At 36.9% G+C, this 288,358-nt stretch overlaps 19 protein-coding genes and 1 long non-coding RNA gene across 25 annotated transcripts in view; 9 read left to right on the top strand and 11 right to left on the bottom strand.

Moving 5' to 3' along the window:
* Nucleotides 1-14,108, bottom strand: part of LOC128230994 (uncharacterized) — a 19,962-nt gene extending 5,854 nt beyond the window's left edge. Inside the window, exons 1-10 of the mRNA XM_052943418.1 lie at nucleotides 13,793-14,108; nucleotides 13,164-13,423; nucleotides 12,280-12,550; nucleotides 11,845-12,164; nucleotides 11,580-11,719; nucleotides 10,418-11,157; nucleotides 9,979-10,197; nucleotides 1,968-1,975; nucleotides 983-1,240; nucleotides 91-361 (exon numbers count right to left, since the gene is read on the bottom strand). Coding sequence (XP_052799378.1) covers nucleotides 91-361; nucleotides 983-1,240; nucleotides 1,968-1,975; nucleotides 9,979-10,197; nucleotides 10,418-11,157; nucleotides 11,580-11,719; nucleotides 11,845-12,164; nucleotides 12,280-12,550; nucleotides 13,164-13,423; nucleotides 13,793-13,895 — 2,590 coding nt within the window. The 5' untranslated portion in view covers nucleotides 13,896-14,108. The remainder of the gene's footprint in view (nucleotides 1-90; nucleotides 362-982; nucleotides 1,241-1,967; nucleotides 1,976-9,978; nucleotides 10,198-10,417; nucleotides 11,158-11,579; nucleotides 11,720-11,844; nucleotides 12,165-12,279; nucleotides 12,551-13,163; nucleotides 13,424-13,792) is intronic.
* Nucleotides 14,109-16,887: 2,779 nt separating this feature from the next.
* LOC128232905 (uncharacterized) lies at nucleotides 16,888-18,902 on the bottom strand. Its single transcript, XR_008260578.1, has 4 exons — nucleotides 18,786-18,902; nucleotides 18,038-18,171; nucleotides 17,361-17,458; nucleotides 16,888-17,091 (listed from the first exon to the last, which is right to left on the bottom strand). It is a non-coding gene; the product is annotated as an uncharacterized LOC128232905 (long non-coding RNA).
* A 5,187-nt stretch (nucleotides 18,903-24,089) lies between these two features.
* Nucleotides 24,090-30,068, top strand: LOC128232586 (neuronal acetylcholine receptor subunit alpha-2-like). The gene is made up of 4 exons (XM_052946235.1): nucleotides 24,090-24,270; nucleotides 24,457-24,626; nucleotides 28,627-28,778; nucleotides 29,004-30,068. Exons 1-4 carry the CDS (start codon nucleotides 24,180-24,182, stop codon nucleotides 29,326-29,328), a joined length of 738 nt encoding a protein of 245 aa, XP_052802195.1. The 5' UTR covers nucleotides 24,090-24,179; the 3' UTR covers nucleotides 29,329-30,068.
* A 375-nt stretch (nucleotides 30,069-30,443) lies between these two features.
* Nucleotides 30,444-34,877, top strand: LOC128232229 (uncharacterized). Its single transcript, XM_052945667.1, has 6 exons — nucleotides 30,444-30,972; nucleotides 31,136-31,294; nucleotides 31,870-32,984; nucleotides 33,448-33,682; nucleotides 34,214-34,378; nucleotides 34,547-34,877. The coding sequence occupies exons 1-3, from the start codon at nucleotides 30,726-30,728 to the stop codon at nucleotides 32,649-32,651; spliced, it is 1,188 nt and encodes a 395-aa protein (XP_052801627.1). The 5' UTR covers nucleotides 30,444-30,725; the 3' UTR covers nucleotides 32,652-32,984; nucleotides 33,448-33,682; nucleotides 34,214-34,378; nucleotides 34,547-34,877.
* Nucleotides 34,878-37,085: 2,208 nt separating this feature from the next.
* On the top strand, nucleotides 37,086-46,708 carry LOC128229961 (uncharacterized). Its single transcript, XM_052941888.1, has 3 exons — nucleotides 37,086-37,399; nucleotides 45,912-46,079; nucleotides 46,266-46,708. Exons 1-3 carry the CDS (start codon nucleotides 37,216-37,218, stop codon nucleotides 46,520-46,522), a joined length of 609 nt encoding a protein of 202 aa, XP_052797848.1. The 5' UTR covers nucleotides 37,086-37,215; the 3' UTR covers nucleotides 46,523-46,708.
* A 3,339-nt stretch (nucleotides 46,709-50,047) lies between these two features.
* On the top strand, nucleotides 50,048-53,580 carry LOC128230060 (uncharacterized). Its single transcript, XM_052942057.1, has 3 exons — nucleotides 50,048-50,700; nucleotides 51,480-51,641; nucleotides 52,016-53,580. The coding sequence occupies exons 1-3, from the start codon at nucleotides 50,466-50,468 to the stop codon at nucleotides 52,654-52,656; spliced, it is 1,038 nt and encodes a 345-aa protein (XP_052798017.1). The 5' UTR covers nucleotides 50,048-50,465; the 3' UTR covers nucleotides 52,657-53,580.
* An 816-nt stretch (nucleotides 53,581-54,396) lies between these two features.
* Nucleotides 54,397-61,268, top strand: LOC128231195 (uncharacterized). Its single transcript, XM_052943689.1, has 3 exons — nucleotides 54,397-55,328; nucleotides 59,123-59,290; nucleotides 59,564-61,268. Exons 1-3 carry the CDS (start codon nucleotides 55,088-55,090, stop codon nucleotides 60,424-60,426), a joined length of 1,272 nt encoding a protein of 423 aa, XP_052799649.1. The 5' UTR covers nucleotides 54,397-55,087; the 3' UTR covers nucleotides 60,427-61,268.
* Nucleotides 61,269-62,061: 793 nt separating this feature from the next.
* LOC128231194 (phosphatidylinositol 4,5-bisphosphate 5-phosphatase A-like) lies at nucleotides 62,062-81,243 on the bottom strand. Of its 2 annotated transcripts, XM_052943686.1 has the most exons (13): nucleotides 80,996-81,243; nucleotides 79,985-80,089; nucleotides 79,644-79,737; nucleotides 77,321-77,437; nucleotides 76,495-76,602; nucleotides 76,078-76,145; nucleotides 75,554-75,665; nucleotides 73,038-73,147; nucleotides 72,559-72,709; nucleotides 70,926-71,000; nucleotides 65,925-66,068; nucleotides 65,115-65,300; nucleotides 62,062-64,512 (listed from the first exon to the last, which is right to left on the bottom strand). In XM_052943686.1, the coding sequence occupies exons 1-13, from the start codon at nucleotides 81,172-81,174 to the stop codon at nucleotides 64,501-64,503; spliced, it is 1,461 nt and encodes a 486-aa protein (XP_052799646.1). In that variant the 5' UTR covers nucleotides 81,175-81,243; the 3' UTR covers nucleotides 62,062-64,500. The 2 variants fall into 2 exon arrangements, with proteins under 2 accessions (XP_052799646.1, XP_052799647.1); XM_052943687.1 differs by lacking the exon at nucleotides 70,926-71,000.
* An 83-nt stretch (nucleotides 81,244-81,326) lies between these two features.
* LOC128229991 (ribosome maturation protein SBDS-like) lies at nucleotides 81,327-88,709 on the top strand. The gene is made up of 6 exons (XM_052941955.1): nucleotides 81,327-81,610; nucleotides 84,302-84,431; nucleotides 85,088-85,288; nucleotides 85,471-85,555; nucleotides 86,286-86,374; nucleotides 87,351-88,709. Exons 1-6 carry the CDS (start codon nucleotides 81,477-81,479, stop codon nucleotides 87,477-87,479), a joined length of 768 nt encoding a protein of 255 aa, XP_052797915.1. The 5' UTR covers nucleotides 81,327-81,476; the 3' UTR covers nucleotides 87,480-88,709.
* Nucleotides 88,710-90,429: 1,720 nt separating this feature from the next.
* LOC128230993 (histone-lysine N-methyltransferase, H3 lysine-79 specific-like) lies at nucleotides 90,430-100,546 on the bottom strand. The gene is made up of 9 exons (XM_052943417.1): nucleotides 100,417-100,546; nucleotides 98,411-98,445; nucleotides 97,989-98,090; nucleotides 96,648-97,166; nucleotides 95,806-95,905; nucleotides 94,238-94,508; nucleotides 91,364-93,278; nucleotides 90,987-91,124; nucleotides 90,430-90,783 (listed from the first exon to the last, which is right to left on the bottom strand). The coding sequence occupies exons 1-9, from the start codon at nucleotides 100,544-100,546 to the stop codon at nucleotides 90,430-90,432; spliced, it is 3,564 nt and encodes a 1,187-aa protein (XP_052799377.1).
* Nucleotides 100,547-101,746: 1,200 nt separating this feature from the next.
* Nucleotides 101,747-106,636, top strand: LOC128232702 (uncharacterized). The gene is made up of 6 exons (XM_052946408.1): nucleotides 101,747-101,824; nucleotides 102,647-102,875; nucleotides 104,410-104,552; nucleotides 105,259-105,451; nucleotides 105,641-105,789; nucleotides 105,995-106,636. Exons 1-6 carry the CDS (start codon nucleotides 101,821-101,823, stop codon nucleotides 106,279-106,281), a joined length of 1,005 nt encoding a protein of 334 aa, XP_052802368.1. The 5' UTR covers nucleotides 101,747-101,820; the 3' UTR covers nucleotides 106,282-106,636.
* Nucleotides 106,637-107,825: 1,189 nt separating this feature from the next.
* On the bottom strand, nucleotides 107,826-119,050 carry LOC128231846 (metabotropic glutamate receptor 2-like). Its single transcript, XM_052945073.1, has 8 exons — nucleotides 118,902-119,050; nucleotides 116,517-117,355; nucleotides 115,849-115,943; nucleotides 115,222-115,554; nucleotides 112,215-112,330; nucleotides 109,994-111,341; nucleotides 109,376-109,615; nucleotides 107,826-109,187 (listed from the first exon to the last, which is right to left on the bottom strand). Exons 2-8 carry the CDS (start codon nucleotides 117,353-117,355, stop codon nucleotides 109,153-109,155), a joined length of 3,006 nt encoding a protein of 1,001 aa, XP_052801033.1. The 5' UTR covers nucleotides 118,902-119,050; the 3' UTR covers nucleotides 107,826-109,152.
* A 7,544-nt stretch (nucleotides 119,051-126,594) lies between these two features.
* LOC128231322 (uncharacterized) lies at nucleotides 126,595-143,372 on the bottom strand. Its single transcript, XM_052943982.1, has 17 exons — nucleotides 143,208-143,372; nucleotides 140,552-140,909; nucleotides 139,793-140,328; nucleotides 139,325-139,493; nucleotides 138,930-139,086; nucleotides 137,563-138,518; nucleotides 137,164-137,372; nucleotides 135,636-136,806; nucleotides 135,046-135,329; nucleotides 134,592-134,754; nucleotides 133,160-134,364; nucleotides 132,848-132,985; nucleotides 131,063-132,547; nucleotides 130,047-130,882; nucleotides 129,568-129,797; nucleotides 129,191-129,337; nucleotides 126,595-127,360 (listed from the first exon to the last, which is right to left on the bottom strand). The coding sequence occupies exons 1-16, from the start codon at nucleotides 143,367-143,369 to the stop codon at nucleotides 129,219-129,221; spliced, it is 8,178 nt and encodes a 2,725-aa protein (XP_052799942.1). The 5' UTR covers nucleotides 143,370-143,372; the 3' UTR covers nucleotides 126,595-127,360; nucleotides 129,191-129,218.
* Nucleotides 143,373-143,764: 392 nt separating this feature from the next.
* On the bottom strand, nucleotides 143,765-147,178 carry LOC128230992 (metabotropic glutamate receptor 3-like). The gene is made up of 4 exons (XM_052943416.1): nucleotides 147,034-147,178; nucleotides 146,409-146,636; nucleotides 144,155-144,265; nucleotides 143,765-143,904 (listed from the first exon to the last, which is right to left on the bottom strand). Exons 2-4 carry the CDS (start codon nucleotides 146,617-146,619, stop codon nucleotides 143,765-143,767), a joined length of 462 nt encoding a protein of 153 aa, XP_052799376.1. The 5' UTR covers nucleotides 146,620-146,636; nucleotides 147,034-147,178.
* Nucleotides 147,179-153,136: 5,958 nt separating this feature from the next.
* On the bottom strand, nucleotides 153,137-172,443 carry LOC128231325 (uncharacterized). Its single transcript, XM_052943988.1, has 20 exons — nucleotides 172,277-172,443; nucleotides 171,216-171,406; nucleotides 169,965-170,045; nucleotides 169,232-169,351; nucleotides 168,785-168,951; nucleotides 168,151-168,399; nucleotides 167,497-167,726; nucleotides 167,017-167,278; nucleotides 166,633-166,764; nucleotides 165,024-166,478; nucleotides 163,757-164,850; nucleotides 163,106-163,427; nucleotides 162,653-162,806; nucleotides 159,562-160,874; nucleotides 159,287-159,408; nucleotides 157,659-159,042; nucleotides 157,212-157,352; nucleotides 156,085-156,973; nucleotides 155,424-155,531; nucleotides 153,137-154,272 (listed from the first exon to the last, which is right to left on the bottom strand). Exons 1-19 carry the CDS (start codon nucleotides 172,279-172,281, stop codon nucleotides 155,440-155,442), a joined length of 8,403 nt encoding a protein of 2,800 aa, XP_052799948.1. The 5' UTR covers nucleotides 172,282-172,443; the 3' UTR covers nucleotides 153,137-154,272; nucleotides 155,424-155,439.
* A 2,956-nt stretch (nucleotides 172,444-175,399) lies between these two features.
* LOC128231261 (carbohydrate-responsive element-binding protein-like) lies at nucleotides 175,400-208,965 on the bottom strand. Of its 3 annotated transcripts, none has more exons than XM_052943851.1 (19): nucleotides 208,497-208,965; nucleotides 202,972-203,078; nucleotides 202,515-202,585; nucleotides 202,006-202,137; nucleotides 201,434-201,620; nucleotides 199,793-199,885; nucleotides 199,577-199,641; nucleotides 198,142-199,008; nucleotides 197,684-197,786; nucleotides 189,337-189,452; nucleotides 188,919-189,021; nucleotides 188,487-188,656; nucleotides 187,955-188,050; nucleotides 185,160-185,180; nucleotides 183,238-183,325; nucleotides 182,844-182,943; nucleotides 182,181-182,304; nucleotides 180,655-180,784; nucleotides 175,400-180,408 (listed from the first exon to the last, which is right to left on the bottom strand). In XM_052943851.1, exons 1-19 carry the CDS (start codon nucleotides 208,865-208,867, stop codon nucleotides 180,278-180,280), a joined length of 3,075 nt encoding a protein of 1,024 aa, XP_052799811.1. In that variant the 5' UTR covers nucleotides 208,868-208,965; the 3' UTR covers nucleotides 175,400-180,277. The 3 variants fall into 3 exon arrangements, with proteins under 3 accessions (XP_052799811.1, XP_052799812.1, XP_052799813.1); XM_052943852.1 differs by having other exon boundaries at nucleotides 199,577-199,638; XM_052943853.1 differs by lacking the exon at nucleotides 185,160-185,180.
* Nucleotides 208,966-213,893: 4,928 nt separating this feature from the next.
* On the bottom strand, nucleotides 213,894-232,675 carry LOC128231603 (uncharacterized). The gene is made up of 16 exons (XM_052944629.1): nucleotides 232,536-232,675; nucleotides 230,889-231,018; nucleotides 230,355-230,520; nucleotides 228,161-228,245; nucleotides 227,375-227,469; nucleotides 226,083-226,243; nucleotides 225,704-225,779; nucleotides 224,694-224,773; nucleotides 224,106-224,252; nucleotides 223,632-223,755; nucleotides 222,514-222,681; nucleotides 221,377-221,514; nucleotides 216,670-220,320; nucleotides 216,262-216,329; nucleotides 214,864-214,916; nucleotides 213,894-214,526 (listed from the first exon to the last, which is right to left on the bottom strand). Exons 1-16 carry the CDS (start codon nucleotides 232,579-232,581, stop codon nucleotides 214,504-214,506), a joined length of 5,211 nt encoding a protein of 1,736 aa, XP_052800589.1. The 5' UTR covers nucleotides 232,582-232,675; the 3' UTR covers nucleotides 213,894-214,503.
* Nucleotides 232,676-232,954: 279 nt separating this feature from the next.
* LOC128231588 (histone-lysine N-methyltransferase SETD1A-like) lies at nucleotides 232,955-254,836 on the top strand. 2 transcript variants are annotated; one of them, XM_052944606.1, is made up of 17 exons: nucleotides 232,955-233,152; nucleotides 234,958-235,002; nucleotides 235,330-235,457; nucleotides 236,480-236,575; nucleotides 237,104-237,274; nucleotides 239,701-239,800; nucleotides 240,508-242,240; nucleotides 242,562-242,798; nucleotides 243,007-243,163; nucleotides 244,958-245,029; nucleotides 245,281-245,488; nucleotides 246,958-247,131; nucleotides 247,771-248,801; nucleotides 249,201-249,307; nucleotides 252,405-252,533; nucleotides 253,186-253,443; nucleotides 253,695-254,836. In XM_052944606.1, the coding sequence occupies exons 3-17, from the start codon at nucleotides 235,350-235,352 to the stop codon at nucleotides 253,866-253,868; spliced, it is 4,755 nt and encodes a 1,584-aa protein (XP_052800566.1). In that variant the 5' UTR covers nucleotides 232,955-233,152; nucleotides 234,958-235,002; nucleotides 235,330-235,349; the 3' UTR covers nucleotides 253,869-254,836. The 2 variants fall into 2 exon arrangements, with proteins under 2 accessions (XP_052800566.1, XP_052800564.1); XM_052944604.1 differs by lacking the exon at nucleotides 234,958-235,002.
* A 424-nt stretch (nucleotides 254,837-255,260) lies between these two features.
* LOC128230991 (cell surface glycoprotein 1-like) lies at nucleotides 255,261-260,571 on the bottom strand. Its single transcript, XM_052943415.1, has 5 exons — nucleotides 260,411-260,571; nucleotides 258,082-258,583; nucleotides 256,618-256,937; nucleotides 255,815-256,385; nucleotides 255,261-255,575 (listed from the first exon to the last, which is right to left on the bottom strand). Exons 1-5 carry the CDS (start codon nucleotides 260,569-260,571, stop codon nucleotides 255,261-255,263), a joined length of 1,869 nt encoding a protein of 622 aa, XP_052799375.1.
* Nucleotides 260,572-263,713: 3,142 nt separating this feature from the next.
* On the top strand, nucleotides 263,714-274,191 carry LOC128229960 (protein ANKUB1-like). 2 transcript variants are annotated; one of them, XM_052941886.1, is made up of 3 exons: nucleotides 263,714-263,891; nucleotides 269,284-269,571; nucleotides 271,427-274,191. In XM_052941886.1, exons 2-3 carry the CDS (start codon nucleotides 269,437-269,439, stop codon nucleotides 273,461-273,463), a joined length of 2,172 nt encoding a protein of 723 aa, XP_052797846.1. In that variant the 5' UTR covers nucleotides 263,714-263,891; nucleotides 269,284-269,436; the 3' UTR covers nucleotides 273,464-274,191. The 2 variants fall into 2 exon arrangements, with proteins under 2 accessions (XP_052797846.1, XP_052797845.1); XM_052941885.1 differs by lacking the exon at nucleotides 263,714-263,891 and adding an exon at nucleotides 268,295-268,448.
* The last annotated feature ends 14,167 nt before the right edge of the window (nucleotides 274,192-288,358 follow it).

Below are 288,358 nucleotides of genomic sequence, written 5' to 3'. Positions count from 1 at the left end.
TAGTATCTTTCTACGTGTATCCAATGCTGTAATGGTTGTTAAATATGGAATAAAAGATTGTTCAATATTGAAAACATGCATTTGACCTACCTCTCACAAGTTCGTGAATAGCTTCTTTTACTGCTTTTGATTTGTCAATGGAACATGTATGCTGAGTCAAATCGCTGAACTCCTTACAGCCTCTTGGGATCAGTTTATTGATGAAAGAATACACACTTTCAAACAATGAGATAACTCTTGTTTCAAGTTCTGCCTGAACTAGTTTGTTCAACTGTGGCTTCTCTGTCGTATTACGACTGTCGTCTGTATTGAAGAAAATAAGACCCTTTTCCCCGCAAAAAATGTTCTTCCATTTCTCGATCTGTTTACATATTTGAAATCTAGTTTATATAGGCTTTCATATTATTAATATTATTGGAAAAACATTGTTGAAGATCCCCTTGGATGGTTCTTATCATTTGTTTTTACTTCAATTATGTATGTATATATGAACATCTAAATTCTACTTTTTATGTGCAATATCAAATGCAGATTATATTTAACTTTTAAACCACATTCTAGAATAAATGCCCTTATTTCAATTAAAACACGTGTTGTTATTCTTTACATGAAAATGAAACTAGGTTATTTATTACACCGGACACAATAGAACATAAATGTACATAATCATAGTCTGAACCACCGGAGCTCGCGAAACGGTCTGATTTACTAGCCAAGGCTTGCGATATTTGAGTGAGAATGGTCAAAATGCCAAATACTTTTGACAATGAAAATTATCTTTAAGGCTGGTAATAATTGGACTTCTTTCGCTATGTCTAAACAATAATTTATATTGCAAGAAAATAACAATTTAATTTCAATAACAAGATAACTAAAAAGATTATAATAGAAATAAAATGATATATTTTCATGTACTAGTTCTAACGAACAACATGCGTTTTGTTTGTTATGATAAGATACCGATAACATTTTAATTACTTACAGTAGTATTGTTCACAAGAACCAAGCATATCTGGGAGCCACAACTTGCACCAGACGGCCGAGACGTATCTGATTCACGTACAGCTCCGTCATCCATAGAATTGTCTTCAACAATCAGCTCCTTCCACGAGAAAATCTCCTCATTAATTGCATCGTCCTTCCCAACAAATACTTCAACTGTTTCATGAAACTGACCAAACGCTTTCAAGATGTCTTCCATGTGTTGTTCGCCAAACAATATACATTTTGCGAAAACATTTTTTTCTGGTGAAAAATAAATCAAGGTAAGAAGTCTGCACACTCTACGTAAAGTAAGTATGTCTGTTTATATATGTTTACGAATTGTGTAATTGGTCTGAATATACAGAACAGAAACTTTCTCTATCACTAGAGACTTATCACTAATTCATATACAGACATTATAAAAATAAATATATTAAACACAAACTTAGCTTACCGACAATATCCTGAAATTTTGGAACAAATCTACGTAGACGTTGGTGAAAATAGAAGTAACGCGGATAGAACGAAGACGGAATAATAAACCCTTTAAACTCCATTTTCTATCCACTTTCGCTTTACGTTACCATGTAATACGTACAGGATATTCAAGTGTGGAATTCCAAAAGATTTAATCAAAACGGCTATCGGAGCTTCATGTTTTATTCATGTCCGGTTTTACACTCAAATCTAAATATTATAACTGAAATGTTAATTAAACACATCGGCTGCACATCAGCCTATGTCCCTGATTGAACTTTTTTAATGTTAACGTAATCATGTATCAACGTATTAACCAACGGAACCGTTGAAACCAGTATCATATATTGGGATTTCTTCCCTGCTTGTGGGAGAACTTTGCAGTTTTATCAGTGAAAGAAAAACTATGAAAATATTCACTACAACCTAAGAAGTGACAATATCAACTGGGAGAACTTCTTTTAAAATCAAATGTAGTAACAAAACTTTGATCAAAAGTACCTCACTGTTAAAACTGAAAAGAATGATGTTAAAAATTATCACTTGATATTAAACGAAAGATTGCCTTTATGTAATCATTGGGCCATTGAATTCTTTTTTTAATCATATAGTGGACATGAAGTCAACTTCAAGTTCTTGGGCATCTGGTGTTATTATCCCAATCCATAAAAAGGGTAATCAATCAGATCCAAATAATTATAGGGGGACAACTCTTACTAGCTGTTTTTCAAAATTATTCACTGTTATATTGAATGAAAGACTAAACGCGTGGGCGGAGGAAAATAGTATATTAACAGATGCGCAATTCGGGTTTAAAAATAAGTACAGTACTGTGGATCCTGTTTTTATTTTGCATTCATTGATTCAAAAGCAGTTTGAAAAGAAGAAAAAGCTTTACTGTTGTTTTATTGATAATAAAAAAGCTTACGATTGCATTGATAGAAACAGACTCTGGTATAAATTTATTAAGTTGGGAATCGATTGTAAAGTTTGGTCCCTAGTAAGATGTTCGATGTTCGACAATGTTTAATGAAGTGAAACTATGTGTAAAACACTTGGGAACATTATCAGATTTTTTAAATAGTGACATTGGCCTGTTTAAAGGAGAGATAACCTCGCCGATAGTTTTTCTCTCTTTTTCTTAATGATATTGAAACGCATTTACAAGAAAACCTTGACGTCGGAATTAGCATTGACCATATTTCAATTTATTTGCTGCTTTTTGCCGACGATGGGGTTATTGTATCAGAGACTAAGGCAGGATTGCAGAATTCTCTAAATAGTTTACATTCATACTGTCGCAAATGGAACCTCACTGTTAATATATATAAGACTAAGGTAATGGTGTTCAGGAAGGGTGGAAGACTAGGTATTAATGATGAATGGTTTTATGACAATATGGAAGTGGAAATTGTTAGCTCGTTTAATATTTAGGAATTGCATTTAGTAGTGGCGATGCATTTATGCAAGCAACAGCAACTTTAGCTGGAAGGGGTTGAGATCACTTCACTCTTTAATGGCGCTAGTCGGTAATATTAAAGTGCCAATAGATATAATGTTTAATCTTTTTAATGCATACGTATTATCAGTCCTTAACTATGGTTCTGAAGTCTGGGGGTATATAAATTCGGACGTGGTAGAAAGAGTCCACAAAAAGTTTTGTAAATGGGTATTAAATGTGAAACAGTCAACCAATACTTTGGCTTTGTATGGAGTTGGGCAGGTTCCCACTGTATATCGAACGACACGTAAGAATGGTTAAGTATTTCCTAAAACTTCATTTAGTCAACCAAGATAATTGCATTTTAAATGTTATATTACAGGATCAAATTTATAATGTTGAAAATCATTTATCTACGAACTGGGCATCAAAGGTTAAGGAAATTCTCCAATCATCTGGTCTTTATGAAGTATGGTTATACCCTGATTCGGTAAAAATGGACGTATTTGTTCCCGTACTAAAAAGTAGACTCAGAGATATTTATATCAGCAATTGGAGGTCTGGGTTAGGACTTGTCTTCGTCTCTAGATGTGTTCAAAGAAATTAAGAGAAATTTTGAACAATCCTCATATCTCAGTCTTGTTGAAAATACCAAGTATAGAAATATTTTATCTAAATTACGCTTATCATTCCATACACTTACTATAGAAATAGGTCGACACAATAAGGTTCATAGGAATGAAAAAAATGTACACTCTGTAATTTAAATGATATTGAGGACGAGTTTCATTTCGCCCTCAAATGTCCAGTATATGCGGACCTTAGACGTCAATATATTCCGAAGTAATAGTACACTCATACGAGTTTGATGAAATACATTGTTTTAATGCAAAGTAATAACCAAACCATCCTAAGGAAGTTAGCGCTTTACTGTGATAAGTCCTTCAAATTACGTGATTCCTTATAGTATAAATATTTGCTATGTTTTTTTCCATCTGTGTTATTTTGATTGTAACATAAACGGTAGTGTTCAAACTTAAATCTGTAGATCCTTAGGACATACGATATGTACAAATATTCTTGTTCCTTTTGTGTGCGTGTTTTTTGTTGTTGTTGTCTGGTTGTAATATTCATATCCGTACTTAGTTAGCCACAAAGTTGTATGTACCACGCAGCATGACTCTTGCGGCTGTATTAATCAACGTGGAGCAGTATTTATATATAGAGAGAAATACATATAGATCTATATATCACCGAAATCATTACCTTTTCATATTATATCTTAATAACGATAACAGTCGTGTTATTGTTATACACACTCTCACCATATTTATATCAAACTTATGATTGATTTATTAATAGAACTTATGTCATAATTGTCACATGCCATGCATTATATTTCTATACATATTGTTGTGACGATGAGCTTTTTATGCTTAAGTCGAATAAAATTTCTGTTCTGTTCTGTAAATAAAGAATGTTTTGATTGTTTTCGAGGGGGGGGGGATAAAAACAACTGAATGTTAAAAACAACTTAATGTGTTTATTAGGGAAAATGTAAGTACTATTTTTCAAACGTATTCTTGAAGCAGATTGCTCAAACATTTGCTTTCGTACAAAATTATAACAAACGAAAACAAAAGCTCGAACATGAATTATATGTAATATCAACTATATTTAATATATTTACACACCTTTTGGCTTTGTATCGCGACAATCCCGGAAAATTGACACAACAATATTACATTTAAATAGCTAAAGTACACCACCATTAATAATCTGAAACCGTGACGTCAGATGTCAACGACGATGCTTGGTCTTCTTTTGACAGATTCTAATATAGTTAATAACAATTTTGAAGCTCCAGTGATCAGTGGCAAAAATGAAGAAAACAAATACTCAATTTGATTTTTTTTAATAACAAATAAGTCTGAATCTGACTTTACTTAAATCGATAATAGGTTAGACTTTCTTTCTGAGTGTATTTATCTCATACATTTCATATCATTAACTTTAATTTTTTATAATTAAAATTTACATTCTTTTAACTAAGGATGTATGGTTTATATGTCCGTGAGTGTTGGTATCGACCAACTTAATGTAATGGCACAATTAAATGCCTCGGCCCTGTTCACTAATATAGTTCTCTAAATAAATTTGATCTTCATTCTAGTGGTTTAGCAAAATGAGTTTGAACGCATAAACCAGCACACATTTCTTTCAAGACTAAATTCTATGATATCCATCAGTGGTGGTGATGCAGAAACATTGAAAAATGCTGACATTTTTACTGTGCCAATGAAATGCGGACATTTAAATTTTAATCTTATTGTCATTTTCAGAGAAGAGTATGGTACCAGGGGTGCAGCTGACTCTGATTCCCGGCTTGTTCTAATGAAAAAAAGGCAGATAAGGTAATGGTTGTGCTATTTTCGAAATTCGGACAATAATTTTAACAGTCAAGTATCCTATTGGTTTAAGCCCAAAAGTACCTGCATGTTTGTACAATTAATCAACAAGGATTGACAGTATTAAAATATTAACATTGTAGATGAATTTAAACATGATAACAATTTCATTTCATATTTTTTTAATTTACCAGTAGTCCAGAGCTTAAAGCTGCTCTCTCACAGATTGACAGTTCTTCTTGGTCATTCATAAAAAGCCCAAAGGAGTAATTAAATTAAATTTACACATATAATTAATTATATGGCTTAAAGCAATAGTAAAAAAATATTTTCCAAACAATTGAAATCTGTTCTATTATGTGTGACCTTATATGACTAGATTGAAGGAATTTTTACCAAATTTTCAAACTTGTATATGAAAGACTGTGATCTGATATTATGTCAGCAGTCTAATATCACTGGTTTCCATACATTTGCACAACAATTGCCAATTTAAAGACAAAAAATAAAAAAGGTGTCTGAACAGTAAAACTGTGAGGATGCAGCTTTAAATTGGTGTTGCACTTAATATTTTGTGAATACTTTTCTGTTGTTGTACAGAATATAATTGATCTGAAAATATAATTCAAATTATTGTTGTATTTTCTGTTTTCTATTTCAGGCACTGGAATTCGAATGTAATCAAAAATGCCATTGTATGAGGATTGACCTGCAATGCATGGAAATCATCTAACAAAACTGCAAAGCCTACCTTGGAAAAATGAGTGCAAGATGGAAACAAAGCATTCAGTGGAACATCTTGTCATCTCAAATATTTGATGACTTACATACTGATGTGAAGTTAAAGATAAAAGTCATCTGTAGGTCCGTGATTATTAAATAAATCCGAACATATATTTAAAAGGGTTATATGGTAAAGGATTTATCTACGCTTAAAGTGGTTTTCCTATATTATGGAGGGAAGATAACTACAAAAACAGAAACAGATGGCATCGGCAGACCAAATAAAGGAGAACTATTTTGTTCAGTTCAATTTTAAAGACTTCAGAAAATCCGTTAATAGGGCACATCCTTGCAAATGCCATATTGTAAACTGGGCTCTTTAAAATGTGAAAAGGTGAAAGTGGTCTAGAGGATAAGCCTCAGATTCAAGGTTGTGAGTTCAAGACCTCCAAGTTACTTTCTCTTGACCTCAGGAAAAGGATGTCCATACTTGTTTCTACTTAGGTAACAGACTTAAGAGTGATTCTGTAAGCTTCCAGCTTGCATAGCAATCTGATAAGGCATAAAATAGGATACTAGCTGACTTGCAAAATATATACTAGCTGACTTGCAAACAGTTTTTTTTCCATTTCTGTTGATTTATTTTTCAGTCTGTTGGAATGTTTATTAGAAATGATGCGCATTGCTTACTGCAACCAATATTTATTTTCTTTATTAAGTTAAATTTAACGAACACATAACATGACTTGTGATTTTACAGATGCATGTTTATTTTGTTGATTGTATGAGTCTATTTTTCAAATGATGTAATAAAAGTTATTCTGAATGACTGTCCTTTTTTGCTTGAAGAAAATGTGTTGAGGTTTTGGCATAGCATAGTGTCATCATCATCATTGTTGTGTACAAATATAACATTCAAAACAATGTATTAAAAACCAAACTGTCAAGCCAAGTACTCAAAGAGGTACAAGGATATTGCTAAAGAGACCGGTAATACATTTAGACAAATAAAATGCAAAGAAAGATCTATAATTCTGACACATGGTAATGCTTAAGTCCTCTGATTGTGTGTTAAAGTGGAGACATACAGTATTTTTTGTAATGAAGACTTAAATTTGTATGGCAACTTAAAGCCATATTTGGGGTTTAAACGCCAGAAATATTGTGAAGTCTCCCAAAAGACTCAATGCACTTAAAAGGGCTTGGCACAGAAATGAAAGTAAAAATGTGAGCAAAACCTAATTTATCATTAATTTTACATTGGATTGCATATAGATGGCTCTGTTATTACTTGACTAATATTAAAAATAAAATTAAGAGACATGTTGATCCAAACTGTAATTATTCTTGTTTGCATTTTATTGAGTTGGACATTAAAGAGTCATTTGGTGAAGAGTGATCTAAAGGCTAATTATTCAAAATAGATTAAGTATTATTGAAAAAAGTCTGGTATACATTGCTGAAAAGCTTAGTGACCTGGCTAAATATTTTGCTTAAGGCTTTTATTTACAAAAAAATAAATCAGTTGAGTATCTTATCAGTTACTCTTTTTGGTGTTGTTGTTTTTAAATAAAAAATGACAATTTACTCAAAGATATTGAGACTAATAATTATAGATTAAGACAAATATAATGTGTAAGGAAACTTAATGAGTGGTTTTATCCACAGACTAGGAGGTAAAGTGAAGCATGATCTGCCTTGAACAAATACTATCTGTCAACTTAGTGCATCAGTCAATTGTAACCCCCACCCCACCCCAGGTCCACAGGAATACTGGGGTTAACCGGGGAAATGAGCCGTGTTTTTACCTATCAGGTGGCCCTGCAGTGCTGGATGAATGCGGTGGTTTTGTCTTCGCTTAAAATATAGAGGGGAATGGGCCTTACATAGAGTCCCTGGGGTGTGGGGGCATTTGGCAGGGATTTTGCCATTGGATCATCCGCGCAGGGTGGGGAATTTTAGCCAGGGTTGACTGTACTGAAAGTCAAAGTCCCCACTATTCCCCAGACCTGGGGGGGGGGGCGTGGTTACAATTGTCTGGTGCATATCCACATGAACGTTTTACTGGTACTCTAACAATAACTAGAGGTTACTGCGTGGATAGTCACCGCCCCACCACAACCCCACAGAACTGTTTACATAAAAAAATTCTGCAGCCCAAACCCAATAATGCTGAAGCAAATGCATGCATAGATTTCAGCTGGTAAAGCTGACTGGGTGCCAAGCTCACACCCATCCTACCACAACCCACACAACTGCACAATGCAATCAATGATTTTACAGAATAGTAATGTTGTTTTAATGGCAAGGCTTGGTGTGAAAAATAACACGGCAAAGTATGACTTAAAACTTACATTTCTTAGGGTATTCCTATAACTGTTGAGAAAATGTTGACATTTAGTCCATGCATGCATTTAATCCGATGCAATGATTCATGCATCCATGAACCGTATGATCATTTCAATGACTGTCAAGTATATATTCTGTGTGCTCACGATTTTTCTAGAGGAAATAGAGTGCTTCAACTATAAGGAAACATCTAAATATTCATAAAACGAACATTCTTTGAGGTTACAATAAATATTTTCTCTTAAACAAGCACATTTAATTTAACACAATCCATTTCCTTGTTGTTACAATGGGCCTTCTTTGCGCGGATTGAAAACGGTGTTAATAGCCGGCAGCCGCATCGCACTTTCGTATATCCTTACTACTATTTACGAGGTCTATCTCGAAGCTTGCCGGAGATGGCCGAGTTGTTACGATTGTGTTTGAGGGATATCAGGGGTACCAAAGGGATATGCAAAGAGGGGGAATTTGGGGAAAGTGAACAAAATACTTAGCAGTTTCCGAAATGAGCATAAGATAACAAGAAAATTGGTTTTACTTCAGTGTAAAATCGGTTTGCCAAGGGCATTAATGTCATTGCGCCCAGGTTTTCTGGGGGATTGTTTTGGTTGAAACATGTCACCGATTCGGTGAGTAATAACTCTGTTTTCTATAATAAAAATTTTTTTTTGGCTCGTTCCAAGATAAAAAATTAAAAAGTTGTCAAAACGTTCAATCTGTGAGAGTGCAGCTTTAAATTAAACAACAATACATTATTTTAAATCGGCAATGATGTGTAGAACGGATACCATTCTAAGTTGATTTTAGTACTTCACATATTTGTTTTATTTATAAAATATGTCAGGAATGGAACAAAACACTGTTTTACATTATATAAACAGAACATCACACTGATTTGAATTGTTAAATGATATAATTAAAGCAAGCAACAAACGAGATATGAAAAATGCTGAAAATCGCCTTTACATAAGTATCAGTACTACAGAGTAGCTAGAACGTTTCTTAACACAATAGTTTGCATTCAAGTATTAAAAAATGTAATTTAAAAAAACACATCTGAAAACTCATGAAGTTTTTTTTTGTTATTCATATACTTAACATTACTCATTTACATATAAAAGTATATCACAGAATCGCTGTCTTTTTAAAGTTTCATAACACTTGTAAGTGATTCAATAACATGATATGTTCACAGTCTATAAACTAAATCACAGAAAGCGGATGGCAATGTAACTTTTGGTTTCTCACTCGGTGAAATATATTACAGTCTAGCAATTAAACATACATATCCCACTAGAATTTCATTAAACTTGACGAAATAAAGACGCGTTTTTCTTCACATCCACATGAAGCAGTACAAGTTTGTTTTAATTGATGCTCCTGTCCACGGAAGGTGTAGTTGTTGTTAGTGTCGCTGGCGCAGCTTCTGAACCTCCAGCATTCGGTTTTGCACAGGCTAAATGTGAACAGAAAAAGCAGCATTTGCAACCGTATTCGTTGGTACCAAAATAAGTTATTATAAGAAAATATTCGATATTATAATAAAGTAGTATATTGTAAAAAAACATGCATTGAAAAAAAAATGAATATGCTTACCAGGTAACAGTTGCATGTGTGCCTGCTTTTTGACGACGCTTAATAATTTATGCATCACGCTTCCTTTGGAGTGAATATACTGGAGCAATCCGTCGGTAGAAATCTTCTTGACCGCTCCAGTTAGAAGTGCAATTACATGAACATTTTTAACGCTGTCCATATCATCTGCGCAAATTACCGCACCACTATCACCTTCCACCGAAAATGGCCCCACTGAAACTGTTTACAAGGGTTTGTTAATTACAAGGGTTATAAGCTATGTTCAACGTTTCAATTTTGAGCAAGATATGGCGATCACAGCTATATTAAAGATGCAGGATAAATAGTAAATCACAAATTCTCGAAAAGAAAAAGAACTATATTGGCCTTTTACTATATCAAAGTAAAGTTTAAATGGAAACAAGAAAAAGAAGATTATTTATTGATTTGACTTACTTACATTCTTCTGGTGCTATATGAACGAAGTATGGCCCAGGTAGTTTATGGACTGTTTCGCAACTGGCTTCCAACGGCGTAAAGTTTTTCTTCACATTATCTTCCAAGAATTCTGACGATATGATAGTTCCAATAGAAATTCTCGATGATACTCGACCATCGTTTTTCATTTGGCAAGTGATCATATAAACATCACGTCCTTGTGGTATATTTTCGTCAAAAACATCCCAAGTCTTGGCATCTCTTCCGTCCGATCTTTTCAACTCTGTTTTCACGCTCATCTCATTTGTTATTTCTATAGCTGCAATATCTAAAAAATCATTTTCATGACCATTTTGAGCTGAATTGTAATGAACTTTTCCAAGCGGTTTGAAATCATTTTCATGGTCAATACAAACATCAACAGATTCATCGCAGCCTGATACACAATGTCCACATGTAATACCAAACAGAGGACCCTGTGAACCCATTTCTTCCTTTTGCATTAAACAGCCTAATCTTCCAGTCTTGTAAGGCAACTGATGATCAACCTTAGTGTTTTTCACTCTTATGATGTTCCCCTGTTCTACACAAAACCCAGCTTGCTTCACGTATTTGATGACTTCAGATTCAAAATCAAAGTTAAAACTGTATTCTTTCATTTCACGTCTAATTTCCTTCTTTTCCTCCTCTGCAAGAGCCTTTTTCACGTCAATCACAAACTTTCCATGTCTGTGTCCGCAACCAGAGACATCTGGGTGATTCCTGCCAAAATAACTAAAATATTAAATCTCTTGCATGGATTATTAGGTAATCTTTTCTCATCGTAGTAGTTCACTGACAGTATACAGTTGCCTACTTTTTGTATTGCTAAAAATGTATATAAATAAATAAATTATAGTCTGTTCAAAAATATTACGAACTAAAAGACGGAGACAGATGGCAATCTGATATTACTATCTGATATCACTATCTACTTCGTGGGTGATAAATAACATTAAACACATGTGGTTAAAATATCGACAGCAAAACCGATAACCGTCAATTTTGACATGTGCTTGACAAATTGGTACATTTTAAAGAATTTAAGTTCATTTCTTATAAGGTTGTTTGTACAAACTGTTATCTAAACATTCGTCAAGTCTAAGTACTTAGAAAGAAGGCGAAACAAACGTTACGAAACCTACTGCAGTAGTTTATGTTGTAGTTCACGGGGTATTTTCAGTATGGTAGGGAGTAGGACGTCAATCTGTACATTTGTTGTACGGAGGAATCCAGTCAGCTCAAATTGTTTCCTTGACAACATGGAGATGGAAACAATTTGTTCCTGTTGATAAGACATTCAGTACAAAGTGAAGCATATATATTTCCCAAACACCATCTTACATATTCAGCATTAATAATAAATAAAAAATAAAATGAAGTTAATTACAATTATAATAAACATTTTACCTTCATGAACTTGACGAATTTTTGTTCGATATCTTGCAAACATTGAACTATGCAGCTAAAAAGCTCCATCCCCATCCTCATTAATGTTGTTTCATCGGAGCTAGTAATATCTTTTTCATTATTTACTTTAATTTCCATGATCTTCTTTTCGACGTCAAAAAAGTTGTCTCCCTGAAAATCTAGTATGACAGACTGCGGCAGGCAGCATGCTTTTGATAAGTCCTCGCAAAAGGTGGCGCGTGTCCTTTTAATGACGACTGTTTTGATAGCGCAGATGAAAGCAGTTTTGTCTTGCTTTTCCGGATCTTTTTTTGCATGCTCTGAAAACATTAGATGTGAATAAAGTAGAATCTTTCTACGTGTGTCCAATGATGTAATGGTTGTTAAATATGGAATAAAAGATTGTTCAATATTGAAAACATGCATTTGACCTACCTCTCACAAGTTCGTGAATAGCTTCTTTTACTGCTTTTGATTTGTCAATGGAACATGTATGCTGAGTCAAATCGCTGAACTCCTTACAGCCTCTTGGGATCAGTTTATTGATGAAAGAATACACACTTTCAAACAATGAGATCACCCTTGTTTCCAGTTCTGCCTGAACTAGTTTGTTCAACTGTGGCTTCTCTGTCGTATTACGACTGTCGTCTGTATTGAAGAAAATAAGACCCTTTTCCCCGCAAAAAATGTTCTTCCATTTCTCGATCTGTTTACATATTTGAAATCTAGTTTATATAGGCTTTCATATTATTAATATTATTGGAAAAACATTGTTGAAGATCCCCTTGGATGGTTCTTATCATTTGTTTTTACTTCAATTATGTATGTATATAATTATGAACATCTAAATTCTACTTTTTATGTTCAATATCAAATGCAGATTATATTTAACTTTTAAACCACATTCTAGAATAAATGCCCTTATTTCAATTAAAACACGTGTTGTTATTCTTTACATGAAAATGAAACTAGGTTATTTATTACACCGGACACAATAGAACATAAATGTACATAATCATAGTCTGAACCACCGGAGCTCGCGAAACGGTCTGATTTACTAGCCAAGGCTTGCGATATTTGAGTGAGAATGGTCAAAATGCCAAATACTTTTGACAATGAAAATTATCTTTAGGGCTGGTGATAATTGGACTTCTTTCGCTATGTCTAAACAATAATTTATATTGCAAGAAAATAACAATTTAATTTCAATGACAAGATAATAAAAAAATAATATAACAAAAACACAAATGATATATTTACATGTACTAGTTCTAAAGAAAAGCATGCGTAAGATACTGATAAACATTTTAATTACTTACAGTGGTATTGTTCACAAGAACCAAGCATATCTGGGAGCCACAACTTGCACCAGACGGCCGAGACGTATCTGATTCACGTACAGCTCCGTCATCCATAGAATTGTCTTCAACAATCAGCTCCTTCCACGTGACCTCCTCTTTAATTGCATCGTCCTTTCCAACAAATACTTCAACTTGTTCATTAAACTGATCATACGCTTTTAAGATGTCTTCAATGTGTTGTTCGCCAAACAATATGCATTTTGAGAAAACATTCTTTCCTGGTAAAAAAAAATAATCACGGTAATGCACCAGTCAATTGTAACCACGCCCCCCCCCCCTCAGTTCCGGGGAATAGCCGGGACATTGACTTTCGGTCCAGCCAACCCCGGGTAAAATCCTCGCACTGCGGGAACGAACTGATGGTTAAACCCCGGCCAAATGCCCCCGCACCCCAGAGATTCTATATAAGGCCCAATCTCCGCTAAATTTGACGCTTTTACAAAACCACCCCGGTTACCCGTGGTTACAATTGACTGGTGCATAAGAAGTCTGCACACTCTACGTGAAGTAATTATATTTGTTTATATATGATTATGAATTGTATAATTGGTCGTTATATAATTATATTAAACACAAACTTAACTTACCGACAATATCCTGAAATTTTGGAACAAATCTACGTAGACGTTGGTGAAAATAGAAGTAACGCGGATAGAACGACGAAGGAATAATAAACCTTTTAAACTCCATTTTCTATCCACTTTCGTTTTACGTTGCCTTGTATACGGCGTGAGACCACAGTTATTTTTACTATATGTTTCATATAGACACTAACCTGGCTTTTGACTTTATACACACCCCAATTGAAAAACAAGGACATGGCATCTCTAGAACAATTCAAGACACAAAATATAATCACAAGAAAACACCATGTTAACCATTGACCCGACTGTCAAAATTGAGTTCAAATACATAACCCTTCCGCCAGGGAGTCAATCGGCTACAAACAACTAATTTTCAGACTTCCACAAGCTATGATTTTTCCAATATTTACATTGAAAACTATCAATTTCTGCAATAGAGTGTCAACTTCAGTCAAGTTCTCTGCAAAAAGAACATTTTTTGCTTCTTTTTCATTCAATTTTAATAAAATATTGATACTTGAACACAAGCACTCTTTGTTTCTGTATTCACATCCGGATCTTGGTCAACGGGGGGCAGATAACTGTGGTCTTGAGCCATACGTACAGGATATTCGTAAACACTAATGATCATAACATTATTCGCTCAAAGATCATAATGTTTATAAACTGTTGTCTGCAGCTTGAACTCTTAGAAAGGAGGTTAAAAACGACGTTCATGGCTGCTTACAGTGTTGACAATGTTGCGGAAAATCAACTCCAACATTCAGGCATATGAAGATTTAAATACTTTGATTCAAGCATGCTTGCTTTTGCCAATGTTTTAGCCAACCATATGGTGATTTCACTGAAAGATTAGTTCTGGGCGATGAAAAATAGCCTCTACAGTGGTTGAAGAATGTCAAGCTCAATGTTTGAGCTCACCATTTATAATTATTTTGTTGTGACAGACTGTCATTGAGTGATGATAAAAAAGACTAATGCTTTAGATAACCATATACGTTTTAACAGCATTTAAAAGCCCAAATTTATGATAACTGCCACTCGGAAGAAAATTATTATCACTTAATTGTGATGAGAGTGGGTTTGTTTGCTTGTCTGTATGGGAAGTGTTTTAAAGTACTATGGGAAGGATCTATGCATTATTTGATCAGTCATTTGTAACCACGGTCCCCCCAGGTCTGGGGATAGTCGGGAAATTGGCCGTGTTTTAACTTTTAAGGTAGCTCCGCAGTGCCAAGTGAATGTGTTATGCACCAGTCAGTTGTATCCACAGCCCCACCAGGTCAGGTGGTATACTGGAAATGGGTTGTGTTTTTACTTCTATGTGGCCCCGCAGTGCCGGAGGAATGCAGTGGTTTTGTCTGCGCCATAAAAGGTGGAATTTGGCCTATCCTAGGGTCCCAGGGGCGTGGGCATTTGGCGGGGATTTCACTGAAGTTAATGATAAAGATAGTTTATATTGAAAGCAACACTATATAATCAACATGTTTATACAAAATATGTATATACATCGAAAAAACTTACTCCCGTAATAATATAAAGGTAAAGGATTTTGTTGGTTAAAAGTTTTAAATAAACAAATGTAAATGTTACAGATGGGGTCAAGTGCAAACATGCTGATTGATTTTAATTTTATTATTAGTCCTCAAATATCGGCAAATGGTAAATGCAGTGCCAGGGTGAATGCCGTGGTTTTGTCTTCGCGCTAAACATAGTGGCGAATGGGCCTTTAACCTAGTGTCCCCAGGGTTCAGGGCATTTGGCGGGGATTTTACATCAGTTCATCCCCACAGGGCGGGAATTTGCACCCAGGGTTGGCTGGAGCGAAAGTCAGTCCCTGCTATTCCCCGGACCTGGGGGGCGGCGTGGTTACAATTGACTGATGCATAACATACACTGGGAGTGTGAAGAAACACCTAAAGGAGAATGTCAGGACACTTTGTCTGCCGGGCATAAGTGTGGCCAACAAAAGTTTTTTCTGAACAGCAGAAACATTCGAAACCACCTTCTAAGGGCTAGAAAGAACATGGACCAGTCGCCTAATGATCTGGAGAATGTAGAAACATATGCTAGAAAGAAACTGGAAATGAAATTTGTCAAACAAAGGACAATATATCAATAATAACAAATTTACAAAGAAAATGATAGAATGGAAGGTATAAATAAAAGGTTACAGCTTTGACAGGAATTTTATGTTGATGTCGGTAGTAATCATGTTGGCAGTGAAAATTAGTTTTCCTACCAATTATGTAATGTACTATCTGCATTGATGAATCACCAGACAAGAAACTGTGAAGCTCGATGAAGTGGATGAAGAGGAAAATAACAACAAAGGAATGGAATTAAAGAATATAATTCAAATAGAAGTATTCACACTAGCTTCGTTGTTCAGATGTCCTTGCTACCTTACATGTATGGTATCGTAATCACATATTGTAAGAGGTAAAATGTATTATTAGACGGATATTTTCCCAACTTCACTCACATGAGGAGCAGGCTCAACAACATTTCTTTGTATACCTTCTATTCATGTTTCAAATTATTGCTTCAACTGTTTGTGATTGTATACTGTTCCCCACATTTAGAATAAGAAAAAACAAATTTTGAATTTTATAGAAAACAATTTTGGGTAACAGTTTTTTCAATGATCTTCTTTTCATTTGTAATTGATAATGATACATTGGTATGCTTGATTATGCTTCATATCATTTGATACTTTTCAGAAATATTCTGTTTTATAATGATTTGTTTTAAAACCAACATACATACATAATATTGTATTTTCAGATAAATGTTTAACTACTGAGAAATAGCAGCCATCATTTCATTTCACATACATATTTCTCTTGAATTGTTATTTTTTTGTTTAATATAGTTAAAATTTCAGAAGCATCAGAAATTCATGTTTCTGATACAAACATAGCAAATGAAGTATCTGCTACATAAGTATGGAAATAAAGTGACCCGGATGGACATTTAACTGGACTATAAAAAAATCTCTAGTTTAAATCCAGATTCTGTTAATATTTCCATTGTCTTTATTTTTCAGAGGTTTTAATCCATACTGACATAGCAATTCAAATTAAAAAGATAAATGCAATAATTGATACTTTTATTGGAACATATTTTTACATATATATATAAATCATTCTTCAGGTTTATTGATTTTCTTTAGGAATTAAATCATGCAAAAAGAGTCTTTTTTTATTTCAAAGTATTTCACACAAATAATCAAGTGTTTCTAATGTTCTTTCAGGAGGAGCTATAGCCATGCCCTGGAAGTCCTGATGCTTTCTGGTATCCTGAAACACAAACAAAAGAAGATATAAAGAAAAATACTACAAATTTCCATTAGTTTGGCAGTTTTGGTCCATTCATGTATACTTAAGTATATACTGTCCATTTTGGTTGTTTTTGCATTGCGACATGTAAAATAAAATCTCAATGAGATTTATGTCTAATTTGTTAATGAAAATGTTCTTGAAAAGCACTGTAATTTCTCTATCAAAAAACATTTTTGTTCAAAACTAAATTTTTAATATATATATATGCGAATCATGATGTACAATACCTGACTGAAACTATTTTCTGTAATTCAGAAAGTCAACGTCTGCAACTTGCCAATGTGCTCTTATCTGACAATATCATCCGTGAGTTGGAACAAACATTCTGTAAATATAGAGCAGAACATGACTTGCATGTGGCTATATTCCATGCTTGGAAGATAACAACTTTTGTAACTGATCACTTCAAGGTTATTATGCTCATTTATTTTTTGACTGACACTCTTTAAAATGCAAACATTTCTTTCACAAATACATGGATGAATAGTATAAACCTTTGGCCATACTGTAGACGAATGAGCCATTACAGAATGCGATAAGGGCCCTGAATGATTACACATTAATGACTAAGGAAGCACTCAAAAGACATGTCAAAAGTCAAATGAAATGTCAATAATTATTAAAGCTAGTAATATTAATTTTGATAATAGAATCTTTATGGAACATAAATAAAGAAAAAGTTAATGATGCATTAAGGTATTATCAAACAATCAGGTCTTTTTAAAAAGCCAATTGCAATGCTTTAAGGATGAGAGCCATGGTTGCTATAGAAACATAAGAATAGTTAAAGTATTAAATCTTCAAAAATTGTAACAATTATCTCCAACGCCCAAAGTTGCACAATGTCACTTGCACATCTGCATACTATTTTTTCAAACAGCAACCTAGCAGCCATTTAACATACCTGAGTAAACTAGTTTCTGCACTGCTGAGTCTCCAACTATTTCCCAATACTCAGAACATGACATTGTTGGTGACATCATGAAGTATGATATTGTATAACATCTAGCCATTTCTCATTACTAGGAACTGTACAATCTGTAATAAAATCAAGTAAATCAAATATTGCACTTAAATATATCACCATTCAGAACATAAAAGTAAGAAAAATACAGAAAAATAGTATTATTGACCGGCTAATGATCATCACTCAGAACGAAAAAGTCACAAACGACAGAAAAATAGCATTATTGACCGGCTAATGATCATCACTCATAACGAAAAAGTCACAAACGACAGAAAAATATCATTATTGACCGGCTAATGATCATCATTCAGAACGAAAAAGTCACAAACGACAGAAAAATAGAATTATTGACCGGCTAATGATCATCACTCAGAACGAAAAAGCAGCTAACAACAAAAAATAGAGTTATTGACCGGCTAATGATCATCACTCAGAACATAAACGAAGGAAAAGACAGAAAAATAGTAATATTAACAGGCTATTGAACATCGCTCAGAACGTAAAAGTCAAAAACGATAAAAAATAAGTTTCAAATTGACTTTTGATCATCACTCAGAACTTGAAAGTAGCTACAGTATTTACTTTAAAAGTATAGTCATCTCCAATACTTAGCAATAACGTTGCTGTCAAGCTTAAAAACAGAATACGAAATCCAGTTACTCAGTTTCTTATTTGTTCAACTCACCTGATACATTAAAGATGTTCTTGCACATCCAAGAAATGAAAAGAAACATTTAACGTACATGTTTATGGTGGCAGACAACAATTTTAATTGCATTTCCATCTGTATGATCTTGGGTTGTGTCAATTCGGTATTGGTATGATCTTTAGCGCTTACCCAGGATATTCAAGTGCGGAATTCCAAAATAATTAATCAAAACGGCTTCCGGAGCTTCATATTTTATTTAAAGCCGTGTTTACCCTCAAATCTAAATATTATCACCTATTAAAATGAGAGTTAATTAAACACATCAGCTGCATATCATTGCTAACGTTATCATGTATCAACGGCATAACCGACAAAACTAAACCAGTACCATACACAGAATTTCTGTTCTGCTTTTGGGAGAAATGTGCGGTTTTATCAGTAAAGAAAATAAGTGAAAATATTCACACAACAACCTAAGAAGCGGCGAAATCAGCTTGAAGAATTTCTTTTAAAATCAAATTAAGTAACAAACCTTTGATCAAAACTAAAGATCACTGTTGAAACTGAAAAATAATGTTAAAAATAATCTCTTGATATTTAGCAAAAGATTGCCTTTATGTAATTAAAGATTTTATTCCGGGATGGGAGTGGGAAATAAACACAACTTACCGTTTGTTTATAGCGGGAAATGTACATACTGTTTTTCAAACGTATTCTTGAAGCTAAATGCTCAAACATTTGCTTTCATTACAAACGTTAACAATAGCTCGAACATGAATTAAATGTAACATAAACTATTTTCAAACCTTTTCACTTTGTATTACGACTTTCCCGGAAAATTAACACAACAATGTTACATTCATTAGCTCAAATACATCACCACTAATAATCAGAAACCGTGACGTCAGATGCCAACGACGAAGCGTGGTCTTCTCTCTTCAGCTGTTAAGCGAACCGTCTACAAGCGAATATTTTCTGTGAGAGTGATTGATTGATTGATTGATACATTAAACAAGCTTGCTACTGTTTTATCCAATGTTGATTAAAAAAGAGATTGTTTACCATTTTAACCATCGAGTGAATGGGTACCAGTATATTTCATTCAACACAGTGCCGTAGCAAGAGGCACATTTAAACCGAGGCAGTCCAGAAGGGTTGGGAACATGCTTCCACCTATTTTATCTAGGACTTCTCTTCAAAAGTTTACCATTGACGACACTTCGGCCATGTAAAAACCATCGTAAAATTCGTATTATTGGCACTTTATTTACATTTCCATTTTTAATGAGAGAGCGTAAAGAAAATAATTTCATAGTTTATATATTGGTATTAGGACCCAGGGACGAGCTCGGCGGAAAAAAGCGGGGTTTAATGATATCTAGTGATTTCTGATTATTGAAAGACAAATTAAGTAAGCAAACACTGGTTCAATTCACACCATATATATATAACATTTATATTTGTTTTCTGAATAGAAAGCAAAACAAACAAAACACTTCGATGCCCGAACTCGCAATCGCAGAATATACGTGCAGTCTATTGAAATGTTTTTATGAACAAATATGAAAGCCAAACGATGAAGACGAAAGTCCAACATGGTTGATGGTTTCCATGTTTTGAGTCTTATGAAATCATCAAAACTGCTTTCGCACGAACAGGAACCCCGGCAATATATTTATTTGTATAGCTATTATAACTGACCTGTCATAAATCTCTATAAAATAGTCTTAAAAATGCATTATATACCGCTTACCATTGACTTCAAATGTCTTGCCGCATCAGGTTCGTTAAAAGTATCTCTTATGCGATGGATATAATTATTATGTTCATAATGGACACTGCCCTAATGGAATCCTTTCTTGATAACCATCTCGTAACCGAGAGAATATGGAGAGTCTGTCCTTTAAAGTCCACTGAAATATGGCATATTCGTTTCCTCCTCATCCTGTGGTGAGTCGGCTCGAACGTCAGACACTGCGCTTTTACATGCCTTGTGTTTTTGCGTTTGTGAAAAAAGAAAGAAAGTTGTTGAAATGTGTTCATAAAATTGCAAATTGATGAAACCTGAGTGCATCATGAGGCACCTACATGATTTAAGCAATGATTTCTACAATGCATGAAATATTTTGCATAAAGATCAAGGTCAGTAATCCGAGCCTGAACACCAATTACTTGGCCATCCACTGTCGATGCACCATCAAACACTTTCCCTCGACAACTGTTAAGACTATGTCCCATTGTGACTGGCGGCAGCGATGAAATCTGCGCAATATTTGATTTCGAAAGTTGTTCACCATATGTGCTTATCCAATTACGATTTTGCCCTCTGAGAGGAATTCCTCCTGCTGAAAAGTTTTAGATAAACAGCTTAAATTATGTCCATGTGGACATGTTTGTGTTTGCTTATTTTATAACGCGTGCTACCAGCGTGTTAAACAAGCGTGTTCTACGCTTAGCGACCGTAGCTTTACACTTCAGCTAAAAATATTAAAACAAATCCTACATGTACCCGAGATTTAAGCATGTAGGGGTTGATACATTGTACAGCCCCGGCAGTGCTGAATGACAGCAGAGAAGGTGCCTCGGTTTGCCTCAGTGCCTGTTGCTTCGGAAATGTAACATTGTAGTCGTTTCACGAATTCAGAGGTCGATCTTATTAGTATTCATTGCATTAGTTATTTGTATTTATTTAATTTATTTGCTCTTCAAATTTTAACCGCCGAGGCAGCTGCCTCGGTGTGCCTCAGTGTGGCAACGGCGCTGTATGTATGGAAGCGCTGTTCAATTTAAATTGTTAAATTTTTATCCACCCAGATATGATCTCTTGGAAAAACTACATGTGTATATATATAAGTTTAGAACACTTTTATGGCATTTTGAATAAATGCCCTTTATCCATTCAATCAACGTGTTTGTTTTTCCCTTCGTCCATACAAGTTCGCCTTAGACTGGTTTTCGTTCTACCTAACCTTGGTCAATATATAAATACATTAACTTTTATCACTGGGAACATGAATGTTTCAATCAAAGTTTATTGAATAATGTCTATGAGATGTTTGAACCGAAACACGAGTAAAAAATAAACTATTTCTTCACAAACCGGATCACTGTTTGAGGGATATCTCACAGGTAACAAATGCAAAAAGGAGAAATTATGAAAAAATACGTACTAAATCTCTAAAATGAGTATAAGGGAACAAGATAATTGGTTTAATTTCAGTGTAGAATCGTTTTTCATTCCATTCTTGATAATATTAAAACTATATTTTGTACTCGTCGCTTCGCCACTCGTGAAAGTATGTTATTCCATAACACTCGTGAAATAAAATACGATCTTACACTGAAATCAAGAAACATACTCTATGTATGTCTATGTTTACTATTGTTAAGTATTGTGTTACACAGACAAACCTATGATGAATAATTCATACGAGTAAACTTGTGAGCTCATTAACATTTCAAATATCCCAAGAGGACGTTCCAAATTCATTTTGTAATTATATAGTTCAATAATTACAATCAATGTTCAGTGGCAATTTAAGTATTGTAATATCATCCATTTCTGAACAGTTATGAGCAAACAAAGTAAAAGTAAACTGGGGACACGCCCTGTGTATGATTTGACAGCGTTCGCATACTATGCTGTTTTAAAGAAAAAACGAAGCAAGACACACTGGTCATGCTATTCATGCAACCAGCAATAATACATTCATTTGGTTATTGATAACTCGAAAAAATGGATATGGGGCTGGACCATCATATTAACACTTTAATTTATGACGACTGGGCTGGAATATATCAGAAATATATACTTGCTTTTTCTTCATGATGGTTTGGTTCTTAATGCAACTATATTCTAAACAAACGTTATTCCCAACGTTAAAAACACCATATAAAACATAAGAAACTGGTTAAAAACCCCAGTAAATTTACATTTTACTGACCGTTCCATTGTCGGATACCCAGGACTGACCCCTCCCGTTACAATCTGTTCATTGTCGGATACCCAGGACTGACCCCTCCGGTAACACTCCATTCATTTTCGGATAGCCAGGACTAACCCATCCCGTTACAATCCGTTCATTGTCGGATACCCAGGACTGACCATTCCCGTAACACTACATTCATTGTCGGATACACATGACTGACCCATCCCGTTACTCTCTATTCATTATCGGATACACAGTACTTACCCATCCCGTTACACGTCGCTCATTGTCGGATACACAGCACTGGCCCATTCCGTTACACTACATTATTTTTCGTATACACTTGAATGACCCAGCTCGTTACACGTCGCTCATTGTCGGATACACAGGAATGACCCAGCCCGTTACACGTCGCTCATTGTCGGATACACAGGAATGACCCAGTCCGTTACACGTTGCTCATTGTCGGATACACAGGAATTACCCAGTCCGTTACACGTCGCTCATTGTCGGATACCCAGGACTGACCCAGCCCGTTACACGTCGCTCATTGTCGGATACACAGGAATGACCCAGCCCGTTACACGTCGCTCATTGTCGGATACACAGGAATGACCCAGTCCGTTACACGTTGCTCCTTGTCGGATACACAGGAATTACCCAGTCCGTTACACGTCGCTCATTGTCGGATACCCAGGACTGACCCAGCCCGTTACACGTCGCTCATTGTCGGATACACAGGAATGACCCAGCCCGTTACACGTCGCTCATTGTCGGATACCCAAGACTGACCCAGCCCGTTACACGTCGCTCATTGTCGGTTACACAGGAATGACCCAGCCCGTTACACGTCGCTCATTGTCGGATACACAGGAATGACCCAGCCCGTTACACGTTGCTCATTGTCGGATACACAGGAATGACCCAGCCCGTTACACGTCCTTCATTGTCGGATACCCAGGACTGACCCATCCCGTTACGCGTCGTTCATTACATGTCGCATTGCCACGACATCAGCGAATGGCGAGTAACGGAATGGGCCGCTCGTCAGTAACCGCCGATGCTTGCAAATCGACTGCCATCGAGTGTGCGACTGATTGCTGTTGTTAGTATGTGTTTCCCGAAACCTGTCGGTCCCATTGTCGCACTACTCTCGGTTTCTCTGATTATATAAATGAGGCACTTGTTTTATTTGGTACATGAAAAAAATCTATTTGAATTTGATCTTCTAAACCTTCACTTTAAAATGTGTAAAATACCAAATGCGTGTGATCTGTTTTTGTATATCGTAATTAAAATCAATGCAATATATTTCTCATTAGTGAACTGAAAATGCATGATCCGCATGACTGTGGTCTACATGTATAACCTAATTGAACTATGGAAACTAGTACATCGTGTCTAATGGTACAAATGTGAAGTGTTTTAGTTAATTGGTTTTGACAGACATACTTAGGACCATGTAAATAGGGCTAAATAATCGACTCTCAGATTATTAAAAATGGGGAGACATGTAGAAAATCATACATGTTTATTTTTTATTTTAGCTTTTCTGTTTTGTTTCGTCTCTGGAGAATACAAAGCTTCAGTTGGTGAGTGACTTCACTGTAACTTCATTTTACAAATTCAAACAGAAACAAGAATACTTAGCCTTAACTAAATGATTGCAAGCCTGCTTTAATTCGACGATGACGTATATGTCAATTGTGTTATGCTTTTTGCGATTGTAATATATTGGACGTAAATGAACACATCAAAACTCTTTATGTTCCTTCCAGACGATGATTCTGACGATGAATCTAAAGCTGTCACTCGCATGGAGGCAGAAAACTCATTGTTCCAGTACATCGCGGACCCCGCCATATACCAGCGGCTGACCGTGCCTAGAGGAGAAGACGGCGCCGTCACCGTCCACCACGCCCTCTTCCTCAACCGCATCCTCGACGTAGTATGTGAATGTTTTAACGAACGCCGTGAACGTGACGTTTTGCATGGAATTGGGTTTTAAAGGCCTAACAAGCAACACATAAAATTTATTTATATATCGAAACACATATTAGAGCTATTGTCATTGCATTACCGGTGTGTCGTCGTCTTGCAATTACGTTATGTACGTCGTACAGGCGGGATGTTGGGAATGTAGTCCTACTTAAATGTCATATGACCTGTAAAAATAGTGACATTTAACCTCAGGGTTTTCATAGGCGTCACTCCTACCAACGATCTAGCATAACATAATATGAAATGCTGCAGTTTACCAATGTCAGAAAATCTCGAAATGTCTAAATATCTTATAGACATTTCGAGATTGTCTGACATCGTTAAACTGCAGTAATTCATAGTTATATTAGGCCATTTTTTATTAATTGGTTAAAAAAAAAAGGAATTTCGGGCGGCGGATCCGTAAACCAATTTAATGTGCAATTTAAGTGCCATGAGCTTGCTCCTTTTCCCAGCTTTTTTTGCTGTATTTACTTCAGTGTATGTATGCCACGTGATAAATTACGTCATATATACTACGTCGGAAGGCAACATTCTGTTTAAAGTGAAAACTTAAAACAAAGATAACTTTTCTTTAATTACATCATTTTAAATGAAACAAAGGGCAGCCTATGTCGCTTAACGAGCCCCGCATTCGTTTTATTACCGGAGATTGAAATGGTGCTTAGTTTCATAAAACACTTTGACAAACCTGTTTCCAAAATAATGATTTGACTGTCAGGCGGCCGGTTTGTGAAAAGGTTTGTCGCATTGTTTTAAAGATGCACTATTACTTCCAAATAAGATTTAACACATTTGATACAATTGCTTTAATATACCTAAAAGGATGAAGAAATGTTGAAAACAATGGTTCTTATGAAGGATACCGAGTTTAATTTAAAAGAAATGTGTAGAAAACACGGTATGTCTACCTTATGAGACCATAGTGAATCGGAGTTAATCTTTTAGCATTCACCAATCATTTAATAATTTGCGCTTTTAGATATTAAATAAACAGTAATAATATTGTTAATAGTAATCAATATTTTCCATAAATGCATTATTTGGTAAGAAGTTGAGGGTGTATCACTCAAGACGTATGTTTGTTTTACATGTATATGTATTGATTTTGAATAAGAATGGCCTGGTAATATTTTTACAACTGCACCCTCACAGATATAGCGTTTTTACAACTTTTTTTTATTTTTTTTTGTCTTGGAAAGAGCACATTTTTGCATAAATATCTGCCAACCGATGATAAAATATTGCTGACAAAAAACCAGATCGCAGATTTTCATATTTCCGTTCGAAAATTAATGTTTTATAGCTTAAACCGTTACTAACGGTTTAAGAAAAATGCATAAAACATCAATTTGTTTAACTTAAATTATATAAATATCGATCTAACTTTTTGTCAGCACTTTTATATAACTGGTTTCCATGGAATTTTGCAAAAATTGGCTTGTTCCAAGACAAAAAATAAAAAAGTTGTCAAAACGTTTAATCTGTGAGAGTGCAGCTTTAAGAAACTAAACTCTCAAAGTCTGGTAAAAGATCGAAGGCGGGGCTCCGAAAGTGGCGTAGACTACGCTATGTTTTATTTAAAATGGTGAAATTATAGTGAAGTTATCTTTGTTTAAAGTCTATGCTCGAAGCAAAATATTGCATTCCGACGTGGCATTTATGACGCAATTTGCCACGTGGTGTACACATACTGTACTTGTGTATGACTGATAGCTAAATCATTGTGTGTGAATGGACACCGGATATAGCTCAAAAAGTGATAAGTAAACATACCAATATGCTGTTGTTTTTCTAGACCAGAGGTAAGATCTTGCTGTGTTAACGATTATCTACCGTATCCACAAATGAAACAAGTGTTTGAACTAATAGCTGAATGCTAAATTTGGCCTATGATGTGCTTTATAATGCTTAAGAATTAGCAGACCATGAAAAATGTTACTTAAAATATGTGATGATCACTTCAAACTCACAGAATTTCGACAAGTATTGTAATCTTAGGAAATATATCGAATAAATAAAGAAATCTGAATCGAAGGATTTTACAAACATAAGCTAAACTATGTTTATTGTAAAAACTGGCAATGTAACTTTTAAACTGTTAAAGATATGCCCTTACAAATTTCACGATACTGTACCGGGGATAGCCATTTTGTGTACTGGGGATAGTTTCAAAGTTGAGCAATGTGTACTGGGGATAGCATGTAAAAATGGACCAAGATGATCGTAGCACAATAACAGTATATATACAATACACATAATATTTAATGGCTTCGATATTTCATTCGCCTTTTCTTTAGATTTTGGAGTGCTGGTCCTTGGTATGTCTCTTTGTACATTCATATGCCTTTTCAGGTTGCTTTTGTAGTCAGTTGAATAGGTACATATGCTGCACAAAAACTTTTTTTCCATTATCCTCAGTCACAGTTACCGCTGAGCATCCGTCAAATCTATTTTTCAAATTATCTGCAAAAGTGAGAGTACAATGTAATGACAAATTATTGAATAAACTTAAGTTATCAATGAGTTTGGTACATGTCCTCCTAAATGAACGTATACATGTGTATGCATGCTGCTTATATTTCAAGGTTTCATTAGTTTCTCGGTGAAGTGAACGAGCTGAGACCATTTCCTGTTCTAAGTAATAGCAACATCGATCCAAGCTTAGAAACAGCTTCAAGTGAACAAAATTTGATCACAATATATTATTTATTATTGATGACTTAGTGTGCAAAAACGTTGCAAAAATAGCCGGGACTTTGACTTTCGGTCCAGCCAACCCCGGGTAAAATCCCCGCCCTGTGATGGTTAAACCCCGGCCAAATGCCCCCGCACCCCAGAGACTCTACATAAGGCCCAATCTCCGCTAAATTTGGCGCTATGACAAAACCACCGCGGTCACCCGGCCCTGCGGGGGCACATGAAAAGTACAAACACGGCCCTTTTCCCCGGCTGTCCCCGTTATACCCCAGGACCTGGGGGCCGTGGTTGCAACTGACTGGTGCCCGAAGTGTAATGTAAATATTTTTTATATTATACCGAACCTTTTATATTACCACTAAATACTTTTAAAGCGCTGTAGGCGTGTTTTATTAAACAAAGCTAATGAAGTTTTCTTGCGACTTTTCTACGTCGTTGTGAAAATAGCAAGCCGCACTTACTAGTTGTATGACGTCACCGGTCAATATTATATTTATGATATGGACAGCTGATGATATAAAACTGAATTTTCATTAGAATGCAAAGACATACGGACCGATCATCTTTATTTATATATACAAACAAGGGACACATTTATGTAAGGTATACTATACATATAACAGTAACATTATTGCTCTAATTTCTCGATATGGACAACATTGGACAATTTTCCCTGAGAGTGCATAGAGTTAAGAAGACGTAACCATCATCACAGTCTCGTTAATATAAATACATCGCAACTATCCTCAGTACAGTTAATAGCTATCCCTTGTGCAGTTATTTATTTGCTTCAGCTATCCCCAGTACATCTTCAGGTCATCAAAAAGGATGAATATCTCCATAACAACAAAACATATCGTATTGATATCATACACAATATTAGATGCTGTAATTATAATGAAATCGCTCGATTCAGTTTTCATTCTTATTTTCTATTTGTTGTTTCATGTTTGAAATCGTACCACATAACATTTGTGAGCGATCATGCAACATTCGGCGAGAATTTTGCTATTATACAAAAGAGGAGACACATTTCCATTATATAGTCGTGTATTGCACAGGATTGATCTATTCGAAGCTCTTCGAATTTGATAAATATCACTATAAAATAAAATAATAATAACAAAAAACTTACCATGTGTCAGAATCAAATGCTTATTGATTGATCATTTTTCGAGCTATATCCGGTGTCCATTCCCACACAGTGTAAATTAGCCCGCCATAATAGTCGATCCGATATTCCGTAGGACGTTGAGCGGCAAGTGTTGACGGTGGACGCGTGGCAGCGGTGGACGTGGCCTGATGCACGGCTGGGTGAACTGCTGGGAGCCGCCAACATCGACAAGCTGGAAGTCCCTGTTGACCTCCTGTGGATCCCCGACATAATCCTGTATAATAGGTGATGCTTCTTTTTGGTCTTCAGAAGTATTCTGTCATGGCTGCTGTTGTTGATATAAAAGTCATGTCTCATTTTTAAATATTGAAAGGCTTGTATTTGTAATGGTATAAAGATGAGTGTTTATATGGTTGGTTTTGTTGATATTACTGCTTTGTACAATTGCTAGAATTTCGCGAACCTCTCTTGTACCGGGTTCCATTTAGAAAATTGAACTTGCTTTTTCAGTGCAGGTAATCCCGACAACGTGTATCATGTGAAGGCTCGGGTGTCAAACGACGGTAACGTGACGTATCTTCATCCGGCTCACGTGCAGTCGTTTTGCAGCATGCCGGACGCTTTTTCAAAAAACGAAATATTGTCGTGCAAGCTGCTGTTTGGTTCCTGGGTGTACGACAGTTCCACTCTCAAGCTGTCGGCAGACGACCACGCCCAGCTTGACCTGTTTGCGGACTTTGATCGAGAATGGGCTCTGGTCGACACAACGTGTGCTCATTTTGAGTTGAACCGCTACAGTGTCGCGGTATATACGCTGAATCTTAACAAAAAGTAAACTTCAAAATCACGGAAATAAAGCATTGGAAGAAAAAACTACAAAGGCTCTTTATTTATTTTTTTTTCAATTATGAAACTAACTAGTGTTTCTTAAAAAATATAGGCTTCCGTAGATTTATGTTCATTCATCAATCAGAACGCTTTAGTTCAGTGCCAGACTGCGAACCGATTGTGTATCCATGTTAGTTCTTACAAAGACCATAACAGACATTTGTCCGTGCCTAGTATGTAGTCGATTAAAGTCGATCTGGGTTCGTTTATTATCACAGAAAAGCGAAGGAGATAATGCATGTGCGTGTGTGCGTGCGTGCGTCCGGGAAATCTTGTCCTAAGCTTTACTTGAAAAGTCTTTGAGGTAGGTATTGACTTTAAATTTTATTTACAGATAACTGTCATTGAGGAGAAGTGCAGTGCACGGGAACCATAACTCTGGCTGCAGTATTTATTTCAGTTAATGCCCTTCGTTAACTTTGATAAGCATTGCTTGTCCGGAGTCTACCCTGAAAAGTATTTGAGGTATTTAACTAAACTATATACAGATGTTTATCAATGAGTTGAAATGCGGGGGGGGGGGTATAAATCGAAGTGTTTGATGCATTTACTTCGAACATCATTCACAGATGGGCCAAGTTCAGTGCACTACAACAGTAAATCAGGGTGCAGCATTTATTAAGATAGTGTATATTGTTTAATTATAATCCTTTGTCGTAAGACGAAGTTGATACTGTTCCTACTTCTCCGAAGGATATGGCAGTCTGTAACTGCTCTTGTTAATATTGTAAATCCAACACATTCATTTCAAATAAAATGTTTCGAAACGTGTTGCCTCCAGAACTGTCTTTTTTATGTGCGGTATCATTTCAATTTAAACTTATAGAATTAGTTTTATATTCACCCAGCAGCGCAAGGGTGAAGTGTTAAAATTCTTTGTTTTCTCGAAAAAAGATTGATACTTTCTTCCCAATATGTAGCGTAACTATGCTTTCGCAAACTTTATCTGTGTACCACCTGTTATTCGAATGAAATAACACCAGCCAAAATATTTGGCTGAACTTAATGTATGTCCCGGTCCGTTGGTGCTCAAGCTGAAATTAACATCAGTCAAGTTGTCAGAGGTTATTTACTGATTATACTTGCTTAAAATGCCGTTCATCACACAAAGAATTTTAAACTAGAAACCGGCTATAGCAGTGGCTGAGATCTTTAACACCACAATTGATTGACATTAACATTTTCTCTCATTTTACCTTAAAGATATTTGGACAATGTAAAGAGGTCCTGTGTTAGGCTTACTGTTTTTCTCCAGGATAAATCAATGGTGAAATGACAGGAATGTGACAGATATTGAACGGATCGGACTGATCAACTTATTTTGTTTTCGAGTTGTGTGTAAGAATGAGGTCTGCGCAAAAACAACATGTAAATGACGTTGGGAATGGAGTACGTTCGGCACTCTCCCTGTTTCTGACAGTTTTAGCCGTGATTTTGCTGTGCGGGGGATTTGTTAGCCCAGGATGGATTTACTTGGATTCATCGGACGAATCTCAGCACGTGGGTTTGTGGTACACGGTTTCATGTGACAGGAACACACCAACGGGCCAGAGGGAATGTGAAACATTCAGTCTTCTTCACTGGTCAACAGGTGAACATTTGATATTCAAATATAATTAAATTGTATATTGTTTTTAACAAAAAGAGCAAAAGGTAGATATGGCTATAACGAAAACGATAAAGTAATCGGTTATTTGTTTAAGATAAATAGTTAATTGTGGTGTTAACTAATGACGATTAATTTGTTATTGCAGAGACCCGAGATGCATGGCTGACCAGTCAAGTCGAAACGTCCGTTGCTGTGGGTCTCTCGGTTTTCGCCTTGATATTACTGCTTTCCCAAAGAGGCTCTGGCGATAGGAAATCAAGAAAAGTGATAGGGTTTTTCGCAATCTTCGTTTGCTTTGCTGCAGGTAAATACTATGTGTAAAAAACTTATGATAAAAGTTGACATTTGGTTAACACTTTAAGTTAAAGCGGCACTCTCACAGATATACAATTCTTACAACTTTTTTATTTATTTTTTTTTGTCTTGAAAAGAGCGATTTTTTTAGTAAATATCTGCAAACCAATGATATAAGATTGCTGACAAAAAATCAGATCGTAGAGTTTCATATTTCCGTTCGAAAATTAATGTTTTATGGCTTGAACCGTTACTAACGGTTTAAAAATTGCATAAAACATCATTTTTAAACTTATATAATTATAATAATCTGTGATCTAAATTTTTGTCAGCAGTCTTATATACCTGGTTAACATGGGTTTTGCAAAAACTGGCTCGTTCCAAGATAAAAAAAGAAAAAAAGTTGTCAAAACGGTCAATCTGTGAGAGCGCAGCTTTAAAAACCGATTCACACCAAGCAACTGGTGCATTTTAATGTTATAACGTTACACACTGTTAGCTTTGTTTATCACCTATTTTTATTAAAATAGCCTGTTTTATAGGCCTATACATAAACCCTGCACTATGATGAATGTTTTATTACAGGAATTTTGGCGCTGATCCCAGTTGGACAAAAGGGGAACCATGTCAGGAAGTTGAGCAAAGACAGCTCGAATGTGTCTTTCCCCTACTCACTGTTTCTGTTCGGCGTTGGAGGAGTTCTACTTTTCGTAGTTTCTCTTATTTTGTTTTTTGACATCATGTTTAGCTATCAAAAGCGGAAATCATATGGAAAACTCGTTTCCCTGAAAAATGGTTCTGGAAATCATTTGAATCATTCCAAAGAACCAGCGAAGAAAACGCACTTTGTTTATGAGCAAAGTTATGTTTCTGGCCAAGACCAGGCTGATGGCAAAGTCGTTCATAAGAAATATGAAGTCCCAGTCGTTGTTACAAACACGACCACCAGAAATTCTTACCAGAAACCTGCTTCAGTAAATGCATCTTCACAACAGAACACGTCTGTTAAACAACAAGAGATTATACTATCACCGACCGCATACACAGCACAGCAAATAGCGAAGACTCCATCCCCTACAATACAGGTTGCCCCTAACTACACGGCCTCATCGATAAAAGCTGCGACCTACACCCCAACAAAGTCAAGGGAAGTAATCAGAACCACGTCTAGTTCTCCAACAAGAGAGAAAACCAGGACCCTTTCCACTTCTCCTACATGGAAAAGACAGCAAGCTGAAGCACTTGCAGGAAACACCTTGGTGATCACTTCCAAGAGACCATCTTCCAAACTCAAACTACACACTTCTGGGAAAAAATCAAGCACAAATTTTACTTCCAAGCATTACCTCTCCGTAGGAGGACTGTAACTGTATTGTAGTTACGACGCAGAAAATTCTTAGGCTGAAGGAATTAATGTACTTATAATATATATTATATTTGTGATGTTTTATAGTGGTGCACAATACATTATTTTTACTACTGTAGTATAGATATTCTTTCGGTACAATTGTTTCTTATGGTTTTGAATTAACAATCACTACTTCCTAGTTTCATGTAGTATTATGTATCCCTACACTCATTTTGTACACAGTATTAGTATATATTTTACTTAATTATGCCTAATGATGAAATAAAAAAGAGTTGCGACATTCTTATTTTTAACTACATATTATTATTATTATAATTATTATTACTATAAGGTGAGACATTGATATTTTAAGATGTTTTCGAAATGTGAATAGAATTGCTTGTAACCATTGATAACACATCATTACAAATTTGAAATGGAGCTCTGAATATTGAATGAATTGGTCTTCGAGTTTCAAAATTATGTTCAAACAAAAATCTGCAAGATGAGGTTTCGTGTTTGATTATAAAAAAACGTAATTTGAACAATGATATATGTTGACAGCAAAAAATACTTTGAATAAGTCCGTTTGAAATTGTGCGTGTTGCCAAAGCGTAAGCATTTTCACTCACTTATAATTCTATACGGGTTTAAGAAAGAGGCTAAATTCAGGATCAACCTGTTGATCTTATTTCCTATTTCTTTTAAACAAGCAAACGAGTGCGGTCACCTGAAACACTATGGTTTAAAATGAATACCTGTTTAAAACCACGATGATACGCTAGGTGTCGCTTGTCATATATATTATGTTCTAGTGTAGAAACGATGACTAGTTCAATACCACAACACGAAGTAAGACCAGGATGAGTTTAAAGGAGTTGATACCCGCATCTGTGTCATGTCTACTGATGGTTGCCGGTTTGGCAAGCCCAGGGTGGTTTTACTACAAAATACACATCATTAACCTCAATGCTACCCTGCATGTGGGACTCTGGTATACTGTGGAGTGTTCAGAAAACAGTTGTGATGCGAAATACAACAAACTCGAACGTAAGTTGTAGTTTATTATTAATATATTTATTATCATAAATATCTTAAGTTAGTTTAAATAAATAAAATCCAACTGATGGCTCAGAACGAAATAAAAAAGCCATCATTAAAGATGGTGTTACCAACTTTGTACGCGGTATTAAGGGATTTTTAAGTACTCGGGGCTCAGTATCATATAATTTTATATTTAGACCCGTGACACGAATATATTTATACACAGATGTATTTAAACGATGAACTGTTGTATGAGTCGAAATAATCGGAAATCGGATACAATCTTTTATTGTAAAATGTGCTTAAATCCTTATTCCACCAAAAACATTGCAAAGGACGCAGGTTTAATATTCTTGAAAAAGAATGTCCCTCAAAACAGAATAATGAACTTTTAAAACATTTCAATTTTGGCCTTCCCCACCCACTGTTACGTTGTGGAAGACCCTTTAATGTCATTTGAAACAAAGGATTCGGGTAGAAAATGAGTGGTTACATCTTCATTAAATGTTGTTGTTGTTGTTGTTGTTGTTTTTTCAGTCAAGTTGGAGCATACGGAATCAGATCGGATGATTGGCACCCTGGCTGTCATGTTCTGTATAATAGCAGTTGGACTTGCAATCATTCATCTCTTCTGCACCACCTCGGGCCCCACTGCAAAGAGAGTACTGAAAATTGCCTTTATTTGGGCATGCGTTCTTGCAGGTTTGAAATAAACGCTATATACTGTTAAATTATATAAAGAACATGCCATGCATTTCTTAACTCCTCCTCTCTTCCCATATATTGTTTACTATAAAAGTATGAAATTGGGTATATGGAAGGAAACGCTAACACAAGTCGCAATTCCTTTGTGCTTTATCTTAAATCTAGGAGTCCTTGGACTGACGGTTTCCTCCAGAATAGCGGATGAGATTCGAGAGGGGACAGCTCAGAATTCGCAATATGTCATTGCAACGACATACTTCCCGTACTCGTTGGTTCTCCATGGCGTAGGTGCTTCTGTCGCCCTAGCAACGACTGCCTTCCATACCAGACTCCTGATTTCAGTTGACCCGTCCTAATTATGTTAAATTGAGGACAAAATAAGGACAACATGAGGACAATTTAAAAAGAAATGTGGGCCAAAATTGGTATACTCATAAACAGTAATCATGTATATGTACATGTAATGCAATATAAATCTGAATAAATTTATAAGACAAACAAATTTTATGAAATTAATAAACTGACATGTTCAAAGTACCTTCAGGAAAGATAATTAATTTAACTTGAAGCTCTGTTGACATGCAGTAATCGTGACTTCCTTTTGAAAATAAAGGAGTACAACGGTACACGTAGCAAGTGGAAACGATAGAATCACGGGAGAACACTTACTTGGAAGAGTGCATAATTAAAACAACAGAACATTATGTTATTTTCACTAAGCGGTTAAGGTGGGGAGGGGGAACTACATACTACTCTAATTTTCAATAAATATACATCAGTCTTAAGACTGAAAACTATACATCAATATAGTGTTGAAGTACTTCAACAAGATCAACATTGACAATGTTATAGGCCGGACAGTATTCTGCACACAAAAAAGAGTCCGGCTAAAAAAATCTGTATCTAAATTACTAGTAACTGTACAAAAATGAACTTTTCTATCTTTTCTCGATTTGTTACTGATCTGGTGTTCAACAAGGCGAACCGCTTTCTCCGTTGTTTTTTATTTATCAATGATATAAGCGAGTCTATTAACTTTGAGAAAACAACAACTAATTATCTGGAATTGATGACTACGGATCCAAATAGTGTACACGCATTAATAAAACAAAGGTTATGTATTTGAGAAAAAACACACACAAAACTAGACATGTATATCTTCGTGTGGACCGTAAACAAAGAAGAAATAGTAACTCTCTTGCATATCTTAGAACTGAATTTAAATATAGTGGAAATATATATGGAACAGCTGAACGATCATTGTATCAACAAGTCTACAATCGTTTATTATCCATAATTAGCAAATCTTTACTCGATGTTTTATCTAAATCAAAATAGTTTGGCTCCGATTTAAACGTATGGTTTTGAACTATGTGTATTGGACATTTATATATGCAAAGAAGTTGATTAAGTACATCTTAAATTTTGCCAACACCTTCTTGGTGTTCAACCTTAAACATTTTAGTAAACATGTATCCTTCGTCTGTTAAATTTAAGGAATGGGCTTTGGGGTAATTGAATAAAAAAATGAAACAAACTGATACTCCTAGTGATAACATTTATTCAGAACAATTTAATGTGTACATCTGAAAAAAATACTTGTGCTAGTACATGAAGAAGCCATGTCATTCAATTAAGACAAAGCAAACATACATATTTTCTTACGGTTTTTACGGATAGAAAGAAAGAGAGAGAGAGAGAGAGAGAGAGAGAGAGAGAGAGGGGAGAGAGTAGAGAGAGACAGAGAGAGAGAGAGAGAGAGAGAGAGAGAGAGAGAGAGAGAGAGAGAGAGAGAGAGTGAGAGAGAGAGAGAGAGGAAGAGAGATAGGGGGGGAGGGGAGAGGGGAGAGAGAGAGAGAGAGAGAGAGAGAGAGAGAGAGAGAGAGAGAGAGAGAGAGAGAGAGAGAGAGAGAGAGGGGTGTAGTGAGAGAGAGGGGGAGGGAGAGCGTGAGAGAGAGGGGGGGAGGGAGAGCGTGAGAGAGAGAGAGAGAGAGAGAGAGAGAGAGAGAGAGAGAGAGAGAGAGAGAGAGAGAGGGGGGGAGCGAAATGGAGAGGGGAGAGAGGGGGGGGGAGAGGGAGAGGGAGAGAGACTTTTAAAGTAAAGTTTAACCTCAGTGTCCAACGATTTATTACATAGCATGGCACGTATGCCTGGCTACTAGGTTTATACAACCATGTGGTTTTATTTATTTGCCCATTATTATCTCTTTATTGGCTAATTGAATAGTTTAACGAAAATCAGCATGCTGCATCGTTTTAATTGCATTCCAGCCGGGTTTTTTTCAATATTAACACAAAATAAGACGATTTTAATTTTGTGCTTAAGCATAAAATATACCTATAGATAATATAGCTGCAACTGTTTGTTTTTTTTCGTACAGATCTGTTGCAATTTAGTAATTAAGTAAGAAAATATCCGGGGCACGTGGACAATTTAGTGGCCAATAAGGCCCATTTTTATCGCAAAAGCCCCATCCAATGAATCGAATAAGTTGAAGCCGTGTTATTTCAATTATATACTAACTGCTACTGTTCTGAAATATTGCTACAACAAAGTCGCATTCCATATTTCAAATATGCGCTTTGTAGAGGTAAAATTCCAAAAGCCGAATTCAAAACACTAATGTAGTAAAACGCAGTAATGTTCATGAATACAGTGTTATTTTGGTCGAAGTGTAAGGTTTCAGGTAAACATGAATATTTTCAGTAGCAGCTGATGTTTTGGCCTTGAACATTCAACTACAAGTGTATGCTCCAACGACTTAGCTCAACACTATATACAAGTGGTATACAGCTTGTTGGCGTTACGATTACTTTTTAGCGATTTACGGATAATGTCACCGAAGGAACTGCGTGGTCTATTGCTGGCGTTGGTTATTGTAGCCTTGGTGCTGTTGCTGGTGGGATTTGTGTCTCCTGGATGGATTCACATTAAAGCGAACAGCGGAACAACCCACATAGGTCTCTGGTACCGGCTGAAGTGTGACGAAAAATGTGAAAGGAGTTTCGACAACCTAGGTATGGATTATCATATCATAAATAGCACTCTGGGTAAACAGCAAAGCATGAAGAGCACATAAATCGTGGTTATATTTTGCGTTTTAATCATCTCTTTTACTTCCTTTTCCTAATTATGCATGACAGTGTTCGTTAATTTTAAGTATTCCCCACCTTAATATATTTTTATACCAAGATTTGCATTCGTTTCTATATATGGCATAAAGTATCCATGTACAGGATCGTTCTGTTCATAACTATTTTTATCAATGCTTGACGATATGTCTTGCAATACATTTATTGTGTGCACTTTCTCATATAACTAGTTATTCATAAAATGTATATATCTACGTTAATAAAACTATCATATAGAATATTATGGAAATGTTATTTTCAAATACATGCAATTTCATTTGTGTTTAATGCACTTTTTTTCATTTCGTATATATCTTCATTGCATTTTGTTTGTTTCCATTTTAATTAAAGCTGCACTCTCACAGATTGAACGTTTTGACAACTTTTTTATTTTCTGTCTTGAATGAGCCAAACTTTGCGAAAATCCATGGAAACCAGTCATATAGGACTGCTGACAAAAAATTAGATCGCAGATTTTTATATTAAAGTTAAAAAAAAATGATGTTTTATGCAGATTTCTTTAGCCGTAAGTAACGCTTTTAGCCATAAAACATTAATTTTCGAACGGAAATATGAAAAACTACGATCTGATTTTTTGTCAGCAGTCTTTTATCACTGGTTTGCAGATATTTACCTAAAACTTTGCTCATTCCAAGACAAAAAATAAAGAAGTTGTAAAAACGGTAAATCTGTGTGTGCAGCTTTACAATATGAAATGACAGAAAGAAAAGAAACAAGTATTAGTTATTTGATATTGTTAACAAATGAATACTTAGTAATAATTTATAGGCCTCTGTTTCCCAATAACATGCGACTTTCCCAAGTCTTATATGTGAAAAGTTGCTTAACTGGCCAGTTATTCAGTTACATTTCGTCTTCTTCGGATCATGCACATATGGATTGTCATTAGTATCATAATTATGTACTTTAATGACGGTTTAGATATTTTGAAACATGAATATGTCCAAAGGTTTATGTTTTAACGGACTCAGCTGGCGTCGACGAAACTGGTCATTCCTGTACTTGAAAGTATTGATTGACTTATTTAATAAATGTTGTGTTAAGTATATAGAGTAAATATGGAAAGAAAAGTAACTTAAACGAAATTACATTCAAACTCTGCCCAAACTTTCTTGCTTTTCGCAATAACATGTTCCTATATAAACAGGACCTCATTTTAAACTATTTTTTAGCCTGTTGGTATAAAATATTTTTCGGAACTTCCGTTTGATGTGCATACACTGATAAGTACTTGATATCATCTATTTTTTCTGGATTCTATTTTATTCAAACCCATATTTTAGTGAAAAAAACACACGAAGTAAATGTTTGCCTCAAATGTCTTTAGAATGCAGTTTCATAAAATTAATTTAAGTACCCTTCTTCCTCCCAAAATAGCAGTACATTTTTAATAAACTTTTAAATCTGAATTTCAATTAGCCAAAATACATACTGAATATGGATTTTGATAAATGAAAAATTATTTATTCTGATAATCATACAGATTATTCCTACATATATAATTTCTAAAAATTCTTGAAGAAGTTAATATTACACATTTTATAGAATAACAAAAATAGTGAGATTAGCTTAATCCTAAGGGACTTAAGAAGTTTCGAGAAATTGGGGCCAGGATATAAATTCCTGAACCCCGAGGGGACTCACTCTGTATCCATCCAACATGGCCATCAAAACCGTAATCATGTAAATACGTATCTGTGTGATATTTAGTGATTCCTTAAAAACAAACAAGAATTCGTTGCCATGACAACAAGAATATTCTTGAAATTGATAAGTCTCGCGCTTTTACTGGCCATATTGTAATGCGTCAATGTTTATAACAAAGACATGTTTGAAAATCAACATTCATGTAATGTGTTTGCAATTTTGTAAAGTTTCTGAACTTAATTTCACGTATCCTTTGTATAATGAGGACCAAGAAATCAAAGATGGCGTACAAAATAGCCGTCATAAGTGGTGTTTTTCTTTAAACATTGCACACATTTAAATAGATAGCAATTAATATTGCGTTTATATATCTAATTGCTCGAGCTAATGGACCTAGAATTAACTTGCTGCATTGACTTATTCAAGGTCAAGGGTAATGCCTTTTCAAGGTCATAGTACAAAGAAGTCATAACATTCGAGACTTCCTGTATAGTTTGTCAACTGTCTATAATGAATAATGAAATAAGTATAGAGCTGTCGATATTGGTCATATTTGCATTTTGCCAATCAAATGATTTTGACCTCGACTTTGAAATGCTTATTTTGGTATGTCAATATAAAGTACACTATTAAACATTTATCATATGTTCTTCCATATATATATTTTTTTTAAATAAGGAAACCCTCTTGGAAAAAGTACTGTTCGGGGGACCGCCTTGGGTAGTATTTATTTGGATAACACCTTGTTGTATTCGTAAAATCTTATAACATATCATTTTAAAGTAACTAAACATATAGAAATTTAGAGAATTCAATCAGTACAAATTTCTAAAACCCGGTTGTAAGCAAAAAAAAATCAGCAAAGAAGAAACAGACATAAATATGAAGTTCCCAATTTCTCGAAACTTATAACAGGATAAAGCTTAGCTCCCAATTTTGTTTTTATATTAATTTATATTATATTTATTTCTTTAAGTTCCTTATACTATAAATGTGAATTGTTTTGATGATAATTACAACAAAAACATTTATCATTTATCAAAGTAAAACTTAAGTATGTATTTTGACTTAGTGAAAAAAGCTACTTTAGCCTTTCAATCCTAAGAAGTTTCCAGAATTTGGGACCAGTTGTTTACGTTTTGTGTTGTTCTTTTAACCTTGAAATGGTCGTGCCATTGGAGCGGACAGTTATTTATGTTCACCGGCATTACAGTATGGAACAGAAAGGCCACGCAAATAGACACACTTTTGAGTGAAACTAGCAAAAATTGCCATAATAATCTTACAGTTATAGCAATTTGGAGGCCGCCTTTGGTATTTGGTAAAACCCCAATTTTTCGACCTTGAAATGACCATTGCCTTTACAAGTGCCTTTTGATGCGGTCAATGTTAAATGTAAATTTGAAGTAAATTTGAAGAAATATCCATATAACTATTCATCATTATCTTATGAAAGATTATGGATTACTCTATCCACATGATGCGTTGGTAATTTATGCTCACTTCCATTTACTACAGGTTTTTGCCGAACAATTTTGTATATAACATTGCTTGTCACGTATCCACATTAGAGTTGATTGTCACTCCACTCTTAATTCTAGTCTTCCAAATGAAGTTTATAAACATGCGATGAAAGAAGCTTTCTATTGCTAAATCAATGTTTACACAATTATTTTCAACAATTATTGTCAACATACATTTTATACATATTTACAAACATTTTTTATAAAAAAACAAAAGGTCAATATGAAACATGGTTTTGGTCCATTACATTGGAGAACATCATTTTAGGGGGATTGGTGGCCAGGGCAGCAAAAAGCATATGCCATGAAAAATATCAAGTTCATAGATTTCCTTTGTAAGATTTTAACAAAAAAGTAAATGCAACTTAATTTATTCAGGTCATATAACAATGTATTTATAATTGTAATTCCTCTTTATTATATTAAGGATGATGGCGGTTTCTTGGATTTTGGTGGTCATCTTGGACGAAATTGATGTGAGACATGAGCTTTGTTTTTATCTAAATTGTACAGTTTGTTGAAATTTTGTCACTATATGACACTGAGCTATGATTGAAACAATCAGCCTTGTTTTTTGCACTTTTTATTGCAAATGTCATTTTACCATGTCCTTAATGACACTTGTGCGTTTAATGATATAAAAATATAATGCAATTATTTCAAAAAGCATTGCCTTTAATATTAAGGTTTATTTTCGTAATTTCAGAAGCTTTGTAACACACAAATGATACTAATATTAACAATATAAATGATACTGTCCATGCAATAGGACAGTTATTCCATACCAGTGCAAATGCTAGTTAAGCACTCACCAAGCTTCAATAAAGAACTGTTTAAACAAAGATAGAGCTTAGTACAATAAGGAATGTAAAAAATCGCGGAAAAGATTCCAGAGCTAATTTTTTGTACAAATTGCATAAAACTGAAGTACATACAATGAATCTTCAAGATAAAGCAAGAGTTATAAAAACACATTGTCTAAAACTTACAAAAGTTATCAAAGGGCAAATGCAGATAAATTAAAGAAAATGAGTAAATCTAATCCAAAACAATTTTGGATTTTTTTTAGCTCTAACAAATATTATAGTTGTAATGCAATACTGGGCGAAATGTATGATTATTTTAAAAATATCAACATTGGTTCAAATGCTCATAACGATGGTGAATGCAATGAACAAAACATAAATAATACAAATGCAAATATGAATATTGATGACAATATGCTTAGCGATGAAATATCCTTTCAAGAAATAGAAATGGCAATTAAGAAACTGAAAAATAGCAAAGCGTCCGGTGAAGCCAAAATTGTAAATGAATATTTGAAATATTCTTTTGATCTTAAGAAAGATGTGTATCATAAATTGTTCAATATTGTGTTAAACACAGGCATTATTCCAGATGACTGGACTGTTGGTGTCATTAATCCAATACATAAGAATAAAGGAGACGTGTCTGACCCGGCTAATTATCACCCAATAACGCTGCTTAGTTGCTTTGGAAAGTTATTTACATTGATACTATAATAATAGACTTTTGACATTTGTTGAAAAACATGATCTGATAAGTAAATTTCAAGCTGGTTTCAGACCTACGTTCTCGACAGTTGATAATATGTTCGTATTAAAAATGCTTATAGATTACCTGTATGCCTCGCACAAAAAGCTATTCTGTGCGTGCATAGATTTGAAAACTGCATTTGATTCTATTAATAGAAGTTTGCTATGGTTAAAATTGGATAACTATTGTATTCAAGGAAAGTTTTTTAATGTTGTAAATAATATGTACGAAAAGGCTAAAAGTTGTGTTCGAGTAAATGAAACATGCTCGCACTACGTTGTATAGAGGTCAGACAAGGAGAAAGTTTATCCCCTTTATTGTTTCCGGGGTTTTTTTTGTAAATGATCTACATAACTATTTTCAAAATAGCGCAGTTGTCAATCGCTTGATTATTACAAAACCTGATGATGATCAAAGATTAAAAGATTTCTTAAAATTGTTTCTGCTGCTCTATGCTGGCGATACAATCATTATTTTAGAAAGTGCTGACGATTTACTAAATACTCTATATGTATATGAGAGGTAGATTGCTTAGATAGATTCACTCTTTGTAATGCTAATAATGATGTATTGTCTGAATATAAATATCTAGGAGTGATATTTGGTAGAAGTGGTTCTTTTTGTAAAGCGAAAGAATATTATTGCAAAGCAAGCAACAAATGCCATGTTTAGTCTATTTGAAATAGCAAAAACATTATATTTATTCGAAAAGCTACAGAAACAAGCTCAGTAGCAAATTTTTTAAACATAAACCCGGTTTAATGGCACTGGGTCAATGCCAAAGACATAGAACATAAAATCACAAACAAGAAACATGGAAGAACAACACAAACCACCGCAAACAGCACAGTGCATGCATACAATTTATAAAAAAATAGGTATGTTTATCAAGGAGTGTTAGGTACCGCCTTGGAACGGTCAGTAAAATGTAAATTTATGTCTATCTATTGACCTACAGATTGATTTGTTTAAGTAAATTGTAAAACCGATTTTATTATATGGATGTGAAGTGTGGGGCTACAGAAATAATCATATTTTAGAAAAAGTACAGTTGAAAATTTTGAAGTATATACTAAATATTAAAAGCAGTACACCAAACTGTATGGTATATGGCGAAACCGGTGTAAAGCCATTGCAAATAGATACACAAATGATCAGTTATAGGTCAAAGCTTATAGTCCCACACTGTACAAAACTTCCAGTATCTGTATATTATGTTATGCTTAGTAGATACATGTCAATAGAATTAGTAAGAAACAATGACTTTCAATGTATAAAACATATGTATATATATAACGAATTATATTTGTTAAATGTGGTATGAATTATATTTGGAAAGGTCATGAGTTTCCAAATACATTATGGCTGAAAAGGTCCGTCCAAATGAATCTATCTGATCTATTCAAAAACGAGTGGTATTCTGCTTTAAATACGTCAAGAAAATGTTGTAGCTATATTGTAGACTGTTTAAAGAGAATTTTGAATTCAAAGAATATTCAGTTAAAACAAGAGCTAAGTTTTAGAAATCTTTAGTAAAATTCAGAACAAGAAATAATCGACTACCAATTGAAGTAGGAAGCTGGAACAATAAAGAACTGAATGACAGAAAATGCAAACTTTGTGATAAAAACAGCGATGAATTTCATTATTTATTAGAATGTAGCTATTTTGCCGAATATAGAATAAGATTTATTGACAGACAATTATACCGATATCCTAATGTTTTGAAATTTTAAACAAATTGTGAAAATCAATCCCAATGATGATATAAAATACACAAAACTATGTAAATTCCTCAAGTGTATTGGCAACAAATTTAGTATAAGAATGTAACATTATTTTCTCCTCCACATGTATTTATATACATTTTATTGACATCAAAGTTACAATAACATAAGAAATGTTCATATTTAGAAAATTTGTATTATTTTGTCCAATACATTGTGTAATGCATCATTATGTTGTATTGTATATGTACTCATGCTCTTTTTGTCATGTATCTATGACATGAGTAATGTTAAATAAACGTGTAAATGAACTTGTAAAAGTGTGCTATATTTAATAAAGAATGACAGGTGCATGTGTCTTATGATGACATTCTTAAATTGCATGTTGTTAACTACCTGTAATGATGGTTGTGTTGATTGTGAAACTGCAGATAATCACATTTGATATTATTTAATTGAAACAATGCCAAACAACTTATTGTGTTTTTCACATCCTGTAGAATAAAGTTTTTGGTCAAATCAAGTCAAGTCAGTACATATATTCTCTCACATTCATGTACCACATGAAAACATTGAGGTGCATATTAAAGACAATAAAATATATAGGCTCAAATCAGTTATAACATAAAAAATATTGGTGATAACGATTTACCTTCATAATATTTAAGATAAATATTTAAGAGTTGATACTTAGAAGTGAAAGAGCATATTGTAATGTAATATAATTGTCATAATATTATTTTAAAACAATGGGAGAGTCACTTATTTAGTAAAGTACAGGAACAACAACAAAAAATAGTATATGTGTTCGAGAAAATAAATGCATTTACTTACAGATTTGCCAATACTAGACATAACTAGAAATGTAAACATCTATGATAACATATATTACAACATACTGGTCATGCTTACCTATTTTGTCTGAGAATAACATTTGCCATTTTGCAGAGGTTTAAGAAATCTTTTTATTAGCATTATTAAACAATTGTTTGAGTTAATAAATGTTTGGATGTCTGAAAAATATGGTCTGATAAACTGTTTACGCTCATTGTCAAAATTAAGGCATTCAAATAAGGAATGAAATTCTTCACCTAGTTTGTTACATGTTTGACATAGTGTTTCGTTGACTGGTGTTCTATTCCAATTACCTGTTTCTATTGGTAGCCTGTTGTGGTTTGTTTTTATATTTATGAGTGGATAAGGTAAAGACGTTGGTGTAGAGTGAAGGTAGATCTCATAGCCGAAAGTCGTTTTGAAACATTTATAAAATTGGCTTTTGTTTGAATTGTCAATTTGTGAATACAATGTTGTTAGAAACAGATTTTTAAAGTTTTAAATTTTTAAACTGTAAATTAAAGCCATTAAGGATTCTTGAACTGTTAATTTTCCCAGGTGTCTATAAGCCCACATTTTAATAAAATGGCATTTAAAGCAAGAACCAGTTGTAACGAGTTTTTTTTATAATATTCTCAGGTTAAGTTTGCGTTGTGTTTGACATGCTTTTATATATGACGGAAGACAAATTGGTTATATTGTTGTTAATGATGTCGTTATCGACGTCGTTTTTTTTTCTCCAGTTTCTCCACAAAGCATATAATTTGGCGTAGAACTCTTCATTTTTAAAACATACTTGAAGAAATTTAAGTTGGACTCTTTCTATAATATCTAGGTTGCCATATCCCCATATTTCTGATCCATAAAGTAATACTGGCTTTACTGTTTTATTTATTAATTATAATTGGAGGTCAATATGTAAACTAAGTATGTTAGAGTTTCTTAAGAGGGTGATTTATGTTTGGTCCAAATGTTCTCAAAATTTGCTTAACTTCGTCTGATAAAGTAAACTCAATTTTAATTTATACTCTAATGTATCAGACATATTCATAAATCTTTAATCAAAATTTTCCATTGTAAATCCTGCAGCATACGATTATGGAATTGGCACCACCCGCGTCCTGACGACCTTGACAATAGCGTTCAGTGTTTTAGCGGTGATCATGAACGTCGTCAACTATCTCGTAAACAAGAAAAGCACCCAGGAAAAAGACAAGCCGACCAAGGTGGCTGCTGTGCTGGCAACATTGCTCGCTGGTAAAAATATTTCCCATAGTTTTATGACGTGCAAAAGTAAATACATTGTTTGTTGGAAAATGTGGTATCTATTCGAACTATCTTTGAGATAAACATGTACTTGTTTTACTTATACTCGTATTTGTTGTTTTTCTAGATAAAGCGTACGTGGTATTTATTGGTGTATCTTGTTGTTGTTGTTTTCAGGAATTATGGCGATTGTTCCACTACAATCATACATAGACTTCAACAGGAGATATATTACAATCTCTGCTGCAGACGACAATGACTCGCCCATCTACTTCCCCTACTCACTATTCATCTTCGGGATTGGCTTTCTGTTGCTGCTAGTTGCAAACTTAATTTCATTCGTGAATATTGCAAAACATTATTTTCAGGGAAATGAGAACACGTCTCATTTTGAAAATTTGCACAATATTCAACAGGAAACCCGGTTGTCGTAACTAGAAAAGCAACAAGCGGCCATGGTGAAAACATCAAATCTAGATGAGTTGGAATATTGACTTGACTATTGCTATGCTAAAGGAAACTTGCTTCGTAGTTTTAAGATATTTTTTCTATGAATATGTTTCTCTTGTATTTTTATAAATGTTAAAATATTATAATTTAAATATAAATATGTACATGTACATGTTTTATGTGAATAATTTAAATGTCAATTGATGGGATCCTACCCGGGAATTCGTCATTGCATAATCATGCATGCAAGTAGCAACATGATCAAAGGGGCTCCAAACGGGGAATGCGCCATCACGTTATCACATACGCCAGTAACAACACGGTCAAAGGGGTTCCAAACAGGGAATGCGCCATCACATAATTATACTTGCCAGTAACATCACGGTCAAAGGGGTTCCAAACAGGGAATGTGCTTTCACATTATCATACATGCCAGTAGCATCACGGTCAAAGGGGTTTCAGACAGGGAATGCGCAATCACATTATCATACATGCCAGTAGCATCACGGTCAAAGGGGTTTCAGACAGGGAATGTGCAATCACATTATCATACATGCCAGTAGCATCACGGTCAAAGGGGTTCCAGACAGGGAATGCGCAATCACATTATCATACATGCCAGTAGCATCACGGTCAAAGGGGTTCCAGACAGGGAATGCACAATCACATTATCACATACGTGAGTAGCAACACGGTCAAAGTTTTTCCAAACAGGGAATGCGCCATCACATTATCATACATGCCAGTAGCAAACAATTTTTGTGCTCCGGACAGGTTATGCGCCATCACATGATTATACTTGCCATACAGTAGCTACAATGTAAAACGGGTTCCAGTCAGAAAATGCGCCATTAAATAATCATACACGCCAGAAGCAACACGGTCAATGGGGTTCCAAACAAGGAATTCAAGGTAAAAGGGGTTCCAGACAGGACATGTGCCATCACATAATCACACACGCCAGTAGCAGCACGGTCAGAGGGCCACTAAACAGGAATGCGCAATCCCATAATCATACATGCCAGTAGCTACAAGTTCAAAACTAGGTCGCACTTAAACACCTCACATCTAGAGCGTAGTTTCTCGCAATGCAAGTACTTCCGCTGTATTTAAACGAATACCATGGTCGGAAGCCCACTGCTGATACATATTTTATAACGGAATTATTCAGCCAGTCATTACATAAGTTTGGTAGTCGTTGCTTGAATTTGTGCCTAGTCAGTTACTGAGATATCATGTAAGGAAGCTTCAGACAAAACATCACAGAATTGTCCAAGCGGTTTCAGAACCGAAGCCGTTTAAAGCAGTTTTCCCATGCACATACTTGAGAGTGGTCTTTTTTCAACATTTAGTTCAGGATGGCAACTATGACGTACGATAAGGCGGGGGTCTATCTATTTCTAGTGACATGTCCAACTGAAAAATGTATGTATTTATAATATTAGGGCATGCAGGATTTTGAATCACACATCTTCAATATGGGCCGTTCCTGGAACCGGTTTGATTGCAGCTAACGTGACACTAAATTGTCCACTTAACAATGCTTCCTACTGGTTTCACCGAATGGGACTATCATGTTCACTTCTTACGCCTATCCGTCCTTTCGATAGGTTTAACTGGGCAATGCAAAATTATGCTAGCTACGTAAATGATACTTGATATGTGGATGGAGGGCCATCGGAAGATTTTGCAAGTCTTTTATTTTGTCGGACAATAGTTGTAGTTGCTATGGCATTGGAAAAATTGAAAATAAAACTTTTTGGCTGTATCACAGCATTACCCAAACGGTAAGAAAGCTACATTTATGAAAGTAAGTATGTGGATAAGAAGCTGTGTTCGTCATATTTTTGTCAAACAAATGGGGAAAATACCATTATTTTTACTGTATCCTGCAATAACTCAAGATATGCAATCTAGGTTAATGTAACGTGGTGAGTGAATAAAGGGTCATTAGGATATGATGTGCGTCGTTTTATTTTTGTCTATCAATAATTGTGATTGCTATGGCAACGAAAATTAGATCCCAAGGTACAAGAAGTAAACAAGCTAGGCTAGTAAAACTTGGAACGGTGATAGTGGGTCGTAAGGACATTTTGTACGTCTAATTTGTCAAACACAAATGTTGGTTGCTATGGCAACGGAAATAGTGAAAATACCAATTTTTGACACTGCATTAATGGGGTACTCCCCTAAGAAATTTTTAACAATAACTAGTCCGAAAGAGTGCATTTTTGGCGTATTTAAATACTTTTTTATCCTATGTTTAAATAAAAAAAATAAACTTGGATGTTATGGGTGGGGGCTGGATCCGCTATTGATTATGGTGTTTGTTGACCGATTTCATAGCAACAAAACGATTGTGTTAATGGCCACCATAAAAGGTTAGAATGTTTAACAACCATATGCCAATAGAGAAGCTTAGATTGGCAAATATACAACGTATGTGTGGACATAAAAATGTTGGTGATTCTGAAGAATTTGGTGGCGAATTTCATTTTCTTTTTAAATGTTTAATGTTTTTATTTATCAATTACTTAATACATTAGTAAAAATACGGAATGATATCCTGAATTGGCTTGGTTTCCAGTCTCTCCAGAACGAATATTATGCCCATTCTGTTCGTCTTTATATTAGGCGAAGCTGTTGAAATGAAACATTTTCCCATCCGTCCACCACAACTCCACAACTGCTGCAGCATAGTTTAAACGTGTACGCAATTGTGTCGTAAAATAGTATGCTAATAATAATTAGTTGCCTTTCTCTGTTGTATACAACCCATATTCACGATCATATATATATTCTTCTGTGTATATAATTATTATTTACTAATATCGTATGTGTATGTGTTCAGCAAATCTATAAACGGTTAACAAAATTATCTTCTCACATTCAAAAACTACCAAAATCTCAAAATCTTATAAGATAACTATCAAGCCATAATTCGTTTTAATTATCAATATTTATGCGAAAAGCTACAGAAAGAAGCTCAGTTGCAAAAAGTTTAAACATAAACCGGTGGTGTAGAACATACACACTTAGAGAAAAATTACTGTTGTTCAAATATTGCGTTTGATCATCTTTACACGGCTATTTAATTATATACGATAGTATATTTATAAGTCCCCTTCCAAGCATGCTTATATTTCACATATGATAATGTATTTCTAGTAATCATATTGTTCCATCTGCATGTATGTAGATGTTTGCCACCCCAACACGCGACATTTTAATACTGCTTCCTTGCACATCGGAGTTTCACCTAGAATTAAGAGTAGCACATCACCTTAAACAATGTTCCCGCCAACCCCGTGCAAAATTTAAAATTCGAGTCTTTATTTCTTATTGATTGACTAAAATTGCTGCTGACTGACCGCTGGCCTGATGATAAGAATCTTGACAAGTTAATAATGGACCAACATTAGACAGGCAATAGGTGAACAAAGGCAACTTCCCGGTTTGTTATTGACACACCTTACTGTATCGATCAGTTGACAAAATGGCGATGGTACAGTTGTTTGCTACATGTATCGTAAATCACTCGGCGTACCTGTGCAGACTTGAACATGTCAAGGGACATGCTTCAGTTGCCGTATTACTTCAATGCTAACATACTATTGACTGTAAGAGGACATACATAAACATAAAGTTAAAGGTTTGTTTACATTTTACCTGAGGGAAGTTATACACGTTCAATGATAATTATCTTATCATAGGAGAACTGAAATATGACATAAACATTTGTGATTAGATCTGGATTTAAAAATCTATATTCTTATGTGATTAAAGTTCACACGTTTCACCGAATTTAAAGCAAAACATGTATGTTTAACAGTTTAACATACTGATGTGGACATTAAACATGTGAACAGTGACCCTGTGTGGGTAAACAACGTGTTTAGGGCAAACAAAGTACATAAGTGGTGAAGAATGGCGTCCAAGCGCGTGTGGATAACAGTGTTGTGGTTGGCGGCGGCGGTGCTGGCGGTCCTTGGCTGCCTTTTCCAGCTGGTGGGACTGGTGACGCCAGCCTGGGTGTACCTGAGTGGCCAGGGGACGCATCCCCAGTCTTATACCGGATATGATCTCCAGACAGGACTCTGGTTCCGCTACAAGTGTGACCTGGTCGACTGCCGCCGGATCAGCTTCGGCGAGGATAACCTATGTAAGCATTGTTAAGTACTTAAAAGTTGTATGATACTGGCAGACAAACATCAGTTACAACTATTAGGTGTTTTGTTAAAAGAAAAACGGCATATTATGAAAGGTAAAGGGTGAAACAGATAGAACATTGTTTACATAATCACAAGAGCAGAGTGCATGGTTTTCTACGCCCCACACATTATCAATTACAATAAAGGCAAAAGTGTACTTATGCTGGGGATCTGTATCTATCAAATAGTACTGTATTACAAGAATGAGATTTGTTCATATAGTTTTAGATATAATAGTTATATTAAATGAAGATAATGATTGTACTTGTCTTAATTATAATTAATATTTTTGGGCGTGGCTATAGGTGTGTGACATTACCACTCACCATGCCCTGTGTACTTGAGAGGTATTTGTTGACTTCAACTAAGTGACTGTATATGTCGCAATATCTGCCAGTCCCACTGATGTCTCCTAGGACTACAAACACTGACAGACAAATGTGGTAGTGAGTCTACGAGGCATTTTTGTATTACCACGGATCCCCCATGACCAAAAAAGTGAGAGTGTGATTGAATCTACAGAGTATGCTTGTATAACAACTGATCCCGACATGACAAAAAGGGAGAGTGTGAATCTACAATGTATGTTTGTGTTACAGCGAACCCGACCTGTCGAAACAAATGACTCCAAGTGAGATCGTGAAGCTACACTACATGTTTGTGTTACCACAGATCCCGACCTGACCAAACAAATGAGATCGTGAATCTATAATGTATGTTTGTATTACAGCGGATCCACCGAACCTGTCGTCTAACCAGGCGCTAGCGTTGTTCTCCTTCCTGTTGACAGTGGTGGGCGTGGTCAGTGTGGTGATAAGCCGGGCCTGCTGGGGCCGTGCCAAGGTCAGGGTCACGTCCCTCATCGCCGCCACCTTCTTGCTTATTCTCTCATGTACGTACCAAAGCCATCCTTTTATTTCAGATGTATTTTTTAATGTAAATTCAATTTAATTAATTATAATGAAAGTTTTGAAGAGTAGTTATATTGTTTTGAAACTTTACTTGGTATTATGTATATACGTCGGTTACAAAGAACGTTAATGCTTATGATCGTTAAAATGTGTTTATGATTTTGATATTTAAGTTAAGCGTGCATCTCAATTTGGACACCTTTTTGAAATAGAGAATACTGTGACTATGTTTCCGAAAAATTTCCCTATTACTTCTTATACTTTGTAAAATGTTATTACGAGATTGAGGTCTACTATTTTTTACAATAACTGTTTTATATTTCACGGAATTAGTGTTTCTGACATCTCATTTCAGTCATTCTGGGTCTAGTGCCGACCATACGGATGATCGGGGAGAACCAGCAGCTTAGCGGTGAGTTAGCGGACCGGTTTAACGGGATGACGTACCAGGTAGTTGTCCGCTCCCCGTACTCGCTTGCTCTTTTCGGCTTCGGCTCCCTTCTCGTGGGATTCGCCGCCATACCGGTGCTTCTCAACTGTATAATCAACAGGAAAACTGATCTCGACGACGACTACGATTATGGCGGGAAAAGTTACAACGCGAACGCATTCCCAGTCAGAGAAAAACAGTTTGAACCTGCGCCCGCGCGAAATGTGCACTCTGAATACAAGGGCGATCCTTACTACGAGCCGGAAACCGCCGCCAGCAAGTGGGACCGGTCGAAGCGGGGCCGGGAGGACAGGAGCGACAGGACTCGGAGCGAGCCCAGTTCTCGCTACGCTGTTGACCTCCCGGACAAGCCCCGGCACAGGGAGGGACATGGCCACTCCCATGCAAGAAGCAGGGGGCGTGGGTATGATGATGATGATTATGAGGACTATGACACGGGGGAATCTGACCGGGAATCCTATGCAAAGATGGAAATAGGTGAAAAACATGGCCGAGGCACCACACGTTCAGTGTCAAATAAACATTACAATTCCAGCATGGTATGAGAACCATTTCAGTAATATCCGAAAACGAACATGAAAACTAGCAACTGAACACGGTGAAGTCGGTAACATGTATACCAAACTTGTATAGGTACAGTTTGTACTGTTTCGCACATACTGAGTATCTATTGACTGAAGCACATTCAGTGTTCACGCTCATTCATGGGAACGCCATGCAGATTCACATTTCATCATTTAGAAGAGCTCAAGAAATCCAGATTAAAACCGCCAAATTTCCATTTAGTGATGATAACAACCGCCAAATTTCCAATTAGTCATTAATTGGTTTTATCAGGTGAGGTAGAAGCTCGCTCATATGCACTGGCCAATTTAAGAGGCATTCGCGAGGTATTTCCCGCTGAACACTAAGAGAGTTAGCATTTATTATGGTCTACTAAACAATTAGTAGACAACCGGCTGCACCTGACTTAATTGCTTAGAAGACCAAAAAATAATAATTGCAGTAACTATTACAGAGCGGTTTACAGACGGGAATATGCTGTATTAGAGAATTGCTTTAGTGACACTGGGTTGTATTTTGTTTTCAGTATTCAAGAAATCTTCTAATAAATCATTTATCAAGCAATGTGTCTTATGTTATGGTACTAGTCATTCGTAATCTCTAGATTTGGAATGTTCTAAACGATCCATACCATAGATGCAGTTATTGTAAATTCTATAATATTATACAAGCAAATTTAATATTTTGCTTTAAACACTGATTGTACATTTGTTATACACATCAAAATGGGACACGTTTACGTCTTAATCATTCTTTATTAGTATATTGAATTCCAACGTGTAAAACAAATACAAATTGCCAGGTACATTATTCTGTTGTCAGATATACGTATATATTTTTTATTTTTTATACATATTATTTGGAGTCAAATCCAATAAATAAAAGCAATACAACTGAAAACGAGACTGTGTTTTTTTATAAAACGTTTAACTTTGTTAAAACTTGATTGAAATAATACCTGTCCAGTAAGTTACGGAGTAATATGGTCATAGGCGGTGTCTTAGTTCAACAGTTCGATAGTCACTGCAATGTGTCCATGTAAGGTTGAGTTAAAACTTGTTTGAAATGAAAGGGACAAGACTTTAATGGTGATGAACTTCGGTTGCCTTGATAAGCGCACCTTAGCCCGCCCATTTACAGCATGAATTATAGGTAATTGTACTCATTAGACAAGAAGATTTTGTATATGATCATTTTAATTTCAAAAAGCCAACGGAACTATTCGCATCAATCTGTATGTAGTGGAGACCCTAGTTGTCGGCACATTACGCCTAAAACTCTTATTTCATTATAAGTACTGGGTGTACTGGGTTGCTGTGATTTATTCAAAATTATCCCATTGACAATTTGCTGCAATCAAAATGCTTGGAGCGCTTTAGACTTGACAAACATTCGGAACATCTTGAACGTTGTCATGGTGATTAATCTCACTTGTATGGAATCAGAGCAGCCTGAAATCTTGAACGAAATGGAAAAGCATGTGAACTGATAAAAACCTTAATTCATGTCGAGTTGCTTAAAGTTGTTTGCTATCGCGCGTTGTGTAAAACCAACTCATGTGACGTTCCGTTATGCATTTGTGTCTCCAATGATAGAATAAAGTAATGCGAAGCGCCTGCTTAAACGACTCTCCCCGATAGAAAACCCGTACAAGGTACGAGTTACCTGTACGATCAATATTCCCAATATAGCCAGTAAACTTGGCTCAGCCGACCGATCAATCCAACGTAACATCGTTCTCGATATTCACTTATTTTTCAGTTAAGGTTCACTTAAGTTTTAATACGAACTAGATAGAGGTAATGTGGCGTTATTTACCTGTTAAACTAGTTATTTGAACATAAAAGGAAAATATGCAGGTTACACAGGTTGTTGCAAGTTTTATTGTAAATGTACATGGAATATAACAATGTAAATGTTTACATTGTGTGGATTTGAAATGGGACAATAGTGCCAACTGAGAGTGATCCACATTAAGAAATGTTATTCGGTTAAGCAAGAGAATGTGAAAAATCCGACTGAGCCAACCCTGGATTTTGTGAAATTAAGTATGGGAAAGATAAATCCTGAGATAAAAAAAAATATTCTTAAACTTCAAAACATTGGAAACGTGATTTGGGTGCAATATTGCTTTGTAAATGCATGCTAGTATTCATGAGCTTTGTAAAACGATCGGTTGGAAGATTCGAACCGGCAATTATGACATTTGACCTCGGCACGTTAACATAACTCTGCAAAAAACTCTTTCGAAAAATAGTTTGCAGGAAAGATAATCAAAAGCTCGTGCAACAACTGAAGGAAACTTTCGTAGTCAATATGTTGCACAAGTGCAGTTTGTAACCTAAATCGCAAGCGTTCTCAATAAAGCACTAAATGATCGTTTCGTTCCTGTGGTAGTCCCTGTATAAAGCCATGGGGATGAGTCGGGGCAAGAAGACGGTGCTGCTTGTGGTGGCACTGTGTGCCGCCCTGCTGGCTTGCGTCCTCCAACTGGTGGGCGTGGTGACTGCAGGATGGATGTACGTCCGTAGCCGTAACACTGGTGCTGACCCGTACCTCCGATTCGACAACACCCTGCAAACGGGCCTCTGGTACCGCATCGAGTGCATCAATGACTTCTGTAAAAAGCTGGACTTTGGGGAGGGCAACTATGGTAAGTACAATGTTAAACAATATGGAGATCTGGAGTAATACGATTAGGGAATGTATATTTGTATGTTTGCATTAAATAATGTCACGGTCTGTATAGTGAACGATTTGCTTCATGTCGATTATCAATCATTCATAAATACATGAATGGAATGTAACAGAGAAGACATTTGCTAATTTATTGTTTGATACGGATACTATTTTAAGGTATCCCACCCATAATAAGCCACCATATAAAATTGGTCTCATCATATGTGTACTAAATAAGATTTAATCTATTTCAAGTTACTTGGTGGGCTTACCCCTAACGCCTTGTGTACCTTACCCCTCACGCCATGTGTACCTTACCCCTCACGCATTGTGTACCTTACCCTTCACGCCTAGTGTACCTCACCCCTCACGTCATGTGTAACTTACCCCTCACGCATTGTGTACCTTACCCCCCCCCCCACGCCATGTGTACCTTACCCCTCACGTCATGTGTACTTACCCCTCACTTCGCGTGTACCATACCCTTCACGCCATGTGTACCTTAGCCCTCACGCATTTTGTACCTTACCCTTCACGCCTTCTGTACCTTACCACTCACGCTTTGTGTACCTTACCCCCCACGCCTTCTATACCTTACCCCTCACGCCTTCTATACCTTACCCCTCACGCCTTGTCTACCTTACCCCTCACGCCTTGTATACCTTACCCCTCACGCCTTGTGTACTATACCCCTCACGCCTTGTGAACCTTACCCCTCACGCCTTGTGTACCTTACCCCTCACGCCTTGTGTACCTTACCCCTCACGCCTTGTGTACTTTACCCCCCACGCCTTGTGTAACTAACTTTCACGCCTTGTGTACCGTTCCCCTCACGCCTTGTGTACCTTACCCCTCACGCCTTGTGTACCTTACCCCTCACGCCTTGTGTACCTTACCCCATACGCCTTGTGTACCTTAGCCCTCACGCCTTGTGTACTTTACCTTTATGCATTGTGTACCTTACCCCTCACGCCTTGTGTACCTTACCCCCCACGCCTTCTATGCCTTACCCCTCACGCCTTCTATACCTTACCCCTAACGCCTTGTGTACCTTACCCCTCACGCCTTGTGTACCTTACCCCTCACGCCTTGTGTACTTTACCCCTCACGCTTTGTGAACCTTACCCCTCACGCCTTGTGTAGCTTATCCCTCACGCCTTGTGTACCTTACCCTTCACGCCTTGTGTACTTTACCCTTATGCCTTCTGTACCTTACCACTCACGCCTTCTATACCTTACCCCTCACGCCTTGTGTACCTTACCCCTCACGCCTTGTATACTTTACCCTTATGCCATCTGTACCTTACCACTCACGCCTTCTGTACCTTACCCCTCACACCATGTGTACCTTACCCCTCACGCCTTGTGTACCTTACCACTCACGCCTTGTGCACTTTACCCTTATGCCTTTTGTACCTTACCCCTCACACCATGTGTACCTTACCCCCTCACGCCTTGTGTACCTTACCCCCTCACACCATGAGTACCTTACCCCCTCACGCCTTGTGTACCTTACCCCTCACGCCTTGTGTACTTTACCCTTATACCTTTTGTACTTTACCCCTCACGCCTTGTGTACTTTGCCCTTATGCCTTTTGTACCTTACCCCTCACACCATGTGTATCTTACCCCCTCACGCGTTGTGTACCTTACCCCCTCACATCATGTGTACCTTACCCCTCACGCATTGTGTACCTTACCCCTCACGCCTTGTGTACTTTACCCTTATACCTTTTGTACTTTACCCCTCACGCCTTGTGTACCTTACCCCTCACGCCTTCAGTACCTTACCCCTCACGCCTTCTGTACGTTACCCCTCACGCCTTGTGTACCTTACCCATCACGCCTTCTGTACCTTACCCATCACGCCTTCTGTACCTTACCCCTAACGTCTTCTGTACCTTAACCATCACGCCTTCTGTACCTTAACCATCACGCCTTCTGTACGTTACCCCTCACGCCTTCTGTACCTTACCCCTCACGCATTGTGTACCTTACCCATCACGCCTTCTGTACCTTACCCATCACGCCTTCTGTACCTTACCCATCACGCCTTCTGTACCTTAACCATCACGCCTTCTGTACCTTACCCATCACGCCTTCTGTACCTTACCCATCACGCCTTCTGTACCTTACCAATCACGCCTTCTGTACCTTAACCATCACGCCTTCTGTACTTTACCCCTCATGCCGTCTGTCCCTTACCCATCACGCCTTGTGCATCTTAACCCTCACGCCTTGTGTATTTTACCTTTCATTCCGTCTGTACCTTACCCTCACGCCTTGTGCACCTTACCCCTCACACCTTGTGTACCTTACCCCTCACGCCTTGTGTACATTACCTCTTTCGCCTTCTGTACCTTACCACTCATGCCGTCTGTACCGTACCCATCACGCCTTGTGCACCTTACCCCTCACGCCTTGTGTACCTTACCATTCACGCCTTGTGTGCATGACCCCTCACGCCTTGTGTACCTTACCCCTCACACCTTGTGTACCTTACCCCTTACGCCTTCTGTACCTTACCCCTCATGCCGTCTGTACCTTACCCTCACGCCTTGTGCACCTTACCCCTCACGCCTTGTGCACCTTACCCCTCACGCCTTGTGTACCTTACCATTCACGCCTTGTGTACCTTACCCCTTGTATACCTTACGCCTCACGTGTTTTGTACCTTACCCATTACTCCTTGTATACCTTACCCCTCACGCCTTGTGTACCTTACCCTTCACACCTTGTATACCTTACCCCTCACGCCTTGCGTACATTACCACTTACGCCTTATGTATCTTACCCCTCACGCCTTCTGTAGCTTACCACTCACGCCATGTGTACCTTACCCCTCACGCCTTGTGCACCTTACCCTCCACACCTTGTATACCTTACCCCTCACGCCTTGCGTACATTACCCCTTACGCCTTATGTACCTTACCCCTCACGCCTTCTGTACCTTACCACTCACGCCTTACCCCTCACGCCATGTGTACCTTACCCCTCACGCCATGTGTACCTTACCCCTCACGCCTTGCGTACATTACCCCTTACGCCTTATGTACCTTACCCCTCACGCCTTCTGTACCTTACCACTCACGCCATGTGTACCTTACCCCTCACGCCATGTGTACCTTACCCCTCACGCCATGTGTACCTTACCACTCACGCCATGTGTACCTTACCCCTCACGCCATGTGCACCTTACCCTCCACACCTTGTATACCTTACCCCTCACGCCTTGCGTACATTACCCCTTACGCCTTATGTACCTTACCCCTCACGCCTTCTGTACCTTACCACTCACGCCATGTGTACCTTACCCCTCACGCCATGTGTACCTTACCCCTCACGCCATGTGTACCTTACCCCTCACGCCTTGTGTACCGAAAATTGCTTTAATTTCTATACATATCTATAAAAGATTTTTAAGCCAGCCAGTGTACCTAGTATTTCCAATTTCTCAGTATCTGCGTACCGCTAACCGCACTCCTGCACATAATGCTTCTTAAAACCTGCTTAAATACCTTGTACTAAGGAGTGTCAGTAATTGCAAATAAGTCATTTCATATTGCCGAAAACTAAAAAAAGACTTACAAACGATTCCAAGAATATATTGAGCTGGAAGTAACTTTGAGGAGTTTGGACTCTGAAAAGCACAAAAGCTTGATGGTATTGAAGGCAGATTTTTTCCTACTTTGGAAAAATTCAGACAAGCGTATATTTGTTTGCGTTGAAACACGTGAATCCATCACCTATCTATGACTTTCTTTACAGAAAATCCTCCGAACATGAAATCCAACCAGAACGCCGCGTTGGCTGCCCTTGTGTTTTGCTTTTTCGCGTGCATCCTAGCAGTTGTGGCCGTTTGTCTCCGGAACTCCTCAGCGCTGGCCATCTCAACAATAGTACGGATATCCGCCATGGCCGCCTGCCTCATATCATGTATGTTAATGCGTTTCACAACCTACTATTGATAAATCGACTATTGAACCCTTTGGGCTAAAGATTTAGGATTTGAGCATGTCACAACTTCAAAGTTTAAGGACTGTTGACCATTGGCTTATGCATCTTGTTTGTTCAATTTTGAGATCACAGAATATACGTGTTTTTTGTTTTGTTTTGTGCGTTCGTGCGTGCGTGTGAGTGTGCGTGTGTGCGTTCGTTTATTGTCCCATAAACGTCTACGGTGCATTCATTCGAGTTTCTTTTTTTCAGTCAGTGTTGCCATGATTCCTCTCGGAAAACAAGCGGCTGAAATCAGTGAGTACCGGTACACTGTACAACAGGATAAACTGGCGGATCCCAATCCATATACGGACACAACCATTCTGTTCCCCTACTCCCTTTTTATGTGGGGATTTGGGGGCGTGCTAATACTCCTAGCGGTGATCCCACTTTTGTTGGATGTAATATGTCACCAGACGCTTGACAACAAGCAACAGTTCGACACTGTTTCAGAGAGCGGCAGCATGATGAACTATTCGTGCACGTCATACCCGACCGATGACGGGTCGGTCGCAAAAATGAACGGCAAACGCGGTATTAGCAATTCTAACCTCACAATCTCCACCGACCCGGAACCGTTCATGCACGACAAACCCGTGTACTCTATCCGCAGTGTGAGCACGGAGCACCTGTATCACCACAACAGGTTCGCGCATGGCAAAGGGCGGTCGTACGAGCACCAGGATCCGACCAATCCCCTGCAGGCATATGCTCTCCAGGAGGCTATACTGGAGTCGGAGCGGGAAGGGGGCGACAGGAAACGCCAGGACGGAAGGCGCTGGTCGGAGCGCGAGGTAACCGACTCACCCGGGAGGCGCCGTAAACTAAGACGTACATCTGAGCGAGAGAATGGCGACGGGGAGCGACAGGAAGGGCGCCGTCGGTCAGAGCGCGATGAGACCGACTCCCGCGTTGGGCGCACGGATGACACAGAGGGGTCAGATCGCGAAGTGAGTGACAGGAGAAGTAGAAGAGCTAGACGCACGTCCGCACGCGATGTGCCTGACAGAGGGCGGCGTAATAGCGGGGTTTCAAACGAGGGATACGAAGGACCGAAGGAGGTGACAATCTGAGAGGGATATTGTACACGTTTTCCTGTCACTCTTGTCCAGCGTGCATAAACGCTTAGTGTTTTCAGTGCAAATAATGAAAGCATAGTTGCATTATAACTTAAAAACTTTTAAGTAGTACATATAGAACCGGTTCGGTGTTGTGGTAATGAAACAGCTACGTGGGACCTACACTGCATTCTTCTTTAGTAAGAGAAGACGCAATAATACATTATAGTATGTTTTGTCATGGTGTTTTGAATCCAGCATACTCTTAGTGTTCACATTATTCATTTACATCATGCATTTGTACATAGCTCACTTTCTGAATGCTAGCTATCATTTTATCAACATTTCATCTGCTGATGGTGATATTTGCAAGGATAATTTTGTAAATTAGTCATAAGACACAAGTAGCATTCCTAGTGACATTTCAAGCTATCTTCATTAAACCATTGTCATCGGGATTTTTTTTATAGTTTGAATATTTTTTTAATTAAAAATAAATGGTCCCAAAACACAAGTTGTGGATAGACATTTGTTTATTTATTAACCCACAAATAAGCACGTGTGTAAATGAACGATAAAAACTCCAGAGCCTCGCTTAGTGGTCAACATAATATTTTGTCCGATGAGAAGGCAGTATTTTTCGAGTTTTCTAATACATTTATTTCAGTAAATCAGCAGTCAGCCGTCATTAACTTTAATTCATTGAAGCGGTAGATATAAACATTGGTTGGTCCAGTATGTGGGTAGTTTACTCAAAATAATGTAGACCACTTTTTAAGTACATACTAACAACCCTTAACCGTTTCTCCACAACCTTGCCCTATTATGAGATTTTGTAAATTTTCAACTGTAAGCTTTAAGAATAAAAATGCAGTATCAGTGTCAAAATGTTTAGTGAAGCTCTGTCCCACAAACACTTGGACATATTAAGATTTTCAATGGACAGTTTCTATCTAGTGAATGTACTTTTGACCTTGTTACATTGTTACCTAGGAAAATTGATGTATTGAACATGTAACTAGAAGGTTCAGAAAATTACAAATCTGAGGTTAAAAGGTTTGTTGATTCTTGGTCGCATACTTATACATTTGAATGGTCATACAAAGTCTTAAAGACGTCAACCTAAGGTACAAACACAAGACTTCTGTATGACAATAGGGTGCTATCCCTGTATTTATAAAAAACTTCAACCTAAGGTACAAACACAAGTCTATATGACATTAGGGTGCTAGCCCTGTATTTATAAAAAAAAACACGTCAACCTAAGGTACAAACACAAGACTTCTATATGACATTAGGGTGCTGGCCCTGTAACTGGTCTGTAGCTGGCCCTGTATTCATTAACCATCTTAGTGTAGCAATACTCATATTTGACAGATTGTTTTTTTTCAAATCCTCTGTTCTGTTTCATATGCATTTGCTATTTACACTATGGTCTTGTTTATTTACATAGTGTTGGTGTACAAACATTGTAAACTTTCTTTTCACATTCTACCTCGTAAAAGGCAGTTTTTAACCAAGTTGTTTTATGACTATAGCCTCTGATGTCGAATTGCAAGGATGTGTATGTTATGCCATGACAATGTAAGCCTGATGTGGCTCTCTTTATGACTACTACTCCAACAAGGTGATTGCAAAATGAGTGAAATAAACAATTTGTATAGCACTTTATTGATGAGGGGGTATCATTTCAAAGTAAAGATATAGATCTTTGATTTCTCATATTTAGGAACAAAAACTGAACATATGACCCTTGATAACAACAAGGAATTGAGATTTAGCAACCACATACATTTAGACAACGTATTTGGCACACGCTTTTAATCTTTACTAGTTTTTGGCTTTTAATCTTTACTAGTTTTTGGCTTTTTGGCTTTTAATCTTTACTAGTTTTTGGCTTTTAATCTTTACTAGTTTTTCGCTTTTATCAAAAGTTGAGATAAAAAAATACACATTCATTACTGCCATAAATCTGCACTAATTGTTCTTGATTACAGGACATACAATGAATGATTATATTAAATATATCCAATACAATCTGTTATGAAAAAGCAACATCAAGAATTAAATATATATATATAAAGAAAACAAAGAAAAAATATGTATAAAATATAAAACAAACAACAGAAATATAAATCACTAAAATGAGTAACAAATAGACAAACAATGAAGGAATGCAGAAAAATGAGTTTGATTGGTTAAAGCATTGTGTCGGACAACAGGACAAATATAGGAAGACATACAGTGGATTGTTGTAGTTTAAGCCTTCGAATGACAACCAATGTTTACAGATGATTAGGTTATAGAAATACTAAAAAAGGATAAATCAGTCTCATAGTGTAAATCAGAATCAGCAAGAAAGTAAAAGGGAAGGAATTTAAGTATCTTCCATGGGCAACAGTGTAATATAGCTTCATCCAACCGAAGTGTAAACTTCATTTCTGCAGAGAAACCAGAGGGTTGGGATGAACCTATCTTACATGAGCGGCCATGGTAGACACTTTTTCTCCCACTTCTGTTAAGCAAGATAAAGTAAAAACGTATTTTAATTTATTTTTCACATACAGGTACTCTATTTATCTTTGCCAGTGGGCCAGAAAAGCCAAATATTTGGATTTACTTTACTTACCTGGGGTGGGAGAAAATGTTTTACAGTCAATAAATGAGGATCATAAGTACTGATTTAAAACATACATGTACAACTAAATGTACATGCCAGCTCAACAACTGTTAACATATGATGCACAATCATCTTAAACAGGATAATAATCCAAAATATCTTCCTTAACAAATAAGCTATGAATATCTTAAGAACACACAAAGATGACACAATGATGGAAGGCCATTAAATGGCATTTGCAGACAATTACTAGTATAAAATCACAGGACAAATCATACTGATTAAAACCCTAATGGATTACACAAACACTGCAGTGGCATATAACATGGAGCTTCAGAATGAACACAATCATTCAATGAGCAACATTGTCTACAGAACTCTTTCTGTTTGTGTATTAAGTTTGAGCAAGCAAGTTTCATTGAAATACTAAATATGTAATCAACAATGATGTGAAGTGCCAAGTTCACAAAATATCATCAGAACATTGGTCAATACCACTTGTACCTGGGTCAGGACGTAACAATTATTGATATGAGACAATAATTAGAAGAGAAAAATGGCTTGCAGGTACATATAAAATCATATGAAAAAGCAACAGCCCTGTTTAAATATAGTTTTTCAATACTTAAGCGGAATAGAAAGAGAAAAATATGTTAATTCCGATATGAATAAAGGTGTTTCGGATATGGCAACTTTCATTTTAGTCTCAAAGGGGAAAACAATCACATCAAGGTTCTTATGTTATTGTGAGGAAACTTGACACACATTTTCACAGACATCTCTTTTTGAATAAGGCACTTGATGGGTCACAATTAACATTTACTTGAAAGTTAATAAGCATCAAAAAGTTACAAAATAACATTCACTTGTATGCAGAAATTCTGGAAACTCAGTTTTTTGTCTAACAATAGATCATTCAAAATACAATAAAATATCAATTCTCACCCATTTTATATTTTACAGCAATTTCTATTCATTTTGCCATTCAAATATTGAACAGCAACATAATGATATAAAATACTGTTAAGCATTTCCAAGGGTTTATTATTAATGTTAATGTATACTATTTCAGCATTCATACTGCATGCTTGCATGAATAGTAGGAATTATCCTCAACATCTTCATTCACATAGCTGAATAGCAAATGCTTAAAACTTACTTTTATTATACAAGCGCAATAAAAATAAGCTAAATTGTTTGAAATATGACCAATACTAAATATAACCCCAAACCTTCTCTACAATATCAAAAATTAAAAAGAAAACAGAAGGGCATAGTCACACTGAAGTATCTGAGTACATGTAGTAGATTTCTGGTGTACACATTGGTAACATGTAAATCTTAATGCTGAGGTAAGTCTGTAATAAATGTTCATGGCAGCACTATGGTTCTTTGGCCTTGGGTACAGATCTGCTGTTAGCGGACGTCATGTGAGATGATATGTATTAGCTGATTATGCCCCCAAATTCTTAGGCAACAACCTGAAATACATCATGAGAGCATACATTAAATTGCACGGCATGTTCACTGTTCTCAGGACGTGGATGCCATATAAATAGAGAAGTAACATTACTGTGCAAAAAAACTGCTTTCATAGTCTACTAACTGACAATCAGTCCTGCACATATTATAAACTATACAAAAGAACGTACAGAAAACAAAACGAGAGCACCACAAAGTGATTGCCAATCACTCATCTGTTGTTGTTTTTTGTCAAAATAAAGTTGCATACTGGTCATTAAAGTCAGAGTATTAGGCCATGCTATACATGTGCATATTTAAACTGGCAACATGTATGTCTCAATTTTCTTTTGAATCTCTTGAACAGTTTTGAGTAATGGCCAGAGGCCGTCCCAATAACTCAACTCTTTTTTTGAAAATAGACAAGCTTATAAAAATTAAAACTTTACATTTAATATCACCATATTCCAGAAATTGTTGTTCTTGAGTATTTTGACTAATATTTAATTTAAGGAAAATGCAACACAGACAGTGAGACATTCCTTGTTTACATACATGTATACATCAGTCCACATGTAAGTAAGACCATCAAGCAAAATAAGACAAGAATCAATGACCTCACCTCAAACTCATTACTGAGGCCCCTCAGCCAGTTCTTGTGCTTGCTGATATATCCCAGCTGGTATTTACCAGGAGGAACCTTGAGATCATTGCCGCTGAACTCCAGTGTAACCCCGCCCTTGATGTCTTCTGCATTGTTCTTGCCATACACGTAAATCTTGTAGTCATCTAAGTGCTTGAATGTGGCCTAAACAAAGATTTCTGGAGTTAAATGGTCCATTGTAAAAGGAACAAAGCATTACACATTTATATGTAACATGATATCAGACAAAAAACAAATACTGACTTGACACCTGAAAGTCGCCACTTGACTGTTTTCTTCGTTAATTTAGGGGCATAATTTTAGCCCATGTTTTTGGAATTGCTACACACACTTGCACTGTCGGTTTAAACTGTGAATATCTTGAATGGTTAGCAATTTACAGCCCAAATTTAAGCTTTTGCAAAACACCAACAGCCAGCACATAGATTACAAAGAGTATGTTAGCTCCTCCGTTTTATAACAAGAGCAAAGTAATACTGTTTTTTTATCAGCTGAAGAAAATGTATAACTTAACAAATACTTATGGCAGAGTAATGAAACTTGCTCCACATCATTATGTGACATTGTTAACATCGTGACCATACTTTTGTAGTCATGGCAATGTCAAAATGTTGACCAATACTGTCACATGCTTAAATTATACTTCTATAACAATACTTCATGCATTACATTTTTTTTCTAAAAACAGTTAATACCAAAAATGGTATCATACCCTACAATTTATAATAGGAGTGATTTTAGTATCCAGCCAGTAAAATACCCACTAACCGGGAGGAGGGCGATCCAATCCCACGGTGAGGTATCAGGCTCTATGCCTTTACGCACGCTGTAGTGGAACTTGGCATCCACCCCATACTTCCACTTGGAGATCACGTCAAATGTGACAAATGGGTACGCTTCCTCATTGAACACCTGGAATTGAAGATCAATACAAATGTAACAAGTTAATAAACAGAAAAACATTAATGCCTATACTTAAGTCCTGCCAATGTGAAAGCCACTCATACCCAGATCCTACAAACATAAGTTGTTGTTCTGATCATTTAGAAATTTGTTAAAGTCAACAATGTTGTTAACTAAATTGTTTACTTTCAAACATGAGATATGTTCCGATGGGTTCATATATTGTATTCAATCAAGTACAAATGAAGTCTTATAGTGCAGTAATATTAAGATGCCACTGGGAACACAAAAACAAGTCTACAAAACTGACAGAGATTCTTAGTATGAATTCAATAAATCAACAATTGTCAATATATCCGTTATTTTAGTGAGTATGGAATCTAGACAGTATGGTACAGGTTTTACATGAAGGTGTTTAGAACCTCATTCAAAAGCCAATTCTGGTAACAGAGCCTCTTCATAACAGATATTGCTAAAACTTGGGCTGCCATGCACCGCTTTACACCGCACTGTACTCATTAAGTCAACCAGTAAGCCTTTCAGTATTATAAAACTGCATTAAAATGTAGGTTTTCGTAACAAACTTTATTATATTGTCATGTATATTCACTCATAATAAAACAAGAGGCCCAAAAGGGCCTATGCTCTACTGGCTTGGTTTGTGTGGTCAACATCACTGTTTTCGAAAAGAACCAACCTCTTATGGATATCTGAATACTGTACAAGTTTCATTGAGAAGACTGTATCATTTCGCAAGCATTTTTACACAATAGCATTTTTTTTTACTATCAAGGCCCATAATCTAATCATTTCAAGGCCCATAATCTAGACATGCATGGGTAGATCTAGCTGGTTTTCAAAAGGAACAGAGCTCTAATGTATATCCAAACACTGTACAAGTTTCATCGATATACAATCAAAACTGAAGACTGTATCGTGTTAACAAGCAATTGTTTACACAATAGCATTTTTTTATACTATCAAGGCCCATAATCTAGGCATGCATAGGCAGATCTGACTGGTTTTCGAAAGGAACCAAGCTCTAATGGATATCTAGATACTGTACAAGTTTCATCAAGATACAATCAAAACTGAAGCCTATATTGTGTTAACCTTTGGCCAGTAGAGCTAAAAATTGCCAACTCAATGTACTTCAAGCAAGACTCATTAAAACTTGATTCAATTGTTAATGCTATCATATCAAAATGCTGCAAAAGCAGTAAAGATTAATATATAATGTTAAAGTGATATTCAACACATGCTAGCACTCAAAAAGTGGGACAAAGACAAAAAAAAAATGTTTAAACTGTATTGAATCAGCATTGTTGTTGACATGTTGTAATGATTGAAATGACTAGTATTATCCATAGCATATATCAACAACAAAAGCCACGAAGCCCATGTAGAACATGCATTCTTCACCTGGGTACTAAAGGTTCTGAAAGAATCTTAAAGGGACTAGACACTAGTTGATACAATTTCAAGATTTTTTTTTATAAAAATACATAAAATTGATATCGTTGTGTACCACACATTGAATCTTACATAGTGATGTATCGCATCACTTACAACACATGGATGTCTTGTGTATTTTTCTTTTTTGAAATTTACAGGCTATCTGTACTAAGCACTTGACTTTCACATGCTTATCATACACAGTACACACTATAAAATGGAAACCATTATGTGCTATTTTTAAATGGTTCAAAGACAGTGACAAAATATGGTTTTAATCATGTAAAATGAAATTACCTATGCTCAAACTTGTCCATGATGTATGTTTGAAGAATGACCTCTATAACAAGGTTTGTCTTACATCTGACCATTGCACCAAGTTATTTTATAAGACAAGAGCACACAAAGCATATTTAAACTTGGCCTACATTTTAAATAAGACAAAGATTGAGTGATAGGTGCAAGAAAGTGGCCTTTAGATAAAGTGGCCTTTAGATTCCTAACAAGTTTTTCTCCTCTTATATTTGACCAAGTGACCTACTTTTATTATCTGACATGACCAATAATCAAAATGATCTAAAGATTCTGACAAAGTATTATGAACATTGGTTAGATATTTTTGTTCCTAGGGTTCACAAGCAAAATGTTGAAAACGTTTGAATCTTGACAGGCAAAATATTAATTGAGCTAATACCGTAAGAGCACTGCGTAGCGAACATCACTGTTTATTTTTCTGTAAAAAAGGCATTACTCAACAATCATTAAAGCCAGAGTTATGGGCCCTAAACATGAGTTTAGTCTCTGGGAACATGTATACCAAGTTTCATTTGAACATCTTTAAGGTGTCATGACCAAGGTTAACATGGTTCAAGTTTTTGCCTGATGAAGCTGCTTACAACATCATCATAGCTTGCACAATACCTCAAATGTTTTTTCTTTCAAAATCTGACAAGCTAAATAGTATTTTTTTGATGAACAATTATAGTCCAAAATTGATCGAAAAGGTCAACATTGGCGACTGTTAATAGATATTTGCATGATTTTAAAATTTAAACCATTCTTTCAAAACAGTATGTTTGAAGAAATGTTATTCGAAAGTGTACGCATTGGTAGCAATTATAAACAAGAAACTTAACCAAAACCAAACCCAAGATGCACCACTTCCCACGCCCTTTAAGATTCTTTTCAACTCAAAGGGGACACAACTTTTTTTCTTACCTGAGACACACAGATAATTGACTCCATGTGCACAACTAAACATAATCCTGTTTAACGTTCTTGTATAGTTTCATCACTGGCTCTCATGCTTATTTATATAATAGATAAACACAAGAGTGCATGCTCTATATGCTATTTATCAGCTTAGTCAAGAGCCATAACTCTGGACTTAATGCATGCAGCCAAATACTAAACCATGTGAACATCTTTAATTGCTGTTTAACATTCTTGTAAAGTTCCATCACTCTGACATACAAACAAACTGAAGGTCAGATTGACAATCATGCCAAAAGCTATATGTTTAAGGGCAGACATAATTAATCTTCCATTCAAAATTCTTCCATTTAGTATTAATCCTTCCGTAAAGCAAAATGTGATGTTTCTCTAAGCATTAAAATAGTTGACTATTAATTGATCAATGATTGGTTTTCAATCTCTTATAATAGATAGCAAAATAGTGAAAAGATGACATTAAAAGCTAAAAACTTGGTGATCAAATGACCTAAATATTGATGATTTGCAAATCACAAAATTGATGACACTACAAACAGCTTTACAATCAAGCAAAAAGTAGCACAAGCTTCTTGTTAATAAACCTTTCAACCAACATATCATTATAGAGATTATTATAATCATAACACAGACAGAAAATAATGCAAAGATCAAAGCGCCACATTCAATAATAGTTCCTTTCCCTGCCAGGCATAAATCATATTACTGCAGTTTGCAAGAAAAAAGAGTCTCCTTGATTCCTACACGTGCATATACAGGTTCAGGTTACCATCGTTACAATATACCATATATAACAGCTTTGACACGCAAAAGGAGTACATTTACAAAAATATCAAGTAAATCACGTCAAAAAGGGTAAAACTTTGAAAAAAGGGTGCAGCCCTTCAGCTAGATTCAGTTCTGTTTACCAGACATGCGAAAAATTAAAGACTGATCTTACTGACCATTGATGACATTAAGATCGTATTCGTTAGAATATCAATTATGGTATAATGATCAATCTAAATATTTATTCTGAATAATGTGTTATGTTGTTACATTTTTCTTTGACTAAATGAATCTTAATCTATTTTAACTAACATTTTCATACAGATATCTAGTGCAATAAGGACCAAATCGCTCATCTGATTACAATGTCAGTGGTTATTAAGGATGTTGGTAAATGGCCACTACAAGAAGCTACATATCAATTATTAGACTTGGCCTTGTGGTTTCAGAGGAAAAGATTTTCAAAGATTTTGCTACAAAGTTTATAGAAAATTTGTGGCATCTGGGATGGGGCCACTTTTGATCACTCACTGGAATGGGGCCACTTTTGACCACTGGAATGGGGCCACTTTTGACCACTGGGAAGGTGCCACTTTTGACCACTGGAAAGGGCCATTTTTGACCACTGGGATGGGGCCACTTTTGACCACTGGGATGGGGCCACTTTTGACCTAGGGACAAAAATTGACAATTCTTGGTAAAGGCTGCATACCAAATCAAAGGTCTTAGCCTGAGGTTTCAGAGAATAAGATTTTCAAGGATTTTACTATTTAAATATATAGAAAACCTGGGGATTTTTGTAAATGGCAACTAACAGGGGCTAAATACCAAATATCAAAGGTCTGGGCTACCTGGTTTAAGAGATAACAATTTTCAAAGATTGGTGAAGGATCACAATGTGAGGCTGGATACTGGGCCATGGGTTATAGAAAAGTTTTTAGTTATAAAATGTTAACGCTGGACACCAGACTCAGGGTGATCACAAAAGCCAAAAAGAGAAAGAAGGGAAAGGGAATAGACAATAATTATATATACCTGTATACCTGTCAAAGCCTAGCCTAGCATTCTACTATTAATATGTGGCAAGTTACTGGGTAAAACAAGTGAGTGTGAACACTCATGTATTTTTATCATTTAATGCAGGGGTCATTACTGAATATATAAGATTATGGCATTATGTGTAGCTAGTTTCATGTAAATAACTTTATTATAAAATCATTTAATTTATGACCAACATTCAATTATTTGCATGCTCTTTAATGCTACTGACGAAGATGAAAAGACTATGACATTAACTTGACCATTGTACCTTGAAAAACAAAAAGAAGGTAAAATGTCATTGTTGACAGGTATGCTTCTATGTGTATACACTGCTTAAAGCATGGGCTACATGATACTCCCTGCCTCACTTACTTTGACATCAAAGGCACCAGATATGGGCTTGTGGTCGCTCTGTAGGTAGCTTACATGGCTCCTATAGTGCAATGGCTACAAGACAAAGCAGGGAAACTCAATACACTGATACAAGTATGCATGTGTGTGTACAACCACAACACCAGAAACATACCTGCCAACATGTAAACAACACATATACCCTTTAATCAGTGCAAAACAACTAAAAACTTTAATTTTAGCAGCTACAGCATCATGTAATGCATTTGTGCCATGCGTTTGCGACATTACAATTGAGTCAATCTAAACAAAGTGACATTCAGACTTAGACTATGATGCACTCAAATAAGATCGGTTAAACATTCAAAAACACTTTAAAAACATATTGAGATGCATCTACAACATTCATTAAAATACACATTAACAGTTGGCAAATATGTCTTAACTTACCAAAAGTCTAATGTATACAATAGTATACCTAATATCATAAATGAGCTTCACGAAGCTGAGCAATATATGCTCAACAACAATATACTACAATATAAGGTACCTTCCTGTTAAAAAAACCTTTAAGTTTGCTTCAATCTGTTTGAACCAAGAAGAAGACACAGCCATTTCTAACAGTAGCGTTACCCTAGACCTTAAAGACCTGAACTGTGATCCCAAACCAGGTTTTCAATGGTTGACTTAAGCCTCCATTGTAAGATTCAGTTTCAACTGTTTTTTTTTTTTTTAATTTCTATAACACTTACCTTTACCTTGACTTTAGGAGTCCCAAACACAATCCAATTAAAAGGTCACCATAAATTCTTCCTAAATACCAAGGTATTCTGAGTCTCTTCTTACACACAAAGTTTGGACAAGATATGTCAACCCTTACTTAAGTTATTCCGTTTCATAGGTGAGCTTGACATCTAATCCCACCCGCCCAGCCTCCCCCCAACCAAACAACGACATATGTTGTTCTAATAACCAATTGTCGCTATGTGAAAACTTGGTTAAAAAGAGGCTTTACTCAACAATAATGAAATCCACAGTTATGGGCCATGCTAGAAATGCTTGAATTGTCTTTGGCAACAAATATAGTTATACAAAGATTAATTTGAACATCTAAGCTGCTTTTGATGTCCAAGGTTAGGAAACGTGCTCAAGGACTACAACACCAAGGCCGTGCCATTACCTTGAAATAACAGACAAGCTAATAAATACAAATCAACTAATAATAACAAAATAGACAAATATTACTCATGCTTTCTCTCTACTTGTGTGCCCATTTACTTATAAACAATGTACATTACAAATCAAAACATCAACAATACAATGTAAACCCAGGGATAAGCCCAGAGCCAAAAATCAACGAATCTTCTTCCATATCAGCGCACTAACTACCAACAAGATTTGAATGAAAATCTAACCATGACACGCAGTACATCCATCACAATACACTGTTAACGATGGAACCCCCTAAGAAAAGCTTTATTTAGTTCTTAATACCTAATGAAATACTCTAGGTCGCAAATTGACACCAGTAAACTGTAAAAAAAAAAAAGTCAGGAGTCCTAGTATTCTGTAGACTGTCTTCATTTGATCTAATAGCAAAAGAATACTTGTAACACCTATTTGTTAAGCAGGTAACATGGAGCCATATACATACATTGACAAGGAAGGTGGCTGTGACTGGCTTATGGTCCCCTCGACTGTATGCAGGGCTAAAGTATTTACGCTGCTGGACCTTCAGACCATCCAGGTCCGTGTGAGCCCGCCACAGGATTCGGTCACACCATGCAGGCACACGCTGCTTCTCGCTGTACAATCAACAAACATGTAATCATATGTAATGTACATGTACAAATAGGTGGTGGGTTGTTGTTCACAATACTGTGACAAGTCCTTTGGGGTACCTAGCAAGCATGTCACTTTTAAAGCACAAACCACAATGCATATCATCCGCTTAAACTTTTCAAGCGTTTATGTTTACAGTTAACAATTTTCATTAATCATTTCACTTGATTACACCATTGTTACCTTATCCACTGTTTTGTACCATTTCTTTACGTTTCTTAAACAGTAATTAAACATACTTGAATGAAACAACATTTCTTATTTAAACCAAATGACTTCGCCATTACCCACCTTGTGTCATACACATCTGTGTCCTTGTCAAACTTGTATGTGGGTTTGAAGTTGAGAGGCCCTTCCTGGAAGTCCACCAACATGAGACCCTCTTGCTGGGCCTGCTTTAACTGAAGATACAAATGAAAAGATCATATCAATATGCCAGGCATTCATTGGTTAATAAAGTTTTCACATTCTGTGCCTTGAACAATGATAACCTTAACTATAAACTAGAGATTGCTTTTTTGAAAAAGCGCATGTCTCCCCCATTGTGTGGTCGTAGGTGAGAAATAATCAATGATGGACATGAAATTTGTACTTTTGGACTGGAGACGCACAAACATAGGGGTCATCTACTGGTCATGACCAACCTGCATACAAAGTATGAAGTTCCTGGGTCCAAGTATGAAGTTCCTGGGTCCAAGCTTTCATAAGTTATTGAGCCAAAAGAAGTGTGACGTACGTACTGGTGACAAAGAAATTGACCTTGACCTACTGACCTCAAAATCAATAGTGGTCATCTTATAATCAAGACCAACTAGCAAACCAAGTATGAAGTTCCTGGGCCGAAGTTGTGTTTAGTAAATCAGCGGAAACTGTTATTTTACCTCAAGGTCACCTTCACCTTTGACCTACTGACCTGAAAATCAATACGGGTCATCTACTAGTCATGATCAACTGGCATACCAGGTATTAAGTTCCTGGGTGGAAGCATTCTTTAGTTATTGAGCGGAAACCATTTTTTACCTCACAGTATTGTGACCTTCATCTTTGACCTTCTGATCCCAAAATCAATAGGGGCCATCAACTAGTCATGACTAACTGGCATACCAAGTATGAAGTTCCTGGGTGTAAACGTTCTTGAGTTATTGAGCAGAAACCGGTTCTTCACCTCAAGGTCAGTGACCTTGACCTTTGACCAACTGATCGCAAAATCAACTAGACATCATGACCAACCTCACTTCAAAGTTTGGTGAACCTAGATCAAAGCATTCTCCTGATATTGCACGGAAATATTTTTTTACATTAGAGGTCACAGCGACGTTGACCTTTGACCTTGTGACCCCCCAAAATATAGGAGTTTTCTAAACCTCATGATCAACCTCCCTACCAAGTTTGGTGAACCTAGGTCAAACCATTCTCAAGATATTGAGCGGAAATGTTTTTTACATTGGGGGTGCCGCGACCTTGACCTTTGACCTAGTGACCCCAAAAACAATAGGGATCTTCTACACCTCATGACCAACCTCCCTACCAAGTTTGGTGAACCTAGGTCAAACCGTTCTCAAGATTTTGAGCAGAAATGTTTTTTATATTGGGGGTCGCCGCGACCTTGACCTTTGACCTAGTGACCCCAAAAACAATAGGGATCCTCTACACCTCACGACCAACCTCCCTACCAAGTTTGGTGAACCTAGGTCAAACCATTCTCAAGATATTGACCGGAAATGTTTTTTACATTGGGGGTCGCCGCGACCTTGACCTTTGACCTAGTGACCCCAAAAACAATAGGGATCTTCTACACCTCATGACCAACCTCCCTACCAAGTTTGGTGAACCTAGGTCAAACCATTGTCAAGATATTGAGCGGAAATGTTTTTTACATTGGGGGTCGCCGCGACCTTGACCTTTGACCTAGTGACCCCAAAAACAATAGGGATCTTCTACACCTCATGACCAACCTCCCTACCAAGTTTGGTGAACCTAGGTCAAACCGTTCTCAAGATTTTGAGCAGAAATGTTTTTTATATTGGGGGTCGCCGCGACCTTGACCTTTGACCTAGTGACCCCAAAAACAATAGGGATCCTCTACACCTCACGACCAACCTCCCTACCAAGTTTGGTGATCCTAGGTCATGCGGTTTTCCAGTTATCGATCGGAAACGAAGTGTGACGTACGGACGGACTGACGGACTACCGGACTACCGGACTGACGGACAGGGCAAAAACAATATGTCTCCCCCAGAGAGGGGGAGACATAACTAAAAAAAATGTTATTTATTCCGATGAAAAGCATTCCTATGGCCGCCATTTCAGAGCACCTGTTGTCATCATGCATATACAGGAAACAACAAACTCTACTGTTCGCATTTATAAAATTGCCAAAAAATGTGAATTGATAAATTGAAGGCATGTGTTCGGTGGACCATTTTATTGATTTACACAGCAATGTATGTACATAGCTAAGATGCAGCGGGTACTGATTGGTATTTCAAGTTCTTGACATGAATTAAGCGTCTTTTAAACGTTACTGAATGGGGAAAAATACTGTTCTTTTACTGCGCAGGATTCTCAAAAAGATTCGCACAGTGTGCATTTTACAAGACATATAATTATTTTATTTTCATTTTTTTATTTAAATGATCCCCTACAAACTTAAAGAACAAAATGCAAATTAATTATGCACATATTCTTTTCAAATTTTGTTCATATATCTGTAAAACATGTTTGTCCCTGTTAAAATATAACTTTAGGAGAGATGTAAAAGCATCTTTAAATCTGTTTGGCTACAAGGTACATATCTCGTATGTTACCTGGTCTAGTTTAAAAAGCTCTTCAAGACGATTCTGCTGGGTCAACTCAACAGCTCGGTCTCGGCTGATTCCCTCCAGACGGCAGTTCAGGTCACCCATCCAGAACACATAACTGGAATAAGGGTAGATTACAGTGTTTGTAGCAGTGCAAATACGAATTAACAGAAATGAACTCATATTTATTCACTTTGTTTTTGTTTTTATCACCTCAAACTGCATTTAACATGACACACAAGGACCAAATTTATTAATCTCTAATAATTTAAATGAAAAATATTGATAATTTTACTTGTTACTTGCATTGCAATGTAAAATCATTTTTCATATACTAATATTTTTATCATCTGCGAACAGATCTAACATTGCATAATGTATTTATTTATTATCTCCCTTTATAAACTTCAAGTCGGCGAAGCTATGGTTCAGATGTGAGATAATACAGTTTCTGAAATGGGACAAGTTATAACCTTAAACCATAGAATGTTTGAACACAGTCATGCAATACTGAAGACTACAGTACTTACTCATGGTCCAGGATATTTTCCACATCTGGATCTCTGAAACGCTGAGTCTTCAACACAGTGTTGAAGTCCTGGTAAAGATTAACACAATCTACCAATATTTTGTTCAGGTAAATGGTTTACCGTTACAATTATGAATCTATGAATTTCTAAATCTCTAAACTCAAAAGAATATTATGAAAAATTCTAACAGTTTATTTTGTTTATATGAAAAACATGAGCTTCTTATATTAAAGTTAAAAAATAATTACAGCAGAAACATAGATAACCATTTATTTGTGTGATAATTTTAGTAGCTGAATTCTAAACAATGACAATAGCTCAATTTAAGTTATTGTGCAAACAACTACAAATCTCGGAAAAAGAAGTGAAAAAGCAGAAGTTAAGTGTGTGAGGAAACAGAAAGAGGCTGGCACACACCTCAATACGTTCAGCCATGTTCTCCATGTGTGCTGCTAGGTGAGTGTTGACGATGATCAGGTTTACCCCGCCTACGTCAAACCTCACACTCACACCCCCCTTGTTGCCCTGCAAACACACACAGAACAATACCTTCAAACTCACGTTTGTTCGAAACATGGCATTAATGAATACTGATCGGATTACAATTTTATGGCAAAAAATTGTTTTCTTACAACTATTAAACAGTTTAAGAAAAGTTTTTCTGTGTTTTTATTTCTATTTCTGTATCATTGTAACTGGTTAGTTCTTTGTAGATGAGACAACTATGTCATACTATTCAATGTTCAGTCATTGTGGCTGCTCTTTTTGCAACACAAATGTGTTACCATAATCAAACATTTCAATTAGTATGTACCTTGAATAAGTAAACAGTAGATGATTTGAGATAGAGCAACTAAAAGTGACCACGACAAAAATGCAACTACAGACATGTGTATTTATGAAAATAAACACTGTTGAAAAAAAGATATTAAAATAATTATAGATACATGTGACTCATGGTTAGCCACTAAGTCAGTTGAGATACAAATAACTATAACAATCAGTACCAAACTTACACCAAAAATGTCCTCCTGTAACAACAATGAAAAATAACCCTATCAGAACTATAAATGTACATGCCCTAACTAATTCACAATTAATTTCTGTCTGAAGGAATGAATTATGCCCTGGGATTAAAAAAAAAAACACACACCATAATATCCAATTTAACTTCATTCCAGTCAAGAAATATTGAGATTATATGTGAATACTTAAAGGTAAAGATTGAAACACCTGTACGTACCCACCATCCTCCCATGCCGGCTTTGGAATACTCAGACTCAATACTGGTAACGTTGAGCAACAGTGGACGTCGGACAAACACCTGCAGCGATATGGCCTGCATGCGAACAACTTTGATCTGGAAAACAACAAAATATTGTAAGAAAAGTTAAATTAAAGGCATTACTTCTTCAGTCAAAACTGGTTTAAAGACACTTGCGCATTTCAAATCACTATTCATTGGGGTAAATAGGTAATTTGTATTCTTTGATCGTGATCATTTTAGTGTCAAGGTATTGCAAGGAGTGTAGTTTTGATTACCGTAAAAAGTTGACATGATAGCTCAGTTAATAGCACTTCTAGCTAATAATCACTGGCATTGGTTTGAGCACCAAACAAGGCAGATGCTTTGTATCAGTTCATTGTTATTACCCAGTATATGAATCAAATTGTACTTTTATGAATTGTAACCAGAATTTTAAGAATGTAGATACTTTGAAAATGAATTCAACTGCTTTTTTCACAATGTACAACCAGGTTTCTCGAGGGTAACTGGAAAAACATGACTTCTTTACGTGATTTCAAAGTATTCCGATACATCAATTGTGCTTAAACATCAACGAGATTTCAATATGTTTGTTAACAAAACCATATTAGGGTGAAAAATTGATGTGTGTAAGCATATATGGATTTGTGAATTTCTGTCAAATGAAATTAACCTCCCATTCAAAAAACGTCAAAATCTCAAAAATTCATGTAGCAATGGATACAATAGTTTGGATAACACTCCTTCATAGAATTATTAATTTAATTATTTAAACATGGTAATGTCAGAAAAGTTTCGAGAAAAATAAGTTATTGTCTTTTTTTTTATTATATAGCATTATAAAAATATTACTGTATGTTCATGTGCCATGCTAAACGTTTTTAATGGGATCTCATTAAAAACAACAGGTAAAAATTAATGGAAATTCTTACTTGTATATAACTACAGATTGACTAATATAGGGTAGTTCAACTATGCTGCCTATCTGGATCAGCAGATGTCAAATACAACATGAAGGAGCAAAAAAGGGATCTACATAAAGTTAATACTGGTAGGTATTTTAAACCTGGCACCTAATATCTGGGTTGTCAGGTCTGAGGTGGAACTTACGAGGTTTGTGTTAGATTTAACGTTGTATTTCACAAGCAACCACAGAATGACAATATTGCTTAGTTCAGGGGACTGTGTTTGACATAATAGCACATATATATTTTAGTATTCCAAATAATTGTATGTGGAAAGATTTTTGTTACGATTTTATATATGGCAAATCCTTCATTAGGGATTAGGTGAATCCCCTATTGAATGTCTATTATTTTAGACTTATCAATAAAGGTTAATTTTTTCAGGTGTTCGATTCTTGTGACCTACTACAGGGTGGCTTTAATTCCATGAAATAATGATTATCTATTACTAATATTTTGACTATAGGTTGCCACATGTAATATTTAACACTGACCATATTTTCTTAAGCCAATGCCAAAATGCCCAAATCTGAGTAACAAATGCATACCCAGACCAAAAGATTTATGTGGTGCCTGATCTAACTGCAGGAACATCTTGATGCAAGTTAGTCTTCAAGGCAGTTGATGTTTGTTCTAAATAGTGCCATGATTCCAAAATATTCAAAATAGTAGATTTACCCCTTCCAATAACTTTAGAAACATCATGCAGCCATCTTTGATCATCAAAAAATAATTAAAACGTGTTTAATCTTAATGAAAAAAGACAACATAAATTAAACCTAATTTTCAAAAATATTATAAACCCAAGAGAGATTTTACATATATTGGGTAAGACTGTATGGAACATAACTTAAACTGAAAAAGATAAAGTGTAAAAATAGCTCGACATCAACAGCGAATAGCAACCATTGAAAAAGTTCAGTCCTTTTCCGAGCATGATTTAGAATGTGTAACAAAAATAATTCTATAATTGTTTTGTTCCATATTTATATAGTCAATATTCTAGAATTAAAATTGATTTTCTTTTTATTTCTTGGGTGTTAATTAATCACCGCAAAACAAGGAAATCTTGATTTACTTTATTTTACCTCCAAAAATATTTTTATAACTGTTTTCAGGAATATCAATATCAACACCTTAACACCGCAAGATACCTGAACTTTAAAAAGTTTTAAGGGGTCAAGGAAAGAGAATACAGACAACTTTGTTTACCTTAAGCTATTGACATATTTTATTTTCAAAACAGTGAAGAGAGACTTTGATGGAAACAACATGGTTCAATATTTAACTTCCATAAGAATCTTTACTATTTCATTCTTCTATGTGTTACCTACCCTGACATAGTTCATCTGGCCGAGAACATCAGTGAGCCTGCTGGTCCATTGATTGTCCTTATCATCACCATCAGATGGGTCCATCTCCTGGAAACTAACAACACAACATACTTAAAAACATGTACTTCCTGATGCTGGACACCTTACACTCAACAAATGTACGTTACATTCAGACAACAAACTTACAGTACTCTCAGATGCTAGACACTCAAAACTTTTAAACTTGAACTACAATGATAAGTTAGTTTTCATAATGGCCATTCTTCATCATCAAAATAATTAGAATATTACCAACTCTTTTCAATTCTTTTTAAAAAAGGTCACCATCAAAATTTAAGTACCCAATGCCATAAATGTCTGGTAGCTGTTTTGCCTTAAGATCAAGAAGTTCCACAAGATCTTTGGGAGGACCTGTAGCTCCAACATTCCATGTCACAAGATAAACACTGAAAAAATAAGTACATATATAACTTATGCAAAAACACAAAACAGATAATCTAGGAGAATGAAAAAAATACCATGACATTTTTTGTGCTTGAACCATGAAATAAATTATTCCAACCTCAGACAAAAAAGACATTCTGAGTGCTACCTTTCTCTTCATGTGCCTGTAGCTGTAAATGCACTGGCCCTCCTACTTTGAGGAAAAGGGGTCAAGTGCTTTTGACAAGGGATTGAAAGACATATTTTAAACTAAACCAAATTATAATAATACTCGAAACAATGTATATTGGCTAGAACTTAATATATTAAAAACACTTGAAACAAGAGGACAGCACGCTTGACTATACGCCATTTTGTCTTGACCCAAGGGCCTTAAATGTAATTCCATGAAAGGTTACTTTGAACTCTTCCTATATGCAAATGTACCAAGTTTTGTCGAAGAATGTCATTGACATTGGGCAAGTAGTAAAGCATCCTTATTTTTCAAATAGTTATGCTTAAGAGGAACAAGTAATGAAATCATATTGAAAGATGGAATATTATTATTAATTTTCTAGTGTCAGCCGTATAAGGCACTTCCTATATTACTGCTCGGCTACCAGCAAGCTCTTCAGTGACATGAATGTGCTATCACCATGAGAAATGAAAGACCAGTGTTCACATGGTGAAAAAAGGACAAATCTCTGCATTTCATCAGACTTTATTAGAGTGTACTCGTTAAATTTTGCCTGCACATGTAATCTATCAAATATAATAAAAAAAATGTACAAGTTGGACTACATTGTTCATGTACTGCACTGCACCTGTTGACAAAATATTACATTACGAGAAAATATGTTAAGTAAACAAAATGCCAAAAAAACACACTCATTATTAAGATATTTTTATTACTAGTTGTCAATATTTACCTGACTGTGCTTGACTGAGCACCAGCTTTCCCCAGGCTAACTTTGTGCAGTTTGTCTGACACCTGTTGCATTCTGAATCTGCTATGATGCTTAGGGACCTCCTCAAAATATTGCAGTATGTAGAAATGATATAAACAAACCCCAAAAAGAAGTTTTATCGCATCATTGGCCGCTGTCATATCATAATGAAGCAGGCAGAGGAAAATCCAGTGCAGATAGTTCTGTTGTTGTTGTTGATACTTCCTGAAATTGGCTGGTACACGATTTGTGCCAACTATAGAACCATTCAATTATCTAAAAATATGAGGCAGTCTATTATTTCAGGGGAGATTACTGTAATCACCTGTCAAATATTACAACTGGTGTCGAAACATTTTAATAATTTTCCAAAAACTGGTAATTTTACTTAAAACGATACGTTGGATGATACATTTGCTGCCTTTAATTGTTTACCTCCAATTCTACCTGTATTTAAATCAAGATGTCACGTCAAGTAAAGCAGCCCACTGGTCAAAAACGCTTGACAAATGTTGCTATTGTCAGACTGAAGAAAGGTGGAAAGCGTTTTGAGATTGCAAGTTATCCAAATAAGGTGGTTTCATGGAGGAACAAAGTGTAGGTATTTTTCCTTCATGTAATAATACTAGTACTCTTCATGTAAATTTATTCAGATTTTGTATGCAAAAAACCCATTTAGACATGATATTATTATCTTAATGAAATACTTGCCACCTTTATGTGCAGACAAATATTGTAAGTAAATATTCATTTTTAGCTTGATTATTTCATGAATAAGGAGAGATATATTACTCACCCTACATGTAGCTTCTGCGTCAGCATCATACCTTGGGTATGACTCTGCATGATAGCACTTTTAAGTCATTATCATACATGCCTAGCTACAATAATGAGCGATCAGGGATACTTGTTTATTATTTTGACATTTCTTATGTATCCCTGAAACGCTACAACTCACTACCATTTAACAACGGGCGAAATGATATACTGTAATAATATGCATTGATGTTAAATAATAATGACAAAGTTGTTCAATTTTTATCCGACAGTGATTGGAATTGGATTTAGTTTGTCATTGTTAATTTGTTATTTTCACATTAATATATTATGGGTCAAGAAGACCGTTATACATGTACACAACCAGTCAGATTTTTCCCAGATTTACCAATATTGGGATACTTGATAAACAATCGACACTTTTCAGTGTTTTATGATAACTTAACATGTTTTTTTGGGCATACTGACATAACTAAATATGTGTTTAATAGTAGGCAATAATATTTTCGTAGAAATTTGAATTTATAACGGAGATAATTTCAATATTGTTGCCGCGAGGATTCTCTGCGCAAGGACCGCTTGCTACATTTTGCTGGGATGGTGGACGTCACGAGTCTGCCATAGTAAAAAATCGTCAAAAGACTCGTTGACAGCCATGTAGGTGGACTACATACATGCGATATTTCTGGAGACCATTCCGGAGGATTTGTTTAGAAAGGCTGAAAATTCAGGGGAATTTTTTCAGCAGGTCTAAGTTGGCAAAATTTAAAAGTATTTTTAGAAGCAAGTAGGAAAATTAGTTTTCATATATATTTATTTCTATGAAAACTTTTTGAATATACAGAATTATTTTATATAACATGATTTATCATATTCTTATAAATTAATTGTTTGTTGTAAAAGTTTCCTTTTGGCATTTATCAAACATTTTTTTAAATATTCATTGTGATTTATACATTTCTCCCTTGAGGTGTTGTTTGATTACATTCAGTTTCACTCACATACTGTGGTTTAATTTTGGCATTATTACCTGATGTAAAATCGCTCTTTTTTTTAAATTCTGGGGGGTTTTTATCTCCCGCCGGGAACCGGGGGATAGATCGAAATTATGATTTTTCTCCCTGCCGGGGAATATGGCAAGTATGCATTATCTCAGCAAATGCATCATGTATTGCATTGAAACTTTGATATGTATTCCCAACTACCCAACCTACTTAATTAATCAAGTTAGATATCACTTCTTTGAATATAACGCAAATCATGGGCCTTTATTATTTGATTTAGAAATTATGGTTAAGGATTTGCATTTAAGCACACAAAGGTAAATATCTCAGAAATAAGTTGATTATTGCATTGAGACTTTATACAGTGGTACTCAACCATTCAACCTAATTAAATAACCTAGTCAGATAACTCTTATTTTGCACAAAATGCAAATTATGGCCCTTTATTATGATAACTTTATTTAATCTGATTTTACAGTGATCCATGCATGTTTCACTAAAACTTTGCAATTCTTAACTTACCGTATAAGCAGCGTAATAGTCGAGCAGGTCGTCTCTGTGACAGCTCTTGTTAGTTGAACTTAATTGCGTTAAAAAAGATACTCTTGTTCCACTCTTCACTCGCTACTCAAAATATAATATATTATTTACTGGTTTGAATATTCAACTTATTAACCTTATAAATAAAAAAAAACATGCACAGGATTCCCATTTGTTTTATTAATTTTAAGAAGCATCTGAAAACTGCTGTCAACTTAAAATTTGACCTTTTGAACACCTCATTAGGAACCTTCAAAAATAGAGTTTAGTTGATTGATTTTCCTTTATTATGCATTATTTCATCAGCAGAAGAGCTGAATTTTATATTCAGATATTCCAAAAGCTTGAGTGTCAGAGCTACTTGCCTACTGGTACAGATGACTCCAAATGAATCAGGATACTTATATTTGAAAATTGCATTAGGGAAATACTGGAACATGTAGTGTTATGGGTTTTTAGATAAAAATGAGACAGCTGACACATAATACAGTTAAAAATGCATAAATAATGTTTATAATATAATAATCAATCACTTCCACATATTTGAAACATCAGAAAAATCTTATTATGAAATTAAGTTCATAAAGAAAGTTTCATTAAAGGGACTCTCTCCAAGATTAATAAAGCCTTTATAGTTGTATGTTGTTGTCCGTCTGTGGCTAGATGAAGACTAACCATTATGTTTTATTTGAACTAGTATTCCAAGTAAAAAGATGCACTGCTAGAGTTTTGAAAATAATATGCAAAAAATAATGCCATAACTGAAATTGTCAGAACTTTTAAACATTAAGAAAATATCACTATAAATTATAATTTTTGTATATGACATATATATCTAATGTCCAAATCTCCTGGATTTCCCATAAAAAAATCAAAATCCCCTTAAAGTTCTCCAAAAATATGGCATGTATGAAATAAAAGATTAGATTTATTGTGGTTGTTCTCTACATAAAAAAATGTTTTACAGAGAGACAGACATAGATGAAGTACTGCAGACCCACACCGTGTTCACGAATGTGAGCAAGGGAGAGGTGGCCAAGGCTGGAGACCTGAAGAAAGTCTTTGACACTGACAATCAGAGTGAAATCTGCCTTGTGGTAAATGCACTCTTGATTTTAATATCTATTTTGAAGTCATTAAATGAATCAAATTGTTTGACATTTTAAGATGAAACACATTCATTATTTTTTTATTTTTTTTCAAAACTTTTATTTATACCAGTACATACAAAATAACATGCCATATTTCTGGATATCTCCTCTGAGGATTTTGTTCAGAAAACCAGATGATTGTGACATCGATTGTGACATTAGCCCAAGGGATTTTTAAAGCATCTTAAAAATGCCCTGATTTAATATACTTGTCATCTCTCTGACAGGCTTCCAAGGGGATTTTGCTTGAATGGGGCCATTTCAATGAAGAATTTTAGTTGTAATGATTTCATTCATTCACAAATGGAAACACATTGATTATTTATATTTCCACAACTTCATGGTCATTTGCAATCTTGGCTAAAGTACAATTCACACAAATATGTAGCAAAATAATGAAACTGTGGCACTAAAGTAATTTCCATTTATGACTTAATGGTTTTAAATGGATTTGTCACCATTAATCACTCGTGTGCGGGCTTTTTGTGTGTGTTCTACTTTTTAAAGCATTTTATTTAAACTAGCATTTCTTGATTTTGGTTCAATAAAATTAATAATTAACATTGTTGTACCTATTTATAAAATTTTACCTGTTTTTTCAGATTTTGGCTAAGGGTGAACTCCAGGTATCAGAGAAGGAAAGACATGCCCAGCTGGAGTCAATGTTTCGAGACATCGCCACAATCGTGGCAGACAAGTGTGTGAACCCTGACACTCGCAGACCCTACACTGTCACCATGATAGAAAAGGCCATGAAGGATCTACACTTCTCAGTGAAACCCACCAGAAACACAAAGCAACAGGTAGAGCAGGCTTTCTGTGACATATAAGATCAATTGTGAATGTAAACATAATGCATGACCGTTTCTTTTTTCTTGCAAATATTTTTTTGTAATGTTACATACTTAAAGTTAATTTGGTCTGGTTCTGATACCTTACCCTTATCATAAGATTGTATTGTGTATAAGCTTTTTCTTTTTTTCAGGCATTAGATGTCATCAAGCAGTTTAAAGAAAAGGAAGTCATCCAAATTCAACGGGCCTATATGAGACTTAAACTAAGAATCCCTGGTAAGCAAAGTTATACTCATGAGATGCTGTGTGTGATCTTGCAAGGTACAAGGTGCAAACCCTACTGGAGACATGTTCTCAATATTTACTAGAGGCATTTTCTCAAACCACACTAAAGGCACTTAAACCCCACTATAGGAATGTTCTTAACCCCCCGCTATTGGAATGTTCTCAGTCCCGCATGTTCTAAACCCCACTAAAGGCATGTACTCGATCATGACTAAAGGCATATTGGTGATATTCTCATAACCCTCTAGAGGCATGTTCTAACCCCCCACTAGAGGCATGTACTCAATCTTCACTAAAGGCATATTCTCAATCCCCACTATAGGAATATTCTCAACCTCAACTTTAAGCATGTTTTCAACCATCACTAAAGGCATGTTCCTAATCCCTACTAAGAGAATGTATACACGCCCACAAATCTTTGTGGGCAGGTTCTCAGCCCCCACGAGAGACATGTCCTAGAAACATGTTTTCAACCGACACTAGATTCATGTTCTAAATCCCCACTGGTGCATGTTCTTTTCACCTCTGAAAAAAGGACATCAATTCTTGAAATTGACTTGAGCATGATTTATATTGGTTAACAGTATGATAAGTAGATGTGTTAAAACACTTACAGTAGGTTTAATGATTCATATTTATTTACAGCATGATAAGTAGATGTGTTCAAACACTTGCAGTAGATTAAATGATTCATATATGTCCCTGTTTGTGTATTTTGCAGGGAAGGAGGGTCGCAAGTTGCAGCCGAAGGTGCGTAAGGTCGCCACTAAGGTGGAGCGTGATGAGTTCGAGGATGACGAGCTTGAAATGGTAACCATGACCATTTAAAATGAATACTTTCAAATCTACATGCTTAATGCATTATGCATATCATAAAGATATAGTACAGCAATTGTTTAAAACTCCTTGCGCCATGCATTATCATATCCCCAGTTTGATATCTAGAACTACCCGGTATATGTAAGTTGCCTCCATCATGTCACATCACATTTTGTTCTGTTGCTTAAAATTTTGTGATTTATTTGACATCGCATTTATAACCTTTAACTTTGTGAGAAATGGTTGGAAAATCTTATGTCACAAGTAGCTCTTGCACCTGCTTTCATGAAACATCACGGGAATGTTAGTCAGCATGGAAGGTTGTGCACTCGTGATTTGTTTGGCATTTTACTCTGTCTAACAATAGTTATAGCCCTTGACTTATTAGAAAATCGTCTGAAATTTTTATTATAAATGGTTTGACCAAGCTTGTTTCACCGGTACACTCATGAAACTTCAAAGGAATGTTGGTCCACATGGAATGTTTACCTGTTGTTGTTTTTTACATTTCGCTCAAGTTATGGCTCTTGACAATTATCTCAAGTGTTGCAATTACACTCATAATAATTCTGGTCAACATTGGAAGTTGTGCACCTAGGATTTTGTTTATAATTTAACACCGTCTAACACCCTTGGCGTAATAAAAAAGTCAGTTTGTTTCGCATGTAGCTCCAAAAGTATTGCACCTACTCTCATGAAACTTCATAGGAATGTTGTTCAAGTTTACAACCAACATGCTTACGTTGTTGATAACAACTCTGAAGTTCACTATTCCCTTTTCCAGACAGCATTTGGGGGTATTTACATGAAAATTATTATCTAAAAGTGTTTACATGAAATTTATTATCTAAAAGTGTTTGTTTTTTCATACTTTAAAGTTTTTTTTATTTTTTTCATACTTCATTCCATTTTGAATGTTGACATGTGTAACTAAATCATGTAGTTGCGATTTCTGCTATATATATAGGTGATCCTGATTGACCCAGGGGCCTTCAGGGAGGTCGAAGAGCTGGTGAGGGAGGGAACAAAGGGACGGGCACAGATTGAGGTGCTCAGTCTCAAGGACGTCGAGGAAGGGGATGAGGTACTTGAATGACCACAGGAGGTAGTGACAGGTTAGCCTGGATCTTGTGCCTTACCGTAAGGCACAGTAACATGTAACCTTCCCCATGTGTGGACTTTTAGGACTGAAACAGATTATGTAGGTGATGGATATACATGTACTGACTTCAGTTATAGACTTTGAGGTACCTCTGGAAGTTTTTGTTGAAATGAAAGCTTTTATGTATTGTTTTGTATGCAAAGCTTAAAGCGTGCCAGTTATTATTTGTACCTCAAAATGGTCTTTGTTGAGCCATTACGTTAAATTTCACATGTTAAAGATTCTGAACAGTTAATTATCAATAAAACTTATATTACTTAAACTTAAACTTAACTTAAAACTATATTTTAGTTGACAATATTTTCCATCACTCAGAAGTTTATTGAATATTGTAAATATGTGGGAATATAACTATAAGTGCTTATTTCTGCATTACCAATGATACCAATAGTGTTCATTAGTAACATTAAATATAAGGTGAAAAGGTGAATGTAAGTTTCATTGAGAAAATGTAAATATCCTGATCCTGACTATGCATGAAAATTATTTTTAATTCATTAACTATACCTCCAAAACAACAACTATACCTCCAAAAAACAAAGTTTTATTGTAGGAGGAAGGAATATAGGAGGGTCAACCAGTCTTGGTTTTATCTTGATGATAGCTTCTTAGCCTAAGTCTAAGGGTCGACCAAGAATTAGGTTACAAACCACTCATTTTTGAAGGAGTAATGGTCCCATTTTAACATAGAATTTTCCAGAAATAGTGGCCAGATAAAAACTCATGACAGATGTAAATACCTTTTACTGGGCTTTAAGGTACAGAGAAAATATAAGGTCTAGATCGACTTTGATTTCAAACCACCAATTTTCTGACAGAATTATTGCCCCTTTCCAACTTTTTTGTGCCTATTAGATTAAATAAGGCAGGTATACTGGTGTTAAATAGGTTTTGGTTCACATGTTAAACAAAGTAAAATACATGTAAAGTTTGACTGTGGTTAGAATCCTTCCATGTTTGATGGGGTATTAGCCACTCCTGTGACAGATCTTGTTTAATATTTTTGTATTTTATTAAACATAATTAACATATGATACATGTAATAACAGAAATCGACAATATTCTTACTATACATGTATATATGTTAATGTGCATGGTGCTTGGATTTAGCATTGCCATCCACTGTTAAACAGTTAGTTATATAAATAAAATCATAAAATACTACATTTTGGTTTTAATCCCTGCAGTATGCATGCATGCAATATCAGATGTACTTACATTGCCATAGTCTTCTGTTGTCTTCATCAGCAAAATTGCTGTCACCACACAAACACCTTAATGTTGGCCTTAACTTTGAAAACATCAAAGATATTAATGTAAGCTTAGTATACATGCATACCATAACATTATGCAGAATTTGTGTGTAGCAAGTTCAATAAGGATTAACTTAAAAAAAAAAGAGAGACAAACTTCGGCACCCACTAGCGGTGCTCTTATGTCTCCCCAGTGGTAGGATACATTTGGATGTGCTGTCTGTCTGGGTGAATGTCATATATTTGGTTCTGCACAAAATCTCTAACACTGATGGACGGATAATTATAAAACTTCACAGGAATAATAAATACCAATGGCTATTTGTGCATTTGTTCTGCTCTTGTATTTGTTTACAGAGTTAAAGCCTTTGCTTTATTAGCTGTCTGTCCATCTTGATGGATGTCACAAAATTTGTCAGCATGAAATCTCCAAATCTAATGGAGTGATTTTGATGTAACTTTCAGGAATGATGAGTACTAAGCCCAATTTGGCATTAACATCTGGATTTTCCACTTGTTGTCTAAACTTCATCTTCAGGACATGATTGCATAGATTTCTTTGCAGACTTTTTAAAGTTGTATACCATTTAAAAAAAATTATTAATGTAAGGGTACAAGTCTGGCCTCAAAATTGTTTTCACTGCTAATAAAACTATCCTTCACAAATGTTCATATTAGACCCTAGATACCTTAGCTAAATTATAAAACTTTTATAATAGAATGTTTGTTCTTATTTCAAAGTTAAAAAAAATTAATACTCGTGACTGGTCACCCATTTTCCACATATTATTTTTGCAATTTTGTATCAACAGAATCAAATTAAGATTATAAATATTTTTATAAAATTGGCAGTCATATTGCAGCATATGGTTAAATGTCAAATATCAAAAAGTATATATCTGAAAAGCAATACAAAGTAGTATTGTTAAATATTTATTTGTTCAACATTTCATTAAACTACCATCCTTTAAGACAGGACATACTTGCCTGGTGTCAAACTGCCAGCCTTCACCAATAGACACAGATGATGAAAGAGTTTTTATTTCCATACACATTCTTACCAAATTTGGTGATGATTGGCCAATGGCTTCTAAAGTTATTGATCGGACGGGACCAATTTTAGATCATTTCTATAATTAAAGGGCAATAACTTTTAAGTGACTTCAGCGATATGGCGGTTTATCGAACTAGTTCAAGATATGCCCATAAACATTCTTAACAAGTTAGGTGATGATTGGACATAGGCTTCTGAACTAATTGTTTGGCCATCATTTTTGCCGCCGCCAGAATGTGCCTGTACGCTGCAGGTAAAACTATAATACGTCCATTTTATGAACAGGCTTATAAAAATGCATTTTGCACGTCCAGTGCATGAACAAGGAAATACTTAATACTTTGTTAAACTGTTTCAGAGACCTATGGCAAATAAGCCAAATCTTTGAAGTATTAAATTATTTCCAATAATCATGAACATTCTTGAACAAAAATAAATTCATATTCTCAGATAAGAAAAACATGTTATGTGTGCGGTTCTCATTTCAAAAAGAAAACAGTTGATTAATAAAACATGAAACTGTGAGTAAATGAATTGGAAAACAACAAGTTAAACATGATTTACAACACAGTATGTTTTAGTCCCAGTCATCAACAGAATCCCAGACCTTTTTGGACAGCTTTACTTTGGAATAATCCTCTGTCCAGAAATTATCAGGGAGATCACTGCTGGTCACAAAGTCTGCCTCCGTGAGCAGCCTCACCAGACTGGTGGAGAGAAGTTGGTTCAGGTATTTCTCTTCTTCTGTCACAGAGTGGGGTGCCTGATGCTTGAGATCCTTTGCATCAACATATGTATGCTGGTTGTGTGTGCCCTTGCTTGAAACTGCCTGTGAGGAGACTGGAGAGGAAGGGGCTGTAACTCCTGGTGTAGGGACCACAACTCTTGCAGGAAAGCAATATTGCAGTAGTGGCTTCCCCTTATACAGGATCTGGATAAGGGATAGAACTTGATGAAATGAAATATAAAGGGTGTAGAAGAAATATAACTAACTTTTTGAGCGGCTGAGCAAACATTAAATTATGAACACTGCTACAAACTAGTTTATTACCATCTCCATTTAGTATATAATACTATATAATAGCATTTGACATTAAAGATAAATATGCAAAATATTGAAACATGGCTAATAACCATTTGGTAAGCCTTCCTCTTCTTGACCTTAACACCATCTGACAGAGTTGACATCCACTGAGACGCTGTGGTGAAAATGAGCCCATCCAACGTCTTGATCTTTCCCTGGGACGTCAGAGATGCCAGGAATCTCTTACCCTGCCGCATGGATGGAAAGGATATAAGCTAGATTATACTGTATACTGTACAGTCTTTTACAATACAGCTGATATACTTGCATTATACTGTGAAGAAAATTAATCTGTATATTCATAAACCAGTTGTTAGATACAAGTTTAGATTTCAGAGTTCAGAAACTATTGATTTAATAAATAATAATTGATTTTATATTTGTTCAACATTTCATCACATCTACCATCCTTTGTTATCTAATGTACCTGTGTATGGAAAGACAGTGCATTCTTGCCTGGTGTCAAACTACCAGCTTTCACCATCCCTTTTAGTGTGGGTAATGGCCTAAGATCTACATCAGGGACATGCCTTTCACCTGACAAAACTGCCTGGTCAATTTCATGAGGCTGACACACAGCAATCTGAGATAGCAGAGTCTGACTACCAGTTTGGATCATTGGTACAGCAAATTGTTTTGTCTGATTATGTGGCACAAAACTTTTCATCTTTGCAACCCCTCGCACTTGGCTGGAAGTATTAGGCATCTTTTGTAAGGCTTCACCTGATGTTTTTGTCTGGATACTGCTTACTACAGAAACTGACTTAGCTTGCTGCTCTGTTAACCAGTTTGAAGTTGGTTTAGCAGTTACAGGTTCATTAGGCTGTCTTGCTTGAACACTGATCTTTGCTTCACTATTACTCATCTCTTCCTGACTGTAAACATTATCTGCAAATTCTCTTGATTTCTGAATAACGGAATCTATAGCAAGAGATATTGTATCTTTTCTACAATAATTACCAGACGCTTTAAGTAGAACACTTTGTTGAAGAGATTTCTCAAAACGTTCTTGTTCCGGACCTTGTACAGGCAACTCTGATCTCCTTCTCATGCATTTTTCCAGTTCACTTGCCTTGACCACAAACACATCCGAACTCATGGAGGTACAGGTTGGGGAGACATTGTGCCACAACTCTCCGGGAAGTCTCATGTTCGGAGGAGAGCCAATTTCTAGTCTGCTATTGTTGTTGTTTTTGTTAGTTTGAATGTTGTTCAGCTCCAAAGGTGAAGTCATTATAGCTGGTTTCCTGAATGTGTCTGCTATATTATAATTGTTTGCCTTTTTGGATCTAGCTGAGGTAAGGACATCATTGTTTTCACAGTTAGTGCCTTCCACATATTTCTCTTCTGTCTGTGAATGAGGACTGTTTTCTTTGTCATCTTTTTCAAGATTAATATTGTCGGCTACAACATGAGTAGCAGTGACTTCTCTTTCGTCTACTTTTTCATTTATAACTTGCCTTTCATTTTCTAGTTTGGTAGCTGTAAACTGTTTCTTATCTTGGATCTCATTGGCTGGTACTGCATTACATTTTCCAACACCTTTTAATTTGGATTTCTGTTCCTTTATAGATGTCTTACTTGAATCCCTAAGAAGGTTAAGCCATAACATGTCTGATCTACGCTGAGGCTCAGCATTTCCACTATTCTCACTTGATACATTTTTTTGTTTCTTAGCATCCATCAATTTCTTGTCACTTTTAAATGCCCTTTTCATTCCCTTACTATCACTTGTATTCCAACAAGTGTCCAAACTAAGAGTATCTTTCCTGCGTTTGGGTCTTGCCAAGTCTCGATCACCAGCCTCTAGTGATGGCTGTGCAATCTCTTGTATTGCCATCTGACTACTGTAACTGGCCTCATTTCTCACACTACTACTTTGAGTTATGTTGTTTTTGTTTATCTCAGTTTGTTTTGAAATATTTACCATGTATTTGCTATCTTGGTTGTTCAATGTCCAGTTCTTGTCCAGTCCTGTGTAGTCTGTCTGTGAGAACAGGTCTCTATCGCTGGTTCTAGCTGTGTTTTGTGTACTGAAGTCCTGAGTGTTAGGAACAGCTGTCAGCTCCTCTTCCTGTTCCTTGTCTATCATATTCTCATATTTTCCTTCTCTGGAGTCTACATCTCCATCTTTGACTCCATAGACGTCTGAAGGTTGAGCTTTCTCTGAATCTTCTTTTGAATTCAAAGCACTAGCATTGGTGCCATTTGTTTCTATTTTGGACATTGTTGATTTGCTTATGCAGCTTTTTTCTCCAGTTATATTATTTGTACCAGTAGTTCTATTGTTAGCCATGTCATCAGAAATAATGCGTGTTCTATTTTGTAATTTCTTGTTAATTCTGAAAGAGTGATTGATAAAATTGCTAACTTCATGTACACAGACCTTTAGGTTGAACACAGTCAAGCAAAATTAAAGAAAAAAGTGAATATTCAGTCTTTATATATAGCATCTAATAGCATCTACTATAATATATAATTTAGAAACAATGTAATAGTTATCTCTATCGGTGGATAATATCTATTTTAGATTGCAAAGTCATGATAAATTTTAGTACTTGTATATCAAATTTTTGGTCATTAATAATGAAAATCACTTCTGTTTTTCCATGTATTAAATTTTGATAAACTATGTTGACTTCAACCAATATTTATCATACAGCTATTATATTTTTTAAGGTCTGACAGGAAGCCATGGTTTTTAAGGTGGTTTTTTTAGATCAAACAAAACTGAATTATTTCACGTTTCACTATACTACGGTAGTATTATAAACTACATTATTTATTGCTAGGGCTTTATGACAGTGTGTGCCTCCATCTGTCATGCCCTGTGTGCCTGTACCCCCTGCCTGGCTGGCCGGCTGGTCAGTACTAAGTGGCTGTCAGGGCAGTGACAGTTGTGGTCCATCTGCATCCACCAATTGTCCTCGCTGACAAATGAATGGACCACTATGGCTGTTTAAATTGCTATATATTATATGCCTCATTATATTTACATCTTGTATCATCTAAAAGTACTAAAACCTTAATTGTTGACCTAATTGCTATTAAGGACAGTTAGTGCACAATAAAATATCTTTCATGCTCCATTTACATTCTTTTCATTACTAAATGTTTACAATTATTGCTTCAAAACAAATGAATTTTCTTGGCTCAGTGATTTAAATCTGGTCTTGGGCTGTATACTTACCTTCATCTCAAACATATACACAACATTAAATAAGAGAGTAAGTTGAGACATTTAATTTACCACAAATAAAAAGATAGTATTCCATGTTTTATTTATTTACTAAGCACTAACCTTGCCCCTGATTTCAGCAGTTCCACCAGCAGTTTCTGTCGTTTCAACAAACCAAACACCTTGGCCTGTCTGCGCCCCAGGTCCTCCAGGGCCCCGGACCCTAGGTTGTTGATGGAGGTCATGCTCGACTGGGTCTTTTGGTGGCTAGACTGTGTCTGTGGATGACTTGACTGTGACATGGACTGGTTTAGAAGAACCTTTTCTGAGCGGTGCAGTTCTGTCAACCGGGTCAGACTGGTTTGTGTGGTCTGCAGGAGCTTCTTCACATTGCCTGAAACATTTGACTACTGTAAAAAAAGGAATGAAAATATCTCAATTCTGGATTAAAAATAAAAGTTACTGTATAAATCAATTGTTGAACTGCATTGTTTATTTCACAATTAATTCCTTCTGTTGGTCTGCGTCAGTAGTAAAAGTAAATATCATCAGTAAAGTAAACCAAAAAAACAATAACTGTAGAATGTAGTGTTCGATAAATAGACACATTTCCTAAATAAGAATCTAATCAAAATGGACAACAATAACCCATCATTAATGGGGAAGTTTGGCCCAACATAGGGATAGGGTTACAAAACAGACAATTAAATGAATGGACCATTTCTTTATACATGCATAGCCCAAACTTTAAAACATGATGTTATGTGTTAACAATAACACATTTTTCACATGTATTTTATGGTTTTTAAATAAAAACAAAAAAACAATTGAAAATCAATGATAATCATCATTGATTATTGTTGATATTAGGCAAAGAAAATCGTATTTATATCAGAAATGACTTTGTGATCATGAAATATGCTTATTATATAACTAGTGTAATGAGACATCATAAATTAATAGCCTTGAAATAGTGTGATTTTTACATCAAAATTTTATGAATAGTGCACTGTAAATCATCAAACTATTATTGTTGGTATAAGTAGAATAAAGCAGCCTAGGCTTTCAATATGAAATAAAATTAATTTAAAGCTGCACTCTCACAGATTTACCGTTTTTACAACTTTTTATTTTTTTTGTCTTGGAAAGAGCAAATTTTTGCATAAATATCTGCAAACCAATGATAAAAGATTGCTGACAAAAGATCAGATCGCAGATTTGCATATTTCCGTTCGAAAATTAATGTATAATAGCTTAAACCATTACTAACGGTTTAAGAAAACTACATAAAACATTAATTTTTTAACTGCAATATAAAAATCTGTGATTTAATTTTTTGTCAGCAGTCTTATATCACTTGTTTCCATGGATTTTTGCAAAAAATGGCTCGTTCCAAGACAAAAAAAAAGTTGTCAAAACGTTCAATCTGTGATAGTGCAGCTTTAACTAACTTAAATTTAAGCAAACCACTCATGTAATATCCTGTATGATTATTATGCCATCAAAAGTAGAATGTTTTAATTTTGCAAGGTCCTTTTCAGTCATTGATAAATTAACATATCACTAGGTTTAAGATTTGTAAAGAATTGTGAATACATGCACTAATGGTATTAAAGCTGGTAATCTACAATAAGACAATGGTACTGTGTTTTGATAACAGCAATAGATCAACAAGTTGTCCATGTGCCCACCCATACTATCCCTGCTATATCCTGGCCTCTGTAGTTTGTTGTGTAGGCTGGTCTGCAGGCTGCTGATACACTGGACCACTGCTGCCTCCATCACCAGCATCTTCAGAAATCAAGCTTGTTTTCAGTTTCTTGGTACATAATGTAATATAAGTATGTCAGTCAAGGACTTTAAACTAGAAGCCAAAAGGCAACATGCCAAGCCAGCTGAAAGAGCCTTTGTCACAGACATGCTCTTCCATGCAATAACAACACAGAATTACATGGAGTTAAACAATTTGTGGATCCTGCAACTAAATTATGCCTCATCATTGTGAACCTACATGGCAAGTATTTTGAAAGTCCTAAAAGGCATAGTAAAGATACAGCCCAGACAATGATCATTTCAACCTTTGTCATTTACTTCTTAGCATGACCTTGACCTTTGAGGTACAGACTTTGGTTCTGTGACACACCACCTCATCATGGTGAAGCTTCATGGGATTTTTTTTGAAATCCTACAATGCATGGTGAATTAAGATACAGCCCAGACAAGGATCATTTTAACCTTTGACCTCTTGGCTGGACTTTGACCTTTGTGGTACCGACCTGGATCTTGTGCGCAACACGCCAACTCATCAAGGAGTAATTTCATGGCAAGTTTTTTGAAAATCCTATAATGCATGGTCAAGATACAGCCTGGACAAGGTTCACTACAAACGGATGAATGGACATTCGCACATACACCAAAGTGCCATTGTGAAAATTATGTCCTGATCACCGCAAGCATGCTCGTCAAAATTCTTATTATGCTTAAAGTGTTTTAATTGTAAATGATTTTTAAATTTACGGTTTTTAAAAATCACCTGTCTCCTTGGAGCTTTGTCAAGTGTGTTGACCAGTCTGTCCAGCCTGGCCTGTAGCCTGTCCAGGGAGTCGATTCTGTCATTGGATGTGCAAGGTTCATGCTGAGAGGCTCCATGACTGCTTTGACTGTCTCTATGTGATTTCCCAGATGATGAAAATGTCTTGCCTGTATAGTCATTTTTATGGTCAGTAGAATATGAGTTGTCAGACCTTTTCTTCTGTTTTCTCTGTTCAGTTGAAGCCTTGTTTCCATTGAGTGATGAAAAACCTTTTAGTACAAGCCCCTTAACAGGAACTTCATTTTCTGAATCTTCCAGTCTCAATTTATCTTTACTTTGTTGGTTAATACGGTTGGATTTCTTCTTGCATTCATCTATTGCTCTGTATGAATGTGCAAGGGGCTCACACTGGCCATGTCTCATGTCTGTCTGTACGACCTCTCCCCCTTCGGCCCTGTTTGACAGCATGTTCCCCTGGGGTAGCAGACTTTGACTCTCCTCTCCATCAGATTGCTCACCCTGAGAGAGAGAGAAATTGATAATATCACATTGTACACATGTTTACAATAAAAATGTAAAAAAATTGACTCTTAAAGCACCATAATGCAGACATCGTCATAAAACATATTCTTAGAACTTTCTAAAAGTGACTAAAAAAACACATGTTCTTCACATCCAAAATGTATCATTCAATTAAAGACATATTTTTGACTTCCATTTGCCATCAGGAAAATCTCTAGCAAGAAATGCCCCATCAGTCAGTAAATTAAAACAACATGATGTTAATTTCAAAAGAGGCCCTTCGTTATTTAAATATAAAAACAAAGAAATGTTGAAAACAATATTTCATTTTCCATGTTTTCACAGGATTTACTAAAACAAATCAAATGAAATTTTGGATGTTTATCCATGTTTTATCACTATTTCAAATTTTACATGAATAAACAGTAAATAATTATAAAACATCATCATTTTGGTAATACTCAAATTGATTATTTATTTGCTTTTTTTTTAATCATAGAAAAAGAATTGTACATGAAACAAAGTTATGGTGTCCTAATTCAAAACCAATGCCCTGGTACTACTTATAACTGAAATGCTGGCTGATGGTGAGTGATTTAAATGAAAGGGCTTCATAGCAGCAGCCAGACGTACAAGCATGACAAAGTCATCACAAGCCAAGTATTAGCTGTAAAAACAGCCCCCTCCCCCAGATTACGTTAAATAAAGAAGAAAAATCAAATTCATCAAATATAGGTCTTCAATGCTTTTTTTATGAAATGCCTAACAAAACAATGTGGGTAATGTTGTTAATGTTGGTATGTATCAATGAACAAAGACCTGCTCTTGTTGTTGTGGTCCTTGCTGTGTGATGGCGGTTGCAGGAAGCAATGACTGAGAGGCCTCTGAATGCAAAGAGCCAACATCTGATTCTGCCTGTAACTTTAACAGATACCAGTAAACCAATATTTAGAAGTGTAATCTGTCATCAAAGTCAAAGTCTTTAAAAATGCTTACAAAGCTTGCTATGGAAAATCATGATTTTGAACATTTTGCTAATACAGGACATGATTAAATTACACATAAAACGTAATTCAGTGTACAATTGAGAAATTATGGAACTTCTGTTGAGGTTTTGGGGCCCAGAGCTTAGGGCGTGTGCTTTAATATTTCAACCTTACCACTAAATCCTATAGCATGTAAGCAAACAAAAAACAAAAAGAACTTCCCTTAAATATAAATGAGTGAAACTCTTACGGTACCTTTGCCTGAAGAGGGATGATTGGGGACTCACAGCCTACGAAAGAATACACAGTTATTTTTACACAGTTTATATACTTGAAAGTTTAAAATAAACAAAATTAAAAGTTGATTTAAAACATGGACTACTGATCACAGTGATTTTTTTTTTTGGTGCAATTTACGGCCTTCTCAAGGCTGTTTCCCCTTGCGAAAAAATGTCCATTTTTCCTAAAAAAAAAATTTCCCAATTTGATTAATGTAGATTACGTTAATGAATAAAAAAGCAGTGAATTTAATATAAACAAAATCTTGACAAAACTTACTCTTTCACAGCATAATGTATGCATAAAAAAGTTATAACATGTATATATACCATTATAATATATGAGCTTTTTTGGCCTGTTTTGTATTTTTCCCAAAGTTAACTTTTTCACCCAATTTGCAAGGTACAAGCAGTAAAAATATTTCCCAAAAAATCACTGCATCAATATTGGAACATTGTATTGTTTTTTAAAGTGCTTCATTTTATGCTAGTATATACTCTTTTCTATGTTTGTCTGTTGTCAAGAATACAGAAAATTATGAACTACCAGACTTTATTATCAAAATCATGTCTATTTATATAAGTATTTTAATACCATGAAAAAAATGTTCACAATGTTTGCATCATGTGGCTTTGTTTTTTTAATGAACACATGTTTCTTTAATTTCATTATCATGTTTTCATTTATTATCTTTTCATACCTGTCAGTCAAAATAATTTATTTAACATAAGGAGTGTTTTTTTACACTTGTCTTTCACTATTACTTAAAAAATTATCAGGTATCACAGGCTTCATTTTTTTATAACTAATAATAGTAGATAGAAAAATAACAGTTACCTATTTCATGACTCTCATTGTAGAGCAACCTAAAATAAAAATGTTCATTTTAACCATACATAGAATCATTTTTTATATTCTCTGAATTAGTAATCTGATTAAAAATGATAATTTCTGGAGGGTTTTAAACATTTTATTTTTACTTTTCCCAAATAATTTAAGTTATCACTGTACAGCTTCGCCAAGATAAATTGGACACACTACATAGTGTTTAGTTTCAAAATTCTATCACTCCCCAAAAGTTACTGAAAGTTTAAAAAAATAAAATAAAGATCGTTGAACACAACTGTTGTTCAAAAAATATCTGGAAAAATCATTTGCTGTCAGTTGCTCTTTGGTTTACATCGAAATATAAAAAGTGAGGGAAAAAAAGATGACAAGAACATAAACTCAGCTAAGCTGAAGAGAAGCTCATGATATTGAAACTCAATCTGAATCAATTTAGATAATTTAATTCATGCTGTTATTTTAACAATTCAATTTTTTTTATTTCACTTTAAATTAAAAACACAGACAGTTTCAAGTGTGAAAATGACAATAAGGGGTAGTATCTAATATGCAACTTAAGTCAATCTTATATATATGGCCATACATCATTAACTTCACTCACTGTAAAAATCTGTTATTTATATCAAAGAAAGAATACACTTAGCTAAATTGTTTAACAATCCATTTAAAAACCCTTCCAACCCTGACATAGCTTAAATTAAAAAAAGAAGAAGACCTGCCAATCCTATTTCTTTTGGCTGTAAATTGCTGTATTTATTATTGAGTATTTTACTAAAAAAATTAGTTACAGTTTTTGGAATTAGAATAATTAAAGGCGTGGATTAACGAAATTCGGTTCAAATGAGTATTATGATGCTGTTTGTACATAAAAGTAACACAATTCAAACAATATTTGTATTTGCAAAAGTGTTGCCAACATCCTTTCGAACCTAGTTAGTAAAACATTTCTAGTCATACAAATTTATGAAAATCACTGTATATTATGATCATTGGATATTGAAGCTTTTGAAAGAAATACAATGATAAAATGGATTATAGTGTTCGAATGCCGGAATCAAGGAAATGGTGTATTTAGTATGATTTACTAATGATTTAGCATTAACTTCATGAACTTGAATAGTCTTGATTAAGCCAACCGCTGCAAACGGACCCAGTAAAGTTAGTTAACCCAGTCGGAGAGGCAGGCCTGGTTAGGTCAGATTCATGTGTCGAGTTGGTGACAACACTCAATTCATCGTCTGGAACTAATTTCTGCCGTGCATCCATGAGTAAATCCTGATGCAAAACTATTTATACTTTGAATAAAAGCGCTCTTCAACTTTTGATCCGTATCTCGTAGACGCATTTTTGACGAATTAGTTAAAACGGCAATAGTTCGTTACTGTACTGTACATTACTTCCCTTAACAATAATCGTAAAATACGTGTAATTTAATGACAATAAACATAGAGTCTCAATGTAGCGTAATGGTCATTAGCTTCAATTTGAACAATTCTGATATCCTATGGAAATAATTAATGACTTCAGAATTACGAAAGAAAAAAGATATCCAGCTGCCACAAGATTACTGTACATCATTAAACTTATTGTTCATTTTGAAAATGGTATTCATTTTAATGCAAAAATGTTGGAAGGTTCCATCAAATTGCAGGTGACTTTTGGAATTCCCTGTTGAACAGGATTTCAAGTTCAAGACATATTTTTAACATGAAATAAAACAAATGTTTGCTTTTAATAATTCCTATAAAACGGTGGTAAAATATATTTTACATCACTTTTCAGAAAACAAAGTGTAATGCAAAAAGTTAAAAACTCTTGATATGATTTGCTTGTTTTGACAGAAATAAATTATATTTAAATTAGTAATTATTTCAATGTATACGTGAAAGTACTCACTAGAAAAAGATGGATACACAAAATATATACTTTTTTGTTTTACCAAAAACAGCAATGTTTTGAAATATGTTTTTGGTGTTAAAAATTTTTTGTGTTCGCTCATACTATCCATAACTATACATTTACACCGGTAATCAGTCTACACAATGGCGTTTATTCTTGAATTAGAGTGCCATTTGCTTTAAATTTAAAACACACAAACAATATCTTGGAAATATGGTATAAAAATACATGCTTTCCAAAGATAAAACAAACAATGTAGTTTTAATTCTGGCGGTTAGGGATGTAATACCTTAAGTAAAGCGTGCGAATCTTAGATCATGTTGTATTGCCCCGCGTATAAAAAGGTTGTAATAGGGTGTACGTTTTTGTACATCCCTCGGGCATTGTCACTTAAAAACTCATGACAATATTCCCGCGCGACAACCCGAAGCACCGGTTATTCATTTGACAACCTAATTTGTAAACAGTAGCGAGTAGGATGTGCTGAAACAGTTTGCGTTTTGCGTTTATTCTGGAAAAGGTACCAAGACTGAACGATAATTCGGAAGAAACTGTGCTGTAAAGATTCTGGAAATGTGATAACGTGCATTCTTTTAGGAACTTATTTATGCATTTTGGAAATATATTTTAAATAACTCAAAATGGGTAAGTTCACCTAATATTCTTCCTCGCCAGGGCCCTTGTTTACGGCCCGAGAGGAGATTTAATCTAAACACAAATTAAGGATAATTCAGAGAAGCAACTTTTTTAATGAAATTTAATAACTAATAGTACACGTGTGCTTTCTACAAAATACGTATAAATGATAATATAAAAAGCTGTTTGGTATTTACAGTTGTGAGGCTTGGAGTTCAAACTTTTCTTGAACATGGCCCCTGGATAATATGTACACACGAAGGAAATAACATGCTGACAAGATTATTAAGATATTTTGAATATTGAACTCGTATCTTGCGATAACATTTATATTGCAAAATGAAAGCGTGGTGCAGATTAAACGTTTGTAATGGTATTATGGCATTATTTTAACATTCTACATAAAATAGAAAACCCTAATGCGGGTGGGGTCGGGGTGAAAACAACAAAATGAAGATTATGGAACTGCGGGACGGTGTTTTTTTATGTTGGAAAGCATTGCTTAATTGTAATAATTTTGTATTTTTTATCATAAATCATTTGTTTTAAGAATATGTTTACTTGTTTTAATCTTCAATTGGAATACTTGATTCATCATTGTTGATCACCTTTCTAATGTGACGAAAGCGTGTAACTCAACAAAACGTTTGCAGGATGTTACATGTGCGAAAGCATTAATTTAATTTGTGGGGAGCGAACCCACGGAGAGAACCCACTTGACAGGCATAGCCGCAAACCAACCTCATGCTCGAGTTTAAATTGCGCTTACTGACTGCTCAACCAACACCTGTACGGTAATGCAATGGTTCACTGAATGCCCTGTTTTTGCAGATCATATTTTGACACATGTGGCCTTCGTGGTTCTGCTCCTCGTTTCCATGACAAACACTCAAGAAATCCCGACTAAGTCCAAACAGGCAAGCACCTTCGATTTTATGCCCGGCTCCTCCCCGGTCAAACCGAACCTTGTCCTGGCAATGTGCCAACAGCAGGCCACCAAGAAGACCCTGGACATACCCCGACAGGGAAAGAGCGCGGACGACATCAACGCTTGGTGCTCGTAAGTTGATTTTACAAGCAATGCATTCTTGGTAAAAGGAAATATATGCAATATCAATACTTCTCTTTATTTAGTTGTAAATTAAAAAAACATTTAGGAACTCGTAAAAACGTCAAAGTTTAATTTTTATGTCAATATCGATTTTTTTATTAAATTACGCTGAAATGCACCATTCGTGACAATATATTGTTAAAATATTCTAAGGGAAATGCCCCCAAACCCTTCCACCACAAAGTTAAACCATTTTCATTTCGGTTATGAGGGATGGGCGAAAGTAATTTAGTTTCTAGATATACTACTGATGCCGACAACAGATATCATGTAACAGTAAATAAATGCGTTTCCCTGTTAAACTCAGCAATATAATGCATTTTTCCGTGAAAACAGTGCCTAGATTGTTACTGTAAACAATATTGGTCCGATATGTAACCGATATTTATATCATATTGGTTACACGTCAGTCAAAGATCTTTTGTTCAACAGAAAAAAAATAGAACCTGAAAAATGTCAGTGCCTGTATTTTGATATGTCGTTGGACCAATTTTGTGCAGTGTTGAACAATCAAGGCAAACCGGATATCAGAACGATGACGGGTCGATAATTATGGCAGCATCTATTTTATATCGGGCCGATACATCAAGCTAGCTGGAAAATGCATGTGTGCACTTGTATTATCGTCAGGAGAAAAGGTTTCCCCACTATATAAGGCATTAGTGAGGCTAAATAAACATTTGAAGGATACGACCATGGTTTATTTAAGGTATGCGATTTCAGATTTGTCCGTAGGCAGTAAACAACAACAATTACATTTTTAATAAATCTAGGCCCAAACATGAAACGAAAGAACAAGAATTTCTCCGCAGCAGTCACGACAGTAATGTCCGAACATAACCCCGGAGTAGGAAGCTGTCATTTTGTTAAACATTTTCACTACTGGGTGATTAGCGTGAGCTGGTTAGTTGTCATATTTCATTACACAAAGGATGTTTCAACCCAACCATTGCCCGCAAAAACTAGCCAAAGTTTGACAAATATTACTCACAGGCCGCGGGAACTGTTGGACTATAAATAATCGTTTCGACAGAAACCATAGTTTGCATTGTAAAAAAATATGTTGTAGAAATATACAGCGTTTCTTGTCAATTAGGGCCTTTGTCATAATCATAGACTAGGGCAATAAACTGTTACAAAACTCTAGAAACTGTTGTGGTACATGTGATATGTTTATGATATTTATCATTTTTCATTTTTTAGTCGATTCCAGTTATATTTTTCTACTTTATATATATATATATATACTTTAAACCAAATACCGCCCTAACTTTACCTAAGAGTTTATTTAAAAACGATGATGAAATTTAAGAACACGTCAGAAAGCTTCTATCGCCCAATTTACACCTTATCCCAATCTCATTAAAATCATATCGTGACGTTCACTTCATTTCATTACGTTATGTAGCGTAACGTCGTGAAGCGTGTATTGGGGATCTGATTTTAATGAGATTGACCTTATCCTATCCTCCATGTATCGAAGTGAGTACGATGGTGTGTTGCCGTGCTTGAGCCGAACGCTGCCCTCCGCCATAGGTCCCAACGACACGTTCCTGCAGCTGATCTTCAACGAGACCCAGGCCTTCCGCATATCCCGCAGCCTCTGCAAGAGGTTCGCCTTCAGATGTAAGTATAACAAAACAGTCGCATGTTGGCTTTAGGGTTTTTATGGTCTGCCCACGCCCAATTGCATGCTGCATTATGACTTGATGGAGGATTTGTATAGCCTTAAGAATAATTCATAGCCGGGAACAGAGAAGAAACATATTTATATATATGAACAAAGAGTACTGTGCCCTCAAGTGCCCTAGTCGTGTGAATGGTTTTATTTCTTAATAAACAACGGCTAAGATTACCAAATTAAGTGTATGTTAAGCGCCAGGTTGTGGAAGAGCATGAAGAAGGGAACAAATGAAGAAGATAAAAACAACAATTTGAACAACAACACATTATTCTGAATTTTACTTCTTTGAGATATTTACAACAAGCGCGAAAAATATCCGACCATGTATAGCTTTAAAACAAAGCTTCATACATGCAAGTTTACACATTTCATTATCAAACTATTGTATGGTAACTAAAAAACTATACAACTTGTTTCCATATTATACTTGCTTTATAAATGCATATTTTTTAGCTTTTTTTTTACTTGTTGTAACACTTTATTCATTTTCTTAATTTGAAACAAACAGGACGCTGAACATACACTGAATTCGGCATGACGAGTGTTTAGAGAGCTCTGAACAAGTCCAGGTAGCACGTTCATGAAGTCGGAAATGCAGATCTATATGTCAGAAGTCAGAATGCATGCTAACTATTCCTTTTCCTGCAGCTAACGATGTGGGGCTTCCTGATCTTCCATCCATGTCTAACCTGACGTGTGTGGAGGCCCGGCGGCCGGCGGTGGCCCGCTGCCTGGAGGACAGCAGCCAGTTCGCCGTCGAAAAGTACTACAAGCTATTCTCCGGCCCACGAAACACACTTCCGCCAGACAACAGGAAAATGGCTTCAATATACGCCTGCATGTAAACATTTTTTTAATGTAATAGAGTTTAGCATTGAGACATTTAGTATGTCATTGACATAACATTTCTTCCATTGGATGCATACGTTCTAGTTGAATGAAATAGACATAGCGTTCATATTTCATACTCCTTTGACTAAAGAACTGCCTCACGGCAGTTACAACCTATTATGTGTTGATCTTTCTGCAGCATATCCGTGGCAACGGCTGGCTGCTACCACCGAGAGCTGAATGGCCACTGCGCGGTGGCCCAGTGGCGGCTGCTGTTCGACTACCACATCATGCTGGCCGGCAAGTGTCGCGATATCGCCGGCGTCCCGGAAACAACCACACTTCCTCGTGAGTCCTGCATCACTTCATTTTGATTTTACTGTAGAAAGGGTTAATATACTTGCATGGTTCGAGTTTGTCAAAACGCGTTTATTGATATTTTGTAGTGCTGTACGTGTTATACTTATTAATTTTAAATTTAGTAACATGTTGCTTTATACATGTTTATTTGAAGTGTAAAAAATCAATAAACTATTTCATGTCGCGCTTTTAGTCATGAAAACAACGCCGACACTGGAAGTAACGAATCGCATGGATGTACAAGCAGATACTCCTGGAATACAATTACCAGAAAGTACACCAACGTCAGACCAGACATCTTTACAGACGACGGGAAAAATGTCCAACGTGACGCCGAAAACGTCGGACGGGGACAGCGGTAGTGGGTCATCAGAAGTATGGAGGAGGAAAGATGGGGGACCGGGCAATAGCGTGCTGGGACACTCCCCTTCCCTTTTCATTTTACCAGTGATGTTGACATTGTGCACCGTTGTCTTATAAACACAGTTTGTCATGGAGAAGCGAACATAAACTGGCCCTTTTACATTGAATGTTTTTTAATAAGACTCGCTCCTCGTGCGACAGAGACTGATAGTGTCTTTAATGAGACTGTTTAGCTCTGGAATGTACTGTTGATTGAGTAGCACTAAGCTGCAGCATTGTTACCATAACGACTTTCAACAGTCATGTCAATTTTGCCGCCGATTCCACATACTGTTTGTGCTCAGAATGAAAACTTCCTTACAAATACATTTTAAGACTCGTTGCTTGTATTAGATGTGTCATATACAATGCCAGTGTATGATTATTCAAACATAGTATTGACCTGTATAAACATGTAAAAAACATGCAAATAAATCAGAAATAAAATAAATTTAGCATTGTATTGTCACGAAATTGAGCATATTGTTAAGTTGTTCTGGCCCGCATAACACGTACAGTGTTGTGCCGGTGACGGACAAGATGGCCGTTACTACGACCAAGGTATAATAATGAGACAAAACAAGAGCCGTCATAGACGGGTGATAAATGCCCTGAAGATGGACTTTTTTTACATTTGTTAAAATGTTCCTTGGCACAAATTCTTTGTTACAGCGAAATATAACTGTACATTCCATATCAGGCTAAACATCTCAGGAACAATAACTGCGATGTGATAACATTGTCATTTTATTCAACCATTCGAAGTTTTGAAGTGTAAAGCCGTGTACTTAGAGGTTTAATATTTGAGAGAAGTATATGGCTACAAGCGGGTAGCTCGGCTACAGCTGAAACACATATGATTACGTGTACTCTGAAACCTTTAGCCTAGGGCTTATTTGATCTGAAAGTGTCACCTTGACCTCCAAGGCATGAACACGACTGTAATGCACGACACACCTTCCTGTACGGCTGAGACACGAGTTTATGTATTGAAATCCTCATAGGGCTCATATTTGACCTTGACCTTTAAGATACCAGCACGATTGCCATATGCAACACACGTAAGCCTACTGTTGAGACATGAGTTATTACCATGAACTAAATATAAATATTATGTTATCCGTAATCCACATCGGGCTCCATCAGCCACCAAGTGTGACCTTGTCCTTTGAGGTGAGAGTACAAATGCAACATGAGACACACCTTCCCGCGCTACTGTGCAATTATGTGAAGTTTGATCCACATTCGATTGAAAATGACAAAGCTACATTTTTAGAAGAGCCATTGACCTCCAAGTGTTACCTTGACCTTTGACAAAATAGTACGAATCTAAGCGCGACACACCCTATCAGGGTGCTTGACAGTCTGTGAAAAACGACTCATTGTATATACATAAATATTATTAACACCAACTATTGCTATGAAAATCATCAACTTGACCTCAATGTGTGACATTGACCTTTGAGATAAGAGCACACATTGTAAGAGCAGTCTACATCTTCCCATGGTGCTGTACAACTATGTGGGGTTTAAATTCAGTTTCAATGATAAAGTTTTAAAGGATTTGCAGATCAACCACCATCTGAATAGTTCATAAGGGCTGTGAAAAACAGAAACTGTAATAAGTTAAATATATTGTATTTATAATTCATCAGAAATACACATGAATACAAAAATATAATAAGCTCAGAATGAGACAAATATTCTGTCATGAAAAACAACACACACATTCTGTCTTGTACACATGCATAGTAACTTAGTCAAATACATTAAAATAACAAACATTGGGTAAGCAGGGACAAGAATAGTCGATTAGTATCTATTAGAAAATGGTGACCTTATGGTGGCGTGTTATGGTGGCACATTCTTCTTTGTGGAGAATAGTGGTCTTTTAGTTCCACAATTAAACAGGTTCACATTATTGCCATACAGCAAAAGCATCCAAGCAATTTCAGCCATACTTAAAAGTACAATTATCTCTAACACGCATCTCTCTCCTTATATACACTAAAACCAATAATAATGTACCATTGTCTCATTTCCAAATGTTGGCTATAACACAGTATTGGGGTATATTATCCTATTCATACAATGTACATCTAACTGATAGTGCAAGTACACATTGAAGTGTAGATTCTATTCTACAAGCAGTTTGGTTTTGCACATTATTTGTAATTAACTGGTAACTGGTTTGAAAGGAAAAACACTACTTATATCACCATCCTTTCAACCTTGGTGTATACAGTGCATAAACTGATCGGAACATTGTTTAGACAAACAATTAAAAACTAATCTATACACAATTAACAAAAAGGAAAACCTTTCCAAACTTTGGACGTCATTAACACTCCAAACAAAATTTTCAATGTACAGTATACAGTGTTCAGTATTATTATAGCCAAGTTGCAATCTCCTGTCAATTGCTTCAATTACTACACTTAACACAGTTCTGCTATTACGACTTTTATATCTGATAGCACTTGTATGTATCAGTATCTAGATTTGTATTATAATTTAAAACTTGGACTTAATTGGACAAAAGCACAAAAGCACAAAAGCACAAAACCAAAACGAGTAAGCTTTCAACTTAAATGCAAGATTTAAAAAAGAAATGGAGGCATGACAGCATTTAGATAATTAGGATCATGACTGAACACCATCCATTGAACTACTGAATGGAAACTATGGCAAAATAATGAAAAGGGAAATTAAACTTTAACAAGAGGTTTCACAAATATTAAATTTACAAATAAAAAGCCATTAAATTACTATTAAATAGAAACACCAGGCAATTATTTCATTTTCATATTATTATTTTTAAGTCCACTGAATTTTGGTTTACAGTTCTAGCTCTAGTTACTTCTCAAGCGAGTGTGAGTATTAATGAAGTGTCACCACATTATGCTATGTTGATCCCCGGTAGTTGACACAACTAAAGGGGTTGGGTCCTCACAGAGCTCCTAGATCCTGGGTGGAATGGGCACCTGAAAATAGGAAATAGTTTTATAACCTCACACAAAGTTGTTTTAAACCGTATTAAAGTGGACATAACTTATTAATTTTCAGATTTTGATGATTTCTGAGAAGTACATGCTTTGCTGTTCATAGAATCTAGACTTTATTTAAATTCCACTATCCACCAACAAATGACCAAAAAGAGACCTAAACTTACGTCTAAGTGTGCCCCCGCCACTCTCGGATCGTGACTTCCTCATGGTACCCCCGTATCCTGAGCCAGTGTACACATATCCGGCCTCCGAGGTGGACTTCCTGTTTTCCCGTGGGTGTTTTCCCGTCAGGTCTCCAGTCATCCTCAAAACTTTCCCACTGCCCCGGCTAATTGAGTCTCCAGGGCGCTTTACATAGACTGGTGCACTGTATGTGCTTCCTGGGTGCTTCAAGTGGACAGCATCTGTAATATAAGCAGCAGATTAATATCGAGGAAAGATTCTACAATTTTTAAAAGTAAAGACACATCCATTAGATATCTTATGTCCTACTATATTTCAAATATGTGAAACTAGTTAAAATCCAATTAACTCTTGTTGAATTGTTTTAAGGTGGTTACAGTAATATACTTCATTAATAAAGATATTTCAATGTGCCCGTTATCTGCTGGTTTCATTGTGAAGTCATGTATTAATCAGTCAGTGTATGTATGTAAAGAAGGTTATTGTTAAATGTTTGGCCACTGTAGTTCTCATTATTCAACTCATATGAAAGTTGAAATTTTGTTATTGTCTTCAAATTATTATTAACTTTTGACATATTATTTTCACAGGATACTTACTGGACTCTCCAAGGACAACGGGCTCGTTGTAGCCATTTCCGTTGACATACACTACTGAGCTTGGCCTGCTCTTGTAGCTTGGTGGCGCCATCACAACTGAACCAGCATAGTAGGTGTCACGATCATCCTCGAGATAGATGCCCTCCACACCCATGTTGACAAGCTGCCGTACCTTCGGCAGGAACATGGAAAACAGTATGATTGCTGCAGTGATGAGAAGGCCAAATGCCTCACATGCATCAGAGAACTCCTGGGCATACTGGTGGTCCTTGTTAAGACTTCCAACCAGGCCCCAGGCAATCCAGACTGGCACGGAGAACCCGGCAGAAATTCCAATAAACACGCTCTCCCTATGATTGGTGATTATACCATGGGACTTCATAGCAATTACTACAGTAAGGAGGATTAGGAACATAATATAGGTAAGAGAAATGAGATGATTCTCAAAATTTGTACGAACAAAAGTGGTCATGTTCGACCAACCAAATTCATTTTCCAAGGTCCAGGTATAGTGATTACAAATCCAGACCATGTCACCATTGTTACTGGTGACCTTGACAGCCTCTGGTGGAATCAAGATGAGCCACATGGCACCAATGACAACCTGGACACCAACAATGAACATAAACATGAGGAACTGGTAAATACCGCGGAGGTAGTTTGGAGAATCAACATCACCTGGGAGCAGAGTATCGGCAGTGGTTTTAGATGTGAGCAGAACCATTAACTTCACCAACAGAACAGCAAAACAGATACTGTAAGCAAGACCTACACCAAAACGTGTAATGCCACAGGTAGCCTTGTTCGGTGTTGGCAAATAGGCAAAACAAACAAGGAAAGACAAGAAAATTCCCAGCAGCAGAAGCTGCCCAAGCCACATGGTTCTCCAATGGTTGCCCATCTTTGTGCCCATCAACTTGTACAGAATGTAGATTTCGAAAACAAGCACACAAACAATGCCAAGTCCAGCGCAAACACCAAGAGCAATGATCCAGTCCTGTCCGATTTCAAATCTAGTCTTGTCTTCCCCGGGAAGCCTTTCCTGCATCTCAGAGCGGCCCCAGACACCAGTGATTTCCTGGTTCATCTTGAATGCTTTTGTGAGAATGGGTTCCCTGAAGTCAGACATGATTTCACCATACAGAGCCTTGTAGAAAGCATCCTTGTGTGCGAGGTAGTTAATGCTGTCGGGCATGGGTGTGGTTGAGCTTGACAGAGGGGCCACAGTTGTGTCCAGGGTCTCACCGCAGACACGGCATGGGTCCTCATTGCATCCAGAGTTGACAGGGAATGTGTACTGGCCAGAGAAACCAGTATTTCCATTCCTCTCTGTGATGTATGTCATCGCCTGAAAGGTAGAAAGGTAGTTTTGATGAGAGGCAAAATTTGCATTATATGCAAGATAGATTTTTCACCCTTGATTGTATAAAGATTGCATGAAGTAGTTGCTGATTATTGATTTATATGGGCTTACATGCACAACCTTAACCAGAATTTTTAAGTCGAATGATAAAGGGGCAACATTTATACTATATGGAAGAGAGAGTTATCTTACTTGATTAATTAAGAAGGTTGGACGATTGTGAGTCCTTGTGCAAATCATGGATCTTTATAAGTCGACTTTGAAAATCTCCTATTTGCTGAGATATTGACTTAAAATAGGTAACATGCAAAACTCGTTCTCCTTCACCAGAGTAATGAGGCTATGCGTACCAGATTTATCACGATCGAACCTCTGTTGAAAGGGAATGGCAAAACCTTAACCAGGAATTCTATTTGAATAATTAAGGGCCATAATTTGCATTTTATGCAAAATAGAGTTATCTAACTTGGTTATTGAAGTAAGTTGGATTCTTGAGTACCACTGAATAAGGTTTAAATGCATTCAAGTAGTTGTTGAGATATGAACCTACCGTATGAGTGCTTACATGCAAAACCTTAACCAGAATTTCTAAATTGAATAATAACGGCCCAAAATAGTGTTATCTAACATCACTAGTTAAGAAGGCTGGATAGTTGGGAACACATATCTAAAGTTTCAATGCAATACATAATGTATTTGCTGAGATAATGGCTTATATGCAAAACCTTTACAGAGGTGTGACACCAACATTAGGGTGAGTAGTATTGCTCTCCTTATTCTTGGAATAGTCAAGCTAATAATAATGATTTAGTTGCACTTTTCACTGCTGATATTTTAAAAAGCTTCAGTTATACTCACATCTTGGTATGTGCCATTAGCAATGCGGACAATCTTGTATCTCTGGTAGAAGGGGGCAGCTTCTCCGTTGTTTTGGAAGAATCTGTTTTGATTGGCATCTGTTGACCTCAGTGTGTCTGCAAGACAAGTGGAGGGCTATTATGTAAAGAATTAACTAGTCTTTATACAGTAGTAGCTTAACCAGCTGTATATAGTTATAGCTGAAACCACAAAAAAACACTACCAGAATTCCAGATACATCACAGTATTTCAGCATGCAATTTAAGTCTGATAACAGAAAAGTCCTTTATTTAAATGAAGTTTGTTCATTTTTTTTTGCAAAACAATTCTTAAGTTTGACCATACACATCAGAGGTATGATCTCCATATATTTAAATGCACACATATAAAAAAGTATAAAAAGGGCTATAATTTATATAAAAATTATAGGTTAATATGGAGCTATTTAACTTAATTATGTGATGGCCATTAACAACTGTGTAAAGTATCAAGTCCATTATATAAGCATTATTTGATATCTGAATTAAAACCCCAAGTTACCATTTAACTTTAACCAAACTTTCAAAGTCAATCAAGTGCCATAACAATGATAATTTGTATTTAGGATAACATGGAGTTATGTAACCAAATTGTATGATGGCCTTCAACAATTGTATGTACTGTAGTATTAAGTCAATTGAATGAAGGGTTTAGAAGTAATTAGAAATCCCAACTTGCCCTTAAACACACAATGTGACCTAAACTTTAACCCAAGTTCCTTGAGGGGCCATAATTTGTATTAAGGATAATATATAGTTATGTAACCTAACATTGTGATAAAACCCGAATGACTGTGTCAAGCATAAAGTGAATTGAATGAAGAGTATTTGAGTATTAAGTGGAAAGTGGCACAAATGAGTAAAACTTTCACAGGACACGGACGCAATTAGTATAGCCCTCCTAATTCTTCGAAATGTCAAGCTAAAAACAAGAGTTGTCACCATAACCAACAAATGCCCTGAAAGTGCCAAGTAGATCAATGGAAAATGCCTTCTTTCAGGAAAAACTAAAAACAAGTATAAGCGTATATATACGCAGGACCCCATGATTGTTGACTTCAAGTGTGGGAAAGCGATATACTATGAGGGAGGGCCCTGGGACAAGCATGCGATACATCCTGAGATATGGACCTGGACCCCACTAACATGATAAAGTTACAGCCTGGAAATGCGGGAGGGCCCTGGGACAAGCATGCTATACATCCTGAGATATGGACCTGGACCCCACTAACATGATAAAGTTACAGCCTGGAAATGACCTCCTATACAGTATATGCATATATGCAGCGTTCCATAATGATTGACCTCTAAGATTGACCTTGACCTTCAAATGTAGTGATGTGGGTCTCATGCGTGACACAGACATTGTGTGCCAACATCTGTGCAAAATCCCCTCTTGGATGAAAAAGTTACAGCCTGGACAAGACTACCTAGACTCTCTGTGCATTTATGGAGCTTTCAAGTGTGTGACCTTTCCCACAGAGGAAGGGATGTGGACACAAAATTAACAGACGGGAAGGACAATGCTATTTGAATATTTTCAGCTTTAGGGGCATAAAAATATGTTGTTGCTTTATTTGTTGTGAGTTAACTTTTACAATTCATTTCAGTTTGTTTATACAGGTAGTATTTTTAGGTTAGAAGATAACACGACTACACCTTAAAAATAATATTACTTATCAATTATATAACTAAACAAGAGCTATCACAGAGACAGTGACTATTCCGCCGCTTTTCAGTGTAAGGATTGAAAAGTTTTGGCGAAACATGCATGGATCAATGTTATATTAGATTTCAATGCAATACATGATGTGCTGAGATAATAACATAAATGTGGTAACATGGAACATTTTAACCCAAATTTTTTAGTCTAATAATAAAGACCCATTATTTGCAAAGGCAGTTATCTAACTTGGTTACGGTATTCAATTACGTTGGGTGGTTGAATACCATTGTATAAAAATAATTTCTATGTCTAAAAAAGGGGCCATTATTTGAGTTAAATGCAAACTAGAGTAATCTAACTTGGTTAATTAAGTAGGTTGGATGGTTGAGTACCATTGTATAAAGTCTTAATGCAATACCTAAAGTAGTTGTTGAGATATTTCTATATGTGCTTACACCCAAAACCTTAACCAGAATATCTTAGTCGAATAATAAAGGGCAATTATTTACATTAAATGCAAACAAGAGTTATCTTACTTGGTTAATTAAGTAGGTTGGATGGTTGAGTACCATTGTATCGAGTCTCAATGCAATTCCTCAAGCAGTTGCTTAGATATTAACCTATGTGTGCTTGCACGCAAAACCTTAACCAGAATTTTTAAGTCGAATAATAAAGAGCAATTATTTGCATTCAATGCAAACAAGAGTTGTCTAACTTGGTTAATTAAGTGGGTTGGATGGTTGAGTACCATTGTATCAAGTCTCAATGCAAAACCTCAAGAAGTTGCTGAGATATTAACCTATGTGTGCTTGCACGCAAAACCTTAATCAGAATTTCTAAGTCGAATAATAAAGGCCTATTTTTTGCATTAAATGCAAACTAGAGTTATATAACTTATTAAATTAAGTAGGTTGGATGGTTGAGTGCCACTGTATAAAGTCTCAATGCAATACCTGAAGTAGTTGCTGAGATAATAACCTATGTGTGCTTGCACGCAAAACCTTAACCAGAATTTCTAAGTTGAATAATAAAGGGCAATTATTTGCATTAAATGCAAACAAGAGTTATCTTACTTGGTTAATTAAGTAGGTTGGATGGTTGAGTACCATTGTATCAAGTCTCAATGCAATACCTCAAGTAGTTGCTGAGATAATAACCTATGTGTGCTTGCACGCAAAACCTTAACCAAGGTGTGACGCAGACGCTTCGGTGAGTACTATAGCTCTCCATATTCTTTGAATAGTCGAGCTAAAAAATGATAATATGTAGTTTTTCAGTTAAAGCGCAGCAGTATATGACTCACAATTGAAGAGTTTAAGACCACGGTCAATATTGAGAAGATCTGAGCAGGGTCGGACATTCCCGCAGTACTTGGTAGCAGCGTCCCGCACTCCCCGAATAATGGAGTCTATGGCCATCAAGGTGAATGGAATGTAGGTGTCGCCCTTGGGAACCTTGGTTCGCAGATTCTGGTTGGGGATGTCACATGTGTTAAGGTCAATGCGACAGTCGAACATCTCCTCCCAAAACTGGTTGAACCATGGGTTGTTGCGGCTAGTTGTTGTACTACTGCCTGGCTTAAGGGAGTAGAAGTAGTTCCAAAACTCATCAACATCAGCAAGGTTTTCATAGCTCTCTGGAAACAAGAAAAAATATGATTATAGTATGCACATGTATTAAGATATATAACAATGAAAGATAACTGAGCTACTCAGCCCTCTCCATCCCATATTGAATCATTCAAGTTGTACATTGTACAACAATGAATCAGTTGATTCTTTTAATTGTGCTTCAACATCATTAATATGGTATTTATTTAGCATTAATTATATTTCATATCTCCTTACCACAATCCTTTGATAGCTTAGGCTCAGAATTAACATTAACTGAATACTGTGCATATAGCTAAATAACATGTAAACTGTCTTACCAGTGTTCAGCATGACAGTGATGGAGTTTTCTGCTGTAAGTCCCTGGATCACATCTGTATTCTTTCCCCAGGAAGAAGTTCCCACAAAAACCATCCTGAAGCAATCATACATAATAAACATGTATGTAATGCATCATTTAATAGGTTGTCTAGCTCACCTCATGAACTCCATCAACAATATGCCTAACAAATATACCCATGTGGGCAAATTTGGCACTAGGGTAATTTTTGGACATGATTATGTGGCAATGAAAACATTGAATAGTTTTAATCAAATGGAAATAATTTGTGTTGAAAAGTTACATAGTATACAGCTATTAAATATCACTAATGTAAGATATCAACCTGTATTTAATACCAATGACACTCTATAGTATTCACTTAGACATATCAAGTTGGAGTTACTTCAGAAAAATGATTATGCAATCTGTGTTTTTCAAAACAAATGAAAAATGTCAATACTCACTTTATTGACCCCTGTGAGTATTTGCACATATTTGACCCTGAGGTTAATAAGATCACAGGGACAAATTTGGTCAAAGGTATTATATAGCATACATGTGTAAACGCAACAAATATTTCTACAAGTAATTGTAAATATTCTTCCATACTGAAACCTCTTCATATGTTTTTACTTAAAGAGTATCATAAATATATCTGAAACACACCTGTTCTGGATTGCAGAGTCGATGTTGACTTGCTCGAGAACTTTTCTTGCGTGGGAATTATCAGCAAGAACAATGACAATCTTGGTGTCAAAGCTCCTCTTTAGGAAGGCAGCAACATTGTCGTCAATCATTGAGGACTGGGTGACACAGACATCTTGGGCTTTTGCGTTCTCTTGGAAGGCTTCAAACAACCCCATGCCGTACTCAGTATCTTCATACAACACCTGCACATATTTGATGCCCTTGAAATTGAGCAGTTTGGCCATGACAAGAGTTTCCACAGCGTCCGATGGCACGGTACGCAGGAAGAAGCCATAATCATCACTGCTGAGCATGGGAGAGGTGGCAGCAGCTGAGACCTGGGTGCGCCTCAAATCGTGCATCAGGGCAGCTGCCTCAATAGCTGAGCCGCTGCGGTCAGGACCGACAAAGGCGACTGTGTTGCGCGGGCTGATACCAGTGTAGTAGGATCTACATGTGTCAAAGCTGTACACATTTTCAACTGTTCTCTCCTTTCGGCCACAGGAGTCCATGGCAAACCCACCCACAGACACCTGGTTGCCAAGCCCTGCTGAAGCCTGGTACTTCCTTATTGCCCAGAAAAAGGCCTCCATGTTGACAAAGCTCCGCGTGCGAATGTTGCCACACTCATACGGAGTGGTACCCTCATTGTGCACAGAAAACATGCTGCCTATGTAGTAGTGTTCATTGGCATTCTGGTTGTTCGTGGGAAGAATGGCAACATCATCTGAGGGACAGGCTGTTAAAGGGTCACAGTCCTCTTGAGCCCAGGAAATGTGCGCCAGGCCTATCAGCAACACCAAATACCACACCAGCATCTATGAAAAAACATAACGAAAAAAAAAAAAGTTAAAATATATGAACAGATATATATATATTAGAATTTTTGTGTTTAATTTTTAATAAAATATTTGATTTATTGTGTTTGTGATAAACAGGTCCAGGAAAATGCCAGTTTTACTAATATGAGTAGATTTACTCATCATTTTTGGAAATACATATTTTCCACATATAAAAAAATGCAAACGGGGAATATTATTTTTGCAATCATATGGCATATAGTTGAATAATATTTTTTGTTCTCTAGTGAAAACATCAAACATACAAATTATATATACACTTACAAATCACAAAAAGAACAAAATGGGTTGGGCTATAAGTTATAACAACATTAAAATGTTTTGGCCCTTCCTATAAATATATATGACCTCTTCTACAGGCTTACACCTAATTAAATGGGTTTTAAGACATTGAAATTTAGCTATTCTGATAATTTTCTGACAAAAAAATTGTCGAAAATAATTTTAAAATAATCTGATTTGAGTCCCTAAGATTCTGAATCAATTGATCTGTAAAATTGCTTATCTGACAGAAGATTAACTGATAATCAGTAAAACTAGCACTGTATTGGACCTAAATAATTACGTTCATTGTCGTTAAAGGACACTGATGTCTGAACTACAAAAGGTATTGTGACTGTCATAAAAAATTCCATGTATCCACAGTGGCGTCACTACATACAGGCCTTATAGGCCTGGGCCAACAACTTTTTTGAAAAATGACAAAATTTAAGTAATCAAAAAATGCAATCAAAACTATATAAGAGCTACTCACACACTTGGAACAAAAGTTTCTGTTTTTTTAACCAAAGCAAGTTTGATATTTGTTTGAACTATGTGCAGGGTGTATTGCTTGATTTTGTTGTTATCGTTGCAAATATAATTAAGTGTGTGTAATATAAAAGTACCAAAACTCACGTAGAACCATCGGGCCTACAAGTTTGTTTAGGCCTACATGTAGCTACGCCCCTGTATTACATGTTAGTTTAAAGTGTATTTTTGTCTTGTCAATGTTCATCAAATCTGGGGCAAAAAACAAATCCTCTACTCCCAGATCAAATATACTGGCAGTCCACAATAATAATATTCATATACTGTATATATGTAATGCCATTAATGGGTACATAACCACTCAAAATTAAGTTAACAGGAGACTATACAAAATAATAACATACTAAAAGACTTCAATGACACAGATTAATACAGTGTAACGACTACAGTTTAAGTTTACATATCGCTAAAATATGAAGAACATGTACAGCAAGGGTGTGGAATGGACATTGACAATCTTTTTGCTTCCAACATATACATAGATGATACAGGAAAGATGAAAAATCCGTAAAAGTTAAAACAAAAACCCCAACATGTGGGACAGAAGTGTAAATATCACAATAAATTAACGATACCTAACACACATGTCATCTAAAAGTTAGGACCAAAACAAACACAAACAGCACACCTTGTACTGTACCAAAGAAAATAGTCTATTATAATTCGCTAATTACAAGGTTTGTAAAACATTTACCTTTCGTTTGGGACAAATCCTTGCTAATAAATCCACTGTCAAATAAACCTATGGCACTATCTGTTGGTCTGACAGACGGACAAATTTCTTTATTGGAACAACCCAGCCCTGGCTGTTCTAATCGAAAATACTAGCGCTTAAAATACACCTTTCTATGCATGGACACGCATCGGTTAACAAGGTTTTTCTTCTATCCGGCAAAACCTGTCGAACTGGTTCTATTTTAAGAACGGTTATATTTATCTCGGCACAGTCCGTAAATATCGTGAAATCTCGTTTACGTCCGTAACATATGAAAATGAGAAGGAATATGTTTTACCCTCTTCCGTAAAAATTGGCGGAAATGTCAGGTTTTCCGAATTTCATGGATCATTGAAGCGCTTTTTAAGCGGAATGTTTTAAAAATACACGTCGAACTAGTCATTGCTGTATAGATTCAATGCACATCTCACATTATTTTTGACGATGCACATGAAGCACGGACGGACTGTACATATGTATTCTGATAATCACCAATCACTGTTCACTAGGGGTTCAAACATAATGAACACATACACGTGCATTGTATGTTCACCAGGGGTTTTAACACAATGAACACATACACGTGCATAGTATGGTCACCAGGGGTTCTAACACAATGAACACATACACGTGCATCGTATGTTCACCAGGGGTTCAAACACAGGGAACACATACACGTGCATTGTATGATCACCAGGGGTTCAAACACAATGAACACATACACATGCATTGTATGTCTACCAGGGGTTCAAACACAATGAACACAAACACGTGCATTGTATGTTCACTAGGGGTTCAAACATAATGGACACATACACGTGCATTGTATGTTCACCAGGGGTTTTAACACAATGAACACATACACGTGCATTGTATGTTCACCAGGGGTTCAAACACAATGAACACAAACACGTGCATTGTATGTTCACTAGGGGTTCAAACATAATGGACACATACACGTGCATCGTATGTTAACCAGGGGTTTTAACACAATGAACACATACACGTGCATCGTATGGTCACCAGGGGTTCAAACACAATGAACACATACACGTGCATTGTATGTTCACCAGGGCTTCAAACACAATGAACATATACACGTGCATTGTATATCTACCAGGGGTTCAAACACAATGAACACATACACGTGCATTGTATGTTCACCAGGGGTTCAAACACAGGGAACACATACACGTGCATTGTATTTCTACCAGGGGTTCTAACACAGGGAACACATTCATGTGCATTGTATGTTCACTAGGGGTTTAAACACAATGAACACCTACACGTGCATCGTATGGTCACTAGGGGTTTAAACACAAAGAACACATACACGTGCATCAAATGGTCACTAGGGGTTTAAACACAATGAACACATACACGTGCATCGAATGGTTACCAGGGCTTCTAACACAATAAACACATACACGTGCATCATATGTTAACCAGGGGTTCTGACACAGGGAACACATACACGTGCATCGTATCTTCACCAGGGGTTCAAACACAATGAGCACATACACGTGCATCGAATGTTCACCAGGGGTTCTGACACAGGGAAAACATACACATGCATTGTATGTTCACCAGGGGTTCTAACTCAGGGAACACATACGCGTGCATTGTATGTTTACCAGTGGTTCTAATATAGGGCACACGTACGTGTGCATTGAATGTCCACCAGTGGTTCAAACACAATGAACACATACACGTGCATAGTATAATCACCAGGGGTTCTAACACAATACACATAAACGTGCATTGTATGTTCACCAGGGGTTCTAACACAATGAACACATACATGTGCATTGTATGTTTCCCAGGGGTTCTAAAACAGGGAACACATACACGTGCATCGTATGTTCACCAGGGGTTCAAACACAATGAACACATACACGTGCATTGTATGTCTACCAGGGGTTCTAACACAATGAACACATACATGTGCATTGTATGTTTCTCAGGGGTTCTAACACAGGGAACACATACACATGCTTCAAATGGTCACCAGGGTTTCAAACACAATGAACACATACACGTGCATCGAATGGTCACCATGGGTTCTAACACAATAAACACATACACTTGCATCGAATGGTCACGAGGGGTTAAAACACAATGAACACATACACATGCATCAAATGGTCACCAGGGTTTCAAACACAATGAACACATACACGTGCATCGAATGGTCACCATGGGTTCTAACACAATAAACACATACAATTGCATCGAATGGTGACGAGGGGTTAAAACACAATGAACACATACACGTGCATCGAATGTTCACCAGGGGTTCAAACACAAGGAACACATACACGTGCATCGTGTGTCTACCAGGGGTTCATACAAAGGGCCCACGTACACGTGCTTTGTTTGTTCGACAGGGGTTCTACACAAGGAACACATACATGTGCATAGTATGTTCACCTGGGGTTCACACACAATGAACACATACACGTGTATCGTATGTTAACCAGGGGTTCAAACACAATGAACACATACACGTGCATCGTTTGTTCACCAGGGGTTCTAACACAATGAACACATACACGTGCATTGTATGTTCACCAGGGGTTCTAACACAGGGAACACATACACGTGAATTGTATGTTCACCAGGGGTTCAAACACAGGGAACACATACACGTGCATCGAATGTTCTTCAAGGATTCAAACACAATGAACACATACACATACATCGAATGTTCACCAGGGGTTCTAACACAATGAACACATACACGTGAATTGTATGTCTACCAGGGGTTCTAACACAGGGAACACATACACGTGCATTGTATGTTTCTCAGGGGTTCTACACAATGAACACATACACGTGCATTGTATGTCTATCAGGGTTTCTAATACAGGGAACACAAACATGTGCATTGTACGTTTCTCACGGGTTCTACACAAGGAACACATACACATGCATTGTATGTTTCTCAGGGGTTCTACACAATGAACACATACACGTGCAGTGTATGTCTACCAGGGTTTCTAACACAGGGAACACATACACGTGCATTGTATGTTTCTCACGGGTTCTACACAAGGAACACATACACATGCATTGTATGTTTTTCAGGGGTTCTACACAATGAACACATACACGTGCATCGTATGTTAACCAGGGGTTCAAACACAATGAACACATACACGTGCATCGTTTGATCACCAGGGGTTCAAACACACATACATGCGCATTGTAAGCTAACAAGGGATTTTAGCACAATGAACACATACATGTGCATCATATGCTAACCAGGGGTTCTAACACATACACGTGCATCGTATGTTCACCAAGGGTTCAAAGACAATGAACACATACACGTGCATCGAATGTTCACCAGGGGTTCTAACACAGGGAACACATTCACATGTATTGTATGTTCACTAGGGGTTTAAACACAATAAACACATACACGTGCATCGAATGGTCACTAGGAGTTTAAACACAATGAACACATACATGTGCATCGTATGGTCACTAGGGGTTTAAACACAATGAACACATACACGTGCATCGAATGTTCACCAGGGGTTCTAACACAGGGAACACATTCACGTGCATTGTATGTTCACTAGGGGTTTAAACACAATGAACACATACCCGTGCATCGAATGGTCACTAGGGGTTTAAACACAATGAACACATACACGTGCATCAAATGGTCACTAGGGGTTTAAACACAATGAACACATACACGTGCATCGAATGGTTACCAGGGCTTCTAACACAATGAACACATACACGTGCATCGTATGGTCACCAGGGGTTCTGACACAGGGAACGCATACACGTGCATCGTATGTTAACCAGGGGTTCAAACACAATGTGCACATACACGTGCATCGAATGTTCACCAGGGGTTCTGACACAGGGAAAACATGCACATGCATTGTATGTTCACCAGGGGTTCTAACTCAGGGAACACATACGCGTGCATTGTATGTTCACCAGTGGTTCTAATATAGGGCACACGTACGTGTGCATTGAATGTTCACCAGGGGTTCGAACACAATGAACACATACACGTGAATAGTATAATCACCAGGGGTTCTAACACAATGCACACATACACGTGCATTGTATGTTCACCAGGGGTTCAAACACAATGAACACATACACGTGCATTGTATGTTTCCCAGGGGTTCTAAAACAGGGAACACCTACACGTGCATCGTTATTTCACCAGGAGTTCAAACACAATGCACACATACACGTGCATTGTATGTTCACCAGGGGTTCAAACACAATGAACACATACATGTGCATTGTATGTTTCCCAGGGGTTCTAAAACAGGGAACACATACACGTGCATCGTATGTTCACCAGGGGTTCAAACACAATGAACACATACACGTGTATTGTATGTTCACCAGGGGTTCTAACACAGGGAACACATACACGTGCATCGTATGTTCACCAGGGGTTTTAACACAATGAACACATACACGTGCATCGTATGTTCACCAGGGGTTCAAACACAATGAACACATACACGTGCATCGTATGTTCACCAGGGGTTCAAACACAATGAACACATACACGTGTATTGTATGTCTACCAGGGGTTCTAACACAATAAACACATACACATGCATTGTATGTTCACCAGGGGTTCTAACACAATGCACACATACACGTGCATGGTATGTTCACCAGGGGTTCAAACACAATGAACACATACACGTGCATCGTATGTTCACAAGGGGTTCTAACACAATGAACACAAACACATGCATCGAATGTTCACCAGAGGTTCAAACACAATGAACACATACACATGCATTGTATGTTTCCCAGGGGTTTTAACACAGGGAACACATACACATGCATCAAATGGTCACCAGGGTTTCAAACACAATGAACACATACACGTGCATCGAATGGTCACCAGGGTTTCTGACACAGGGAAACATACACATGCATTGCATGTTCACCAGGGGTTCTAACTCAGTGAACACATACGCGTGCATTGTATGTTCACCAGGGGTTCTTACACAATGAACACATACACGTGCATAGTATGTTCACCAGGGGTTCTAACACAATGAACACATACACGTGCATCGAATGTACACCAGGGGTTCTGACACAGGGAAACATACACATGCATTGTATGTCTACCAGGGGTTCTAACACAATGAACACAAACACGTGCATCGTATGTTCACCAGGGGTTCTGACACAATGAACACATACACGTGCATCGAATGGTCACCAGGGGTTCTGACACAGGTAAACATACACATGCATTGTATGTTCACCAGGGGTTCTAACTCAGGGAACACATACGCGTGCATTGTATGTCTACCAGGGGTTCTAACGCAATGAACACATACACGTGCATTGTATGTTTCCCAGGGGTTCTAACACAGGGAACACATACACATGCATCAAATGGTCACCAGGGTTTTAAACACAATGAACACATACACATGCATCGAATGGTCACCAGGGGTTCTGACACAGGGAAACATACACATGCATTGTATGTTCACCAGGGGTTCTAACTCAGGGAACACATACGCGTGCATTGTATGTTCACCAGTGGTTCTAATATAGGGCACACGTACGTGTGCATTGAATGACCACCAGTGGTTCGAACACAATGAACACATACACGTGCATAGTATGTTCACCAGGGGTTCTAACACAATGAACACATACATGTGCATAGTATGTTCACTGGAGGTTCTAACAGCTGACAATTGTCAATCCTGAAAACAAGACGGGGAAGCTGTCAATGAGGTTCATGCTCATGGCAAGTAAGGGGCTTAGACTCCTTTTAAAACCGTACAATCACTTAAATGTACATGCGCTTCTTCCTGTTTTGTTTTTTTATGCGAATGAACGAGCAGTAGACTGAAGCAATCTTTACAACTGCAATAGTATGAAGTTTAATCCAGGGCCTACTAACTCAACACTTTCTTGCTAAGGTTGACTCGAAGTCAGATGTTGTATAATACTATGTTGTAAATTAAAATTGTCTTAAACAATAGACGTTTGAAACGTGATTCTTCTTATCCTCAAACATCTAAATGGGTTTGTCAACAAACATGGAGGTGGGGTGTAAAAATATTAAAATTGTATTTAGATAAGTGTTGATGCTTGAAATAGATTATAAAAGATTACATTAAGATTTTACTTTTTGTTTGCAAATATTTTTTTCATAAAATAAGCATTGAATCTACTCAAATTCAGGTTATACCTCTTTAATTAACTCGGCAAACAAAGCTTCAGACTGAAGAAGAAATCGATTTTGTGTAATGTGAACAGCAAACTGTTGCAGTCTGTTTTATATACATACCGGTATGTTTTGACAGTAAGGGATGGAGAAAAAACACACCCATTTAAACTCATATTATATTTTTGGATATTTGCTTTTTGTGCAAGGAACTGGTATGAAAAAACGCTTAAGGGTATTTAAGCTTCTTTATGATGATCTTATATATACATTTATAATTTAACAAGAAACCCAAATCGGAACAACTGGCCAAAAATGGCGTCAAAACAATTTGTACGTGAATGATATGCAATGCAAAGATCCTAAAAAAACGTCCTCGTAGTTGGACTAGGTGCAAATGAAACTTAACCCATTATTTCTTCAGTTCAACACGGGAATAGTGTAGGTCTTTTATGAAAATCCAAATTGTGAAAACGTGATTAATTAAATGTCCACAAGGATTGGATGATAAGGATAATTCGGCAATACCTAGATAATGCATGGATCGACATACTGTCGATAAGCTGATTTACTAAAAAGATAAATACATTTTTTTTATCTTCATTGTTCCCTATATTCAACATACAAAAGAAACACAATGTTTCCGTTTTAAAACGCATATTTACTTATTTAGAGAAGTTTTATCACTACTTAAAGTATTGATATGTCTCTTATAATGGACAAAATCCATTATCCCGACTACACAGTGTGCCTTGCTTTCGGTTTGTCTTTTGTCAATCAAACATAAAATTCTTGTTATGCCTTGTTTGTAAAAGCCAAAAAGCATCAACATAAGACGAAATATATTTGTATTTAATATCTTCAAAACTGTGACGGATGTGGAACACTCATTTCAGTATTCACTCTTGGACAACCGGTCTTATAACGGAATAACGATTTAGCATGTGTATGCTTCTACATCTATTATATATTACTTGCTGACAGACGGACGAGCTCACATACATAAACATAACTTAATGATTTTATACGCAGCTACCATGGCTACCGTCGTCGTCCGTTATAAAATCAAAGTTAGACCAAATTCACTTTGTCTGCTTTCTAGCTTGAGAATTTCGAATACAATCCTTACCAAACGTAATGACAATGTTTATGGACATTATATCGCGTTTTTACACAGCAGGTTCAACATTGCCCGCCCTTTAACTCTAAATTTCATCAAGTGATTTTAACAAATCATCCTGCCCTTGTCACACAGTTTTCTTTCGAAGCCTACTTAATTTGGTAACAATGTTTCAAGGTATACTACAAAATGTATCTCTAGCAAATGCGATAGCCTTTCACTCCTGCTTTGGCCGTTGAATATTCAGATTTAACTTCTTTTTTCTTACAATAACTTGATCAAATCTTTAGTACCCCAAATGTGCACTAAGCGTCATGCATCATCATCATTTTATTGGTATCAAAATGACTGACAAACCCTCATAAATATACAGTTTATTTGCACTTTAGTTTTAGTATAAAAATATCAAGCACTTTACAATTTATTCAGCATTTGTTTACTACTCTGTCAACAAGACAAGAAAAATAACTATATTATACATGTCTGTGAATTACAGTCATACAGGTAGCTACAGACAAACTATTTACAAATGTATAGTTCATTCCCGTATCACAATCAACATATCTTTAACAAATATACATATTTTATGGATTCGCTCATATGTATATATCATTCATACAGCTTTACATGTATACACATTTATCACAAACATTACAATATTTATTTTGAATATATTTTAGAAATCAAATCTTAAGCCAAAATTGGCTGCACATTTTTTTTTGTTTAAAATCATATGTTTTCTGGTAACCTTAGTCAAGTTGCTGTTGTAAATAATGGTGAACAAAAACAAAATCAACATTGATATTCAGACAGGACAATGTTACTGTTTTAAAGTTGCAAAAAGATTTTACAAGATAAAAAATCTATAAGAACATTTCATAAATGGCAAATAGGGTAATGAAATGGTCTGTGTAAAGTTCAGTTTGTGAGACTTCTAAGCACAATAATAAAACAAAACAAAAATAACAAAAAAAAATATTTAAGCTTGACAACAAGCACCAAGTAACCATGGAGATTGCTCTGCCATGTTGGTTGCTATGGACACTGTTGCTCATGAGGATTCTCAGGTACCGATTCATGCAGTTGCCATGGCTGCAACAAACATTCAACACTCACATCCTTAGCCTGAAAAGAAGAACAATGAATTAACAAGAGCACCACAAGTGGATGGCAATGCTCGTCTGTTTGTTGTTTCTTAGTTCATCAAAGGGCACAACACATGTTGTATTGTTGCAGACTTTTTTGAGGTCTTCAAGGGGCATAGCTTGACACTCATTAAATCCAGAAATATGGGTCTTACTGATATAAGTGTAGAAATACAGGCCTTACTGTTATATGTGTAGATATATAGGCCTTACTCATATATGTGTAGAAATACAGGCCTTACTGTTATATGTGTAGATATATAGGCCTTACTGATATATTTGTAGAAATACAGGCCTTACTGTTATATGTGTAGATATATAGGCCTTACTGATATATGTGTAGAAATACAGGCCTTACTGTTATATGTGTAGATATATAGGCCTTACTGATATATTTGTAGAAATACAGGCCTTACTGTTATATGTGTAGAAATATAGGCCTTAATGATATATGAGTAGAAATATGGGCCTTACTGATATATGTGTAGAAATATAGGCCTTACTGTTATATGTGTAAAAATAAAGGCCTTACTGTTATATGTGTAAAATATAGGCCTTTCTGATATATGTGTAGAAATACAGGCCTTTCTGATATATGTGTAAATATAGGCCTTACTGCTATATGTGTTTGCCCTTTCTGATTAGTAGTGTTACTCGTAACACATGTACTAAGTTTTCTGATTAGTGTGTTACTGGTTAAACTTGTACTAAGTTTCAGGTGAATATCTTTCTTGAGCGGTTGATGCTGCAGGCATGATTTTTAATGATAAAAAAAAATCATCCATGGGCAACAATGATTTAAGCCAGATATTTGGGCCTTGCTTAACATGTGCATATTTTCACTGGTAAAATTAAGTACAGAGTTTCATGTGAAAATCTTCAACTGGTAGCCAAGGCATAAACTTCGGTTTGGTGAAGACGAAAACACAAATACCTCAACTTTTGCTCTCGAAAACTAAAGTAAAACAACAGCACTACAGGAAGATGCCAAAGCTCTGTTGTTTACATCTATCTCTGTCACTCAACGGGCATAACTCAAGGAAAGTTGTGGATTTGTCATACCGGTGTCCATTGTCATTGTTTTGTATTAATTTCATAAACAATTTTAAGACCAGTTTTTGATCCAAACAACAATTACACCATCCATGGCTATGACACAACCACAGGCCTTCCAGCAGCCACTAACAAAAAAGTAGGAAAAAGTAGGAGGTTTTCTGACAGAAAAGAAGGAAATAGTAGGAATATTTTTTACAAAAAAGTAGGAAAAGTAGGAATATTTTTGGTTAAATATGTAATTATTAATAGCTATTAACTTACCTGGAGGAGATGTTTTTAATGCAAAATCATACCATTCTATATGCCTCATTGAATATTTTAGTGAATGATGCTTGGTCGGTTTCTGTTGCTAAACTGTGTGGGTGAAAAGATGATGCACGTCAAAGTGGAACATGTTGCCACACCTTTCAACAACAGAAACCAGCCAGTTTGACATCTTTTGTTCATTTTCTGCAAATAAAACTAGCACCAAGATCAAACCTTAATATTTTTGCAGACTTTATTTTCAAAAAAGTAGGAATAGTAGGTGTTTTTTAGAAAAAAGTAGGAAAAAGTAGGAAGCTGTTTAAAAAGTAGGAAAAAGTAGGAACGCTGGAAGGCCTGCAACCACCATCCATGGCTTTGACACAACCACCATCCATGGCTATGACACAACCACGCTCCATGGCTATTACACAACCACGACTTGTTTTGAAAATCAGACAAGGTTATAAAATACTCTACATTAACCATTATATATATATGTTCCCTTTACCTATTACATATGATGCTGATTGAAGGGACTAACTCTTGGGTTCATACATGAAAACATCGTCTACTCCCACTGTACTGCCCCTCACTGAACCGTTGTCATGCATCTGTGGGACATTGTCATATTGTGTCCCATAGATGGAGTTGTAATCTGAAAAAGTATATTAATTTTAAATGAACATTTTTGGTACTTTCTTTTGTTTATTAAATTTTATCTTTGGCCATGGACATGTACTTTGTAATAAGCAACTGCAACACAAACTTCAATACACTTGTAATATTTCAATACTTTCTTAAAGCAGCTATTTAAATAAGAAGAGAATAAAAATAGTTGTGGTGAAAATAGCTATATATATATATATATACTATATCATAATGTACCTCTCTGACTTGAGGCAAACTGAGATTTTCGCTCTTCCGCCTCCACCTGTGCCTGGTAGCGGTTAAGCAACCAGAGCTTCCGCATTGGCCCGCACATCAGCATCACTGTGGCATTGAACAGAAGACCAATAGCGACAGCTGCATCCCGCATCTTGTACTCTCCCAGAGACGCTACTAGGCACCACACCATCCATGACGGAATTGTTAGCACCACACAGCCCGTCAACCATCTGTACAATACGGCCAAGAAACATGGTCAACAATCAAGTAAAATCTTTATCTAGGATATAGACATCAAACTACATGTATGCATACCAGTATAAGAGTACTTGTTAATGTGGAATTATTTATTATCCAAAATAAGTGATGGTAAAATATACATCAAACATTACTACAGTACACATACAAATAACAGATTGGTATTATTCCATACAAATATTATGTAAATGAAGATAGTAACTTTTAAAATGTTGACATACCTGCAATCCCAGTGGTTTTTGTCGTTGCCAAAGGCGAACAGGCCCACAATGATACAGAGGAACATGAGGAACATGTTAAACACGTTGGAGAGGATCAGTCCCTCATCGTAGAAGTCGTCTGGCGAACAGCGGGGCCACAGCATGTTGTTGTATATGACGCGCTCCATTCCCGGTGCCTCTAGAATCAACCACTCTGCATTAACCATCACTTGTACCAGCACAATAAGACATGCACTGAAGAACAATCCCCAGGGATTGCCTATTTTATTATATTTGACCATATAGATGTCTTCCTTGTCTTTTGTTCTCCAACAGTCTACAAGCTTGACAAACAAAGCTGAATACACAATGGAATACACAAATCCAAGTGCAAATCGTCGGAGACCACAAAGTTCTTCAGAAGCGTGGATAATGAACGCAAACACGAGGCCATACATGAGGATGATTCCGAAGGAGAGCATGTAACCAAGGATGGTTGTTCCACCCCTGACTGGGTAAACCACTAGCAGGTATATGAACATACAGAGGGCAGCAAAAGCTCCAATGGCCGCCAGTGTGGCCACTATGATGGCCCAGATATCCCTGAACCTGTCTGCACTCTCAGGTGTGTCCTCGATAGTTACCAACAGTCCGGTGATTGGGTCCTCATACTGCCCCTCATCTGTGACCTCATAGCCTCGGTCCTGGCGACTGAACGAGTATATGGTGTTATCAAGACCCTCGCATGAGCATGTGGTACCAATCTGGCAGCGAGAGGAAGGCAGGGAACGGTCCGTGAAACTGTAGCTCTGGTAGTCACGAGGGTCAAGGCGTAGATCACCAGAGAAACTGCCAATCTGAATTAAAATTAATACAAATGAGTCAGCATTTTAATTAGACAATCATGCATCCACAGTAATATAAAGATGTTCGAAAGCCTAACACATATAATTTGTTTATTTTGTCATTCAATATATAATTGGACAATAGAAGAGAAATTTCAATATTTTTAATTATAAATATATATATACTAGTACCTTGATGTATTCATACTGTCCTGAGGTCAAATTTCTCCTGAAGTTGTAAATATTGTACCCAATATCACCATAGCCTTCCCCAGTGAATTTAAAGTTGAAAGACCTGTCCTTAAGATCATCGGGCAAGACATCATGCTGTGCATTCAGTATGCTGTCATAGATGGTTTGTTTGCGATCTTTCAGCAAAGCGAGGCAGGATGCAATGTTCAGACTGCTACTCTGGCTGCATTCCTCTATCTGATTCAAACCATTGGCAATCTGATACACGCTGATGATTGTATGAAGAACATATGGGTCCTGAGTGAACATATCGTCAGTGAACAGTTCATTGCCTGTGCAGATTCTAGTGTAGGTTTTCTGGATGACACTGCCCAAGATACGACATTGGTGCATCGTCTGGTAAAATTCTTCAAACCAGTCAGTTGGAATACCTTTGCGGTCAGTGAATGTCACACTCTTTACAAAGTTCCTAAAAGACTGGCTGAATTCAGAGCGGATCTGAATAGTTATGGCACCAGCAGCAGTTTCTTCATATTTGTTTGTTATTTCGTAACTGTTGGCCCAGCTGTCACTACCTATCCAGATGAATCTATGGTTGAGACCTTTTTCAGTGGTAGCTTGCAAGAGGAGTTGTACCTGTTCAGATGTAACAAACGTTACAACAACTCTAGCACCGATTCTTGAGTTTAACCTATCAATTACATTTTTAGCTGTTTCCAGGTCAGCATCAAGAGGCATGGAGATTGTTCTACTGAAACAATACTGAGGGTTTGATGATTCAGCTTGATCAAGGAGTGTGTCCCGTGCAGAACGTCCATACGTGTTGTCAGCATACACAACTGTTATATAGTCCCAGGAGAAGGTCTTAAGGATCTGGCTGACCACAATAGCCTGGACATTATCCGGAGGCACAGTTCGCAGGAAGTATGGATGTTCAAGCTTATCATTCAGCTCCACCGATGTTGCGCTCATACTTAGTGAGGTAATCTTCAATGGAGACAGCATGCTGCTGAGGGCAACTGAGTTTCCACTATTCCTCACCATGTAAGCCACAGCAGAGGATGCAGGGATGACCTGAACGCCATCCTTCTCACCACAAATTGGTTCCCCGCTGAGCAAGCTGTACACATCCTGCCCAATACGGCTAGGCTGGGAACAAGTGTCCAATGCCACGCCTCCCAACTTCAAACTGGCTTGAAACTTGGAATTCTGGTTTGCATTCACTCTTTCAATGGCAAACAAGAAAGCCAACAAGTTCTGCATGTTGCTGCCGGTATCAATTTCTCCGCACCCCATCCCATTTGCCTTATGGATATCAGAGACAAACACTATGTTGAGGTCATTGGGTGAGGGCTTCTTCATGTATCGGGATGGCTGGTACTCTGGAAAGACACACTCACAGTATCCCGTCGAGCAGGAGGAACTCATGGGGGGGTCATATTCCACATCCATCTTCAGGAAGTGGGTGTCATTGTAACTGCCAATCTGCAGGTTAAGACAAGAAATTTGAGCATACAAAAAGAGAACTTACATATTGAATGAGATTAAAGGTTGAAGTATAAGAAAATAAATGTAACCTTAAAGAAAATCTTTCATAACATTGATATTTAACTTTTTTAAGGTCTGTTTAAAATTAAATGCAGCCATAAAGAATGCTTGTTGTAATGATTACATTCACCTAAAACTAATCTGCATCAATGAAATTGTGAAAAATAAAGTCTTAATTAGTTATGATAAAAAGCGCCTTAACAGTTTGCCCTATACAAAGTTAATTTGTTAACTTACATCTTCCCAGTAGTATGACTGTGCACCTGCATGCAGACTGAGGCCAAAATTCTGGGGTTCGTAAATGTGGTAGCCTCTGTCACTCGAGCCAGCTGGTGTGTAGTAAAATGGCTGCTTGGTTCGGTCTTCAAACCTCACCTTTAAAGTTAATATATAGTGATAGGTACCAAACATTGTCAGCTGTAAGAATGTTGCTTTTTATTTCTTATGTGGGCTACTTATTTAACATTAATCAGGTTATTAACCTACATTTTATTAAGGCATCAAATTGTGAACTAAAATTTACAAGATTTATCTTAAGCTTAAGCATACCTTTTTTATATTACTGAGGAACATTTCACGTCTCTCGCCATGGTCAAGCAGGATGTTACAGATGCCCGTGTAGGTCACTCCACACATGTCAATCACGGTCTGCTCAATGCCAAGGGCTGCTGAGAACACTGCGTTGATCACATAAAGCGCATATGGATCCTGGATAAACTTCTCTGCCCGCGGATAGCCCATTGTGTACTGATTGCATGCAAGGGGGGAAGCCAGAGTAGGATCTCCAAATGAACAATTGTGAATATACTCAAAGTACTCCCTGAACCAAGGATTGGCCATATAGTTAGCTGGTGTTTTGTCCTCCAAATAGGCGTCCACCTCTGGGTAGTCAGCAGACTCCACCTCTAGAGTGATCAACCTTCTATTGCTTACAAGACGGTCAATTCCCTCAAGATTTTCATACCCACGCATTCCAAATCCCATCTGGTCAGTTGTTATAAAGAAGAATCCTCCATCTATAATTTGATTCAAGTTATTTGCTTCAAGCAACATAGTGGAAGGGTCATCCATAATTACGACAACTGCCTTAGCTTGTGGCTTATCATTCAATTTCTTCAAAACATCGAGCGCTTCATTTGCATCTACCTTTCCTGCTTGACCAATCACAAACTGAGCAGATACACATATTTTGTTGATAGGGGCAAGTCGCAGGAACTCTTCTCTGGCGTACTCTCCATTTGAGCTGTTCTGTGAGATCAGCTGAACATTTTCAAGTTCATATTTCTTGAGGAGAGAAATCAGGGTCCTGGCTTGCTTGTCATCAGCTGGCACAGTCCTTATGAAATAGCCATACTTGCGTTGGTTTGTGAGCTCTAAGGTTGATGCCCCATAGCCAATCTGAGGAATACCTAACTCTTTAAGTACGTCAGCAACACGGACAGTGGATTCACTCGTCATTGGACCAATGTAGAGGTCGATCAAGCTGGGGTCTATTCTGTACTCTGTTGTCTCAATCTCAAAATTTCTGGCATGGTAGTTGGCCACAAGATTGCCTGCCCTGACAGCACTGCTGCAAGTGTCAAACACAAGAGAGCCAAGCTTGATGCCCCTCAGGCGGTTGGAGAACATGCCCTGCTTCGTGTTGACATAGTTCATGGCCCAGTTGAAGGCCTCCATGAGCTGGAAGCCATGCATGTCATTTATCTCACCACACGTGTACGGTGTGTTTCCCATTTTGTGAACATCAAACAATGCTGTAATGAACACGAGTTGAATTTGAGATTCCAAAAACTATTTTCATAGTCTTTATAATTACATAAAACTTATTAGTCTGGAAAGAAGATTAACATATTGTACAGTTAGATAATCAGATACGGTATGTTGACCTTAAAAACTTTTTGTTATAAGGAAACAGGTGTTTTGAGTGTAATCCAACTGTTTCCTGCATACACTTAAGAAACAGCACAAAAACACAACTCACCTGCAATAGTGACCTCTCCAGCGATGAACATGAATTTCTCGATGCCGGAGCTATCGTCCTTGCACTGGCTACACTCACCCACGCAAGTGGCTTGAACGTTCTCATACTGACCCTTTAAAGTCTCTTCCAGGGGAATATTCAACTGGCCGGTGTATGTGCCAACCTGAATTATAGATAAATGTATGCTGGGTGAATGCAATCCATTAAAACATTTTTTTTATTTACTTCTTCACTCTTACCAAAGTCTTTTAATGAGTTATAGTTGTTTAACATCTAAAACTCTACACAAGGCTCTTAAAATCAATCTTCAATCATGATTTCTGTACATGCAATACATTAGTGACTGATTTCGCATTATATGAACAAAATCTTCTAATATCTTAACTTCACATTTCTCTTGATCATAATGTAAAATTTTGCATGTGTGCGATTTTTATTTTATTCTAGACCTTACTCTGTTCTCATTTCCATTTGACTGAACTTGATAGAATGTCAGGCTGCGGTCAGCTTCTCTTTCAACGAACCGGAACATCATGTCCATTATGTCACGGAAACTCAGGATGTCCATGTTGGCCATTATCTGATCAAACACAGTTTCATCACTGATAAACTCTGAACATACACCGGTGTAGTTGACACCACACTTGGTTTGTAGAGTGCGGTGGATTCCCTCAGCGATGGCATAGACAGCATTAATGGTAGGTAGAACACTCATATCCTGGCGTATACGATCAGTGTCTGAAATAAATAAGTATATAAATTAGCAATGATAATAATGTCAAATGTACTGTTTTAATCGTGTTACCAAAGCTGGATCAACTAAATTCAGTAAACATCATATCTGGTTCAACAGCAGGTGATATTAAGTCGGCAAGTTACATAATTACATGAGCTGTACTCATGCCATACATAAATTCTGTAAAACGGATCAAACTGAAATAAAATTCTTTAAACTGGCATTTTTATATGTGAAAACATAAATTATAAAATAGCCAAAAATGACCTCAGCAGAGCTTTTGAATGGGCTTTCTCTCTTATACTAACCAAGGGGGACAACATTGGAGGCTTGGCACTGCCTTGTGTACTTGTATGTGCCGGCCAGGTTACATTGCATCACAGACTCGAAATACTCTCGGAACCAGGGATTTGGGTGGTCCATGAGAGACAGACTCTCACTCTCCAAGAATAGTAAGAAGTCATTCAGGTCAATGTTTCCATCCATGTTGAAACTGATGGTAGATATGATTGGAGAGTCCCCACTTGGTTTTATTTTCTTTGCTGGTGTTGTCCATGGTTGGCTGGTAATGAAGATGATGTCTGTGTTTCCTACCCGGTCTTTCTCCCTTAAAAGTCCCTCGATGTACTCATCTGGGCTCGCAAAGACAACCACAACCCTGGTTGTAGATTCTGTAAGGTAGCGGAAAATCTGGGCCTCACTCCCGTCAGTTTTAAACTCATATGAGGCACCAATACAGATCCCTTCAGTTTTTGCAAGCTCTCTAAAAACCCTTACTGCTTCCCTGTTTCCATCTTCAGGTGCATTCACAGTAACCACATACTTGAAACCAAGCAGATTGGACAGTTTGGCAATGGCTTCAGCCACCACACTTGCAGACGGAATGGTTCTAAAGAAGGTATTGAACATTTTCTTGTTATCAAGGAGTGGACTGGTTGCCCCTGGTGAGACTGCAGGAATGCCATGACGTTGTAGGATGGTAGCTACATTCACAGTTGTCTTGCTGTCATATGACAGCCAGGCCATTAAGTCCTCAGTGGTAACCTCTGTGCTTGCAAGGTCTGTGTTTGGAATTGGGTAGGCTCCTGAATACATGCCAGTAACAATAGCCGATGCTCGAATGTGGTCTGTGCAACCATCAAATCCCAGGCCTCCAAGCTTAACACCGTTCAACTTGACATCGGCCATGCCCGAGTTGATCCTATCAAGAGCGAATCTGAAAGCCTCTGTGTACTGGAAGCCATTCTCCACCCGAATGTCATCACAACTGTAAGGTGAGTCACCGCGGTAGTGAACATCGAATATTCCGGGGATAATAATGTCACCATCGACGTACATGAATTTCTGGTAGCCGAAGAGGTAGAGGCACTCCATGCAGATGCCAGGGCAGGAAGAGCGGATCTGGCCAGACGGAAGGCTGTTGATCAGAATTAAGTTCTCCAGGTACAGACTGTCCTCACGCGGCCGATATTCTCCAACCTTAAAAAAGGCAAATAGTAGGTATGGTAAACATCTTGTGAGTTCGCAAAAAGAATAATATCTTTTGTCATACTTGAAGCTGATTATTCAGCCAGTGATTACTGTTTTGGTTATGGGTTTGTTGAAATAGGAATAGACATAACCTGGACATAACCTTTAATATTTAAACTGCATTGAAAAACAGAAAACAATATATCCAAATGTAAATAAACTGACAAAAGACAGTAAAAAACACGTTGAAGGAAGTTAACTTGTGTTGGAACACTACTTATCATCAGACCTACATTCAATTTTCTTACATGTAAATCATTATTCCAGGAATTATCGATACTATAACGCTTCCTATGAAAACCATACCTCAGTGTAGTAGTAGGAATTGAGGGCGGTTGCCCGCTGGAAGTTGAAATATTTGTAAGGGATATTTCCCATTCGCTGACTGTTGAAATCGTACACATTGTTGGCTGCTCCAGTGTTCACCACGTACCGTGTCTTGGTAATTATATTCTGCACAAGTGACTCGCCCTTGTCTCGAGCATTCATAAAGTTTCCACACACACCTTCGTAGTCTGAAGTAGTAAATACAGAATTCTTTAGATGTATATTACTGTTACCCTAAAAAGATACATATTATTAAATTGTTCATTAATAATTAATGTATTAGGAGTTATTTATTCTTTTTAATGACTGAAAGACAGCATTTCATTTGAAAACTAAAAAAAGCAAAAGAGGATAAAAGAATAGCAATGTCACACTCACTATCACCACAGTAGTGTTTTAAGGTCTCATGCAGGCCCTGGGCTGTTGCTATGACTCCATAAACCACTGCAATGATGTCAGAGTTAAGTTCAAAGTTGGCGTCAGCAAACATGTTCTGTGCTCCACACACTGTCTGACCAGGGATGGGATTGAAAGAACAGTCATAGAAGTTTTCATACCACTCTCTCATCCAAGGGTTGGTTGTGTAAGTCTGAACATCAACTGTTTTAAGACTGTCAACCAATCCAGTCATAGATGGCCCATTCCATAATTCAAAACTGATCAGTCCAGTTAAATACTCTTCATAACCTTTAACAAGGCGCAAACTGTTACCAGTCGAAGTAATGAACTGGAACTCTCCACGAGAGTCAGTTTCCTTCAACCCCTTTGCAAGAACATGGAAGCCATTACTTTCCAGGAAGACAGCCACAGGCTGCACGTCCATGCGGCGCCTCAGAAGCTCTACAACCTCTGCCCCATTGTCTGACATCCCATTAATCTCATGTGTAGCCACAACACAAATTCCTTCTTCGGCAGCCACCTTCTTTAGAATTCTGCCCGACTCTTCACCATTCGGTCCCGAGTGAATCACAGCCTGTATGTACTTCCATCCATTTCTCTTCACAACATTTATGAATGTCCTTGCAATGTATTCTATATCATGTGTAGCTCTAACGAAATACGGATACTTTTCAAAGTCATTAAATTCAGTAGACAAGGTCTGTACACCAATTACTGGTCTCTTCAATGTTTTCATTAACTCAGACATGTCCCATGACATCCAGGGACCCAAAAAGGCCTCAACTTTACGTGGATCAAGAAGGTTTTGACCATTTTCATCGCGAATGGCACGGGAATAGTGGTGAACGTCTGTGATCAGCTGGTTAGACAGGATTGCATTCTGACAGTCATCGAAACCCAGGCCTCCAAGTTTTACTCCTTTCAACCAACCTCTCCTAAAGTTTAAATATATTTATTTTGAGAAATAAATGTATTGCACAATAAGATTTTCAAAAACAGATCATGTTATCATTCAGGTTTTCACAAACAAGCATTATATTCCTCAAGTTTTCACAAACAAACACTATGAATTGAAGTTTTCACAAACAAACTTTGAAAGAAAGTAGGTTTAACAGTCATATATTTGAACAGAAACTAAAGGTTTTTTTCAACAGAGTCTTCACAAAGAAATATGACGATTAAGGTTTTTAGAAAACCCATCATGATTACAAACAAACTTTACAATTCAGTAACTTAGGTGCTCATGCACTTGTTTTCGATGCATGTAACATGATGATGTGGGACCTGACTTAATTTCCTTTAAAAGTGTACAAAAATTAGAGAATTTCCCCGTAAGGGTAACCTACCCAGGGGCTACTTCTGTATTGACCAGGTGAATGGCGTAGATGAATGCCTCCATGCTCTGTATGCCCATGTCCATAATGCTGCCCAGAAAGTCTCCACAGGACAGAGGCTGTGGTCCCCGAGCATGCACACTAAAGGCAGATGTGATAACAACGTCACCTGAAAAATTAAAACTCTTACTTACATCACATATACAACTTTTAATAACAAACCATTATAATGAAAATACTTCTTACAAACCTTATATATACTAATAGTAATAAAATATGGTGTTATAAAGAAAGCTGTAATGTATTTAACTGATTCAAGCAATTTCCAAAGAATTTCACATATTGATAGAGCATCAGCTCAAAAAATGTTAAAGAATGTGCCAAAAAATTATTAAGGACATGCATACCAGGTATGTATACGTATTTGGGGTCTATGATGGCCCCTAGACAGGGGTTACAGGGCTGGGAAGGGCACTGGGAGGTTGGTATGTAAGGGAGAACCATTGTTCGGGGCTCATCGTAGAACCTCAAGCGGGTGTTGACTATCTCCAGCAGCTGGTTGATGTATGTGCCGATCTGTTGGCGAAAGCATGTATATAATTCATTTATTATGTTTAATACAAGGCCTTCATTTGTTTATGTAGAAATTTGTCGTCAAATATACCTCGTTAATTTCAAAAAGAGGACTCCCATCAAGATGGCTCTACACATAACATTTTATGTCCACTGTATCACTTTTTAAAATGATTCCAATTAATGACATATAGATTAAAAGACTAATAATTTTATAGGTTGAATGTAGATGGTAAGCTACAAAACTTAAGCAATATTGAAACAGAATAATGCATATTCAAGGTTTTGTTCAGCTTACTTACGCTTGTAAACTTGTATGACGTTCCACTAGGGTAGTCGTTGAAATTGAACACCTCAAACGCTGGGTTTGTGATATCGTTTCCCTCATATTTCACCCTAGCTGGGGCATTGTATGGTACTAAACTATAGGATGCCAAGCTCTCAACACGCTCTTTTTTCCCGTAGATGAAGTCCATCTGCCGCATGTAATTTAGATGAAAGTCTCCTGCAGACAGTTGCAGCAGGGCATCACACATTCCTCGGACACCACACAGGTCACTGTGAGCTTGTTTCAGGGCACGAGCATATGTGAATACTGCGTGCACAGCCGGCTCTACAAACTGGTCCTGAACAAAGTCTGTTCGGCGCTGAATTTCTGTGAGTATCGGACAATCTGTGGTGTACACAGAGTTTCTCCCTGGTATACGACACTTGTATTGGGCCATGTACTGGTCTTGGAACCAGGGATTCTCTGTCGACGAGGTGGTGTGATCAATACGAACCCAGTGGTCCTCAAATTCTATGATTGTGCGGCTAGATGGCACCACAGATATCAGTCCTAAAATCATACCAAAATTAATTCCATTCCATGCCAATAAAAATAACTCACTAAAAATTATGTTTTCCAGAAACCTATGTATGTTATAATTATAACATAGTCATAGAGTTGTCCTAGCGCTCATAAAGAAATCATTAATTGCTAGTTATAGATGCTGTGAACCAGGTTCCCATTATCAAACATAACATTGTAAGGTAAAGTTACTTTCCAATAATGTACATACCTCTAGGATAAGTCTGACCAGGGAATTTGTCAGAGAGGGACACACTGTCAGTGACAACCCACTGAAGTTTTCCAGCCCCTTCATACAGTGCACCTCTCTTAAACAATGCATCAATCAGCAAACCGTTCCCAAGATAAATCACACCAGTGGTATTTGTCTGCATCAACTTCCGTAAAACATCATCAATGGTGGCATCCGAGTCATCCAAGGGGTCAGCACCGAGGGCAGCTGTCAGACAGATGCCAGCCTTGGCGAGATGCGGGCGAATCGCATTATATGCCCCGCGGCCATAACTGTTGTCTGTGTAGACAACAGCCACATACTCCCAATTCAACTGGCCAAGGAAATCCGTGATTGTCTGGAAAAAGGAGAAACTGATAAATATTTTTGGAAATACATGAAAATTATCTGTCCCATTTATTTGTGTCAGGAATATGTTTTGAAAGAAAGTGATTTGAAATAAAAATATATTTGTGCATTTAAGGTTACGAACCAAAAAAATAAACAAGAAACATGGCAATGCAACTAAACCAGGTTTTCAATGATTGACTGAAGAGTTTCAGCCTTCGTTAATTCAACTGTTTTTCTTTTTTGTAGAAACATTGATCTTGACCTCGACCAAATAAAGGGCAATAATTAGCCTTACATACAAAATAGAGTTATCTAACTTGGTTATTCAAGTAGCCTAGTAGGTAGGATGGTAGACTATCATTGTATAAAGTCTGAATGCAATGCTTCACTTACATGCAAAACCTTTACCAGCATTTCTAAGTCCAATACTAAAGGGCAATAATTTGCATTATGGTATATGCAAGTAAGAATTATCTAACTTGATTTATCAAGTAGGTTGGATAGTACCGGTAGGGAGAACATGTCTAAAGTTTCAATGCAATACATATGTATTTGCTTAGATATTGACTTAAATGTGTTACATGCAAAACCTTAGTTGAATAATCAAGGGCCATAATTTGCATTTTATGCAAAATAGAGTTATCAGGGATGTGATTGACCTTGCAGCTGGAGAGCTGAAACATTTTCGACCATGGGTTTATGGGGCGCTCTTAGGGTCAAAAGCACACTGCCGTAAAAGAAAAAATGGCTTTTTAGAAGCCCTTTTGAGGGCTCTCCAGACTTCAAATTTGAAGCAAACTGGAATATCAACTGAAAGCAACCAAATATTTTTTTTCAGGTAAAAAAAAATAATTATTTTATCTTTATTTTTTTATTTATTTATTTTTTTTGCGGGGGGGTCTCTGGGGCCATTAGATCCGCGGAATTCCGCGGACAAATCACATCCCTGGTTATCTAACTTGGTTATTAATTAGGTTGAATGGTTGAATAACATTGTATAACGTCTTAATGGTCTACATCAAGTTGTTGCTTAGATATTAATCTATGGGTGCTTACATGCAAAACCTACAAGAATTTCTAATTCAAATAATAAAGGGCATTAATTTGCATAATATGCAAGTTAAAGTAAACTTGATTAGTCATGTAGGCTGGTTAGTTGGGAACACATGTCTAAATGTTCAATGCAATACATGATGTATTTTGGCTGAGAAATTACTTGAAGGTGCTTACATGCAAAACCTTAGCCGAGGTGTGACGCGATGCTAGGGTGAAAAGTATAGCTCTCCTTTATCTTCGAATATTCAAGCTAAAATTCAATAGAGATCAACTGCTGTTCAATGGCAACCTACCACTAAAGTTTTCATAATATTGTTGAACGTGATCTCGTCTTTAACCCAACTGACCCCTAAAGCAATAGGAGTCATCTACTGTTAAAGTGCAATCTACCACTTAGTTTGATGGTCCTTAAATAAACCATTCTCAGGTCATTGTGCAGACAAAGTTTTCGAAAGACTGTTGACTTTGACCTTCAACCTACTGCCTCAAAAATCATAAGGGGTCGTCTTCTGGTTGATCACAACCGATCACTGAGGTTTCAAAGTCCTACTAAACTGATCGGAGTTATTGTGTGGACAAAGTTTTCATAATACTGTTGAACTTGATCTTTGGCCTTATTTACAATACGGGTCATCAACTGGTCAAGGGCAACCTACCACTGAAGTTTCATGGTCCTAGGTCAATCAATTCTCAGGTTATTGTAAGGATAAAGTTTTCATGAGACTGTTGACTGTGGCCATGACATTTGACCAAAACACCAATCATGAGGGTCATCTACTGGTCAAACGCAACCTTTCACTTAAGTTTGATGGTCATAGGTGAACCTAGGTGACATACCAACATCTAAGGTGTAAGAGGTTTATCTTTCTTTAAATTGATAAATTGAAGCAACATGTTCAGTGGACCATTTTATTGATTTTCACAACAGGGGCTGTTAACAGCTTTTCTGTAGCAGATGCCGATTGATGATTCATCAGTTGCAGGCTTTTGACTCCACCTACTGTCTAGGTGATTCTGTGTGTTTTGGTACTTGATATTTATGACTCTATACATGACTGTTTCTTGAATTTTAATGGATCTTAAAAAGGTTTGCTAAAGGGATTTTTTTTAAACACTCAGGGTTCTCATAAAGACAAGCACCCGGTGCATCTTATAAGACATTTACAGAATATCAATTCATATTTAGGTTAAAGATTCTTGTTTTTAAATCCAAACTTAGCTTTATGAGAAATTCTAAGTTGAGCCTTACTTTGGTAAGTGGTCCATCTGGTGGAATGGTTCTCATGAGATTGGGGAACATTTCAGTGTCAGAGAGTTCAGGGGCGGTGGCGTAGTATGAGACAAGGGCTAGGTCGTGGTACTCAGCAAACTTCTCTAGTTCCTTTGTATCGCCACTGCTGGATGCTCCCATCAGACCTAGGTTTACAAGCCAAATGCAAACAAGGTATCATTACAGAGCTAACAAGATTTAGCTGTATAATACTTGAGTGTAATAAAAGCTCTAGTTCTACATCTTCAAAAAAAATGGAATTTTACTCTTCATATTCAGTATTTCCACAAGGTCAAATTGGGCTGTCAGTGCCAACATCACTTCAAAAGCTGAGCTGGCAACCAAACACTCTTTTAAATCAGGTAGTACAAAACATATTGAATGAGTCTCGGACTTACAGACTCTTTACTTTGAAAGCTGAATTAATTTGAAACTCCTGTAAAATTCCAGCACTAAAGAACAGGTTTGGTCCATGTTGCAGCTAATTATTTACTGTGATATATTAAATAAACAAAATTTATGATAAAACCCAAGAGTTACAAATTAGCCGTACCTAGCATAAGTTTATTTGTATTTTTCTGACACTCATACTCAGATGCTCCAAACTGTGGGAACTGCGCCTCTGCCATGGTGACAGCCATCGATGGGTTTGAGCAGTAGTCATTCGCTACCATACCTGTATACACACAAATAGACATTTTGGGATTACTGTAAACATAATTGCATTAAGTTTTATTGAAAGACAATTTTACTTAATCCAGTTAATAATTTAATGCAGAACATTCAAATTTCCAGTTTTGAATTGTCTTCAGTTTCATATTGTAAATGAAATGAGACTAAAAGGTCCTAAGTCATGCCTTCATAATATCAAAGATAATGTCATTGTAATATTTATCAACGTTGCATAAAAGCCTAACTCTACCCACCGAGTCTGACCCCAGGAATGTAATAGTCATCAAGCCTCTCTCCATTGAGATCCTCATTGATTTTGTTCAGACGGTCCAGGGCCCAGCGGATAGCTTCGTAAGCCTGCATCTCTGCAAATACGGACAAATACAAATGATATAATATCACTCTAGAAAAAACAGCACTGATAAGCAGATGCCAACAGAGTTCCATTTTTCCCAGTCTATAAAGGGCAAGGCCAGACAAATAGTCTGCAGAGTTATGGGACTTGTTATACAAATGTATAGCAGGTTTTTGAGTTAATGCCAAAGTTGATAACAACAACAACACCAAGACCAACAACATCACTGCTTCCGAGGATGGAACCAAAGCCTGGATAATACCTCAACCCTTCTCCTTCAAAAGAGATAAAATATAGGCTCAAAATTAAACAGGCATTGGATTGTGCACTCTTTATCCAATCAGAGATGACTATTAAAGCAATTTGAGATTTTTAGTATTTTTTGTCATGAAACAGCATTATTTAATATATATTTTTCAGGTAAATTTCTTCAACTGAGGTAAACATTTCAGTTTATAAGTATTGAATATTGCCAGGGTAAGAGGAGCACTGCAAACAGCCTTTTTGGCAGATATATATATAGCTGAAAGAAATGCTTAATGGGACTCGCTCATGTTTTAGGATCAAAAATCCGTTTTCCTGGTAATGCCACTGAAAACACTTATTTTATCATTATTTTATTCTATGATATAGAAAAAGCAGAAAAAATACAATTACTATCTTAAAAAGTATTTTGGTTTAATTGCAGTGCGGACCCATTCCAGTAAAGGCAAGAAAAAAATAGAAAACCAACACCTTCACCACTAGGCCACCAAGACTTATAAATACAAAAGTGATGGATAATTTGGCCTTCTAACAATACCTTGTTAACATCAAGTGATAATCTCAATCACCCAATCACGCAACAACGAATCACTCAAACCTGTTATTAACGCTTATGAAAATTGTGGTCTTCAGAAATAATATTTGAGCAAATATTTTCCCACAGCTTATATCTTAATAAAAAAAATAGCATTTTACAAAGTATGAATGAGTCCCTTTAAGCGAAGGATGGGAGCTGCGATTAATTTGATTTAAAAAGGTATATAATAAAGAAAATGGAAGTTTATACGGTTATATATAAGAAGTTTATAACAATGTTAATGTCTGCATATATATTTGAGAATAAATGCAAATTCATCCTGAAAGACAAAAGTTACTGATTCAAACAACAAGCAAAGAAGTAGCAAATCATAAAAACAAGTGCCCAACCGATCTTCCTGTATCAGTACTATCAAACCATATTATATGTATAATAATAGGCCCCAGTTTCTCAAAATTTCATATTTCAATTAGCCAAATTACATACTTAATTTGGATTTTGATAAATGATAAATGGTTTGTGATTATCATACAGATAATTCCTATCTAAAGTATAAAAACTCTTAAAGAATAAATATTACGCAAATTATTGGAAAACAAAAATAGTGAGCATAGCTTAATCCTGTTATAAGGGACTTTTAAAAGAAGTCTTGGGCACACAACAAAAATGCAGAAGACGAGAAATGCATCAAATTATAACATGATTTTCTACTATTCATTTACTATCAATTATAATCCCAATAGTCATGAATAGATACAGTCTACTGTTGCTTATTAAAGTAAAAAACAACGAGAATTGGTTTCGGATTTTATGTCCTAAAGAAGTAAGAAACTTTATTAATGAACAAAATGAAAGTTAAAGAGTTTCAATTATCAGCATCTGATAACAATTGATAATTGTGTCTTATTTTGGGCAATCAAACTTTGAAAATCATGTTTTCAAAAATATCTCAGAACAACAATACAGTTTTAAGCATAGAAAAAGACGCAACCAAAGTTACCATTTCCTCTGTCTGAAAAAAATAATTTTTGTGTGATACCTTGGGATTCAAGAAACACATGGATCCAGATCATGAAAACGTCAGTACCATGAAGAAAAAATTAGTAATGCACATGTATACATGAAGTGTCAAGCATGCAATTAACATTAATTAGTGTTAAAATGATGTTAAAATGTTTTACAATTACAAATTGGAATGAAAATGTCAGTGAGTTCACAACACCAGCATGCAAATATATAATTATGTTACTTGTTAAAAGATAAAAAATAATGAAATGAAACAAATGAATGATCAATTGAAAATTAAATATTTTTCATAAGCTTAGTCTAGGCTTTTTATTTATTTTCTCACCACTGGTCCGAATGCCACCACATCCGACGCCATTCTCTCCTGCGTTATGCATAGCGAAAAACCCAGAGATAAAGGCATCAGCATCTGGCTGGATTATCGTTTGATGGCCTTGCATAAGATCACACGTCTGGTGGTTCATCAGCGTCTGTCCGTCCGTATGCACAAACACCACCACCAATGCCAATAAGCATGGGCAGATCCAAACACCCATTTTGATTGTTAACAAATCTGAAATTGCAGAATCCATTAACACCCATTGTTAATTGTATGCCATTATCTGGGACCAATAATACATCATACTCCAAGTATTTTATAAAATTTGAATACAGTATCAAATAAGGAATCATTAAAACCATTACTGTAAACTTTATAATGAAGTATCAAATTTGTGAAAGAGACCTGGTGCAGAATATGAAATGCTCATTGATAATTATAATGACAAAAACAATTGAACCCTTGTTATATTATTGAACCCTTGTTAAACTTAGCAGAGTATTTACCACATGTTTTCACATTTTTTAAAACATTGAAAAGTTTATTTTCAACACCGCACCTAACTCAATTTTGTAAACATGTACATGCCATTCAAGTTTACAACAACAAATCCTGGAAATAGTCATTTTACCTGCTTATTTATGAATTCATCCACATTACAGGCAACAATATTTATAATCCTTTTCGAAAAACGTTTGTCCGGCTGTCTGTACAGCGATGACAAATTCCAGTTGCACGAACAACTGTATTCACGGGGTGTAGTGGACCAACCAGGTGTGCTATTTTTAAACTCATCTGTGTATTGAAATGTACTGGTTCTATTTTTACCTTCTGAAAACCTGTCTGACAAGTTTCCGCCGCGCACCGCTGCTTACGCTATACTGTTTACGTTCCACGCCGCTGCATTTCCAGCCAGTATGTCACGCTGTTTAAATATTCAAGGGAGTTAATCAAGCATTAACACTTACACTATATCGTGCAAATGTCAATGACAAGTAAACGCGTAATTTGTGAACAGTCTCCAGTCAATACTTATCATATTGTTATTTGTAAATATAAAAACAAAAACAAAAAAACTTTTGAAGAAATGGTGAATCTTGACCTAGATCTACTTTTCAATTTATAGTTTGTGGATCGCTTAGTTTTTCACCGTCCAGATACTGTACTCTTTACTTAATACCAATTAAAGATTCGCGGTCTAGTGCATGGTGCTTTAAAAGTGTGTGCCCGTGCCCGTTGTTCTTTTAATTAAAACCTTGATCGGTTACAGGATTTCACATAAGGAAGGGTATATTAAACCTAAGGGCGCAGTAGTTCGGTGACTTGCGCCGCTCCCTAAGAACCGAATTGTATTTGGTTAAAGTGTTTGCATGGGGTATTTGGAGTATTCCCCCATGACAATTTTAACATTTACAGTTTGAAATGGATTAATTTGGGCGTATTCTAATACGTTTTCTCCTGTATTAAAATAAAAAGTAAGAGCTGTGACTCTAAAGGATGTGTGTGTGTGTGGGGGGTGGGGGGGGGGGGGGGGGGGGGCGTGAAACGTGCGACATCAGCAAGCCCAACAAATCCCTTCAGAGAAAAGCATGTGTTCGATCCTGAAGGGGTCCGCTGGACTTTATAAACAGTAACTTCTCAATCCACCCACACAGAGCCCGGGCTTTCCTAATTTGCATTTTACCAACCAAGTAAACATACGTACTGGACACGTACTTCTGTCTATAACAGAATCTTATACAATATGAACGCATGTCTGCCGCCTTCAGCGGACCTTTACATGATTATGAACGCACATCCGTCGCCTACAGCGGACCGTTACACCCGTTAGTTAGCCGTAAAAGTCAGATGACATTAATTGGAATCTTAATGATAAAGAATGTGCGGACAAGCCCTTCTTTAACATTAAAATTTTAATTCAGGTCATCTATTTGACATATAATACTTTCTCATTGGCTGACACATTGCCAACGCAAAATCTGACGCAGGGATTGTGTATCGCATGAGTAGCAGTGGGCGGATCTTTTAACACCCGGGAAAATTGAAATTCTTAATGATTAAACCTAGTAATTAATAAGTGGCTGCAATTTCATTAGCTGCAAGTGTAGGTTGTATTTTAACCCAACTTTACCAATGGTCAGGGTGTTTGGTATCTTGTTTTGCAATATATTTTTAAATTTCACTACTTTGTAACTTAACCATCAACATTGGTTGTACATTACGTGCTATCATTTTTAGAAATATCCCTTGGCGCGGAGGTTTCATTTTAATCGGTGGAACAAACGCAAGCAGCTTTAGCTATTTTAACACGGGTGTTTAGGTGACTACACCAGTCATGATGAGATGCTGAACCGCTTGACTGATAATCCTTTTATTTTTAAATTATTTCTTTCGTGGGAAGTGCCATTTTCTAATATAACCAAATTGTATAATAATATTGTTTGCTTTGTCTAAATGATTTATATCGCGTGTGTATATTATAAACATTAAAATACGATTAAACCAAAACTGTTTGTCATAGTGTCTGCATGATGCAATGTCGTGGGTGTCGTCAACCTTCTTCAATAGCGTATGCATTAATGACTTTGCTTTCGACAACTCTCCATGCAAACTTCAATTGTCATGGCAACTTCAGTCGACATTTAAAATCTTACTCATGGCAAACCATACCGATGAATATAATTGCAATAATACATGTGATATGTTTTAAACAGGTATGTACTTCTTTGGGAGTTGCATTCTTGTCCCAGAATACACTGTACATGTAGAAATATATACATCTTTACATGTTGATGATTATAATTTCAAAGCATATTCAATGATGATGATGGTGGTGGTGGTGGTGGTGGTGGTGATGATGATGATGGTGGTGGTGATAATGATGATGGTGGTGGTGGTGGTGGTGATGATGATGATAATGATGATGATGGTGGTGGTGGTGGTGGTGATGATGATGATTGTAAAAATGTTAATTTCTTCGCATACAGTTCGCGTGGCACGTAACATAGGTTGCCGACAGCCTATATGCGGTTATTCCGACAGTTAAACAAATCAACAAACTGTTTCTAACTGGTTGAGAGAACACATGACTTTGATATTAATTTCTCCATATTTTCTATGGGATGATGTTACTAAGACTGGAACGGAAAAGAATATGCATATCCCAACTCACTTATAATCGTTTAACCAATCTTATATATGTAATTTTTCAAAAAAAGTATTCCCTTTTTATTAAGTTTTTCAATTGCCATATAAACGCAAGTTTACCCAAGTGGCAAACGTTGAATATATACAAGGATAAACGTAGTGATCGCCTTTAATATACGGCGTCATATTCACCAAGATCTTGAGCCAGAGTTTGACTTAGAAACTTGAAATTTAAATCGAACGAAAACAAAATCATATCCATCTTTTGAACAATCTGTCTGTAAATTTAAGTAGAACCGTTTATTTGCAAAACATGATCATTTTACCATAAATGAATTATGTGAAGCATTTTTTCCAAAATCAATAAAAAGGTTATGTGGACAAGAAGAAGTCTCTTTGTAATTATAACTCATATTTTGAGTGAGAATACATGTTGTTGTCATTTAATGCAATACATATGCATTTTACCGATGAGACTTTAACAAACTGTTAAACTACCACATTTCTGGCAATTCGAGTTCATTCATTGAACCAGTGAATGTTTTCGAAACCAGTTCATCACTTTCGGAAAAGGAAGTGTGAAGAAGTTTGGGTAACCAGTTAATATGTACAACATACTTATATACTCGTACAAACAAACGTTTGTAGAGAGTACATTCCTCCATATATCATTTTAACACCAATGCATTCTTTATGTAATTTATAGACCAATATAGGTAAGTTTTTAGATATATTCACAAATCAAGATCAAACAAGAGATGTTTGTCAAACATTATGCCCCCCTGAGCGCCATGTTGTCAGGATTATATGGACAATTGAATGAAATATGCATGGACCGAAATGACAGCTGATTTGTTGCCGTTAAGGCAGTTTTAAGGTTATGACCATTAAAGTGTGAGGATAGAGTGTGTTATGACCATGACCTTTTACTCTATGAACTCAAAATCCAGAGTCATCAGCTGGTCACCAGAAACCTAAATGTCAAGTTCGAGGGCCATGGGTGCAGGCATTGTCAAGTTATCACACAGACAAGTTTTTTTCGTTCAAGGTCACTGTGACCTTGACCTTTGACCCAATGACCCCTTAATTCATAAGGGGTCATCTACAAGTCAGATGCAGCTCCAAGTCAAGTTTGAAGGCCATGGGTTCAGGCATTGTTGAGTTATCACTCGGACAACCTTTTACCATTCAAGATCACTGTGACCTTGACCTTTGGCTCTATGAATCCTAAAATCAATAAGGGTGATCTACTGGTCAGGCTTAACATCCATGTCAAGTTTAATGATCATAGGTTCAGGCATTGTTGAGATATCAGTGGGAGAAGATTTGTTAACTTTTTTGCGTTAATGGTTACTGTGACATTGACCTTGGCCTGATGACCCCCAAAGTCGATAGGGGTCATCTACTGGGCAGGCCCAACCTTCATGTCAAGTTTGATGACCATAGGTCAAGGAATTGTCAAGTTCGCTTTCAATGTCACTGTGACCTTGACCTTTGACCCCTAAAATCAATAGGGTCATCTACTGGTCAGGCCCAACCTCCATGTCAAGTTTGAGGGCCATGGGTGCAGGCATTGTTGAGTTATCACTCGGACAACCTTTTATCATTCAAGGTCACTGTGACCTTGACCTTTGGCCCAATGATCCCTAAAATCAATAGGGACCATCTTCTGGCCAGGCCCAACCTCCAAGTCAAGTTTGAGGGCCATGGGTGCAGGCATTGTCGAGTTATCACACGGATAACCTTTTACCATTCCAGGTCACTGTGACCTTGACCTTTATCCCAATGACCCCTAAAATCAATAGGGACCATCTTCTTGCCAGGCCCAACCTCCAAGTCAAGTTTGAGGGCCATGGGTGCAGGCATTGTCGAGTTATCACTCGGACAACCTTTAACCATTCCAGGTCACTGTGACCTTGACCTTTGGCCAGATGACCCCCAAAAACCATAGGGGTCATCTCCTGGTCAGGCCAATTCTCCAGGTCAAGTTTGTGGGCCATGGGTGCAGGCATTGTCGAGTTATCACTCGGACAACCTTTTACCATTTAAGGTGACTGTGACCTTGACCTTTGGCCAGATGACCCCCAAAAACAAAAGGGGTCATGTACTGGTCAGGCCCAATTCCAAGTCAAGTTTGAGGGCCATGGCTGCAGGCATTGTCAAGTTATCACACGGAAAACCTTTAACCATTCAAGGTGACTGTGACCTTGACCTTTGGCCCGATGACCCCCAAAAACAATAGGGGTCTTCTACTGGTCAGGCCCAACCTCCAATTCAATTATGAGGGCCATGGGTGCAGGCATTGTCGAATTATCACTCGGACAACCTTTTGCCATTCAAGGTCACTGTGACCTTGGCCTTTGGCCCGATGACCCCCAAAAACAAAAGGGGTCATGTACTGGTCAGGCCCAATTCCAAGTCAAGTTTGAGGGCCATGGCTGCAGGCATTGTCAAGTTATCACACGGAAAACCTTTAACCATTCAAGGTGACTGTGACCTTGACCTTTGGCCCGATGACCCCCAAAAACAATAGGGGTCTTCTACTGGTCAGGCCCAACCTCCAATTCAATTATGAGGGCCATGGGTGCAGGCATTGTCGAATTATCACTCGGACAACCTTTTGCCATTCAAGGTCACTGTGACCTTGGCCTTTGGCCCGATGACCCCCAAAAACAATAGGGGTCATCTACTGGTCAGGCCCAACCTCCAATTCAATTATGAGGGCCATGGGTGCCGGCATTGTTGAGTATCACTCGGACAACCTTTTACCATTCAAGGTCACTGTGAACTTGACCTTTGACCCGATGAGCCCCAAAAACAATAGGGGTCAGCTACTGGTCAGACCCAACCTCCAAGTCAAGTTTGAGGGCCATGGGTGCAGGCATTGTCAAGTTATCACTCGGACGACCTTTTACCATTCAAGGTCACTGTGACCTTGACCTTTGGCCTGATGACCCCCCAAAACAATAGGGGTCATCTACTGGTCAGGCCCAACCTCCATGTCAAGTTTGAGGGCCATGGGTGCAGGCATTGTTGAGTTATCACTCGGATAAGCTTTAAAATTATTTTACAATTAAAGGTCACTGTGACCTTGACCTTTAACTCGATGACCCCCAAAATCAATAGGGGTCATCTACTGGTCAGGCCCAACCTTCATGTGAAGTTTGATGACCATACGTCCAGGAAATGTTGAGTTATCACTCGGACAAACTTTGGTCTACCGATGGACCGACCGACCGACCGACCGACATACCGACATGCCTGTGCAAAGCAATATACCCCTCTTCTTCGAAGGGGGGCATAATAATATAATATTTCTATAGTGTAATTGCCACAAGTCCGCGTTTTGCATTCTCATTCATCAGAGGTTAGATAATGATAATGTTATTGTACATATAGCATTATCGCTCTGATGTCAGCACAAGGTGCTATGATTCTCTTCAAGTTTTAACTTAAGTTCCTTGGTCCTTTAGATGTGTTGAATCTTAATCGTGCAAGTAAAAGGAAACTTTTATTATACATCATGAAACTTGAAGCAGACGACTGTACAGAAAATGAGATCAGGAATGAACTGACAACACCAATGGTTCAATATACACGAATGATTTATTCTCATTTTTGTGCTAAATTGCATAATAATATAAAAATAATGATTTATTCACAAATCTCTTTAACAAAATATACACATTTAGAGACATCTAAATACATCTCTTGTAGACTACAAAGCTAGCATAAGTTTTATACAATTCAAAAGCACTATGCAAAGGGCTTAGCCTCAAGTAACTGGAATGTAAGTTAACAGGCCCATTTATGACACAAACACATTTCATTTACTCTCACATATACATCTCGACATCCTTGCTTCAGACACACTTCAATTTAAAAGGGACATTTGTCTCCATTTGGGCTCGGTTTCTCAGAATCAGCACGGTGTTCTTATGCATCTGACATTGCGCTACATGCAGACACCATTATCAATTGACATGGTGATTTCGTCAGTCCATTAATACCAGAAAATCTTGGAAATGAGTAACAGAGCTCTACATGCTAGAAATGAGTAATAGAGCCATATACCTTAGAAATGCATATCAGAGCCCTGCATCTATCTTAGAAATGAGTAATAGAGCCCTACATCTTTGAAATGAATACCAAAGCCCTAAATCTTAGATATGAATATCAGAGCCCTAAATCTTAGAAATGAATAACAGAGAAGTACATCTTAGTAATGAGAAACAGAGCCCTAGCTTATTCAAATAAAAAAATTGACATTCAAATAATTTGTGACTGATTATTATGCACTATATACATGTATTATTATGCACATGTACACATACATGTATGATTCTATTTACTTTCAAATATTTTGCTTATTCACAAATCTTTGTTCAATTCAATCACAACCAAAACAAGCTGATATAAATCATTCATTATATACATAAAACACTCGTCTAATTTACAAAACCATGCAAAATAACAATTACAACAATTCTTTTGGTTTTTGAGAATTAACTTATTGGGCAACAATGAACTCAATCTCAGTTTAAAGAGTAAGACCGGTAGTCTCAGCTTCAACACTGAATCCATTCAACAGCGTTGAAACTCCCTATCCAAGAAGTCTTAGATTCAACACTCAATCCCTTCAACAGCATTAAAACTCTCGATCCCAGAAGTAGTACTTCAGTAGCTGAAGTGATTCTTGCAGAGTCAGATCTAACCGGTCCACCTGAAAAAACAAATCAATTTATATATATATCTTTTAAGAAATGAAAAAAACCGAAACATGAACAGCACATTTTATAAGACAAGCAAGTGTTTAACTTTTAGAACTGTTTTTTTGCGCTTTTTAAATATTTCAAACAGATTGTTAAAAAAATGTCCAAAACTAGTTTGACATGTAAAAAGAATGATGCTGTTGATCTTTATGTGACCAAGAGCATGGGCAGATTGTTCAGAACTTTATTAAAGTTAACAATGTTGTTAACTTCAAATTGTTATTGCTCTGGAAGTTTAATGGTTTCACTTGTGATCTGCCGTTTTTCTAACACGATCTGACAAGAGATACATGTAATTGGTTCAGCTGTACTTCATAATTAAATATGTGAGAACATCATCAAAGTTGTCACATTTAAAAGTTAACAATGATGTTGCTAATCATGTTGTTAACTTTAACAATGTTTTGTAAAATCAGATCAATGTCATGTACTGACCCAGTCATTAATGTTAACCAGGAAAAAAAACCTTTTTCTCCCTGTTGTGAAAAGAAATATTTGTAGAGTTAAAACGTTGAATAGAACTTTACCAAGTAAGTAAAGATGGTTCTTGTACTTTTTACTGGCAGAAATGCTGTCAAATACTATATGTATCTGATATATGATTCTGTGAAATGTTGATGTCTGTTGACCCCAGAGTATTTGGGTATCATATGAAAGAGCTTCATCAGTTTATGTGTGGGTGAAGAACATGTAACTATTATATTGATACAAATATTGCAAACAGTTTTGTTTTGACCTTGAAACATTGAAAAATTGGTCATTTCACTTCCGATTTCAGTTGAAATAAAGAACAAAAATACAAACTGACATTGCTTTATCTGCTATGTATTTTCATTCATCTATGTTACATTTCAGTAATCAGTAAACAATAGTTACGCTTTCAACTGATACCAACATTATATGGGGACTCCTTGCATCAAAATTTAAAATATTATGACCAATGGCATGAGAAAACAGAAATCTCAATTGAATATCGGCTACGTTAATTTTTGTTCTTGAAAAGAGATCTATCAGATGCACAAATGCACCAGATGATCCAGTGTTAATAACAAAAGTCTTGGTTTGAATAAATCTGTTCAATTTAGAAAAATGCCCAACATACCTTAGCAAATAGTTGTTTAGTAGTCATGTTCTGAGTTTTGCTTGGAGTCTGGCTGGAACACATCCTGCTGGTACATCTGGTTTGTGTACACGGTCGAGTACAGCTCAGCTGAAATTTTGACAAATTTTAACACAGAGCAATCTAAATAAGTTGTGGGGCCCAGATTTCTGGAACTTCTTACGTGTCACAGACATAAGTAGCTTATTTTGTTTCACAAAGTTTCTTACTTAAACCTGATTTTGATACATACAACTTACTTTTTTTGTGATTATCAGACAGCTGTTATTAATATAAAGTCAAAACACTTTGAAAAAAGCAAATATTTTCATAAAATATACAAGAACAAAAATAGTGAGCTTAGCTTAATCTTGTTATAATAGGATTTAGTAGTTTTCGAGAAATCGGCCCCAGAAGTTTTGGAGGTTTTAATTTATATCTACTTGAGGGCATAATATTTTAAAACAAATAATCTTAAGACATATTCACTGGAAAAAAAACATTTTTGATATTCATTAAAAATGTGCCAAATTATGTCTTAAACCAATATTTTCTTGAGTTCATGATGGAAATGTACACTATTAGAAAACCCTTTGGTGTAGTACTTTTCAGTATCTAATCATCTTAGAAGTTTTTTTATTTGACAAAAGGAATGAAAGCTTACTAGCATCATCCGCTGGGAGGCTCTTGGCCTTCTCCTCCTCTGATGAGAACCGGATCAGCAGAATCAACTTCCTGAACGGGTTGCACAGCAGGAGAGCTGTCGCATTAACAAAGTTGGCAATGGCCACAGCAGGGTCACGGTATGGTGGGCCCGCATTGGTACTAACAACCATCCACACCAAGAAGCAGCCTGCGGTGCACACACACGAGACAAATATCCACCGCGACTCAAAGTAGTTGCTGTCACTGTCCCATGACAGCGCAGAGAAGATGGCTGTCAGCAGAATGAGGAATATGACAAACACCATGGACAGCACCAGCGAGATGTCGTAGAAGTCATGGGGATCGCACCACATCCAGTCATTCTGCGCTGTCGTGTCGGTCATCATACTAGCTGATGGTGGCTGCAGTATCAGCCATTCAATTGGTATAATACATTGTACCAATATTATTCCCAGTGCTATAAGCACTAAAGCACATGGATTCGTTAGTCCCACATAGCGGTCAGAGCTGTATTCAGTGTCCTTGAATCGCCAGTTGTCTATAGCTTTAACCAGTAGTGGACAAATAGCAAATGCATACACGACCCCCATGAGGAATTCTCTGGCACCACAGGTTGCTTCTGATGCTGGCAGGAAGAAGGCAAAGTTGATGGCGTAGATGCCAAATATTCCCAGCATCATTAGGAAGCCCAGGGCAGTGGTACCACCTCGTACCGGGTAGAATATCATGAAGAAGAAAAATAGGATGATTCCCACCAGGAGACCGATGCAGGTGAGCACGGAAACGGCAACCGCCCAAATCGGCCATGTGAGAACTTGCTTACCCGTGTCTGCATCATACATAAAGTAGTTCCTCGGTTCATGATCACGCATGTACTTTGGCTGCACCTGTCGAATATGAATGGGATGTAATTTTTTCTAATAACTAAACAGGATAGTATATGCCCTGTCAATTGCTGATATTACCAAGTATGTTTTCAAATATGATTTTATAAAATACTTATAGTTATATCATTATTTGTTATGGCATTGGGTAAATATTATCATACATAAAATAGAATAATAACCAATGACCTTGTAGTTTCAATCTGCCGACAAACACAAATGAACCCCTATGTTTATTTACCTGTTCTTCTGTTGTTGGCTTATCATCCACAACACAGTTACAGGTCTTTCCCTCTGGGCATTTTGAGACAACCCCTGGACGACCCTGGTATGCATACTGGGTGGCATTGAACCTGAACCCAGTGCGAGTCTGATCCCCAATCTGAAATGTTTTGTTGTAAATTATTAAGATCTATTGTTTAACATAAAGGCAGTAAAATCTTATACACATTTTTATTTAAAAGTATATGCAAGTATAATTCTTCTGCATCAGAAGGAAAATCAAATTAACTTTACAGTCAGAACTCAGCAAATTTGTCATTATAAGTGCATATATGACCTTCCATTTGCCGATTTTTCCCTATCTGTCCTGATTTTAAGAAACTACTATGATCAAGCGATATCTTAGTATTCTAAGAGACAAACTATTTCTGAAACAGTGAGAGTTCAGAAATATAACTCTACTTACTCTTTCATAGTAGTAGGTCCTTTCGTTTGCTGGCAGCGTTTCATTGACAAACAATGCATATATAGAGTATCCACTATCGTAGTAGCGGTCATCTCCGAGTTCAGGGATAAACTCTCCCTTAGGCTGGACATCAGTTCGTGATATTGTCCAATCCTGTTCAAGGGTGCTTTCAAAAACCTTGACCCTGGCATTAGGTCTTGTAGCTAGACATTCAGAGAATTCTATATCATTGCAGCTGTATTCACGTAAGAAAGCGGTAAGTCCATCAGAAAGGAGCTTTGTAGCAGCCAATGTTTTTATTCCTACACCATAGCTTCGCAGCTTTCCATCAGGAATTCGGTTAATATTGGCAGATAAGCAATTCTCTTCATAATTAGTTTGTATAATGGCTCCAGGAAGGCGACATTCATGAATGTGCTGGTAAAACTCGTCAAACCAGACATCAGGCATTCCCTTCTTGTTGTCACTGTTGATTCCTGATAGCCAACTCACAAATGGCTCAAAGAAAGCATCTCTAAAACCAACTGTTATTGCGCCTCTAAAGTTCATGTTATCATCTGTTTCTAAGGGATCTACAACTGTATCATAGTTTGCCCAGGTGTCAGATCCAATCACCAGGAATCTTTCATACAACCCTTCGGCAGCAATGGCCTGTAATACAGTTGATGGTTTAAGAGTAAGAATAACAACAACATTGACACCCTCTTCTTCTGCAATTCTTCTTACTGCTGGACGCACCTCCTCTACTGAATCATGATTGTTAACAACAGCTGCGACACCAATACATGAGTATTTACCACTATTAACAATAGCTTGAAGTGCTCGGTAGGCATTGACCCCATAGCTTCCCGCCTCGTAAATGACTCCGACATAGGTCCAGTCATTTTGTTTCAAAATCTTGGCAATGACTTCCATTTGCAAATTATCTGGAGGAACCATCCGAGCAAAGTATGGAAATGATTCCCGATTGCTGAGCTGGGTTGAAGAAGAATCAATCCCAAGAAGCTGGATCTGAAGTGGAGCAGTGACACGATTGGCTCCAACGACCATAGTTGAACCCATTGTCATTACTCCCATGATAGTGGAGGCATCGATTTTACTTCCCCGCCAGTCAAAGTTCTCATTACACAGCTCTCCCCGAGATAACAAGTTTATGAGATCTTGGTCAATTCTGATCTGGTTACCACAGTTGTCAAGGATTAGTGGCCGCATGTTCACACGACCTTCGAGCATGTACACGACAGCTAGAGCATTGATCATCTGGGTCATGTCCATAGGGCCACAGTGGTACGGGTCGGAACCATAGTTGTGTATGGCTAGTGTCATAACTAGCGTTGCAGGGTTCGGGTTTGTACTCATGACAGGGTAGACTGGCAACATGTACCTTTAAGAGAAGTCATTCAAGTATACATGAAGAGCTGATCAACTTCTTAAAACTTATTCATTATAATATAGTAAAATAAAGTAACTATACTATACTCAAATAAAATACTAGACTAGTATTTCTTTTTGACTGTATTGTTTCAAACTACATGTACTTTGTACACAAATGAAAATGTATTTTCTTCAATGACAAGGACTATTTGTGAACTTTTTTATCAATGTTTTAATTGTAGGCATAGTGTTACCTTGTGAAGAGGTTTCTGTAGACAGGGCACTCTGTGCAAGAGTCTGCTCGGTTACAGCTGCCATCCCAGGAAGGCTGGTAATCTGAAACGACCAACTCGCCCTCGCTCGAGTATGAACCAATCTGAAATAATGGGTCAAAGTTTGTGACAAAAATTCAAAGTATTAGAATGAAAGATAACATGATGATCATATAAATATATTTTGCATATAAAACTTTTTAATGAGAGGCCGAATGCAAAAGATAACTAATTCATGCAACATAACTAATTCATACCCTGTTGTAAGCGTATCCTGTCTGTGGGGATGTGTCTAGAGAGTAGATGACATAGCCCTTTTTCGCATCCCCGCGTGGGTAGAAGCTGAAGGGGCTTCCAGAAAGGTCTTCAAACTCCACCTCCCTTATCTTGTCAAGTACATACATACGGCGCTTGTCCCTGTTCTTAAAAACCTCGCAGACTGTTGTGTAGTTTTCTCCACATTCCTCCCGCAGGGCTGAATCCAGACCGTAAGCTGCTGCAAACACAGCATTGATCACATGGATAATGCCTGTGTCTTGTTTGTACCTCTGTGAGCTGACAATGTTTCTAGGTGTTGCTGAACAACGTGTGGGGTACCTTTTGTCAGGGATTGTAAGGTAGCAGTTGTGGATAGCCTCATAGTATTCAGGAAACCAGGGGTTGTCTGGATAGTTAGCAGGAGTCTTTGTAGCAAGGTACTGGTCAAATTCAGCCAAGTCATTGATGTCAAGGTCAAATGTGACTGAGCCGACGGCAATATCTTCTTGTCCATCTGTGGATTCAACATTATTGGCCCATGTATCTGAACCAACAAATTTGAATTTTCCGTAGGCCTCGGGGCTACGTTTAATAGCCTGCAGGAGTGAATTGATCTGTGAGCTGTCTGCAAAAATGACCACTGTGTTGGCCACAGGCTTCTGCAGAAGGGAAAGAACAATATCGTTGGCGTTTTCAATGGTGGTGGCCTTCTTGTAAGGGAAAGAAATCGTCTGGGCAATGCAGATTCTATTGTCAGCTGCAACTTGCTTGAAAATCTCAGCACCTTGTTCTCCATAATTGTCAGCAGAATGCACAACCTGCACATATCGGATATCAAACTCGCGCAGAAACTTGATCATGCCAGTCACCTGTCTGTCATCAGCGGGAACTGTCCTCAGGAAGAATGGATAGCGATTTTCATCTGTCAGGGTAACACTTGTAGAACCAAAGCTGATCTGAGGCATGTTGAGAGACTTCAGGAGTCTCGCGAGGTGAATTGAGCGATCGCTAGAATATGTGCCAATGTAAGCATCAATCTTGTCAGGATCAATGAACTCGTCATCTCTAAACAGTTCTGTAAGGCCGCTGTATATATTAGATACAAGATAGCCTCCCCTGACTGCACTCTGGCAGGCGTCAAGGCCAATACCACCAAGCTTGATGTTCTTCAGGATGTTAGCAAACTGGCCAGACTTGTCATTCACCTTGTTGATGGCATAATGGAAGGCTTCAAGGAGCTGGAACCCCCGGAGTGTGTTGATGTCACCACAAGAGAATGCTCGCAGGTCAGCCTCGTGAACATCAAAAATACCTGGAATGTGCATTAGGGAATAATAAAGTAAACTTAATTACATTAAATGGATGACATTCACATGAAGTTTGAATTAATATTCATGTTGTTTCAAAACTTATATTTTGAAAACATAAATAAAACAAGAGCTGTCACAGTATTTGACGAATGCCCCCAAATGTGACATTGACCTATGAACAAGGTCAGTACATGAAAAGTTGATCTTGCCTTTACGTGTCAAATACATATGGCAAGTTATTTTAAATTGCCTCTGAACATAAAAAAATACCACCCATACTTGACAACCTACACTGTTATGTCCTTATATTCAGAATTCCCTTGTGAATGAACACTTTCACCTTAGAGGTAGGGACATGGGTCTTTCACGCGACACGTCGCCTTGGTATGTGGAACACATGTAGCAAGTGATTTTAAAATCTGTCCATACAAGGGAAAGTAACAGCCCGGACACGACAACCTATACTCTATGTCCTCATATGCAGCACTCCATTGTGAATAAACACTAAGTGTGACCTTGACTTTTGAGGTAGGGACACGGGTCTTGCACGCGACACGTCATCTTGGTATGTGGAACACATGTGGCAAGGTATTTTAAAATCTGTCCATACAAGGGAAAGTCATAGCCCGGACACGACAACCTATACTCTATGTCAACAAGGTGAATGCAGCACTCCATTGTGAATAAACACTAAGTGTGACCTTGACCTTTGAGGCAGGGACACGGGTCTTGCACACAACACGTCGTCTTGGTATGTGGAACACATGTGGCAAGTTATTTTAAAATCTGGCCATACAAGAGAAAGTTACAGCCCAGACACGACAACCTATACTCTATGTCCTTATATGCAGCACTCCATTGTGAATAAACACTAAGTGTGACCTTGACCTTTGAGGTAGGGACACGGGTCTTGCACGCGACATGTCGTCTTGGTATGTGGAACACATGTGGCAAGTGATTTTAAAATCTGTCCATACAAGAGAAAGTTACAGCCCGGACACGACAACCTATACTCTATGTCCTTATTTGCAGCACTCCATTGTATATAAACACTAAGTGTGACCTTGACCTTTGAGGTAGGGACACGGGTCTTGCACGCGACATGTCATCTTGGTATGTGGAACACATGTGGCAAGTGATTTTAAAATCTGTCCATACAAGAGAAAGTTACAGCCCGGACACGACAACCTATACTCTATGTCCTTATATGCAGCACTCCATTGTGAATAAACACTAAGTGTGACCTTGACCTTTGAGGTAGGGACACGGGTCTTGCACGCGACACGTCATCTTGGTATGTGGAACACATGTGGCAAGTTATTTTAAAATCTGTCCATACAAGGGAAAGTTACAGCCCGGACACGACAACCTATACTCTATGTCCTTATATGCAGCACTCCATTGTGAATAAACACTAAGTGTGACCTTGACCTTTGAGGTAGGGGCACGAGTCTTGCACGCGACATGTCGTCTTGGTATGTGGAACACATGTGGCAAGTTATTTTAAAATCTGTCCATACAAGGGAAAGTTACAGAGCCGGACGGATGGACAGACGGACGGACGGTGCGATTTTAATATGCCCACCTTCGGGGGCATAAAAATGTATCAAAAAAATAAACTTACAAATAAAATATGATTATGAGCATTACATCCTAGAACTTATAAATTGTAGTCTAACTTAAATATTTATTCAGAAAATGACCTAAATGCAGAGCAAATCTAACTGTGGCATCAATATTTACAATGATGAAGTACTGGCACAGAGAACATTGGTCTCACCTCCAAGCAAGATATCTCCAGGGATATATGTGAAGTTCATGTTGTTGTTGATGCACTGTGTGCAGGGTGGGTTACAGCCAGACCTAGTGTTATCAAAAAGCTGAACCAGGTTTCGGCTCAGAATGTTAATTGAGGCTCCAGCAAAGTCAGCAACCTAAAAGTTAATAATTAAGCTATTTGTATCCAACATAATATTACTATTATTTTTATTATTTGAAACTGTTTCTTCCCAAAAACAGTTTTGTTTATTAACCAATGAAATTTCTATAACATTGATAGAAATCTTCTGAATAATTTTTGCAAATGGATGCTGTATATTTCTAGTTCTCATTAAACATTTAATATATTAAATACTTTTTTGATTGCAATCAGAAAATTCAATGCTTACAAAAAAGTTTTAATTAATGCTGTCAAATTAAATGTTTACCTATATGTAATAACATTATACCATACCTTAGTCATTGTTGAACCATCAAACAGGGTGATCTCGCGCCCCGTGTTTCCTTCCTTGCCAATGTACTGGAACGTGGACCCACTGTCGTCCTGGAAACTAACATCAGTCAGTTTGCTGTATAGGATCGTGTTTGTGTTCGGGTCAGTATAAAATTTGGCACACACGCCACTGTAATTCTCCCCACACTGGATCTTCAGTGTCTCATCTGTCGCAGCGATATATGTGTAGACCGCGTTGATTATCGGGAGAATATAGTTGTCTTCATGAAAGTCAGGACTGTCCACAATGTTGTCAAGTGATGGTGTACAGTCTCGCTGATAGCTGTTCAAGAAATATAACATAGTTGAAAAAATCTGATCAACTGAAAACATAATTATTACCCAGCATAAGAGTAGGATCAAATGACTTTTGGCCGATTTTCTAGCAAAAATATCAATTGTTAAAACTAACAAAGTGAATTAAATTGTATGATGTCAAAACAGTGATTTGTTTCTAAATTGAGGCTTTAGACTGATATGCCACACATGTTTGCAAACAAAGAATCCTACAATTCCATATTTGTATATAATATATAAATGCAAGAAATCTCAAGGACCCATCTTAATCTAAGCAATATTGAAAAAAATCTTAAATGGAACTACTTTTTTTACCTGTATTCCCCTGGCAGGTTACACTGAAATAGGGCCATGTAGTACTGGCGAAGTGTTGGATGATCAGCCAACTGCTCTATGGAAAAAGATCTCACAAAGTCTTGAAAGCTAGTTAGCGTATTGGATCTCATCTTTAATGACAGAACATTTCTAGCTGCTGGTCCCTGCTTGCTTAAAACCATAGGATATGGCTCTGGTGAGATAATCAGAAGGTTGGTTGCATTCACATTGCGACCTCTTGCTGACAAGAACTTGTCCATATCCTCAAGGCTTAGGTAAGTTATTACAACATGCGTGGAAAGGCCAGTCAGCTCTTCCAATATCATGTCATCACTTTGGAGGCCATTCATTTCTATGTGCTTGATCACGCAAATGCCTTCCTGCATAGCAATTTCTGCAAAGGCATCAGTACCAGCTCTGCCAAAGCTATTGGCAGAGTAGACAATGCTGACATATTGGAGGCCAAGAGACTTGACCAGCATTGCCAAGGCAGAGGCAACAGTGCTGTCACCCTGGACGGTGCGAATAAAAGTAGGGTACTCCTCCTCATTTAGGAACTTGTTGGTTGTGGCCATCGGACTGATAACAGGTAGATTTAAGTCACTAAAGAAGTCCTTCATTCCCTCAGTAACGAGTGCGTTGTCTGTGAGCCATGCTCGTATCGTGTTGAGGTTGATGTCAGCCCCCATAGAGCCCAGTATACCAGAGTAGAGAGCAGACGGCAGGCCATAAGCACGAGCTGGACTGTTGCAATGATCCATCATAATTGCACCAACATCAACATCATTCAATGACACTGGGGCAAGGCTAGATTTCACCTGATCTAGAGCATAAGAAACAGCCAAAAATGATTGCATGCCGTTAGTCAGGCGCATAGCACCACAGAGGAAAGGATCAGAGCCAGGACTATGGATGGCAAAGTTGACACCAATCTTGAGGTCATCACCAGGAATGATAATATACGGTCTGGTCTGCACCAGGTACACACATTCACTGCAGAAGCCCATACATTGGGAGAAGAAGTTGTCTGGCAGAGAGACAGGTGTAGACATGGTCATATCTAACTCTTTGTTTGCGGTGTTGTAGGTACCAATCTGAAGAAAAACAGATAAAACTTCAGCTAGACAACTCATGAAACATGCAATCAAGCTTCAAAATTAATTATCTTCCCACTTTATGATTTAATGATTTGCGACTTGTTATTTAAATTACTTCAGTTTTAGATACTGAACACAAACAGAACCACATTGGGGTGACTGATACCTACCCTTATGTAGCGGCCAGCAGTGAAGCTGTAGAGGTTGTAGTTGGCCAGCCCTTCACTGTCCTTCATGCGGAACGGGTAGCCATTGAAGTCAAATTGGGAGTCGGCTAGGTTCATCTGGATCTTCTGCTTCACATCAGCATTGCTCCTGAACTGCCAGCAGAGGCCATTGTAGTTCGTGCCACAGACATCCCTGAGCGTTGTATCAAGGGCCCTGGCAACAGCATAAGTAGCAGAGATGAAGAATGAGGTGTAGGTTGTTTCCTCATAACGTGGGGCATTAGTGATCTGTTGGTTGGGGTTGCACTCTGTTGTATACACACCACGGCTCTCAGCATCCAGATAGCAGCTGAAGGCATACTGGTACCATTCAGTAAAGAAGGGCATATCCTTCATTACAGTAGGGTCATTGGGTCGCTTGCTATTAAGCCAGGTCCTGTAATTATTCAATGCAGGGGCATCAATATCAAGTGTTACACTTCCATCAGCTATTGATTCATACCCAGCAATAACACTGGATCTGCGTCCCCAGGTTTCTGAACCAATCAAGATAAACTTGCCCTTAAGGTTCTGATCTTGCATTGCTCTGAGCATTTCGCGGTAGTCATAGGAATCCACAATCCCAACAACAATGCGAGCCGCTGGCTTCTGATTGAAGTTGTTAACTATTACATTATGATTTCCATCCAGTTCTTGGGCCTCTGCAACACAGATTCCCCTTGTTGCACCTTCTTCCTTTAGGATCTTGTATCCTGTGCGTCCATATTCACTGGCCTGGTAGACTACCTGGACATAGTTCCAGCCCATTCTTTTCAGCATGAGGACAATGGCCAGCATCTGGTGATAGTCTGATGGCACAGCGCGACTGAATGTTGGGAACATTTCCTTGTTGCTCAATTGTACACTGGTAGCTGAAGACTCCATGTAGGGCATTCCAAAATGGCCGAGCATTGTTGCCATGGACATGGCTTCACCGGAATCCAGCTCACCAACAACACTGCTGACAAGGTTGGGGTCTACCACTTTCCCAGTCTTGTCAGCCACCACTCTACGTCCTCCAAGAAGGTCATTCATTAGCAGACGTCCTTTTTCAGCATTATCACATAAATCAACTATCAAGGATCCTAACTGAACTCCTGGGAGAATGCCTGGAAACAAAGATTTAACATTTTCTAGTGCAAACTTGAATGCAGCAGCATTTATAGCATGACTAGGTTTCAATGATCCACATGTGAAGACTTCCGAGCCGACAGCATGGATATCAAACAGCCCAGCCAAAACAATGTCTCCACTACGGAAGTTAAAGTCGACCATATTACGTGGCACCAGGCAGTTTTTACAGCCACTGGATGGGCAGGGTGATGTTGGCAGCTGCGGTAGGATAGACAATCTACTGTCATCGTACATGTACACATTGCTGGGTTCAAGATTAAGAATGTTGTCAACAAAGCTGCCAACCTGAAATATAGCAATGGTGATGTCAAAATAATTACCCCTGGAATAAATCAAGTTAAAAACTTTCACAATTTCTTGTTATTGTTTTTTTGCATTACTAGAAAAGAAGCTTACATGTGTCAGATCTAATCACGTAATTTAAATGAAAGGTTCTCACATTTTTAAAGTCGAATGCACCGGTAGGCTGATTATTGTAGTTCCAGTAATTATGACCAGCGGTGTAGAAATCGCCATTGGCATCGAACTTCACAAACTTCCCTGCAAAGCTCGCGATCGAGACATCATTCAGCTGTAATATATGCAGATATATAAACTTAGATTATAACCTAAATTTTAGCCAATGAAGTCCCATATCAGCCTTCAATATGTTAACTTAACTTAGTAAAAGAAAGCAGTTTGTAACTTTGTATGCACATACTAATGTTTTAGACAAATAATACAATTCATAATAAAATTTTAACATGGTCTCTAAACCTTATCTGAAAACTATAGGTTAGAATCACAGTAGAAACTGCAATATCTAATATTTTCTATTACATACATTCAGGTTAACGTTCTTCAGGTATCTGTTGTGGAAGACTTCCGCGGACATCTGTTGAAGACCAAGGCAGACCCCAGGGGCCGTGCCACACATCTCTTGGTGTGCCGTCTTAAGGGCACTTGCAAACGCATACACGGCCGTGATAGTGGGGTCAACAAAAGGGTTACGCATGTTTATGGCAGCTTTCTTCTGGCTCTGAGTTTTGGGGTCACAGTCAGAGTAGCTACTATATGGGGCATAATTCACATCACGCAGTTGGCACCTTAAATGAGCAATTGACATTTGGAATACAAAAACAGCAGCCTTTAACATGAACATACTGAACAAGAGTGAACAAAGATCTCAAATCAATTGGTATATTTGCCTAAATTACCTGGTTAATGGAAGGGGGCATAATGGTAAAAAATAAAGTGAGAGTAAATTCTTATATAAACGCGTTAATTCTCTATATTGAAAAGTAATAAAGTAGGGCAGACTTACTGGAATGTGCTCATGAACCAGTCTCTGTACCAGGGATTCTCAGGGATGGGGTTGTTCTCATTGAGCTGGGTTGTGAAGTAGTTGTAGAACTCGCTGACCTCAGTGTATACTGGCTGCACAGAGATGGCGCCCCGCAGGCGGTTTGTGAGAAACTGGCGGTTCAAGTCTAGGTAGCTGAACATCCACTGGAGCCTCTGACCTCCAGCTGTGCTTTGTGCTGCCTCTAGAATCTGGGATTAAGTCACATACAGTGGGTACAGTGGTTGTCAAAAATAACATTAATAATGTATTACTTTAAGTACAACCTGTCAGTAATTTAAAGACAAATACTTGAGAACAAGAACAATTATCAAAATTATAAATTTTCTTCTGGTTTTTAATTCATCTTGAAATAAAAATAAGTTTGTATAAAAAAATAAATAAATTATAAACTCTATTTAAAAACCTCAATGTATTAGTCTGGTACCACAAAAACAACTGTGTATTCAACAAACTTAGAAAAACATATACTTTAAGACATATTAAAGAAAACAACAGAAAACAATATAGAACAAATATCTAGATATAAATCTGATATACATTTTAACAGTAAAACCAATAACGGAGAAAATAATTTTGCAATATAAAACTAATATCTGTAAGAGGTGAACCTACTTCCATTGAAGCATCATTTGCACCAAAGAAAACAACGCCAATGACATCATAGTTTCCAATGTCCTTTATCCTCTCCATATACGTGGCAAGGTTGGGGTTGGTTGGTACAGCGATTGTCTCCACAACGCACACATCATTTTCCTGACTCAGACGAATGAATTCCTGGGCCGAGTCTAGTCCATATGAGTCGTCCGAATAAACGACAACCACACGCTCCCAGTTCATCAAAGCCATCCCTTTCATCATTGCCTGTTAATAACCAGTATCATTTTTAACTTAAGGGAATAAACGAACAAATAAATTACCATAGCAATATGAAATTTGCTATGAATGACCAGTGTTTATTGTCAAAGTGAACAATTGCACCATGTTTTATGTCAATCTTTATCATTTTTCAAGATATGGATTATTTAATTCATTATGTTGCATAATAACAACTATGTCGATGCCACTAATACAAAGGCTTTGACAATCCTTCGATTTGTTTTAATGCAGACAAGCTTAATGTATGCAAAAAAATGGTATTTTAAGAACTGTACTGACAATTAAAATTATTAAAATCTTCAACAAGGTCAAGCAAAAGATTAGACAAATACAACATTGTTGATGCACACATGAACACCACAGGTGTTACCTTGATCTGCTCTGAAGCAGAGATGCCCGTCCTCATGAAGTATGGGTACTGGGACTTGTCGCTGAGTTCTGGCGAGGCGGCCATCGGGGAGATGACAGATGCGGGGAACTTGGAGGTCAACTCTGCTACAGGCTTTGTAGTAAAACTCTTCAGTGCACCAACGATACCTGAGGGGTGAAGGAGGCCAGATTGATTGACCATATTAAGATCATTTAGTTTCTTTCTTAGGAATAGGAATTTTTATGTTAAATGTGATGTAATGCTTTTCATCAGAACAAATTGCATTTGTTTCAAGAGTTGAGGAAAGCATTGTTGAAGAATCAGAAAATAGACACATGAAAAGACCACCCTCATGTCTATTAATGGAGGAGAATCTATTAGGACATTTACGGTATACAATTAACATATTTGTAAGAATATTCTATAATCGTGTGAAACCCATCTTACCAAGGTTGAGTTTGTTGGTTGTATTACAATACATGGTTGATGTGGAATACTGAGAGTAGAAATTGTTGGCGGCCGCAGCTGCACGGAAAGGCTGGTGGCATGTATCGTAAGAACGCATTCCTACAAACAAGGATATATTATATACATACAAGTTAATCAAGCTCATCAAAAGTTAATTTATTAAATTAAAACCCAAAATTGTGTAACTTGTAAAGAAAATGACCAGTTCATACAATTGGGTGTTGCTGTTGGTAGATGATGGGCAATTAATAGAATTATGAATGATATTATTTAAAATTCTCTGTTAATATGCAAGTAAGATGGAAAATCACCAGGTAATTCAAATCCATGAAATATGATTAAAATCCCAATCAGTATAAAGTAAAGCAAGAAACGTTTTGTTACTTACCAAAGCGGACACCGTTGACATAGTTGTCGGCATTTATCTCATTTTGTTACTCACCAGAGCAGTCACCATTGACATAGTTGTCGGCATTTATCTCATTTTGTTACTCAACAGAGCAGTCACCATTGACATAGTTGTCGGCATTTATCTCATTTTGTTACTCACCAGAGCAGTCACCATTGACATAGTTGTTGGCATTTATCTCATTTTGTTACCCACCAAAGCGGACACCATTGACAAAGTTGTCGGCATTTATCTCATTTTGCTACTCACCAGAGCAGATGCCATTGACATAGTTGTTGACATTTATCTCATTTTGTTACTTACCAAAGCGAACACCATTGACAAAGTTGTCTGCATTTATCTTATTAATGGTCCAGCGTGCTGCTTCAAACATCATTATCTCCTCTGCAAATAAAATATATAATCATGCTTGGCTAAAAAATAATTAATGATCAACGCTTACTTTATTCTTGTCTTCACCAGCAACAAGTTCACCAGATAAAAATATTACAAATTAAAAAAGATTTGTCTAAGGGAGCAAAGCGACCGCTGAAATAAGTTTGTTCAATTTGTTATACATAAATTTTAACTAGCTAATATTCTATATCCGGACACCTTTGACATAGTTGTCTGCATTTATCTTATTATAAATAGTCCAACATGCTTTTTCAAATATCATTATCTCCTCTGAAAATTTTGTCTAAGGGAGCAACAGCGACCACTGGAATAAGTTTGTTCAATTTGTAATACATGAATTATAACTTGCTTAGATTTTATCCTTTAAATTCATTTGATAGATCCGATTAAGTGTGATGTCCTGGCCAAATCAAAGGATAGACTCAATCACGTGCATCAATAAGATAAATACTGTGCTTACAAAAAATAAACAATAAATCTTGATGCTATTTTCTGTTGTCCATCAGAAAATATATTGTAGGAAAAAATTTCCTAGAAGATGCTCAAAAGGCCACACCAAATGACAATTTTTTGTCAGAATTTTTTTTATAAAATAAAAATATCAATATTTTTTATTCTTTTAAATGGCCCCTCAACAATCACAAAATGAATTTGATGATCAATGATACATATTTCTATGCCATATAAACCCTTTTTTTACATCACTGTTGCTTCGAAAGACACACAAATTATGATTTGTCATTGATGATTTTGGGAAGACTCAAAGACTGAGTTATATGAAATGACCTTTGAATACTTTATGGGGACTTCTGTAAAATTTCATTTAAGAGCGAATAAAGGCATTCATAATAACATATCATCCACTTCTATTTTGAAACTTAAAGTGCTAAAAATATGTTATATTTTATTTTGCTCGCTACTCAATTATCTTTTGGACAAAAGCTAACAAATATTTTTTTTTATTTATCTTGTCTTCACAAAAAGATATTCCATTGATTCCCGAAATTCACATGAATTTGTTTATCCAGGGCATTTATTATTATATATGTACATATGTTCAGTGGTCCTACAGATGTAGATGTTTATTAAATTAAAAACAGCTTGTAATTTGTGTGAAGCTCATCGAAATTCCCACAGCTTTAAGAGGTGTAATCTCACCATCCAATGGCTCTCCGCAACCATAGCCGTCCGAGCCCAAGCCTCGGATGTCGAAAATTCCTCCCAGAACCACGTCTGCTGCTGCAACGTTGTGGTCCACCATCATTCGCCCAGCGTCACATGTCTCCTGTTCCAACATCAGCGCCAGACTGGGCGCCACAAGGCCCACCAGGGATAACAGTGTACACAATCTGGATATATGATCAGTTTCATATCAAGCAACACACATTTTTTAGCATCGTACGAAAGGTGAGTAATGCGGGTCAGAAAACATAGGAAAGGTTCAAAAAGCCTTAGTTTCAGAAAAGCCCAATCAAGAAATGCCCAATTCTTATGACAGTATTTCACACACATTGTTGTTTTCATAAAACTACAAAACTGATGGGGACCATTGGTCATATTTTCATGGGGACCATTGGTCATATTTTCATAACTTTAATGTCTTTAGTAATAGTTATAATTGATTTAGAATTTAGCATATTGGATACAGAAATAACTTTTTTATTACATACATTTTATGTGAATGGTTAACACAATATCAACAGTTAAAAAAAATTCACATGTGAAGTTGATTAACATTTCTTAAAAAAATGCGTATACATGCAAGTCTAATTTGACTAAAATTCGCAAACGCAATAAAGGTTTTTCTTTAGGGTCTTTCTGCAACAGGCCTGTCAGGTACTGGGCTTTGACCCGACACCAACAGTGGGTAAAAACTGTTCTTCAAAGTTTGTGTCATTGTCAACTTTAATCATAGATGATATTTCAAATGATGTGTAAAATAGTTTATATAAATTACCAAGAGAAAAATACAGATTATTAAATCTTATGTTTCTTTAATTTTGCAAATAATGATAAGCCTTTTTAAGCTTTTTGTAAAAATAGGTTCATAATTATTCTTCAATTATGTACAGTTTTTATTTCCTGAGTATCGGAATTAATATAAGATAATACCATAAAGATTATACATTAATTGAAAAATGCTTGTTATTTGATGAACAAAATGTAACAGATATATAAAATGACAGTCCCACCCGGAATAATTGACCATAATTACTCACCTCATATTCTCTATATGCGCTCGTTCAGACCGTGAACATGATAAGTACACCTGTTTTAATTAATCCTCAATTGAACAAACTTTTATATCGAAGTTGATGCTTATATGTTCTGCGAAAATATTTGAAAGCCCTGCCCCGTGTTGTTCTCCACACCAAAACATGTACACTTTGACAAACCAGTGTCTAATAATAGAATCCGTATTGTGTATGTAATAGCAGAGTTCACTGTGGCGTAAAAACCAGTTTTGCCGGTAGGTTCTATTTTAAGCCGTCACGAGCCAGTAAATTGAGCAGGTAAAGAAGGGAGACAACTCGAATGTGAATAACACGCTCGAATGGATCGCAGTTTACAGTGAGTGATTCATCAGTGATCACCATCAAATCGATAAACGGTTTAATATATAGGACTCGTTCACAGATTTTATTTTGGCAATAGTTGTTTTTCGACTTTAATCAAATGAAGAAACTTTACTTAATTTCTCTAACGATGGTGTAACACTCTTTCTATTAATTGAAATTTTATTTATAATGCTGTATTTAAACTGGTACGGGGATCAATAATAATCACCACCAGATTAAACCCACTTAAACGTCAAAGGACTACAATTAATTGATGGACAATAACTCTGTAAAAAGCAAACACAGAGTTTTGGGTCTTGTGTATTGCATTTTTGCCTCAATATCATTTTTCAGTGTTTGATGTTTAAAGTGAATAATAATGTGCCTGTCTAAAGCAATAAAAAAGACAAATTAAAAACTAACAAGAAAAGCGGCAATGCTTTGAAATCTGGTTTTGTTTTCAATGATTGATAGAAGAACTTTAGCTTTCCTAGTGAGATTCAGTTTAAGCTGTGTTTTTTCTCTATTTTATAATAACAGTGACCTTGATGTTGACCGTAGGAGTCCCAAATGCAATTCCATAAAGCTCTCCATAAACTCTTCCTATATAACAAGTTTGGTCACAATATGTCAAAATAGAAAACAGTTATTCGGTTCCAAACTGTTAGCTATTTTTAGTAACAGTAACCTTGGCCTTAGGGACGAAATCCCATAAAAGGTCTCCATAAACTTTTCTATTTTACCAAGTTTGGTTGTAATATGTCAACCCTAATTACAGTTATACAGTACTAACCAATTTTCTATGTTTAATAACAAACCACCTGTCCCTGGTGTCCTCAAACGCAATCCAATGGAAGGTCTTCATTAACTCTTCCTATATACCAAGTTTGGTCACAATATGTTAACCCGCACTTAAGTCTTTCAGTACAAATCATTTTTTATATTTTTAGTAACAGGGACCTTGACCATGACTCTCAGAGCCACAAACACACTCCCATCAAAGGTCTCTATCTTCCTATATACAAGTTTGGTTGTAATATGTCAACCATACTTTAATTATGCAGTACCAACCAATTTTCTATTTTAAGTAACAGTGACCTTGACCCTTCAGGCCACAAAAGTTATCCTATAGAAGGTGTCAATAAACTCTTCCTATATACCCAGTACCAAGTTTGGTCACCATATGTCAAACCTGACTAAAATTATTTGATACCACAGGTGAGTTTGACACAGCCCACATGCCAAGCAGTTCGCCCCTGCAACGGCATATATAACATTCTAATAACCAGGTTTCACACTGGTTAAACATAATTTGTATTGAGGGTAAATATGGAGTTATGTTACCTAATTTTGTGATTGCCTTTACCAATTGTGTGAAGTATAAAGTCAATTCAATGAATGGTATAGAAGTAATTAGTGAAAATCCCAACTAGCCTTTAAACTTTAACCGCACCCACTGCGGTGATATGTAACCTAATTGTAAGCTGGTCATCAATAAATGAGTGTAGTATTAAGTCAACTGAAGATTAGAAGGGTATAAGAGTAATTAGTAATAATTCCCAACATGCCCAAAACTTTTACCCGACACAATGTGCCCTATAACTTCAACTTAAGTTCCAAGTCAAACAGGGGCCATTATTTGTATTTAGGATAAAAATAATATGGAATAATGCAACCTCATTGTCTTATGGTCCTGAACAACTGTGTAAAGTAATAATGGAATTGAATGAAGGGTATTGGAGTTATAAGTAAAAATGCCAATTTGCCCTCAAACTATAAAACCAGATGCCAGGGTCAGAAGCAAAGCCTCCTTATTTTTTGAATAGTTGAGCTAACAAAAAGCAATAACTCTGTTATTGGCTGAAAAAGAGTTATGGTTCTTGTTCACTGCACATCCACTCTTGCTGCTTTACCAATATGATATGAAGTTTCAATAAACTCCATTCAGAAGTTTTTAAGTGATTATCCTGATAAAAGTTGGACAAAACAAAACACAACATGGGCAATAGCTCTGTCATTTGCTAAGTATAGTAATTCCTCCAACTGTGCTTTACCATTGTATGAAGTTCTATTTGATGACATCTGGTAGTTCTCCAGTTATACCTTGACCAAGTATAAAACCCATCTGGAAATACCCCTGTAATATGAAATAAAGTTTTGGGTCTTGTACTCTGCACTTTCCCTCATTTAACTTTACCAATTTATTAAGTTTTATTAAATTGCACCAAGTAGAGTTCGAGTTATGCTCAGAACAAGAAAAAGTATCAATTGGCATTAACTCTGTATATAGCTAAAATTTAGTTATAGTTTTTGTACACTGTAATTCCTCACAATGTGCATTACCATTTTATTAGATTCCATTTGGTAGTTTTCAAGTAATGCTCTGGACAAGGAAAGATGCCAACCACAGAGTGACTCCAACATACAAACTTTGTTTGTTGGGGATATAAATAGGTTTGAAGTTAACAAACAGCAATATCTCAAAAAAAATACTGCTACCAGCGTTCTGGTTTGTGTGCACTGCACTTCATCTTAATGAGTTTGATCTGTATATAAAGTTTCATTCAATACCTCAAAGAGTTTTCGAATTATGCTCCAGACAAGATTACCAGGAGGCACACACACATTCACATGCCTTCCATTTCTATATCCCCTTCACCTTTCAGTAGAGGAGTGAAAATGGACCAATTAAGTGTATTATAATGATTAAATTGAGGTGGCAGAAAGAAGTCAAAGTGATCTTAAATTATTAGTGATTTAGAAGAGTTGACTAAACTAAACATCTGAAGTTTCTACATATTTATTCATTTTTAGCAAAAATAACAAACAACCACCATTACAAATGGTAATATAGACTTAGAGATATTTAAACATCATTAATTTATATTAAAATGTATGTATCCAAATCATGCAAATACTAATTGTGTCATTACAAGTTATTTATATCTTCCAATATTTACCTCACATCTTTTTACCACAAACCTTCACATACCCTTACATGTCATGTCATTACATAATATGACTAACAAAAGCTCAGAATTTCATCACTCATGACAATATAATAATGGGCTGATTCTTCAGAACTTTGTAAAGTTAACAACATGATCAACAACATCCTTGTTGCCTTTTAGTCATGAAGTATTTGATTATGTGCTCTGACACATATTTAAATATAAACAAAAAGCAGGAACAGCTTTCATAAGATGGTTAAGAAATACAGCAGATCACAAACAGTATCCATTAAACTTTCAGAGCAGTAACAAGTTAACAACAATATCAATAACGGTTAAACCATATAGTTAACTTTCATAAAAGTTCTGAACAAATCGCCCACAATCACATAACTGATTTATTATGAAATCCTTACATGTCATTACCAGAAATGAAACTTTTTATATACCTTTTCATCAATTACAGTTAAATTTAAATGTGCTATTTCTTAGTTTAACTGTCAGGAAATGGTTAAATCACATTTCTTAAGTAATGCATTGTATTCTAAAAAATTAAATACATTTGCATATATCGAAAATTACCGTTATAGAATGACTGACAAATGATATTCAAACAATTGAGAGTTGAGATCATGTTACTGACGCTACACAGCGAATCAAACACAAAATACATCATAAATATTTCAAACTAAGCTACAGGAATAAAGTTCTGGATTAAAATAAAAAAGCTGAAGGATTTATAGAATCCTTCCTCACTGTACATTACCTGAGCAAAATGCATTACAGTGCGTAATTAAGGATTTAAAATGTAATTTATTTGACAGGTCAAACAAGAGCACCTTAATCTGCACTTATCTCCCATCTGTTTTTCCATAACTGAACAAGGGGTATGACTAAACAATAACTTCAGGCAAAGTGAAAGGCGTTGCTGGATATATGTGTATTGTCATTTTGAACACATGTTCATATGTGAATATCTTCAATACTTTTTGAATTATGAACAAAGGCTAAAGTTTTGTTAGTGACAGCAGCACTATGACAATACCTCAAGGGTTTGCCTTCTTGAAACATACCGCTAAACAGGAGTTGTCTGACTATTAAGCCACTTTGTCAATGAGGTATATAACTGATTACTCAGCATTTGGAAATTTTGCAAGAAATCTTCAAACACCATGTAAGCAAACACATTTTAACTTTAACCAAACTTTCTATAAAGGGCTATAAACTTAATTGTAACAATTTTCTAAGCCAAACAAGGGCTATACACTTAACTTGAACAAATATTCCAAGTGAAACAAAGGCTATAATCTTAGTGAGGTTGATAGGCATTATCCAACAGCTAATGCATTTTCTGATTAAGGCAATAACTTGTATTTGGAATCAATGTATCAAACTAATTGCATTAACATTTTTTCACATATGACCAAAACTTGCCAAAAACACTGTAACCCAAGTAGAAAAAGAGGCCACAACTTGTATTGAGGATAATAAAACATTATAAAACTTAAATGTCTGATGGCCTTGAACATTAAGGTATATTTCAGTTGCATAAACAATTTTTGAAATATTACCAAAAAATCCTGACTTTCTGAAAGTCTTCTACCAAATGATAGGAGACAAACAAGGGCCATAACTTGTATGGCATTACACACTACAGCAAAATATAATGTCATTTCATGGAAGTTTTTGCCAAATTGTTATCATCAGTGGCCAATACTCATATTGAGGGTCGATATGAGCTATGTAACTTAAATGTGGAATGGCCCTGATCTTGTTCATGGTGACTATACATGTATAATGTCAGATTCATAACCGATTGTTGAGATATGACATGTTGAAAATCTTAAAACCAAACTTTCCAAGTCAATCCGGGGGCATTATTTGAAATGAAGGACAAAAAGATCGGTCTTTCTTAATTTCTTGATGGCCCTGAACACTTTAAAAGTATTAAGTCAATGGAATGAATTGTTTTTGAGATATGACTAATCACTAAAAAACCCAAATAGCTAACAAAAAATCTGAACTTGACGCCAGGGCGAGTTGAATAGCACTCCTTATTCTTCGAAAAGTCCTGCTTAAAGTCAGAAGATACAATAACTTACCCCAAAAAATATTTACCCAGAGAAAATGTAACAAATATTCACTCAATTTCGAAGTTTACAAAAGTCAATTAACCAACATGAGAAGAAATTGCGCTTTACAAAACCAACACATAAAATATGTAACTCATAATAGATCCTTCAATGATAGAAATTACAATGCTCTAACATTGTTTACAACAATTACAAATATATTCCTTTACTCATACAAAGTTATTTTATCTACTGAACAGTGACTATAGAATGTTATATAATACTGCAACTAAAAAATGAACAAATACCAAGAATATCAGGCCCCAATATCATTTACTGGTAAACATGTAAGAGCATAGTCTGATTCAAAATCTTGTACAGTTTTAAAAGCGTATTTTCTCATAGAATTAGTTGATAAAAACCTTTTGCCAATAATCCACATAAAAATATCTCAGGAGTAAAACAAATTCTTCAGTATATGTTTAAAAACAATAAGTTGTACTCAATTATTTTTTGGCTAAAGATTATTTTTCTTAAAGATATTGACCGAAGTCATTCTCATATTCTAAGAGAGGGTGCGATTTTAAATATGGTAAAATGGAACATGATTAAATAATCACTTTTAATGTTATGTGGTTACACGAGTTCAGATCAGATGAGTTATTGGGGCAAGATATTCATATCTATGTCTTTTGTTGTTTTAGAATGAAAAGAAGTGAATCTGATAACAAGTCAAGATATTCAGAATCCCTTCATGGACTTAAATATGCCTCCGAAAAAAATACTCATGTAACCTCTGACAAGCAAACCTGTGAAATATTTGAAAATGATCTGCATTTAACAATTTTGAAAAGGTGAGTTTTTTTATTTTTCGTTACTTATTCAACATGTACAGAATTAGACATAATGATTTTTTTTCCATTGATGATAATATATATTTAAAATAAAACACAACACTATCATTTTTCTTTTTTCCTCTTTCTTTGGAAAACAGATAATAAACAGTCAGATTAAAAACATATAAAAAACTCTTGCCTTAGTTAAAATAATAGTTCTTGCGGGATTATTAGTTTATATCAACATGTATTGTCATTACTGAAATCTATACCAAGACACATGGGAACACATTGAACACCCACTTTGCTATGGCCAACATTAAAGATTTTCCATGACACTGATTACAACTACACCTAGAGCTATCACAGTTGTGATGGATACCCCCAGATACTGCCTGGACAGAGAAGTGGTCAAGTGTCCAGCAGTTAAATTAAGGAACAAAATGTGAAAGAAATGGCAGTTAAACAACAGCCTATGCTTATCACCATTTCTATGAAGTTTCATGTGTGTAGGTGGAATACTTTTGAAAGTACATGCTACACAAAATTTTCTTTACAAATTTTTAATTTGTGAAGGGACATAATTCTTGCACAACAAAATGATCGGTTGAAAAAAATGCAGGTGCACAATTTCCCATGCTGACCAACATTCTGGAGAAGTTTATTCCATTGCAGTTTCATGAGTGTAGCTGCAATGTTTTTGGTGCTACATGCGACACAATATTTTTCTGACCAATTTTACCAATTCAAGGAACATAACTTTTGTTTAGACAATGTGAAATGTCACTAAGATAGGAGGTGCACAAAATCCTGTGGTGACAAACATTCATGAGTTTCGATGAAAAATCATTAGAGCTACATGCGTGACAAGATTATTTAGACCATTTTTACCAAGTGAAGGGCCATAACTCTTGTTAGCCTGAATTAAATGTGACAGAAGTAGCAGGTCTTCAACAACCCATGCTGACTCATGCATACCTTTCATGTGCACAATACAGGATGTCTGGGATAATATGAGACTCAACGCCATGAATACAACTCCTATATCTGGGGGTATACTGATAATGGCATATAATCATTCTTTACCCTTCCCCTCCCATAAACTGCCATGCTGTGAGGCTACATGTTGAAACTAAACAACTCTGAAACTTGTCAATAACTATCAATACAAACATATCACAATATGAATCTAGTGGCTGAAACAGCGCTATCTAACCTATTTACAATCAAAATCACACTATTTGAGCACATTAAATAAAATTAAAGCTGGATACATCTTAGTAAAACAATTTTAAGGCATTTACATAATGCTGCAAATTCAAACATCAAAATTCCAAAACCTCAACACTGGAAATAATTTAATTTTCTGACCAAATTATATATTAGTATATCCCTGACTATAATTGCCCTATTAAGTACTGTGGTAATTGAAGTTTCCATTCTCTTCTTTGATTTCATTTACGACTTGAATGTTGAGTAAGACAGTAATCATGACTAAACTTATGCAAATATTGCATCCATCATCAAAACAGTATAATGTACAGTTCACTTTGAAGTGAGAATACACATCATGACATGTACAAAATGGCTGTGAGTTCACATTGCATTGGTTTACAAGGCTCCGCAATAGCCTGACAGTGTAGCGCATGTGGCCTTAATGTACATCCCACCACATCCTCCAATACACTCCACAGATGATTGTCACATATGACAGTCGATTCCACATCAGGAATTTAAGATAACACATGCCCCATTATCACAGGACATGCTATTACAAGTGGCCGTGTTTGCCCTCAGGAACTATCAGGTGCCTGCGTCCCCACTCATGTGTTTTTGTCGTTTTATGACGGCCTGCGCCGCCTGCTCGGGAACACGGGACGGGTCATTCAGGATGCTGGTCGAAGTACTTAGATGACGCATCGCATCCGAGACAACTGTTATAACAACAAATAATATTTTTTAATAACATGAACCTGCATCTTTTGCTTCCACCAAGCATAAGACCTTTAATACACAAAACAATAGAGACAGGTTAACTGATTCTTTTTTCTATCAGCTTTTGTTTGAAACCACTTGAATGACAGACCTTTAAAGCATTTCAAGATATGAGTTATCAATAGTTTTCTGGTAGTATGAAGTGAGAAGTACACATTTAAACACATGTAGTTGTATGGACTTACTGGGTCTGAGGGAAGGCAGGGAGCAATGTTGGTCCAGCCAGGCAAGGACAGTGCGACACAGCTCATCCATACTGGCTGTCGACACCATTGTGTTGAATGACTCAAACAACTTGTCAATTATCAACGAAAACTGTGTGTGGTTAAGGATGACTATGCTGACAATATCAAAGACTTTGATAGCATTCATGAATAAGCAAACAATACAACAAATAAAGTCAAGCAGGGCTCTCACTAGGCTGAAATTTTTGGGAGAAGTGACTTCTCCCTTCAGTCAATTTAGGGAGAAGTGGGGAGACTTTAGGGAGAAGTGATACTTTTCGTAACACCTGATACAAAAACTATGCCATAGCACACACCTAAGTTTATATTCACATTCAAATTAATTGCTATAACTATACAAAATGTTTACAAATAATGTATCATTTTTGGCTCAGCAAAAGTGTATTTGTCAATGTCACATAGTTTATCTCCAAATAGAATTTAAAATGAATCAAAAACCAAGACTGCTAAGGATTTGAAACAATCAAAATGACCTTATAAATGAACTGTCAATACAGTAGGGGGACGAATCTTATTTTGGTACGTTCGGGATGGGTACGAATGTCACATTCAGCTATGCTGTTATATACTTGTCTCTGGCTAAATAATTTTCAATATGCTGACATTTAAGAACCAAATGACATTTAAATCACTGTTCTTGATGAAATTTTTACCAATACATAATGGGAGGTTGAGAAATTTACTCGGAAAATTGTTCTGACATAATGGCGATCTCGCCGATTTTTAAGCATAAACAGTAGAAAAATACTGTAAGTAAACACTACATAAAGCAAAAAAAGATATTTTTGTGTTTACATATCATTTTTTATCATGAACATTTCACTAAAACCAATCAAATATTTGTTGATACGTCATGTTATTGATTTTCTTAGCGCCACCTTGCCGATGGCCCGAGATGGCTATGACCGTCTGCTTCAAAAACAACAATGTTTAAAATTGTTCGTTCAATACATATATCAATTACTTTTTAACTACTTTAATGATTGACAAGATTTTTCATAATTATGTCGCCTTTTCAATCTGATTAAAACTAACTTTTATCATTTCATCAGGCACTTCTCAATGTACATTCTGATTGGTTGACTATCAATAGCTCCGCCTACTGGCGATGTTTTGGTAATTGGATGGCACGGCCCAATTATCTGATTAGGAATCTTATCTAATTTTATGAATGGCTAATTGCGGTGTTTTGACTAATGTGACAGTGGTCAAATACTCGCTGATTGACAGATTTACAATGTGCTATTTTTTTTCGGCGAAGTCAATGTCGCTTTGATGATACAAATGGGCGAAGTCTGGGAATTTTAGGCGACCACTTCGCCCAAGTCGCCCCCTGGCGAGAGCCCTGGTCAAGAGTTGATAAGATTAAAAAATGATAACAATGATTACTGAATGTAATTGGTTAGATATCAGTTGTTATGGCATAATACAGGACTCAATGTCAATGTATTTTCTGTGAAGGATACAATCCAGAACTTCCAGTTTGTAAGGGTGCGCATTTTCACATATTCATCAAACATTTCCCGCATCTGGTCAGCTCGCTGGCGTGTCACTGGCACACCTGTGGCTGGCAACTGAGACTGGCAAACACTAAAACAGGCAACAGCTTAAGTTACCTACAACGTCATACTTTACACTGGCAATGTTATTATATGATACTTAATAAATACTGTAAATATGTCAAATACTACATGTGAAGTTTAACACTTCCTACTTCAGGTATGTGATATAATTGTATGCACTTAGTTTAATGGGTTGTCAGGTTAGTGCGCTGGTTAGAGCACTCACTTTTCACCAAAGCGTCCAAGGTTCAATACCCGGCTTTTACATGTGTGATTGGTTGGCGGTCATCAAGTCTGATAAGTGGATTAACGCCGGGTTTACAATCCGGTTACCCCCACAAGACATGTCCACACTCTCGTGCAAAATCGTGCCAATGATAGTGAATAAAAGTTAATATAACTTTCTTAACAATTGTCAAATAAAAAAGTATTAACTAATTGTATGCATGCTCTGTTAAACATCACCCAAAGCCTATCAAAATGTCATAAAGAGATTAAGTTGTGTAAGAGGTCACACTTAATTATGAACATCCCATCCATACAGGGTCAAGGTCTTGCTAAGGCTACCTTATGGCATGGTTGAGAGAGTTGATCTCCTGCTTGAGGATGTCTGCCTCCTTCTGCATCTGACTCCGCTCAGCCTTCAGCTTCTTACAGTACTCCGCAGCTGAAATAAGAGACATTCTTACTTGAAGTTTTACAGTACATGCAGAAAAAAGGAAAATATATTTTAATTTCAGATTTCCTTCAGACAAAGTACACCAGGAATAAACACTGACAAGATATTTGATCAAGACTTTTTGATAGACGAAATTTCTGTAATTGTGAAAAAAATATCCACATAAAATGTTAATTTATCAGCTTTTGACCGATTTAATCAACTCTGGTCATTTGAAAGACGGTCTTGACTGAATCAGCCACACCAGTGTCCTGATTACTTTTCTCTATTAAAACTACTTACTTTTCAGCAGCATGGCAGCCTTGCTAACCTTGGCGTTGGGGTTCTGTCTTAGGGACGGGATTAGGGTGTGCAGAAGGTCAAACCCAGACTGAAAACAGACAGGTCAACAGTGTCAAAGTAGGTGTAACATAATCATATTTATCCAATACCGGTTCTTATAACACAGTTTTCAAAATAAGTACAAGCCTGCATGCCATTCACGGGTAAAATGCTTTTAAAGATTGTTCGAAGAGTAAAATTTAAACAACAGGACTTATTACAATTTCATAAGCCAAGAAGTACTGTAAGTTTCTTCAGGGCTTGTTCAAACTAAACTTTGATGGCTGGCAAGGAAAAGGCATAATCTCTGAGGAGGTACTTATTAAACTTTTGTGCGTTACACAAGTCATAATGTGGAACAAAGGTTTTTGGTGCTACACATTCTTTTCAATCAAACGTTATCAAATATGGCTGAACTATGTCAAACCATATCTTGCTCCACGTTGCAAAACATTTTTAATGAAATGTGCTAAAAAGTCTATTTTCGATGCCAAACTAATCATGCATCATGAAATTTTGGACACAATGGTCGTATAATGCGGAGGTAATGCACAGGCTTATCAGTCCACTGGCCCACTGCTGAACAGAGAAGCACTAGATATTTAACAAGCTATAAGGCTATAAGGAAAGGAAAGCAGGGATTTGGCAATAGCTCAATACAAGCAGATACATGGGTTGACTGTAAAGCAACATTGCTCATTCACTGTTATTCTTAATGGATCAAATATAAACCTACACAAGCATGTATGTCAAAAGTAATTGTAAATCAGTGAAAAAAACATTGAATCAGTCTGCAAATAATATTAATTATTAAGTTATTGACTAGGGCTAATGCATTTCCTAACAGCGAACATAAAACTAAGTCCCAAGAATACTCTTAACTTTTTCAACATTTTAACCTTTTTATTTAATTCATATAATATAGTTCAACACATCAAAGCGTGTATCAAAACCCACAAGACAAGCAAGCAACAAACCATTTATATCCTCTTTCTTGACTGGTTTCTTGGTCATTAATAAACAATCTATTTCAATAAACTTAGTTTTTAAAATGGAATGTTTCTTCAAGGAAATACTTCATGGTTTGTAATATGCCCTTTTTATGGATTTTTTATTTTTTTTATTTTGAAATGAAGTGTGACAAATCATTAAAAGTGTTAAAACTAAGACACTGACAGCTGGAAGCCTTGTTTATATATTGTCTTTGAGGTCTATGATTTTGAAAAGTGTTAGTAACGTGTTTCAGCAAAAGGCTGTAGCTTAATTGACAAATTCAAGTGATGATACCATTATATTTAATAAGGGTTAAAACATCCATCAGTTTATGTACTAGTTCTTGGGAGAGTGGCTATGGTATCAGTTTTCTATTTTTTTCTTAACTGTACTGGCGTGGTTCAAAAAGTTTCTTTTATACTTTAAGTTGTATTTTTTCTGTAATTGCAATATCAAAGAGTAAAATGATTATAATTTCAGTGTTTAAAGATACATTACCAGGAAAACTCATTTTTAGTGGCTAAAAATGAGCAAGTCCCTTTAAACAGGCTTTTTCATCAAGCAAGGTCAAAGATATACAGCTCATGCCTGCTGTATTTTCATCAAGCAAGGTTCCAACATGCAAGGATACAAGCCAAGCACACGTCTACAGTATTTAAAACCAATTGAAACAATCAATAAGTATGATAAAGCACAGTTATTAGCGAGCACAACAAGAACATACAGCAAGGGAAACTAAACCAAATAAATACATTCAAATGCATATATTAATGTAAATACTTTGAATTTTCAATAAAATTCCTTTTTCTTTTTGGTTCAACAATGGAAACATATTCTGTACAGTCTAGACTTTTTAAATTTCCTAGCTAGCTTTACCAATTGAGACATACCTTTTGGATTTGGCCTGGCGTCTAGAAAGAGACAAATTGACACTACAACGTTAAAGCCAGTAGAGAAATTAAGTCAAGGCAATATGCATATGGCAAGAAAAAGCATAAGATGAAACAAAAGAACACAATATACTTTATACAAGCGATGCATACTTGTCCTATTGTTTAACTTGAAATGCTTTTTACTGCATTTTATTCCTTCAAGACATTGATACATTAACCAATTTCAATGGCTACTGATTTTTACAATGGACAATACGCTACCACAGATAATACACAGGGGTAAAATGAAAAATGTTGTATTAATTTTTTTCTTTCAAGATCTTTCTGAAATCTTTCGAAAAAAATGTAAATCACTTAATATGATAATAGTAAGCAGACAATCATTTTTATCATATTCTGATGAGAATAAATGTGTACTATCTACATACAGTTAATATAGGATCTGTCACAAGTTTTCATATGATAAACAATTTTATTCAAGGAGTTCAAGAAATATGTTTATTAGCGAGCCTTTGGTGAGCTTACTAACATATTTCCCGGGCATGTTGAATAAAATTGTGTTTTATATTATGATAAGTGTCAGATTTTTTTATCACATGCTTTTTCCAGTAAAAAAATGGCTTAAAATCGACACACAGTATTGAAACCAGGAAAAAAAACCTGAAAATCTGGCATATGCTGTAACACTTTCACCCATGCAAACCTGCATCATCTGCTCTAGTGATGAGCCAAATACCACAAAGCAATGCAATTTCCCGCACTACATACATTGCCGAAATGTAGTACCCGGAATTATTTAAAACCACATATTCAGCCAATCGTTTAAATTCTGTTTATAAAAAAATCATCTAAGGATGATATCAAATAAGAATTACAACAAAAACACTAAACTTCTAATGAAATTTGCTTTCTTTTAAATTGTGATGTCATATCCTGCATGATCACGTCAAAATTTGTGACTGTCTTTAAACTGTTTTTCATGAAAGCAAGACGAAATATGAAGCTTTACTCTTAAGATTAAGATGGAAAATGTACTGCTGAATTCAAATTAATCTTAATAAAGACATTTTAGTGTCAGAGAAGCAAGCATAAGACTTTCTAGATTTTCATCAATCAAGCAATTGTTTGTGCCCAGTAATTTATTATTTATTTATTTATTATAAGTTATATATTTTCTGACCAATAGAAATAGAGCAATGTGTAATACACAAAAATATGTGATGTCTAAACCGGAAACAAGGTAAAGCATGTGATAAAATGCAATACTACATTACTGTTAAAAATACACTTACCTTATAATATTACGATTACCTTGTATTATTATGATAACAATGTATACCAAACAAGAGCTGTCACAGAGACAGCGTGCTCGACTATTCCGCTTTTCGGTGTATGGATTTAAAAGTTTTGGCGAAACATGCATGGATCACTGTTATGTTAGATTTCAATGCAATACATGATGTGCTGAGATATTTACATAAATTGAATTGGAAAATATTTGAGGTGGTACCCAAGTCGAAAAAGGGGCATAATTCTGTCAAAATGCTTGATACAGTGACCTCCTCCTGTGTACAGGATGGGAGCATGATGGTAAACAAGAGTGCAAAGTTTCAAAGCCATATGTCAATGGACTTTGAAAATATTTGAGGTGGTAAGCAAACTTTAACATAAGTGGTTACGTCGACGCCGGCGCTCGGGTGACTAGGATAGCTCTCCTTATTCTTCGAATAGTCGAGCTAAAAATGACACATGTAAGAGTTCAGTTTGTTTTTATAATGAAACGTATTATATGCAAAATAGGATAAAAATACATCAGAACTACACTTAAGAAAAACATGACACAAAATAACAAGTTAAAGATTTAAACATGCAGGGAAGGATAAAGAAAATGAGTTAAAACATCTGCAGGGTTTTTTCACCTTCTTTGCTAGTGGCCGAAATAAGGCTACTTCACAATTGGGGAAAAATGGCATTTTTTCCCAATTTCCAGATATTTTTTTCACAAATCCCAGATATTTTTCCCAAAAAGGAAGATCTTACTTCAAAAATTTATTCTGCTTGAGCAAATTATTCTTTTTTATCTTTTAAGTTGACATAAGAAGAAAGCTGTATAATTTAAACGTTATTCAAGGACCAATAACTCCATAGAATTATTTTGCTATCAATTCCCCCTTTTGAGCATTAACACATTTAAATTTCCCAATTTGCAGAATTTCACGCGTTTAAATTTCCCAAATTGAAAAGGCTAGGCCTCTTCACAATTTTTGGTGTAAAAGCCCTGATCTGGCATCAGAAAAAACTTTTTTGCCAATAAATTAACACAAATTTTACTTAATATACTGGTAATACAAAGACTTTTTGTTGTTTATAGAAGCAAGTTAAAACTTTGCAATGAATTGCTTTATTAATATTTGTATAGAGTGCTTGCCAAAATGAGTAAAAATCATGGTTTTTCCTTCAAAATGAAAGAAACTGTCAGGTATTTCCTGATTTATATATGTTTCCATATTTGCATAACAATCAATGGATTGGCCATGCACTCAAGATCTTTACAATTTTTGCTATTACAGTATTGTAGTACAATAGGGAACCATCTTATAGAGTACCAGCTTAAATGAATGATATCTGTCTTTGGGCCATCTACATGTAACAAGGTGTTTCTCAGCTGTATCAATTAAAGTTTTGAGTCATAAGTGAGTGTATATATGTAAGTCTATATGGACATATACAGTATACAATCTGGATTACATTCATACCAAACTACCATATAAACTGCAAAACAATCCTCATACCTTAATGTTAGTTCTGCGTTTCTTCTCTGCTGTCAGATGGGCCTCAGACTGTAACTCTGTTTTCTCAAGGTCTGCATATAGCGCTTCTGGACTTTTCTGAATAAACAGTTTAATACAGTTACATTGGAGCAAAAGATTACTTTCGACTCAAAACTTGATTCTAGTTAAAGCTTAATTAAGAATCTTTACAAATATATCCCGTACCACAGTTTCTGACTAACATTTCTATTGTAATAGTGACAAGGTTGACAAACTGAAGATACACTTTGATGTAACTCATGGTTTCACAAAAGTAACCAATATACATAGAACTGTAGAGCCGAGAGAAACGAGATATCTTTAGACTAGTATTCACTTGTATATTTCTTATTTAAATATATAGTTTGCTGTTACATAACATTTACATAACAATCTAAGAACACTGACTGCCATTGACCAGATCCCATAAAAATGTATCATTAAGTCTTTATCGGAAACAGGGCACCGATTAACTCCCGGCTATTCTAACTACTTCTGCGTGTGGATCACATACCAGGGTAAAGCCATCGTCAAATGAGGAGTTGTTTGAGGAGGGGCTGGACATGGCAGTGAAGTTGAAGGTGCTGGACGGGACCGGGCTGGCAGAGGGAGACGGGGTAGGCGTTAATGACTCCACCTTCACTGGGCTCGAAACCATAATACCTGCCATGGGGCTCACCGCACCTGCAAACATAACAGATATGATGTCTTAACAAAATAAGTTTGTTGTTTTGAATGTTCAGAAACTTGACAGAAATTGTATTTCCAAGCCTACAATAATTATGTTTCATTGATTTTGAATCATCTTTTATGCTGTCAAAATATTTTTAAAGACTAAGAAGCTCTATAAGAATTATAAATTTATCAATGTCTTAATGTTATATGAAAGGGAACTCAATGAACGAGTCAGCATCTTTTACAAGATTAAACATTAGCATAAGTGTACCTTGCTTGCTGACTGTCTGGAAAACTTGTGAGGAGGAGACCTGATTAGGACCAATTGCACGGTTCACTGCTGCCAGCAGGATACTAGTAGAGAAATCTGACATCTGCAACACACACATACAAGTGGATATGGTTATGCTTGTACATGTATCTAACATTTAAGTTGCTTATGGTGCTGATGGTTATAAAATGTCTTTTAAACCTTAAGTTTATTCACAGTTTTGGAAAATTTACAAGTCAGGTTTATGAGACAGCACCTTGCCTACCAAAACCTCAAACAATGCATCAATAACATGCTGGCAATAAATAAAGTGGTAGTGTAGTCTGCTAAACAACTAGTGTCTTGATTAACTCTTTCAAAACCCTACGACATTCTAACATATCATGGACATAGCCTCAATACACAGAAACTTGAGTACATTTATGGTTTGTGGCTGTGATTGAGGTATGGTTTGTGGCTGACTGACGGCCTGTAGCTGGCTCAGGATCCTTGACGCTCCATCATCCTTGCCCACTATGGCACCCGGGTATGTTCCTGAAATCACAAAACACACATATTTATTATTGTAAGGTTTTGAAGATTAGTTTGAAATCAATATCAATAATCTGACAAGCCATATCCATTAATGATTCGTTATTGGACTTCTGTGACTATGCAACCGATCATCAGAGACATTGGTCGTAAGAAATGATTTTCAACAGTCACAGTACTTGATCATCATTTTATCCTTAGTTGTTACAAACACATGTATTGCTTAAAAACACCAAATTTTCATTGGAATGAAAAAGAAACCCAAACTATGCAGACAGGCCAGCAGAGACAAGTACTCCTACTAGTAGCTTTACGCTGATTATCAAAACCTACAAGTTCCATGCTTTTTAGATGAAAAACAATATGAAATTTCTTACACCAAGTCAGAGACTGCCACATCTTTCCATTAGATCACTTGGCTATGTATAATTATGTTTAACAAGAGTTTCTGGTATAGCAATGAACAGACCATTTCATTTCAGCTATTTCATTACTTGACCAAATTGATCCTCCTGACCTCTTTACATCATTACACAGCAGAAATATTTTCTAATTTATCTTCAGAATTGTTACACAGCAGAAATATTTTCTAATTTATCTTCAGAATTGTTTCAAACGTTCATTACGTTGAAAAATTTGGAAAATTGTAAACAGGTTAATTGGTATATCATACTAATCAACTAACTAATTAGCTTTGTTTGTAGCATGCCTGTATCTTAGATGTTATAATTTTAATAAATCAAATTGTCGCACACGCCTGTTACGTTTAAATTTTGTTGGTTTCATATTCAATTGGATCAAATGTGGAAGTGAAATCATGATCTATTCTCTTACATGTACATTTCAGGTACCTGGTGTACAAACAAGCTCGTCATTTCACCAAGCCATTGGTAATTATGTTTTAATATAAATTGTTGAGCCTGTCCCCATGTAATTTTGGTGTCCGGTGAAAGGGTATTGCTCATTGATTTGGCATTGCAAAAAGGCATGTTTGTTATATTTCTACTGGTATAATATTTACATATATTTACATTGCCTAGTCCTTTGTGTAGATAAAACTTGCATTTATATTGTACAACTCTTAAGGTATTATAACAATGTTGTTTATTTCAAGATTGCGCTCCAATTGGATAAGCGATGCCATTTAACCAATGATATACAGATGTTACAAAATCAGCTATTCTATTATACAAAGGTATCTTGTCTGTTACACTTCTTTAAAAACAAATACAATTGCAGAAGATACTGCCAATGTTTATTTAATTTATTTAAATAAATATTTCTTTTAAAAATAGCATTTTTTCTTGCATTCATGCTGTATGAACGCAGTGGGACATGCAAGCAAATGACTTAGAAGCGCTAGCATGCTTCATGGAATTTGCTCGCTTGCCGTACTTCGTTCATACAGCATAAATGTAAGAAAAAATGCAATCAATCCTTAAATGCTTCATATTTACTGTAGTTCCAAATAAGCCATGTTCACCAAGTCACTAAGAAAATAAAAATTAAAAATTTGGTGCATGCTCAGAAATTTTGTTTGCAGATGCAATATAAAGAAATAAGTGGGTGTGGCCAAGATTCGAAATTAGATCGACCTGGGAATTAGATTTAGAAGTATTTCACATTCACGATTTAACAAGAGGGAGAACTTGTATACTTGCTGAACCGTATTTCCTCGACTATAAGACGGGGAAATTGGGTCCTGATTTTTAACCTGAAAGTAGGGGTTCACAATATAATATATTCATGCATTAAGGCCGGGATCAGGTTGATTTTTTTTGACAGTATCAAAAAAACTAGGGCCATTAATTCAGTAGTATGTATTAGCAGGTTGTACATCTTTAGCAAAACAAGATAGCGAATAGCGCCCTGGATCACTGGCCTCATATATGGATCTCCGGTCATGGCCATTGATCAGATCTGCCCAATAAGCCAATTTGGCTCAGATCTTATGGTCATGCAGTTTCAGTTTAAAAAATATATTGGTAAAGAAATAAAGGTGCTTACATTGTATCAATGTTAAACATGATTTATTTTTCATAAATCACAGGCAATTACTCTTGACCAACTGGTAAGATTTGGCACAGAGTACTTTGCAGAGATCTTGTGGTCATACACAAGTTTGAATAAGATTGGATCAGAAATGTTGATGCTAGAAAGGTAATGAACTTAATGAGGATGTCAGACGGATAGACGGACAAAAAGCGTTACAAAAGCTCACCTGTGACCACTTAATGTATATATTTATAAACATGTTTTTTCTATTATATTTTTACAAAGGCAATTTAAAACAAAAGAAAAATAATATATATATATATATATATATATATATATATATATATAGATATAATTTTTTATATACCTAATGAATTATACCAATTAAAAGATGAATTTTCCATTCTTGTTTCCAAAAAAGAAGTTATTTCTCTGCACTTGATATATTGCACCTCTCAACAACAAAGCACAAAAATCCACTGAGTCACCTAATATTTATGTTTTCTTAACCACAAATGACACAGTTACAGCATGTAAGTTTGAGTTAACATGGTCCAGCCTTGACATTGACCTGTCATGCCCTAATCACTACAATCACTCATGCTTATCACTCTAGTCTGTGAGGAATATCACTGTGGGGCCCATATGGGCTACATGTCTGTATCACATGCATACAGCTCATGATCATGACTACAAACATTGAATGATGCAAATATTTCATCATTCTGTAAAATACTAACATTTGAACCTTAATACACTTAACAATTTGTGATTACCTTAACACAACACTTTCAAAAGTGAAGTTGAGGCCAAGTTACAGAATACATGAGCCGCCAAGGATGATGCAATACATCACAAAAGAACATGAACAGTAGTTAAATGCATATAAAATTGCCGTCAAGTATTTACATTATGCTACATGTAGGTGATACCTATACTACCAATTATGTACTTTGAATAACGAAGGTGATCGTTACATAGCTAGGACACAAGAATATGGCCTTTCAGTCCTTTGGTATTGTTTAAAAAGTAATGATATGACTTTTTATATCATCAAAATATATATATATATAATGATCATTTTTCAAGTAAAATACTTGGAATTGTATTGAAATTTTATATTATTACTTTTTAAACAATATCAAAGAACAGAAAGGCCAAATTAGTGTTCAAGCTATGTGACAATCACTTTTGATGAATAACATGCACGTGTGAAATATTATTTAAATTTCATGATAAAGGATTCTGAGTAACCCATGAAAAATTATTTTCTTATTTCTGATGGGTCTGAGTAGGTAGCTGAGAGTTACCGGGTATACACAGACTGAGACATAAAAGGTGAGATAGACAATATTGTAGCCTGTTAAAGAGGTTATGTTCATTAATTTTGAACATATAAATAAAAAATAAAAAAAATCATTCAAATTTGGCACATCTGGATAAACGATTAATTTTCATATTGACCTTAAAATAAAAGATAACGTCCATGATGGATGACCAATTCTTTCATAATGACAAAGCCTTGCCTTGTAGACTTGTCTTTTTTATCATTGGCATGGATAAGCAATAGAATCAGCAAATGCAACACTATGAATGTAGACCTGTAGTTGTATATTAAGCATTTTGCTTAACAAACATCACTGCTTTATTACACTTATATCTTTTGGAAAACTACATCTGTGTTTCTTACAGCTCATTCTCTGCAGTTATTAACCTTTAAATATATACTTTTAAATGAATTAGGACAGTTTTCCAAAAATTCTTTTGAAAGGCACACACATTTCTTTATATTATCCCAAAATAAATCAAATCACTAGGTGAATAAGAGTGGTATCAAATATGTATATTTCTAGTATATGTTAGTAATAATAGTTTCATCATTATGTTTAATGTACTTTTAAATGCAAAATAGTTTTATCATTTGCAATAGAAACCCATCCAAAGATTTTCTTTAAAAAATCAGATTTATAAACATTGCAATATTAAAACATATTTGTCCCTATTTAGAAAGAAAATGCAGAGAATTTTCTACAAACGATAAAATAGAATAAAGGAATATACATTTATAACATCTTTCTTCTCACTTGTTTTTAATTGTGTTGAATATTTGAACAAGGGGGAGGATGTAATTTGATTTCTGGCAAACATTAAGTGAGAAAAATGTTTCATGGCAAACAAAATGGCGTATTTTTATTGACAAGTGCCGATTCTGGGACCATTTTTTGCCTGGTAAGTTGACCGATTTTTTGTACATTAATCCCCTATTTTGTTTAGTGCAAGCACATTAGCCCCAACGCAAACAACCTTCTGCATTATTTCAGTGTCTGCAACTGTTCATTATGTGCTGTAAATTCATCAACATACCTTTGACTAACTACAATTGTATGTGTTTACGACTATACCATAGCTAAAAAGTAATAAAACAGAAATTATTCTACAATAAAGTACAAAAACATTGTTTTGATGATATCCGTAACGATTAATACATAAATTAGGAAACGTAATACCTACCTTCATCTTCATGACAAAAGAACGTAAACACTTTTATCAAACAAATATACTATCATTTTCTTTATTACTTATAGAAATGGATTTATAGACACATATTTAATGTACTGTCACGCTTTCATCAAATACGTGTATCTTAAATTGCTCCCGCGGATAATTTCCATGATAGTACCCCTGTAAGCCCAGAAGTTGTTAACACACAAGAAAGCAATACAGTTATTTTTTGTAATGGTAAACATTATCGTTTGAATTTGAAATTGTATGATTTAAAATATTATCACCTCCTTACAGACTTTTTTTATTTTGTGTATTATGTACGGGTTGTTCTTGCAAGTTTTACATCGTTGTACAACCTCGATCCGTATATCATTACTATTGCAATTTTAAAGGTATCAGTTATATATAGTTTCAAACCAAAAAAACATTCCATTACAAACATAAAGAATAATTCTGTTAATAGCTGATCGCATGTACTATCCAAATTTTGTGGTTTCCCGTATTTGAGTGTTCAAAACTGAACTGAAATAGTGCAGTTCATTTTTGTAGCAAAGCTGCATATGAGCAAAAATGATTCCTAACTATCCATTACGATTGTGATTCATTGTAACTAATTGAATACAGCACTGCTTTAATTGTTTGGTACGATTGTATCGATACAGTAAGTTGAGAAAAAACTAAGTTACTTTAGCTTCAAACCGAAGAGTAGCCTCCCTTAGTATTAAAATTGCCATTTTACAAGGAAACTTATTGTCAACTAGAAATGTGTCCATAGGACACTGATGCCCCCACTTCAATTTTTTGTCACAGAAAATAAGCCATAATGATTATTCAGGATAATCTGCACAAGGGCAAATCCTTTTCAAAAATTAGATCGGATAAGATATTTTTTAAGTATTGTTGGGAAATAAAGGGCCCTAACTCCTAAATGATTAAAGCGATTTCCATGGCTATCGAACTTGATCAAGGTATTATGGTCACAAACATGTGTTAAAAGTTTGGTGAGGATTGGACAAACAGTTTTCAAGAATTAGATCGGAAACAATCTTCGGGACGTATTTTTCAAGTCTTTTTTTGCAAATAAAGGGCCGTAACTCCTAAATGACAAAAGTGATTTCCATGGCTATCGAACTTGATCAAGATATTATGGTCACAATCATGTATGTAAAGTTTGGTGAGGATTGGACACATACTTTTCAAGAATTAGATTGGAAACATATATTTTTGAAGTATTTTTGGCAAAAAAGGGCCGTAACTCCTAAATGACTAAAGCGATTTCCATGACTATCGAACTTGATCAAGATATTATGGTCACAAACATGTGTTTAAAGTTTGGTGAGGATTGGACAAACGGTTTTCAAGAATTAGATCGGAAACAATCTTCGGGACGTACGTACGTACAGACAGACAGACAGACGTACGTACGGACAAGGGCAACCCTATATGCCGCCACTTTGTGGGGGCATAAAAACATAGAAATAAATTGTTTCTTTGTGAGTTTTAACATGCATTCGCGCCTTATACTAACCAATATCAAACTTCTTTAAAGTATCCTGATCAGCTCGACGTTAGGAATGCGCACTTGCTGTTTATTCTTGCCAAGTCATTTGTAAATAAACTGCAAAAACTACAATAAGAGATTTATGGAAAACAACCAACCAACATTTTACATTCAAATCATAAATTACCGTTGAATGATGCATTGAAAGGTTTTTTGACTTTTTTTCAGCTTGAGATGGCAGATTCGGATTCTTCTGAAGAAGAGACAAGCAAAAAATGTGGAGTGTGTGGATTTAAGTGCAAAACAAAACGAATCCTACAACGTTATCTCCTAAAGCATAGCACAAAAACTTCTGTTGTATTACTTTTTAGCTATGGTATAATCGTAAACACATAATTGTAGTTAGTCAAAGGTATGTTGATAAATTTACAGCACATCATGAACAGTTGCAGACACTGAAATGATGCAGAAGGTTGTTTGCGTTGTCACCAAAATGGGGCTAATGTGCTTGCACTAAACAAAATAGGGGGTTAATGTACAAAAAAATCGGCCAGGAAACATGTACAATCGAGTAATAACCATGACATTTGGAAGATAGGAATATATATATATAAAAGTATGGTTACAACATTCAGAGATATGCCATATTTGCCGAGAAAATACGAAAAAATGAGGATAAATTCAACACAAAAATTTGTAAACATTGCCTCCAGAGCCACAATCTATTTAATGACTTTTTTTATCTTTAAAGTTATGAAACCAAACTAAGATGTTGATTGACGAATATGCTTTTCCCCACACACTGGGCGCATTCATTTTTCAAAATTATAAAAAAAAGTCAACTAACCAGGCTAAAATTGGTCCCAGCATCGGCACTTGTCAATAAAAATACGCCATTTTGTTTGCCATGAAACATTTTTCTCACTTAATGTTTGCCAGAAATCAAATTACGTCCTCCCCCTTGTTTGAATATATGTTGAAATTTACCCAACCTCCACTCATGGGGAAATTTTTTCTCCAAAGATAAATTTACACCAGTGGGTAAGGATTGATTACATTTTTTCTTGCATTTATACTGTATGTACAGCATGTGAGCAAATTCGATGAAGCGCGTTAGGACATCTTGGTCATATGCTTCTTTGCCCTACTGCGTTCATACAGCATAAAATCAAGAAAAAAATACGATCAATACTTATATTTACATTTTAAAAGAAATATTCACTGTGATTAAACATTAGCAGCATTTTCTGCAATTGAGTATTTGCTTTTAAAGAAGTGTACTAGACAAGACACGTTTGTATAAAAGAATAGCTGATTTCGTAACGTCCGATTTCATTGGTTTCAATGATGTCAGCTTATCCAATTGGAGCGCAATATGGATATAAGCAATGACGTCATACTACCTTGCATGTTACATAATATGAACATCAAGTTTTATCAACACAATGGACAAAGCGTATGTAAATATTTGCGTTTATATGCACATATTTGACTATTAAAGGGTAACACTCTTTGCCCGAGGGTTAATCTTATCATATAAACGTGACATGATTGTACAAAGGCCAAGTCTTAATGTTTCTCCTTATATTCCAAAAGTTTGTTTATAAAATGACAACATTCAATGACAAAAATCATTATTCAAATCTTAACTTCATTATCAGCCAATTATCATGAAGTATAAACAGAATGAGTACTGTGGATGCAAATGATGAACACTGTTGGAATCAGACATCAAAATCATTTTGAAGACTAAATCATGCATAGGAATGCTGTCTATCATTATTAAGTAAATCTCGACAGAAATAATTGCATTTATGTCTATCTTACCTCATGCTTATTGCAATATAAATACAAATACAACAGAACAGTTTTAAAATGACACCACTTGCCAGTATGGAGCTAAACCAGTGGGGTCAACCTTTTGGGAATGGGGCTGGCTCTCCAATTGAGAAAAATGTGCCAAAATTGTCTAGAAATTAACATAAAGGCTTTAAAAAATAGAACAAAAAATATTAAAGAATGTGATGAGGTTTGTTTCTTTAAGAATACAACAATTTTTCTCGTTCAAAAACAGTTTAGGGGGTCCAATTTTTTGATGAAATAAATAGTTTTATACTTGGGACAAGTTTATGCTTTCGCATTGGGAATGGGGCCAAATTGATAGAAAAAAAACACTATAAACCCTCATGTATTGCACTTCTCGGAGTAGATTACTCTGTAAAATATAGCTAACCTGTTGTAAGGAGCTGGGCAAGGAAGGAGTTACTGCTACTCTGCTGCTGACTGGCCGTGTTGGTTGGGCTCGGTTGCAGAGGTCGCTGTCGCCTTGGGGGGCCCTGTCAATTAATTATACTGTAATTGTAGTAATTCCGAAACTTCAGTACATGTTAATAGTAATGGTGTCAGGAATGGTGCAGTCAACACAATTGCAACTGAGACATTGTTCTACAGCAAAAAAAGGCTAAAGTTTTCATGTTTTGAAAACATTGGTTATAGCAAAATGAGGATTAGGTTCAAATATTCCTAAACACAAATTTGTGTGGACAAATATGAAAGGTGTGGCAACATGTTTAGCCTGTTGCAATGGCAGTAAATTAAAAAGCTAAATTTTCTTTTTTAATTTACATCAAAATGATGCATTTCATATCAAAATAGAGAAGATTGATGAAAGAAAACATGTCTGTACTGTACCTGCGGAATGATGAATCCTGCTAGGTCTTTCTTCCCCTGTACAGTCTTTCCTGTCTGTGTTTGATGAGACATCATCCGCTTCTTTGTCTGGCTCTCATCTCTATTTAATGCCTCCAGAATACTTGTTGTTTTCACTTTAATATTTGACTTTGGCTTGATGGTGGTGTTCTGTGTCTGTGGTAACGTCACTTGTGCACCATTTACCAAGTTTTTGTTCATTAAGTGACGCAGCAAACTTGACTGCGATGTAGTCTGTAGTTGTTGAACCGGCACAGAAATCTGTTGGGGCTGTAGTTGCACAACTTGTTGTTGCTGCTGTTGTTGAAGTTGTTGTTGTTGCCGCTGCTGCTGCTGTTGTTGTGGCTGCTGCTGTTGTTGTGGCTGAACCTGTTGCTGTAAGTCCAGTGTAAACTGCTCAAGCAGTGCTGAATGGCCAGAGGTTATCAACAGTGTCTTCAGTGCGTCATTGTTTTGCAGCAGAGCCATTATCTGTTCTTGTTGCTCCAGTTTCTTCTTCTGTTGCTGTAATTCCTGCTGTTGCTGCTGCTGTTGCTTCTGCTGCTCAGCAAGCCGTTGTTGCTGCAGCAGATTTTGTTGCATCTTTTGTTCTTGCTCCTTTTTCTGCTGATCCAGTTTTGTCTGCTGCTGCAGCTGCTGGAGGTGGTTCATGATGAAGTCTGTCTCCATAATGTTCATAGGTGAGTGGGGGTGGCCAGGGGAGGGCGTCGCCGAGGGGCTGTCAAACATGTGAGGGCTTTGGATTGGTGGGGTCGAAGGGGATAGAATCATCCCAGGGGAGGCTGGAAGGTTCAGGGGAGACCCACCCATTTCAAAGTCCATGTGAGGCACATGAAGCACGGGACCACCCTGAAAATATATACATGCAAATATATACACTAGAAGGTGATTATTAAATTAAGCACCCTAACTGAGTTTTCAGTTGGTAAAAATACTAAATTGACATTCAATGGCTTCACTATTTTATATCTTTGATGTGGGTGCATCTTTATTTATGACATTGAAATTACAGATCAAGCGTTATTTAAAATGGGTATATGCGCTTATTAACATTTTATCCAATTGTTGTCTCATAAACTTTGTGACATAGATGATACATAGCACGAGATTGGCGCATGGTGAATTTGCAGACATTTTAGGATCACAGTTTCAATTCATTGTTATTTATTTTTGTAAAAATGAAAAACCATGAATTTAAGTACTCACGAAATTGTCCTTTTTCAAAAAAACACACAAAATTTCAACCTATTAGGTCCTCTTAAAAAGGCATTTAAAACAAGCAACAAATTATGTCATACAATTCAAAAGAAAATACATATTGATTCATATCACTTTTGTTCCATATCACAATATATTAAAGGGTTAACCAATAATCTCCCACCTCCCCAGTGTAAACGGCAACTCATGTGCAATGTACCTGTGACGTGTCTGTAGCAGAAGCATTATCAGATGAAATTGACTTGGAAGTAGGCCACAAATCTGCTGAAAATGATAGACATAGGGATTAAGGGATCCATATGATGGCTATTAACTCAGTCAAATAATGACATAAAGTGAGCTTTTTATAATGTTCCTTGGATAATTATTGACCAATTATGTACTATAATGCTGAACAATTTAAGGACACCATTACCTTGTAGTTGATCGAAGTCCATGATGTCATCAAGGTTGGAGGGCTGGAACTGCAGGAGACTCGGCTGAATAAAGTCTCCGTAACCATACCCAGCTGTAACATACAAGTAACCATACTCAGCTGTAACATACAAGTAACCATACCCAGCTGTAACATACAAGTAACCATACCCAGCTGTAACATACAAGTAACCATACCCAGCTGTAACATACAAGTAACCATACCCAGCTGTAACATACAAGTAACCATACCCAGCTGTAACATACAAGTAACCATACCCAGCTGTAACATACAAGTAACCATACCCAGCTGTAACATACAAGTAACCATACCCAGCTGTTACATACAAGTAACCATACCCAGCTGTTACATACAAGTAACCATACCCAGCTGTTACATACAAGTAACCATACCCAGCTGTTACATACAAGTAACCATACCCAGCTGTTACATACAAGTAACCATACCCAGCTGTAACATACAAGTAACCATACCCAGCTGTAACATACAAGTAACCATACCCAGCTGTTACATACAAGTAACCATACCCAGCTGTTACATACAAGTAACCATACCCAGCTGTAACATACAAGTAACCATACCCAGCTGTAACATACAAGTAACCATACCCAGCTGTAACATACAAGTAACCATACCCAGCTGTAACATACAAGTAACCATACCCAGCTGTAACATACAAGTAACCATACCCAGCTGTAACATACAAGTAACCATACCCAGCTGTTACATACAAGTAACCATACCCAGCTGTTACATACAAGTAACCATACCCAGCTGTAACATACAAGTAACCATACCCAGCTGTAACATACAAGTAACCATACCCAGCTGTTACATACAAGTAACCATACCCAGCTGTTACATACAAGTAACCATACCCAGCTGTAACATACAAGTAACCATACCCAGCTGTAACATACAAGTAACCATACCCAGCTGTAACTTACAAGTAACCATACCCAGCTGTTACATACAAGTAACCATACCCAGCTGTTACATACAAGTAACCATACCCAGCTGTAACTTACAAGTAACCATACCAAGCTGTAACATACAAGTAACCATACCCAGCTGTAACATACAAGTAACCATACCCAGCTGTAACATACAAGTAACCATACCCAGCTGTAACATACAAGTAACCATACCCAGCTGTTACATACAAGTAACCATACCCAGCTGTAACATACAAGTAACCATACCCAGCTGTAACATACAAGTAACCATACCCAGCTGTAACATACAAGTAACCATACCCAGCTGTAACTTACAAGTAACCATACCCAGCTGTTACATACAAGTAACCATACCCAGCTGTTACATACAAGTAACCATACCCAGCTGTAACTTACAAGTAACCATACCCAGCTGTAACATACAAGTAACCATACCCAGCTGTAACATACAAGTAACCATACCCAGCTGTAACATACAAGTAACCATACCCAGCTGTAACATACAAGTACAATCATCTGTCAAAAGCAGTTTATGTAAAGAAACACAATTTCATAACTTAAAGACTTCACAGAAATTTCAAAAAGATGAATTCAACAGGTTTTATTTGGTTTTGAGTAATTTATGCAAAAGATACTGTCTAATAAATCGGCAATATCTAGCTACCAAGTTCTCGTGGGTTTGGGAAGTCAAAGGGCTGTTTGAGGTTAGAGAAGAGACTCTCAGAGAGGTCCATCATCTCCTGGACATCGTTTGAGTTGAGTAGAAGATCGGTGCGCGACGTCTGCTGTTGCCGCGGGAAACTAGACAGTTCCTTCATCTCACCTACACGCTCCAGTAACTGGTTAGTGTCCTGTAAACCATAAGAAGGAATTTTTCAAACATAACATATGCACTTTTAATGAAACTTACATGCAACAGAGATAAATTACTGTTTAGGTACAATTTGGTTCAATGTTTTGATGCAAAATCCTTCCTATATATATATATATATATATATATATAAACAGACAAACATGTACATGCCATTTTCATTGATTCTTTTTTCTGTTGCATGATGTACAGTTTTTCTTCGAAGAAAGCTTAATTCAGTTGTGCATCAGTGTTTTACACCAATTATCAATATCAAAACAGACCCAAATACAATGTGTCCAAATTATGATAAGACTATTTTACCAGCCCTTGCTTGAATCGGGCTTGGGGGCTTGTGCTAACTTTAAGCATTGTTAGAACCTTACATCAATGGAGATCTCCATGGACTGCGAAGCCTCGCGTATGTGCTTGTGCTTGTAGAACTTCCTCCATCGCTTGTACTCGTTGGCGATCGTGTCCAGCCGACGCTTCCAGTAGTAACCCTCAACCACTGCTGCCTAGAAAGTTAAAAAAACACCAACATTATGTAGTTGTAAGTATTCAGAGAAAGAATTCCAGTATCATATGGTTCCAGTATCATATGGTACTGCCAATATATGATTTTTCTTCAAGACAGGAAAATTATCAAACCATTTCAGGACACAGCTAAAACACAGATTTCTAAATTACTGTTTGTGTATATTAAAACATATTTAAATAATGTTGAATAAAAATTATTCATTCTTTTTATATTGTTTTATAATAAGAATGACTGTTAGATTTGCATGGTTTATTTATTGACAATTTGGTCAGATCATACAACAGTGCTGATTGTTTGGCCGACATAATTTGTTGAATCACATGTAAATCTGAAAGAACTGATGAGAAGGTGTACCTCTGGTTTGGTGTGTGCAAACTGCAGTGGCGTGGCGAACTGGCATACTCTGGGGTGGTTTCCAAATACATCTGCAATATTGAGAAATCATTGAACAGATTAGTTTTAACTTATTTACCTTACAACAATTAAAAAGTTATAACAACATTATACACCGGAGTACCCACAGGAAACCGAAATCTAACCTGGGATGCCTGGGTGAGAAGCTAGCATATGGACCATTTCGCTAACCGGACAACCTCATTGTTTGTGTTTTGTGTTTTGGTAGATTATTTGTTCATGAAGAAAATAATCAATATCTTAAGATTCCCATTCCATGACAAAGTGATTGTCTATGCTTCCTATAACTATACACACAGACTCTGTAAATCTGAAATTTCAAAAGCAAATAATTCATATTTCATTATTGATTGTGTTTAATTTAAATAAGGATATAAGGCTTTGATAAAGCTCTTACACTGCAGATGCCACTCTCTCCAAATGATGTTGTTCACTCGAATCTTATCTTTCACGTTCATATGCATTCCACGAAACTGCTTCCATTTTGGTGAGGTGATTTTTCCACTGAAAAAATCAATCGATTCATAATTATTTAAAGGGATACAATTTAAAAAAAATTAGAAAACACTTTTATCATAGAATACAATACATTGAATCTAAATTGCTGATGCATCTCATTGCTTACAACTCATTTATCTTTTGCAGTACCCAGTAAGTTTAAAAATAACATCAGAATATTTTTTAAACTCATCATGTAACTTTCCCATGCTAAATTTGAACATGACATGCATGGCTTCCAAAAAGGAAAGACAGTGCAAGGAAGCAAAAAAACTGCTGCGAAACATCTTAGACACAGAGCCCGACAGATTAACATCAATAATGAACTTTTAAAATGCTTATTCACAGGTCTTTTAGTGAAACGATTGCATGACTTGCAAGGTGCATTAAAAAACAAATCCACGTTATTTTAAAACGGGGAAACTCAGCTCATTCTTTAAATTATGTAAAATGATATATTATCGGCCACATACTAGATTGAATTGATAATTCTAGGCTTGTTTTGAGGAAATACTGTATATGCTGACTTTTGGACCATCTGGTGTCTAGTCCCTTTAATTACTAAACATTACTTGTAAATCAATTACATCAATATATTTTATATTTTATATTTTGATGTTCAAAAGTTGAAAATATCTTGGAATCAATTCCACAAGGAGTTTCTCTACAAATCTATATAGTAACAGTCATGATAATTACATGTTTTCACAACAACAGATGAAAGCTAGCATATTCAACACATTTCAAACATCTTGTGAACCTGTTAATTTGTTTTTCGATTGAAATCCACAACAAGAAACACCCGTGGAGCACCAGGTCCTGCATTTTTATTAAGTAACAACAGCTATCAAAGGTTCTTTCATCCCTCTTTGTAAATGGGCCAGAGCAAAAGTGATCGTCACATAGCTCGGACACTTAAATATGGCCCTTAAGTCCTTTGATATTGTAAAAGGAATAATATGACATATCTTATCAATACCATTCTAAGAATTTTGCTTGCAAAAATATCATGATATATATATATATATATATAAACACTATCAAAGACTGAATGGCCAAATTCTTGTGTCCAAGCTATGTGATATCAATTTTGGTTAAAATAATGCCACTAAATTGTGAAAAAAAATAAAATCAGAATTTATAATAATTATTGAAAAATTGCCAGAACAGGGTCTCCAAAGACTTCTACATTGTCATCATGCTACAATACGAATAATGCTAAAATAAGATCAGAATCTGTATAAGTCCATTGGCAAAACACTCACATGATTTGTCTCAGCAATATATATTCAACAGTGAGCATGCCTTTAAAAAAAATAATATTAAGCAAGTTCTTAAAATAAGCTTATAATATCTGCCATTTAAATGCATTGAGTGAAAGAAGAAGTTTGCATAAATATTTTGCCATTTCTTGTTGATTGAGAATAGCCAATTTATAATATCATTTATTATAATAGCAGATTTTAAGCACCAACATATCTTTTAAGGTACAAAAGATACCCCTTGTTAATCCCTTTGCTAAATAAAATAACTTAATCCAAGGAATATCTTTGACAGTCACATTAAGGCTACACCAAATATATTTCTTATGATGCAATTTGCTTGAACTAATGAATGAAAAAAAATAATCCATTAGTAGCACCCCCCCCCACCCCCCACAAATTTTTGTATAGTACACAACACTTCTGTGTATTCATTTTAATTTAAATTGCCTGCTGCTGTCTATCAGATCTCAGATCTGAGTGTCCTGCTGTGCAGTACTGGAGGTTTTATTAAAGAAGTGAACAAACATTATATTAAAATTATTATTACAATGCTTTAGAATGAGAAAAGATAAAGAGTAATGTTAACTATAATACTAAATAGCCCATTAATATGATTTATATCATACAACATATATATATATATTTATATATGGAATGAAACACTTTTTAATCTTGATTTGTTTATTATTTATTTCCCATTGGTCAAAATAATAAACACATTAGCTATGCATATTGTTTATACAGAAATAAGTTATATATTAGTGAGACAATGAGATTATCTTCTCTAAAATGTCAACTATAAATGGCCCTAAGCCAATAAACAAATACACATGAAATAAACAAGGGATGCACTGCAGGGAATTAACATGACAAACATTCCTTAACTAGGATCCAAAATCAGATTCAAGCTTTTTTCTATATAATAAATCAGAATGAAGAATGAAAATTTTTCCACATTTATCATCCTACTAAGTGAACTTGATGGAAATACCCCTGGCATGAGGTTCCATTATCGCAGTCTTCCAGAAGTATAGTTTTTGCATGGAATGATGCAGTTTTGCTGTACAAAAGGATGTTAATCTCATAGACAAAAGATTAACTTAGTGTTTTCTTACATACCATTCAGATTCGATGCTTGTTTTAAATCAGGTGACTAACGAAAAATAAATCTTTGGATAAGACTTCTTTCTGCCGAGTCCAAACCCAGTAAGCACATAACTGTATCACAGCAATGTTCAGGTTCGATCTATAACTGAACCATTTGACCTTATCCCCCTGACCTAGATATCAGCATAATATCAAAGCCAAATTTTTCTCCATATTAATCTTTGGTTGTTTTCGTCCAAATCAAAGCATAGTCACAAACATTTTGTATAATACAATATTTATCTATCTATTGATTTGATAGGTCAGTTGGTAGCCCCCTTGTTATGACAGATAAAAATTTAAATAGCTTCCTTGATAATATTTATACTTGCTGTTTTAAATCTTATTCCTAAATTAATTGAATTCCTTATTGAAAACATCACTTTATTTTAAACACATTTAGTACTTTGAATTGCTCACAAGATATTTAGTTTATATAGGGTTTTAGCCAGGATTAAAAAAGAACAAGGTGCAGCAAAAGAAAGGACTGGGTATTGTGTGAAAAGTTCACTTTCTTGTAAAATAAACATTTTCTTGACAGAATGTGTTTAATTGAAGTAATGTTAAGTTTTGACTGCCAAGTATGTCAAGTTCATATTATGTACTTATAATCTTGGTATAAGTTTTAATCTGAACAAAAGAAATATTTAAGTATTGTACGCAGATAATTCTGATGGCAGAAGGGTAGATATGCTGTTCTTCATGAGTGCAGAAGGATGCTATCAAAAAGGTACAGGGTCCAACACCCTTCCACAACTCTTTAGCTAAAACCCTATTCAAAATAACATCATTGGGTGAGAAAAAGTTGAAATCAACCACAGAGCAAAGTTGATCAGTGTGGTCTGTGCTCATTTAAAGAGAAAAAGAAAAGAAAAAAATCACTCAAGAAGTGTAGATTCAATGTCAACGTCAAAGCGTTAACGAACCAACACATGTTGCGGGTCATACATATGACGTGGTCACCACAGACCATGATAATACTGTTTTAAACATCGAGACCATGGACTCTCTGGTTCCAATGGAAAAGCTAGCGTGATCATCTGGCTTTTATCTTCTAAACCACCGACAGTAAGAAAACTGTGTCTTACAGGAATTTGACTACAAGCAACATTCATGCATACATTCAGACAAGATATAAGTAATACAGATTTCTTTTTTTATTTCTATATTTGACAAACTTTCCCCATTAGGCAACAAGACTTTTTTGCTGAGACCATCATGTCCTTAGTAAAATAAGCAACTACACGAAGTAAAACATCAGCAACATAAATCGGAACAAAAATAGCATGAAAGTAAACGATCATGAAATGTATCAAACAAGTGTGACCTGAATAAAATGCTAAAACAAACTGTGTTATACGAGCAAAATTAGGTCATGTTGGGTTGATCAAAAGAGTCTATTCAAGATTACCAAACATCTTCAGGGTGATATAAAGGAGGTGATTTTACCATCACATTCATCTCGAATGCAATTCGCACATGATTTCAATGACTTCTTATTTGAAAGATAAAAATAATCAGAAACAATATAACATCATTAACACAATCTGTTTATGATCTGGATAACATAGAAACAGTGCTTCAATTTGATGGAATTTACTCAAACCTCTGACGACAATGAAATCAATGATTGAAAAGACAGCAAACAATCTTTTGAACTAGATTCCATTCCCACATGGTAATTAAAGGAACGTCTCAATGAACTTACACCTGTGATGATAAAAAATTAAAAATGCATTTCTAGATGATGCTTATGTGCCCAAATCATTCAAACGTGTGCGAATAAAAAAACACAAAACACCAAGATCTATGCTAATGTACTAAAAACCTAAATGCCAGTGTAGAATCTACCATTTCTATCCAAGATCTTAGAAAAAGTTGTAGATGTTCAAAATGAAAATCATCTGAACACAATTTCCTTCATAAAGTCAATCAATCTGCCTAGAGAGTTTAACTCCACAGAAATCATCCTGCTAAAAGTCAATAACAGCATTCGCCAATGGCTAGATAAGATCAGTGTGACAATTCTTGTGATGCTTGATCTCTCTGCAGCATTTGATACCATCAACCATGGGATGCTGATTCATCGCCTTAAAGGTCACTTTGGTATCACAGCAGGGCTTTTTCTATAGTTCCCACGGGTCCGACTATAGGATCCATTCCCAAAGCAAAATATAAGATATTTTTCCCAATCTTCAGAAAAAAATCCCAATCCAAAAAAAAAAAAATTTTTTTTTTTTTTTTTCTTTTTTTTAGAAATTCTTTATAAATTATGTTATGTGAATTTTTTTTTTGGTAATTGAACTCAGAATTCATTGATTTTAATCACATTCAGAGATCTGAAATATGCAATATTATTTGTCATGATTTATTGCAATAGATATTTACACCTGAAGGATTGATATTTCAGCCATTGTGGGTCTATTAAAGGGAAAATAAACTAAGATTAAATCATTTCCTAATTCGCAGGAGACTAGACAGCTTTTTCTCTTCACTGTAAAATTTCTCAATTTCGGCATTTTCACAACGCAAAATTTCCCAAAATGTCTAGGGTCTTTTTCCCAAAATGGGCAGAAAAAGCCCTGCACAGGTAAAACCCCTTGCACGGATAACATAATTCCTCAGCGACCGCTATCAGACAGTATGCATAGACAGCCAGCTATCACAACCATTGCTCATGAATAAGTTTACCCCAAGGATATGTCTTGGAGCCCAAAAATAACACAATGTACACAAAACTTCTATCTTTCAAATATGCGGACGTAATTTCTATTGAAGGGACCATTTATTGTTGTGAGTTGTCTAAAAGTTATAGTAATTTGGATGAATAAAAATGTATTTTTATATTGAATTTGTGCTATTTAATTATTAATAATAATAATAATAATAATAATAATAATAATAATGATTCATCAAAACAAAACATAAGAATACATTTATAATTTTCATAATTACAACCCAAAAGTTGTGTGTGTACCACGCTCTTGATTGATGTAGCAGTTCTTGTACCCACCTGTATGCAAGTGTCAGGTGCCTAAATAAATTTGACAACGATTCATCGATTGCAAGGGTTTGAGTAGTGCGGTTCCCAAACTTGTATTCTTTGCAGGTGTTTTGACTAGCCTGCTTGAAGTTAAAACCGCTATCCTTGCCCGAGTCTTGATCAATTCCCTTGTCGAGCTCCTGCTCTTCGTCAGAGAGGTAGTCTCCAGATGTGTCTCCATGAATCCTGCTCACCATGAAATGCCCACTGTGAATCCCTTCTTTTTCTCTGCTGCTTGCTCTATCTTTCTGCATAGCTAACGTCGCAATGGGACTCTGAGACTGAAAGGCACTTAGCATGGTATCAGGATTGTGTACAAATGTCAAACCTACACTTGTCATGATATTGCAAATACTTATGGCTGCATTTGTTCAGGGTTTGGCAGATTGATTTCGTAAACAACAAGCATCATCGGCCATTTATGACATATCAAGCCATTTGTGCGTGATCGTGTAAAACCAACCAATGAAAATTCTCATTTAAGTTTTGTAAGGTTAAGGACACTGTTAATGTCAAGGAACTGTGTACACACCGGTAGCTCTCGTTACCAAACACTACCGGAATAAATAATTTAGGCTATTTTACACTAGTTCTAGTATATACTGATAGGTGTTTAGTATATGTGTTTCAATCATTACTATGATATTATTGTAAACACTGAAACTCCTGCAATACGGACTTGATTTATTTGCTGTTATCAAATGTGTCATCCAGAGAAATAGAATATCCATCCATCCATCCATCCACACCACCTTACCCTGCTCGTTAATTCGCTTGTCTGGCCCCAATAACACGAAAATAGTTAATACTTAAGTCAAATCTCAATCTAAGTCTCATTTTTTATTTATCAAATTACAGCATCATATGATTCAAAATTGTGAATGTTTTACACTTTAAAAATCGCATTTCCTCATTCAGTATGTTGATTAAAAAAGGTACTTGAGTCCAATTTATTATTTTTTTAATTTTACTCAAATACATATTGCGCGGCTGAATTTTTTTTCAGAATATTAATTTGACTTAAGTATTTTCGTGATAATTTCTCGAAATTTCTTAAGCTTAACAGACTTAAGTAACTTATTCCAATAAGGCAAAGTACATTCTTAAGTTCAAATTTGATTAATAAAAAAATGGATTATTGCGATTGCCAGAGTGGTTATTCCCATCTAAAGCATAAGCACTCTTAATATTTCGCTAATCTTTGAAAGACAAAACTAGTGAGCTTAGCTTACTCTGTTAAAGGGACTTAATATTCGAGAAATTAGGACCGGTATGTTTTATCTTCTCAACGTCACGAGAAACACATGTATAAATAAAACGCCACAATCACTGTCGAATCACATCAAAGAAAAAATACATATCTGCATCGCACATAAAAATATTTATCAGATTAAATGTCAATGTCACCGCACTGATGTGCTTGCGTGAGTGACTCTGAGGGTAATTTAAGACAATATCCCTCTCCTCCCTCAAGTTTAGAAGATATGTTGGTAGTGTAGTATTTGACCAGTTCTTAATGTTGTTATAGGCCGAGTTGGTGAGTTATAGTTTCCAGTAAGACATGCCAGTATACGTCCTCTCGACAGGAGTGTATTAATTAAATAACAATATTAAAGTTAAAATATGCGAAATACAAGTTATACATCTGATGATCGTCATTAATTTCACTAACCTGTTTCTGGGCCTTAGGCCCAACGATACTCTAGTTATCAATTGGGGAATATCTTTGAGCTCAAGGTCCGACCACGACCGTGACCATTGGTTGAAACAAATTAATAGTTATTCTTACTTTATTTAATGAAGACTCGCTCTGGTTTTAATGACAAGGTAAATTCCAATACTTCTTTTCTGAGTTCGGACCGAGAGCCAAGAGCTGATTAGGATAATCTTCTTTGACTTATTGACCTCAAAATTAATAAGGGTCATGATCGAGCAACCACCCAACCAAGTTTGAGGACCATCGCCACAAAGTTTAGCCGTAATCGCATAGGCGTCGCAACAGATGCCACAGACGCCGCGGCCCCAATAGTTAGAGAAATTACAAATCCGCGAATAAACATTTAAGTCAAAGGCCAACGCCTGTCAATGTCACCCGCCAGTCTGCATGCAATGGCATGAAACTGGGCAATCAGCGCAAGTGCCACCAGTGCAACCAAGGATGTGCTGATCAGTCACGGCATTTAATCAGCCATTGATAAATGGACACTATATAAATACTGTGTGAAAACTGAAACATACGTATGATATGTACAGAGCCACCGCCGAATTTAACAAGGTGAAAAAAAAAAAACAAACATATTTTTGCTGCATCAATTATACCCAGAATGAATCCTGCTCCCAGATTATAAAGAACAAAAAAACTGGACAGGTCATTTAGTGTTAACTTAAACATATACAGTTCGACTTTGTTACAATAACATAAACACACGCGAGAATGCAATATACATTTCGTAAATAAAATAAGTTGGACACATTGATGCTAACCTCCCCCCCCCCCCCAAGTTAAGCATTTATTATTTAAAACGTTGTTAGAGGCAGGTTTGCAATATAAAGCTAGATTTCTTAGACATGCAGTATTTTCAGAGTTCTATACATTTAAACATACTTGGTCGCGCGTAATAAAATTGATCAATGTTTCTTTAACTTGTGTCAATATATTGTGGACAAATCAAAACAAAATGGTATTCATCTTCAAGTAGGCCTATTCATCCGGTCTGGATGACATCCCATCTCGTTTTGTTAAGGATTCTGCACATTGCATTGCAAACCCTTTATCACACATGTATTATTTTTGTCAATTATACAGGGTGAAGTCCCAGAAGACCTGAAGTCTGCACGAGTTGTCCCTTAAATTTGTTTAAGAAAAAATTGAAAAACTGACGTGGATAATTATCGCCCTGTCTCTATTCTAAGTATCATTTCTAAGGTTCTACAAAAGTTCATTTACGGGTATGATCAAGTTAAAGAATATCTTACAAAAAAATGAACTTCTTTTTAGTTTACCAATCCGGTTTCAGGTGCAAATTCTCTACTGAGACTTGCCTTTTACACTAGACAGACTATATTCCCTTTAACACGGATAAAGAAAATCGTCGGCATGGTACTTCTTGACCTACAGAAAGAATTTGATACAGTTAATCATGCTACACATGTACTTGGCCTTACAGAGTCCGCTATCAGTGGGTTTTCTTCCTATTTATCCGATAGGCAGCAGTTAGTTGAGGTATCGGGAACGTTTTCCTCCCAGTTGTTCCTATACGCTGATGATTCTGCCATTTTAGTCTCTATTTTAGTAATCTTAATGACATTTTTAAAGGTGTTGCCATTGAGTCTATAGGGGCTCGGTTAAATACTCAGAGGCAACCATTGATAAGAGAATATATATATTTCGATGTTATGGTTTTATCTGTTACCAAGACAGCCGGCGCAAGCTTCAAGTTTCTGTGTAGAAAACGTGATTCCATACCCAACATACCAAGACGTTGTTGGTTATGTCCCTTATTCAGTGCCATTTCGATTTTACCTCAACTGTTTGGTTTTGTTGTTACCCAAGAACTGAGGAACAAGTCACAGGTTACCCAAAATAAACTAATTAAATTTGTTATAAATTTAGATTCTAAAGAGAATGTTACTTATTAAGTGGAATTTGCAAACCATAACTAGTTAACCTGTTAGCGCCTGAATCTGGAATGCATTTATAGCTAAGTGGTAATACAAATCTTATTACAATTAACTAGTTAGTATATATGTTACTTATTAAGTGGATTTCGCGAACCATAACTAGATAACCTGTTACTGTTGTACAGCTAAAAAGGTAATAGTTGGCAGTTCTGAGCACTTTTAGGGTCTATTTTTAGTCTTATATTTATCTTAGCAAAAAAAGTAACGTGAATATAAACTAGATGGCTAGATAATTGTCGCGTAAATGAAGTGGTTCACACGAAACAATTCGCGAACAATAACAAGTTATCTTATGGCAGTTATACGACACCATACTATTTCTCATTTCTTCTGCTTTCGAGTTCAATTCACACGATAATAAGCGTTAAAAGGGATACTGTGGCACTACATCATTTAAACTTAAAGAGTTGCATAAAACGATGGAAACTAGAGACAAGCCTGGTAGTCGAAAGCTTGGTCAATACCATGTTCCTACTAGGGAACTTCATGCCACCCTAAATATATGCGGTGTAAAATTGAGTTACAGTAGGTGTATTTTTAAACGTCAAGAGCAGGACAAACTTGGCTTGGCCTTAATTTTTTTTTATCTGAAGCATTGAAGGTTATTTAGCAAATTACTTCACATGATTTTATAACCATAACATGATCCCCTTTACAAGCCCAGTTATAAGGGACTTGTTCGCAAAATTTGGGCCTGGGATGTCAGGTTCCACGTACTGTCATACAAACAGTACATAGACAGGCAGACATTTTTTATCCAATTAGTTCTGATTTTTTTTATTTTTGTTGACGTACATGTCTAAAACGAACACATTTTTCTTTTTCCAAAATTTAATCAATGATTTACATAGGACATGCATTCAAGTTTTTGTGATCACATTTAAGTGCATAATCCTTTTTAAATATTTCCAAAAATTTGACAACTTCAAAGTTCCTGAATTTGTATCCAGATACTGTTGTTCAAAATTGTCAGACTGGATTTGAAGTCAAACATTCACTCACAGTATTGCCTGACTGGATTTGAAGTCAGAGAACTCCACTCATAGTGCAGCCTGACTGGATTTGAAGTCAAACATCAACTCATAGTACTGCCTGACTGGATTTGAAGTCAAACATCAACTCACAGTACTGCCTGACCGGATTTGAAGTCAAACATCAACTCACAGTACTGCCTGACCGGATTTGAAGTCAAACATCAACTCACAGTACTGCCTGACCGGATTTGAAGTCAAACATCAACTCACAGTACTGCCTGACCGGATTTGAAGTCAAACATCAACTCACAGTACTGCCTGACCGGATTTGAAGTCAAACATCAACTCACAGTACTGCCTTACCGGATTTGAAGTCAAACATCAACTCACAGTACTGCCTGACTGGATTTGAAGTCAAACATCAACTCACAGTACTACCTGACTGGATTTGAAGTCAAACATCAACTCACAGTACTGCCTGACTGGATTTGAAGTCAAACATCAACTCACAGTACTGCCTGACTGGATTTGAAGTCAAACATCAACTCACAGTACTGCCTGTCCAGTCAATTCAGCACTAGCAAGAGTGGAGGTCAATGTAACAGTGTAAACATCTAAACAGAACAAGCTCAGATATGATGAACAGTGATACTGTTGTAACTTAATAATTTATGTAGTACTAAAACTTGAAAGATTTTTTTTCATTTTATAATTGAAAAACAAGACTCAAAGTAAATTGAAGAATGCCACAATGTGTGTACACTATAAAATGGTCAGATTTTGAAAAGTTCGGCTAATTGTACCAGTATCAAAAATATCTTTACACAACAACTCTTGTGACACTGTGATTACAAATAAAAATCTTGCAGAACGTTCACTGAGAAACAGTTCTTTAGAAGGCACTTAGCAGGCAAAACTGAACAACAAGTACACAATGAACTATGAAAAATATAACATGGAAACATAGATAAACATGCATAAACCTGAACAGATCATACAGGGCACAAGTTGCACGTCTGTCTGTCTGTAGAACCTTTTTTTTTAAAATAACAAGCATTATTATACTCTTTGAGGACTAAGTGAAGACTGTTGCAACATCATCCATTTCTATATTGAGTTACAACAGTTTTGCAATAAGCCCAGGAATTACAAGAATGATACTTTGTGTAACATGACTCGTATATTGTCACAGTCAACAATGGAATGCACTATTCAAACATTGCGTATCCCTTTCACCATGCAACTTGTATCACAAAGCCCAAGTTAATTCACCATCATGGTACCAATCCCAGTCTCTAGCCGAACGCCAGCATATCATCTTTTCATTTCTTTCTCAAGGAGTACCCTGAAAAAACAAGACATGTACTACCATTTTAAACACACAAAAATCCTTATTTTGAAGATTTATAACTGAAATGATAACATTCTCTGCAGAATGTTGCTTGTACTTCTGCATGAGTCACTCAGATCACTGTCTAACACTAAAACCTGATGAAATATTTATCTATAGTTACAGTTAAACAAATTGTCCATGTAATCTACTTGGGCCATCTGCTAAAAAATCCTTTAAGTGAAAGGAGAAATTTTCAATTGTGTAGTATCACTGTCTAGAAATTCTCCTAGTAAGATTCTTGATTAAACTTGCCCATTATCCATGAGATTGTAAGGCAATGTGCACCTACTTTTTGAGCTGGCTGTCTCTGAATCACTGCCCTTCGTAGGTGGAGCTGATAACCTGAAACATGAAATAGCAGAATCATGTGAGAAATGTACAAACTAGCCCCCAAAAGACGACATGTCTAGCCCATTGAAAGAGCCTTAAACAAAGACATATTTCAACCTTTCACCTCAAAGCGTGACCTTGACCTTTGGGGTTACAGACCAGTCTGTTTTTTTTTTAAATGCTTCAATGTATGGAAAAGATAAAGCCCGGAGAAGTAAGTCTTAAAACTGTAATCTTTTCAACCTTTGACCTCTTAAGAGTGACCATGACAAAGGTACAGACCTGGATATTGCACACAACACACTGCCTTATCATGGTGAATATTCAGGGCAATTGTTTTATAATGCATAGTAAAGTAATGGCCCAGACAAGGTTCAGTTTGGACTGGAGTCATAATCAACAGTACTCTTCCACAAATTAGGCTCTTAGAGTGACCTTGACCTTTGAGGTACAGACCTGGGACTTGTAGTATGCGACACCCGCCTTTTCTTAATGAACATTCATGTTCAAATACTCAGGAAATCCCATGATGATTGGTAAAGAGAAGGCCAAGACAAGGTAAAGTCCTATCAACAGTTACAACCTTCGACCTCTAAGGCTGACCTTGCAGACCTGGGTCTTGTGCGCAACACGCCACCTCATCATGGTGAAGCGCCATGGCAAGTTTTAAGAAATTCCTATAATGCATTGTCAAGATACAGGCCGGACAAGGTTTAACCATGAGTCAGACATATGCATGAACATACACAAACCGCCATGTGATAACTGTCTTGCTCACCGCAGGTGGCTCGACAAAAAGCAAATTAAATAATTCCATATCAATTTGTTTCAGATAAAATATGGTTGTTTTGAAAATTCTATTTTTCTGGCTTACTATTCAAGTCATGTGCATGAACAAGCCTTTTGATTGGCCATATTCTTCAGTGTTTTAGAAGAGCAGTTTACAGTTTATCACTGCCCCATATGTCAGAGCCATTATATTATGAAATTTTTACATGTTTGGTCGCATCTTTCTTTTTGGAATTATACATACAACGAAGCATGTTCAAATATTCTGACCAAGTTAAATTAAAATTACAAATGCAATTTTTTCCCTATTGAGTCAACTCGGTGACCTAGTTATTTTACCCATATTCATAATGGTCATGCTTAAAAATATTCTGACTGATTGGAATAACATTGACGACGTTTGAAAGGCACAGGGAACAAAATGTTCTTAATGGTTGACCTACTGACATAGTTCTTGACCCGAGATTATCCATATTCACACTTGCCCTAACTAAATATAACAATGCCTTGTTTTTTTTGGGAGGAAAAATCCATCTCAAATTCATTCATGCCAAGAAGACAAACACACCTTCGAGATGCAGGCTTCTTTTCAGCAGTAACTGTGGCTTGCTTCTTGTCAGCTGCAGCAGCTGGCACCTAAAACATCAAAAGTAAAGCTTGACTCTATTACCACAAATTTTGTGTTGTGTCCAAGTGAGTCAACAGAAAATCAAGAGGTATTAAAAAAAATGGTAACAGCCATTTGTAAACCAATTAGAACATGGCAGTTAATGTAAATTAAACAAATAATTTCAGATTTTATGTTGCTCGCCATTATCATTAACTTTATTGATAACAAACTTGTAGATCAAGCAAAAGTACCAATCCTCTCAAGTACATGTACTTATGTTTAGAAACAACTGAGAATCACTGACAAACATTTGACACAGCTAAACAAAATTAATCCAAATATTTTGATAACATGTGTGACCAATACCTTTTTCATTTTTGGGAATGAGACTTCTGAATCAGTAGATCCAACACTTTGTTCGGAGAGCTCCCCTGACAGGCGTCTTTTCCTTGTTCCCCTTAGGTTCTCCACCTTCTGCGTCATCTTCTTAGATGTTGATGAAGACAGCTTTCTTGGTGGTCTTGTTTTGGGTGTTCCCGGTTCAGGTTGACTGGCTGACATTTGTTTAGGCAATTCTTCTTTTTCTTTAATCACAGTCATTTTGGATGCAACTGTAGACCTACGCCTTGTGGAGCGAGTTTCAAAATCTGACTGGTCAGTTAAATCTGTATCACTCAGAGCTTCCTGGCCCTTTGATAGACTGACCCTTCTTTTTACTGCCTTTCCTTTAGCAGTTGACACAGGTTCAGACTTTTCCACAGGAGTCTGTTTCTTTGTAGATCTTTGACGAGTAGCTCTTGTTGCCACAGAAGCATCACTATCTATATCAGATTCCTTCAAGGGCTCAGCCTGACTCTTTGTTTTTATGCTTCTTCTGGATCGTTTTGCCGGAGACACTTCCTCTTTGTTTTCATCCAATTGCAATTCAGTCGTTTTTTCTTCTTCCACATTAGTTTGCTTCGCTTTTGGAGACATCTTAGTGCCTTTCTCCTTTGCAAATGGTGATTTATTTGTTTTATCTTCATTTTTCACTGGTGATTTTATGTGCTTCCCTATGTCAGGAACTACTGGTATATCTGATTCACTTTCACTGTCATCCAAAATATTTATAACACTTTTAGCTACTTCAATATTTGCACTAGACTTTCTTTTCTTTTGACTAGAGGGTATGCAATCACTGTCAGATTGTGGCATACTTTCAATGAGCATTTTATCAGGAGTTTTTGTTCTAGATAAGCTGTTTTTGTCTTTGGGAGTCTGATTTTTTTTCTTCTCCACAACAATGACTGATTCAAAGTCACTTTCATTGTCTGTGGTTTCTTCATTTTGTTTACCTGTTTCATTTTTTTTCTCGGATAAGTTGTTAGGGGACTTACCAGCATGGTCAATAAGATGTTTTGCAGTTTCTTTTTCTAACTTTTGATGCATCTTGGGTGATTTTGACTTTAAGCTATTAGATTTTAAGCTATTAGATTCATGTTCACCCTCATTCACAAAATCTTGCAAAGAATCATCCACATTTTCAGCTTGGTTATTTTCTGATTTCGGAGTTTTGCCATCAGACATTTTGGGTGTCTTTCTGACTTGTTGCTTGGGTGTTTTGCTCTCAGACTTTTTTGGTGTCTTCTTATCATGTTTTTGGGGTGTTTTACGACCTTTTTTGATATTATGTTCAAATTCATCATCTTCATCTATATTTGCACTTTCTTTTAACACTTTCTTAGGTGTGTTTTTGAAAACTAGTTCATCATCTGAATCAGTATCAGTTGGAAGGGATATTACGTCATTTAACTCAACTGAAGATTTTGTGGCTTTTTCATGTTTTCGGAGTTTAATTTCAAGATCTTCTGTTTCATTAAACTTTGGTGACTTTATCAGGGATTTTTCTGTCCTGTCTTCAAGTTTATCTTGTTTGACATTTTCATTTGAAATAGTTTCAGACTTTTTAGGAGTCTTTCCTTCAGATCGCTTAGGTGTCTTTCCTTCAGATTGCTTAGGTGTCTTTACATCAGATTTCTTAGGTGTCTTTCCATCAGACTCATTAGGTGTTTTTCCTTCAGACCTATTAGGTGTCTTTACATCACATCTATTAGGTGTCTTTCCATCAGATCTATTAGGTGTCTTTCCATCAGATCTATTAGGTGTTTTTCCATCAAACCTGTTTGGTGTCTTCCCTTCAGACGTATTAGGAATTTGTCCATCCGACTTATTAGGTGTTTTACCTTCAGATTTATTAGGTGTTGTTCCTTCAGAATTTTTCTGTGTTTTTCCTTCAGATTTATTCGGTGTTTTTCCTTCTGACTTCTTAGGTGTCTTTCCATCAGATTTAATGGGTATTCCTTCAGACTTGCTAAGTTTCTTTCCTTCAGACTTATTAGGTGTTGTTCCTTCAGACTTTTTAGGTGTCTTACCTTCAGAGATCTTAGGTGTTTTTCCTTCAGATTTCTTAGGTGTCTTTCCATCCCCTTTCTGCGGTGTTTTTCTAACAGATTTTGGGGAGGATGTGTTCTTTTTTGTGGTTTCTTGTTTAGATTCAGTATCTTCACTGATTTGAGCAACCATTTTTTTCATTTCCTTTGACTTTATCATTTGATCTTCAGTACATTCATCCGACTCTTCATCCGAATGAAGAGAGACCACTTCATTTGACTCAGCTGATGATTCCGTGAACATAGATTCATCATTCTCTTTTCTATGAACTGACCTTAGGTTTGGAGTTTTAAGCTTTTCTTGGATTTCATCTACAATCTCAAAAATTTCTTCAGTTGATTTACTTCTGCCTGTATTTCCTTTAACTTCCCCTTCATCATCTGTTCCATCTGATGCTATATTCTGTTGATTGCTTTTATGTAACTGTTCAAAAACATCGTCTTTGTCAGCATGTAACTCTTGCACTTCATATGTTTCATCAAGACTCTTACTTGCTTTGTTCTTCTTGTTTTTCAGCTTCTTTTCACTAAGTGCAGGAGAATCTGAAAACATGTCTATTTCAGAATCAGAGCCTTTGGAGCCTGCAAGTTTAACAGTAATGTCTGCTTCCTCTGTGTTAAATGAGGTTATTGACGATGACATGGCGCTTGATTCCAACTCAGATGATATGTCAAGCTTTCTCGATTTTCTCGGTGATTTTCTGACAGGAGAATCAGATCCATTAGGATTGCGTTTTATTGCATGGCTATCATTGGAATGGTTTGGTGATTTCACGATTCCTGATTCCTGGACTGTGTTTGTTTCACCTAAACTAGGAATAGAAGTTTCCACATCCTGTGGAACCACCTCAACATCGAAGTTCTCCACGCTACTCTCATGGATAGTTTCATCATCGTCAGTTCCAATCTCAAGTTTGAGCTCTTCTTCAGAATCTTCACAAATGACTGAAGGGCTACTATCTCTTTCCATTTCCACATCTTGAACGTTTACATTATCATGTTTCTTTGGGCTGACTTTGCGCACAACACTTTTAACTTGGTGCGTGTCAACAGATGATAGTGATGTGTCTGCAACTGAGCTCACTTCTATAATGTCATATTTCAAACTCTCTTTTTCTCTTTCAGACCCTTCACCTATACTATCATAAGCAAGGATATCCTTTCCAGATTTTATCAGCATATTTACTTCACCTTTGAGATCATTGGACCCCAATTTTACATCCTTAACATCTATCAAATCACGCTCATTTTTTTCGGATCCCTTCTTGGATGATTTATCTTCAGGTTCTCGATATTGATCAACAATGCCATCATCACTGTAGTTCATGTCACCATCTATCTGATCCCCATCATGCTCTGTGTCCGATCCGAAATTGGATTCTATGGATGTTATTGAGACAATTTCAGATGTTTTGAAGAAGTTCTGGTCGTCTGGATCATGGACATGTTTGGAGATGAGGGAAGGATCCAACACAAAGGTCTGGGGTGATGCACTGCCGTCCTGGTCAACATCAACAATGCCTTCCATCTCCTCCAGGGACTTAAGGAGAATTGGCGCCTTCTGCTTCCTTGGTGATCCTCCAACAGCCTGTAAAAAAAGATGAGCTTATAAGCATGCATTTTTTTTATCAAATCATTCACTATTTTATTTTTTACCAAAAAGTAGAACTGCATTGGAACAGGCAGTCGTTCAAAAATGGGCGGGCATTCAAAAATGGGCGGTCAGTTGAGGTGGAAGCTAAGCCCCAACTATTATTCCTTCTATTTTCAAATAAGATAAACTAACTATGGATCAAAACCGAAATAAGTGGAGGAGTCAAGCACCATCACACAAATCATGTGCAAAACCTTATGATTAGCTCTAGGTCATAATTTCACACATTAATCCGAAATAAACAAACCATTGTCTGGTGTTTCACAAGTTGTAAAAATTGAAATGACAGATAAAAGGGAATTTGAAAAGGCGTGAACAACTGATCATCATCGTTTACGCATGACCGCTTATAAGGTTATCCAAGAAGATCATTTTGAAAAGTGAATGAAGAAATTTAATCATTGTCTTATGTTATTTGTTTAAAAAAATGTGTTGTTTTTTTGTAAAAATAAACTTTGCTTTATTCAATTATTGTTTTTCTTTTCTTTTACATTTTCACATTTAGCATACAACAGCTTTAAACATATGGGTGTTTTCCACAACACAATACATAATTGGTGCCAAAGTAAACTGACGACTTCAAACTTTGAAAATATATTGTAAGACATTTCAGAACAGACTTAAATGGAAACTTGGGTCGTTCAAAACATCAGATCACTCGAGGTCTTAGCTTGGTCCCCGGTGTCCTCGAGCAATCGCAGTTTTAATGAATAATAATTTGATTACTGTCGTTATAGCTTTCATTCATCTCATGTTTTTATTAGTGATGTTGTTAACAGTTGATCATAGTAGCTTAGCAAGCTCTTGTTTATTGTATCTTGCCTTGGAATATTTTGAATACTAAATAAATCACATAATAGTGTTTTTGTCTCCAACAAATAACTATTCAATGGCCACCTTAGTGCAAGAAATCAATAAGGGAAGAGTGGAAGCAATATTCAAATGCCATTTAAGCCATAAATATGTAGGAAAGGACATGATAAACATTACCTGTGCAGCTGTGTTTCCATCTGTATCCAGGTAGAATAACTCTCCCGTTTCCATGGCAACCATTCCTGTGGCAACTGCTGATCCATCTCCACCCTCCTCCTCCTCATCTTCATAACTGTCATCTGTGACACTTAGTAGCTGGGAAATAAAAAAGATGTATGTATTTTTTTAGACCTTGCGGTCAAGGATAACCAGTGAAAGTGCAAGCACTTATTTCCAACAAGTCCGGGTGCGAAACCCTAGCTCTTTTTCGAAGAGACCCCTTGGTTCATTTACGTGCTCGGTGTAAAGCACCATTACACGGGGTACAACTTTCCTAGGTTAAACCAGTACTGAGTACACCACTTTTCCAAGCACTACCCTTTAAATGCCGAGCGCCAGGCAAGGGAGCTACTTCTACCAGCCTTTAACGTCTTTTGGTTTGACGCGGCCAGGGATCGAACCCAAGACCTCTTGACGCTTAACCACTAGGCCACGGAGACAGTATAATAAGATTATACATAGATTATAATCTAAGGGCTCTAGCCAGTCATTAAAAAAGAAAAGGTGCTACAGAATTGGGACAGGGTGCTAAGGGAGAAAATGGCACACTTGTGTCAAGCTTAAAAATTATGAATTTCAAAGAAAATGATTCATTGTGTTTAGTGATATTATGCATTATGCTTCATCTGCCAAATATGTAAAGTTTGTATGTATTTATAATCACATATGTTTTAATCAAAACAAAAGAAATATTTCACAGTGAGTCTTAAGCATATAATTCAATGAAGGCAAGAAGGTTGCCCATGCTGGTCTCCCTGATGCAAGAAGGGTGCTTCCATAAAAGTACAGTGTGCAGCACCTTTCAATAACTATTTTCATTACACACAATGTTTTTAACAATTGTGCCCTACACATACCATAGAACCAAGGTTTTAAAAAAAAGCATGTGTATTATGCAGCACTTTAAATGAACATTGTAGGCAATTTGTTATTTCGAATCTGGCAAATAACACCAATGGTATAGTTTCAAATGTACAAAATAATTTGTCTGAACTCAAGCTGGCAGCTTATTTGTCACTTATAAATAAATCCTCCAGTTGTTTTAACAGCTACGAATATTAATCAAGAGTTTTGGCGTCTGCTTATAGCACTCACCTCATACAGGTTGGCTGTGAGTTCGTCACTGGCCTCCTCCAGCAGGAAACGGGTGACACGTCCTTTTCGAAACTTCCTGTCCTCCACTGGGAGACTCTCCAGAGCCTTGGAACACTCATCACTCAACCATGACACAAATTCTGCCCCTGCCGGCACACTCCTAGCTTGCTGAAACCACAAACAAAATTTAGGAACATTTTGTTGATAAAAACAAATGCTAGTTCTATTTTTTTTTTCATACCATACACTCACACATTAAGACATCAATCAGACATACCATGGAAAGAACATTTCTTATCACAGCAATCTGTGTGGTACAGTCAGAGAAGTCATAACCATTAAAATTGTCCATTACAATCAAGAATCTATTTTTTTAAACACTGTTGGGGGTTTTCTCAACCAATTGAGGTCCGATATTTGTTGCAATGCCCAATTATGAAACATATATGGTACCTTTTTTCTACAACTGTAAAAAAATATCCCTATTTCTGTCTTGATTATCTTTAAATTTAATTCATACAAAAAATTAACCATTGTAAGCATTTTTAAATGAAAGAGTTTGGGCATTCTAAAGGAAGCAAACTTTATTACATTCTTTTTTCTCTTTCCTGTCCAGTTTTTGAAAGATTATAAGTATCTTCCATGGCCGAAAGTGTAAGATAGGTTCATTCCGACCCGAGCGTAGGGTGTTTTGCGGAAACAAGGTTTACCGAGTTTCCGCCAAACACCCAGCCCGAGGGTCGGGATGAAGCTATCTTATACGAGTCTCATGCTGTGGGCATATTCATTAAAGCAGGTCTACCAAAATTAGCGTTCTAAATATTACCATAAGACAAGATTTCCTTGATGCTACTGACGACAGTCTTCAACAAGGGAGGTAATTGCAATGTGGTAAAAGGAGTTCCATACGGGCATTTTATCTTTGCCCGTTGGCAAGATTAGAATATCTAGCATGGTTAAATTATTGGATCTACTCATCTGTGGTGGGAGAATTTTTTTCCCATTTTAAGCAACATCAGAATTTCAAATTTTAATCAGAAGGCATTTTCCATATCAAAAAGGCCCTGAACCCTTCCAAAAGTGGTAGAAAAAACATTTAAATATAAAAGTCGACTTACAGCGAGGCACTCTGATACCCATGGAGTGTCTGTCCCAATGTTCTCCACGAGTTTCTTCACAAGCAGGACATACTTGAGGTAATGGTGGTGGCTCTTCCCATCTGGCTTCACAGACAAGCACTTGCTGTGGGGGAAATAAGCAGGTATATTGTATGCAATAGAAAACACTTAATATATACAAGATTTATGCTGAATACTGCAAGTGGATACACATGTTTGTTTGTTTTTTTCTCAGTTTATTTAGGGGTGTAAGTTATGGAAAAAATGCAGCTAAAGTGACGATTCTTGCAAACATGCTGTGGGAATATTCATGAAAGCAGGTCTATCAAGATTTGAATATCTTGAATGTTTTGGAGTAATTGCGTAAGACAAGTAAGCCATGACAATACAAAAGTCCCATTACAAACATTCTGTCTGTTTTTCGACATTTGAAATAACAGACTGAGTTCCGATAGTAAGATATCATAATTCTACCTGATCAGGGGCATGAGAATAGGGGCAGTGTTGGGGGCCATCTTGTTAAGCTGCAGTGCAACCTCGAGCAGGTGTTCAGTGTCCGGCTGCACGAAACACACAAACCCGCACACTTCCCGTCCATAACTCTTCTTACTGGCCACACGGCTGCAAGGGCAGATTATTGCTTTAAGCTTGGAAATCAAATATGTCACAGTTACTACTATCACAAGAATGATTTATTACTGTAAACTGTTTCTTTGTTACACAAAATCATTACTATAAAATATAATATCTGAACAAATAAGTTACATATTTGGGCTAAGGGAAACAAAACGTTCAAATAAATAGAGAGCAAACCAATTTAATTTGTGTGTCAGATTTGTACAGTGTATGTTGCATTGTGTATGTTACCTTACTTAATCAAATGTGTGAACAAATATCATATAATGTGTATGTGTATGTTACCATGTGAGCCAGTATTGTATGTTACCATGTGAGCCGGTATTGTATGTCATGTATGTTACCATGTGAGCCAGTATTGTATGTCACGTATGTTACCATGCCAATTTCAACGTGTGAGCCAATATCGTACATTGTGTATGTTACCTTGAGCGTACAAGTGCGAGGTCGACATACATGGAACAGAGAGCAGAGGTTACTGTGCCATAATGGCTGCCTTCCTTACCCTGAAACACACACATACTGTAATACAAACAATCATGTAGACTAATTACAGGAGTACTAACATGCATAGCTAATTATATAAACAAACATTTGAAGTCACTGGAAAAGATTCAGTTTCGCAATATTTACACACTTGACTTACGAACTACTAAAATTCAGCAAATTAGCCTGTCTGAAGCACCATAATGCTTTTAGTAAACGTCACAATTTACTTAGGATTATTGATGCCAACATCAGCTGACCATGACTAAAGTGCATCCAATGTTTGAAGACTCTTTCAAGTCTTTCGAATGTGATTCTTCAGAAAAAAAAGAAAAAAAATCTTTTTTCTCGTGAAGGTCAACATTAGGCAGAAAATAAATAAATTGTCTTGTTCAAAAAAAGGTAGGGTAGGTGTTTTTTGTTTTTTTATTATTATTTATTCGGCTTTATGTTGGAACGTTATTGTCATCATTGGGAAACGGCATTCAAAAAAAATAATCAGATTAAACACACACTGTCAAAAAACAAATTAAAATATATATACCAGTATACCGGTAATTTATTTGTTTTACAGACAAACTATAAGTGGTAGGGTTGGGGCCTATTCCGTAGGTAATGCCAACTTACCCGAACCAGACGTTGTCATTCTAAGGCCTTACTTTGATCTTTGACCTCAAATCAATATGGGGTCATCTAGTGACCATGACCTATGTGCATACCAAGTTAAAACTTCATTTTGTTGAGTGGGGATATAATAAACTAAACAAATTGTTCAAAAGAAACTGAATGGAAAGTAACTTTGATGCACACAACGTGAATCAAGTAATCTCTGAGTCAGCCATGGTATACAGTAATCTCAAAAATATAATTTAATCATAGATTTTGTGGGAATCTCATCTCGTTGCCTGACATTAAGATATAATTATGGCCGCTTTATTATTTCCCCTCACCTGGAACTTTGTTTTCTTCAGCTTCAGATGGCCATAAGACAGGAAGTTTTTCAAAATAGCCATCAGCTTTCCTGCTCTAAAAACAAAACAAAAAAACAATGTACTGATTGCAGTGAAACAGTTCACAGCACTCTTTAGCAACATAGAGAAATGTGTTTTTTAAAGCAATTTTGAAGTTACACTGTTGTATTGCAAGTTAGTCTGTGCACTTTGAAAACTGAATGTTAAACATGTCAAGTAAAGCTAAAATTGACAAACATTCATAACATTTCATAATGTTCTCGTTTAAAAGTATCAAAATAACATTATTTCATTAACTGTTGAGAGAATGGGACAAGCCGACATTTAACTACATATAACAAGAGATAATCCAGCTTACCTGACAGGCTTGTTCTTCTCCAAGCAGTTGTTGACATCAGCTTCACTCATCTTAAAGAGCATCTTCAACACTCTGACCACACTGAGTGAGCCCGTAGCAAGGTTCAGGAGGACACTGAGGCTGGGCAACCAATCAAACTTCTCATCCTCCTCCTTCATCAACTACAAGAAACAAACACAGAGTATACAAAATAAAGTCATGTGCAATAAAAAATTTGTACATTGTATACTCGTCTGATATAATACATGATGTATGACCTTTTTTCATGTCAAGGCAGTGGTGTTTTTCACAATATTAGGAATGGGGCTGGCAAATTTCTGATTGCTTAGAATGTGTCATTTTGCCTAAAATTGGAAATTCCACTTTTACCTAGAAATGAAATATTCCTTAGAAAATTAAACAGTAAAGATAATTTTGTGGACAAAATAAATTTAAAAAATGTATTTCCTTTTCAAATTAGAAATTGGGAATTTAATTTCCGCTTTTGGAAAAATATGTCTTGGCATCGGGAATTGGACCAAACTTTGGCTCCAAATTGGTCAGGAAAAAAACTGAAAAGTTTCGTAATTTTGCTATCTAATTGCAATTTAAACTTCGGCAAGAGAACTTATATTCAAATTATAAAAACTAATTGGTCTACTGGCTAAGGTCACAAATCCCAACACTTTTTGAGGTTTTTCACAATTATCTTGGAGAGTTTTTGTTGTAGCAAGTTAAAATTGCATATGAAACATCTTTGGTTATTGTGAAAACATCTGTCAAAGAACAGATTCACGATCTCATCAATTTTATGTCGAAAATCGTTCATTTTATAGACAGTAAATCACCTTTAAATTTATGCTATGGGGGGCACAAATACCGAACACTTGAAAAGCGAAAACACATGGTCATACAATTATAATTAATAAGTATGCTATGTTAAATAAACAATTAGCTACAAAGTTATTGTGTCCGATGTTTTTCAAAACATGAAATTCAAATGTAAAACGTGATTTCTATTTATAAATATCATAAATGTAGGTCAACATAACTGCAAAACCTAAAGATGCGCGTGCGCCCTCTGACGTCATTCCCCCGTGTGCTACATTTTGATCTTTAAGGTATAAACATTGAATGGCATTTTTTTAGAAAAATACTCAACAAAACAAGATGAAACTTCGCAAATGTGACCAAGGCAAGCCTTTGTATTGATATAGATCATCGAATAATCGATCACGGTAAACAAACGCGTGTTTTAGCTGGTGTTGGGGATTTGTGCCCTGTTTGGAAATAAACCGTCAACCAGTACACACCTTCTTTAAAACAGCAGTCAACTGTTTAACAACAATTGAAATCTTCTCATCTGTAACATCACTCCTTTGCAGAGCTTCCTTCAAAAACCCACAATCTGTAATGTTCAATGGATAGAAATGATGTACAATTGGTGTACAAACAATTACAACAGTCCTACAATATGAATGTTCAATGATGTATACACAATAATTACAGTCCTATGATGTGAATGTTCAATGATGTATACACAATAATTACAGTCCTATAATGTGAATGTGCATTTGGTATATATACACAATAAAAGCAGTCTGATAACGTGAATATGCAAAATTGTAGCGGATCCGTGGTCTATTGGTAACACACTTGACTATAAATCCAGGGGTTGCAGGTTCGATACCCTTTCACATCACCAAAAAATATTAATCGTCTTCCAGGAGGGACAGTAAATGAGGGTCCCGTGTGACAGTGCTATACACTGGTGCACGTTAAAGAACCAGGGTAGCTCTAACCCGGGGCTACATTCTGTCTGTGCACTATGCTCCAAAAACCTAAAATGACTAACAATCTTAACGGAGCACTCACCGAATGGGCAAGGCCCGAGTGCGAGTATAAATAAGCTTACATACATTGTACATGAATGTGCAATTGGTGTTGCCATAACAGTCCTATAATGTGAATGTACAATTGGTGTACACACTAATTATGAATGTAAATATACATTTGGTTTTACACAATCATAGCAGTCCTAGAATGTTTCTTTTCTTTAAACTTTTATTAAGTCATTACATCAGATTTTGTCTACTCACATATAACTTTCTTTACTTCATCTGGCATTGTTGCAAGGCTCTTCTTCTTGGGATTATTTACTGGTTTCGACATCAAGTTGTAAACCTATCAAATAATAATCAACAATTATTGTATTCACAAACATCCTGAAGTATGTATCTCATTTTCATACACCCAGAGGTTCATTCATATTTGTAGAGAATTCAAACATTTTGGCCATGATTTGAGGTTTCTCAGACGACAATTATTGATTTTTTCCCCCGATTATATGGCATTTTCTGACCAACTTAGACACAATTGTTGGAGTAAAATGGAATCATCAGTATTTGACTGACCAACTTAAATACAAACCATTGACACGTGCCTTTGATCGCTACACCACTTGTACTCTGACGTCACAAATTTGTACCGTTTCTCAGGCGACAATTATTGATTTTTTCCCCCGATTATATGGCATTTTCTGACCAACCTAGACACAATTATTGGAGTAAAATGGAATCATCAGTATTTGACTGACCAACTTAAATACAAACCATTGACACGTGCCTTTGATCGCTACACCGCTTGTACTCTGACGTCACAAATTTGTACCGTTAGATCTGCAGCCGACACACACAACACATTCGAATACATGTGTTAATTAGTTAAACCTTTTTTGCAGGTGTTTGTTTGGATTGCAATTGTTGGTACTTAAATTAGGCAAAATAAATAACCATCGATGATTGCAGACAACTAAATGTATTGAAACCTGCCAATAAGCCTGCATCATATACTCAAAGCCTAATCGTAAGAAAAAAGTATGTTTTATTTCGAACATGGAAAAAATAACACTGTGAACAACATCCAAAATATTTTCATTATAAAGACAGCAAAATGTGTATCCTGTGATCAATCATGTGTTTGGACCAATAAGCGTTTGCCAATTAGAAGATATGGCGTGTTCATCATAGCGAAACAAAGCAGATAGTCGCTATTATCTGATGGTCGGGATCTTGTCCCTTTTAATGGGGTGTATCAACAGACAATTAATTGGTATTCAAGACCATCCTGGCTAACAACTGAGGTACCTGGGCTTAAGCGTTTGCAAGTTATTTACTACATATTCACTGCTTCAAAAAAGATAATAAACAAGAGCTGTCACAGAGACAGCACGCTCGACATTTCCGCCGCTTTTCAGTGTAAGGATTGAAAAGTTTTGGCGAAAAATGCATGGATCACTGTTAGATTAGATTTCAATGCAATACATGATGTCCTGAGATATTAACATAAATGTGGTTATATGCAAATTTTAACCAGAATTTCTACATCTAATAATAAAGGGCCATTATTTGCAAAATACAGTTATCTAACTTGGTTATTCAAGTAGGTTGGGTGGTTGAATACCATTGTATAAAGTCTCAATGCAATACATCAAGTAGTTGGTAGTTGCTGATATATTATCCTATGTGTACTAACATGCAAGACCTTAACAAGAATTTCTAAGTGGCATAATAAAGGGGCAAAAATTATATACCGGTAATATGAAAGATAGAGTTATCTTACTTGATTAAATAAGAAGGTTAAATGGTTGGGAGCCCGTGAGTAAAGTTTCAATGCAATACATGATTTATTCCCTGATGTATTGACTTAAAATAAGTCGAATAATACAGGGCAATTATTTGCATTAAATCAAACTAGAGTTATCTTTTTTGGTTATTTAAGTAGGTTGGATGGTTGAGTACCATTGTATAGTCTCAATGCAATACCTCAGGTAGTTGCTGAGATATTAACCTATGTGTGCTTTCACACAAAACCTTAACCAGAATTTCTAACTCGAATAATAAAGAGCAATTATTTGCATTTATGCAAACAAGAGTTATCTAACTTGGTTAATTAAGTAGGTTTGATGGTTGAGTACCATTGTATAAAGTCTCAATTCAATACCTCAAGTAGTTGCTGAGATATTAACCTATGTGTGCTTGCACGCAAAAACTTAACCAGAATTTTTAAGTCGAATAATAAAATTAAATGCAAATTAGAGTTATCTAACTTGGTTAATTAAGTAGGTTGGATAGTTGAGTACCATTGTATGAAATCTCAATGCAATACATCAAGTAGTTGCTGAGGTATTAACCTATGTGTGCTTGCACGCAAATTTTAACCAAGGAGTGCACAAACGCAGACCCCAGGATGAGTAGTATAGCTCTTCTAATAGTCAAGCTAAAAAAGACCTACCAAGTGGTGATGATTGTCTCTAGCCTGCTCGTCACTGACATTCCTCCCTCTGTCCTGCTCGCCAACGTCTGTCCGTCTGTCTAGCCCAGTAATCTCCTCCTGAAGACTCGTGACAACATTGGAGCTAATGTCTGGAACTTCGGTACAGCATAGACTTCCCAATCGCCTGCAGAAAACACTCTTACAATGTTCACACAAGTGTATTTCAATTGTTTAGTTCTAACAGACAATTCATATTAAATTTCATGAGTGAGGCTAGGTTCCTTTTCTTGGATATTTGGGCATTTTGTGAAGTCTGTACCCCATTTTCAATTTGTCCTGACAATTTTTATAATATATAAATAAACAGAAAAAAATACTGAAAAAAAATGTTTCGTCTGTAGCTCGAATGCAATACATAAAGCAGTTACTGAGAAATGGCCTAAATAGCAACTTGCACACAAAACTTTTAACAAGGTGTGATGCCAACACCAATGCCAGGATAAATAGAATAGCCCTCCTTAATTCTTTGAATAGTCAAGCTCAAACACATACTTTTCCAGCTTGTTCAAATGCTTGTCAAAATTTCTGTCAAGATCTTCTTTCAGTTTGCCCACAGACAGTTGATTAATAGCAGTCTTAAATGCCAACTTGAGTTCTTCAGTGGAAACTGGTCCTTTATACTCTGCAATAAAACATTAAATAAAAGTTTGAATGAAATGAATTCATATTTGCCACAACTATAATTTTGTAATTTAGTGTGGACACAATTTTCCTCTAAATTTTGTAATGCATACATCCACCTTTTTTAAAGCTAGATACTATTTAAACAGGCACCCATTCTCAATGAGACTCATTGATAATTTAAATAGATTATATTTAAATACATAAATGGTCATTCAATGCAGAATATACCAAAGTATTTTTTCCCAATGTACCTACTACTGGGTAAATGCAAAACCATGCCAATTAAATGATGTTATCAAAAAAACAACATCGTTAGTACTCTTTATATATCCAAAATACAGCTTGTTACAGCGGGTCTTGTGAATATCTTTTGTGTTGTTTTAATCAATATCATCACGGAAAAACACATCAGGAAACTAATTTGACGATAAATACAGTGGTCCAAATTGGATTTAGTACAACAGCAAAAAACATTTTTTTAGGGCTAGTAAAAATTTCAATAACAAGCCCCACTAAAAAGATAATCCTTATGACATTCCTAATATTTTTTTTGGAAAATCCTTTTACCTAGAATATCATATGCAGGGCCCAGTTTCAAAAAAAGATTGTAAGGCTTAAGATTGTAAATTTGACATCTATAAGGATGGACTAAAGAAAGTTCACATCGCTTAAATTTGACATGAAGTATCATATATATATTACTTAAATAAATATCTCACTCGCGTGGATCTAATGGGAACAAACTGGCTGCTTTGAAGCTATGTAGAAAAAATGAGCTTGAAGATGAGAATAGAAAATAATCTATATTTGGTATTGAAGACTTTTTATACAAAAAATTCAAAAATATTCAGGTTTATGAATTTCCATTTGGGTTAGTAAAATTTGCTAAATTCCTAAGCCAAAATGCATATCTGCTACAAGTGTAACTTCAAAATTGATGTTTTATTGCGGCAATTGCATAAACGTCGCTATTTAGGTAAACTTATTACAAGACCTGCTAATTCGGTAAACTTAATATCTATTACTCTTTTATTACATCAAACTTTTAGTTTCTGTCCCTTAACTTGGCATTTTATACTGTATATGACATTACTTTGACATATGCTGTTATACTTGTTTTTATATTATAAATGCTTGTTACAAAATGTAGGCGGCTAATGTTTCTGTTATGTCATACCGACTGAAAATAAAATTTTATTTTATTTATATAACACTTCCAATTAACAACACTATTCATTCATAACGTAATTGAAAGTTATTGCACTAGCTACAGTATATATAAAATATGTAATGGCGATGTCAACTGGCTGCACAGGCCGCATAATTTAGATGAACTGATCATTTTCTTTTCTAAATCCCATTCATACATGCCCCCACCCCCCTCTCCATGTTAAAAACAACAACTTAACACTATGATCGAGCATCGTAAATGATTAACAAATTAAATCACGATTAATACACAGCAATATCAGAACTGTTTCAATATTATTAAAATAATGTTACGAATACGTCAACCTTCGAACAGCATTTGACTAAGGTCTTTGACAAATGTCTTCGCCATTGTGCTGTTCAGCAACAGAACAAGCACCACTGTCGACCACGGCGGGAAAAGAATAACTATTTAGCTACAAAATGCAAACCACACGTGCTACATACTGAACATTTTGTTTACTATCCATTGCAATCATTGATTGGTCGAAAATGATGGGAATTCCCTAAAATTGGCCAATCATTTTCATCCTTACAGAAAGATTGCTACGCCGTCGTTTTCTAAAAAAGTGATGATAAAAATAATGCATTTTATCTGGTTAATTTGCACAAATATATTAATAATATATATATTATTTAGCCTCTTCGACGTTTTAAAAATCAATTGTATATGTAAATATGAAAATTCGAATGCAGCTATCTATGATATGTAAGCTCTGAACCATTTGCAATGCATTGTGGGTTCGTTGAAATTTATTTGTGAACAAGAGTCATGAATGTTTTCACAGTTTAATTTGAATTAACTCTTGTAGATAACATGTTATGGCACTATTTTGCATGCCAGGCAACTCTTGAATATTTTCAGTATCATATAAGCTAGGTGACAAAACTGCAGGCCTCGTCTATTTCTTCAACAAAAGGAGGTAACTTGATTGATGAAATGTTGTATTTACAAATCCTCTTAAAAAATAACTCGGTTTGAAATGATGATATAAATCATGATTTTGGAAACGACGAACGCTTTTGATGTCTGTTCCTGTTTTGAAACAAGTGATAAGAAGTATTAAACATAGTGTTATCTTTCACTGTCATGTTGTGGACCGGTGTTCAGATTTGCAAAATGAAATCAAATATGCGATTTTTTCCAATCAAGCGAATTATTGGAGGGTTAGTTAAGGCAATTGTTGCATAAGTCTTCATGTTTTTGCCTTGTTTATGTTTCATCATTATGCATCCATCATGGGTGATAATAGTCTTAAAATAATAGACATGTTATATGGGATTCTTCTAATCGCTAATGCACCAGTTAATTGTAACCACTGCCCCCAGATCCAGGGGGATAGCCAGGGAAATGCCGCAGTGCCGGGTGAATGCGGTGGTTTTGTGGTCGCAAAAATATATAGCGGGGAATGGGCCTAACCTAAGGTCCCTTGGGTGCGGGGCATTTGGCGGTGATTTTACCATCTGTTTGTCGCCACAGGGCTGGGAATTTACCCAGGGTTGGTTGGACGGAAAGTCCCCGCTATTCCCCCGATCTGGGGTGCCGTGGTCACAATTCCGAACACTTTTTGAGGTTTTTCACAAATATCTTGAAGAGTTTTTGTTGTTGTAAGTTAAAATTGCATATGAAACATCTATGGTTAATGTGGAAACATCTGTCAAAGTACAGACTTAAAAATAGTTCATTTTATGGACAGTTAATCACCCTTAAATTTATGCTATGGAGGTCACAAATACCCAACACTTGAAAAGCGAAAATACATGGTCATACAATTATAATTAATATGTATGCTATATTAAATAAACACTTTGCTGCAAAGTTATTTATTGCTACTAATGTTTTTTTCAAAACACTCAATTCAAATGTTTAGTGTGACTTCTATTTATAAATATCTTGAATGTAGGTCAATATATCTGCAAAACCTCAAGATGGGAGTGCGCCCTCTGACGTCATTCCCTGTGTGATACATTTTGATATTTAAGTGTATGAACATCAAATGGCATTTTTTTTAGAAAAATACTCAACAAGATGAAACTTTGCAAGTGTGATAAAGGCAAGCTTCTGTATTGATCAAGATCATCTAATAATCAATAACGGTAAACAAACGCGTCTTTTAGCCTGTGCTCGGGATTTGTGACCTGTTTGGAAATGTACCATCAACCAGTAATGTCTAAACGTGTTTGTGCTAAAACAGGGGGGTTTTGAAAACTATTGAAATTGTGTTTAGAGAAGTATTTTATGCTTGAAATAGATAATAAAAGGTTTATAATCTTATTTTACCATGTACGTACAAAGAAAAACACAAACAAGCTTTATATGCATTAAAGCACAGGATTTACCTTTCCAATAATATGAAACTTGACTGACACAGAAAATAATTATGCCAATCGTAACAACGGTAAGCTTTGAGATAGACCTCGTAAATACAATCTTACAATATCCTGGGGAAGCTGTGTTTATATTAATAATGAGTGATAATCTTCATCATTGCTCTTGATACCTACAACTAAATTTGACCTTTGCCTGCTGTTGCATTTTTTTTTTTCTAAAACGATGCATGTCACCATTAAATCTTGTGTCATGATATATGAAATATTGATGATAACAAAATGTCTTCTCTGAACCTAATTGCTAACTTGATTCAAAATAGTGTCATTCATGATAAAGCACAAGGCTGTCATAGCAAACATTCTTACTAAACAATTTGAATAAAATATTATTTCACAGATACTATTCTATCAACTGAAAGTGGAAGACTGTGTTGCTCAGAAAGTAAGTAAGGAAGTTGGTTAGAGAAATTTAAATAAAAAAGTTAGAAAGGTTTTTTGGGGACTCCTTTAGCTTTTGTAAGACTCATTCACATCAAAGTTGTCTGGTCATAAACGCTTAAAAGCTCACTAAAACGCTGATTGGCTTTAATAGAACAAGGCCAGGCAAAATAGATACACATTGTTGTAAAATTATTGGAGTGATTGTGTAGAAATCTAAGGAATGTGGATCACATTCAAATGAAAAGGTATTATCTACCTTTTACAAAGAATGTATTCACTTTAAATTTTATAATTTTGTTAAAGTCTATTAAATGACTTGTTCTTTCAGTCTTCATCTATCAGTCAACAATGTCTCGACAAGAACAACAGAAGAAACACAACTTCAAGTTGGTCATTGATCCAATGTTACATCGTGGTGGTCAGAAAATCTATCGTTTTAATGGAATTGATCCTGCTGTAAGTATTTCTACGAAACTTAATGTTCGAAATTGTGTAGATTAAGATTACAATTAATCATTGATACAGTTTTGTCAGTTTTTTGTTGTTTTCAAACAAAAATCAAGGTTTTGTCGGATGGTTGGTGCTGTTCTTGTGACCTTTGTCGTCATTTTAAAACTTGAATGTTGGCCATGACTTAAAAACCATTTAATCTAGCGTTTAAACATGGATCTTATAACACACATATTCACTTTTACAGCTTGCACATTAGGGCCATTATGGCAACAACTGTACAATTTTTTAGCCTCTTATTCTTGGTTGTAGCACAATAGCTTCTTAAAACAATGGGTTGTCTATAAAAGTTTACTGTTAGGTTTAGGTTTGTTTGAAATTGAAACATAAAACTTCTTTATCATTTCTGAAACATCTAGTATTTCTTAAAAAAATATTTATCTTACAATATTTTGTCATACACTAGTTGAGATAAGGTCGTCCCATTTTGTGTGGCAAATCTCATAACTCTGGCAGAAACATGTGTTATGTTCCTTGGTTGACTGAGAAAATCAGACTAGCACGGGCATATACCGTTTAGGCGCTTGTTTAAGTTAAGAAATGTTAATAAGAGAGCTTTTAATCATTTGTATGACAATTTATTTCCCATTATCATTCATTGAAAGAATATAAGAATAATTCTGATTAAAATCTGGATTTAAAAGTTATTGGACATCTACACATTTAAATTTCAATAGTCCTTATAAAAAGTTGGGAAGCACAATATTTTCATTGATTGTGGCAAAATGAATTAATATGTGAGCAGTATTTCCATCTAGAAAGTGAGTATTGTTTACAATATTATGCTCTTGAAAAGGCAAAACATTATGGCTATCATTAGTTTTTTGTTTTATTTACACATGATTACATTGGAGTTCGCCTGAATTGAGTCCTGATGAAATATTTGTAGTCCAATTTCGGACTGCTGGTTATTTCACAGACTGAGAATATCTTCGTCACACTTATATATTATCATTTTTTACTTCCAGGACAACACACTTATTCCAGTGAAAGATCCACGACCAAGATACTTAAGATTCTGGTCAAAGAAAAACCCTGCTGACCTTCCAGTCCCAAAGTTTCAGGTATGTATGATAGTAATGCAGTTACACATTCAGTAAAAGATCCCTTTAATTAATTGACAACCCTAACACTTCATTGCAGTAAACTTGGGTGCTCGGGTGGTTTTGCTGATTCTGGTAGGGTATTGTAGGTGTTTAATAAAAAGATATCAGGAGTGTAATTTGTCCGCGGATTCACGAAATTCCACGGATCTAGTGGCCCCAGGGACCCCCCCCCCCCCCGCCCCCCGAAAGAAAGAAAAGAAATGAAATAAAAATGTTTTTTTTAGCTGATTTAAAAAGTTACTAGAGTGCTTTTGGTTGTAAGAGTTGATGTACCTGTTTGCTTCAAATTTAAGTCAGATGAACCCTCAACAGAGCTTCAGTTTTTCTTCTACGGCAGTGTGCTTTTGACCTCAAAAGTGCCCTAAGAACCAATGGCCGAAATGGTTTCAGCCCTCCAGTTGCCAGGTCAATCACATCCCTGAATATTTATGCACAATTATAGTAATGCTTTCGTATTTATATCCTAACTATAACATGGCTTTCCAGTTTGACGAACATTACATTGGAATTCCACCTCCCAATGAAGTGACGTTCACAAACCTTAATGACAACATCAACCGTGATTTCCTTGAGAAGATGTGTGATTCTTTTGGCAAGGTGGAGGAAGTCAAGATTTACTTCAACCCCAAAAACAAAAAACATATGGGCATTGGCAAGGTAAATATATCAGTAGTCTCACTGCCTGAGAGTGCTGTCTGTAGAACTTTGGTTTCGATGTCGCCTGTGTAGCATGACAGATGTGATATACATGTATTATGTGTCATGTTGTTCTCTCTCTAACCTTAATATGTGGGATCTTATCTTAACCAAACATGGTCAAAATGTTGGCGTAATATCTCGACTGAGTAACTTGAGCACTTCTTGTTCAGATGTTTACCAAATTTGTTAAAACTTAAGGGCTTAATATCTTGACCAATTTTTATCAGCACTACTGAACTGCCAGTCTGCTTTATTTGACCATTTTCAATTTCCCCCCACTCATAATTCAGCATTTTTTTCTAACATTTACCTGGAGTAGGTTGGCAATGTTGGTGGGCATAATATCGATGAAAAGCCATATTGCATTATTTATGCCCGAGTTATAGCTCATGATTTGTTAAACAAGTTGACTTCACTTGAGTATTTTATGACTTATCCTTACCAAAATATAGTAACAATTTTTTAAGGTATAATATTTAATAAACAGCTTCAAAACCCTCCATATACTTGGTAAGGCCCTGTAATTGATTTACACTGTATGCTTAATTTCTCATTCCTTTCCTGTACCAGCTCTACCAAACATGAAGCAACTATTACTGGCATTATATTAATCATAGTTTGAAAGCCTGCCAAATTGCAACATTCACTTTGGCTTCACTGGCTCTAAATGTTTGACCATCTCTCTCTGTATATTTAGTTTAGATATAGTTTCATCAGTCCTACAGTACCTCATGATTATGAAGGAAGACATTTTGCTTTTGGCATGGTTATCTGTCCATTAGTCAGAGTGTTGAAACTATACAGGAATGTAAAGGGAAGTTGTGCACCTTGAATATTGTGTGTTACTTTGCCAAACCGGCAAGAGTAGCATATAAAGCATCCAATCTTGTGTTGCGGTCATCTCCAAAAGTATATTAGTCTGAGTGTTAAGCAACATGTGAAGTTGTTCCCCTGTTTTTTTTGTAAGTGGCTGTACCCAAGCAGGGCTGAGTAAGGCCCTTTACTATGTTGAAAAAATAGCCTACAGGACATGCAAAACTGTGTTGCGCATATCTCAAGTATATGAGCCAGAGTCACAAAACTTGAGAACAAGAAATCTTTACTGGTGTGTGAAATTATACACCTTGGGTTTTGTGTGTTGTTACGCCAACTTAGTACAGAGTAATCACCCTATAGAGCATGTTCATCGCCCACTGCATAAGTGCCAGAACCACAAAACTTGAAAGGAATGTTAAATAGCATATGATGATGTGCACCTGCAGTTTTGTGTGTTGGTTTTGTGTGTTGATTTGCCCACTAAGCGCAGAATTATGGCCCTTGACATTGTGAAAGTAATGTATGGCATATAGATCATGCAATCTTGTGTCACTCATATCACCAAAAATAATAGAATCAGAACCAAAGGCCAGAAGATCTTGTGATGATGTGGTGACTGTTGTTTGTGCTTCTGTAAATTATTGCTTGTGAATGCGATACAGTCTTCAATTTTGAATGCATCTTATTCAAACTAATACAGTAGTTGGATATCTATGATAGCTCAGTACTTTTTTTAAAACTAGCCAGGTCTGCCCATGCATGATTGGATTATGGCCCTTGAAATGCTGCAGTATTTTCTAAGGGAGACAACCTTGTATAGAGATTTGTGTATTTTTGTAGTAGTTTTTTCTCTTTGCTCAAAAGCAAAGACACAACTTTGTTTAGAGACTTGTGTATTTTTGTAGTAGTTCTTGCTGTTGTTGTGAAACATATGGTTCACTGATTGCTTCCCTTTAAATGTAAGTTCAGTATATAACCAAAAAATCGTGCCAATAGAGCATTGGCACTCATGGGCCTCTTTCATCTTACCCAAAATGTGAAGTTGTGCACTAGGGGTATATCATGTGGCTGCATATAAAGCATGAACTTTTGTTTCACTCCTTTCTCAACATGTATATGAGCCAGAGTGTTTAAAGTGAAGAGAAATATTATTTAGCATTAGATAGAATAGAAGTTCCATCCCTTGTTTCTAATGCTTTCACTTTAAAAAATATTTCTCCAAACATGTTCCTGTCAGTAGCTTTTGAAGGAAAAAATGGCGCTCCAAGCAGCTGATATGTTCAGTTCACAGAACTGTTGTTAAGAATGAGGACTTGAATATAATGTTCATCATTGTGATATAATGTGAGAGTTTATGGTTGAATACATCAATGCCATTACATGATCAGTAACCTTTTTTGACCAAAACAAATTTTAGTGGTCAGATAGACATCTTACCTATATATTAACTATAAATGACAGATTGAAAACGTACAGGGGAGAATGTAAGCTTTAACATGTAAATTATTTATAAACTGTCACTGTACATGAGTGCAAGGCAACTATTAGGAAACATTGCTATTTTACAGGTGGTGTTCACAAGTTCCAAAGCAGCGAAAGCATGTGCTGCCAAGTTAAACCAAACCTCAAAGATGGGAAACATTATGGAAGTTTATGTTGATCAGCTAGGTGAGTTCTTGTGAAAGATAATCTAGTAATTTTGTGAGCATGTGTTGACCCACAAATCCTGTAAACTGCAATGAAATACAGCATTGTCATTTGAAAAGAACAATGTTATTCTGATCAGTTTGTACAGAGGTTGCCAGATCTGTAGAAATGCCTCTATCCCTGGCATTAATTACTACTGGTTATAGCCCTTTTCGACTGACTTTTTTAATCCAAATCAGAGAAGCATTAACACATTTGTAGGAAGGCCCACTACTCTGACTTTAATCATTGTTGAATACACTTTTCTACAAAACAACAGCAACAGACCAGTGTTTTCATTCAAGTTGCTCATGTATAATATGATAATATTAGGGTTAAACCCCCGTTTTAGCTACAGAAAAATGGAAGGGTGCTGCACACTGCCCTTTTTTGGCCACCCTTCTGTCCTCGTGGAGACCAGCATGTGTATAAATTCATACAAACTTGACATATTTGGCACTTGTAACCTACTATTAAGCACAATTCCTACTATTCTTTATATTGAGATTCTTCAATGCCCTTCAGATGCAATGTGCCCTTTTTCTCCCTTAAGTTAGGACCCTGTCCATTTTCTGCACCACCCTGCCCTGTCTAAAATCCTGTGTAATTGACCAGGTCAGTATTCCAGGAATTGACAGACGAGTGTTGTCATTAAAGGTGCTCTGTTGTTGACCATGTGAATATTTCAGGAACTGAGAGGCAGAAAGTGATTGACAGCATACTGGAGAACAAGCCAAAGGTTCAGATGCAGAAGCCACCGTCACCAAAGATAGACCCACGGACCGGCCTGCCACTTGATATATCTAATGCACTACACATAGATCATGACACCCCAGTGATTCCCCTGCAACAAACTAATGCACCTCCTCCGGCAGCATACAATGCTGGGTTGGCAGATCCTCTTGGTCTGAACGCTCCACAGCCACCAGTGATCCCTTTTGAACAAACTCCCTCCGAGTATAACTTCAATGCCAACCATGTGGACCCAGCATTTATGAACACCCCTGGGTCTGGTAGCATTCCCCAGGGACAGTTTAACAATAACAATAACCATAATCAGTTTAACTTTGGTGGAGGTGCAAGTTCTGATCCAAGAAGAGGTAGTGGCTATGGGAATAGAAATCATGGCAACTTCAGTACACCAAGTGCGAGTAGTGGCTTCTGCAGCACACCTAGTGGGTCTAGTAACTTTGGTAATACTCCTTTGAGCTTTGATAGTGGGATACCAAGAACACCAATTACACCACAAACACCACATGTTAATGACTCAAAACTTGACTTTGAGGTTCACCATGAGAACAGAAGAGGAAGGCACAATAAGCGTGACCGACGAGATAGTTATAATAACAGAGAGAAGAAAGATAGTTATAATAGTAGAGACAGTTACAACAACAGAGAGGGTTACAACAATAGAGATAGTTATAACAACAGGGAAAGGGGAAAGGACAAATACGGAGCACGAGATACCAGAGACAGGAACAGGAGAGACTGGAGAAAAGATGAGAGGGACGACTGGAATAACAGGGACACTCGAAACAACAGATACAATGAGAAAGACAGGGACAAGAATAAGTCTGATAGAAACAAAGACTTTAGAAACAGTCGTGAACCAGACATTCCATTGCCATCAAGAAACAAGGCACCAGAGCCTGCCCCCGTGTTCCCTCCCCCACCCCCTCCGGAAGAGGAAGTCTTGCCCCCTGTGGTTCCCATGTTCACCACTCCCCCTAAGCCCCCACCACTTATGATTCCTCCCCCCCAGGTGCCCCTGGAGCCAGTCCAGCCTGTGCTGCCCTCACCGTCGCAGAAGGATGAGGATGAAACCCGTAGTATGAGTCTCGACTCACGTATTCAGAGCCTTCTGTGTGGCTTCAAAAGTCCTGAACCAGCTCAATCCAAAACCCCACCATCCATGAAACCACTATCCCATGGCCAATCACCCATGGACATGGCCCCAGGGTCCGTGCCCGCACAAGATGATGACGACAGAATGAGCTTAGACTCAACAGGCAGCGGGGGAGAACCAGGGGCCATTGAAGTCCATGCAACCAATACAGCTGTGCCTCCCCCGCATATACCTAATGACTTTCCCAACTCCAGTGCTCAAGTGTCAAACTGGCAACAACAGAATGATCTCAATAGCTTCAATATGCCTTCTGGATATATGAACAACTATGGCAATGGAAATTATAACCAAAACTTTGTTAATCAGGTTAATAATGAAATAAACAACAAAATATCTAAACCCAAAGACCCTAAAGAAGAAGCAGATAAACATGAACTTACATTTAGTGATGTGTTAGAAAACTTTGTTACCGAGTTGAAAGATATTATGACAAAAGACTTGTGCAAGAAAATGGTGGAAACTTCAGCTTTTAAATCTTACGAAAGCTGGTGGGATGATGAAGAAGCGAAGACCAAGGTAAGAAAATAGTTAAACCTTAGATTAATGTGCTGTACATGCACAATTAAAGTTAAAAATAGATATACCGGTAAGTAGTTCATTTAATCATGATTGATCATGAAAATCATACCTATCATACCATTGTGTTAAACAAATTGCTTGTGGCAGATGTTTGCAACAGCTTGAAAAAGGTCGGAATAACAGTTCTGAAAAACTAAATCTTAGAAGACTTAATGTTGACACTGTCTGATTGTATTCAAATTAGATTTGTATGACACAAAGGAAGAAGTTAAAGTTGATAAGCGTTGATATTCCCATAACATACCGAATTATCTCCAGAAAACCGTAGAGAAATCCAAGCCAGAGGAGAAGCCAGTTAAGCCAGTGGCCGTCCCGACTGAGGTGACCCCTTCCTTACAGGGTCTGTTTGCCCAACCGGACAAGCCAAAGCACCCCTGGAGCAAAGAGGGAGAGTTCAACATTGCCGCTGCCTATGTAAACAGCAACATGGGGGCAGGGCCGTATGGAGGCCTCTTGGGCATACGATCGGGGATGCCACGACTGCCATCTTTTAAGGTAGGTTTGTACTTGCTTAGCCAATGTACTTGTATGTTTCCAAGAATTGCTTAAAATAGGTAAAGGTATCTTTCCTTAGATTGCATTAATAAACATTCACGAAATGAAAAATTGTTTTAAAAAGTCAAATTATAATTCTACTAAAAATAAATCATGAAAGCGTTCATTTTCTCTGTTATCATACCAGCTCTGATAATGGTATTTGCAGAAGAAGGTTGTACAGAAGACGCCAGAGGAGATAGAGCGTGAAGAGCGTCATGAGAGGCGTGAGCAGGAGAGACGGGATAGGCGGGAGAGGAAACAACGGGAGCGGGAGGAACGACAGAGAATACAGGAACAGACTAATAAGGAGGAGTCTGAGTCAGGTATGATAGCTGAGATGTCAGTCTTCAAGAACCAATAGAGCAATTTATGAATGTTATACAATCATTTCACTAGTGTAAAATCATTACACTAGTCTAATAGAACTTGACATTGATTTCATTGCACCTTACTTATTTAGCGTTAAAGTCCTTACCGTAAAAATGATTAAATCTTTTTAGTATGATGAAGATGTTATGTGATAAAAATAATCTTACAATCATTGCCATTTTATATGAACTTTTATATACAAACCTTCATGAAACTCGCTACGAAAAAGTAACAAAGATCACCAAAGGCTTGCATTCTAACATTTCCTAAACTTGTTTCATAATTTTTAGCTCTACTGGCCAAAGGCCAGAAGAGCTTATGCGATGGTAATGTGTACGTAGTATGTGCATCCGTGCGTCAGTGCGGTCGTGCGTCTGTAAACAATTGCTTGTGAACACGATACAGTCTTCAGTTTTGATTGTATCTCGATGAAACTTGTACAGTATATAGATATCCATTAGAGCTCGGTTCCTTTCGAAAACCAGCCAGATCCGTCCATAAATGCCTAGATTATAGGCCATGAAAGTTTGTGCGTCCATGCAGTCGTGCGTCTGTAAACAATTGCTTGTGAACACGATACAGTCTTCAGTTTTGATTGTATCTCAATGAAACTTGTACCGTATATAGATATCCAGTAGAGCCCGGTTCCTTTCGAAAACCAGCCAGATCCGTCCATAAATGCCTAGATTATAGGCCATGAAAGTTCGTGCGTCCATGCAGTCGTGCGTCTGTAAACAATTGCTTGTGAACACGATACAGTCTTCAGTTTTGATTGTATCTCAATGAAACTTGTACAGTATATAGATATCCATTAGAGCTCGGTTCCTTTCGAAAACCAGCCAGATCCCTCCATAAATGCCTAGAGTATAGGCCATGAAAATTTTAAAGAAATGCTTTCTTTTTTTAGCCAGGTCTGCATGAGCGAATTCTATTTTTAGCCAAGTTTACATGTACATGTAAATTCAAGTCTAGAGTTAAGGGAGACAATTTGCAAGTCTAGGATTTTGAGAGACAATTTGCTTTTTGCTTCTGCAGCTGATTTTGTGAATTACTCTGCCTTGTTCTTGTTGAAAGCCCAAAGGCCATTTTTTAGCTTTAAGTTCTGTAGTTTGCACATTCATCTTAACAAAATTGGTTGTGAATGTTTAAGTTATGCACCTGGTGTCATTACTGGCCACACCCAGGGTTCACAGGTTTGGTAAACATAAATCTGGAAAGGTTTGAAAATCTTTTTGTGTGTTCGTGCATCCATCTCAGCACAATTGATTGTGAATGTTTGTTCAAATTGATCAATGTTGTCCTAGGCTGCCCTTGACTTTGACCTTTTGACCAACTTTTTTTAACTTCTAAAACTACAGAAATTTTTACTATGAGTACAGTTTTGAAAGCATTTTTTTTTTTTTTGTCAGATGACTTTTACTTGGCACATATTAAAATAGTTCATGCAACTAATCTGCTTACAATACTTTCTGGGCTCAGATGTTGAACGTGCTACGTTTTCAGGTAACCCAAACACAAAACATAAAGTATATGTCTACATGCTCTGGATTGATATGACCACAAAAGCCATGCCAGTAGAGCTTAGGCCCTTTTGGGCCTCTTGTTTGTATTAAACGGCAACTCAAATATTCTGACATGAATGTAAGTGATTACTTAAACTCTGTGAAACACTATAGTTGTAAGTTGAATTCTTCACAGGACTTTCAGGTGTTTACGGTCTTATCATGTTTCCTTCATATGTATTGCAGAGCTTGAGGAGGCTGTTAGTAAGGCTAAGAAGAAGAGTGAGAGCAGCAGTGAAGAAGGGGAGGAATCTGAGGGTAAGGCGGAAAATTTGAAAAAATTCTGCCTGAAATTTGCAGGGATATGGAAGACTTTTTTTTTTTCTAAAAAAACAAATAACAAATTAATATTTAGCAGTAAAATCAAAGCGTGCTAAATAAGCAGGTTACATGGGTTTTTTTTCAAGTGTATTTTATTCTCTTGAAGTTTCAAAGAAATTATACCAGTGCAGCTTGCCAAATGTTTTAAAAATGATGGTATCTGACCATGTAAATCATTGTTCTCAAAGATGGAGAGGCCGAGTCATCTGATGCAGCTGGATCATCTAGTGACGAGGAGTCATCTTCGGCAGCCAGCTCCAGTAGTGAGTCCTCTGACGATAGTGATGAGAGTGAAAGTGGCTCTGGGTCTGATTCCAGCAGCGAGGCTGCATCCTCCTCCAGCGATGATGATGAAGACCAGAAGGTTTCTTCATCCAGGGCCTCCAAAAAGGACAGGTAGCACAGATGCTATACTTAGGAGTTTATGGGAATTCTTGAAGCCTTTTGATTGAGCCGAGACTTAATTTATGATGATTGAGTATTTTAATATGAACATTTGTATACTAACCTGTTCGAGCACATGTCATTATTGTTTCTGTAATCAAACCTTCAATAAAAAAAAGCTAAAAAACCCTTAATTTAGCCACTGCAAGCAAAGCATTATTAAGAGGTTAATTGAATGTTTGCTGCTTGCTATTATGCGATAACCGCCTGGAGATGTACATTATATCCTGGAGCTGGTAGCCCTGAAGGACATGATGAGCTGGAGGGTTATTTGCGCATAATGGTGAGCAGCAGCCAATCAGTTATTAAAATACTTTAATATGTATGTGATTTTTTTCATGAATGTTGTTTTATGTGTACTGAATCAATAACCATTTCGTTCATCTTTTGATGGATAAGGATGTTGTTTTGGGGCACTAACCTGTGCACATAAGCTTTGTCAGTTAGAAGCAATTCATTATCAAATATTTACACCTCAACTTCCATTCCTTAAATGAACTGCCTTTCGGCAATTGCATTCATCAATTGATGAACGCAACATCTTCGGATATGTTCGGATCGTAATTCATTGCATAACAATATACCTGAACGCGATTGATCTTGTTATTGGTTGTATTGTGTCTGCAGGTCCCGTAAAATATAGATCAACATTTTTAAAAGTGTTAGTTTATTATATTTTAAATATATTGGTACCAGAAGTGTTTCAATTTTACGTTTTAAAGTGATTTCAAGTGGTTGATCTTTTCCCGCGTTATTGTGACGTCATTTGAAAAAAATGTTTCCGGTTATAGTCGGGTCGTTCTATTTACAGAATGGGTAAGAACGGATTACTGAAAGGTTTTCTTAAATGAAATGAAGTATTTTTTTAACGTTTCTTGAATAAAATAATGGACTATTGGTGTAAATATAAGGAATGAATTGCGGGGTTGATGTCATTATCGGGGATATGAATGCGATTGGGTTGGTCCTTCAGACTCCACACACATTGACTAACCCAATTGCGTTCATACCCCGATAATGACATCAACCCCGCAATTCATTCCTTAAATGAACAACAAAAAGAAATGCAACATTCCTCTCCAAAGGAATACAGTTCCTTTCAGTTTTCTTCAAGACTATTGAACGGATAATGCAAAATTAAAATTCCAGCAATTTACTTTTCACGGCACCATGTAAATTATGGGAACATAATGCCGTGCATGTGCTGGCGGAAATGGCATGCTGCTATTTTTGTTGATATGTAAAAAAAACAATTGATTAAACATGCATTTTAGTCAAGAATAGTAAGTGGAGGTTTACTGTTGGGAAAATTAATCCTTAATGAGTCATATTATAATTATACCCCTGACAAACGCAGTTTGAAGGAGCATAACTTTAACAGACCACCTGAGTATTGCATAATGAAGCATGTTTTGATTCAGTGACAGTGAGTCTGAGATGGTGAAGGTGACAACATCATCATCATCATCGTCGTCCCCTGCCACATCATCAGGGGAGGAGTCTGGCGGGGAGGAGAAGGAAGAAGAGAGGGAGGTTACCACACAGTCCGAGGCTAAGAAGCGCTCACAAGAGGACATGGAGGTGGACACTGACAGGTACAGATGCTCCTCCCTTGTGTTATATACTTTTATGACTTTAAGACTTTCTATCACAATTTGCTTTTCAATGTTGACAAAATATACTTTCTTAGATTATTTGTCTTGATCCTTGTAAGTCTATCATTCAAAACAAATGTTCGTATTGTTCTCATGAAATATCTTTGAATTATTGTTTATCTTATGTTTTCTAATGGTTTATTGAACTTAATCAGTGAGATATAAGGTATATCACTATTTGGAAATTTTTATATCGGCCTTACTGCTAGACGCTTCTGTCAATTCTGAAATGATGTGATGTTAATAATGGATTTGGCGCTCTTTTCAGCTTAAATACTGTTTGATGTCGTTTTAAATTACTTTTAAGCATATAATAATTTGTTTTATTTTAATGAAATATAATATATTGATCATATTTAATCTCAGAACACCATCATTGTATATGTTCTGGCCTTTCAATAAACACTCCATGAAATATAATTTATATCTTTAAACGCTGAAGCATCTTTCCCATATAAATTTGAATTACAGTATTATCATACACATATATTTTATGCCTAAAATCGAGATTTCATAATCTTACAAAAAAAATTATTTATGCTTATTTCATTTAAAATATGCTTGTTTGCTGTGTAACAGAACCCCTCAGAAGTCTCGGTCTGAGTCTCCTGTTGATGTGGAAACACCGATGTCCGACAAGGAGCAGATGGATATAGAGACATCTAAGGAACTTGATCAGTCTCCTCTGGACAAACAGAAAACCAAACTACCTCTTAAAACGCCTCCAACTAAGCGAGGAAGGAAACGATCCGTTCAACAGGAATCACCTCCGGTCAACACCAACCACATGCCTGACAGTTTTAGTCCTCAGGACTCTGGTACTACTGAATTAAGTGGTTTGTCCTTGCTTAGTGAGGCTGCATCAATGTCAGTAAGGGAACTAGTGGAGAAATCTCAGCAGCGAAAACTACCTGATGATGGAGCTTCTCAAGATAGCGATGAAAATCGGCCAAGATTTTTGTCAGAACATGCATACTATGCTCAACCTGCAAATGTTCAGGAGGATCAAGAGTCAACAGCAACTCTGTCTGCTGAGGAGGATAATGAGGCGGAGGATGAACTTCGTGGACATCGCCTTGTCTGGATAGATCACAATTACTGCCAGGTGCCCTCACCCCAGCTCCTGGCAGAGTGGACCAGGGAGTACGAGAAAACACAGGCACTTATTAAGGCTATCGAGAGAAAGACTGTTGAACAGCAGAGAGAAATTACAAAAGTGGAAGATAAGCCTAAGAAAGGCAGAAAGAGAAAGAACACTTTGGAAGCCTTGGCTGATATCACTAATAAGCGAGAGCCTAAAGTCAGCAGAGAGCTTGCTAGTTTACTTGAACCTGTGAAACCAAAGGAAATTATTAAGTATGGAGCTCGGACTTATGAAGAAGAAAGACAAGTGTTCTATAACATTTTCAATGGGGGTATTGATATAGAGGATATTAGCTATTTAAAAAAGTGCTATGAACATTTGTTATCAACAGATGACCCTATGTTTTATTGGTTAAATGACATTCTCTGGGTGGACCATCCCCTCACAAATATTCCAGACCCAATTCCTTCAAGAAAGAGGAGAAAAATAGATTATCAGGAAATTCCAACATCGAAACATAAAACTGGTTGGTTTAAATTTTCATTTGGTGGTATTATTTGTAAAATGGCAAATCTTTTTATCTGTTTTGGTATTAATTTCGAAAATGAATGATATTTATGTACAGTATTCCTAATAGTCAAAATGTTTAGACAATGTTTGTTGTTCCGTGCATTTATAAATACTTAGCTATTGCATAATAATTGTGGCATCCTTGTTGTGTAACAGTTTTTAACCATATTCATTACTCAAAAACAGTTCAATATATGTACATCAAGACCTATAACTCTAGCTTTAATAGTTCTAGTTCTGTTATTCTCCTTTTTTGACTGGGTATTATTTCAAATGTAATGCTCTTGTAAAGCAATCACATACAAGTACTTTCGACATGAATGTTCAGCTGGCTATATCTACCTTTGTTTTACAGGGTGTGCACGTACGGAAGGCTACTACAAGTTGAGTATGAAAGAGAAGGCCTCATACCTGCAACATGCATACAACCAACAGAAGGCAGCTGAGAAGGCCAAGGCTATGGTGGGTAGAACATACCACAGCATAGACAAGAATAATACCTCTTGCTATAATTCTTCATGACCGGCAGACATAGTGCTCTAATATTGAATTATACAATCCTAGGTGTTTGCTGTAGAACTTGCACTTCTAGTTTGTGATTATCCCCTGCCGAATTGAAGGTTTCGGGAGGGGGATATTGTTTTGGCGTTGTCCGTCATTCCGTCCTTCCTTCCGTCGGTCCGTCCGGCCGGTACCATATCTTTGTAGGCATTGATCAGAAAATGTTCAAACTTAGAGTGTTCTCCTTGATCAAATCTTGACCACTTATAAAAGTGGGTCACATGGGATCAAAAACTAGGTCAGTAGGTCAAATCTTAGAAAAATCTTTGGAACAAACTATAGGCATTATACATGGTCAAATATTCATAAAACTTAATCAGAATGTTTTCCTTAATGAAATCTTTGACTTATTATGCCCCCCTTCGAAGAAGAGGGGTATATTGCTTTGCACAGGCATGTCGGTCTGTCGGTAGACCAAAGCTTGTACGAGTGATACCTCAACAATGCCTAGACCTATGGTAATCAAACTTGATATGGAAGTTGGGCCTGACCAGTAGATGACCCCTATTGTTTTTGGGGGTCATCGGGTCAAAGGTCAAGGTCACAGTGACCTTGAATGGTAAAAGGTTGTCCGAGTGATAACTCGAAAATGCCTGCACCTATGGCCCTCAAACTTGAACTGGAGGTTGGACCTGACAAGTAGATGACCCCTTTTGTATTTGGGGGTCATCAGGCCAAAGGTCAAGGTCACAGTGACCTTGAATGGTAAAAGCTTGTCCTTGTGATAACTGGACAATGCCTGCACCCATGGCCCTCAAACTTGACTTGGAGGTTGGACTTGACCAGTAGCTGACCCCTATTGTTTTTGGGCCCATCGGGTCAAAGGTCAAGGTCACAGTGACCTTGAATGGTAAAAGGTTGTCTGAGTAATAACACGACAATACCTGCACCCATGGCCCTCATAATTGAATTGGAGGTTGGGCTTGACCAGTAGATGACCCCTATTGTATTTGGGGGTCATCGGGCCAAAGGTCAAGGTCATAGTGACCTTGAATGGTATAAAGTTGTCCATGTGATAACTTGTCAATGCCTGCACCCATGGCCCTCAAACTTGACTTGGAGGTTGGGCCTGACCAGTAGCTGACCCCTATTGTTTTTGGGCCCATCAGGTCAAAGGTCAAGGTCACAGTGACCTTGAATGGTAAAAGGTTGTCCGAGTGATAACACGACAATACCTGCACCCATGGCCCTCAAACTTGACTTGGAGGTTGGGCCTGACCAGTAAAAGACCCCTATTGATTTTAGGGGTCATTGGGCCAAAGTTCAAGGTTACAGTGATCTTGAATGGAAAAAGGTTGTCTGTGTGATAACTCAACAATGCCTGCACCTATGGCCCTCAAACTTGACTTGGAGGTTGGGCCTGACCAGTAGATGACCCCTTTTGTTTTGGGGGTCATCAGGCTAAAAGTCAAGGTCACAGTGACCTTGAATGGTAAAAGGTTGTCCGAGTGGTAACTCGACAATGCCTGCACCTATGGCCCACAAACTTGACTTGGAGGTTGGACCTGATCAATAGATGAAACCTATTGTTTTTGGGGGTCATCGGCCAAAGGTCAAAGTCACAGTGACCTTGAATGGTGAAAAGTTGTCCCAAGTAATAACTTCAATGCCTGCACCCATGGCCATCAAACTTGACTTGGAGGTTGGGCCTGACTAGTAGATGGTCCCTATTAATTTTAGGGGTCATTGGGCCAAAGGTCAAGGTCACAGTGACTTTGAACGATAAAAGGTTGTCCGAGTGATAACTCAACAATGCCTGCACCCATGGCCATCAAACTTGACTTGGAGGTTGGGCCTGACAAGTAGATGACCCCTTATGATTTTAGGCGTTATCGGGTCAAAGGTCAAGGTTACAGTGACCTTGAACGAAAAAAGCTTGTCTGTGTGATAACTTGTCAATGCCTGCACCCATGGCCCTCAAACTTGATATTTAGATTTTTGGTGACCAGCTGATGACTCCTATGGATTTTGAGGTCAAAGGTCATGGTCATAACACACTCTATCCTCAAACTTTGAATGGTCATAATCTTAAAACTGCCTCAACGGCATCCAATGTCAGTGACAAATCAGCTGTCATTTCGGTCCATGCATATTTCATTAAATTGTCCATATAATCCTGACAACATGGCGCTCAGGGGGGGCATAATGTTTGACAAACATCTCTTGTTTAAAACTGGATCACATATGATCGAAAATTTGTTCACTACGTCAAATCTTAGAATAATCTTTTCCGGAACCATATGATGGTAATGATTGGTCAAGTTATGTTCAAATTTTATGTCCATAATGAAAATGATTGGTCAGATTATGTTCAAACTTGTTCATGATGTACCCTTGATGAAATAAAGACCGCGTATTAAAGTGGGGCACATGGGGTCAAAAACTAGGTCACCAGGTCAAATCTTTGAAACACATTAGAGGCAATATGTATGGTCTAATATTCATGAAACTTGATCAGAATGTTTTTCTTGATGAACTTTTGGACAAGTTTTAAACTGGGTCACATGTAAAAAAAAAATTAGGTCACCAGGTCAAATCTTTCAAAAATCTTGTCCGAAACTATTTTATGGTGCTGATTGGTGGGATTATGTTCAAACATGATCAGAATGTTCTCTTGGGTTAAATTTTGACTGCGTTTTAAAAGTGGGTCATATGGGTCAAAAACAAGGTCACTAGGTCAAATCTTGAAAAAAAAATTTGGGAACACACTAGAGGCAATCTAATATTCATGAAACTTAATCAGACTGTTTTCCTTGATTGTTGTTGAATAGTTTGAAACTGGGTCACATGGGGTCAGAAACCAGGTCAGTAGGTGAAATCTTTGAAACATTGGTAATGAATAGTCAGTTATGTTCAAAATTTCAGTACACGGTACTGTGTATAAGAAGTCTCTAGGAAAACCTTTCCTAGGTGTTATTAACATTTGGCCACCGCAGTGAGAGATAATATACCTAAAATGTGTATAAACATAGAGACTTGAACCTTGTTGATTTTTCAGGAGGAGGCTAACACCTCCAAGACAAAGCAGACGTCCGTCCGAGACCTGCGGCACGAGAATCGGAGACTTCACGTGCAGTTGCAGGAGTTTGAATTCTCTGGTGATCTCTTCAAGTTTAATCAGCTCAAGGTAAGGAGTAAATGGTGAAGTGTTGACTATTAAGTTATGTGATTTGGTCATCTTAAAAGTTTCAATCTTGAGCTGTACACTAAGAACATGTGTTAAGGATGCTGTAAATGTTTATATGAATAAGTTAATGCCAAAGCTGTTATTATTATTTCTAGTTTATAATATAAATAAAAAAGGTTTATACCGGATGGTTTAAACACATTCGTAACTGAATCTTATAATATTACTTATAAAGTAAACAAGATTTTCAATCTTTGGATTCCCTGATTAGAAGAACATTGCCTAGCCGCTTACATTCCGTTATGTGGTCATTTTACATACTAGTAGTTCATTATTAGCTATTCTGTTGTTGTTTTTAATAAAAAGGTTGAGGTATTGTCATAGCCTTGGTGTCATTTTAATACTTGGCCAAATATTGATTGCAAGAGACTGACAATGAGCTCCCGTCTAGCCAGGCCTATCACTCGGGCTGTATGAAGTGTTGAGTTATGCCCCTTGTTTGACTGAACATTCATCTTAGCATTATAGTCTGCTCTGCGGTGCACTTGTCATTAAAAAATAAATGAACTTCATGTATACTTCTTGTAAATTGCCTGCTTTGCCATTCCTGTTTTAAAAAAAATAATCTAAAGTAAAATGTTTGCTGTTGCAGGGTCGTAAGAAGGCATTGAGGTTTAGCCGGGGTGGTATCCACGACTGGGGCTTGTTTGCTCTTGAGCCCATCTCCCAGGACGAAATGGTGATCGAGTATGTAGGCACCAGTCTCCGCCAGTCAGTAGCCGACCTTCGAGAGAAGCAGTACGAGGCTAGCGGCATCGGCAGCAGCTACCTATTCCGGGTTGATGGGGAAACTATTATTGATGCTACAAAGACCGGCAACCTTGCTCGCTTTATTAACCACAGCTGTAATGTAAGTATTATTCAAGTTCTTTGTGTTTGAAAACATTCTTTGTGACAATGTATGAAGTGGTATTAGCAGTATCAGTGACTGTGTCATTTACCAGCAATTCACTAATAGTATCATACATATGATGGGTTGTTTGAATAGAATTGTAATATCCTTACCATCCTATAAGAAAACTTCATGAGCATGCTTTTCCATTCAAGTTTCTTTAAAATGTGTGAATGAGCGTCTGGCAAACCTTTTATTCCTCTTTGCAGCCCAACTGCTATGCGAAGGTTATCACTGTGGATGGACAGAAGAAAATTGTGATATATTCTCGTCGGGACATTAATGTGAACGAGGAGATAACGTACGACTACAAGTTCCCCATTGAGGATGAGAAGATACCGTGTCTGTGTGGAGCCAGCACCTGTAGAGGCACGCTCAACTAGTGGCCCATCAGTCACCATACTCATCTTGTCACTCCGTTCACGTTCAACTCTTGTTTTCAAGTATTAGTCATGTTCTCGTGTGTGTATCGGTGAAGTTTTTGATGTGTTGAAGACCTTTCTTGCTGTGTAAAGCTAAGAATGTGATTTTCAGGTCTTACTCTGTGTCTCTAGTTTTAATTAATTATTAGTGTATTTGTTTATTTATTTTAGGAATAATTGAATGTATTTCAATGCATTCTTTGATGCGACTTCTTTCAAAAATAAAATACAGTGCCATTTACTTACTGTGAGAGAGTTTATAATTTTCCATACATACATGTTTATCAGTATGCATTCCTTTTATTGTCAGATTTATTTTTAATGTAAAATAGCAATGTTAAAGCAGTCTGAAGTTTCATAATAAGTAAATAGTTATGCTATTTTGTTTTCAATTTTGTGATGAACTGCAATGTAACTTTCAGTATTGATATTCTGTATTAAATCAGTAATCACATCAGTTATATGAATTTCTCTATAATGTCTGTATCGATTTTTTTTTAAATAATGTCTTTAAGAATTGCTCGGAGGAAAGTGTTCGTGAGTTGTAAAAAGCCTGTAATATGACCAGTATTTATCCGTTATGTTGTGACATATGTGAAGGACTATACAAAACCAGATGTGTGTTAGTTTCTTGTGAATCTTTAAAGAGCAGTGAAGATGATGTTTATTGACTGTAGTATTGAACTGGGGAGCAATTCAATGAATGGCACAGTTTACATGCTTAAAGAAGCGTCATAGAAACTATCACCATGCATTTCCTTGAAATGGACATGATCACATATTCTTTCATTGTATATTGTCATTAATCATGGGACAGATTTTTACAAATGTGCTAAACTATTACAAAAATGAATTTAATGGATTGGTTCACCTACTCCAGCTTTGGAAGTATGTGTACGAATTATGAAAATAAAATGTAAAATACATCATACATCGTGTCGTTTCTTATGAACACTGCTGTCTTGGTTTGACAAAACAGAAAATGTTATGTAATTTGTCCAGTAATGGCTGTGTATGTAAGCTCCTTTTGGCAGGTTGTATTATGTGATCACTGTTGGTTGGTAGACGAGCAAAGACGGCCCTCTTCATAGGTTGTATTATTTGGTCATTGTTGGTTGGTAGGCTAGCGACTTCCGAACTCTTGGCAGGTTGTATTTTGTGGTCATTGTTGGTTGATAGGCTGGTCACTTGGTTGGTAGGCTATCAACATTGGCCCCCTTGACAGGTTGTATTGTGTGGTTACTGTTGGTTGGTAGGTTAGCAACGTTGGCCCTCTTGGCAGGTTGTATTGTGTGGTTAGTGTTGGTTGGAAGGCTGGCGACGTTGGCCCTCTTGGCAGGTTGTATTATGTTCTCACTGTTGGTTGGTAGGCTGGCGACGTTGGCCCTCTTGGCAGGTTGTTGACGGGTAGGCGGTCACTTTTGGGTGGTAGGCTAGTGACATCAGCCCCCTTGACAGGTTGTATTGTGTGGTTACTGTTGGTTGGTAGGCTAGTGACATCAGCCCTCTTGGAAGGTTGTCACTGTTGGTTGGTAAGCTATCGACATCGGCCCCCTTGACAGGTTGTATTGTGTGGTTACTGTTGGTTGGTAGGCTAGCGATGTCAGCCCTCTTGGCAGATTGTATTATGTGCTCACTGTTGGTTGGAAGGCTAGCGACGTCAGCCCTCTAGGCAGGTTGTATTATGTGCTCACTATTAGTTGGTAAGCCGTCACTGTTGGTTGGTAGGCTAGGGACATCAGCCCTCTTGACAGGTTTTATTATGCGTTCATTGTTGGTTGGTAGGCTAGCGACATCAGCCTTCTTGGCAGGATGTATTATGTGCTCAATGTTGGTTGGTAGGCCGTCACTGTTGGTTGGTAGGCTAGCGACGTCGGCCCTCTTGGCAGGTTGTATTATGTGCTCACTGTTAGTAGGCTAGGGATGCCAGCCATCTTGGCAGGTTGTATTATGTGCTCTTTGTTGGTTTGTAGGCGGTCACTATTGGTTGGTAGGCTAGCAACGTCAGCCTTCTTGGCATATTGTAATATGTGCTCACTTTTGGTTGGTAAGCGGTCACTGTTTGTTGGCAGGTTAGCAACATTAGCCATCTTGGCAAGATGTATCATGTGCTCACTGTTGGTTGATAGGTCACTGTTGGTTGGCAGGCAAGTGACATCAGCCCTCTTGACAGGTTGTATTATATGCTCACTGTTGGTTGGTAGACAGTCACTGTTGGTAGGTAGGCTAGCGATGTCCGCCCTCTTGGCAGGTTCGAATTTGTGCTCACTTTTGGTTGGTAGGCGGTCACTGTTGGTTGGTAGGAGGTCACTGTTGGTTGGTTGGTTAGCTACATCGACCCCCTTGACATGTTGTTTATTGTCGTCACTGTTGGTTGGTTTGTAAGCTACGTCGGCCCTCTTGGCAGGTTGTTTATTGTCACTGTTGGTTGGTTTGTAAGCTACGTCGGCCCTCTTGGCAGGTTGTTTATTGTCGTTACTGTTGGTTGGTTTGTTGATAAGCTACGCCGGCCCTCTTGGCAGGTTGTTTATTGTCGTCACTGTTGGTTTGTTTGTTAGCTACGTCGGCCCTCTTGACATGTTGCTTATTTTCGTCACTGTTGGTTGGTTGGTAAGCTACGTCGGCCCCTTGACATGTTGCTTATTGTCGTCACTGTTGGTTGGTTGGTAAGCTACGTCGGCCCTCTTAGCAGGTTGTTTGTTCTCGTCACGGTTGGTTGGTTGGTTGGTTAGCTTCGCCGGCCCTCTTGGCAGGTTGTTTATTGTCGTCACTGTTGGTTGGTTGGTTAGCTACGTCGGCCCTCTTGGCAGGTTGTTTATTGTCGTCACTGTTGGTTGGTTGGTTAGCTACGTCGGCCCTCTTGGCAGGTTGTTTATTGTCGTCACTGTTGGTTGGTTGGTCAGCTACGTCGACCCTCTTGGCAGGTTTTTTATTGTCGTCACTGCTGGTTGGTTGGTTAGCTACGTCGGCCCTCTTGGCAGGTTGTTTATTGTCGTCACTGTTGGTTGGTTGGTTAGCTACGTCGGCCCTCTTGGCAGGTTGTTTATTGTCGTCACTGTTGGTTGGTTGGTTGGTTAGCTACGTCGGCCCCCTTGCCATGTTGCTTATTGTCGTCACTGTTGGTTGGTTGGTTAGCTACGTCGGCCCTCTTGGCAGGTTGTTTATTGTCGTCACTGTTGGTTGGTTGGTTAGCTACATCGGCCCTCTTGGCAGGTTGTTTATTGTCGTCACTGTTGGTTGGTTGGTTAGCTACGTCGGCCCCCTTGCCATGTTGCTTATTGTCGTCACTGTTTGTTTGTTTGTTAGCTACGTTGGCCCTCTTGACATTTTGCTAATTGTCGTCATTGTTGGTTGGTTGGTAAGCAACGTTGGCCCTCTTGGCAGGTTGTTTATTGTCGTCACTGTTGGTTGGTTAGCTACGTCGGCCCCCTTGCCATGTTGCTTATTGTCGTCACTGTTTGTTTGTTTGTTAGCTACGTCGGCCCTCTTGACATGTTGCTAATTGTCGTCACTGTTGGTTGGTTGGTAAGCTACGTTGGCCCTCTTGGCAGGTTGTTTATTGTCGTCACGGTTGGTTGGTTGGTTGGTTAGCTACGTCGGCCCTCTTGACATGTTGCTTATTGTCATCACTGTTGGTTGGTTGGTTAGCTACGTTGGCCCTTTTGGCAGGTTGTTTATTGTCGTCACTGTTAGTTGGTTGGTTAGCTACATCGGCCCTCTTGACATGTTGCTTATTGTCGTCACTGTTGGTTGGTTGGTTGGTTAGCTACGCCGGCCCTCTTGGCAGGTTGTTTATTGTCGTCACTGTTGGTTGGTTGGTTGGTTAGCTACGTCGGCCCCCTTGACATGTTGATTATTGTCGTCACTGTTGGTTGGTTGGTTAGCTGCGTCGGCCCTCTTGACATGTTGCTTATTGTCGTCACTGTTGGTTTGTTTGTTAGCTACGTCGGCCCTCTTGACATGTTGCTAATTGTCGTCACTGTTGGTTTGTTGATAAGCTACGTCGGCCCTCTTTGCAGGTTGTTTGTCGTCACGGTTGGTTGATTGGTTGGTTACCTACGTCGGCCCTCTTGACATGTTGCTTATTGTCGTCACTGTTGGTTTGTTTGTTAGCTACGTCGGCCCCTTTGACATGTTGCTAATTGTCTTCACTGTTGGTTGGTTGGTAAGCTACTTCGGCCCCCTTGACATGTTGCTTATTGTTGTCACTGTTGGTTGGTTGATAACCTATGTCGGCACCCTTGACATGTTGCTTATTGTCGGCACTGTTGGTTGGTTGGTTAGCTATGTCGGCCCTCTTGGCAGGTTGTTTATTGTCATCACTGTTGGTTGGTTGGTTAGCTACGTCGGCCCCCTTGACATGTTGCTTAATGTCGTCACTGTTGGTTGGTTGGTTAGCTACGCCAGCCCTCTTGGCAGGTTGTTTGTTCTCGTCACTGTTGGTTGGTTGGTTGGTTGGTTGGTTAGCTACGTCGGCCCTCTTAGCAGGTTGTTTATTGTCGTCACTGTTGGCTGGTTGGTAAGCTACGTCGGCCCTCTTGGCAGGTTGTTTATTGTCGTCACTGTTGGTTGGTTGGTTAGCTACGTCGGCCCTCTTGGCAGGTTGTTTATTGTCGTCACTGTTGGTTGGTTGGTTAGCTACGTCGGCCCTCTTGGCAGGTTGTTTATTGTCGTCACTGTTGGTTGGTTGGTTGATAAGCTACGTCGGCCCTCTTGGCAGGTTATTTATTGTCGTCACTGTTGGTTGGTTGGTTGATAAGCTATGTCGGCCCTTTTGGCAGGTTGTTTATTGTCGTCACTGTTGGTTGGTTGGTTAGCTACGCCAGCCCTCTTGGCAGGTTGTTTATTGTCGTCACTGTTGGTTGGGTTGTTAGCTACGTCGGCCCTCTTGACATGTTGCTTATTGTCGTCACGGTTGGTTGGTTGATAAGCTACATCGGCCCTCTTGACATGTTGCTTATTGTCGTCACTGTTGGTTTGTTTGTTAGCTACGTCGGCCCTCTTGACATGTTGCTTATTGTCGTCACTGTTGGTTGGTTGATAAGCTACGTCGACCCTCTTGACATGTTGCTTATTGTCGTCACTGTTGGTTTGTTTGTTAGCTACGTCGGCCCTCTTGACATGTTGCTTATTGTCGTCACTGTTGGTTTGTTTGTTAGCTGTGTCGGCCCTCTTGACATGTTGCTAATTGTCGTCACTGTTGGTTGGTTGGATGGTTAGCTGCGTCGGCCCTCTTGGCAGGTTGTTTATTGTCGTCACTGTTGGTTGGTTGATAAGCTACGTCGGCCCTCTTGACATGTTGCTTATTGTCGTCACTGTTGGTTGGTTGATAAGCTATGTCGGCCCTCTTGGCAGGTTGTTTATTGTCGTCACTGTTGGTTTGTTTGTTAGCTACGTCGGCCCTCTTGACATGTTGCTAATTGTCGTCACTGTTGGTTTGTTGATAAGCTACGTCGACCCTCTTGGCAGGTTGTTTATTGTCGTCACTGTTGGTTGGTTGATAAGCTACGTCGGCCCTCTTAACATGTTGCTTATTGTCGTCACTGTTGTTTGGTTGATAAGCTACGTCGGCCCTCTTGACATGTTGCTAATTGTCGTCACTGTTGGTTTGTTGATAAGCTACGTCGACCCTCTTGACATGTTGCTAATTGTCGTCACTGTTGGTTTGTTGATAAGCTACGTCGACCCTCTTGGCAGGTTGTTTATTGTCGTCACTGTTGGTTGGTTGATAAGCTACATCGGCCCTCTTGGCAGGTTGTTTATTGTCGTCACTGTTAGTTTTATGTTAGCTATGTGAGCCCTCTTGACATGTTGCTAATTGTCGTCACTGTTGGTTTGTTGATAAGCTACGTCGACCCTCTTGGCAGGTTGTTTATTGTCGTCTCTGTTGGTTGGTTGGTAAGCTACGTCGGCCCTCTTGACATGTTGCTTATTGTCGTCGCTGTTGGTTGGTTGATAAGCTACGTCGGCCCTCTTGACATGTTGCTAATTGTCGTCACTGTTGGTTTGTTGATAAGCTACGTCGACCCTCTTGACATGTTGCTAATTGTCGTCACGGTTGGTTGGTTGGTTGATAAGCTATGTCGGCCCCCTTGACATGTCGCTTATTGTCGTCACTGTTGGTTGGTTGGTTAGCTATGTCGGCCTCCTTGACATGTTGCTAATTGTCGTCACTGTTGGTTGGTTGGATGGTTAGCTGCGTCGGCCCTCTTGGCAGGTTGTTTATCGTCGTCACTGTTGGTTGGTTGGTTAGCTACGTCGGCCCTCTTGGTAGGTTGTTTATTGTCGTCACTGTTGGTTGGTTGGTTGACAAGCTACGTCGGCCCTCTTGGCAGGTTGTTTATTGTCGTCACTGTTGGTTGGTTGGTTGATAAGCTACGTCGGCCCTCTTGACATGTTGCTTATTCTCGTCACTGTTGGTTTGTTTGTTAGCTATGTCGGCCCTCTTGACATGTTGCTAATTGTCGTCACTGTTGGTTTGTTGATAAGCTACGTCGGCCTACTTGGCAGGTTGTTTATTGTCGTCACCGTTGGTTGGTTGATAAGCTACGTCGGCCCTCTTGGCTGGTTGTTTATTGTCGTCACGGTTGGTTGGTTGGTAAGCTACGTCGGCCCTCTTGGCAGGTTGTTTATTGTCGTCACTGTTGGTCGGTCCTAGGGCCATTAAGACGGATTTAACAATTACTGAGTATCATCATATACAGATGTTCATTTGTCTGAAGGTCAAAGTTATGATCAGAGGTAAAACAATACGTACATGTACATGTGTCCAGTCTGTACTTTTAGTCTGCTTGCTGGATCTTTAAAATACTGCAATGGATTCAGATAGTACACAGTATGAAATTTCAGGGCCAAAACTGCAGATACTACATTTTTGACTACTTCACTGGTCCGATTTTATTTTTAGATTCTATTCATTTTTAGGGTAATTTAAGATTTCAGATCATTCCAATTCAATATGACTTAATGGAAGTTCATATTGGTGATAATATAAATACTAATGATGTTTTGATTGTACATGGAGATCCTTGTAATGTATTGATCTGCAGTTTATTGATTGGAAATGTGAGCTGTTGGCCGGGTTGATAGGTAGACTGGTTACCTTTTGTTATCATTTCCGGTTAATTAGATAACCGAATAATTGATCCCCTGCTAGCTCTCGTGGTAGTGGAAGCATCAATGTTGTAATATCTGATAATTGTACCAAGATTAATTGAAATGGGATTTCTATCAATATGTTGTCAACTAATCTGCTTATTTATTCATTAAATGCAGTGTATCCATTCTAAGCATGGTATTGCCGATGTTCCTTAGTGAATAAGACTATCACTACAATCTTGATAAGTGAAGCATTTACAAGCATGTTATACGACACCAGCGGGTTTGGGAGGGAGCAAATCGTTTAAGTTTAACATAATTTCGATAAAGAAGTAAAAGGTAAGACATTACGCTCCAAATGCACCATTTTGGACAAGAACATGTTCTTGGGGAATACCCCCATCGTTCTTGGGGAATACCCCCATACCCCCATCCCCGCCTACACTTTTAACCAAATAAATCTCGGTCAGAGGTAGGGACTCAAGTCATAAGGATATGCCCCCTCTAACGTCAAATTCTGCATCCACCCCTGTATCCACCCCTGTATAAGGCCATGTATACCATACAATTCGTAATGATGTTCCTCCTGGCTACTGTACCTGTTTATAATACTCACCAGGGCAACGTTTTGACCCCATTGGTATTCAATTTACTTAAAAAAATATAGCGTGAAACCTTTTACAAATAAAAGCTTTAATGTCAATTCCAAAGATACAACTCTTTATGTAGGGCAGCAGATGGAGGTATATATGACAATATTTTGAGATGCAAGTAAACAAGACTCTTGTCCCACACTACTATACGGCCACGGTCACACACTTTCACCTGTAGTTGTGAAAATGGTAGCCCTGTCAATGATACACTTCAAATGTTCAAGTGCTTTGAATGCTATACATAAAATACACGTTCGTATTCAAATAATTCAGGACAGACTTTAATAAAGCTTTAATGCAGAATTTTCTTCTAAGATGTACTCATATTTTGTTTCAATAGAGCCAATATTCCTTTGATCACAGTTTTAAATAAGGCATTCATCTGCGTCACCCAAACGTATATCTGATTTAATTTCAACCTTGATTTCTTAAGCTAATGGAAAGATTGCCGTGATAATTCAGTTAAAGGTACTAAGGGTGCAAATCTTCTATTTTATAATTTTATCCGTATTTTAAACTTGTTATTTGTAGAAAAACACTTCACATTCAAAGGGCAGCGTATGTTTTAAGTGAAAAATATTGTTATACCGCATCTGTTTCTCTAAACATTCATTCTAGGCCGACGATCGCGCACTACTTGAGATCTGATATTTCCATTTTGAGACGTACGAGTTTTACTTAATGTCACACATTTTTCAGATTTATCATTTTCATTTCTAAACAAATTTCAATCAAAGACCGAACTTTCAAGAGTCCGTGCAACATTTCGGTTGATATGTTGCACGTGTATTTGAAATGTAAGTATGATTTTTCACTACTGAAAAAATCACCAATTATAACTTAACTATTGTTAAGTTGAACATATTGTTTTTGCCAGGACATTTGCACCACAAAAGGTAGAAAGTCAGGGGCGTAACTTGACGACAATAAACGTGTAGGCCACTTTCTTGGGGTGTCTCCCCCTCCTCGATTTTTATTTTAGCTATGTTGTGGTTGGTGCGTTTTGTTGTAAAAACATTAATGAGAACAACAATATCAATCTTTTTTACCTTGAATTAAATTTATATTAAGGCGCATTTGTCGGGATTTTAAATTTAAGCCCATAACCCCCAATGCCCTTATTGCAGATTTAGTAATTTTATTAATTCGATTTTCTGAAAAATGTGTAGGCCGCGGCCTACACGGCCTAAAGGAAGCTACGCCCCTGAAAGTATCTTTAAAAAATATCAATTTGAGAACTCTTAAGACAAAGGGGTCTACGCTCCTAGCTGTATCCTGCTTCGGACATGAATACCTCATACTCAAACAGACCCCGGCTTTTTCAGGATTGACAATTATCAGCTGTTATAACTCCTGATTATAACCTTCCGAGTCAACATGCTAAAGTTTCCAAATAACAAACCCATTATAACCACCTTATTCGCTTCTAAAAAACAAACTAATGAGAACTGAGGTTACCTTTGAAAACTCTTCCCTGTGGCCATTAGAAATTATCGTTCAGAATTTCAAATACTGGCATGGTTTAGTTCAAACGACAACCTCGTTCTAGCCTCTTTAGTGTTCGACATTATATTTTGTCCAATGGGAGGAAATAATTTTTTAAAATATTCCAAATGTTATTGATTTAAATCAGGTGAATTAGTAGACAACTTATTATCTGGCCATAGGGTTATTAGTATACGTTTACATTATAAATGGACTGAGTGTCACAGATACGCCATGCCTATTTATTTGGTAATACATATAACCTATAACAATTACATATAGTCCTCAATATTGATACGAATGTAAACATATTGTTCCAACATGACAAATATTTTGTTATTATATCATTATTGTTTTAGGTCGATGAGCAAATTCCAGAATATCTGCTTTCATAGAACAAGGTGATTCATCTTGGCCAAAGCTGATATGAAATATACTGGTACTATTTAGCTAACCATATAAACACAATACCAATAAAATATTGACTCTGACGAAATAGGTTATCTTCAATAGTTTTTTTATTGGAGTATATCAGCGGAATTTATTTGCAGTAAAGTATTCTCTGACACCCATTCGGTAGAAGCGGCTATACAATCCAACACAAAGGCAGCTCGCGTGTTTTGGGGACAGTACCTATAATAGAAATACTTAACTGATAGATCAAATACTTGAAATCTTTGTTTTGCCACTGTGGGGTTGCAAAAATATAACCTGTTTGCGGATACCTTACTCGCTGGATTTATTCGCGGTTCGTATTTTCTTCTTTTTATGACATTTCAGTTGATATCTATGTTGACCCATAGTTTTAGATTTTAAAATGAACTATGAATATAATACGTACATACAAAATTGGGTAATTCATTATTGAATGTGTTTTATTAATACTAAATATCTATTTTGGCGTTTCAATGCTTCTGTTAACGACCTAAATACATGAATACGTGTATTATCATTTCATTAAAATTACAAAGGTGCTGGTGCAATGGTCATTGATATGTCCATGTATGGTTTTGAGGGCGTCACCCGCCCCCAACCATTGGAATCCGAAATACCGCTTAATTTTGAACTGGAATCCGGAATAAAACGCCCCAATAGTGTACTAAGATTAATGAATGATCGTAAATTGTGTTTATGTCTTGGGTTTCTGTTTTCTTACAATAATGAGTTAAAACACATGCGTAGCAAGACGTACATACACGTGTAGGTCCGTTATGGTAGGATTCAGGATCATTTTTATTTAACAATGCAAAAATGGGGTTTCCTGGAATTATTTTAGGTTATACAGTCGCATATTTCCTGGTATATGGTATGCCTATGTTGAACTTTGATCAGGTGCAAGCAATTATTAACATGTATTACATCATAATACATTTAACAAGACACACTGTGCATATGATACATATGTTACGTATCTGTGATGCACAACCTCCTTTATATTTGTTTACAAACTTCAAGTCATACACGTAGCACAGACTAGTAGTCTTAAAGGAACTCGCTCATGTTTTTGCAAAATACATTGTTTTGGATGAGGAAATGAAGTTTGGCAAATCATTAGGTCCTGATGGCTGTAATAATCCCTTCAACAAATGTTGATATATGCTCAAATATTGTCTTTGAAGTCCACGATTTTGAATAGCGTTAGTAACGCGATTCAACAAAAGGCTTCAAGGTTAAGTTATCCTTTAGCAATCAGTTGTATAAAACTTAAAAGTTGTCAACATGCTATCTCTTGGCTAAATGACTCATTCAAACGATTTGATTGGCGTGTACTTATTATTGGATAAATATTGACCAATCAATAAACATTTTGGAAAACTGTGACCAAAACCAAGAACTTTACCGGTTTTAATCAAACAGGTGTTCTTGTCATTTTTCTGCCTTTTCCTTCACTGTTCCGGCGTGGGTTCGAATTCCACTAACAGCAGAATATATTTTATACTTCAAATGTATTTTTTTCTGCATTTTCGGTATCAAAGAGAAACATAGTTATAATATAAGTATTTTCATATGCATAACCGGGAAAAAATGGTGCCAAAACACGAACAAGTCCCTTTAAAAGACTAAAGAACAGAGCAAGTCTTCATTAAACTGAATTAATGTGTTGGCGTTGTACAAAGTTAAGCTAAAAGCCTTGCAAATATTTTTGGTAAACGTATTTCAGCATAGCAATTATTCTGAAACTATAGTGTACGCAACATAGTAACAGCAGTGGTCATTGGGAGTTGAAATGTCAATATTTGACATACCCATGTCTTTATTTACCAGTTGCGAAAGTAGATTTATTTTTGGTCTTTAAACTCGAGAATAATTTCTTTCTGTTGGTCAGCTGTTGTGATTTTTAATAAAAGCTAAGAGAAAAGCAGTTCTACGACTTCTGTGATAATATTTGTGTATTTGACTATATACTATATTTGGATGTTTTGGGCGAGGGTTCAGATTTCTAATAGACTTATCAAAACAGGGAAACCTTTCATTTTTTAACCTTATAATGCATACTGGCGATAGTTATGATTCTCAGCTTAGAGGTCGTCTCTTTCATTGACCATGTTATTTTTGTTCAAATTTCTGTCTTTTAACAGCAAAATAGTTGCCTAAACAATACAGATTCGTCCTGCAAGTATAGTGGATTAACACAAAATAGTTGCCTAAACAATACAGATTCGTCCTGCAAGTATAGTGGATTAACAAACACAAAATAGTTGCCTAAACAATACAGATTCGTCCTGCAAGTATAGTGGATTAACACAAAATAGTTGCCTAAACAATACAGATTCGTCCTGCAAGTATAGTGGATTAACACAAAATAGTTAAGGTTTTGACGTCGAGTTAAAATCGAATATTGAATCTGAGTAGTCGATGTTGATGGTATACTGTTTTTTTTCTTCAGTAGACAAATATTTCAGCTACTGTTTTATAATGACAAAATAGTACTTTAATTTCAATATATTCCAGATATTTGAGTGCGTAAGTATCAAGATCTATTAATATGTAGGACAAACCAAGTCAATGTTCACCATTGTCATTACCTACTCGAGCAGTTTGGGGCGCAAAGAAAATATTGATGCTTGAGCTCAATCCTTTGCCAGCCTACATCATGGTAACAACTTGAAATGGACTGGTAGGATTGGAGTTGCCAGTTTGGGATTACAGGCCTTTGAGAATGTGAAATGTTCGTTGCTAAACAGCCAATTGTTTTTGATAATATATTGCATAAAACGAGACGTGTTATCATGTTAAACAAAACAAATAGTTTCCCTGCTATGGGTATTAAAGAACATGGTCCTTTATTATGAGAGTGTCGGCATTATTTGGCATGGTGTACCATCTTGACTCATTGTAATACATGTACATTCTTTTAACAGAACAGAACTGTTTTTGAATAACTCATCGTTACATTACACAAACTGATACAAACGGTTGACAACTGTGAACATGACAACTGGCCCCAATATCACGAAAATACTTAAGTCAAATCTCAAGTCTCTGTCTTAACTCGGTTTACCATATGAAATAAAAAGGTTTTAAAAACAATATATGTTTTCACACGTTTTAAAACCTCATTCAATTCCAGAGAAAAAAATTACTGCCAGCTCTCAATTCGGTGACCCTTTAAAAAAACCTTCAAACGCATTGTACAAAACTAACATTCACGTCATGAAATCCATGGTTAGAAAATCTAAATTTGAAATGTTATTTTACCCATATTCAAGGACTATTTTTCGTATTTAATCACAGCTGTATGAAATGTTCACATGCAGGTAAACCTGATACTTTACTTATAAAAGATAATTAAAAAACGATTAAAAATAAATGTGACAACTCGAAAAACACTATCGTGGGTATCAGGCTGTTTTAAAGACCTCTTACACATCTACACATCTAAAACCGATAGTGTATGTAATGACTATAATATAGATCGGTCAATTATTAATGTGGCTCTAACCTAGAAGTTATAACATTTGATTGAACGTATATTAATAAACGAATGATAAATTATGTTAGCTGATATGCAAGAAAAAAGTATCTATTCGCCAATACTCAATAGTCTCATTACCAATACTAAATGGCGTTTCAATATTTTCACTGCTACAATTCTCACATTGTATTCATAACTTACCAATGGATGTATTGAACTTGTAGTTAATTTATTCAAAGAATACTGGCATGTGAGGAAGAATGACGCCATGTTTTGTTATTGAAAGTTAATAGAATCTATTCACAAAAAATGAATTGCATTATTTAACGGATGAAAAGTATATCTACAAGTATAAATGCTTTTATGGCTTATTATTCTGATTTTAATCTTGCCAAAGTATCGCTTGAATTCATAAATTTTCTATCGCTGATGATTTTAGAATTAAAGTTCAACGAAAAGTAGATAGAATAGAGTCAATAATAAGTCCCATACCACTAGAGAAAGCCGGATACCACAGCAGCCCTAGCGGGTCCCGAAAGGGCGCACCGGGCGCCCCCACCCCCACCCCACCCCCCTTCCTAAAATCCTCCAAGTTAATTTTGTATTTCAGCATAGGAGAAAAAAAGTTATAAAATACGACCAAATGCAACGTTTCGGCCTATAAATTATTAAAATTTTCTTGGGGAAGTACCATCAAACTCCCCTGACAACATTTTAAAGAAAATCGATTACGGTTCTGAGGTGGGGGCTCAAGTCAAAAGGTTACGCCCCTACGCTAACCCCTCTCTTATGTCAAATCCTTGAATGCTTATTAGCAGTGCCTTTAAAAGAATGCCCCCTATATCCTCGAACGCCCTTTTCCATTGCCTACACGTGGACATTGATATAATACATATACAAAGTTTCATTGGGAGGAGGATTTACATATGTGTGGTATATAGTAATATGCAAATATGGAATCCTTTAACATAAAACTTCTAAGACCCACCATAATACAGACTTACGTTGGAAGTTCAATATTGCTATAGTTCGTTCTTATTTGGTATTCACATGTAAACTTTGAAATTAAGGCTTTGCATTCATACTCAGCTAATGTTATTTCGGTCTAAAATGATGTTTATACAAATCATTTTAGTTTACATAATCTGCCTACTCTATCAATTAACTATTCCTATGCCAAAAAGAGGATTGAAATACAAAGATGGAATCCAGGTTTTGGCAAGTTTGTGTCTTAATCCGTTATTAAAATATAAACCCTAATGCTTACATGAACTTTATAATTATAAATGCATGGATATTGGCAAAGCTAAATCACTTGGGTTATGGCGTATGTCTGAACTGGTAGTTCTTTAATTAATAACGTGAACATGGATTTTTATTTCTATTTAGGTTTGTATATAATTGAAAGTTTTTAACTAGACTCATATCACAATAATTTATGTTTGTACATGTATATACTCATATTTCTCTAATTATAATCAGATCATTTCATCAACTTTCAGGCAATCATCGTCTTCCTTCAGCAAAACAGTCTCTTCCCTATCTTTCTCATAATCATTACAACTTGCATTATCACCACCACCACCATCATCATCATCATCCGCAGCAGCAACATCAATGTCACCATCACTATCATAGATGATGACACTCATCAGCAATAACGTGATCGTCAATAGTTTTCAATATCTTTTATATTTTAATTTCACATAATAAAACAGCAAAACTTGATTACAATTGTGTGTTAGAAGTTCAATATCTCATGTAATAAAACTTATTTAATTCCAATATACGGTCATATAAAAGATAATAGCATTAACGGATTGAAATTATCGGGCCAAGGCATAACCATGTTTTTGGTTTAATTTTGTAACCTTAAATCGTATACACGTAAAGACATTCAGTGTTGGGTATTTATGGGTCATGCATATTGTAATGCAAATTTACAAGCCTTAAAAGTGAATTTTCAGATCAAACAAAGTTGAGAGTGTTTTCAGCAGGACAATATAAAACCAGGACAATACGTAAAAATACTGTGCCACGAAGGTTTTATATTCAAAGTGCTTAAATGAAACATAAGTTTTAGGAATAAACAAGGACAAATACTGGAGCAGAAATGTAAATATTTCTTTATTTTCTTTCTATTAACAGTATAAACAAACTTAAGGAGATCAAGCAAAATCAAGTTACTACTGCTTTAATTGAGACTAATTTTGTTTCTTTACAGAAGCTAAGTCAAACCACGACTGTGGATAGGAGTTAAGACACATACACTCAAACTCCTCGCTTTTGCCGCCGCCGACAGAAGCAGAGACAACCGCCGACACTCGACTGAGCCTATCAAAGCTGCAGGGAGTGTTAAGGTCGTGCGCACGTGTTAATGTCAACGGATTCCGAATGCAAGAAAAAGCTTCTCAACCCGAGCATGCTCATATTCGGCGTTCACGAGGGAGAGCGGGTGGCGGTGGACGTGCCGCTCGGGGCCACGGTGGGGGAGGTGAAGAAGATGATACAGGTAACGCATACACGTACTTTCAATTAAGCGTATTTTGAGTACCGGATTTATATATTAGCTTTTCTGCTCTTGCCACTCATATCAAATATGGGTTTAAAGAAGTTGATATCTTCCAAATGGTTTCTTTTTTTTCAAAGCCAAGTTACTTTTTCGCAGTTTATAAACCGTTAATGCTAAAACACATTGTATACATGATGACCCATAGTGGACAGTGATTAATCCCAACAGTCAATACTCATATGATTAAACTGTTTAGTTCTAGTTAGTTTTAAAAAGCAGCATGTATGTCAGAACAAATTGTCTTAATTCGACGATATGTAGATCTCCAATGGCCGCTCGTGTAAGATACGTTCATCCCAACCCGAGCGTAGGTTGTTTTGCGGAAAAGAGGTAAACCTATCTTACACTCTTGGCCATGGAAGATATTTATATTCTTAAAACATAAACGAAATTATCAAAGGGATTATTATTTTCTTTCGCAATATTCTGAATATCGCTCTAATATTGCTTTAAGCCGTCTGACGGATTAACTCAATAAAGGAACTAATTAGAAGTCTTAAAGATCAATGTGTTGATTCAAATCCCCATTCTCTAATCCTTCACTCTACTGAATCGTTCAGTTCAATAATGTGTGAAGGCTTTTTACAGTTTTGAGTACTAACATCGCAGTATAAATCGACTACTGATGCAATCATGTGTTCAACGTCATGAAAGTGCATGAATGGTATTTTTTATCAAGTAAAATTTGAAAGAATTCCCTGACTGGTCAAAGCGTAAAGCCGCTATCACTGAGACTAGCTTAAAGTTGCACTCGCACAGATTGACAGTTTTTACTTTTATTAAAATTGTGGTCGCAGAATGAGCTGATTTTAGCATAAATGCCTTCAATTCAGTCATATAATATGACACATAATCGAACAGATCTCAATAGTTAAAAAACAACAACAGAAAACTCATTTTTTTTAAAGCGCAAGTAACGCTATAGCCATTAAACATAATTTTTTCGAATAAAATACATGTGTGAAGATGCGATCTGATCTTTTGTCATCAGTCTTATATAACTTGTTGCAGAAATTTACGCAAAAATAGCTCATTCAAAGACCAAAACAAACAAAAAAGTTGTCAACCCTGTCAATCTGTGAGAGTGCAGCTTTAACATGTATTACTCCTTGGACAATAGACTGATAAAATATCATCTAGGAAATTGATATTCAGAAAATAAGAAAATTTCATGATTGTCATTTGCAGATACAAAAATGCAAACCCCAATGCTTGTTTGTGTATTTATTCACTTCATTGTGGACCAATGAGGAGATTGTAATTACTCAAATGTTCGACTGTGTTTTGCCAAATAAAGCTTGGTCGATGAATATATTTTGTAACGTTAGAACGAATTGACTGACTGTTTCGATATTATTTTTAAAGTAAAGGTAATTGTCAAAAGTGTAAGAGTTTGGTGAAAGTCTGACCTACGTTGACCACTATCCGGAGCTATCGAGATAACATAATCCATAATTGAAAAGTTTTCTGCCTAACGGTGATTATCCCGGGGAACTCGATTCTCGTTATTCCACAAATAATTGCATCCACTGAACATCATAGCATGTATTTTTTAATTTTCTGCAAAATGATCGAATGGCTGCTCCCTAAGTTCGAGCTCCTCTGTTTAATGTAGAACGTTAAAAGTCTACACTTTTATATTCTTAGAATACTACAAATGTATATATATAGTTTGAGTATACCCTCAATGAAATTGAAAGACTGGAGTTCATCTGCTAGAAATAAACAGACTAACATTTTAGAATGCTATATTCGTTGTAAACAAAATGTCACAGTGCATTTGCTTTGTCTTTAGGTCAAGCTGAACATATACTTTGACGACCTTGTGAAACAGGACAAGAAGGTACTGGTCATGTCCTATGCTGGTTCCGATCTCAACGACGCCTGGATATTCACAGATCTCGGAATTGTTCCCGGCTCTACCTGCAAGGTCTGCATGAAAGAGGAGGTTAAACCGGTTCTCTTTGTGAAATGTTCCCACAGCGGGGAGGTCATTGAAATTATGGATGACTATTTTGTGGAGAAAATGGAGGTCGCAGATCTTAGGACTATGGTTACCAAGAAGTCTGGTCTTCCCGTGTCTATTTTTAGACTCGTATCACGTAACAATTTGGAATTGTTTGACGGACATACCTTATTTGACTATGGCATAGAGTGCGGTGACACTATTTTTATGGAATGTTGGGACGGATGGACGGAACTCATTAACTTCAGTATCTTGGGCTTGACCCCTAGTGTTACTCCCCTGATTGTTCAAGACGAAATACAGTCTCGTTTTCAACTGAAAGTTGTCATGTACATTTCCGCGCATTATGGTCGGGTGGATCTGGCGAGGACGTGCATTAAAGCCGGAATAAAGCCAGATGAGCCGATAGGGGAGCACCCGACCCGCCAGTGGTGCTGGGAGCAATCCCACATCGAGACGAAGCGGTCGGCCGTTCACGAGGCGGCTGAGTTCGGCCAGCTAGGCGTCCTGCGACTTTTTGTTACCACTGATATTACCTGCTCAATGGCCAGGGAAGGCCACAGTCTCACACCCTTGAATCTAGCGCTCAGAAACAAACAAAGACCTTGCGCTTCCTTTTTGCTCACTAAACAATGGGTAAGAGTTCCCGTGACAAGAAGCCAGTCAATGACATTGCAAACATTCCGTAGAATTAAAACTTGGTGCGAAAGGTGTAAGGAGAAAGCATTTATGAAGTTTGGCCCCAACAAATCCTCACTAAAACGTCGTTCGTTCAATACTGGACCGCTTGTGAGCCACGGTGTCATTGTTGACGGTTTCTCGCAAAGTCCTATGAACGGAAAAAACAAGCATGATCCTGCTGCGAAAGACAGGAAACATCAGTTGAATGAGAGCACGACAACTGACGGCGATGGAAAAAATGAAGACCCAGAGGCCTACTTTAAGCATCTCACAGCTGTACAGACGTATGGTCCGAAGTTTAGACAAAATACGCGTTGGGGTAAGATGGTTGGCAAGTCTAGCGTTGGCGCACTGTTCGGACTCGGTTTGAAAAATGCTGCAAAAGGGGACAGACCAGACGGCAACGAAGCCCCGGATTCGCCAGACGTCCCCGAAACCCCCGGCCCGGATGGAAAGGAGACAAAACTGCCACCGATTATGGAAAAGGGTCGTCTCAACATATCGCTGTCACAATCGCAGCCACACATTGCTCACGGAATCCCGGAAGAACAAGAAAAGGCCGAAGGCGATAAATTAAATCCGTTCCTCGAAAAAGGTCGAAAATACATCCGCACCGGACCCACTGGTCCGCCGTCAAAATCCAAGATAAGCGCTTCAATGCCAAATATGAAAATGAAGGGGGATACTAAAGAACACGAGCGAGAGAAAGTGACACGCGACCGAATAGCAAGCATTTCTTCGTCCAAATCTGAGAAAACAACGGAGCGCGCTAATACCTCAATGTCTATGGTGAGCAAAAAGAAGAAAGTAACTTCAGCGATGCTGGTGCAGCAAGGAAACAAGGCAAATATGGACGGAACGGTGCCACTTCCTATCATCAGCTCAGAAAATGAGAGCCGTCCATTCTTTTACCACAACGGCGTGAGGGAGAACGATATCGTGATACCAATGATGAATCTCGTGCAGCAATATCAGGGCATGGACTCCAGAGACAGGGCCGCAAAGTCACTCGCCATCGCTAACACCTTTAAGGAAAAACCATGGCTGATGCAGGTGCGTATGGCCATGAGTCTGACGTCATCGACGCTGAAGCGTGACGTCAAGAATTTGCGTCACAGTTTCCACGAGGTTAAACGGCACGAGCAGGATCGACGAGTTAGTCGGGCGCGGTCAATGATTGTCTAGAGAGGTCAAGGTCGAGGATGTGCTGAAAGCAGAGATGTAATAAGAATATTAACTACTATATATATATAATTTATGAAACCCCCCTACATGCTTCATTATATGTATATACATGTACTTTGATATAAGAATATAACTGTTTGGTCATCAGACTGATATAACAATATTTCATAATTGAAAAATACGTTTTAATACTTTTAGGTATGATTTACGTTTTTGTATTTGTAGATAAAAGGTAGATAGGTTATATTTAGATTATATTAACAATGCTTCTTTCATAATTCTGCAACACTGGCGACATAGATATGATCAAATGATGTGACATTCATATTAATGCCTGCGCACTAATCTGTGAGTTATGTATTATGAACAATAAGAAATATTTGCATCTAGTACAAATCAATTAGTATACCATTGTCTGCACGTTTGAAAGAAAAATACTTTTTGCATGTATGCTGATTTTTAAAGACTAAATCTAAACATAACGTTGTTTGGTTATTCTAAATAATTTTACTTTATTTTGATTTTTGCAATAGTGTTTCCATGTTCAATCTTGTCAATGCTGCATTTTTTTTTTAGTGAACACGTGTTTTATCGTACGTCTGTGATATTTCCCCGCCTGTGATCTGTTCTGAATCCCAGTCATTTGCTATTTAAAGTAACTGCTGTTTTATTTTATACTAACTCTGTATTATAATCCTTTAATGTATTTAATAAAGGAAACAGAAATATGTCTTGTTTATACCAAACATCATTACAGTACTGTACCGTTTTCACCATTACAGTATACCACCGAATGTCCGCGTCCGTTTTCACCATGACAGTATACCACCGAATGTCCGCGTCCGTTTTCACCATTACAGTATACCACCGAATGTCCGCGTTCGTTTACACCATTACAGTACACCACCGAATGTCCGCGTTCGTTTACACCATAACAGTACACCACCGAATGTCCGCGTTCGTTTACACCATAACAGTACACCACCGAATGTCCGCGTTCGTTTACACCATTACAGTACACCACCGAATGTCCGCGTCCGTTTACACCATTACAGTACACCACCGAATGTCCGCGTCCGTTTTCACCATTACAGTACACCACCGAATGTCCGCGTCCGTTTTCACCATTACAGTATACCACCGAATGTCCGCGTCCGTTTTCACCATTACAGTATACCACCGAATGTCCGCGTTCGTTTACACCATTACAGTATACCACCGAATGTCCGCGTTCGTTTACACCATAACAGTACACCACCGAATGTCCGCGTTCGTTTACACCATAACAGTACACCACCGAATGTCCGCGTTCGTTTACACCATAACAGTACACCACCGAATGTCCGCGTCCGTTTTCACCATAACAGTACACCACCGAATGTCCGCGTCCGTTTTCACCATAACAGTACACCACCGAATGTCCGCGTCCGTTTTCACCATTACAGTATACCACCGAATGTCCGCGTTCGTTTTCACCATTACAGTATACCACCGAATGTCCGCGTTCGTTTACACCATTACAGTACACCACCGAATGTCCGCGTCCGTTTTCACCATTACAGTATACCACCGAATGTCCGCGTCCGTTTTCACCATTACAGTACACCACCGAATGTCCGCGTCCGTTTTCACCATTACAGTACACCACCGAATGTCCGCGTCCGTTTTCACCATTACAGTACACCACCGAATGTCCGCGTCCCTTTTCACCATTACAGTACACCACCGAATGTCCGCGTCCCTTTTCACCATTACAGTACACCACCGAATGTCCGCGTCCCTTTTCACCATAACAGTACACCACCGAATGTCCGCGTCCGTTTTCACCATTACAGTACACCACCGAATGTCCGCGTCCGTTTACACCATTACAGTACACCACCGAATGTCCGCGTCCGTTTACACCATTACAGTACACCACCGAATGTCCGCGTTCGTTTTCACCATTACAGTATACCACCGAATGTCCGCGTCCGTTTTCACCATTACAGTACACCACCGAATGTCCGCGTTCGTTTTCACCATTACTATACCACTGAATGTCCGCACATTATTACAGTACAGAACCGAATGTCCGCGTTCGTTTACACCATTACAGTATACCACCGAATGTCCGCGTTCGTATACACCATTACAGTATACCACCGAATGTCCGCGTTCGTTTTCACCATTACAGTATACCACCGAATGTCCGCGTTCGTTTTCATCATTACAGTATACCACCGAATGTCCGCGTTCGTTTACACCATTACAGTATACCACTGAATGTCCGCACATTATAACAGTACAGTTCCGAAAGTCCACGTTCGTTTTCAACATTACAGTAAACCGCCAAGTGTCCGCGTTCGTTTCCACCATTACAGTTTACCTACGATTTTCCGCGGTTTTAACCATTACAATATACCGCCGATTGTCCGCGTTCGTTTACAAAATAATATTATACCACTGAATGTCCTCTTCCCAGTGCACCATTTTAGTATACATGTCCGCTTTTTTGACGCTATTACAGTATACCACCGAATGTCCGCTTTTTGACGCTATTACAGTATACCACTGAATGTCCGCTTTTCTTTGACGCTTTTTCAGTATTCCACGGAATGTCCGCTTTTTGACGCTATTACAGTATACCACCGAATGTCCGTTTTTTGACGCTATTACAGTATACCACTGAATGTCCGCTTTTCTTTGACGCTTTTTCAGTATTCCACGGAATGCCCGCTTTTTTACGCTATTACAGTATACCACGGAATATCCGCTTTATTACGCTATTATAATATACCACCAAATGTCCGCTTTTTGACACATTTACAGTTTACTATCGAGTATCCGTTTTTTTGACGCCATTACAGTTTACCACGGAATGTCCACTTTACTTTGACTCAATTACAGTATACCACCAAATGTCCGCTTTTTTATGCTATTACAAAACACCACCGAATGTCCGCTTTTTTGACGCTATTACAGTATACCAAGGAATGTCCGCATTTCTTTGACGCTATTACAGTATACTACGGAATGCCCGCTTTTTTGACGCTATTACATTATACCACTGAATTTCCGCTTTTCTTTGGCGACATTACAGTATACCATCGATTGTCCGCTTTTTTAACGCTATTACGGTATACCACCGCGTGTCTGCTTTTCTTTGACGTTATTACAGTATACCACTGAATGTCCGTTTTTTAACGATACTACAGTATACCACCGCGTGTCTGCTTTTCTTTGACGTTATTACAGTATACCACCGACCGTCCGCTTTTTTACGCTATTACAGAATACCACCGCGTGTCTGACTTTTTTTGACGTTATTACAGTAAACCACTATATGTCCGCTTTTTTAACGCTATTACAGTATACCACCGCGTGTCTGCCTTTCTTTGACGCTATTACAGTATACCACGGAATGTCCGCTTCTCTCTGACGTTATAACAGTATACCACCGACTGTCCGCTCTTTGAAGCTATTGCAGTATACTACCGAATGTCCACTTTTCTTTGACGCTATTACAGTATACCACCGAACGTCCGCTTTTCTTTGACGCTATTACAATATACCACCGAACGTCCGCTTTTTTACTCTATTACAGAATACCACCGCGTGTCTGACTTTCTTTGACGTTATTACAGTAAACCACTGAATGTCCGCTTTTTTAACGCTATTACAGTATACCACCGCGTGTCTGCCTTTCTTTGACGCTATTACAGTATACCACGGAATGTCCGCTTCTCTCTGACGTTATAACAGTATACCACCGACTGTCCGCTCTTTGACGCTATTACAGTATACTACCGAATGTCCACTTTTCTTTGACGCTATTACAGTATACCACGGAATGTCCGCTTTTCTTTGACGCTATTACAGTATACCACCGAATGTCCGTTCTTTGACGCTATTACAGTATACTACCGAATGTCCGCTTTTCTTTGACGCTATTACAGTATACCACGGAATGTCCGCTTTTCTTTGACGCTATTACAGTATACCACGGAATGTCCGCTTTTCTTTGACGCTATTACAGTATACCACTGAATGTCCGCTCTTCTTTGACGCTATTACAGTATACTACCGAATGTCCACTTTTCTTTGACGCTATTACAGTATACCACGGAATGTCCGCTTTTCTTTGACGCTATTACAGTATACCACGGAATGTCCGCTTTTCTTTGACGCTATTACAGTATACCACCGAATGTCCGCTCTTTGACGCTATTACAGTATACTACCGAATGTCCGCTTTTCTTTGACGCTATTACAGTATACCACGGAATGTCCGCTTTTCTTTGACGCTATTACAGTATACCACCGAATGTCCGCTCTTTGACGCTATTACAGTATACCACCGAATGTCCGCTTTTCTTTGACGCTATTGCTGTATACCACCGCGTGTCTGCTTTTCTTTGACGCTATTTCAGTATACCACCGAATGTCCGCTTTTTTACGCTATTACAGTATACCACTGAATGTCCGCCTTTTTACGCTATTACAGTATACCATGTACGCTTTTCTTTGACGCTATTAAATAATACCACGAAATGCCCGCTTTTTCTTAACGCTATGACAGTATACCACGGAATGTCCGCTTTTTCTTTACGGTATTACAGTATACCACCGAATGTCCGCTTTTTTACCCCCTAATGTCGTGACCATTTCCGCTTTCCATTACGCTATTACAGTACACCACCGAATTTCGGACCCTTTGCCGCTTGCCTTTATGCTATTAAAATTTACCACCGAATGTCGGACTCATTTCCGTTTTACATTAAGCTCTCGTATACAGTACACCACCGAATGTCGGACTCATTTCCTCTATCCCTGACTTTATTACAGTACACCACCGAATGACGGACCCATTTCCTCTTTCCTTTACGTTATTATAGAACACCGCCGAATGTCGGACCCATTCCCTCTTTCCTTTACGCTATTACAGTACACCACCGAATGACGGACCCAATTCCACTTTCCTTTACGCTATAAAGTACACCACCGAATGACGGACCCAATTCCACTTTCCATTAAGCTCTAACAGTACACCACCGAATGCCAGACCCATTTCCACTTTCCTTTAGGCTATTACAGTTTACCACCAAATGTCGGACCCAATTCCGCTTTCCTTTACGCTAGACAGTACTCCACCAAATGTCGGACCCATTTCCACTTTCCTTTACGCTATTACACTTTACCACCAGCTATTGAATCCGGATAGCACAGTAATAACTTCACTAGTGATGACCTTCGTATTGACCTTGACCTCTAACGACTTAACAGGTGGGTTAATCTACATGGTCCCCTTCAGACATGCGAGGTTTCTTAATATTAAGTAAATCTGTGTTGATTGAAAGATACATCCAATCACTAGACATTCTCTTCTCAAACTTCGATGTCGTAACGTGGCTCAATTTCAGAGCGATTGAACATAAGACTATGTAGCCCCGCCCCTACATATCAGCATAGACACACTATCCTCGTTAAAGCCCGCCCCTACATGTCAGCATAGACACACTATCCTTGTTTAAGCCCAGCCCTACATGTCAGCAAAGACACACTATCCTCGTTAAAGCCTCGATCCTACATATCACCATAGACACACTATCCTCGTTAAAGCCCCACCCCTACATGTCAACAAAGACACACTATCCTCGTTAAAGCCCCGCCCCTACATGTCAGCATAGACACACTTTCATCGTTAAAGCCCCAACCCTACATATAAGCATAGACACACGAACCTCGTTATAGCCTCGCCCCTACATGTCAGCATAGACACACTTTCATCGTTAAAGCCTCACCCCTACTTGTCAACATAGACACACTTTCCTCGTTGAAGCCCCGCCCCTACATGTCAGCATAGACACACTTTCATCGTTAAAGCCCCACCCCTACATGTCAGCATAGACATACGAACCTCGTTATAGCCCCTTCCCTACATGTCAACATAGACACACTATTCTCGTGCGCTCATAAGCAAGGACCATTGCCAATATATCGAACAGTACGAGTATGTACATACATATACAGTTTTTTTTGTCTAGGATATCAAAAGCGAAGCAAATGAAGGACAATTCCGGTGCTCTGTTTTTCTTCATGATTTTTTTGAACTATTCTCTTTTCATGGCAGGTAACCTTTTTTTATTCCTAAGTTAGTGAATGATAAAAAAAGAGTTACACCTACATTCTTGTAAACAGTGTGCATGTTCTAAAACTTGTTCGTTTGATGCGAGGTTCTTTACACAGGCACAACTCCGACACTTTAGTTGATTCATTCAAACGATACTAAACACTGCTGTACGGCTTTGCGTCCATTGTAATTTCAGGTACCACTTATTTTGAGGATGATATTTAAACAACTATTAAAATGAAACTTCACATGATTAGCTAGAGTGCCAAAGTATGTTTTATAACATATTTGTTCCAAGGTCATTGACTGATTTTATGTGTTTATATAGGGGCGGATCCAGGATTGATGTTAGAGGGGGCATAGCTTAGGGGGCGTAACACATTGACTTGCGCCACTCCCTCAGAACCAAATAGAGTGGGTTTAAAGTGCTGAGAGGGGAGTTTGGGAAATATTTCTTTACTCTTTAGTGAAATAAAAATTGGGCGATTTTAGGGAGGGGGCACTGGGTGCGCCCGTCATCCGCTCCTGGAACCGCTATTAATATACATTTTAGTTGCGAATATGTTAACGCTGTGTACACACTTTTCATTAGTTCACTAAATTACCGAATCATTAGTTCACTAAATTAACGAAATCAATAAAAGCATGAGTGGTTCGTAGGCCGCTCTTGAAGGACGGTATAACACCCGTACCATGTACATGTACGGCCGGTGTAACGTTGTAAAGTGACCCCCATAGAATAATGACCCCCCGGTCATTATTTTATATAAAATAATGACCATTTTCTATAAAATACTGACTCCCCTTATAAAATAATGACCCCCCGATTTTATCTGTAAAATATTGACCCCCCCCCCCCCCACTTAGCCTGTTACTAACATATCTATATCAATTCAAGTCACTGTCGTGTTTCTATGGCTTTTATATTTGTTGTTGTTGTTTTTGCTTCTGGAGCCGCTGCATGTTACTGCTGCAGAAGCTGCTGTGTCTACATCTATTGAAATGAAATATAAAATTGCTTCCATTTGAATTTCATTTAAATTATCATCAATGTAATACAATATACATAAGTCGCTTTAACGTAGCTGTATATGATTCAACTTCAAAGACAACATTGTTCTACTTCATCTGACGTTAGATAGCCTTTGTTCATACCGTGGAGGCATTGCTTAAAACGAATGTGTTAAAAATGCAAGGCTTTGAGGAGCTATTTAAGCAGTCACTGTTCGTGCCATGACTTACATCAAAGTCCATGATGTCACTGAGCGGTGTTTTTTATGTTTTATGCAGACTGCATCATTTCTAAAAATAGTTCCTTTGATTTACCTCAGAAAAGCCGCTCGTTCAACATCAAAGAAAACGACAGCGACACCGAAAGCAGTTCTACGTAAACGCGTGTATATATAAAGGTCTGTGGTAAGCAGTCAGTCCAACCTTGCAGCATGGACGAGAAAGATTACACAGATGTTGTAGAGTTTGTAAAAAATGGGAAGTATCCCGTTTCTGTAAAAGACAAGAACAAAAAGAGGAATTTTCGTAGAAAGTGCAAACCTTTTATTTTTGATGACGGGTTGTATTATAAGAAAACCAGCTCATCAAAACGTTTGCAAGTTGTTAAGAAAGGGAAGACAGATGACATCATTCAGAGCATGCATGCATCAGATCACGGAGGACATTTGGGAGTTTCAAAAACGTAAGTTTGATATAATGATTTCATTATCATGACCAAAAAGGAACTTGTGATTCCTGTGAGCCTGTGTTAGATATGACATTTAAGATTATTTAAATTAGTACGAAAGCTGAATAACAAAAGCGTCAAAACGTGACTGAACTCGTAATAACGAGATAAATATCTCGTAAAAACGACTAAGTATCTCGTTATAACGAGACAACTATCTTGTTATTAGACTTGTACGGATTATGACGGACACGGACACTGAGAGCGAACAACCGACAGGCAGGGGATACTCTCAAAGTTATTTCATGCTTTAAAACAGTCATGTATGTATAAATAAGGCGTATCAGATGAGTCGTTTTACAAACTAACATTAAGCTCTAGATCTTTGTATCAGTTATGATTAATTTTCGATTATAATAACTGTAAATATATTGTGAGAACAGTCCGAACGCAATATTTTGGTTTTCGCTGACAAAACCATTATACTGAAAAAGGTAAAGAATATATAACGGTACTTGATTTTAAAGTTTATAATATAGGTGAACAGGTCTTTGGATCATTCCATTATTAGATAAAACTGAAATAAAGTGTTTTGTCTATATATTGTCCGCTTTTCATGCCAATAGTAAATGATACTGGTTTATTTTGATATGCAGTGTGCAATATTAAAGTATAGTCCGTTTAAAAAAGCTGATTATGAGATACGAGTTTATTGTCAATAAATAGGGGTGTAATGATCGGATGACTCCAGGTAAATGTTATTGTTTTGATAAGTATTTTATTTACTTGATGCATTAGCATATTCACTTTAATTTAATTGTCCTCTAAAATGCTCTGTACTTAATGAAATTACAGATATTAATTTCTCATATAGAGTCGCTGGCCCAGTGGTATCGTTCAGATCTATGACGATAGCGGTTGTGGGTTCGAACCTCAAGTGAGGAAGTTTTTTTTATGCCCCCCCCCCCCCCACAAAGTGGGAGGCATATAGTGATTGCACTGTCTGTCCGTTCGTCCGTTCGTTCGTTCGTCCGTCCGTCCGTCCCGTTTCGTGTCTTCGTCATAACTTCTTAACTGTTGAATGGATTCGAATCAAACTTCACAGAATTGTAAAGCACCATGAGAAGGTGTGTCGCGTCCAACTCTCAGTTCCCCAGGTCCAAGGTCAAGGTCACACTTAAAGGTCAAAGTTCAAATCTTTCGTGTCTTGGCCATAACTTCTTTACTATTGAATGGATTTGAATCAAACTTCACAGAATTGTAAAGCACCATGAGACGGTGTGTCGCATCCAACTCTCGGGTCCCCCAGGTCCAAGGTCAAGGTCACACTTAAAGGTCAAAGTTCAATTTTTTCGTGTCTCAGCCATAACTTCTTTACTATTGAATGGATTTGAATCAAACTTCACAGAATTGCAAATTTTGAGTTCAAACATTTCAAGGTCAAGGTCATCCTTCAAGGTCAAAGGTCAAATTAAGGTCAATGTGCTAGGGGGGCATTTGTCTCTTACAGTGACAGCTCTTGTTATTTCATTTTTGGAAAGAATTACATAGTTTGTATTTAGTAATGTTATGTAAAAATCTAAATCACGAGAACCTCACTTATCTCGATTTTGCATGTATAATTCAAATAAGGTCCGAGTACACATAATAAGTAGACAGTATCCTCCAAGTAAACTATAAGAATGCCAGGAAAGTATTTGAATTCCGCCGAAAAGGAAAAGGTTGTATCTGTGCACTTATGAGGATCGAACCCATGATCATAACATGTGTAGTGTTCCGCATTCTTCCATTATACCACTACGCCACAGTCATTGAAAGTTGCTTATGTAAACTCAAAACTAATTCTAATAATTCTATCGTCATTTAGAACATTTAGAACAACATGTATTGGATTTCAACTTGTCTCAGGTGCATCCATGGCTAGCTTTATTTTTAGTAATGATACTACAGTGAAACTTGTAATAGGTGACTTTCCGTGAGACCTTAACAAAAAGGTCACGTATGACTGGGAGTCTTTTAATTCAGGTCCACTAACGTCAAGTGTTTCAATTTATTATTTGTTCTTGTAAATCCTGATGCCTGTCTTTTTCTTGGATTATGGTATTTAAATTGATATAAGATATTCCCTATTTAGAATATGTATACGTATTTGCATTATTATTTGTCTAATTCCTTTTTACTTGTTTTGCAAGCCATTTTGTCTGCCGTGATATCATATTACTGCACATCGGTTGAGTTTTCAAATCCCGCGTTTATTCATCGGGTAATGGATAGGTTTATATGAGATTATATTTCCATCATATTTTATTATTGTTTGGTAATACTAAAAGGAGCAGGGATTTTGAAATTTCGAAATTTTAATTAGGTTGGTAGCTCCAATTCGATTTTCTCACAAGAAAAGTTGTTCGTACGGATTATATAAAATGAACTCGTGCATCCACAGATCGTCCAATTTTGGACATATTAGAAGTTATGGTTAAATTGACTTAACTCAGATAATAAAAGAGAAAAATAAACATTTTTGCCATAGCACACAGTAAAGTTAACACGCTGGTAAGAAATCCAAGATCCGAAGCGCTATATGTTAATGACTGAAAAATGCATGAAATTCGTTTAATTAAGCCATATTATCATCACGGGGTGCAAACATTACGGTCGTTTGTGGCGTCAGACAGGGAGTCTTTTAATTCAGTCAGTGACTTTATATAGATTTTTTTACGTCAGGCGGTCGTAAACAGGGTCGTATACGGCAGGAAGTTGTCTAAATCAGTGAGTCGCTAAGGCAAGGTTGACTGTATTTTGGTAACTTATCTGGACTAATAGTTATGTTTGCTTTGTTTCAGATGGGAAAAGATTTCGACTAGGTTTTACTGGAAAGGATGTTTCGAAGATGTACACACGTTTATACAGAACTGCGACAACTGTCAAAGAAAGGTGAACCTGAAGAAAGCAAAGAAGCCACTGCGACCTATCACAGTTCCCGCCGAGGCTTTCAAGCAAGTGGGCATGGACCTTATAGGTCCTCTAGAAACCTCTTATCAGGGTAAGTTTTGTCTGTCGGTTTGTTGGGCTGCTTTGGTAGACCCTGGTGACTTTGACTCGTAGACAATATATGTCGGGGCATTGTGGTGCCGCATAGCGGTGTTGCTGCATAAAGATGGTCAAACAAAATTATGCGGCGATTTTCAACGCATGCAGAGGGCATGTTTAGGCGGCAGAAAGGCCCCCTTTCGCCGCATAAAGAAACCCATTAAAACATAAACGATAATTACTAGTTACTTCTATGAAGTTTCAACCAGACCAGGATCTAGTTTTATGTACTCACTCTCTCTTCCTCTGAAAAAGTCTTAAGTTCCGAAGGTCATTCCATCTTAAGTGGGGGCATATTTTATTCACTATACATTATATAGGGAAAAAAATTGTGAACGCAACTTCTCCTACACCGCTTGGTGGATTTTGTTCAAACTTTCACAGATGATCAACCTTAATGTGTAGATGATCGTAAAGACAGGAATTTTGGCTGTGATTGGTTTTAGCAAAATTATGGCCTTTTGATGTTTTATTCACTATACATTATATATGGAAAAAAAATTGTGAACGCAACTCCTCCTACACCGCTTGGGGGATTTTGTTCAAACTTTCACAGATGATCAACCTTAATATGTTGATGATCGTACAGACAGGAATTTTTGCTGCGTTTAGTCTTAGCAGAATTATGGCCCTTTGTTGTTTTATTCACTATACATTATATAAGGAAATATTTGTGAAGTAATAATTTTGGTATTAATATACTTATTAATTTCATATTTGAACACAACAAAGCTTTGAACTGGACCTTCAAAAAATTAATATGAAGATAACCTTGGCCTCTGAATGACCTTGACCTTCAAATTTAAAGCCTCATAAGGCCTTTGTGTTTGGAGTGGCTGCCACTATTTTTGTGACTAAAGTATACTAAAGAAATTATATATTTTTCAAGTTAAATTATATAAGAAATAACTGTTTTCTTAAAGCTTTTTAACAGATTTGTATATCCAATAAGCATTATAAGGAAAACAAAATATTTTATTACCTCCCTTAATTCTTTTTACTATATGTTTACATGTAGGATAATTAAAAGTGAGTGTTTCTTTACGTTTTATTGTTGACATTCCCTATTTAGACAAATGTTAAACCCATTTTTAACATAAAAATAAAAGCCTTATGGGACTTTAAAGTTTGAAATTTCCCAAAAGTGACTAAAACTTTGCTATTTATTTATTAGTTTTCTTCATGCTTGAGCACAACAACCTTTTTAAGACAAACTTAATATGCGCTAAAGATCAAATGATATAACATGTTACTAAGCATCATGTAGGGGTGCACCAGTGTCCTATGGACACATATCTAGTTGTTTTATGCGTGGCATGTCGCCGCATAAAGGTGGTCACCCTCTATATGCGTTGAAAATCACCGCATAAACGAGTCCGACCACCTTTATGCGGCAACACCGCTATGCGGCACCACAGGGCATAATAATGTTATGACCCCCGTAATAATACTATGACTGGGGGTCATAATACTATGACCGGGGGTCATAATACTATGACCGGGGGTCATAATACTGTGACCGGGGGTCATAATACTATGACCGGGGGGTCATAATACTGTGACCGGGGGTCATAATATTACGACTCCTCCACACATAGGAAAATGAGTCTCACACAAACCACTATATGAGGGTTATTTTCTGTGTGAGGCAGAGTCATAATATTGTGCCCCCGGTCATAAACTGTGACTGGGGGTCATAATTTTACATCTCCCCTACACATAGAAAACGCCCTTCACATAGTACCAACGGTTGCACTGCTCATTTTTAGTCACTATTATGCATAAAAGTAATGATGCGACTCATATTTCTATAAGGATCAGTTTGCTAAGTTACAATATACTTATATTGATAAAATCACCATGTCCAGTCTTCACGTGGTTTGACGGTGAAGTTAATGCTAAATGATGGTGGAAAACAACCTACTGGGTATTTCACCTCTGTACCACCGTACTCATTTGAAACGTTGTAATACATTGTAGTCAGTTTAACTTGAGATTTTTAGTTACTGGAGCGGTAGAGACGTATCGGTAATGCACCTGTTGAGTGGTGGTAAACTGAAATAGATTTTACGCAGTTTACGATTAGTTACAAGCAAAGCGACCGCCCATGTGAAACAGGGCCATGTGCGAAAGCAACTGCATTTCTTTTTAAGCACTGTAAATATATGTCGTATTTTTACGGGAAAACCATAGTTTATTAAATTAAATTTTGATAGTTCTGTATTTTTACGGGAAAACCATAGTTTATTAAATTAAATTTTGATAGTTCTGTAACTTAAACGCCGTCGACGGTTGCCAGCTGATATGTCAATGTACCAGCTGTTTATGACCTGTCAGTCAAATATGATCAGGCTTATTAGTCCCCTACGAGGACTATAGGAATGCCCTCCGTCAGTCTGTCCGTCCGTCCGTCTGTCCGTCCGTCCGTCCGAAAATCTGGATCCCGCGATATCTTCAAAATACTTAAAAAAAATTCATGAAACTTGGAATAGTGATAAAGGGCAATATGGAGATTATGCACGTCTTTTTATTTATTTATTTTTTTCGTTTTTGCGTCCGTCTGTCTGTCTGCTTTAAAAAACATTCAACACATCTTTAACCTAACTGGATTCCACTATATCTCCAAAAGTACATTGAATTTTTTTATGGAACTCCCCTACCGGTGTAACCGAGATAGGATTGCCCTCCGTCCGTCTGTCCCGTCTGTCCGTCCGTCCAAATTTTGTTTCCGGGCTATTTCTTGAAGACTATTGGCCAGATTTCAATTATTTTTTTTAAGAGTTATAGCATTTGACTAGCAATTTGCAATTTTCAAGCGAAATGAATGGGGGATTTTTTTCTTAAAGTAGTTTGTATAGAACATATCAACTGTAAACTTGAGAAAGATATTATTAAGAAACAGAGTAGTGCTTTTTTATTTTCCTTCCATTTTTGTCGAGCCCACCTTCGGTGAACTCGACCCTTAGTCGCCAGGTTTTGATGTTCGCTATATGTGCGTGCATGTGTCCGTCCTGATTTTTACGGACCATAACTCCAATTTGAATGAAAATGGAGGAATTTCTGTAAAAACTTCACACAAGTGATCACCTCCATGAGTTCTAGTTCTGCGCGCATGAACTGGGTTTATGGGTCAAAGGTAAAGGTCTTCTTAGAGATCACTGATAAATGCTTGTGCAGGGCATATCTGGTAACTGCATGAAGAGATTTTTTTTACTATAACTTCACACAAATGTTAACTACCATGAGATCTAGTGTCGCACGCATCAACCAGGTCTCCAGTTAAAGGTAAAGATAACAGAGGTCATTAGAAGTGCTTTTCTAGAGGATATCCTATATGCATGAGGGAATTTTTATGCAACATCTTAAAACTGCGATGCTGGCCCGTAGACATGCAGAATGAAATTCTAGTTTCTATGCAAACTCAAACTTGAAAAGAAACATCTATCGGCTGGGGATATACTAGTATTGTCTTTGACAATGCATCGTTGATTAAAATAAGTATTGTAAAATGCTTACATTTATACATTTCAGGAAACAAGTACATTGTCGTTATAACAGAATATTTGACAAAATGGGTAGAGGCAGAAGGGATTCCAGACAAGTCATCTGAAACTGTACTATCAGTATTCACAAAGTTTGTCACGACACATGGTTGCCCCAGCGTATTAATAACGGATCAGGGGAGAGAATTCTGCAACGACTTGAATGAAAAGTTTTGCAAGCAGTTTGGGATAGAACATAGAATTGCATCAGCATATCACCCACAAACAGGAGGACATACTGAAAGATTTAACAGGACTTTGTGCGATATGCTTGTGCACAGTGTAGATTTGTCGCAGAAAAATTGGGACATTAAGTTACCATACGTACTGTTTGCCTATAGAACGTCTAAACATGAGTCGACGAAACAAACACCATTCTATCTTGTGTTTGGAAGGCACGCACGCTTACCAATAGAACTAGACTTAGCAATGCAATCGGATGATAACCAAGACTCTGAATTGTCACTAAAGGA

Source organism: Mya arenaria, chromosome 4 (assembly GCF_026914265.1).
Source record: "Mya arenaria isolate MELC-2E11 chromosome 4, ASM2691426v1".
In the NCBI taxonomy this organism is placed as follows: Eukaryota; Metazoa; Mollusca; class Bivalvia; order Myida; family Myidae; genus Mya; species Mya arenaria.
Note: the sequence above shows the minus strand (reverse complement) of the source record. Positions and strands in the feature narration are given on the sequence as shown.

Coding starts and splice junctions, on each gene's coding strand:
- LOC128232586 (XM_052946235.1), top strand. CDS start 24,180: ATGGGGAGACATGTAGAAAATCATACATGTTTATTTTTTATTTTAGCT. Junction 24,627..28,626: donor TCAACCGCATCCTCGACGTA/GTATGTGAATGT, acceptor GATATTCCGTAG/GACGTTGAGCGGCAAGTGTT. Junction 28,779..29,003: donor GACATAATCCTGTATAATAG/GTGATGCTTCTT, acceptor TTGCTTTTTCAG/TGCAGGTAATCCCGACAACG.
- LOC128232229 (XM_052945667.1), top strand. CDS start 30,726: ATGAGGTCTGCGCAAAAACAACATGTAAATGACGTTGGGAATGGAGTA. Junction 30,973..31,135: donor TCTTCTTCACTGGTCAACAG/GTGAACATTTGA, acceptor TTGTTATTGCAG/AGACCCGAGATGCATGGCTG. Junction 31,295..31,869: donor CTTCGTTTGCTTTGCTGCAG/GTAAATACTATG, acceptor GTTTTATTACAG/GAATTTTGGCGCTGATCCCA.
- LOC128229961 (XM_052941888.1), top strand. CDS start 37,216: ATGTCACCGAAGGAACTGCGTGGTCTATTGCTGGCGTTGGTTATTGTA. Junction 37,400..45,911: donor AAGGAGTTTCGACAACCTAG/GTATGGATTATC, acceptor TAAATCCTGCAG/CATACGATTATGGAATTGGC. Junction 46,080..46,265: donor GCTGGCAACATTGCTCGCTG/GTAAAAATATTT, acceptor TGTTGTTTTCAG/GAATTATGGCGATTGTTCCA.
- LOC128230060 (XM_052942057.1), top strand. CDS start 50,466: ATGGCGTCCAAGCGCGTGTGGATAACAGTGTTGTGGTTGGCGGCGGCG. Junction 50,701..51,479: donor CTTCGGCGAGGATAACCTAT/GTAAGCATTGTT, acceptor TTTGTATTACAG/CGGATCCACCGAACCTGTCG. Junction 51,642..52,015: donor CTTCTTGCTTATTCTCTCAT/GTACGTACCAAA, acceptor ATCTCATTTCAG/TCATTCTGGGTCTAGTGCCG.
- LOC128231195 (XM_052943689.1), top strand. CDS start 55,088: ATGGGGATGAGTCGGGGCAAGAAGACGGTGCTGCTTGTGGTGGCACTG. Junction 55,329..59,122: donor CTTTGGGGAGGGCAACTATG/GTAAGTACAATG, acceptor CTTTCTTTACAG/AAAATCCTCCGAACATGAAA. Junction 59,291..59,563: donor GGCCGCCTGCCTCATATCAT/GTATGTTAATGC, acceptor TCTTTTTTTCAG/TCAGTGTTGCCATGATTCCT.
- LOC128231194 (XM_052943686.1), bottom strand. CDS start 81,174: ATGACAGCGGCCAATGATGCGATAAAACTTCTTTTTGGGGTTTGTTTA. Junction 79,738..79,984: donor CCAGACATTTATGGCATTGG/GTACTTAAATTT, acceptor TTGTGTTGTTAG/TTTCCAGGAGATGGACCCAT. Junction 71,001..72,558: donor CAGCCACCTTCCTTGTCAAT/GTATGTATATGG, acceptor TTTGTCTTGTAG/CCATTGCACTATAGGAGCCA.
- LOC128229991 (XM_052941955.1), top strand. CDS start 81,477: ATGTCACGTCAAGTAAAGCAGCCCACTGGTCAAAAACGCTTGACAAAT. Junction 81,611..84,301: donor GTTTCATGGAGGAACAAAGT/GTAGGTATTTTT, acceptor AATGTTTTACAG/AGAGACAGACATAGATGAAG. Junction 85,556..86,285: donor ACTTAAACTAAGAATCCCTG/GTAAGCAAAGTT, acceptor TGTATTTTGCAG/GGAAGGAGGGTCGCAAGTTG.
- LOC128230993 (XM_052943417.1), bottom strand. CDS start 100,546: ATGGATGCACGGCAGAAATTAGTTCCAGACGATGAATTGAGTGTTGTC. Junction 98,446..100,416: donor TACTGGGTCCGTTTGCAGCG/GTTGGCTTAATC, acceptor ATTCTTTCGTAG/GCTGTGAGTCCCCAATCATC. Junction 94,509..95,805: donor ATATAGCAGGGATAGTATGG/GTGGGCACATGG, acceptor CAAATGTTTCAG/GCAATGTGAAGAAGCTCCTG.
- LOC128232702 (XM_052946408.1), top strand. Junction 102,876..104,409: donor GACATCAACGCTTGGTGCTC/GTAAGTTGATTT, acceptor CATGTATCGAAG/TGAGTACGATGGTGTGTTGC. Junction 105,452..105,640: donor GCTTCAATATACGCCTGCAT/GTAAACATTTTT, acceptor ATCTTTCTGCAG/CATATCCGTGGCAACGGCTG.
- LOC128231846 (XM_052945073.1), bottom strand. CDS start 117,355: ATGCTGGTGTGGTATTTGGTGTTGCTGATAGGCCTGGCGCACATTTCC. Junction 112,331..115,221: donor TGGTCTTAAACTCTTCAATT/GTGAGTCATATA, acceptor CTTGTCTTGCAG/ACACACTGAGGTCAACAGAT. Junction 109,616..109,993: donor CGTTGTCCTTGGAGAGTCCA/GTAAGTATCCTG, acceptor CTTATATTACAG/ATGCTGTCCACTTGAAGCAC.
- LOC128231322 (XM_052943982.1), bottom strand. CDS start 143,369: ATGGGAGCATCCAGCAGTGGCGATACAAAGGAACTAGAGAAGTTTGCT. Junction 140,329..140,551: donor TGGTCAGACTTATCCTAGAG/GTATGTACATTA, acceptor GTATGATTTTAG/GACTGATATCTGTGGTGCCA. Junction 139,494..139,792: donor CGTCATACAAGTTTACAAGC/GTAAGTAAGCTG, acceptor TTTCGCCAACAG/ATCGGCACATACATCAACCA.
- LOC128230992 (XM_052943416.1), bottom strand. CDS start 146,619: ATGGGTGTTTGGATCTGCCCATGCTTATTGGCATTGGTGGTGGTGTTT. Junction 144,266..146,408: donor TGGTGGCATTCGGACCAGTG/GTGAGAAAATAA, acceptor CCGTATTTGCAG/AGATGCAGGCTTACGAAGCT. Junction 143,905..144,154: donor CATTCCTGGGGTCAGACTCG/GTGGGTAGAGTT, acceptor GTGTGTATACAG/GTATGGTAGCGAATGACTAC.
- LOC128231325 (XM_052943988.1), bottom strand. Junction 168,400..168,784: donor CTGCTTCAGAGCAGATCAAG/GTAACACCTGTG, acceptor GGTTATTAACAG/GCAATGATGAAAGGGATGGC. Junction 155,532..156,084: donor CCTCCCAGCGGATGATGCTA/GTAAGCTTTCAT, acceptor TCAAAATTTCAG/CTGAGCTGTACTCGACCGTG.
- LOC128231261 (XM_052943851.1), bottom strand. CDS start 208,867: ATGACAAGTGTAGGTTTGACATTTGTACACAATCCTGATACCATGCTA. Junction 202,586..202,971: donor GAGAGAGTGGCATCTGCAGT/GTAAGAGCTTTA, acceptor TCAATATTGCAG/ATGTATTTGGAAACCACCCC. Junction 202,138..202,514: donor TTGCACACACCAAACCAGAG/GTACACCTTCTC, acceptor TTAACTTTCTAG/GCAGCAGTGGTTGAGGGTTA.
- LOC128231603 (XM_052944629.1), bottom strand. CDS start 232,581: ATGGCGAAGACATTTGTCAAAGACCTTAGTCAAATGCTGTTCGAAG. Junction 227,470..228,160: donor TGAAGTAAAGAAAGTTATAT/GTGAGTAGACAA, acceptor TGAACATTACAG/ATTGTGGGTTTTTGAAGGAA. Junction 221,515..222,513: donor TCACAGCCAACCTGTATGAG/GTGAGTGCTATA, acceptor TTTATTTCCCAG/CTACTAAGTGTCACAGATGA.
- LOC128231588 (XM_052944604.1), top strand. CDS start 235,350: ATGTCTCGACAAGAACAACAGAAGAAACACAACTTCAAGTTGGTCATT. Junction 239,801..240,507: donor AGTTTATGTTGATCAGCTAG/GTGAGTTCTTGT, acceptor TGAATATTTCAG/GAACTGAGAGGCAGAAAGTG. Junction 242,799..243,006: donor CACGACTGCCATCTTTTAAG/GTAGGTTTGTAC, acceptor TGGTATTTGCAG/AAGAAGGTTGTACAGAAGAC.
- LOC128230991 (XM_052943415.1), bottom strand. CDS start 260,571: ATGGCCCTAGGACCGACCAACAGTGACGACAATAAACAACCTGCCAAG. Junction 258,584..260,410: donor GACAATAAACAACCTGCCAA/GTAGGCCGACGT, acceptor ACCAACCAACAG/TGACGACAATAAACAACCTG. Junction 256,386..256,617: donor AACCAACCAACCAACCAACC/GTGACGAGAACA, acceptor ACCAACCAACAG/TAACGACAATAAACAACCTG.
- LOC128229960 (XM_052941886.1), top strand. CDS start 269,437: ATGTCAACGGATTCCGAATGCAAGAAAAAGCTTCTCAACCCGAGCATG. Junction 269,572..271,426: donor AGGTGAAGAAGATGATACAG/GTAACGCATACA, acceptor CTTTGTCTTTAG/GTCAAGCTGAACATATACTT.